General features: G+C 52.9%; 9 protein-coding genes across 21 annotated transcripts; 5 read left to right on the forward strand and 4 right to left on the reverse strand.

The window, feature by feature from the left end:
• Nucleotides 1-16,001: 16,001 nt before the first annotated feature.
• On the reverse strand, nucleotides 16,002-16,556 carry CYSRT1 (cysteine rich tail 1). Its single transcript, XM_038768054.1, has one exon. It carries the CDS (start codon nucleotides 16,474-16,476, stop codon nucleotides 16,147-16,149), a length of 330 nt encoding a protein of 109 aa, XP_038623982.1. The 5' UTR covers nucleotides 16,477-16,556; the 3' UTR covers nucleotides 16,002-16,146.
• A 32,754-nt stretch (nucleotides 16,557-49,310) lies between these two features.
• RNF208 (ring finger protein 208) lies at nucleotides 49,311-50,165 on the forward strand. The gene is given in 4 exon segments (XM_038767936.1): nucleotides 49,311-49,520; nucleotides 49,523-49,723; nucleotides 49,725-49,763; nucleotides 49,765-50,165. Coding segments are annotated over 4 exon segments (723 nt in total). The 5' UTR covers nucleotides 49,311-49,355; the 3' UTR covers nucleotides 50,083-50,165.
• Nucleotides 50,166-60,201: 10,036 nt separating this feature from the next.
• Nucleotides 60,202-73,473, reverse strand: NDOR1 (NADPH dependent diflavin oxidoreductase 1). 2 transcript variants are annotated; one of them, XM_038767994.1, is made up of 14 exons: nucleotides 73,276-73,473; nucleotides 69,223-69,300; nucleotides 68,936-69,033; nucleotides 67,073-67,171; nucleotides 64,799-64,900; nucleotides 63,078-63,278; nucleotides 62,659-62,780; nucleotides 62,346-62,560; nucleotides 62,154-62,261; nucleotides 61,504-61,618; nucleotides 61,264-61,410; nucleotides 61,018-61,136; nucleotides 60,723-60,817; nucleotides 60,202-60,568 (listed from the first exon to the last, which is right to left on the reverse strand). In XM_038767994.1, exons 1-14 carry the CDS (start codon nucleotides 73,408-73,410, stop codon nucleotides 60,424-60,426), a joined length of 1,779 nt encoding a protein of 592 aa, XP_038623922.1. In that variant the 5' UTR covers nucleotides 73,411-73,473; the 3' UTR covers nucleotides 60,202-60,423. The 2 variants fall into 2 exon arrangements, with proteins under 2 accessions (XP_038623922.1, XP_038623923.1); XM_038767995.1 differs by lacking the exon at nucleotides 64,799-64,900 and having other exon boundaries at nucleotides 63,078-63,266.
• A 2,574-nt stretch (nucleotides 73,474-76,047) lies between these two features.
• Nucleotides 76,048-81,775, forward strand: TMEM203 (transmembrane protein 203). Its single transcript, XM_038767960.1, has 2 exons — nucleotides 76,048-76,110; nucleotides 80,888-81,775. Exon 2 carries the CDS (start codon nucleotides 80,987-80,989, stop codon nucleotides 81,395-81,397), a length of 411 nt encoding a protein of 136 aa, XP_038623888.1. The 5' UTR covers nucleotides 76,048-76,110; nucleotides 80,888-80,986; the 3' UTR covers nucleotides 81,398-81,775.
• A 9,152-nt stretch (nucleotides 81,776-90,927) lies between these two features.
• Nucleotides 90,928-119,124, forward strand: TPRN (taperin). Its single transcript, XM_038767728.1, has 6 exons — nucleotides 90,928-91,709; nucleotides 91,773-91,861; nucleotides 92,302-92,798; nucleotides 113,512-113,761; nucleotides 116,404-116,528; nucleotides 118,184-119,124. The coding sequence occupies exons 1-6, from the start codon at nucleotides 90,928-90,930 to the stop codon at nucleotides 118,244-118,246; spliced, it is 1,806 nt and encodes a 601-aa protein (XP_038623656.1). The 3' UTR covers nucleotides 118,247-119,124.
• A 966-nt stretch (nucleotides 119,125-120,090) lies between these two features.
• Nucleotides 120,091-125,358, reverse strand: SSNA1 (SS nuclear autoantigen 1). Its single transcript, XM_038767965.1, has 3 exons — nucleotides 125,249-125,358; nucleotides 121,151-121,350; nucleotides 120,091-120,584 (listed from the first exon to the last, which is right to left on the reverse strand). The coding sequence occupies exons 1-3, from the start codon at nucleotides 125,298-125,300 to the stop codon at nucleotides 120,498-120,500; spliced, it is 339 nt and encodes a 112-aa protein (XP_038623893.1). The 5' UTR covers nucleotides 125,301-125,358; the 3' UTR covers nucleotides 120,091-120,497.
• Nucleotides 125,359-126,702: 1,344 nt separating this feature from the next.
• ANAPC2 (anaphase promoting complex subunit 2) lies at nucleotides 126,703-145,826 on the forward strand. The gene is made up of 13 exons (XM_038767989.1): nucleotides 126,703-126,828; nucleotides 128,295-128,869; nucleotides 131,221-131,353; nucleotides 134,511-134,685; nucleotides 136,392-136,511; nucleotides 138,700-138,817; nucleotides 138,904-139,085; nucleotides 140,948-141,089; nucleotides 143,314-143,389; nucleotides 143,573-143,776; nucleotides 143,878-144,007; nucleotides 144,102-144,340; nucleotides 144,437-145,826. Exons 1-13 carry the CDS (start codon nucleotides 126,703-126,705, stop codon nucleotides 144,647-144,649), a joined length of 2,433 nt encoding a protein of 810 aa, XP_038623917.1. The 3' UTR covers nucleotides 144,650-145,826.
• A 22,776-nt stretch (nucleotides 145,827-168,602) lies between these two features.
• On the forward strand, nucleotides 168,603-173,770 carry LRRC26 (leucine rich repeat containing 26). Its single transcript, XM_038767729.1, has 5 exons — nucleotides 168,603-169,140; nucleotides 170,174-170,373; nucleotides 172,535-172,674; nucleotides 173,246-173,327; nucleotides 173,765-173,770. Exons 1-5 carry the CDS (start codon nucleotides 168,603-168,605, stop codon nucleotides 173,768-173,770), a joined length of 966 nt encoding a protein of 321 aa, XP_038623657.1.
• Nucleotides 173,589-243,333, reverse strand: GRIN1 (glutamate ionotropic receptor NMDA type subunit 1). Of its 12 annotated transcripts, none has more exons than XR_005456423.1 (23): nucleotides 243,238-243,330; nucleotides 242,439-243,053; nucleotides 230,367-230,501; nucleotides 227,747-227,923; nucleotides 214,903-214,965; nucleotides 214,046-214,146; nucleotides 206,056-206,177; nucleotides 205,561-205,735; nucleotides 204,522-204,666; nucleotides 202,689-202,772; nucleotides 201,382-201,523; nucleotides 198,509-198,636; nucleotides 195,129-195,293; nucleotides 194,770-194,888; nucleotides 193,313-193,425; nucleotides 191,856-192,004; nucleotides 189,019-189,176; nucleotides 186,276-186,437; nucleotides 185,461-185,570; nucleotides 184,378-184,523; nucleotides 181,972-182,082; nucleotides 181,458-181,576; nucleotides 173,841-173,923 (listed from the first exon to the last, which is right to left on the reverse strand). XR_005456423.1 is itself a non-coding variant. In XM_038767832.1 (22 exons), exons 2-22 carry the CDS (start codon nucleotides 242,694-242,696, stop codon nucleotides 173,855-173,857), a joined length of 2,832 nt encoding a protein of 943 aa, XP_038623760.1. In that variant the 5' UTR covers nucleotides 242,697-243,053; nucleotides 243,238-243,331; the 3' UTR covers nucleotides 173,589-173,854. The 12 variants fall into 12 exon arrangements, 10 of the variants coding, with proteins under 10 accessions (XP_038623760.1, XP_038623762.1, XP_038623764.1 ...); XR_005456422.1 differs by lacking the exon at nucleotides 173,841-173,923 and adding an exon at nucleotides 174,341-174,424; XM_038767832.1 differs by lacking the exon at nucleotides 181,458-181,576 and having other exon boundaries at nucleotides 173,589-173,923; nucleotides 243,238-243,331.
• Nucleotides 243,334-243,793: the final 460 nt, after the last annotated feature.

Here is a 243,793-nt window from a genome sequence, read left to right on the forward strand (position 1 = left end):
TTAAGCGCTTACTATGTGCCAAGCGCTGTTCTAAGCGCTGGGAGGGATACAGGGTGATCAGGTTGTCCCACGCGGGGCTCACCGTCTTCATCCCCATTTGACAGGTAGGGGAACTGAGGCTCTGAGAATCTAAGTGACTTGCCCAAGGTCACACAGCAGACATGTGGTCTGTATGTTCCCAACCGCTTAGTCCAGTGCTCTGCACACGGTAAGCGCTCAATAAATACGATTGATTGGGGGAGTCGGGATTCGAACCCATGACCTCGGACTCCAGAGCCCGGGCTCTTGCCACTGAGCCACGCTGCGTCCCCCTTTTCCCATTTTTCCCGGCCTCAAAAGGAAGGTGCGGTTTGCAAGGGGGAAGCTCACCTCCTCCAAGAGGCCTTCCCAGGCTGAGCCCCCTTTTTCCTCTCCTCCTCCCCATCCCCCCCGCCCTCCCTCCTTCCCCTCCCCACAGCACCTTTATATAGGTTTGTACAGATTTATTACTGTATTTTATTTGTCCATATTTACTATTATTATTTACTATTATTATTATTTATTATTATTATTATTTACTATTATTTTGTTAATGATGCGCATTTAGCTTTAATTCTATTTGTTCTGACAACTTGACACCCGTCCACATGTTTTGTTTTGTTGTCTGTCTCCCCCTTCTAGATTGTGAGCCCGTCGTTGGGTAGGGATCGTCTCTCTATGTTGCCAGCTTGTACTTCCCAAGCGCTTAGTACAGTGCTCTGCACACAGTAAGCACTCAATAAATACGATTGAATGAATTTAGCTTTAATTCTATTTGTTCTGACAACTTGACACCCGTCCACATGTTTTGTTTTGTTGTCTGTCTCCCCCCTCTAGACTGTGAGCCCATTGTTTGGGTAGGGACCGTCTCTAGATGTTGCCAACGTGTACTTCCCAAACGCTTAGTACAGTGCTCTGCACACAGTAAGCGCTCAATAAATACGATTGAATGAATGAATGAATTTATCGCTCTATTTATTTTACTTGTACATATTTATTCATTTTATTTTGCTAATACGTTTTGTTTTGTTGTCTGTCTCCCCCTCTAGACTGTGAGCCCGCTGTTGGGTAGGGACCGTCTCTATATGTTGCCAACCTGTACTTCCCAAGCGCTTAGTACAGTGCTCTGCACACAGTAAGCGCTCAATAAATACGATTGAATGAATGAATGAATTTATCGCTCTATTTATTTTACTTGTACATATTTATTCATTTTATTTTGCTAATACGTTTTGTTTTGTTGTCTGTCTCCCCCTCTAGACTGTGAGCCCGCTGTTGGGTAGGAACTGTCTCGAGATGTTGCCAACCTGCTTCCCAAGCGCTTAGTACAGTGCTTTGCACACAGTAAGCACTCAATAAATACGATTGAATGAATGAATTAATTTATCACTCTATTTTACTTGTACGTATTTATTCATTTTATTTTGCTAATACGTTTTGTTTTGTTGTCTGCCTCCCCCTTCTAGACTGTGAGCCCACTGTTGGGTAGGGGCCGTCTCTAGATGTTGCCAACTTGGACTTCCCAAGCGCTTAGTCCAGTGCTCTGCACACAGTAAGCGCTCAATAAATACGATCAATCGATTGATTAAGTGCTTAATAAATGCCATTATTGTTATTATTACAAGTTGGCAACATATAGAGACGGTCAAGGGGGCTCACAGTCTTCATCCCCATTTTACAGATGAGGGAACTGGGGCCCAGAGAAGTGAAGTGACTTGCCCAGAGTCACCCAGCTGACAAGTGGCGGGGCTGGGATTCAAACCCAGGTCCTCTGACTCCAAAGCCCGGGCTCTTTCCACTGAGCCACGCTGCTTCTACGTGCAGAGCACTGTACTAAGCGCCTGGGGAGTACAAGTTGGTAACATTTCTCTCCTTCTCTCTCTCGGAAGCCGCCAACAACCCGCAGGACGCCGAATGACGGGGCGGAAATCTTAGTACAGTGCTCTGCACCTATATACAGTATCCTGTATATATGTATATATGTTTGTACATATTTATTACTCTATTTATTTGTTTTACTTGTACATATCTATCCTATTTATTTTATTTTGTTAGTATGTTTGGTTTTGTTCTCTGTCTCCCCCGTTTAGACTGTAAGCCCACCGTTGGGTAGGGACTTTCTCTATATGTTGCCAATTTGTACTTCCCAAGCGCTTAGTACAGTGCTCTGCACGTAGTAAACGCTCAATAAATACGATTGATGATGATGATGATGATGATCTATTCTATTTATTTTATTTTGTTAGTATGTTTGGTTTTGTTCTCTGTCTCCCCCTTTTAGACTGTGAGCCCACCGTCGGGTAGGGACCGTCTCTATATGTTGCCAATTTGTACCTCCCAAGCGCTTAGTCCAGTGCTCTGCACATAGTAAGCGCTCAATAAATACGATTGACGATGATGAATAAATACGATCGATTGATTAAGCGAAGACGTCGGGCCCAGCCGGGTCGGTTTTCGAAACGCAGGTGGGTCGGCCGGCAGTTAGTCGGAGCGCCAAAACCGGAGCAGGAAGGAAACCCCCTTCCTCCTCGGGGTTCCGCCTTTCTCTCGCGGGGAGCGTCCAGTACAGTCACCCCGAGAGACCCCGGAGGATCCTTGTCCGGGCCCTGGTGCCCCGGCGGGAAGCCGGACCGTTGACCTGGTGCCAGGGAAGCGCCGGCTCTGTTTACTACGCTGTGCCTCAGTTCCCTCGTCTGTAAAAGGGGGATTCATCATCTAAAATGGGGATTAATAATAATAATAATAATGATGATAATAATAATAATAATAATAATAACAACGATGAAGGTAGGAGGCCTTCCCAGACTGAGCCCCTTCCTTCCTCTCCCCCTCGTCCCCCTCCCCATTCCCCCCCATCTTACCTCCTTCCCTTCATCAGCATCATCATCAATCGTATTTATTGAGCGCTTACTGTGCGCAGAGCGCTGGACTAAGCGCTTGGGAAGTACAAGTTGGCAACGTATAGAGACAGTCATCATCATCATCAATCGTATTTATTGAGCGCTTACTGTGCGCAGAGCACTGGACTAAGCGCTTGGGAAGTACAGTCCCTACCCAACAGTGGGCTCACAGTCTAAAAAGGGGGAGACAGAGAACAAAACCAAACATACTAACAAAATAAAATAAATAGACTAGATATCTACAGGTAAAATAAATAGAGTAATAAATAAATAGAGTAACAATAAATAGAGTAATAATACTCTATTAGAGTAATAGAGTAATAAGCACAGGTGCTGTGCTTCCCCACAGCACCTGTATATATGGATATATGTTTGTACATATTTATTATTCTATTTATTTATTTTACTTGTACCTATCTATTCTATTTATTTTATTTTGTTAGTATGTTTGGTTTTGTTCTCTGTCTCCCCCTTCTAGACTGTGAGCCCACTGTTGGGTAGGGCCTGTCTCTATATGTTGCCAATTTGTACTTCCCAAGCGCTTAGTACAGTGCTCTGCACATAGTAAGTGCTCAATAAATACGATTGATGATGAATCAATCAATATCAATCGTATTTATTGAGCGCTTACTGTGTGTGCAGAGCACTGTACTAAGCGCTTGGGAAGTCCACGTTGGCAACATATAGAGACAGTCCCTACCCAGCAGTGGGTTCACAGTCTAGAAGGGGGAGAAAGAGAACAAAACCAAACAAATTAACAAAATAAAATAAATAGAATAGATATGGACAAGTAAAATAAAATAAAATAAATAAAATAAAATAAAATAAAGTAAATTTTGTTGTCTGTCTCCCCCTTCTAGACTGTGAGCCTGCTGTTGGGTAGGGACCGTCTCTAGATGTTGCCAACTTTTGTACTTCCCAAGCGCTTAGTACAGTGCTCTGCGCACAGTAAGTGCTCAATAAATATGAATGAATGAATGAATGAATGAGTGAATGAATGAAATGGGAGGGCAGCGCCCTCTAGCGGTCAGTCGGGGCAAGGCTTGGGGCCTACTCATGGGCGGGCAGCGTCCGCTAAGGGTGCATTCATTCATTCATTCAATCCTACTTTCATTCATTCAATCGTATTTATTGAGCGCTTACTGTGTGCAGAGCACTGTACTAAGCCCTTGGGAAGTACAGGTCGGCAACATATAGAGACGTTGAGCGCTTACTGTGTGCCAAGCACTGTACTAAGCCCTTGGAAGAGGACACTGTAACAACAAAACAGACCCATTCCCTGCCCACAACGAGCTCGCAGTCTAGAGGGAGAGACAGACGTTAATAGAAAAATTCATAAATAAATACATTACACACAGGTATTCATTCATTCAGTCGCATTTATTGAGCGCTTACTGTGTGCAGAGCACTCTACGAAGCGCTTGGAAAGTACAGTTCAGCAGCAAAGAGAGACAATCCGTGCCCACAACAGTGCCCACAACAGTGCCAGGCACTGTTCTAAGCGCCGGGGTGGATACAAGATGATCGGGTTGTCCCCCGTGGGGCTCACAGTCTTCATCCCCATTTTACAGATGAGGAAACCGAGGCCCAGAGAAGTGAAGTGACTTGCCCACAGTCACCCAGCTGACAAGTGGCGGAGCCGGGATTAGAACCCACAACCTCTGACTCCCTTGCCTGCGTGGCTCAGTGGAAAGAGCCCTGGCTTTGGAGTCAGAGGTCATGGGTTCAAATCCCAGCTCCACCACTTGTCAGCTGGGTGACTTTGGGTGAATCACTGAACTTCTCTGGGCCTCAGTTCCCTCATCTGTAAAATGGGGATGAAGACTGTGAGCCCCCCATGGGACAGCCTGATCACCTTGTAACCTCCCAAGCGCTTAGAACAGTGCTTTGCACATAGTAAGTGCTTAAAAAATGCCATCATCATTATTATTATTGTTATTAAAATGGGGAATAAGACAGTGAGCCCCACAGGGACAACCTGATCACCTTGGATCTCCCCCAGCGCTTAGAACAGTGCTTGGCACATAGTAAGCACTTAACAAATAGCATCGCTATTATTATTACAATCTGACGGGATACCCCTCAGGGGGCTCATGGCCCGAGGGGGAGGGAGAGCGGGTATTTTATCCCCATTTTCCAGATGAGGAAACCGAGGCATAAGAGAAGCAGCGTGGCTCAGTGGAAAGAGCCCGGGCTTTGGCGTCAGAGGGCGTGGGTTCAAATCCCAGCTCCGCCACTTGTCAGCTGGGTGACTTTGGGCAAGTCACTTCACTTCTCTGGGCCTCAGTTACCTCATCTGGAAAATGGGGATGAAGACTGGGAGCCCCCCGTGGGACAACCCGATCACCTTGTAACCTCCCCAGCGCTTGGTAAGCGCTTAATAAATGCCATTATTATTAATGTTATTGAGCGTTTATTATTAATTAATAATAATAAGAGGTTAAGTGATATATAATATAGAAAATATTATTGAGCATTTATTATTAATTAATAATAATAATAAAAGAGGTTAAGTGACTTGTCCAAGGTCACTCGAGGCCTGGGTTTTTCCGCGCGTGCGCAGTTCCCGCCCGACTGCCTGGGATCCACGCGTGCGCAGTTCCCGCCCGGCTGCCGCGCGTGCGCAACTCCTGCCCGGGAGGTCTGCCAACGCGCACCCGCCCTGCTGCCTGGGGTCTGCGTGTGCGCAGATCGCTCCCGGCCGCCTGGGGTCCGCGCGTGCGCAACTCCCGCCCGGCTCCCTGGGGTCCGCGCGTGCGCAGCTTTGGCCCAGCTCTGGAGTCCGCGCGTGCGCAGCTTCTGCCCGGGAGGTCCGCCAGGGCGCAGCTCCCGCCCAGTCCTGGAGTCCGCGCGAGCGCCGCTCTGGCCCAGTTCAGGTGTCCGCGCGTGCGCAGCTTCCACTCGCTTCCCTGGAGTCTGCGCATGCGCGGCTCTGGCCCGGTTCTGGTGTCCGCGCGTGCCAGCTTCCACTCGTCTCCCTCGAGTCTGCGCGTGCGCAGCTTCCTCTCGCCTCCCTGGAGTTTGCGCGGGCGCCGCTCCCGCCCAGCTGTGGTGTCCGCGCGTGCGCAGCTTCCACTCGTCGCCTTCGAGTCCGCGCGTGCGCAGCTCCGACCCGGCTTCCTGGAGTCTGCGCGTGCGCAGCTCCGACCGGCTCCCTGGAGTCCGCGCGTGCGCAGCTCCAACCCGGCTCCCTGAAGTCCGCGCGTGCGCAGTTGTGGACTTCGGTGGCCTTGGCAACGTCCCAGGGTGAGCGTGGTGCCCACATTGGCGTTGGGCACACTCACTCACTCACTCACTCACTCACAATCATTCCTTGGTATTTATTGAGAGCTTAATGCGTGCAGAGCACTGTACTAAGCGCTTGGGAAGCCCAAGTTGGCAACATCTAGAGACGGTCCCTACCCAACAGCGGGCTCACAGTCTGGAAGGGGGAGACAGAGAACAAAACAAAACATATAAACCAAATAAAATAAGTAGAATAGCAAAGATGTACAATTAAATAAATAAGAGTAATAAATCTGCGCAAACATATGCAGAGGAAGGAGGTGCGGTGGGGGGATTCATTCATTCATTCGTTCATTCAATCGTATATATTGAGCGCTTACTGTGTGCAGGGCCATGCAAGGGCCAGGAGGAGGTCAGGGCCAGGGCCAGGGCCAGGAGGAGGTCAGGGCCAGGGCCAGGAGGAGGTCAGGGCCAGTGCCAGGGCCATGCCAGGGCCAGGAGGAGGTCAGTGCCAGGGCCAGGGCCATGCCAGGGCCAGGAGGAGGTCAGGGCCAGGGCCAGGAGGAGGTCAATGCCAGGGCCAGGGCCATGCCAGGGCCAGGAGGAGGTCAGGGCCAGGAGGAGGTCAGGGCCAGGGCCATGCCAGGGCCAGGAGGAGGTCAGGGCCAGGGCCAGGAGGAGGTCAGGACCAGTGCCAGGGCCATGCCAGCGCCAGGAGGAGGTCAGTGCCAGGGCCAGGGCCATGCCAGGGCCAGGAGGAGGTCAGGGCCAGGGCCAGGAGGAGGTCAATGCAAGGGCCAGGGCCAAGCCAGGACCAGGAGGAGGTCAGTGCCAGGGCCATGCCAGGGCCAGGAGGAGGTCAGGACCAGTGCCAGGGCCAGGGCCAGGAGGAGGTCAGGGCCAGTGCCAGGGCCAGGAGGAGGTCAGTGCCAGGGCCAGGGCCAGGAGGAGGTCAGTGCCAGGGCCATGCCAGGGCCAGGAGGAGGTCAGTGCCAGGGTCAGTGCCAGGAGGAGGTCAGGGCCAGGGCCAGGGCCAGGAGGAGGTCAGGACCAGTGCCAGGGCCAGGAGGAGGTCAGTGCCAGGGCCATGCCAGGGCCAGGAGGAGGTCAGTGCCATGGTCAGTGCCAGGAGGAGGTCAGGGCCAGGAGGAGGTCAGTACCAGGGCCAGGGCCAAGAGGAGGCCAGGGCCAGTGTCAGGGCCAGTGGCAGGAGGAGGTCAGTGGCAGAAGGAGGTCAGGGCCAGGAGGAGGGCAGTGCCAGGGCCAGGGCCATGCCAGGGCCAGGAGGAGGGTAGGACCAGGGCCAGGGCCATGCCAGGGCCAGGAGGAGGGTAGGACCAGGGCCAGGGCCATGCCAGGGCCAGGAGGAGGGCAGTGCCAGGGCCAGGGCCAGGCGGTGGCCAGGCCCACAGGGAAGGGAAGGGGAGCAGAGTGACTCCACTTTCAGTCTCCCCACTCCCAACTTGGCCTGGTCACCCACCTAGCAATCAGTTGAATTTCTTTTAAATTTGATTTCATTGATTCACGTATTACGAATTTGCTATGTATTTATTTTATGTGGTTTTAGGCGGTGTTTTAGTTAGTTTATGTGGTATTCTTTATTATGTTGTGTGTTGGTTTTATGTATGACCATCGTGAATTATTCATCTAGAGATGCAGCCGAATTTCTTTTAAATGTATTTCATTGATTCACGTATTATGAATTTGCTATGTATTTATTTTATGTGGTTTTAGGCGGTATTTTAGTTAATGTGGTATTCTTTATTATGTTGTGTGTTGGTTTTATGTATTACCATCGTGAATTATCTAGAGAAGGAGCCGAATTGATTTAAGCGCTTAGTACAGTGCTCTGCACACAGTAAGTGCTCAATAAATACGATTGATTGATTGATTGATTTTAAAAGTATTTCACTGATTCACATATTATTAATTTGCTATGTAGTTATTTTATGTGGTTTTAGGTGGTATTTTAGTTAGTTTATGTGGTATTCTTTATTATGTTGTGTGTTGATTTTATGTGTGACCATCGTGAATTATTCATCTAGAGAAGGAGCCGAATTCATTTTAAATGTATTTCATTGATTCACGTATTATGAATTTGCTATGTATTTATTTTATGTGGTTTTAGGCAGTATTTTAGTTAGTTTATGTGGTATTCTTTATTATGTTGTGTGCTGGTTTTATGTATTACCGTCGCGAATTATCTAGAGAAGGACCCGAATTTATTTTAAAAGTATTTCACTGATTCACATATTAATTTGCTATGTAGTTATTTTATGTGGTTTCCGGTGGTATTTTAGTTAGCTTATGTGGTATTCTTTATTATTATTTATCAATCAATAAATACGATTGATTGATTGATTGTTGTGTGTTGATTTTATGTGTGACCATTGTGAATTATTCATCTAGAGAAGGAGCCAAATTTATTTTAAATGTATTTCATTGATTCACGTATTATGAATTTGCTATGTATTTATTTTGTGTGGTTTTAGGCGGTATTTTAGTTGGTTTATGTGGTATTCTTTATTATGTTGTGTGTTGATTTTATGTATGACCATTGTGAATTATTCATCTAGAGAAGGAGCCGAATTTATTTTAAATGTATTTCATTGATTCACGTATAATGAATTCGCTCTGTATTTCTTTTCTGTGGTTTTAGGCGGTATTTTAGTTAGTGTATGTGGTATTCTTTATTATGTTGTGTGTTGGTTTTATGTTTTACCATCGTGAACCATTCATCTAGAGAAGCAGCGCGGCTCAGTGGAAAGAGGCCAGGCTTGGGAGCCAGAGGTCGTGGGTTCTAATCCCGGCCCCTCCACCGGTCAGCTGGGTGACTTTGGGCAGGTCACTTCACTTCTCTGGGCCTCAGTTCCCTCATCTGTAAAATGGGGATGAAGACTGTGAGCCCCATGTGGGACAACCTCAATAACCTTGTATCCCCCCAGTGCTTGGCACATAGTAAGCGCTTAAATACCAACATGATTATTATTGTTATTACAAGGTGATCAGGTTGTCCCCCTGGGGGCTCACAGTCTTAATCCCCATTTTACAGATGAGGTCACTGAGGCCCAGAGAAGTGAAGTGACTTGCCCAAAGTCACACAGCTGACAAGTAATAATAATAATAATAATAATTGTATTTGTTAAGCACTTACTATGTGCAAAGCACTGTTCTAAGCACTGGGGGGGTACAAGGTGATCAGGTTGTCCCACGTGGGGCTCACAGTCTTCATCCCCATTTTCCAGATGAGGTCACTGAGGCCCAGAGAAGTGAAGTGACTTGCCCAAAGTCACACAGCTGACAAGTAATAATAATAATAATAATAGTGATGGTATTTGTTAAGTGCTTACTACGTGCAAAGCACTGTTTTAAGCGCTGGGGGATACAAGGTGATCAGGTTGTCCCCCGTGGGGCTCACAGTCTTCATCCCCATTTTCCAGATGAGGTCACTGAGGCCCAGAGAAGTGAAGTGACTTGCCCAAAGTCACCCAGCTGACAAGTAATAATAATAATAATAATAGTGATGGTATTTGTTAAGCGCTTACTATGTGCAAAGCACTGTTCTAAGCGCTGGGGGGATACAAGGTGATCAGGTTGTCCCCCTGGGGGCTCACAGTCTTAATCCCCATTTTACAGATGAGGTCACTGAGGCCCAGAGAAGTGAAGCGACTTGCCCGAAGTCACACAGCTGACAAGTAATAATAATAATAATAATAATGGTATTTGTTAAGTGCTTGCTATGTGCAAAGCACTGTTCTAAGCACTGGGGGGGATACAAGGTGATCAGGTTGTCCCACCTGGGGCTCACAGTCTTCATCCCCATTTTACAGATGAGGTCACTGAGGCCCAGAGCAGCGAAGCAACTTGCCCAAAGCCTCACAGCTGACAAGTGGCGGAGCCGGGATTTGAACCCATGACCTCTGACCCTAACTTTAATTCTATTTATTCTGCCGACTTGACACCTGTCCACATGTTTTGCGGTTCTGTCGTCCGTCTCCCCCTGGAGAAGCAGCGTGGCTCAGTGGAAAGAGCCCGGGCTTTGGAGTCAGAGGTCACGGCATCACCTTGCATCATCAATCATCATCATCATCAATCGTATTTATTGAGCGCTTACTATGTGCAGAGCACTGGACTAAGCGCTGGGGAAGTACAAATTGGCAACATATAGAGACAGTCATCGTCATCAGTCGTGTTTATTGAGCGCTTACTCTGTGCAGGGCACTGTACTAAGCGCTTGGGAAGTACAAATTGGCAACATCTAGAGACAGTCCCCACCCAACAGTGGGCTCACAGTCTAAAAGGGGGAGGCAGAGCACTGTACTAAGCGCTTGGGAAGTACAAGTTGGTAACATATAGAGACAGTCCCTACCCAGCAGTGGGCTCACAGTCTACAAGGCGACTTCCCCGGCGCTTAGAACAGTGCTTGGCACATAGTAAGCGCTTAATAAATGCCATCATCATTATTATTATTATGTGGGGGGGATGGGGGGCCACCGTCCGCTCCCCGGAGAACCCCGGGAGGCCGGGAGGGCGGGGATGGAGGCCAGTTGGGTGGTGAGGCCGGGCCTAGCTGGGTGTTTCCTACCCAGCAAGAACAGGGCGAGGCTGTGACTCACTTGGGCGACGCCGGTGCTGGGAAGCCCGGTCTGATCAATCAATCAATCAATCAATCAATCGTACTTATTGAGCGCTTACTGTGCGCAGAGCACTGTACTAAGCACTTGGGAAGTCCCAAGCAGCGTGGCTCAGTGGAAAGAGCCCGGGCTTTGGAGTCAGAGGTCATGGGCTCAAATCCCGGCCCCGCCAATTGTCAGCTGGGTGACATTGGGCAAGTCGCTTCACTTCTCTGGGCCTCAGTGACCTCAGCTGGAAAATGGGGATTGAGACTGGGAGCCCCACGTGGGACAACCTGATCACCTTGTAACCTCCCCAGCGCTTAGAACAGTGCTTTGCACATAGTAAGCGCTTAATAAATGCCATTATTATTATTATTATTATTATGGGCTCAAATCCCAGCCCCGCCAATTGTCAGCTGGGTGACATTGGGCAAGTCGCTTCACTTCTCTGGGCCTCAGTGACCTCAGCTGGAAAATGGGGATTGAGACTGTGAGCCCCACGTGGGACAACCTGATCACCTTGTAACCTCCCCAGCGCTTAGAACAGTGCTTTGCACATAGTAAGCGCTTAATAAATGCCATTATTATTATTATTATTATTATGGGCTCAAATCCCAGCCCCGCCAATTGTCAGCTGGGTGACTTTGGGCAAGTCACTTCACTTCTCTGGGCCTCAGTGACCTCATCTGTAAAATGGGGATTGAGACTGTGAGCCCCACGTGGGGCAACCTGATCACCTTGTAACCTCCCCAGTGCTTAGAACAGTGCTTTGCACATAGTAAGCGCTTAATAAATGCCATTATTATTATTATTATTATTATTATGAGCTCAAATCCCAGCCCCGCCAATTGTCAGCTGGGTGACTTTGGGCAAGTCGCTTCACTTCTCTGGGCCTCAGTGACCTCAGCTGGAAAATGGGGATGAAGACTGTGAGCCCCACGTGGGACAACCTGATCACCTTGTATTCCCCCCAGCGCTTAGAACATATTTAAAATGGGGATTCAGGCTGTGAGCCCCACGTGGGACAACCAGATGAGCTTCTATTCATTCTTTCACTCTCCCAATCGTATTTATTGAGCGCTTACTGTGTGCAGAGCACTGTACTAAGCGCTTGGGAAGTACAAGTTGGCAACATATGGAGACGGTCCCTACCCAACAGCGGGCTCACAGTCTATATTAGAGAAGCGGCGTGGCCCAGTGGAAAGAGCCCGGGCTTTGGAGTCAGAGGTCAGGGGTTCAAATCCCGCCTCTGCCACTTGTCAGCTGGGTGACTTTGGGCCAGTCACTTCACTTCGCTGGGCCTCAGTTGCCTCATCTGTAAAATGGGGATGAAGACTGTGAGCCCCCCCGTGGGACAACCTGAGCACCTTGTAACCTCCCCGGCGCTTAGAACAGTGCTTTGCACATAGTAAGCGCTTAATAAATGCCATCATTATTATTATTATCCGAATCTTTCCTAGATAGGAGCGGAGAAGGTGGTTCTTCCACAGAATATGTATGAAATGCCCTGGATATTCACCGAGGAGGTCGTTCTTCCACAGAATATGTATGAAATGCCCTGGATAGTAACTGAGAAGGTCGTTCTTCCACAGAATATGTATGAAATGCCCTGGATAGTAACTGAGAAGGTCGTTCTTCCACAGAATATGTATGAAATGCCCTGGATATTAACTGAGAAGGTGGTTCTTCCACAGAATATGTATGAAATGCCATTGATATTCACTGAGAAGGTCGTTCTTCCACAGAATATGTATGAAATGCCCTTGATATTAACCGAGAAGGTCATTCTTCCACAGAATATGTATGAAATGCCCTGGATATTCACCGAGAAGGTGGTTCTTCCACAGAATATGTATGAAATGCCCTGGATATTCACCGAGAAGGTGGTTCTTCCACAGAATATGTATGAAATGCCCTTGATATTCACCGAGAAGGTGGTTCTTCCACAGAATATGTATGAAATGGCCTTGATATTCACTGAGAAGGTGGTTCTTCCACAGAATACGTATGAAATGCCCTGGATATTCACCGCAAAAACCCCACTCGGTGCGTTCATATCTATAGCTCTAGATTCATCTATATATATAGATATAGATGTATATATCTATATATAGATATATATAAATCTATAGATTCATTCATTCGTTCAGTCGCATTTATTGAGAAGCAGCGTGGCTCAGTGGAAAGAGCTGGGGCTTTGGAGTCAGAGGTCATGGGTTCAAATCCTGGCCCCGCCACTTGTCAGCTGTGACAAGTCACTTAACTTCTCTGGGCCTCAGTTCCCTCAACTGTAAAATGGGGATGAAGACTGCGAGCCCCCCACGGGGGACAACCTGAGCACCTTGTAACCTCCCCGGCGCTTAGAACAGTGCTTTGCACGTAGTAAGCGCTTAATAAATGCCATCATTATTATTATTATCCGAATCTTTCCTAGATAAGAGCGGAGAAGGTGGTTTTTCCACAGAATATGTATGAAATGCCCTGGATATTAACTGAGAAGGTCATTCTTCCACAGAATATGTATGAAATACCCTTGATATTCACCGAGAAGGTGGTTCTTCCACAGAATATGTATGAAATGCCCTTGATGTTCACCGAGAAGGTGGTTCTTCCACAGAATATGTATGAAATGCCCTTGATATTCACCGAGAAGGTGGTTCTTCCACAGAATATGTATGAAATGGCCTTGATATTCACTGAGAAGGTGGTTCTTCCACAGAATACATATGAAATGCCCTGGATATTCACCGCAAAAACCCCACTCGGTGCGTTCATATCTATAGCTCTAGTTTCATCTATATAGATAGATATAGATGTATATATCTATATATAGATATATATATATAAATCTATAGATTCATTCATTCATTCAATCGCATTTATTGAGAAGCAGCGTGGCTCAGTGGAAAGAGCTGGGGCTTTGGAGTCAGAGGTCATGGGTTCAAATTCCGGCCCCGCCACTTGTCAGCTGTGACAAGTCACTTAACTTCTCTGGGCCTCAGTTCCCTCAACTGTAAAATGGGGATGAAGACTGTGAGCCCCCCGTGGGACCACCTGATCACCTTGTAACCTCCCCAGCGCTTAGAACAGTGCTTTGCACATAGTAAGCGCTTAATAAATGCCATCATTATTATTATTATCCGAATCTTTCCTAGATAGGAGCGGAGAGGGTGGTTCTTCCACAGAATATGTATGAAATGCCCTGGATATTCACCGAGAAGGTGGTTCTTCCACAGAATATGTATGAAATGCCCTTGATATTCACCGAGAAGGTGGTTCTTCCACAGAATATGTATGAAATGCCCTGGATATTAACTGAGAAGGTCATTCTTCCACAGAATATGTATGAAATGCCCTTGATATTAACTGAGAAGGTGGTTCTTCCACAGAATATGTATGAAATACCCTGGATATTCACCGAGAAGGTGGTTCTTCCACAGAATATGTATGAAATGCCCTGGATATTCACCGAGAAGGTGGTTCTTCCACAGAATATGTATGAAATGCCCTGGATATTCACCGAGAAGGTGGTTCTTCCACAGAATATGTATGAAATGCCCTGGATATTCACCGAGAAGGTGGTTCTTCCACAGACTATGTATGAAGTGCCCTTGATATTCACCGCGAAAACCCCACTCGTTGCGTTCATATCCATAGATTCATTCGTTCATTCAATCGTATTTATTGAGAAGCAGCGTGGCTCAGTGGAAAGAGGCTTTGGAGTCAGAGGTCATGGGTTCAAATTCCGACTCCGCCAATTGTCAGCTGGGTGACTTTGGGCAAGCCACTTCACTTCTCTGGGCCTCAGTTCCCTCACCTGGAAAATGGGGATGAAGACTGTGAGCCCCCCGTGGGACAACCTGATCACCTTGTAACCTCCCCAGCGCTTAGAACAGTGCTTTGCACATAGTAAGCGCTTAATAAATGCCATCATTATTATTATTATTATCCAAATCTTTCGTAGATAGGAACGGAGAAGGTGGTTCTTCCACAGAATACGTATGAAATGCCCTTGATATTCACCGCGAAAACCCCACTCGTTGCGTTGATATCCATAGATTCATTCGTTCATTCAATCGTATTTATTGAGAAGCAGCGTGGCTCAGTGGAAAGAGGCTTTGGAGTCAGAGGTCATGGGTTCAAATCCTGGCTCCGCCAATTGTCAGCTGGGTGACTTTGGGCCAGCCACTTCACTTCTCTGGGCCTCAGTCCCCTCATCTGGAAAATGGGGATGAAGACTGTGAGCCCCCCGTGGGACAACCTGATCACCTTGTAACCTCCCCAATGCTTAGAACAGGGCTTTGCACATAGTAAGCACTTAACAAATACCATTATTATTATTATTACTCATTCATTCATTCAATCAATCATATTTATTGGGCGCTTACTGTGTGCAGAGCACTGTACTAAGCGTTTGGGAAGTCCAAGTTGGCAACATATAGAGACGGTCCCTACCCAACAGCGGGCTCACAGCCTAGTCCAGTGCTCTGCATCCAGTAAGCGCTCAATAAATACGACTGAATGAATGAATGCTGGGCACATAGCGCTTAACAAATACCATTATTATTATTCATTCAATCGTATTTATTGAGCACTTACTGTGTGCAGAGCACTGTACTAAGCGCTTGGGAAGTCCAAGTTGGCAACATATAGAGACGGTCCCTACCCAATGGCGGGCTCACAGTCTAATCCAGTGCTCTGCACACAGTAAGCGCTCAATAAATACGACTGAATGAATGAATGCTTGGCACATAGCGCTTAACAAACACTATTATTATTATTATTCATTCAATCATATTTATTGAGCGCTTACTGTGTGCAGAGCACTGTACTAAGCGCTTGGGAAGTCCAAGTTGGCAACATATAGAGATGGTCCCTACCCAACGGCGGGCTCACAGTCCAGTCCAGTGCTCTGCACACAGTATAAGCGCTCAATAAATGCGACAATGAATGAATGCTTGGCACATAGAGCTTAACAAATACTATTATTATGAATTCAGTCATATTTATTGAGCACTTAGTGTGCAGAGCACTGTACTAAGCGCTTGGGAAGTCCAAGTTGGCAACATCCAGAGACGGCCCCTACCCGACGGCGGGCTCACAGTCCAGTACTCTGCACACAGTAAGCGGTCAATAAATGCGACTGAATGAATGAATGCTCGGCACAGTAAGCGCTCAATAAATGCGATTGAATGAGTGAATGCTTGGCACACAGTCAGCGCTTAACAAATGGCATCCTTACTGTGTGCACAGCACTGTACTAAGCGCTTGGGAAGTCCAAGTTGGCAACATCTAGAGATTCTTCTGCCCCAACGGCCCGGCCCAGGAAGCCGAGGCCCGGAGGGAGATCATCCCGGCCACCCCCGAGTCCCGAGCGCCCGGGGAGCTTAGGAGACGACACAACAGCAGCGTTGGTGGCAACGACAACAGGGCGGGCAGTGGCAGCAGGAGCAGCAGGGGCAACAGCAGCAGTTGTGGGCGATGTCGTCCCCGGGCCCCTGCAGCGGGAAGGCGGCGGGCCGGGGCTCCGGGCAACCGGCGGGCCGCTGGAGGCTGGCGTAGGGGTTGCCCGCCTGGCACCAGGCCTCTTGGGCCGGGGGTCCCCCCTTGGGCTCGGAGGGCCGAGCCTCGGCTTGCCCCAGGTCGGGGCGCAGGTGGGCCCGGGGGATGACCACGCTGGCGTACGGGTTCTTCACCACGGCCTCGTGAGGATCCATGCGGGCCGCGACGCTCCGGGATGGAGCCGCGGGAGGCGATTCCCGGTCCGTCCGGCGCGGCCTGGTCCCGGCCGGCGGGCGGGCGGGCGCCCGGAATCTGGCTGGGGGACAGGGAAGGACAGATGATCGTTCGGAATAATGATCTCCGGAGCCTCCAATCAGTCAGAATTTTAGAATTCACAATTTTAGACTGTGAGCCCACTGTTGGGTAGGGACCGTCTCTATATGTTGCCAATTTGGACTTCCCAAGCGCTTAGTACAGCGCTCTGCACACAGTAAGCGCTCAATAAATACGACTGATGAATCAGTCATCATCATCATCATTACTGTGTGCAGAGCGCTGTACTAAGCGCTTGGGAAATCCAAGTTGGCAACACGTAGAGACGGTCCCTACCCAACAGCGGGCTCACAGTCAATCAGTCAATCATCATCAGTCGTATTTATTGAGCGCTTACTTGTGCAGAACACTGTACTAAGCGCTTGGGAAGTACAAGTTGGCAACATATAGAGACAGTCCCTACCCAACAGTGGGCTCACAGTCTAAAAGACTGTCTAAAATCAATCGTATTGATTGGGCACTTACTGTGTGCAGAGCATTCATTCATTCATTTAATCGTATTTATTGAGCACCTACTGTGTGCAGAACACTGTACTAAGCGCTTGGGAAGTACAAGTTGGCAACATATAGAGACAGTCCCTACCCAACAGTGGGCTCACAGTCTAAAAGACTGTCTAAAATCAATCGTATTGATTGAGCGCTTACTGTGTGCAGAGCATTCATTCATTCATTCAATCGTATTTATTGAGCACCTACTGTGTGCAGAACACTGTACTAAGCGCTTGGGAAGTACAAGTTGACAACATATAGAGACAGTCCCTACCCAACAGTGGGCTCACAGTCTAAAAACTGTCTAAAATCAATCGTATTGATTGAGCGCTTACTGTGTGCAGAGCATTCATTCATTCATTCATTCATTCAGTCGTATTTATTGAGCACCTACTGTGTGCAGAACACTGTACTAAGCGCTTGGGAAGTACAAGCTGGCAACATATAGAGACAGTCCCTACCCAACAGTGGGCTCACAGTCTAAAAGACTGTCTAAAATCAATCGTATTGATTGAGCACTTACTGTGTGCAGAGCATTCATTCATTCATTCATTCAATCGTATTTATTGAGCACCTACTGTGTGCAGAACACTGTACTAAGCGCTTGGGAAGTACAAGTTGGCAACATATAGAGACAGTCCCTACCCAACAGTGGGCTCACAGTCTAAAAGACTGTCTAAAATCAATCGTATTGATTGAGCGCTTACTGTGTGCAGAGCATTCATTCATTCACTCAATCGTATTGATTGAGCACTTACTGTGTGCAGAGCACTGGACTAAGCGCTTGGGAAGGACAGGTTGAAAACATAATGATAACAAGTGCTTGGCACATAGTAGGCGCTTAATAAACGCCACTTTTTCATAGCATTTCTGAAGCACTTACTATGTACCAAGCACTGTTCTAAATTATTAGGATTAATAATAATAATGACGATGGTATTTGTTAAGCCTGTAGCAATAATAATAATAACGATGGCACTTATGAAGCACTTACTATGTACCAAGCACTGTTCTAATTATTATTATTAATAATAATGATGGTGGTATTTATTATTATTGTTAAGCATGTAACAATAATAATAATAACGATGGCATTTATTAAGCGCTTACCCGGAACCTGACTGGGGGAGAGGGAAGGAGAGATAATCGTTCAGAATAATGATATCCAGAGCCTCCAATCAATCAATCATATTTATTGAGCGCTTACTGTGTGCAGAGCGCTGGACTAAGCGCTTGGGAAGGACAAGTTGGCAACATAATGATAACAAGTGCTTGGCACATAGTAGGCGCTTAATAAACACCATTTTTTAATAGCATTAATGATATCCAGAGCCTCGAATCAATCAGTCAATCAGTCAATCGTATTGATTGAGCGCTTACTGTGTGCAGAGCACTGGACTAAGCACTCGGGAAGTACAGGTTGGCAACATAATGATAACAAGTGCTTGGCACATAGTAGGCGCTTAATAAACGCCATTTTTTCATAGCATTTCTGAAGCGCTTACTATGTACCAAGCACTGTTCTAATTATTAGGATTAATAATAACGATGATGGTATTTGTTAAGCCTGTAACAATAATAATAATAACGATGGCATTTATGAAGTGCTTACTATGTACCAAGCACTGTTCTAATTATTCGTATTAATAATAATGATGATGGTATTTATTATTATTGTTAAGCATGTAACAATAATAATAATAATGATGGCATTTATTAAGCGCTTACCCGGAATCTGGTTGGGGGAGAGGGAAGGACAGATAATCGTTCAGAATAATGATATCCAGAGCCTCCAATCAATCAATCAATCAATCGTATTTATTGAGCGCTTCCTGTGTGCAGAGCACTGTACTAAGCGCTTGGGAAGTACAAGTTGGCAACATAATAATAAGTGCTTGGCACATAGTAGGCGCTTAATAAACGCCACTTTTTAATAGCATTTATGAAGTGCTTACTATGTACAAAGCACTGTTCTAATTATTAGTATTAATAATAATAATGATGGTATTTGTTAAGCACTTACTATGTTGCCGGCTTGTAATAATAATAATAATAATAATAATGATAATAATAATAATAATAATAATAACGATGGCATTTATTAAGCGCTTACCCGGAATCTGGTTGGGGGAGAGGGAAGGACAGATAATCGTTCAGAATAATGATATCCAGAGCCTAGAATAGTGCTTGGCACATAGTAGGCGCTTAATAAATGCCATTTTTAAAAGCATTTATTAAGCGCTTACTATGTACAAAGCACTGTTCTAATTATTACTATTAATAATAATAATGATGATGGTATTTGTTAAGCGCTTACTATGTTGCCAGCTTGTAATAATAATAATGATGATGGCATTTATTAAGTGCTTACTCTGTACAAAGCACTGTTCTAATTATTAGCATTAATAATAATAATGATGATGATGGTATTTGTTAAGCACTTACTATGTTGCCGACTTGTAATAATAATAATTATGATAATAATAATAATGGCATTCATTAAGCGCTTACTATGTGCAAGCGCTGGGGAGGTTACAAGGTGATCACACACACACACACTCACAGGGACACAGGTGAATGGAAAGTACTTACTGAGCGCCCCCCGTGCACAAAGCACTGCACTAAATGCTCAGGAAAGGAGGAGCGTGCACTATACAACACACACACACACACACACACATCTCACAGGGACACAGGTGAATGGAAAGTACTTATTGAGCGCCCCCCGTGCGCAAAGCACTGCACTAAGCGCTCAGGAAAGGACGAGCGTGCAATACACAACACACACACACTCACTCACAGGGACACAAGTGAATGGAAAGTACTTACTGGGCGCCCCCGTGCGCACAGCACTGCACTAAGCGCTGAGGAAAGGACGAGCGTGCAGTATACAACACACACACACACACTCTCACAGGAACACAAGTGACTGGAAAGTACTTATTGGGCGCCCTCCGTGCACAAAGCACTGCACTAAGCGCTCAGGAAAGAACGACCGTGCAATATGCAACACACACAGACACTCACAGGGACACAGGGGATTGGAAAGTACTTAGTGAGCAACCCCCCGTGCGCTGAGCACTGCACTAAACGCTCAGGAAAGGACGAGCGTGCAGTATACAACACACACACACACTCGCAGGGACACAGGTGAATGGAAAGTACTTATTGAGCGCTCCCCGTGCACAAAGCACTGCACTAAGCGCTCAGGAAAGAACGGCCGTGCAATATACAACACACACACACACACACACACTCACAGGGACACAAGTGAATGGAAAGTACTTATTGGGCGCCCCCCGTGCGCAAAGCACTGCACTAAGCGCTCAGGAAAGAACGACCGTGCAATATACAACACACACACACACACACACACACACAAGGACACAGGTGAATGGAAAGTACTTATTGGGCGCCCCCCGGGCGCTGAGCACTGCACTAAACGCTCAGGAAAGGACGAGCGTGCACTATACAGCACACCACACACACACACACACACACACTCACAAGGACACAAGTGAGTGGGAAGTACTTACTGAGCGCCCCCCGCGCGCAGAGCACTGCACTAAACGCTCAGGAAAGGACGAGCGTGCACTATACAACACACACACACACACACACACTCGCAGGGACACAGGTGAATGGAAAGTACTTATTGAGCGCCCCCCGTGCACAAAGCACTGCACTAAGCGCTCAGGAAAGAACGGCCGTGCAATATACAACACACACACACACACACACTCACAGGGACACAAGTGAATGGAAAGTACTTATTGGGCGCCCCCCGTGCGCAAAGCACTGCACTAAGCGCTCAGGAAAGAACGACCGTGCAATATACAACACACACACACACACACACACACAAGGACACAGGTGAATGGAAAGTACTTATTGGGCGCCCCCCGGGCGCTGAGCACTGCACTAAACGCTCAGGAAAGGACGAGCGTGCAGTATACAGCACACCACACACACACACACACTCACAGGGACACAAGTGAGTGGGAAGTACTTACTGAGCGCCCCCCGCGCGCAGAGCACTGCACTAAACGCTCAGGAAAGGACGAGCGTGCAGTATACAACACACACACACTCGCAGGGACACAGGTGAATGGAAAGTACTTATTGAGCGCTCCCCGTGCACAAAGCACTGCACTAAGCGCTCAGGAAAGAACAGCCGTGCAATATACAACACACACACACACACACACACTCACAGGGACACAAGTGAATGGAAAGTACTTATTGGGCGCCCCCCGTGCGCAAAGCACTGCACTAAGCGCTCAGGAAAGAACGACCGTGCAATATACAACACACACACACACACACACACACACAAGGACACAGGTGAATGGAAAGTACTTATTGGGCGCCCCCCGGGCGCTGAGCACTGCACTAAACGCTCAGGAAAGGACGAGCGTGCACTATACAGCACACCACACACACACACACACACTCACAGGGACACAAGTGAGTGGGAAGTACTTACTGAGCGCCCCCCGCGCGCAGAGCACTGCACTAAGCGCTCGGGGAAGGACGAGCGCGCCAGGCGACACAACACACACCCAGAGACGCACATGCGCACACACAGGCTCACGCTCACACACACACACACACACACACACAGGTACGCGCACACTACACACACACACACGCTGTACATACACCGAGACACACTCCACACACTCCATACATAATAATAATAATGATGGCATTTATATACACACACTATACACACAGTATACACACACACACACACACACACCCGCGGACACACTACACACACTCTATACATACGCACACACTATACATACACAGACACACTCCACACACTCCACACCTACACACACACATTCCACACACAGTATACATACACACACACACCCCCGCAGACACACTACACACACACTATACATATGCACACACTATACATACACACAGACACACTCCACACACTCCATACATACACACACACTACACACACAGTATAGACACACACCCCCGCAGACACACTACACACACACTATACATATGCACACGCTATACATACACACAGACACACTCCACACACTCCATACATACGCACACACTACACACACAGTATAGACACACACATCCGCAGACACACTACACACACTCTATACATACGCACATACTATACATACACACACTACACACAGTCCATACATACACGCACACAGTATACATACACACACACACCCGCAGACACACTACACACACTCTATACATACGCACATACTATACATACACACACACACTACACACAGTCCATACATACACACACATAGTATACATACACACACACTATACATACACACAGACACACTCCACACACTCCATACATACACACACACTACACACACAGTATAGACACACACCCCCGCAGACACACTACACACACACTATACATATGCACACGCTATACATACACACAGACACACTCCACACACTCCATACATACACACACACTACACACACAGTATAGACACACACATCCGCAGACACACTACACACACTCTATACATACGCACATACTATACATACACACACACTACACACAGTCCATACATACACGCACACAGTATACATACACACACACACCCGCAGACACACTACACACACTCTATACATACGCACATACTATACATACACACACACACACTACACACAGTCCATACATACACACACATAGTATACATACACACACACACTACACACAGTCCATACATACACACACATAGTATACATACACACACACACACCCGCAAACACACTACACACACTCTATACATACGCACATACTATACATACACACACTACACACAGTCCATACGTACATACACACAGTATACATACACACACCCGCAGACACACTACACACACTCTATACATACGCACAAACACACACACTCCATACATGCACACACAGCATACAGACACACACAGACTCACTACACCCCCCCCCACACAAACACACACACTATACACGCCCCCCGCCGCCCCAAAACGAGCCTGTGCTCACCTGTGTGTGTGTGTGTGTGTCTGCGGGAGGGTCCGGTGGGGTTGTGTCCGGAGAACCGCCGGATCCGCACCCAGGGCCAGGACTCGGGGGCGGGGCCGGGGCTGGGGGCGGGGCCAGCCCCTCGTGGCCCTCACTAGCCCAGGAGACAGGGACCAGCCCCCCATGGCCATCACTAGCCCGGGAGCAGGGGGAGGAAGGGGCCAGCCCCCCATGGCCCTCACTAGCCCAGGAGAAAGGGGGAGGAAGGGGCCAGCCCCCCATGGCCATCACTAGCCCAGGAGAAAGGGGGAGGAAGGGGCCAGCCCCCTATGGCCCTCACTAGCCCGGGAGAAAGGGGCCAGCCCCCCATGGCCATCACTAGCCCAGGAGAAAGGGGGAGGAAGGGGCCAGCCCCCTATGGCCATCACTAGCCCGGAAGCAGGGAGAGGAAGGGGCCAGCCCCCTATGGCCCTCACTAGCCCGGGAGAAAGGGACCAGCCCCCCATGGTCATCACTAGCCCGGGAAAAAGGGGCCAGCCCCCCATGGTCATCACTAGCCCAGGAGCAGGGGGAGGAAGGGGCCAGCCCTCTATTGCCATCACTAGCCCAGGAGCAGGGAGAGGAAGGGGCTAGCCCCCCATGGTCATCACTAGCCCAGGAGCAGGGGGAGGAAGGGGCCAGCCCTCTATTGCCATCACTAGCCCAGGAGCAGGGAGAGGAAGGGGCCAGCCCCCCATGGTCATCACTAGCCCAGGAGCAGGGGGAGGAAGGGGCCAGCCCTCTATTGCCATCACTAGCCCAGGAGCAGGGAGAGGAAGGGGCTAGCCCCCCAGGGCCATCACTAGCCCGGGAGCAGGGGGAGGAAGGGGCCAGCCCTCTATTGCCATCACTAGCCCAGGAGCAGGGGGAGGAAGGGGCCAGCCCTCTATTGCCATCACTAGCCCAGGAGCAGGGAGAGGAAGGGGCTAGCCCCCCATGGTCATCACTAGCCCAGGAGCAGGGGGAGGAAGGGGCCAGCCCTCTATTGCCATCACTAGCCCGGGAGCAGGGGGAGGAAGGGGCTAGCCCCTCCTGGTCATCACTAGCCCGGGAGCAGGGGGAGGAAGGGGCCAGTCCCTCATGGTCATCACAAGCCCGGGAGCAGGAGGAGGAAGGGGCCAGCCCCCCAGGGCCATCACTAGCCCAGGAGCAGGGGGAGGAAGGGGTGAACCCCCCATGGCCATCACTAGCCCAGGAGCAGGGAGAGGAAGGGTCTAGCCCCCCATGGCCATCACTAGCCTGGGAGAAAGGGGCCAGCCCCCCATGGCCATCACTAGCCTGGGAGAAAGGGGCCAGCCCCCCCATGGCCATCACTAGCCCAAGAACAGGGGGAGGAAGGGGCCAGCCCCCCGTGGCCATCACTAGCCTGGGAGAAAGGGGCGAGCCACCCGTGGCCATCACTAGCCTAGGAGAAAGGGGCCAGCTCCCCATGGCCATCACTAGCCCAGGAGCAGGGGGAGGAAGGGGCCAACCCCTCATGGCCATCCCTAGCCCGGGAGAAAGGGACCAGCCCCCCATGGACCTCACTAGCCCCGGAGCAGGAGGAGGAAGGGTCTAGCCCCCCCATGGCCGTCACTAGCCTGGGAGAAAGGGACCAGCCCCCCATGGCCATCACTAGCCCAGGTGCAGGTAGAGGAAGGGGCCAGCCCCCCGTGGCCATCACTAGCCCGGGAGCAGGGAGAGGAAGGGGCAAGCTCCCCATGGCCGTCACTAGCCCGGGAGCAGGGAAAGGAAAGGGAAAGCTCCCCATGGCCATCACTAGCCCAGTAGCAGGGAGAGGAAGGGGCCAGTCCCTCATGGTCATCACTAGCCCAGGAGCAGGGGGAGGAAGGGGCCAGTCCCTCATGGCCATCACTAGCCCAGGAGCAGGGGGAGGAAGGAGCCAGCCCCCCACGGCCCTCAGTAGCCCAGGATCAGGGAGAGGAAGGGGCAAGCTCCCCATGGCCATCACTAGCCCAGGAGCAGGGGGAGGGAGGGGCCAGTCCCTCATGGCCATCACTAGCCCAGGAGCAGGGGGAGGAAGGAGCCAGCCCCCCACGGCCCTCAGTAGCCCAGGATCAGGGAGAGGAAGGGGCAAGCTCCCCATGGCCATCACTAGCCCAGGAGCAGGGAGAGGAAGGGTCTAGCCCCCCATGGCCATCACTAGCCTGGGAGAATTGGGCCAGCCCCCCATGGCCATCACTAGCCCGGGAGCAGGGGGAGGAAAGGGGCCAGCTCCCCATGGCCGTCACTAGCCCAGGAGCAGGGAGAGGAAGGGGGCAAGTCCCTCATGGCCATCACTAGCCCAGGATGAAGGATTTAAGGCGGCCAGAGACAAAGGGACAAGCCCCCAATGGCCGTCATTCATCTTTCAATCCTATTTATTGAGCATTTACTGCGCGCAGAGCACTGTACTAAGCGCTTGGGAGAGGACTGTACACCAATAAACAGACACATATTCTGCCCGCAGCGAGCTGCCAGTCTAGAGGAGCCAGGCCGGGGGCGGGACGCGGAAGGGAGCGGGAGAGGAGGGCGCGGTCAGGGAAGGCCTCTTGGAGGAGGCGGGCCTTCAGCAAGGCTTTGAAATAATAATAAATAATAATAGTGATGGCGTTTATTAAGCGCTTACTATGTGCCAAGCGCTGTTCTAAGCGCTGGGGAGGTTACAAGGTGATCAGGTTGGCCCACGGGGGGCTCACGGTCTTCATCCCCACTTTCCAGATGAGGTCACTGAGGCCCAGAGAAGTGAAGTGACTTGCCCAGAGTCACACAGCTGACAATACTAATACTAATACTAATAATAATGACGGCATTTATTAAGCGCTTACTATGTGCCAAGCGCTGTTCTAAGTGCTGGGGAGGTTACAAGGTGATCAGGTTGTCCCACGGGGGGCTCACGGTCTGTCTTCATCCCCACTTTCCAGATGAGGTCACTGAGGCCCAGAGAAGTGAAGTGACTTGCCCAGAGTCACACAGCTGACAATACTAATACTAATACTAATAATAATGACGGCATTTATTAAGCGCTTACTATGTGCCAAGCACTATTCTAAGCGCTGGGGAGGTTACAAGGCGATCAGGTTGTCCCACGGGGGGCTCCCAGTCTTCATCCCCATTTTCCAGATGAGGTCACTGAGGCCCAGAGAAGTGAAGTGACTTGCCCATAGTCCCCCAGCTGACACGTGGCAGAGTTAGGATTTGAACCCATGACCTCCGACTCCAAAGCCCGGGCTCTTTCTGCTAAGCCACGCTGTGGGGGAGATACTCCCCTACTCTGTAAGTTCGTTGCGGGCGGGGAATGGGTCTGCTTATCGTTAGGTCATTCTCTCCCAAGCGCTTAGTACAGCGCTCCGCGCCCAGGAAGCGCTCACTAAATACGACAGCTGTGTGACCTTGGGCAAGTCACTTCACTTCTCTGGGCCTCAGTTTCCTCATCTGGAAAACGGGGATTGAGACTGTGAGCCCCACGAGGGCCAACCTGATCACCTTGTAACCTCCCCAGCGCTTAGAACAGTGCTTGGCACATAGTAAGCGCTTAATAAATGCCATTATTATTATTATTATTATTATTATTAATAAGCAGACCCATTCCCTGCCCACAACTAACTCACAGTTTAGGGGAGTCTCTCCCACTCGGCGTGGCTCAGTGGAGAGAGCCCGGGCTTTGGAGTCAGAGGTCATGGGTTCAAATCCCGCCTCCACCACATGTCTGCTGTGTGACCGTGGACAAGTCACTTAACTTCTCTGGGCCTCAGTGACCTCATCTGTAAAATGGGGATTAAGACTGGGAGCCCCACGTGGGACAACTTAATCACCTTGTGTCCCCCCAGCGCTTAGAACAGTGCTTTGCACATAGTAAGCGCTTAACAAATGCCATTATTATTATTATCATTATTATTATTTATTGTTATTATGACGGAGTGATTGACTCCTCCTGACCTGTGCTGGGAGGTCGATTTTAGCGCTCAGTATTCCCAGCTGGTTTGGATCCCGGCCCTTGGAATCCTAACCTTCCCGAAATGTCTGTTCTAAAATCAATCAATCAATCAATCAATTGTATTTATTGAGCGCTTACTATGTGCAGAGCACTGTACTAAGCGCTTGGGAAGTGCAAATTGGCAACATCTAGAGACAGTCCCTACCCAACAGTGGGCTCACAGTCTAAAAGGGCAGGGAGCGTCTCCCTACGTTGCCAACTTGGACTTCCCAGGTGCTTAGTACAGTGCCCTGCACACAGTAAGCGCTCAATAAATACGATTGAATGAATGACTCACCGCAGCACCTATGTATCCATGTGTAATTTATTGTTTTATTTATTTGTATTAATGTCTGTCTCCCCCTCTAGACCGTGAGCTCGTTGTTGAGGAGGGACCATCTCTATATGTTGCCAACTTGTACTTCCCAAGCGCTTAGTACAGTGCCCTGCACACAGTAAGCGCTCAATAAGTAAATACGACTGAATGAATGAATGAATAAATGCGATTGAATGAATGACTCCCCAGAGCACCTATATATCTATGTGTAATTTATTGTTTTATCTGTTTGTATTAATGTCTGTTTCCCCCTCTAGACCGTGAGCTCGTTGTTGAGGAGGGACCGTCTCTATACGTTTCCAATTTGTACTTCCCAAGCGCTTAGTACAGTGCCCTGCACACAGTAAGCGCTCAATAAATACGATTGAATGAATGACTCCCCGCAGCACCTATGTATCCATGTGTAATTTATTGTTTTATCTATTTGTATTAATGTCTTGTCTCCCCCTCTAGACCGTGAGCTCGTTGTTGAGGAGGGACCGTCTCTCTATGTTTCCAATTTGTACTTCCCAAGCGCTTAGTACAGTGCCCTGCACACAGTAAGCGCTCAATAAATACGATTGAATGAATGACTCCCCACAGCACCTATGTATCCATGTGTAATTTATTGTTTTATCTATTCGTATTAATGTCTGTCTCCTCCTCTAGACCGTGAGCTCGTTATTGGGTAGGGACCGTGTCTCTATGCTTCCAACTTGTACTTCCCAAGCGCTTAGTACAGTGCCCTGCACACAGTAAGCATTCAGTAAATACGATTGAATGAATGACTCCCCACAGCACCTATGTATCCATGTGTAATTTATTGTTTTATCTGTTTGTATTAATGTCTGTCTCCTCTAGACCGTGAGCTCGTTGTTGAGGAGGGACCGTCTCTCTGTGTTTCCAATTTGTACTTCCCAAGCGCTTAGTACAGTGCCCTGCACACAGTAAGCGTTCAATAAATACGATTGAATGAATAACTCCCCACAGCACCTATGTATCCATGTGTAATTTATTGTTTTATCTATTTGTATTAATGTCTGTCTCCCCCTCTAGACCGTGAGCTCGTTGTTGAGGAGGGACCGTCTCTATACGTTTCCAATTTGTACTTCCCAAGCGCTTAGTACAGTGCCCTGCACACAGTAAGCGCTCAATAAATACGATTGAATGAATGAGTCCCCACAGCACCTATGTATCCATGTGTAATTTATTGTTTTATCTATTTGTATTAATGTCTTGTCTCCCCCTCTAGACCGTGAGCTCGTTGTTGAGGAGGGACCGTCTCTCTATGTTGCCAATTTGTACTTCCCAAGCGCTTAGTACAGTGCCCTGCACACAGTAAGCGCTCAATAAATACGATTGAATGAATGACACCCCGCAGCACCTATGTATCCATGTGTAATTGATTGTTTTATCTATTTGTATTAATGTCTGTCTCCCCCTCTAGACTGTGAGCTCGTTGTTGGGTAGGGACCGTCTCCCTATGCTTCCAACTTGGACTTCCCAAGCGCTTAGTACAGTGCCCTGCACACAGTAAGCGCTCAATAAATACGATTGATTGATTGAATGAATGAATAAATACGACTGAATGAAGGAATGAACCTCATTCCTCCCCGCCACGTGCCAAGCCGGGGAGGACGTGACTCGGCGGCGGATTGCATCTGGGGCGTCCACCCCAGCGTGTTGCAAGGAGGATTGTTTGGATGCCTGTCGGATTGAATACGTCCGAGACCCGGTTATTTATAATCCTTGGGAGTCACGCCTCGCGTGACATGACGGGGCCCGCCCCACATCGCTTCACGTACCTGGGCCCGTACTTATCATCAATCGTATTTATTGAGCGCTTACTATGTGCAGAGCACTGTACTGAGCGCTTGGGAAGTCCAAATTGGCAACATCTAGAGACAGTCCCTACCCAACAGTGGGCTCCCAGTCTAATTTCATTTATTTACAGTAACGTTGTGCCTCTTGCGTTTTCTCACTCATTCATTCGGTCGTATTTATTGAGCGCTTCCTGTGCGCGGAGCGCTGTACTGAGCGCTCGGGAAGTCCAAGTTGGCGACACAGAGAGACGGTCCCGACCCAACGGCGGGCTCACGGGCTAGAAGAAGCAGCGTGGCTCAGTGGGAAAGAGCCCGGGCTTTGGAGTCAGAGGTCACGGGTTCAAATCCCGGCTCCGCCAATTGTCAGCTGGGTGACTTTGGGCAGGTCACTTCACTTCTCTGGGCCTCAGTTCCCTCATCTGGAAAATGGGGATGAAGACTGGGAGCCCCCCGTGGGACAACCTGATCACCTTGGAACCTCCCCAGCGCTTAGAACAGGGCTTTGCACATAGTAAGCGCTTAATAAATGCCGTTATTATTATTAGAAGGGGGAGACGGGCGACAAAACAAAACATATTAACCAAATAAAATCAATAGAATAAATATGTACAAGGAAAATAAATAAATGGAGGAATAAATCTGTACGAACATCTATACAGGTGCTGTGGGGAGGGGAAGGAGGTAATGTCGGGGGGATGGGGAAGTGGTGTGAGGGAAAGACCCTTAGTGTGGCTCAGTGGAAAGAGCCCGGGCTTTGGAGTCAGAGGTCATGGGTTCAAATCCCGACCCCGCCACTTAAATAATAATAATGTTGGTATTTGTGAAGCGCTTACTATGTGCCAAGCACTGTTCTAAGCGCTGGGGGAGATACAAGGTCATCAGGTTGTCCCATGGTCACACTTGCCAGCTGTGTGAATTTGGGCCAGTCACTTCGCTTCTCTGGGCCTCAGTTCCCTCATCTGGAAAATGGGGGTGAAGACTGGGAGCCCCCCGGGGGACCATCTGATCACCTCGTAACCTCCCCAGCGCTTAGAACAGTGCTTTGCACATAGTGAGCGCTTAATAAATGCCGTCATTATTGTTATTGGGGGTTCAAATCCCGGCTCCGCCACTTGTCAGCTGGGTGACTTTGGGCAAATCACTTCGCTTTTCTAGGCCTCAGTTCCCTCATCTGGAAAATGGGGGTGAAGACTGGGAGCCCCCCGGGGGACCATCTGATCACCTCGTAACCTCCCCAGCGCTTAGAACAGTGCTTTGCACATAGTGAGCGCTTAATAAATGCCGTCATTATTGTTATTGGGGGTTCAAATCCCGGCTCCGCCACTTGTCAGCTGGGTGACTTTGGGCAAATCACTTCGCTTTTCTAGGCCTCAGTTCCCTCATCTGGAAAATGGGGATGAAGACTGGGAGCCCCCCATGGGACCACCTGATCACCTCGTAACCTCCCCAGCGCTTAGAACAGTGCTTGGCACATAGTAAGCACTTAGTAAATCCCATCATTATTATTATTATGGGTTCAAATCCCAGCTCCGCCACTTGTCAGCTGGGTGACTTTGGGCAAGTCACTTCGCTTCCCTGTGCCTCAGTTCCCTCATCTGGAAAATGGGGATGAAGACTGTGAACCCCCCGGGGGACCACCTGATCACCTCGTAACCTCCCCAGCGCTTAGAACAGTGCTTTGCACATAGTAAGCGCTTAATAAATGCCATCACTATTATTATTATGGGTTCAAATCCCGGCTCCGCCACTTGTCAGCTGTGTAACTTTGGGCCAGTCACTTCGCTTCTCTGGGCCTCAGTGACCTCATCTAGAAAATGGGGATGAAGACTGTGAGCCCCCCGTGGGACAACCTGATCACCTTGTAACCTCCCCGGCGCTAAGAACAGAACTCATTTTACAGATGAGGTCACTTAGGCCCAGAGAATAATAATGATGGCATTTATTAAGCACTTACTATGTGCAAAGCACCGTTCTAAGCGCCGGGGAGGATACAAGGTGATCAGGTTGTCCCACGGGGGGCTCGCAGTCTTCATCCCCATTTTCCAGAGGAGGTCACTGAGGCCCAGAGAATAATAATGATGGCATTTATTAAGCGCTTACTATGTGCAAAGCACCGTTCTAAGCGCCGGGGAGGTTACAAGGTGATCAGGTTGGACCATGGGGGGCTCACAGTTTTAATAATAATAATGATAATAATAATTGTGGTATTTGTTAAGCACTTACTATGGGCCAAGCACTGTTCTAAGCGCTGGGGGAGATACATGGTGATCAGGTTGTCCCACGGGGGGGCTCACAGTCTTCATCCCCATTTTCCAGATGAGGGAACTGAGGCCCAGAGAGGTGAAGTGACTGGCCCACAGTCACCCAGCTGACAGGCGGCGGAGCCAGGATTGGAACCCATGACCTCCGACTCCAAAGCCCGGGCTCTTTCCACTAGGCCACGCTGCTTCTCAGGACCTGTGTATATGTACATATGTTTGTACATATTTATTACTCTATTTATTTATTTTACTTGTACATATCTATTCTATTTATTTTATTTTGTTAGTGTGTTTGGTTTTGTTCTCTGTCTCCCCCTTTTAGACTGTGAGCCCGCTGTTGGGTAGGGACCATCTCTATATGTTGCCAACTTGGACTTCCCAAGCGCTTAGTCCAGTGCTCTGCACACAGTAAGCGCTCAATAAATACGATTGATGATGATGATGATGTTGGGTAGGGACCGTCTCTAGATGTTGCCAACTTGGACTTCCCAAGCGCTTAGTACAGTGCTCTGCACACAGTAGGCTCTCAATAAATAAGCAGCGTGGCTCAGTGGAGAAGAGCCCGGGCTTTGGAGTCAGAGGTCATGGGTTCAAACCCCGCTCTGCCAATTGTCAGCTGTGTGACTTTGGGCAAGTCACTTAACCTCTCTGGGCCTCAGTTCCCTCATCTGGAAAATGGGGATTGAGACTGTGAGCCCCGCGTGGGACAACCTGATCCCCTTGTAACCTCCCCAGTGCTTAGAACAGTGCTTTGCACATAGTAAGCGCTTAATAAATGCCATTAAAAAATAAATAAATAAATACGATTGATGATGATGATGATGCTGGGTAGGGACTGTCTCTATATGTTGCCAACTTGGACTTCCCAAGCGCTTAGTCCAGTGCTCTGCACACAGTAAGCGCTCAATAAATACGATTGATGATGATGATGATGATGCTGGGTAGGGACTGTCTCTAGATGTTGCCAACTTGGACTTCCCAAGCGCTTAGTCCAGTGCTCTGCACACAGTAAGCGCTCAATAAATACGATTGATGACGGCCTTCGGCCTGGACCAAGTTTCCCCGAGGAATCCTCGGCATCTCAGGCGTGACCGGAAAACGAGTTGGCCGTATTGGGCGGGCCCGTTTCCCTCCCTCGGGAATGGGGAAAGGGTCAGAGTTAACGCCTTCAATTGTGACCCAACCGGCCATTTCAGCGCGCGGTGACTTCGGATCTTGATAAACTTCCCGGAGTGGACAAACTCGTTTTAGGAACTACTACAGTCCCGGGCTGTAGACACCGTCAAACCCTTTTTTTATTGCATAGATTCCTCCCTTCCCGCCCTGGAAAGAGCCCAAAACCTAGTCAGGAGATTCATTCATTCAGTCATCATCATCATCAATCGTATTTATTGAGCGCTTACTATGTGCAGAGCACTGTACTAAGCGCTTGGGAAGTACAAATTGGCAACATAGAGAGACAGTCCCTACCCAACAGTGGGCTCACAGTCTAAAAGGCTCACAGTCGTACTTCTGGGTGCAGAGCACTGGACTGAACGCTCGGAAACTACAGTCCGGCCGCAGGTAGAGACGGTCCCTCTAATCATTCATTCAATCGTATTTATTGAGCGCTTACTGTGTGCAGAGCACTGTATTAAGCGCTTGGGAAGTACAAGCTGGCAACATATAGAGCCTGTCCTTACCCAACGGCGGGCTCACAGTCTAGAAGGGGGAGACGGACAACAAAACAAATTAACAAGATAAAATAAATAGAATAAATATGTACAAATAGTGATAATAATGTTGGTATTTATTAAGCGCTTACTATGTGCAAAGCACTGTTCTAAGCGCTGGGGGAGATACATATCTATTCTATTTATTACATATCTATTCTATTTATTGCATATCTATTCTATTTATTACGTATCTATTCTACTTATTTTATCTTGTTAGTATGTTTGGTTTTGTTCTCTGTCTCCCCCTTCTAGACTGTGAGCCCACTGTTGGGTAGGGACTGTCTCTAGATGTTGCCAATTTGTACTTCCCAAGCGCTTAGTACAGTGCTCTGCACATAGTAAGCGCTCAATAAATACGATTGATGATGATACAAGGTCATCAGGTTGTCCCACGTGGGGCTTACAGTCTTCCCATTTTCCAGATGAGGGAACTGAGGCCCAGAGAAGCGAAGTGACTGGCCCAGAGTCGCACAGCCGACAAGTGGCAGAGCCGGGATTTGAACCCACGACCTCGGACTCCAAAGCCCAGGCTCTTTCCACTTAAGCGCTTACTACGTGCAAAGCACTGTTCTACGTCCCTACCCAGCGACGGGCTCGCAGTCTGGGAGGGGGGAGGCAGACGGCAAAACAAAACTAGTAGACGGGCGTCAATAACATCAAAATACATAAATAGATGATGATGGTGATGGTATTTATTAAGCGCTTACTATGTGCAAAGCACTGTTCTAAGCGCTGGGGAGGTTACAAGGTGATCAGGTTGGCCCACGGGGGGCTCAGTGTCTTCAACCCCCATTTTACAGATGAGGTCACTGAGGCACAGAGAAGTGAAGTGCCTTGCCCAAAGTCACACAGCTGACAATTGGCGGAGCCGGGATTTGAACCCATGACCTCTGACTCCAAAGCCCGGGCTCTTTCCAATGAGCCTACTATGTGCAAAGCACTGTTCTAAGCGCTGGGGAGGTTACAAGGTGATCAGGTTGTCCCACGGGGGGCTCACTGTCTTCAACCCCCATTTTACAGATGAGGGAACTGAGGCCCAGAGGACCCTATTTATTACTCTATTTATTTTACTTGTACATATTTACTATTCCATTTATTTTATTTTGTTAATATGGTTTGTTTTGTTCTCTGTCTCCCCCTTCTAGACTGTGAGCCCACTGTTGGGTAGGGACTGTCTCTATATGTTGCCAATTTGTACTTCCCAAGCGCTTAGTACAGTGCTCTGCCCATAGTAAGCGCTCAATAAATACGACTGATGATGATGACTGTCTCTAGATGTTGCCACTTGTACTTCCCAAGCGCTCAGTACAGTGCTCTGCACACAGTAAGCGCTCAATAAATACGATTGATTGATTGATTGACTTGGACTCCCCAAGCGCTCAGTACAGTGCTCTGCACCCAGTAAGCGCTCGATAAATACGATTTAATACGATAAATCAATATGATCGAATTAGAACCCAGGACCCCTGACTCTCTAGCCCGGGCTCTTTCCACTGTCGCCAACTTGTACTCCCCAAGCGCTTAGTACAGTGCTCTGCACACAGGAAGCGCTCAGTAAATACGATGGAATTAATGAATTGGTGGTGGCTGAAGGGGCGGGGCCTGGGGAGCGAGCGGGGCCTGATTGGCGGCGTCCGAGGGGGCGGGGCTGGAAGGAGAGGGGCGGGGCCTGGCGGGAGGGGGCGAGACCTGATTGGTGGCGGCTGAGGGGGCGGGGCCTGGCTGGAGAGGGTGGGGCCTGATTGGTGGTGACTGAAGGGGCGGGGCCTGGGGAGCGAGCGGGGCCTGATTGGCGGCGTCCGAGGGGGCGGGGCTGAAAGGAGGGGGCGGGGCCTGGCGGGAGAGGGCGAGACCTGATTGGTGGTGGCTGAAAAGGCCGGAGCTGGGGAGGGAAGGGGCGGGGCCTGTTTGGCGGCGTCAGAGGGGGCGGGGCTGGGAGGAGGGGGCGGGGGTCTGATTGGAGGAGGCTGAGGGGGTGGGGCCTGATTGGCGGCGGCTGAAGGGGCGGGGCTGGAAGGAGAGGGGCGGGACCTGATTGGCGGCGGCTGAGGGGGCGGGGGCTGCGGAGGATAGGGGCGGGGCCTGATTGGCGGCGACTGAGGGGGCGGGGTCTGATTGGAGGAGGCTGAGGGGGTGGGGCCTGATTGGCGGCGGCTGAAGGGGCGGGGCTGGAAGGAGAGGGGCGGGACCGGATTGGCGGCGGCTGAGGGGGCGGGGGCTGCGGAGGATAGGGGCGGGGCCCTGATTGGCGGCGACTGAAGGGGCGGGGCTGGGGGCGAAAGGGGCAGAGCCTGGCGGGAGGGGGCGGGGCCTGATTGGTGGTGGCTGAAGGGGCGGGGCCTCGGAGGCGGGAGCGGAGCCGGGGCGGGGCTGAAAGGTCGGCGAGTGCGGGAGCGGAGCCTGAGGGGCGGTGGCGGCGGCGGCGTCGTCGGCGGCGGCGGCAGAAGCGGACACGGAGCGGAGGCGGGGCCCGGGCGGGACGAGGACGGAGCCTGACAGGCGGTGGGTGACGCGGCCGCGGGGCGGGGCGGGGCGCGGCTGGGCCTGCGCGTGACGGAGACGGAGCCTGGACGGGGCGGAGCCTGCACGTGACGTGGGCGGAGCCCGTGATTGGCGGGAGCCCGTGATCGGCGGGGGCGAGGACTGCGCGTGACGTAGGCGGTGCCTGCACGTGTTGTGGGCGGGGCCAGGACGGGGCGGGGCCTGCGCGTGACGTGGGCGGAGCCTGTGGTTGGCGGGGGCTGCGCGGGACGTGGGCGGAGCTTGTGATTGGCGGATGCTGTGCGTGAAGAGCCTGGTTGGCGGGGGCGGGGCCTGCGCATGACGTGGGCGGAGCCTGTGGTTGACGGGAGCTGTGCGTGACGTAGGAGGAGCCGGATTGGCGGGGGCGGGGCCTGTGATTGGCGGGGGCAGGGTGTGCGCGAGATGGGGGCGGGGCCTGTGACTGGCGGGGGGCGGGGCCAGCGCGAGGCGTGGGCGGAGCCTGTGATTGGCGGGGGCTGTGCGTGACGTAGAGGAGCCTGATTGGCGGGGACGGGGCCTGCGCGAGACGTGGGCGGAGCCTGCGGTTGGGGGCGGGGCCTGCGCGAGACGCGGGCGGAGCCTGTGATTGGCGGGGGCTGTGCGTGACGTAGAGGAGCCTGATTGGCGGGGGCGGGGCAGCCTTGTGTCTCCGCTGCGCCCTCTAGTGTCCGTGTCCGCTGCAGCCCCAGCGGAGGAAACCAGGAATAATACTATAATAATAATAATAATAATAATGTTGGTGTTTGTTAAGCGCTTACTATGTTCCAAGCACTGTTCTAAGCGCTGGGGTTAGTACAAGATAATCAAATTGTCCCACGGGGGGCATATCTACTAACAATTGTCCACTCCCAATAATAATAATGATAATGATGGTAGTATTTGTTAAGCACTTACTATGTGCCAAACACTGTTTATTCATTCATTCATTCCTTCAATCGTATTTATTGAGCGCTTACTGTGTGCAGAGCACTGTACTGAGCGCTTGGGAAGTCCAAGGTGGCAACATCTAGAGACGGTCCCTACCCAACAGCGGGCTCACGGTCTAGAGGGGGAGACAGACGTTAATACAAATAGATAAAAACAATAAATTACAGATAGGTACATATGTGCTGTGGGGAGTCACTCCTTCAGTCGTATTTATTGAGCGCTTATTGTGTGCAGAGCACTGGACTAAGCGCTTGGGATAGGCTACAGGGAGAGGCGGATGGTAGAAATCAATGAATAAATTATAGATTTAGATATAAGTGCCGTGGGGCTGAGGGTGGAGTGCATAGCAAGTGCTTAAAGGGGCCAGATTCAAGGTCATTGGTGATTCAGAAGGGAGATTGTGTTGGGGAATCAATAAATACGATTGATTGATTGATTGATTGAATAAAAGGTTTAACTGCAGGAGGCCTCTTGGAAGAAATGGTGGGTAGGGACCGTCTCTATCTGTTGCCGGATCGTAATAATAATAATAATGATGATGATCTATCAGTCAATCGTATTTATTGAGCGCTTACTGTGTGCAGGGACCGTCTCTATCTGTTGCTGGATCGTAATAATAATAATAGTAATGATGATGATCGATCAGTCAATCGTATTTATTGAGCGCTTACCGTGTGCAGGGACCGTCTCTATCTGTTGCTGGATCGTAATAATAATAATAATAATGATGATGATGATGATCGATCAGTCAATCGTATTTATTGAGCGCTTACCGTGTGCAGAGCACTGGACTAAGCGCTTGGGAAGTCCAAGTTGGCAACGTCTAGAGCCAACAGCGGGCTCACAGTCTAGAAGGGTGATGGGGATGAAGACTGCGAGCCCCACGTGGGACAACCTGATCACCCTATATCAAGTTGTATCAGCTCCCCAGCGCTTAGAACAGTGCTTTGCACATTGTAAGTGCTTAACAAATGCCGTCATTATTATCATCAATCGTATTTATTGAGCGCTTACCGTGTGCAGAGCACTGGACTAAGCGCTTGGGAAGTCCAAGTTGGCAACATCTAGAGCCAACAGCGGGCTCACAGTCTAGAAGGGTGATGGGGATGAAGACTGTGAGCCCCACGTGGGACAACCTGTGTTGTCTATCTATTTATTATTATTTTATTATTAAATTTATTTATTACTATTAAATTATTATTACTTATTATCTATTCTATTTATCTTATTTTGTTAATATGTTTGGTTCTGTTCTCCGTCTCCCCCTTCTAGACTGTGAGCCCGCTGTTGGGTAGGGACCGTCTCTATGTGTTGCCAACTTGGACTTCCCAAGCGCTTAGTCCAGTGCTCTGCACACAGTAAGCGCTCAATAAATACGATTGATTGATTGATTGATTGACAACCCGATCACCCTGTATCAGGTTGTATCAGCTCCCCAGCGCTTAGAACAGTGCTTTGCCCATTGTAAGTGCTTAACAAATGCCGTCATTAATTTTATTATCATTATTTTCGTTGGCTCCTCAGAGCAGACCACCCTTCTCCGTCTCAATCAATCAATCTATCGTATTTATTGAGCGCTTACCATGTGCAGAGCACTGTACTAAGCGCTTGGGAAGTACAAATTGGCAACATCTAGAGCCAACAGTGGGCTCACAGTCTAGAAGGGTGATGGGGATGAAGACTGTGAGCCCCACGTGGGACAACCTGTATTGTCTATTTATTATTATTTTATTACTAAATTTATTTATTACTATTAAATTATTATTACTTATTATCTATTCTATTTATCTTATTTTGTTAATATGTTTGGTTCTGTTCTCCGTCTCCCCCTTCTAGACTGTGAGCCCGCTGTTGGGTAGGGACCGTCTCTATGTGTTGCCAACTTGGACTTCCCAAGCGCTTAGTCCAGTGCTCTGCACACAGTAAGCGCTCAATAAATACGATTGATTGATTGATTGATTGATTGACAACCCGATCACCCTGTATCAGGTTGTATCAGCTCCCCAGCGCTTAGAACAGTGCTTTGCCCATTGTAAGTGCTTAACAAATGCCGTCATTATTTTTATTATCATTATTTTCGTTGGCTCCTCAGAGCAGACCACCCTTCTCCGTCTCAATCAATCAATCTATCGTATTTATTGAGCGCTTACCGTGTGCAGAGCGCTGTACTAAGCGCTTGGGAAGTACAAATTGGCAACATACAGAAACAGTCCCTACCCAACAGTGGGCTCACAGTCTAAAAATAATAATAACAATAATATTATTATTATTATTATCATTATCATTATTATTATTTTCGTTGGCTCCTCAGAGCAGACCACCCTCCTCCGTCCTCCTCCCTACCCAACAGTGGGCTCACAGTCTAAAAATAATAATAATAATAATATCATTATTATTATTATCATTATCATTATTATCATTATCATTATTTTCGTTGGCTCCTCAGAGCAGACCACCTTCCTCCGTCCCGCGATCCCCCGAAAAACATTGCTGAGGAAAGGTATCCCTCGCCGGCGATCCCGGGCCCAGTCCTCCGGCCTCTTGGAGACGCCTGGGAATTTCCGTCCTAGATTTTCCGAGGCCGGCATTCCAGTTCCTATGCTCCCGGGGCCTGGCGGAGGGCCGCTCTCCTCAGACAGATAATAATAATGGCATTTATTAAGCACTTACTATGTGCCAAGCACTGTTCTAAGCGCTGGGGAGGTGACAAGGTGATCAGGTTGTCCCACGGGGGGCTCGCTGTCTTCATCCCCATTTTCCAGATGAGGGAACTGAGGCCCAGAGAAGTGAAGTGACTCACCCAAAGTCACCCAGCTGACAAGTGGCGGAGCGGGGATTTGAACCCATGACTTCTGACTCCAAAGCACTGAGCCACGAGATCATTGCTCTCCCCCCCTTCAAAGCCTTATCCAAGGCCCATCTCCTCCAAGATGCCTTCCCTGACTGCGCCCTCCTCTCCTCCCAGCCTCACACCACTGGTGTCTACATAATAATAATAATAATAATAATAATGGTATTTGTTAAGCGCTTACTATGTGCAAAGCCCTGTTCTAAGCGCTGGGGAAGATACAAGGGGATCAGGTTGTCCCACATGGGGCTCACAGTCTTATTCCCCATTTTCCAGAGGAGGGAACTGAGGCCCAGAGAAGTGAAGTGGCTTGCCCAAAGTCACACAGCTAAGTGGCAGAGCTGGGATTCGAACCCATGACCTCTGACTCCAAAGCCCATGATCTTTCCACTAAGCCACAGCTGCTTCTCTACATCTTATGCATTCGTTCAGCTGTATTTATTGAGCGCTCACTGTGTGCAGAGCACTGTACTAAGCGCTTGGGAAGTCCAAGTCGAGACAGTCCCTACCCAACAACGGGCTCACGGTCTAGAAGGGGGAGGCAGAAAACAAAACAAAACACGGAGACAGGTGTCATATTTACTATTCATTTATTTATATTTATTTATTTTATTTGTACCTATCTATTCCATTTATTTTATTTTGTTAGTATGTTTGGTTTTGTTCTCTGTCTCCCCCTTTTAGACTGTGAGCCCACCGTTGGGTAGGGACCGTCTCTATATGTTGCCAATTTGTACTTCCCAAGCGCTTAGTACAGTGCTCTGCACATAGTAAGCGCTCAATAAATACGATTGATGATGATGATGATGATCCCCCTCTAGACTGTGAACTCATTCATTCATTCAGTCGTATTTATTGAGCGCTTACTCCGTGCAGAGCACTGTGCTAAGCGCTGGGGAAGTACATTTATTCATTCAATCGTATTTACTGAGCGCTTTCTGTGTGCAGAGCACTGTATTAAGCGCTTGGGAAGTACAAATTGGCAACATATAGAGACGGTCCCTATCCAACACAGGGAATATGTCTGTTTATTGTATTGACTTCTCCCAAGCGCTTAGTACAGTAATAATAATAATAATGATGGCATTTATTAAGCCATTATATATGTATGTATATATGTATATATGTTTGTACATATTTATTACTCTATTTATTTATTTATTTTACTTGTACCTATCTATTCTATTTCTTTTATTTTGTTAGTATGTTTGGTTTTGTTCTCTGTCTCCCCCTTTTAGACTGTGAGCCTGCCGTTGGGTAGGGACTGTCTCTGTATGTTGCCAATTTTGTACTTCCCAAGCGCTTAGTACAGTGCTCTGCACACAGTAAGCGCTCAATAAATACGATTGATGATGATGATGATGATGATCCCCCTCTAGACTGTGAACTCATTCATTCATTCAATCGTATTTATTGAGCGCTTACTCCGTGCAGAGCACTGTGCTAAGCGCTGGGGAAGTACATTTATTCATTCAATCGTATTTACTGAGCGCTTTCTGTGTGCAGAGCACTGTATTAAGCGCTTGGGAAGTACAAATTGGCAACATATAGAGACGGTCCCTATCCAACACAGGGAGTATGTCTGTTTATTGTATTGACTTCTCCCAAGCGCTTAGTACAGTAATAATAATAATAATAATAATAATAATGGCATTTATTAAGCCATAATATATGTATGTATATATGTATATATGTTTGTACATATTTATTACTCTATTTATTTATTTTACTTGTACATATCTATTCTATTTATTTTATTTTGTTAGTATGTTTGGTTTTGTTCTCTGTCTCCCCTTTCTAGGCTGTGAGCCCACTGTTGGGTAGGGACTGTCTCTATATGTTGCCAATTTGGACTTCCCAAGCGCTTAGTACAGTGCTCTGCACATAGTAAACACTCAATAAATACGATTGATTGATTGATTGATTAAGCGCTTACTATGTGCAAAGCACTGTTCTAAGCGCCGGGGAGGTGACAAGGTGACCAGGTTGTCCCATGGGGGGGCACACAGTCTTAATCCCCATTTTACAGGTGAGGTAACTGAGGCCCAGAAAAGTGAAGTGACTTGCCCAAAGTCCCACAGCTGACAAGTGGCGGAGCCGGGATTTGAACCCACGACCTCTGACTCCAAAGTCCGTGCTCTTTCCTCTAAGCGTGCTCTAAGCAGCGCTTAGAACAGTGCTTTGCACATAGTAAGCGCTTAATAAATGCCATCATTATTATTATTATTATTTCCATTGAGCCACGTATCTGGGTGGATTGTGCAGTCTGGAGGTGCGGAGAGTTGGCTGGCGTGCGTTCGTGTCCCGGGTGTTGGACGTTTGACCAGCCGGGGTGGTAGCAATAACAATAATAATAATAATAATAATAATAATAATAATAATGATGTTGGTATTTGTTAAGCGTTTACTATGTGCGAAGCACTGTTCTAAGCGCTGGGGTAGATACAAGGTAATCAGGTTGTCCCACGTGGGGCTCACAGTCTTCATCCCCATTTTACAGATGAGGGAACTGAGGCGCAGAGAAGTGAAGTGACTTGCCCAAAGTCACACAGCCGACAAGTGGCGGAGCCGGGATTTGAACCCATGACCTCCGACTCCAAAGCCCGGGCTCTTTCCACTGAGCCACGCTGCCTCCCCTAATAGAAGCCAGGGGAAAACTGGGGAGGGGGACAAGCAGCGGGGCTCAGTGGAAAGAGCCCGGGCTTTGGAGTCGGAGGTCATGGGTTCGAATCCCGGCTCTGCCACTTGTCAGCTGGGTGACTCTGGGCGAGTCACTTGACTTCTCTGGGCCTCAGTTCCCTCATCTGTCAAATGGGGATGAAGACAGCGAGCCCCCCGTGGGACAACCTGATCACCCTGTTACCTCCCCAGCGCTTAGAACAGTGCTTTGCACACAGTAAGCGCTTAATAAATGCCATTATTATTATTAATTTATAATTATTTATAATTTATTTAATTATTATTAGTAGTATTAATACTTTGGTCAATAAACATTTCAGTGAAACTTGTTCTCTATTTGTCTGCAGCGTGGCTCAGTGGAAAGAGCCCAGGCTTTGGAGTCAGAGGTCATGGGTTCAAATCCCGGCTCAGTGGAAAGAGCCCGGGCTTTGGAGTCAGAGGTCATGGGTTCGAATCCCGACTCCGCCACTTGTCAGCTGGGTGACTCTGGGCGAGTCACTGGACTTCTCTGGGCCTCAGTTCCCTCATCTGTCAAATGGGGATGAAGACAGCGAGCCCCCCGTGGGACAACCTGATCACCCTGTCGCCTCCCCAGCGCTTAGAACAGTGCTTTGCACAGAGTAAGCGCTTAATAAATGCCATTATTATTATTATTATTATTATCCATCAGTGGTATTTCCTGAGCACTTATTGGAGCAGAGCACTGTACTGAGCGTTTGGGAGAGGACAGTACGAGAGAGTCGTGCCACAGGAAAAGGGGAGGTCAGGCAGGTGGAAGAGAAGGAGAGGGATGGGTATTCCAATAATAATAATAATAATAATGCATTTATTAAGCACTTCCTATGTGCAAAGCACTGTTCTAAGCGCTGGGGAGGTTACAAGGCAATCAGGTTGGCCCACGTGGGACAAGAATGATCGATCTGCAGCGCGGCTCAGTGGAAAGAGCCCGGGCTTTGGAGTCCGAGGTCATGGGTTCGAATCCCAACTCCGCCACTTGTCAGCTGGGTGACTTTGGGCAAGTCACTTCACTTCTCTGGGCCTCAGTTCCCTCATCTGGAAAATGGGGATGAAGACTGCGAGCCCCCCGTGGGACCACCTGATCACCTTGTCACCTCCCCAGCGCTTAGAACAGTGCTTGGCACATAGTAAGCGCTTAACAAATGCCATTATCCCAGACTGAGCCCCCTCCTTTCTCTCCCCCTCCCCATCCCCCCCCGCCTTACCTCCTTCCCCTCCCCACAGCACCTGTATATTTGTATATATGTTTGTACAGATTTATTACTCTATTTATTTTACTTGTACATATTTATTCTATTTATTTTATACGGTTTATATGTTTTGCTTTGTTCTCCGTCTCCCCCTTCTAGACTGTGAGCCCGCTGTTGGGTGGGGACCGTCTCTAGATGTTGCCGACTTGGACTTCCCAAGCGCTTAGTCCAGTGCTCCGCACACAGTAAGCGCTCAATAAATACGATTGAATGAAGGAATCTGGCTCAGGGGGGGAACGGAGGTTGTGGGGGGTAGGGTGAATTTTGGGGTGGGGGTTTGGGGGTGGTCAGGAGAGTGAAGGGGAATTTCAGGGGCGTCGTCTAGGCTGCGAGCCACTGCGGGCAAGGAATGTGTCATCCAATTCTATTGTGTTGTAATAATAATAATAATAATAATAATAATAATAAAAATAAAATGATATATTATATAATATATATTATAATTATATATTATATAATATAATGATATAATATTATAATATAATAATATAATAATAATATAATATAATTATTATTATTATTATTATTACTGTGGTATTTGTTAAGCGCTTACTATGTGCCAGACACTGTTCTAAGCGCTGGGGTGGATGCAAGCTCCCGTCCCCCGTGGGGCTCACGGTCTCAATCCCCATTTTCCAGATGAGGGAACCGAGGCACAGAGAAGTGAAATGACTCGCCCGAGGTCCCACGGCAGACAAGCGGCGGAGCCGGGATTAGAACCCACGACCTTCTGACTCCTAGGGCCAGGCCGCCTTGCTCTCCCAAATGCTCAGTTCAGTGCGCCGCACAGGGTAAGTGCTCAAAAATAATAATAATGATGGGATTTATTAAGCGCTTACTATGTGCCAAGCACTGTTCTAAGCGCTGGGGAGGTTACAAGGTGATCGGGTGGTCCCACGGGGGGCTCCCAGTCTTCATCCCCATTTTCCAGATGAGGGAACTGAGGCTCAGAGAAGTGAAGCGACTTGCCCAAGGTCACACAGCAGACGTGTGGCGGAGCCGGGATTCGAACCCATGACCTCCGACTCCAAAGCCCGGGCTCTTTCCACTGAGCCACGCTGCTTCCCTAAAAAGTACCCTGGATTGAAGGGTCAGGGAAGGAAAAAGAAGGCGGAGGGGAGTTTGGGGCGGGGGGGGGGGGGGTATCTAGACTGTGAGCTCCTTTAGGGCAAGGAGGGCGTCTGTTCGATCAATCAATCGTATTTATTGAGCGCTTACTGGGTGCAGAGCGCTGTACTAAGCGCTTGGGAAGGACAAGTTGGCAACATCTAGAGACGGTCCCTACCCAACAGTGGGCTTACAGTCTAGAAGGGGGAGAGGCTTCAAGGGAAAGGGGGCTTCAGGGGGGAGTGTTCACTGGTGTGTTGTCCTCCCCCAAGTGCCCCGCATGCAGTAGGCGCTCAATAAATACCACTGACTGAGCCGGAGAGGAAAGGGGAGCTTTGGGGGGTGGGGGGTGGGGGGCAGGGACAGGGAGAGGGCCTGGGGGCTTTGGGGGGGGGGCGTCTGGAGAGCAAAGGGGAGCTGTAGGTGGGAAAGAGGGGGCGGGTGGGGGGCAGGGAAGGGAAAGGGGGCTTTGGGGGGGGGGTAGGGAGAGCAAAGGGGAGTGAGCCCCCCGTGGGACAACCCGATCACCCGGTATCCCCCCCAGCGCTTAGAACAGGGCTTTGCACAGAGTAAGCGCTTAACAAATGCCGTTATTAGTAGTAGTAGTATTAGAAGGGGGTGAGGAAAGGGCCAGGGGGCTTTGGGGGGGGGGGGGTCAGGGGAGCAAAGAGGAGGGGTCAGTGGGAAAGAGGGGCAGGTGGGGGGTTAGGGAAAGGGCCAGGGGGCTTTAGGGGGGGTCGGGAGAGCAAAGAGGAGGTGTAGGGTGGGGGGTCAGGGGACAGCGAGGGGGCTTCTTCAGTGGGGGGTCGGGGCAGCAAGAGGAGCTGGAGGGGGCGGGGAGGAGGAAAGGGCCAGGGGGCTTTGGGGGGGGGGGGTCAGGAGAGCAAGAGGAGCTCAAGGGAGGGAGGAAGGGGTGGGTGGGGGGGGGGTCAGGGAAGGGCCAGGGGGCTTTGGGGGGGGGTCAGGAGAGCAAAGAGGAGCTCCAGGAGGGGGCGAGGGGGTGGGGGCCAGGAAAGGGGGCTTGGGGGGGGGGTCGGGAGAGCAAAGGGGAGCTGGAGGCGGGAAAGAGGGGGCAGGGAAGGGAAAGGGGGCTTCGGGGGGCTTTGGGGAGAGAGGGGGAGAGAGAGAGAGAGAGAGAGAGAGAGAGAGAGAGAAATGGGGTGGGGGGCAGCGGGGCCGGCCTCTCTCCGTCTGTCTGTCCGTCCGTCCATCCATCCATCCATCCATCCGTCCGTCCGTCCTTCTGGGTCTGCCCCCCCCCGGCAGGCTGGTGGGTCGGGGGGCGGGTCCGGGGGGCGGGAGGGACGGAGGGACGGACAGAGGGAGGGAAGGAGGGAAGGAGGGCGGCGCGCGCACTGCGGTCCCCGCGTCCCCGCCGCAGAGCGCGCCCCCGCTCCGCGCGCACCTGCCGCCCCCGGACCCTCCGGGAGACCCCCCGGCACACCCCCAGGGACCCCCCCCCGAGACCCCCCGGAGACCCCCCCCGGACCGGAGCGGCGCATCCCCCGCCTCTGCGGGGCCGGACCAGGTGAACAGCGGGAAGGGGCCCCCGCCGGGCGCCCCCCGAGACCCTCCCCCCATCCCCCCGTCCCCCCGGTCCCCCTCCCCATCCCCAGGGGCCCCTCCTCCTCCTCCTCCCGCCCCCTTAGCCCCCGGACCCCCCCCCCCACGTCTCCGGGCCCCCCAAACCCTCCCCACCCCGGACCCCCACCCCCCGACACTCCCAGACCCCGAGTCCCCCAACCCCCCAGATCCCCGGGCTCCGAGACCCCCCAACCCCGAGGCCCCAATCCTCCCCACCTCAGACGTCCAGCCCCCCACCACCCCGACCCCCCAAGGACTCCCAAGCTCCGAGGCCCCAAACCCCCAGATCCCAAGCCCCCGGGCCCCCAACCCTCCCCACCTCAGACCTCCAGCCCCCCAACCACCCCGACCCCCCAAGGACTCCCGAGCCCCCCAACGCCCCCGGATCCCAAGCCCCCCGGGCCCCAGCCCTTCCCACCTCAGACCTCCAGCCCCCCGACACCCCGAATCCCCAAGGACTCCCGGATCCCCAGGCTCCAAGACCCCAAGGCCCCAACCCTCCCCACCCCGGACCCCCGGCCCCCCGACACCTCCAGCTTCCGATACTCCCAGACCCCGAGTCCCCCACCCCCCCCCCAGATCCTAGGCCCCAACCCCCCCAGATCCCCGGGCTCCGAGACCCCCAGACCCCGAGGCCCCAATCCTCCCCACCTCAGACCTCCAGCATCCCACCACCCCAAGCCCACAAGGACTCAGACTCCCAAGCCCCGAGTCCCCCAACGCCTCCAGACCCCAAACCCCCAGATCCCACGCCCCCCGGGCCCCAACCCTCCCCACCTCAGACCCCCAGCCCCCCGACACCCCGAATCCCCAAGGACTCACGGACCCCAGGCCCTAAACCCTCCAGACCCCAGACCTCCGGCCCTAAACCCTCCAGACCCCAGACCTCCGGCCCCCCCGACACCTCCCCCCCCCCCCCGCCACACTACCAGACCCCAAGCCCCCCACCCCCCCAGATCCCCAGGCTCCGAGACCCCAAGGCCCCAACCCTCCCCACCTCGGACCTCCGGCCCCCTGACACCTCCAGCCCCCGACACTCCCAGACCCCGATTCTCCCAACCCCCCCAGATCCCAGGCCCCAACCCCCCCGGATCCCCGGGCCCCGAGACCCCCAAACCCCCAGGCCCCAGCCCTCCCCACCTCAGACCTCCAACCCCCCGACCCCCCAAGGACTCCCGGGCCCCGAGGCCCCCCACGCCCCCGGGCCCCAAACCCCCAGATCCCAAGCCCCCCGAGCCCCAACCCTCCCCACCTCAGCCTCCAGCCACCTGACACCCCGAATCCCCAAGGACTCCCGGATCCCCAGGCTCCGAGACCCCCCAAACCCAAGGCCCCAACCCTCCCCACCCCAGACCTCCAGCCCCTCCGACACCTCCAACCCCCGACACTCCCGGACTCCGAGTCTCCCCCAACCCCCCCAGATCCCCAGGCTCCGAGACCCCCAAACCCCAAGGCCCCAACCCTCCCGAACTCAGCCCTCCAGCCCCCCGACACCCCAGACTCCCGAACCCCCAAGGACTCCCGGGCCCTGAATCCCCCCCCCCCCAACCCCCCCAACCCCCCCCAGATCCCCAGATTCCAAGCCCCCATGTCCCTAACCCTCCCGACCTCAGACCTCCAGCCCCCCGACGCCCCAGACTCTCAAGACTCCTAGACCCCAAGTCCCCCAGCCCTGCCAGATCCCCAGCCCCGCCAGATCCCCAGCCCCCCAACACCTAAGGCCCCTAACCCTCCCAGCCCCAGACATCCAGCCCCCCAACAAACACCCCAAAACCCATAACCCCGAGACTCCGAGACCCCAAGTCTCCCAACCTCCCAGATCCCCAGCCCCTCCAAACCCAAGCCCCCGTGTCTCCCGACCCCAGACCTCCGCCCCCCCCCAACACCCCAAACCCCGAGACCCCAAGTCTCCCGACCTCCCAGATCCCCAGCTCCCGAGCCCCTCCAAACCCAAGCGGCCGTGTCTCCCGACCCCAGACCTCCGGCCCCCCCAACACCCCAAACCCCGTAACCCCGAGACCCCAAGTCTCCCAACGTCCCAGATCCCCAGCTCCCGAGCCCCCCCAAACCCAAGGCCCCGTGTCTCCCGACCCCAGACCTCCAGCCCCCCAACACCCCAAGCCCCATAACCCCGTAACCCTGAGACCCCAAGTCTCCCAACCTCCCAGATCCCCAGCTCTCGAGCCCCCCCAAACCCAAGCCCCCGTGTCTCCCGACCCCAGACTCCCGGCCCCCCAAATCCCCAACCCCCAAGGACTCCTAGACCCCGAGTCCCCAGATCCCCAGCTCCCGAGCCCCCCAAAACCCAAGCCCCCGTGTCTCCCGACCCCAGACCTCCGGCCCCCCCAAATCCCCGAACCTCCAACCCCCGAGACTCTCAGACCCCAAGTCCCCCGACCCCCCCCAGGCTCCCCCCACACACGAGGCCCTCAACGCCCCCAGGCCTTGCGTTCGGGACGTCAGCCCCCGCCCCCCCCGAGACCCCCAGCTCCCCAACACCCCGGCCCCAATAACCAGGGCCCCCTCCCACACGCAGCCCCTGCCCGGCCCCCCGGGGCTGGGGCGGGGGGGACGGACCCGCGGGTCCAGGGTTCCGGACAGGGGGGTGCCTCGCCAGGCCCCGACGAAGGCCGAGGCGCCTCTTCCCGCCTTTCCTTCCCGCCTTTTTCCGGCCGGGCGGGAGGCCGTTTAGGTAGTGCCGGGGTCGGGGGTCGGAGTTCGGGCCGCCGGGGGTCAGGGGCGAATCCGGGCCGGCTCCCAGGCCTCCTCAAGCCGTCCTCTGGTCCCCGCAGCGCCCCGGCGATGCCCGCGCCCGCGGCGGAGGGCCGCCGCGCTCCGTGAGCGGGACGCGGGCCGGCCGCCGACCCGGCCCCGGGGTCCCCCGGCCCCGGGGGTCCCGCCCCGGAGCCATGCCGTCGCCGCCGCCGCCGCCGCCGCCGTCGTCGTCGTCGGAGAGCCCCGACGGCCCGGGAGCCGGCGGGCCCACCCGGGGCGGAGGCCGGCGCCCGGCCCGCCGCTGACCCCGTCGCCGTCGCCGCGGCCCGCGGGTCCCGCCGCCGCCCGTCCGCCCGGCCCCCGCTGGCCGCCCCGGGGAGCCGGGGGGGCGGCCGGGGCCCCCTGCAGCAGGATGCCCGCGGCCGGCCCCCGCGGCCGCCCCCCGGGCCGCCCGGGTGCCCCGGCCCGGCCCCGCCTGAGAGCGGCCGACCCCATGCCCGCGGAGGGCGGCGGCGGCGGCCTGCCGGGCCTCCTCATGTCGTGCCTCAAGGGCCAGCAGGTCCTCCTCAAGATGGAGGCCATGAAGATCGTCCACCCGGAGAAGTGCCCGGAACTGCAAGGGGGCCCGGCCCCGCGCTTCGCCCCGGCCCCCGCGCCCGGCCCCCGGCCCTGGCGCCCAAGCGGGCCTGGCCCTCCGACGCGGAGGCGGCGGTCAGCCGGGCCCGCGGCGGGGACGGGCCGGCCCCCGCGCCGGGGGGGACGGGGCGCGGCGGCGGCGGCGCCGCCGCCGAGCCGGGCGACGAGGTCATCGTCAACCAGTACGTCCTGCGGGCCGGGCCGCCGGGCGAGCCGCTGGAGTGCCCCCACGTGCGGCCACACGTACAACCTGACCCACCGGCGGCCCCCGCGTCCTGTCCTGCCTGCACTCCGTCTGCGAGCAGTGCCTGCAGATCCTCTACGAGTCCTGCCCCAAGTACAAGTTCATCTCCTGCCCCACCTGCCGCCGCGAGACCGTGCTGTTCACCGACTACGGGCTGGCCGCCCTGGCCGTCAACACCTCCATCCTGGGCCGCCTGCCCCCCGAGGCCCTGGCCGCCTCGGCCCCGGGCCAGTGGGTGGGCGAGGCCGAGCGCGGCTGCTACCAGACCTTCCGGCGCTACTGCGGGGCCGCCTGCACCTGTCACGCCCGCAACCCGCTCTCCTCCTGCGCCATCATGTAGGGGCGGCCGCCCTCCCCGAACCGGGACCCCCGGACGGTCGCGTCCGCCTTCCCCCCTCAGCCGGGACCCCCCCGACGGCCTCCCTCCGGGGCTCGGGCCCGCTCTCGCCCCCCGCCTCCCTCCCGGCCCGGGTTCCCGTCCCCCCGCCGCTCCGCCAGGCCCCGGCTCTCCGCTTTCCTCCGCCCGCAGAAACCGCTTCCCCCGGGTGGGGTCCGAACAGGGTCTCCGGGGGAGGTGTCCGCCCCGCCTGACGGCCCCCCCCCGCCCCCGTGGACGGGGGGCCCTCCGCAGCCAGTTTTGCCATTAAAACTCTTTGCCAAAGCCTGCCTCTCCGTAACTGACCCCCCAATCCGCCCCCGCTGCCCGCTCCCCTCCGGGCCGGCCCACCGGGGACCCTCTCCCCGACCCGAGGGTGGGAAGGGAGGAGGACCCCGAGCGCTCGGTCCGATCCTCGGCGCTCGGTCGCAACACCGTCGGAGGCTGGAAACGTCCGACGCTCCGAACCCCAAAAGCCCGGGAGCCGGGGAACCCTTCCCGTCCGGAGGCGAGGATTCCTTCCCATCCCAGATTCCGGGGGTCCGGAACCGCTTCCACGGAGGAAGAGCTGCTCCCGCCCGGAGAGTCCCGGCTTCCCGATCAAGCGGTTGCCGTCCGGCCCGGAATCGACGGCCTCGTTTTCCGTCCTCGAGGACCCTCGTCGAGCCCTGTCGGTTTCCTCGCGGGGATTCCCGGTCCGGTTGGCTTTTTTTTTTTTTTTTTTAAAAAAGATACTCGTTAAACGTCTACTATGTGCCGAGCGCTGTACGAGGAGCGGGGGACGGGGTTGGATGCGGTCCGTGTCCCCCGTGGGGTCTTAATCCCCGTTTTACGGATGAGGTGACGGAGGTGACAGGGATTGGTGACGATGGTGGTATTTGTTGAGCGCTATGTTATTTTTCTGGTATTTGTTAAGCGCTTACTATGTGCCGAGCACTGTTATTATTATTATTATGGTATTTGTGCCGAGCACTGTTATTATTATTATTATGGTATTTAAGCGCTTATTATGTGCCGAGCACTGTTCTAAGCGCTGGGGGAGAGACCGGGTCATCAGGTTGCCCAATGTGGGGCTCACAGTCTTCATCTCCGTTTTATTGTTATTATTATTATTATTATGGCATTTGTTAAGCGCTTACTATGTGCAAAGCACTGTTCAAAGCGCTGGGGAGGATACAAGGTGATCAGGCTGTCCCACGTGGGGCTCACAGTCTTCACCTCCGTATTATTATTATTATTATGGCATTTGTTAAGCGCTTACTATGTGCAAAGCCCTGTTCTAAGCGCTGGGGAGGATACAAGGTGATCAGGCTGTCCCCCGTGGGGCTCACAGTCTTCACACCCCCATTTTACAGATGAGGGAACTGAGGCCCAGAGAAGTGAAGTGACTTGCCCAAGGTCACACAGCTGACAGTTGGCGGAGCCGGGATTTGAACCCGTGACCTCTGACTCCCAAGCCGAGGCTCTTTCCACTGAGCCGCGCTCACTGAAATACAGGGGATGATGATGGTATTTGTTAGGCGCTCACTATGGGCCAAGCACTGTTCCAAGGGCTGGGGGAGATACAAGGTCATCAGGTTGTCGTTCGTTCGTTCATTCATTAATTCAACCGTATTTATTGAGCGCCTACTGCGCCCGGAGCCCTGGACTGAGCGCTTAGGAAGTACGAGTCGGCAACCCGTAGAGACGGTCCCTAACCCGACGACGGGCTCACGGCCTAGAGGGTTGTCCCACGGGGGGCTCGCGGTGTCTTCATCCCCATTTCCCAGGTGAGGAAACTGAGGCCCAGAGAAGTGACTCGCCCGAAGCCGAAATGCGACGGAGCAGACGAGGGGCGGCCCCGGGGTTGCAACGGGCCGCGGTCCTTCCCTTGGCCTTAGGTCGGGATTGATCTGGTTCATTCGTTCATTCAGTCGTATTTATTGAGCGCCTACTGTGCGCGGAGCACTGGACTAAGCGCTTGGGAAGTCCAAGTTGGCGACATATAGAGACGGTCCCTACCCGACAGTGGGCTCCCAGTCTAAAAGGGACTGTGGGGGGCTGGTGGGGGGCTCCTTTCGCCGGGGAGGGGATGGAAACCCGGCCCAGATGCTAACAATAGCAGTAATAATCACAGTAGATAATAACAATAGCAGTAATAATAATCGTAATAATATTTGTTAAGTGCATACTCTGTGCCAAGTAATCAATCAATCAATCGTATTTATTGAGCGCTTACTGTGTGCAGAGCACTGGACTAAGCACTTGGGAAGTCCAAGTTGGCAACATCTAGAGACGGTCCCTACCCAACAGTGGGCTCACAGTCTGAAAGTAATAATGATGATAGCATTTATTAAGCGCTTACTATGTGCAAGCGAGAGCTCACCTCCTCCAGGAGGCCTTCCCAGACTGAGCCCCTTCCTTCCTCTCCCCCTCGTCCCCCTCTCCATCCCCCCATCTTACCTCCTTCCCTTCCCCACAGCACCTGGATATATGTATATATGTTTGTACATATTTATTACTCTATTTATTTATTTAACTTGTACATATCTATCCTATTTATTTTATTTTGTTGGTATGTTTGGTTTTGTTCTCTGTCTCCCCCCTTTTAGACTGTGAGCCCACTGTTGGGTAGGGACTGTCTCTATGTGTTGCCAATTTGTACTTCCCAAGCGCTCAGTACAGTGCTCTGCACATAGTAAGCGCTCAATAAATACGATTGATGATGATGATGATGATGATGCAAGGCACTGTTCTAAGCGCTGGGGAGGTGACAAGGTGATCAGGTTGCCCCACATGGGGCTCACAGTCTTCACCCCCATTTTACAGATGAGGGAACTGAGGCCCAGAGAAGTGAAGTGACTGGCCCAGTCCCACAGCTGACAATCGGAGGAGCCGGGATTTGAACCCGTGACCTCTGACTCCAAAGCCCGGGCTCTTTCCACTGAGCCACGCTGCTTCTCTGGATATTTCTGGCTCCATCCACACCCGCCGTGTGCTCTGCAGCTCAGACCCCAAGGACAAGGCACAGCCCGAGACTGGAGCTCAAGAAATCAATCAATCGTATTTATTGAGCGCTTACTGTGTGCAGAGCACTGTACTAAGCGCTTCGGAAGTCCAAGTTGGCAACATATAGAGACGGTCCCTACCCAACAGTGGGCTCACAGTCTAGAAGAAATTAAGCGTAACATTCCCAGAAGCTTCCCACCCAGCCCAATCCGGAGTCTTGGGATCTAATAATAATAAGAAGAAGAAGAATCTTTTTATTTGTTCGGTATTTATTTTGTGCCAAACACTGTGCTGGCACTGGGGCAGAAACAACATAGGGTCCCCGACCCACACGGGGCTCCCAGGCTAAGGAGGCTTGGACTTCCCAAGCGCTTAGTACAGCGCTCTGCACACAGTAAGCGCTCAATAAATACGATTGAGGACGAGGAAGGGGAACGGACAGCTTTCCCTCGCTTTTTGCAGCGGAGGAAAATAAGATCCAGAGGAGTGAAGTGACTCGTCCAAGGTCACACAGCGGACATCATCATCAATCGTATTTATTGAGCGCTTACTATGTGCAGAGCGCTGTACTAAGCGCTTGGGAAGTACAAATTGGGACATGATCTGATGCCAGCCACCATGCCGCGGCCTGAAGCCCGAGGGTGCCAGGAGGCAGGGCTCATCCGGGGGTGAGATCGGTTCCGAGCGGCCGGCCTGGCCGTCAGCCAGTCCTATGTACTGAGCGCTCGCTGTGTGCGTACCCCAAAATAAAACGGACGCGGTCCCTGCCCACAACGAGCTCACGGTCTAGAGGAGGAGACGGACGGGAATAGAAAGAAATAAAGGACGGAGGGGGACTTCGGCGAAGCAGCGTGGCTCGGTGGAAAGAGGCAGAGGTTGTGGGTTCAAATCCCGGCTCTGCCAAGTGTCAGCTGTGGGACTTGGGGCGAGTCACTTCACTTCTCTGGGCCTCAGTTCCCTCATCTGGAAAATGGGGACGAAAACCGTGAGCCCCACGTGGGACAATCTGATCACCTTGTAACCTCCCCGGCGCTTAGAACAGTGCTTTGCACGTAGTAAGCGCTTAACAAATGCCATCATTATTATTATTATTATTCCTCTTCCCCACGCCTCTGGGGGTGCAGGCTCCGTCCTTCCAGATCCCCGGGGTCTGATGGGTACGGCCCTAGTGAATCGTCTTTATCGAGCACTTACTGTGTGCGCAGCACTGTACTAAACGCTTGGGAGGGGAGGATGTAACACTAGAACACATTCCCTGCCCGCAGCCAGCTCAGGGTCTCAGTCCACTCCAAGCTTGTCCGTTGGTCGCCCAGCCTGGGGCTCCCCTGTGGGAGGGTGCCCCCCCAACTTTCAGGCTCCGTCCGTAGGCCCCCAGCTTGGTGGGACCTGGGGTTCTCAGCTGGGGTGGCCAACTGGTCCCCCATTCCGGCCCGTGAATAGACCCCCCACCCCAGTTCACGGTCAGATCTGGCACCATAGGGCATCCCTGCCCGCGGGCTCTGGGGTCTCAGCCCAGGTGGCCAACTGGTCCCCCATTCTGGTCCGTGAATAGACCCCCGCCCCAACTCACGGTCGGAAGATGTGCCCACCCAGGGCTCCCCTATCAGCGGGCCCCCGGCTCTCAGCCCCTGCCAGCCGGCCAAGGGGTTCTCAGCCCGGGTGGGCAGCCGGGCCCCCATTCCGGCCCATTAATAGAGCCCTGCCCCAGTTCACGGTCAGATCTGGCACCTTAGGGCTCCCCTGCCAGCGGGCTCTGGGGTTCTCAGCCCAGGTGGCCAACTGGTCCCCCATTCCGGCCCGTGAATAGACCCCCGCCCCAGTTCACGGTCAGATCTGGCACCGTAGGGCATCCCTGCCAGTGGGCTCTGGGGTTCTCAGCCCAGGTGGCCAACTGGTCCCCCATTCTGGCCTGTGAATAGACCCCCGCCCCAGCTCACGGTCAGAAGATGTGCCAACCAAGGGCTCCCCTATCATCAGCAGGTTCCCAGCTCTCAGCCCCCGCCAGCGGGCCAAGGGTTTCTCAGCCCGGGTGGGCAGCCGGTCCCCCATTCCGGCCCATTAATAGAGCCCTGCCCCAGTTCACGGTCAGATCTGGCACCGTAGGGCACCCCTGCCAGCGGGCTCTGGGGTTCTCAGCCCAGGTGGCCAACTGGTCCCCCATTCTGGCCCGTGAATAGACCCCCCCAGCTCACGGTCAGCAGATGTGCCCACCCAGGGCTCCCTATCAGCAGGTTCCTGGTTCTCAGCCCGGGTGGGCAGCCGGTCCCCCATTCCGGCCCGTGAATAGACCCCCCCCCACCCCAGTTCACGGTCAGATCTGGCACCGTAGGGCACCCTTGCCAGCGGGCTCTGGGGTTCTCAGCCCAGGTGGCCAACTGGCCCCCCATTCCGGCCCGTGAATAGACCCCCGCCCCAGCTCACGGTCAGAAGATGTGCCCACCCGGGGCTCCCCTATCAGCAGGTTCCTGGTTCTCAGCCCGGGTGGGCAGCCGGTCCCCCATTCCGGCCCACGAACAGACCCCCGCCCCAGTTCACGGTCAGATCTGGCACCGTAGGGCACCCCTGCCCGCGGGCCCTGGGGCTCCCAGCCGGCTCCCCCAGTCCTGGTTGTCGGCTCCCCGGCGGCGGGCCCGGCCCGTCGGGGGCTACCTAGCCGCCCGCCCGTCCGTCCGTCCGTCCGCCCGCCCACCTGCGGGTCGCTCTATCCTCTGTCCAGCAGGACGAAGAGCAGCACCAGCAGGGCCAGGGGCAGGAAGAGCAGCAGCAGGGCCAGCAGGTCAAGGCCCAGCAGGGCCAGCAGGCCCAGGCGGAAGGCGCACGGGCTCCGGGCGCGCAGGGCCCAGAGCCGGGCCGCGGCCCGCGGCGGGCAGGCCCCGAGAGGCGAGCAGCCCCCGGCCCCGGCCCCGGCCCCGGCCAGCAGGCGCAGCTGGTAGCGGTGCTCCAGGGCCGCCCAGGGCCCGGTGCCCGGTGCCCGGACGGCGGAGGCTGGGGCGGGGAGGTGATGGGCCTCGGGGTCCCGGGGGTCCCGGGGGTCCTGGGGGTCCTGCAGCAGCAGCAGCAGGCGGTCCTGCAGGCGGCGGATCTCCCAGTCCAGCACGGGGGTCCTCTGGCGGCACAGGGGGCAGCGCACGAGGCCCAGCTCCACGCCCGGGGAGGCGTCCAGCAAGGTGTGAAGGCAGCGCCGGCACAGCACGTGCTGGCAGTTGAGCAGCACCTGGCGGTGCTGGGCCTCGTCGTAGGGCTCCGTGCAGACGGGGCATTCCTCCTCCTCCTCCTCTTCCTCCTCCTTCTCCTCCTCTTCCTCCTCCTTCTCCTCCTCCTGGAGGGCCTCCGGGCTCGCCCCGTCCCCCTGGGCCTCGTCAGGAGGGGAGGAGGGGTCGGCGGCGGGGGCTTCGGTGGCCATGGTCGGGGGAGGGAGGGGGCCCGGGGCTACGGGAAAGAACCCAAGCGCCTAGTACAGTGCTCTGCACGCAGTAAGCGCTCAATACATACTATTGATTGATTGATTGACCGGCAGGAGGAGGGGGGGAGGGGCAAGGACCGGAACTAGGCCCGGGATGGGGGGCGGGGCCCAAGCGGGAGCCTGCCCTGCGTCAGGTGGGGCGGGCTCCACGTCGCTCATTCATTCATTCAACCGTATTTATTGAGCGCTTACTGCGTGCAGAGCACTGGACTAAGCGCTTGGGAAGTTGGCAACATCTAGGGACCGTCCCTACCCAGCAGCGGGCTCGCAGTCTAGAAGGGGGGGGGAGACAGAGAACAAAACAAAACATATTAACAAGATAAAACAAATAGAATAAATACGTACAAATAAAATAGAGTAATAAATTCATTCATTCATTCAATCGTATTGATTGAACGCTTACTGTGTGCAGAGCACTGGACTAAGCGCTTGGGAAGTCCAAGTTGGCAACATGTAGAGACGGTCCCTACCCAACAGCGGGCTCGCAGTCTAGAAGGGGGGGAGACAGAGAGCAAAAAACATATTAACAAGATAAAACAAATAGAATAAACACGTACAAATAAAATAGAGTAATAAATTCATTCATTCATTCATTCCATCGTATTTATTGAACGCTTACTGTGTGCAGAGCACTGGACTAAGCGCTTGGGAAGTCCAAACTGGCAACATCTAGAGACGGTCCCTACCCAACAGCGGGCTCGCAGTCTAGAAGGGGGAGACAGACAACAAAACAAAAAATATTAACAAAATAAAATAGAGTAAATATGTACAAATAAAATAAATAGAGTAATAAATGCGTACAAACATCCATATATATATCCAGGTGCTGTGGGGAGGGGAAGGAGGTAAGGCGGGGGGGATGGAGAGGGAGGGAGGAACGAGGGGGCTCAGTCTGGGAAGGCTTCCTGGAGGAGGTGAGCTCTCAGTAGAGGGGCGGGGCCCAAGGGGGAGCGTGCCCTGCGTCACGGGGGCGTGGCCGGCGTCGGATGGGCGTGGCCCAAGCAAGAGCGTGCTCTGCGTCAGATGGGCGTGGCCAGCGTCAGGCGGGCGTGGCCTACGTCAGGGGGCGAGCCCACGCAGAAGCCTGCCCAGCGTCAGGCGGGCGTGGCCGACGTCTGGTGGGCGGGGCCTGCGTCAGAGGGGCGGGGCCCAAGCAGGAGCGTGCCCAGCGTCAGGCGGGCGTGGCCGACGTCTGGTGGGCGGGGCCTGTGACAGACGGGCGGGGCCCAAGCAGGAGCGTGGCCTGCGTCAGAGGGGCGGGCCTGTGTCGGATGGGCGGGGCCTAAGACTGTGGGAGGTTCGAGCTGGAACGTGGCCTGCGTCAGATGGGCGTGGCCTAAGACTGTGGGGGCGGGGTCAAGCAGGAGCGTGCCCTGCGTCGGGCGCGTGCCCTGCGTCAGACGGGCGGGGCCTAAGGTTGAGGGTTGAGCTTAAGCAGGACCGTGGCCTGCGTCAGGAGGGCGTGGTCTGCGTCAGAGGGGCGGGGTCCAAGGGGAGCGTGCCCTGCGTCAGGTAGGCGTGATCGGCGACTGGCGGGCGGGGCCTGCGTCGGGCGGGCGGGGCCCAAGCAAGTGCGTGCCCTGCGTCGGGAGGGCGTGCCCTGCGACAGAGGAGCGGGCCTGCGTCCGGTGGGCGTGGCGTAAGCAACAACACGCGCACCGTCGGGTGGGCGTGGCTTTGCGATAGAGGGCGTGGCTGCGTCCGGTGGGCGTGCCCCAAGCAAAGCGTGCCCTGCGTCAGATGGGTGGGGCCTAAGTTGGTGGCTGAGCTTAAGCAGGAGCGTGCCTTTGCCTTGCGTCGGGGGCGTGTCCTGCGTCAGGTGGGCGGGGCCCAAGGCGGTGGGGGGTGGGGTCGAGGAGGAGCGTGACCTGCGTCGGAAGGGTGGGGCCTAAGGCAGTGGCGGGGTCAAGCAGGAGCGTGACCTGCGTCGGACGGCGGGGCCTAAGGCGGTGAGCGGAGCTTAAGCAGGAGCGTGCCCTGCGGCAGGTGGGCGTGGCCTGCGTCAGAGGGGGCGGGGCCTAAGACGGGGGCGGGACCCAAGCGGGAGCGTGCCCTGCATCGGGGGCGTGGCCTGCGTCGGTGGGCGTGCCCTGGACCAGAGCGTGCCCTGCGTCCGATGGGCGGGACCTAAGACGGTGGGCGGGGCCTGGGCCAGAGCGTGCCCTGCGTCCGGGGCGTGACCTGCTTCAGGTGGGCGTGGCCTGCGTCTGATGGGTGGGGCCTAAGGCGGTGGGGGTGAAGCCGGGACGCGACCAGCGTCGGTGGGCGTGGCCTGCGTCGGACGGGCGGGGCCTAAGACGATGGGCGGAGTTTAAACAGGAGCGCGATCTGCGTCGGATTGGCTCGTCCTGCGTCATGTGGGCGGGGCCTGGACCAGAGCGTGCCCAACGGCATGGGCGGGGCCTAAGACGATGGGCGGAGTTTAAGCAGGAGCACGACCTGCGTCATTGGCGTGCCCTGCGTCAGGTGGGCGGGCCCCAAGCCAGAGCGTGACCTGCTTCAGGTGGGCGGAGCTTAAACGTGAGCGTGCCCACGTCGGGGGGCGTGTCCCGGACCGTTACGTGCCCTGCGTCAGGTGCGTGGGTGGGCGGGGCTTGGACCGGAAGGAGGCCTGCCTCGGGGGGCCGTGAGGGGGCCAAAACAGGGCCTTTTTAACGATAATAATAATAATAATAATAAATAATGAGGCTATTTGTGAAGCGATTACTAGGTGCCAGGCACTGTTCTAAGCGCTGGGGGAAGGTACAAGGTGATCAGGCTGTCCCCAGTGGGGCTCACGGTCTTCATCCCCATTTGACAGATGAGGTCACTGAGGCCCAGAGAAGGGAAGTGACTCGCCCAGGGTCACCCAGCTGACAAGCGGCAGAGCGGGGATTCGAACCCACGACCTCTGACTCCCAAGCCCGGGCTCTTTCCACTGAGCCACGCTGCTTTTTGTTTTTTTTATTTTTTAATGGAGCTATTCTGTGCCAGACACCGGACTAAAGCGCCGGGGTACGTGCTAGATAATCGAGATGGACACAGTCCCGGTCCCCCGTGGGGCTCACAGCCTCCATCCCCATTTTCCAGATGAGGTCACTGAGGCCCAGAGAAGCGAAGGGACTCGCCCAGAGTCACCCAGCCGACGAGTTGTTAGTATGTTTGGTTTTGTCCCCCTTTTAGACTGTGAGCCCACTGTTGGGTAGGGACCGTCTCTATATGTTGCCAACTTGTACTTCCCAAGCGCTTAGTACAGTGCTCTGCACACAGTAAGCGCTCAATAAATGCAATTGAATGAATGAATGAATGAATGAGTGGCGGAGCCGGGATTAGAACCCACGTCCTCGGAACCCCAAACCCGCACTGTTGCCACCATGCTTCTCCCCAATCTCCCCTGCACTGGAGGTGGGGGGGAGAACAGTAACAGTATTAACAATCACGATTGTATTTATTAAGCGCTTACTATGTGCCCGAACCATACTAAGCGCCCAGGTAGGGCTGAGACAACGGAGTCGGAGACGGTGTCCCTGTCCCATCGGGGAGGGGGGGGACAGCCGAACCCTCATTTCACGGATGAGGAAACTGAGGCCTAGAGGTGAAGTGACCCGCCCGTGGTGGAAGCTCCTTGTGGGCAGGGAGTGCGCCTACCTTCTCTGGTGGACTGTGCTCTCCCAAGCGCTCAGTACAGTGCTCTGCACGTAGTAAGCGCTCAATAAATACCCCCGATCGGACGCCCTCGTGCAGCGCTCCGCCTAAGGCAGCCAGTGGTGCCGACTCCTCCGCCCCCGGCCCGGCTGGGATGGTTCCCGAAGCTGCCGGGACTAGGTAGGTGCCCCCCGCCCGCCGCCCCTCCGTACCCCGGCTACGGGGGGGCGTCAGGCCCAGGTCTCGGCCTGGAAGCGCCCCGTCCGCTCCAGGGTGGCGAGGAGGGTCTCGGCGTCCGGGCCCGGCAGCCCCCCGTGCTCCTGGAAAACGGCCCGCAGCGCCTCGCTCACCGCCCCCGGCACCGTCTTGGCGTTGCTGGCGGGGAAGGAGGCCGGACGGGCGCCGCGTCAGGGCCGCCCGCCCAGCCGCCCCGAGGCTCCCCGGGTACGGACGGGGGGCGACGGGCCCCGTTTGGCTTCCGGCCGCGGGGTCTTGGTTGGGGGTCCCGGGGGTGGGGGGGGGGGCTTACCCGGCCAGGTAGAAGTAGGCCCCGCGCCGGCTCAGCAGGTCCCACAGCCACGCCCCGTGTTCCCGCAGCCGGTGTTGCACGTACACCTTCTCCTCCTGTACACGCACGGGGCCGCCGGGTGGGTGGACAGACGGGGAGGGCACCCCGGCTGCCCGTCTAAGCGCTGCTGGGGGCACAGGCGGGTGACCCCCGGCCACCCGGGGCGAACGGAGGGGCGGGAGGGCACGCGGTCGGGGCTTCGGGAATGCCCTTCCTCCCCCAGGGCCGGGCGGCGGCGGCTTCTCCCGCCCCTCACCTGGTCCCTGGAGAAGGCGGTGACGAGGGTCAGGCTGCCCCCCCTCACCAGTTCCTGCCACTCGTCCTCCCAGTAGAAATCCCCGTCCTTCCGGCGGCAGCCGAAGAAGAGGCAGTTTTCTGGGGGGGGGGAGAGTGGGGTGGGGTGAGGTCGGGGTCCGCCCCCCGACACCCACCGCCTCTGAAGGAGAAAAAACCAAACGGGGAGAGGAGGAGGATGCCCTCGGGATGCCCTCGGCCCCCTCACCTGTGGCTCCCCGGGCCACGCGCTCCTGGACGGCGGCCCTGAAGGGGGCTACCCCCGTGCCGGTCCCCACCATGACCACGGGGACGTGGGGGTCCGGCGGGAACGTCAGGCTCCCGCGCTGCACCCACAGGGGCACCCGCACCGGCCCTAGACGGGGAGACGGAGACGGGATGACCCCCGGGCTCCGGGGGCGGCAATTGCGGCCGGCCCCCTTCCGCCTCTCCGCCCGCCGTCGGTCACCTCGCCGGGGGTCCAGGGATGCCAGCCAGGAGGAGCAGAGGCCCCGGCGGGGCTGGCGGAGACGCGTCCGGTACTGCACGACGCCCACCAGCACCTGCAGCCTGGACGGGTGGACCTGGCCGGGGCGGAACGACGTAATAATAATAATGACAGTAGTAATAATCACGGTATTTGCTAAGCGCTTACTACGTGCCAAGCACCGAAAGAGCCCGGGCTTGGGAATCGGAGGTCGTGGATTCTAATCCCGACTCCGCCCCTCGTCAGCTGTGCGGCTTTGGGCGAGTCGCCGAGCTTCTCCCGGGCCTCAGTTCCCTCGCCTGGAAAACGGGGATGAGGACCGGGAGCCGCACGGGGGACATCCTGATTACTCCGCATCTCCCTCCCGCGCTTATTACAGTGTTGGCGCACACTAAGCGCTTAGCAGACGCCGTCATTATTACGATCATACAAGATGACGGGGTTGGACACCGTCCCTGTCCCAGGCGGGGCACACCGCCTTTATCGCCATTTTCCAGGCGAGGGAACCGAGGCCCGGAGAAGGGAAGTCACCCAGCAGACGAGGGGCGGAGCCGGGATTAGAACCCAGGACCTTCTGAGTCCCGGGCCTACCGAGCAGGGAGAGGGATCTTCGGCGCCCAGGCCCGGCTCACCGCCAGAGAGGAGGCGATGGAGAAGGCCCGGGGTCGGATGCGGGGGATCAGGTCCAGCAGGTATTCGGGGGGGATGGAGGCGGCCGAGTGCGGGAAGTCATGAAGCACCTGCGGCGGAAGGGAGGTTGGGGGGCCGGAGGGGCCAGGCGGGCCCTCCCCGCCCCCCGCGGGGGGTCCCGGGCCCGGCCCCACCTCCAGGGTGGTGCGGCGGGGCCGGTCGCAGTAGCCGTAGCGTTCCTCCTGGCCCTGGGCCGAGCTCAGCTCCCGCAGCTTCTCGCGCTCCAGCTGGTGGCCGGACAGGGCGGCCAGGAGCTCGAAGAAGGAGCGGCGGGGGACGCAGGCCACGTCCAGGTACGTGGACACCAGCTGGTGGACGGAGCAGGGCCGGGCCAGCCGGGCCGGGACGTCTGGGAAAGAGGGAGCGGGGGGAGACGGTCGGACCCGGGGCGGGGGGCTCGGGTCGGGGACGCCGACAGCGAGCGGGGAGGGCCGGACCGGACGGTACCCGAGTCCCGGGCGTCCAGCACGAGGCGGCGGGCCGGAGCCAGGCCGAGCAGCTGGCAGAACCGCTGGGTGTCGGCGGCCGAGTTCTCGGGCCGGATCAGCGCCACGTCCCCCGGCCCGAACCTGCAAAACGGGGTCCTGCCCGTCGACTCCCCGCGGGCGGGCACCGCGCCCCTACCAGCCCTCTTCCAAGCGCTCCCGTCCGCCGCTCCGCGCGGCGGCGGGCTGGAAGCTCCTCGGGCTTACGCGGCCCTTTTCCCGAGCGTTCGGTGCAGCGGGAGCGCTCGAGGAATCCCGCCGCTCGACGGCTGCGGGATCCAGTCGGGTCCGCTTCCGTCCCTCCCCGCTGTTCCGCGAGCGGGAGGAGGAAGGGGAGAAGCGGGGCCCGCCCCCCGGGGCTGGACGGGGGGGGGGCCTCACTCGATCCCGGAGCCCGAGATGTCGAACTCGATGAGCCGGACGTCCTGGAAGTGGTCCTCGGCGGTGACCCTCCGGTTGGACACCATGGGAGCCGGGAAGGGGCGGACGTCCGACGGCGGGCCCCGGGGGGGCTCCTCCGCCTCGCCCGGCTCCTCCGCGGGGTCCTCGTCCAGGAAGCGGAGGGCAAACCTTGGGGGCAAGCTGGAGGGGCCGAGCTGGCCAGGCGGGCCGAGCGGGACGGGCGCCGGGAGGCCCCCTGCCTCCGTGGCACCGCTCTGACCCGCCCAAGGGGCCGAGGACTCGTCAAGCGCTTAGTACAGTGCTCTGCACACAGTAAGCGCTCAATAAATATGACTGGGTTAGACTGTGAGCCCACCGTTGGGCAGGGACCGTCTCTATATGTTGCCAGTTTGTACTTCCCAAGCGCTTAGTACAGTGCTCCGCACACAGTAAGTGCTCAATCAATACGACTGGGTTAGACTGTGAGCCCACCGTTGGGCAGGGACCGTCTCTATATGTTGCCAGTTTGTACTTCCCAAGCGCTTAGTACAGTGCTCCGCACACAGTAAGTGCTCAATCAATACGACTGGGTTAGACTGTGAGCCCACCGTTGGGCAGGGACCGTCTCTATATGTTGCCAGTTTGGACTTCCCAAGCGCTTAGTCCAGTGCTCCGCACACAGTAAGCACTCAATCAATACAACTGGGTTAGACTGTGAGCCCACTGTTGGGCAGGGACCGTCCCTATATGTTGCCAGTTTGTACTTCCCAAGCGCTTAGTACAGTGCTCCGCACACAGTAAGCGCTCAATCAATACGACTGTGTTAGACTGTGAGCCCACTGTTGGGCAGGGACCGTCTCTATATGTTGCCAGTTTGTACTTCCCAAGCGCTTAGTCCAGTGCTCCGCACAGTAAGCGCTCAATAAATACGACTGTGTTAGACTGTGAGCCCACTGTTGGGCAGGGACCGTCTCTATATGTTGCCAGTTTGTACTTCCCAAGCGCTTAGTACAGTGCTCCGCACACAGTAAGCGCTCAATCAATACGACTGGGTTAGACTGTGAGCCCACGGTTGGGCAGGGACCGTCTCTATATGTTGCCAGTTTGGACTTCCCAAGCGCTTAGTCCAGTGCTGCGCACACAGTAAGCGCTCAATAAATACAACTGGGTTACACTGTGAGCCCACTGTTGGGCAGGGACCGTCTCTATATGTCGCCAGTTTGGACTTCCCAAGCGCTTAGTCCAGTGCTCCGCACACAGTAAGCGCTCAATAAATACGATGATGATGATGGCTGAATGAACAAATGCGGCAGAGCTGATCGGACCCATAATAACTACGGCACGTATTAAACGCTCACTACGCACTAAGCGCCGCGGCGGCCGCCGTCCCTGTCCCATATGGGGCTCCGGGTCGGAATCCCCATCTCCCAGACGAGGCGGCTGAGGCCCAGAGAGGTTGCGCGACTCGCCCGAGGTCACCCAGCGGAGAAGCGGCGGAGCCGGGAGGGGGAACCGGGGTCTTTCTGACTCCCGGGCTGTAGCCCTGAGGCCGCCCTGCTTCTCCTGATGCCCCGAGAGAGGAAGCGCTCAGTACAGCGTTCTGCACGTGGTAAGCGCTCCATAAATACGATTGAATGGAAAAGGAGGGTCGTCCTGAGACCCCTTCCCTCTGCCCGCCTGGGTCCGATGTCCCCCACCCGCCCCCGTCCCCGGCTACTTACAGGACGTCGGGGCTGAGCTCCCCGAGGCCGGGAGGAAGCGGGTAGAGAGCCATCACCTTCTCCCACAGATCCAAAAGCCACGGGTCGATCACCGCGTCGGGCCTGATCGTAATCGAACGCAACTCGTGGGACGGCAGCCGGCCGTTCACGCCGCGCCAAGCACTGGGCTAAGCGCTGGGGGACGTTACGGGGTCCTCCCCATCTCACGAGGGGCTCGGGGCGTGGGAGGACGGGTCCCCACCGGACAGGCAGGGAAACTGAGGCCCAGACAGCTCTGCTGGGGAGCCGCCACCCTCCCTATCCGTCTGCCCCTCTAGACCGTCAGCCCGCTGTCGGCCGGCTATGTGTCTGTTGTTCCGGCGTCCTCTCCCGAGCGCTTAGCACAGTGCTCTGCGCGTAGTAAGCGCTCAATAGTTAGGACCTATGGTTGTACATATTACTCTATTTTACTTGTACATATCTATCCTATTTATTTTATTTTGTTAGTATGTTTGGTTTTGTTCTCCGTCTCCCCCTTTTAGACCGTGAGCCCACTGTTGAGTAGGGACTGTCTCTGTATGTTGCCAACCAAGCGCTTAGTACAGTGCTCTGCACATAGTAAGCGCTCGATAAATACGATTGATGATGATGAGGAGGAGGACCGAGAGCCTGCAGACAGGTCCATTAGGTAGAACCGGGTCCGCGTTGGATTTGCAGGCGGCCCCGGGGCAGGTCAAAGAGGATCCCGCAGCCAAGCTCTACGTAGTAAGCGCTCAATAAATACGATTGATGATGATGATAATAATAATTATGGTACGGGTTAAGCGCTTACGATGTGCCGGACACTGTACTAAGCGCTGGAATCCCCCAGGTCCACTTAGTAATAATAATACTCGTCGTATCTGTTAAGCGCTTACTATGTGCCGTGCGCTGTCCGCTTAATTCTAATCACGACAATAATAATACTACTTGCGGTATTTGGTAAAGCGCTTACTATGCGCCACGCACTGTACTGGGCGCTGGAATTTCCCAGGTTCAACTGTAATAACAACAACAATAAATACCTGTGGTATCTTCTAGACTGTGAGCCCACTGTTGGGTAGGGACCGTCTCTAGACGTTGCCAACTTGTACTTCCCAAGCGCTTAGCACAGCGCTCTGCACACAGTAAGCGCTCAATCAATATAATTGATTGACTGATTGGGTAGGGACCATGTCTATATGTTGCCAACTTGTACTTCCCAAGCGCTTAGTACAGCGCCCTGCACACAGTAAGCGCTCAATCAGTACGATTGACTGATTGATTGGGTAGGGACCATGTCTATATGTTGCCAACTTGTACTTCCAAAGCGCTTAGTACAGCGCCCTGCACACAGTAAGCGCTCAATCAATACGATTGATTGATTGGGTAGGGGCCACGTCTATACGTTGCCAACTTGTACTTCCCAAGCGCTTAGCACAGCGCCCTGCACACAGTAAGCGCTCAATCAGTACGATTGATTGATTGATTGGGTAGGGGCCATGTCTATACGTTGCCAACTTGTACTTCCCAAGCGCTTAGTACAGCGCCCTGCACACAGTAAGCGCTCAATCAATACGATTGATTGATTGGGTAGGGGCCATGTCTATACGTTGCCAACTTGTACTTCCCAAGCGCTTAGCACAGCGCCCTGCACACAGTAAGCGCTCAATCACTACGATTGATTGATTGGGTAGGGACCATGTCTATATGTTCCCAACTTGTACTTCCCAAGCGCTTAGCACAGCGCCCTGCACACAGTAAGCGCTCAATAAATACGATTGAACGAATGAATGGTAAGCGCTTACTATGTGCCATGCACTGTACTAAGCCCTGGGGTGGACACCAGCTCATCGGGTTGGTCCCAATCCGCGCCTCCCCATCTTAATCCCCGTTTTCCAGATGAGAGAAGCGAGGCGACCGGCCCACGGTCGCGCGGCGGGATTAGAACCCGGGTCCCCCCTCGGCGCCGCTCGGGGTACACGGACGTTACTTGCTGGGCGGCTGGATTCGGGGGGGTCAGAGGTCACCCCGGCCCCGCACCCGATCCTTCCTCCTCGGGCCCGTATTCCCGCCGATCATTCCCGCCCTTTTCCCAGAGGGAAGAGGACGGAGACGCGGGGCGACGGAGCCCGGAGCCCGCTGTCGGGTAGGGGCCGTCTCTCTGTGTTGCCGACTTGGACTTCCCAAGCGCTTAGTCCAGCGCTCTGCACCCAGTAAGCGCTCAATAAATACGATTGATTGATTGATCGATCGATCGATTGATTGCCGCCTCACCCCAGGTCGTGCTGGTCGTCGCCCAGGGCCACGGGCAGGAGGGCCCGGCCTCCAAGCTGCGCCAGGCGTTTGTGCAGCTTCTTGGCCACAAAGTTGAACCTGGGGAAGCAAATACGGGGACAACTTGCTTACCTCGTACATATTTACTTACTTTTATTTGTACCTATCTATTCTATTTATTTTATTTTGCTTACCTCGTACATATTTACTATTTATTTGGTCAACGATGCGCTTCTAGCCTTAATTCCATCTATCCTTTTGACTTGACACCTGACCGCACGTTTGGTTTTGTTGCCCGTCTCCCCCTTCTAGACTCTGAGCCCGTTGTCGGGTAGGGACCGTCTCCAGATGTTGCCAACTTGTGGCGCTTAGTACGGTGCTCTGCACACAGTAAGCGCTCAATAAATACGGCCGAATGAATCTTGCATCATCATCATCATCATCAATCGTATTTATTGAGCGCTTACTATGTGCAGAGCACTGGACTAAGCGCTTGGGAAGTACAAACTGGCAACATCTAGAGACGGTCCCGACCCAACAGCGGGCTCACAGTCTAGAAGGGGGAGACAGACAACAAAACCAAACATACTAACAAAATAAAATAGACTAGATATCATCATCATCATCAATCGTATTTATTGAGCGCTTACTATGTGCACAGCACTGTACTAAGTGCTTGGGAAATACAAATTGGCAACATCTAGAGACAGTCCCTACCCAACAGTGGCCTCACAGTCTAAAATCGTAATTGATTTATTAATGATTCTCATCATTCTTCTTCTTTTTTTTTTAAAATGGCATTTATTAAGCGCTAACTGTTCCAAGCGCTGGGGAGGTTACAAGGCGGTCGGGCTGTCCCTCGTGGGGCTCGCTGTCTTCATCCCCATTTTCCAGATGAGGGAACTGAGGCCCAGAGAAGTGAAGTGACTTGCCCCGAGTCACCCAGGTGACAATCGGCGGAGCCGGGATTTGAACCCACGACCTCCGACCCCAAAGCCCGGGCTCTTTCCACTGAGCCGCGCTGCTTATTATTAGGTGGGCACAGGTGGAGCTGGAAGTGAGCAACGGCAGCGGGAGGGTGGGTGGGGGTCCGCTCCAAGCACTTGTGTATATTTGCACGTATTTATTACTCTATTTACTTTATTAATGATGTGCATATAGCTATAATTCTGTTTATTCTGACGGTATTGACACCCGTCTACTTGCTTGGTTGTCCGTCTCCCCCGTCGAGACCGTGAACCCGCCGTTGGGTAGGGACCGTCTCTATCTATCATCATCATCATCAATCGTATTTATCGAGCGCTTACTGTGTGCAGAGCACTGTACTAAGCGCTTGGGAAGTCCAAGTTGGCAACATATAGAGACGGTCCCTACCCAACAGTGGGCTCACACCAGAGAAGCATTTATTAAGCACTTCCTATGTGCCAAGCACTGTTCTAAGCGCTGGGGAGGTTACAAGGCGATCAGGTTGTCCCACGTGGGACAAGAATGATCGATCTGCAGCGCGGCTCAGTGGAAAGAGCCCGGGCTTGGGAGTCCGAGGTCATGGGTTCAAATCCCGGCTCCGCCAACTGTCAGCTGGGTGACTTTGGGCAAGTCACTTCTCTGGGCCTCAGTTCCCTCATCTGGAAAATGGGGATGAAGACTGTGAGCCCCCCCGTGGGACAACCTGATCACCTTGTAACCTCCCTAGCGCTTAGAACAGTGCTTTGCACATAGTAAGCGCTTACTAAATGCCATCATTATTATTATTATTATTATTATTATCGGTTGCCGCTTTGTACTTCCCAAGACGAAGCGCTCAGTCCGGCGCTCTGCCCACGGTCGGCGCTCAGTAAATACGACTTGGCAAGTAATACTTACTTGGCATAGGATGAGTCTCCGAGGCCCAGGACGGCAAAGTCCATCCGGCAGAGGGAATTGGGGGGCAGGTTCTTCCGGAAGATGAACTTCCAGAAGTTCTGGAAGGAAAACCGGGACCGTCTCTAGATGTTGCCAACCTGTACTGCCCAAGCGCTCAGTCCAGTGCTCTGCACACGGTTAAGCGCTCAGTAAATACGGTTGAATGAATGAATGAATGAATGAATGAAAACCGCTCCGTCAGACGGCGGGCCCGGGCTTCCCGCCCCCACTCCGCTCGGCGCCTTTACCTTCATGTTGTCCGGAGGGTCTCCCTGTCCCGTGGTGGCACAGATGAATATCACCAGGGGCTCGTGAATCAGATTCGCCTTAAAAGAAGAGACCGACGCGTGAGTGCCCACCCTCCGCGGGACGTCGGCCGGCCCGTCGTTTTTACGGAGCGCGGCATCATCATCATCATCAATCGTATTTATTGAGCGCTTACTGTGTGCAGAGCACTGGACTAAGCGCTTGGGAAGTCCAAGTTGGCAACATATAGAGACGGTCCCTACCCAACAGTGGGCTCACGGTCTAAAAGGGGGACAAACATACCAACAAAATAAAATAAATAGAATAGATATGTACAAGCAAAATAGAGTAACAAATATGTACAAACATATATACATAGATACAGGTGCTGTGGGGAAGGGAAGGAGTATATCCTGTATCTATGTATATATGTTTGTACATATTTATTACTCTATTTATTTTATTTGTACATATCTATTCTATTTATTTTATTTTGTTAGTATGTTTGGTTTTGTTCTCTGTCTCCCCCTTTTAGACTGTGAGCCCACTGGTGGGCAGGGACTGTCTCGATATGTTGCCAATTTGGACTTCCCAAGCGCTTGGTCCAGCGCTCTGCACACAGTAAGCGCTCAATAAATACGACTGATGATGATGATGATGATGGTGGGGGGGGGGGACTTTTAGACTGTGAGCCCACTGTTGGGTAGGGACTGTCTCTCTATGTTGCCAATTTGTACTTCCCAAGCGCTTCGTCCAGTGCTCTGCACATAGTAAGCGCTCAATAAATACGATTGATGATGATGATGGAGAGGGGGAGGAGGGGGAGAGGAAGGAAGGGGCTGAGTGTGGGAAGGCCTCCTGGAGGAGGTGAGCTCTCAGTAGGGCCTTGAAGGGAGGAAGAGAGCTGGCTTGGCGGATGGGCAGAGGGAGGGACTGTACAGAATACAGCGGCACTGTACTAAGCGCGTGGGAGCGTACGACCGAACCCCATAAAGCCTGGCTTAGCGGAAAGAGCCCGGGCTTGGGAGTCGGAGGTTGTGGATTTTGGTCCCGGACTGAGACACAGAGAAGCAAAGTGACTTGCCTGAAGTCACACAGCTGACAACTGGCGGAGCCGGCATTTGAACCCATGACTTCTGACTCCCGAGCCCGGGCTCTTTCCATTGAGCCGCGCTGCTTCTCTATGTTAAGTGCTTAATATGTGCCAAGCATTCGTTCATATTTATTATACGATAATAATAATATAATAATGGCATTTATTAAGCGCTTACTATGTGCACAGCACTGTTCCAAGCGCTGGAGAGGTTACAGGGTGATCACGGGGGGCTCCCAGTCTTCATCCCCATTTTACAGATGAGGCAACTGAGGCACAGAGAAGTGAAGTGACTTGCCCAAAGTCACACAGCTGACAATCGGCGGAGCCAGGATTTGAACCCATGACCTCTGACTACAAAGCCCGGGCTCTTTCCACTGAGCCACGCTGCTTCTCTGTGTAACCCCCCAGCGCTTAGAACAGTGCTTTGCACATAGTAAGCGCTTAACAAATACCGTCATTATTATTATTACTATTACTAGGCCACGCTGCTTCTCACATTTGTATTTATTTATTGAATGCTTACTACGTGCAAAGCTATGTACTAAGCTCCTGAGAGAGTAAAATACAACAGAGCTGACAGATACTTCCCTTTCCTTCCCACAACGACCAATAATAATAATAATAATAATAATAATAATAATAATGGCATTTATTAAGCGCTTACTATGTGCAAAGCTCTGTTCTAAGCGCTGGGGAGGTTACAAGGTGATCATGTTGGCCCACGTGGGGCTCACAGTCTTAATCCCCATTTTCCAGACGAGGGAACTGAGGCCCAGAGAAGTTAAGTGACTTGCCCAAAGATTGACTGGGGAGTCCTCGGTGTCCAGTGCTTAGAACAGTGCTTTGCATATAGTAAGCGCTTAACAAATACCACCATTATTATAATTATTATTATTCTCCGGGCCTCAGTGACCTCATCTGGAAAATGGGGATGAAGACTGTGAGCCCCCCGTGGGACAACCTGATCACCTTGTATCGACCTCAGCGCTTAGAACAGTGCTTTGCACATAGTAAGCGCTTAACAAATACCGCAATTATTAATCTCTGGGCCTCAGTGACCGCGTCTGTAAAATGGGGATGAAGGCTGTGAGCTCCCCCCCCACCACCCGTGGGACAACCTGATCACCTTGTATTGACCCCAGCGCTTAGAACAGTGCTTGACACATAGTAAGCGCTTAACAAATACCACCATTATTATAATTATTAACCTTTGGGCCTCAGTGACCTCATCTGTAAAATGGGGATGAAGACTGTGCGCCCCCCGTGGGACAACCTGATCACCTTGTATCGACCCCAGCGCTTAGAACAGTGCTTTGCACATAGTAAGTGCTTAACAAATAGCACAATTATTATCCTCTGGGCCTCAGTGACCTCATCTGTAAAATGGGGATGAAGGCTGTGAGCCCCCCGTGGGACAACCTGATCACCTTCTATCGACCCCAGCGCTTAGAACAGTGCTTGGCACATAGTAAGTGTTTAACAAATACCACAAATATTATCCTCTGGGCCTCAGTGACCTCATCTGTAAAATGGGGATGAAGGCTGTGAGCCCCCCCCACCCCATGGGACAACCTGATCACCTTGTATCGACCCCAGCGCTTAGAACAGTGCTTGACACATAGTAAGCGCTTAACAAATACCACCATTATTATAATTATTAACCTTTGGGCCTCAGTGACCTCATCTGTAAAATGGGGATGAAGACTGTGCGCCCCCCGTGGGACAACCTGATCACCTTGTATCGACCCCAGCACTTAGAACAGTGCTTTGCACATAGTAAGTGCTTAACAAATAGCACAATTATTATCCTCTGGGCCTCAGTGACCTCATCTGTAAAATGGGGATGAAGGCTGTGAGCCCCCCGTGGGACAACCTGATCACCTTCTATCGACCCCAGCGCTTAGAACAGTGCTTGGCACATAGTAAGTGTTTAACAAATACCACAAATATTATCCTCTGGGCCTCAGTGACCTCATCTGTAAAATGGGGATGAAGGCTGTGAGCCCCCCCCCCACCCCATGGGACAACCTGATCACCTTGTATCGACCCCAGCGCTTAGAACAGTGCTTGGCACATAGTAAGCGCTTAACAAATACCACCATTATTATAATTATTAACCTTTGGGCCTCAGTGACCTCATCTGTAAAATGGGGATGAAAACTGTGAGCCCACCGTGGGACAACCTGATCACCTTGTATCTACCCCAGCGCTTAGAACAGTGCTTTGCACATAGTAAATGCTTAACAAATACCACAATTATTATCCTCTGGGCCTCAGTGACCTCATCTGTAAAATGGGGATGAAGGCTGCGAGCCCCCCCCCGCCCCCCATGGGACAACCTGATCACCTTGTATCGACCCCAGCGCTTAGAACAGTGCTTGGCACATAGTAAGCGCTTAACAAATACCACCATTATTATAATTATTAACCTTTGGGCCTCAGTGACCTCATCTGTAAAATGGGGATAAAGACTGTGAGCCCCCCGTGGGACAACCTGATATATCTGTATATCCACCTGTATATATGTATATATGTTTGTATGTATTTATTACTCTATTTTATTTGTACATATGTATTCTATTTATTTTATATGTTGCCAACTTGGACTTCCCAAGCGCTTAGTACAGTGCACTGCACACAGGAAGCGCTCAATAAATACGAATGAATGAATGAATTAATGAATGACAGGCCGGCGGCGCGCGCCGGGGGAGGGCACGTGACCCGAGCGCGCGGCCCACGTGACACTGGGGCGCGCGCGCCGGACGTGATCCGGCGCATGCGCCCCAACGCGATCCAGCGCCAGCGTCCCCGCGCGATCCAGCGCATGCGCCCCCTTGTGATCCCGGCGCGGGGCCCACGCGATCCGGCGCATGCGCCCCGCGCGACCCCGGCAACCCCGACGTGACGCAGCGCGCGCGGCCCACGTGACCCCGGCGCGCGAGGGAGGCCGGGCACTCACCAGGCGGTAGGAGTCGAGGGGCCGCACGCTGCAGAGGAACCGCTTGCGCCTCGCCTCCCGCCCGACCCTGTCGGCCACATCCTCCGCCGTGCCCGTCTGGCTGCCGAACAGCAGCAGCAGCCGCCGCTCGGCCATGGCCCCGGGGGGGAGGCCGGGGGGAGCCTCGAAACCGCGGGAGCCGGGCCCGGATGGGACGTCACCGCGGGAGGGAAGCGGGCGCGCGCGCGCATGCGCGGGGCCGGATGGGATGTCACCGCGGGCGCCCCCAGTCGGTGGAGGGAGGGAGCGCGGGGCGGAGGTGACGTCACCGAGCAAAACCCCCAGTCGAGCCACAGCCGGGGCGGGGGGGGGGGTGAGGGAGCGCGGGACTGTGTGACGTCACCGCAGGAGCCCCCGTGGAGGGAGGGGAAAGGGAGCGCCGGGGGCGGATGTGGCGTCACCGCGCAAAGCCCAGACGGGCCACAGCCTGGGGGGAAGGAGCGCGGGGCTGTATGACGTCACCGCAGGAGCCCCCGCGGAAGGAGGGGAAAGGGAGAGCGGGGGCGGATGTGACGTCACCGCGCAAAGCCCAGAGGAGCCGCAGCCGGAGGGGGGGAGGGCACGCGGGACTGTATGACGTCACCGCAGGAGCCCCCAGTGGAGGGAGGGGAAAGGGAGCGCCGGGAGCGGATGTGACGTCACCGCACAAAGCCCAGACGGGCCGCAGCCTGGGGGGAAGGAGCGCGGGGGTGTGTGACGTCACCGTAGGAACCTCAAGTGGAGGGAGGGGAAGGGGAGAGAGGGGGCGGATGCGACGTCACCGCGCAAAGCCCAGACGGGCCGCAGTGGTGGGGCGGAGGGAGCGTGGGGCTGCGTGACGTCACCGCAGGAGCCCCCAGTGGAGGGAGGGGAAAGTGAGAGCAGGGGCGGATGTGACGTCACCGCCAAAGCACAGACGGGCCACAGTCGGGGGGAGGTAGCGCGGGAGCAGACGTGATGTCACCGCACAAAGCACAGACGGGCCGCAGTCGGGGGGGGGGGAGGGAGAGCAGGACTGTGTGACGTCACCGCAGGAACCTCAAGTGGAGGGACGGGAAAGGGAGCGCGGGGGCGGATGTGACGTCACCAGACGGAGCCCAGACGGGCCACAGTCATAGGGGGAAGGGAGCGCGGGACTAGGTGTGACGTCACGGCAGGAGCCCCCAGTGGAGGGAGGGGAAAGGGAGCGCGGGGGCGGATGTGACGTCACCTCACAAAGCCCAGACGGGCCACAGTCGGGAGGGGTGGAGGGAGAGCGGGACTGTGTGACGTCACGGCACAAAGCCCAGACAGGCTGGGCTGGGGGGGAGGGGGAGCGAGGGCGGGTGTGTCGTCGCCGCACAATGCCCTGGAGGCTCACTCCCCATCCCCCCCGCCTACTTCCTTCCTCTCCCTACAGCACCTGTATATGTGTATATACATATTGTCTCATATATATATTGTCTCCCCTTTCTAGACTGTGAGCCCGCTGTTGGGTAGGGACCGTCTCTATATGTTGCCAACTTGTACTTCCCAAGCGCCTAGTGAAGTGCTCCGCACACAGTTAAGCGCTCAATAAATACGATTGAATGAATGAATATGTTTGTACGGATTTATTACTCTATTATTTTATTTGTACATATTTATTTATTTTATCTTGTTAATATGTTTTCTTTTGTTGTCCATCTCCCCCTTCTAGACCGCGAGCCCGCTGTTGGGTAGGGACCATCTCTAGATGTTGCCAACCTGGACTTCCCAAGCGCTTAGTCCAGAAGTGCTCCGCACACAGTTAAGCGCTCAATAAATACGATTGAATGAATGAATATGTTTGTACGGATTTATTACTCTATTATTTTATTTTATTTGTACATATTTATTCATTTCATCTTGTTAATGTTTTCTTTTGTTGTCCATCTCCCCCTTCTAGACGGTGAGCCCGCTGTTGGGTAGGGACCGTCTCTAGATGTTGCCAACCTGGACTTCCCAAGCACTTAGTCCAGAAGTGCTCCGCACACAGTTAAGCGCTCAATAAATACGATTGAATGAATATGTTTGTACGGATTTATTCCTCTATTATTTTATTTGTACATATTTATTTATTTTATCTTGTCAATGTTTTCTTTTGTTGTCCATCTCCCCCTTCTAGACCGCGAGCCCGCTGTTGGGGAGGGACCGTCTCTAGATGTTGCCATCCTGGACTTCCCAAGCATTTAGTCCAGTGCTCCGCACACAGTAAGCGCTCAATAAATACGATTGAATGAATGAATATGTTTGTACGGATTTATTCCTCTATTATTTTATTTGTACATATTTATTTATTTTATCTTGTTAATGTTTTCTTTTGTTGTCCATCTCCCCCTTCTAGACCGCGAGCCCGCTGTTGTGTAGGGACCGTCTCTAGATGTTGCCAACCTGGACTTCCCAAGCGCTTAGTCCAGTGCCCCGCACCCAGTAAGCGCTCAATAAATACGATTGAATGAATGAATGAGCGCGGGGGCCGGATATGGCGTCACCGCAGGAGTCCCGGCGGGCCAGAATGGGGGGAGGGAGGGAGGGAGGGAGCGCGGGGCCGGATGTGACGTCACCTCTGGGCCCGAGTGGAGGGAGGGAGCGCGGGACCGGATGTGACGTCACCACAAGAGTCACGTGGGGGGAGGGAGCGCTGGACCGCATGTGACATTGACGCCTGGCGTCGTAAGGGGGGCGCGGGACCGGATGTGACGTTAACGCCGCGCGCCGGAAGGGGAGCAAGGGACCGGAAGTGACGCCATCGGCGCGCGCCGGCGGATGCGGCGGCAGTGGGGGCGTCGTCTGCGGAGCCGGAGCTTCGACGGGAAGGTGAGTTCAGCCCGTCCTACTTACTGAGCGCCCTTACTGTGTGTACAGCGCTGCGCTGACAGCAACAACCACACAGGCTTTCCTTAGCCTATTATTCCAATGATAATGCTAACGATGGTTAGCTTAACTATGTGCCAGGCACTGTTTTACTACTAATAATAATAATAGTGACATTTTTTAGGCGCTTATTGTGTGCCAAGCACTGTTCTAAGCGCTGGGGAGGTTACAAGGTGATGAGGTTGTCCCACGGGGGGCTCCCAGTCTTCATCCCCATTTTCCAGATGAGGGGACTGAGGCCCAGAGAAGAAGAAGAATAATGATGGCGTTTGTTAAGCGCTTACTATGTGCCAAGCACTGTTCTAAGCGCTGGGGTGGTGACAAGGTGATCAGCTTGGCCCACGGGGGGGCTCACAGTCTTCATCCCCATTTTACAGGTGAGGGAAGTGAGGCACAGAGATTAATAATAATAATGGCATTTATTAAGCACTTACTATGTGCCAAGCACTGGTCTAAACGCTGGGGAGGTGACAAGGTGATCAGCTTGGCCCACGGGGGGCTCCCAGTCTTCATCCCCATTTTACAGGTGAGGGAAGTGAGGCACAGAGATTAATAATAATAATGGCATTTATTAAGCGCTTACTATGTGCCAAGCACTGGTCTAAACGCTGGGGAGGTGACAAGGTGATCAGCTTGGCCCACGGGGGGCTCCCAGTCTTCACCCCCATTTTACAGGTGAGGGAAGTGAGGCACAGAGATTAATAATAATAATGGCATCTATTAAGCGCTTACTATGTGCCAAGCGCTGTTCTAAGCGCTAGGGAGGTTACAAGGTGATCAGGTGGTCCCACGGTTGTGGGGGGGGGGGGGGTTCACAGTCTTAATCCCCATTTTACAGATGGGGTCACTGAGTCACACGGAAGTGACTTGCCCCAAGTCACACAGCTGACAAGTGGAGGTGCCGAAATTTGAACTCACCACCTCCGACTTCCAAGCCTGGGCTCTTTCCGCTGAGCCATGCTACTTCTCTATAACAACAACAATAATAATAATAATATTTATTAAGCGCGTACTATGTGCTAAGCACTGTTCTAAGCGCTGGGGAGGCTACAAGGTGATCGGGTGGTCCCATGGGGGGCTCACAGTCTTCACCCCCATTTTCCAGATGAGGGAACTGAGGCCCAGAGAAGTGAAGTGACTTGCCCAAAGTCATACAGCTGACAGGTGGCGGGGCCGGGATTAGAACCCACGACCTCGGACTCCCAAGCCCGGGCTCTTGCCACTGAGCCGCGCTGCTTCTCTTTAGTGTACTAAGCGCCCAGCAAGTGCAGTTCAGCAGTAGAGAGAGGCTGCTCCCAGCCCCACACCACTTGACATCCCCATCTGTCATTTCTTTTTTTCTATTCATCATCATCATCAATCGTATTTATTGAGCGCTTACTATGTGCAGAGCACTGTACTAAGCGCTTGGGAAGTACAAATTGGCAACATATGGAGACAGTCCCTACCCAACATTGGGCTCACAGTCTAAAAGGGGGAGACAGAACAAAACCAAACATACTAACAAAATAAAATAAATAGAATAGATATGTACAAGTAAAATAAATAAATAAATAGAGCAATAAATATGTACAAACATATATGCATATATACAGGTTATACATATACATACATATACATATATACATGTACATATATATACATATATCATTTATCTATTGATGTTCCTTTCCCCCTCTACACAGTAAACTTGTGGGCAGGGAATGCGTCCGCCCGATAATAATAGTAATAATGACGATGGTATTTGTTAAGCGCTTACTACGTGCCGAGTAATGTTCTAAGCACCAGGACATAAGGTGATCAGGTTGTCCCACGTGGGGCTCCCAGTCTCCACCCCCATTTTCCAGATGAGGGAATTGAGGCCCAGAGAAGCGGAGTGACTTGCCCCAAGTCACCCAGCTGACAAGCGGCGGAGCCGGGATTAGAACCCACGACCTCTGACTCCCAAGCCCGGGCTCTTTCCTCTGAGCCAGAAGGTGATCAGGTTGTCCCACAGGGGGGCTCCCAGTCTTCCTCCCCATTTTCCAGATGAGGTCACTGAGGCCCAGAGAAGTGAAGTGACTTGCCCAAAGTCACCCAGCTGACAATTGGTGGAGGCGGGATTTGAACCCGTGACCTCTGACTCCAAAGCCCGGGCTCTTTCCTACTGAGCCAGGCTGCTTCAGCAGAATCAATCAATCCATCCATCAATCAATCGTATTTATTGAGCGCTTACTGTGTGCAGAGCACTGTAGTAAGCGCTTGGGAAGTACAAGTTGGCAACATATAGAGACAGTCCCTACCCAACAGTAGGCTCACAGTCTAAAAAGGGGCGGAGCGGGATTAGAACTCACATCCTCTGACTCATTCATTCATTCAATTGTATTTACTGAGCGCTTGCTGTGTGCAGAGCACTGTACTAAGCGCTTGGGAGGGACAAGTTGGCAACATATAGGACCCAACAGCGGGCTCAAGCCTAGAAGGGGGACACAGACAATAAAACAAAACATATTAACAAAATAAAATAAATAGAATAAATATGTACAAGTTAAATAGAGTAATAAACAGCGTGGCTCAGTGGAAAAGAGCCCGGGCTTTGGAGTCCAGAGGTCGTGGGTTCAAATCCCGGCTCTGCCAATTGTCAGCTGTGTGACTTTGGGCAAGTCACTTCACTTCTCTGGGCCTCGGTGACCTCATCTGTAAAGTGGGGATGAAGACTTTGAGCCCCCCGTGGGACAGCCTGATCACCTTGTAACCTCCCCATCGCTTAGAACAGTGCCTTGCACATAGTAAGCGCTTAATAAATGCCATCATTATTATTATGTACAAACATAAACACATATCCGGGCCCTTTCCGCCGAGCCAGGCCGCTTCGCGATCAATCCGAACGAACGGACCCTGGGCAGGCCTCTCGTTGCAGGGGCGGCCGGCGGGGACTCACAGTCTAGAAGGGGGAGACAGACAGTAAAACAATACATATTAACAAAATAAAATAAATGGAATAAATATGTACAAGTTAAATAGAATAATATTTAGAGTAATCTCTCTTCCTCCCTTCGAGGCCCTTCTGAGAGCTCACCTCCTCCAGGAGGCCTTCCCAGACTGAGCCCTTTCCTTCCTCTCCCCCTCGCCCCCCTCTCCATCCCCCCCATCTTACCTCCTTCCCTTCCCCACAGCACCTGTATATATGTTTGTACATATTTATTATTCTATTTATTTTACTTGTACATATCTATTCTACTTATTTTATTTTGTGAGCACGTTTGGTTTTGTTCTCCGTCTCCCCCTTTTAGACTGTGAGCCCACCGTTGGGTAGGGGCCGTCTCTATATGTTGCCAGCTTGTACTTCCCAAGCGCTTAGTCCAGTGCTCTGCACACAGTAAGCGCTCAATAAATACGATTGATTAGGGACCATCTCTATATGTTGCCACCTTGGACTTCCCAAGCGCTTAGTCCAGTGCTCTGCACACAGTAAGCGCTCAATAAATACGATTGATTGATTGATTAGGGACCATCTCTACACGTTGCCAACTTGTACCTCCCAAGCGCTTAGTCCAGTGCTCTGCACACAGTAAGTGCTCAATAAATGCGATTGATGATGATGATGATGATAAATATGTATAAACATACACACATATCCGGGCCCTTTCCGCCGAGCCAGGCGGCCTCGCGATCAATCCGACCGACCGAACGGACCCCCGGGCGGGCCTCTCGTTGCAGGGGTGGCCGGCGGGGACTCACAGTCTAGAAGGGGGAGACGGACAATAGAACAAAACATATTAACAAAATACAATAAATGGAATAAATATGTATAAGTTAGAGTAATAAATACGTACAAACACACACACACATCCGGGCCCTTTCCGCCGAGCCAGGCTGTTCGCGATCAATCCGACCGACCGACCGGACCCCGGGCGGGCCTCTCGTTGCAGGGGCGGCCGGCGGGGACTCACAGTCTAGAAGGGGGAGACGGACAGTAAAACAAAACATATTAACAAAATGCAATAAATGGAATAAATATGTACAAGTTAAATAGAGTAATATTTAGAGTAATCTCTCTTCCTCCCTTCAAGGCCCTTCTGAGAGCTCACCTCCTCCAGGAGGCCTTCCCAGGCTGAGCCCCTTCCTTCCTCTCCCCCTCGTCCCCCTCTCCATCCCCTGCATCTTACCTCCTTCCCTTCCCCACAGCACCTGCATCTATGTTTGTACATATGTATTACTCTATTTATTTTACTTGTACATATCTATTCTACTTATTTTATTTTGTGAGTATGTTTGGTGTTGTTATCCATCTCCCCCTTTTAGACTGTGAGCCCGCCGTTGGGTAGGGACTGTCTATATGTTGCCACCTTGTACTTCCCAAGCGCTTAGTCCAGTGCTCTGCACACAGTAAGCGCTCAATAAATACGATTGATGATGATGACGATAAATACGTACAAACATACACACATACTGGGGCCCTTTCGGCCGCTTCGCGATCAATCCGACCGACCGACCGGACCCCCGGGCGGGCCTCTCGTTGCAGGGGCGGCCGGCGGGGACTCACAGCCTAGAAGGGGGAGACGGACAGTAAAACAAAACATATTAACAAAATAAAATAAGTGGAATAAATGCGTATAAGTTAGAGTAATAAATACGTACCAACACACACACACACATCCGGGCCCTTTCCGCCGAGCCAGGCGGCCTCGCGATCGATCCGACCGACCGACCGGACCCCCGGGCGGGCCTCTCGTTGCAGGGGCGGCCGGCGGGGACCCCCGCCCCGTGAGGAAGAGGAGGCCCGGGGCGGGCGAGGGGGCCGCCGGGACCCCCCCCAACCCCCCCCCCCGCCGCCGGGATGCTGTTCTCGCTGGCCGAGCTGGTGCAGTGGCTCGGCTTCGCCACCCTGGAGATGTTCCTGCACCTGCTGGCCCTGCTGGCCTTCTCCGTGCTGCTGGCCCTGCGGGCCGACGGGCTGGCCCCCGGCCTGGCCTGGTGGGACGTGTTCGTGCCCTTCTTCGCCGCCGACGGGCTGACGGCCTACTTCACCACCATCGTGTCCGTGCGGCTCTTCCAGGACGGGGAGCGGCGGCTGGCCGTGCTGCGCCTCTTCTGGGTCCTCACCCTCCTCAGCCTCAAGTTCGTCTTCGAGATGCTGCTGTGCCAGAAGCTGGCCGAGGAGACGCGGGACCTCTGGTTTGGGCTCATCCTGTCGCCCGTCTTCATCCTGCTCCAGCTGCTCATGATCCGAGCCTGCCGCGTCAACTAGGCGCCCCGTCGGCGCCCGCCGCTCGAGGACGGCCCCGCCGGGGTGGGCCGCCCCCCCGGACGGTGCTTAAAGGACCCCGAGGGGCCGTTCTGCCGTCGGAAAGGACCGTTTAATAAAAGGAGTACGCGGGATCGAAGCGTCCTTCCTCCGGGCCCGCTCCGGAGAAGCGGTATCGACGGTGGGCAGGGCGCCGTGCTGAGCGTTCGGGACCGTACAACGGAGGAGGTCGACAAGGCCCGCGCCCTCCGGGAGTTTAAAATCCCGCACGGGAGCCGGACGCTTGTAACGACGGTATTTGTCAGGCGCTGACTACGTGCTAAGCGCTTAGTACAGTGCTCTGCACACAGTAAGCGCTCAATAAATACGATTGATGATGAGGATGAGGTAGGTACGAGTTGGTGATGGCATTTGTTAAGCGCTTACATTGTGCAAAGCACCGTTCTGAGCGCCGGGGAGGTTACACGGTGATCAGGTTGGCCCACGGTGGCTTATAGTCTTCATCCCCATTTTGCAGAGGAGGCAACTGAGGCCCAGAGAAGCGAAGTGACTGGCCCAAAGTCACGCAGCCGGCAAGTGGCGGAGCCGGGATTTGAACCCACGACCTCCGACTCCAAAGCCCGGGCTCTTCCCACCGAGCCACGCTGCTTCGCTGCAGGGTCAGGGTCATCGGGGCGTCCCACGCGGGGCTCGGGCTTTTAATCCCCGTTTTCCAGATGAGGGAACTGAGGCCCCGAGAAGCGGAGCGACTGGCCCAGGGTCACCCGGCAGACCCGTGGCGGAGCCGGGATTAGAACCCAGGTCCTTCCGAGTCCCAGACCCGGCCGCTCTCCGTCTACTGCTTTCATTCATTCATCCATTCAGTCGTACTTATTGAGCGCTTACAGTGTGCAGAGCACTGGACTAAGCGCTTGGGAAGTCCAAGTTGCTTCTCCGAAGTAGGGGGAAGTGAAGTCAAGGGTAAGTGTGTGAGACTGTTAAGTTAGACTGTGAGCCCGCTGTTGGGTAGGGACCGTCTCTATATGTTGCCAACTTGGGCTTCCCAAGCGCTTAGTACAGTGCTCTGCACACAGTAAGCGCTCAATAAATACGATTAAGTGGGAGAAGCAGCAAGGCCCAGTGGAAAGAACACAGGCCTGGGGGAGTCAGAGGAGCCGGGTTCCCATCGAATCTTATCCGCCACTTGTCTGCTGTGTGACTTTGAGCAAGTCACTTCACTTCTCTGGGCCTCAGTTCCCTCCTCTGTCAAACGGGGATGAAGACTGTGAGCCCCCCCCCGTGGGACAACCTGATCACCTTGTAACCTCCCCAGCGCTTAGAACAGCGCTCTGCACATAGTAAGCGCTTAATAAATGCCGTCATTATTATTATTATTATTATTATTGAGCGCTTACTGTGTGCAGAGCGCCGTACTAAGCGCTTGGAAAGTAAGTGCTTAAATACCATCATTACTATTATCACTATTATTATTGCTATTAAGACTAAGTCCTAGGTGGGTCAGAGACCGTCCAACCCAATTATCGTGAGTCTACCCCAACGCTTAGGACAGTGCTTCATTCATTCAGTCGTATGTATTGAGCGCTTACCGCGTGCAGAGCACCGTACTAAGCGCTTGGAAAGTAAGTGCTTAAATACCATCATTACTGTTATTATTATTATTATTATTACTATTAAGACTAAGTCCTAGGTGGGTCAGAGACCGTCCAACCCAATTATCGTGAGTCTACCCCAACGCTTAGGACAGTGCTTCATTCATTCATTCAGTCGTATGTATTGAGCGCTTACCGTGTGCAGAGCACCGTACTAAGCGCTTGGAAAGTAAGTGCTTAAATACCATCATTACTATTATTATAGTTATTAAGACTAAGTCCTAGGTGGGTCAGAGACCGTCCTACCCAATTATCGTGAATCTACCCCAACGCTTAGGACAGTGCTTCATTCATTCATTCAGTCGTATGTATTGAGCGCTTACCGCGTGCAGAGCACCGTACTAAGCGCTTGGAAAGTAAGTGCTTAAATACCATCATTACTGTTATTATTATTATTGTTATTAAGACTAAGTCCTAGGTGGGTCAGAGACCGTCCAACCCAATTATCTCGAGTCTACCCCAGCGCTTAGGACAGTGCTTCATTCATTCAGTCGTATGTATTGAGCGCTTACCGCGTGCAGAGCACCGTACTAAGCGCTTGGAAAGTAAGTGCTTAAATACCATCATTACTGTTATTATTATTATTGTTATTAAGACTAAGTCCTAGGTGGGTCAGAGACCGTCCAACCCAATTATCGTGAGTCTATCCCAACGCTTAGGACAGTGCTTCATTCATTCAGTCGTATGTATTGAGCGTTTACCGCATGCAGAGCACTGTACTAAGCGCTTGGAAAGTAAGTGCTTAAATACCATCATTACTGTTATTATTATTATTGTTATTAAGACTAAGCCCTAGGTGGGTCAGAGACCGTCCTACCCAATTATCGTGAATCTACCCCAACGCTTAGGACAGTGCTTCATTCATTCATTCAGTCGTATGTATTGAGCGCTTACCGCGTGCAGAGCACCGTACTAAGCGCTTGGAAAGTAAGTGCTTAAATACCATCATTACTGTTATTATTATTATTGTTATTAAGACTAAGTCCTAGGTGGGTCAGAGACCGTCCAACCCAATTATCTCGAGTCTACCCCAGCGCTTAGGACAGTGCTTCATTCATTCAGTCGTATGTATTGAGCGCTTACCGCGTGCAGAGCACCGTACTAAGCGCTTGGAAAGTAAGTGCTTAAATACCATCATTACTGTTATTATTATTATTGTTATTAAGACTAAGTCCTAGGTGGGTCAGAGACCGTCCAACCCAATTATCGTGAGTCTACCCCAACGCTTAGGACAGTGCTTCATTCATTCAGTCGTATGTATTGAGCGTTTACCGCGTGCAGAGCACCGTACTAAGCGCTTGGAAAGTAAGTGCTTAAATACCATCATTACTGTTATTATTATTATTGTTATTAAGACTAAGCCCTAGGTGGGTCAGAGACCGTCCAACCCAATTATCGTGAGTCTACCCCAACGCTTAGGACAGTGCTTCATTCATTCAGTCGTATGTATTGAGCGCTTACCGCGTGCAGAGCACCGTACTAAGCGCTTGGAAAGTAAGTGCTTAAATACCATCATTACTGTTTTATTATTGTTATTAAGACTAAGTCCTAGGTGGGTCAGAGACCGTCCAACCCAATTATCGTGAGTCTACCCCAACGCTTAGGACAGTGCTTCATTCATTCAGTCGTATGTATTGAGCGCTTACCGCGTGCAGAGCACCGTACTAAGCGCTTGGAAAGTAAGTGCTTAAATACCATCATTACTGTTTTATTATTGTTATTAAGACTAAGTCCTAGGTGGGTCAGAGACCGTCCAACCCAATTATCTTGAGTCTACCCCCGCGCTTACTACAGTGCCTGGAGCTTAGTGAGCGCTTAACAAGTCCCAGAGGGCGCCGCACGGCCAGCCACACCGAAAGCAGCGGTAGGGGTATTTTTTGAACGCCTCCTTCGGGAAGTGCACTGTACTAGATGCTTGGGGAAGGGCAGGCACACCGAGTGTCACGTCACCTGCCCACAAGGCAAGAAAGGCTTCCTGTCCCCAGGAGCAGTATCGGTAAACCGAGGGACTTGCAGGCCGGAGAGATCACCAATTTCCGGAGGGAGGCTGATTAAATTCATAATAATAATAATAATGATGGCATTTAGAGAAGCAGCGTGGCTCAGCGGAAAGAGCCCGGGCTCTGGAGCCAGAGGTCATGGGTTCGAATCCCGGCCCCACCAGTTGTCAGCTGTGTGACTTTGGGCAAGTCACTTAACTGCTCTGGGCCTCAGTTCCCTCATCTGGAAAATGGGGATTGAGACTGTGAGCCCCCCGGGGGACAACCTGGTCACCTTGTAACCTCCCCAGCGCTTAGAACAGTGCTTGGCACATAGTAAGCGCTTAATAAATGCCATCATTATTATTATTATTATTCAAGCGCTTAGTACAGTGCTCTGCACATAGTAAGCGCTCCATAAATATGATTGATTGATTTAAGCGCTTACTATGTGCAAAGCACCGTTCTGATGTTCTAGTAATGATTTACTACAGGGAAAGTTAAGGATGTTAGTGATCTCCCCCTGTAGACCGTAAGCTCGTGGGCAGGGAACGTATCTGTTTATTGTTATATTATGCTCTCCCAAGCGCTTAGTACAGCGCTCTGCACATAGCAATAATAATTAAGGTACTTGTGAAGTGCTTACTGTGGGCCAAGCGCTGAGGTAGAGACAAATTAATCAGGTTGGACATATCCGACTCACACTCTTAATCCCCATTTTTGACGGATGAGGGAACCGAGGCACGGAGAAGTTAAATGACTCGTCCAAGGGCACGCGGCAGGCAAGTGCTGGACCGTGAGCCCGTTGTCGGGGAGGGGCCACCCCTATTTGTTGCCACCTTGTACTTCCCAGGCGCTTAGTATAGTGCTCTCGATCAATACGATCGAATGAAAGCGGTGGAGCCGGGATTAGAACCCACGACCCACGTTCGATCGGTACCAGTTGAACGAATGAATCGGTCAATCAGTGGTGTTTGTTGAGCGCCTACCGTGTGCAGAGCGCTTGGGAGAGGGTCGGCAGACCCGTACCCTGCCCACAGTGAGTTTCCCGTCTAGGGGCCAGCTTACGTTTTAGAATAGCTTCGTGGTCTGTTGTTCTCGCAGACCACGGCAGTGTGCTGGACGGCAAAAATCAGAGGGGAGTTTTTCCCCCCGAGCAAAGGTTCGCGAAGATTTGAATGCCAAATACCTATTTAAATAATCAGGCCCTGGGCGGGAAGGATATAGGCAAAGAACTATTTTTATTTGCCCCTATAGGGAAGGGAACAAAACAAAACCTCCCACCCCCTTCATATCGGGCGGATAACGCCCCTCTCCCTTTTCAAAACTTCTAGACTGTGAGCCCGCTGTTGGGTAGGGACCGGCTCTATATGTTGCCAACTTGGACTTCCCAAGCGCTTAGTACAGTGCTCTGCACATAGTAAGCGCTCAATAAATACGATTGATGATGATGATGATGGTGATGTTGCCAGCTTGTACTTCCCAAGCACTTAGTACAGTGCTCTGCACACAGTAAGCGCTCGATAACTACGATTGATTGATTGGAGATTTGAATACCAAATACCTACTTAAATAATCAGGCCCTGGGCGGGAAGGATATAGGCAAAGAACTAGTTTTATTTGCCCCCATAGGGAAGGGAACAAAACAAAACCTCCCACCCCCTTCATATCGGGCGGATAACGCCTCTCTCCCTTTTCAAAACTTCTAGACTGTGAGCCCGCTGTTGGGTAGGGACCGGCTCTATATGTTGCCAGCTTGGACTTCCCAAGCGCTTAGTACAGTGCTCTGCACACAGTAAGCGCTCGATAAATCCGATTGATTGGTTTTCAGAACCTAATTGAAGGCCCGTCTCCTCCAAGAGGCCTTCCCCGATTAAACCGTCCTTTCCTCTTCTCCCCCTCCCTTCCGCGTCGCCCCGACTCGCTCCCTTTCTTCTTTCCCCCGTCCCGGCCCCACACCACTCAAGTCTCTCTCCGTCATTCATTTCTTTCCATTAACATCTGTCTTCCCCCTCTGGACTGTCAGCACGCCGTGGGCAGGGACTGTGGCGGTTTATTATTGTCTCGTCCTCTCCCAAGCGCTTAGTACAGTGCTCCGCACACAGTAAGCGCTCAGTAAATACGACTGGGTGAATGAACGCATGCTCTGCACACAGTCAGCACTCTAAATACACTCGACTTATTACCGTGAATGAGGAACTGAGCCGAATGAATGAGGAACAAGTAAATAGAGGAAGTTTGAGGAAGGGAATGTAGGGGGATTTGCAGGCCGGGAGGAATGCGGTTGGGGAAGTTGACATTTCAGATTAGGAGGATATATATATATGTATATGAATATATATGTGTGTGTGTTTGTGTGTTATATATATGACTATATATACCTGTATATATGTATATTGTAGGGACTGTATCTATATGCTGCCGATTTGTTCTTCCCAAGCGCTTAGTACAGTGCTCTGCACACAGTAAGCGCTCAATAAATACGATTGAATGAATGAATGAATGAGGAGCGGGGGGTTTGGGGACGAGGCCCATCACCCCCGGGGCCGGTCAGTCAGTCGGTCAGCGGATTTACTGAGCGCTTACAGCATGTCTCTCTATGTTGCCGATTTGTACTTCCCAAGCGCTTAGTACAGTGCTGTGCACATAGTGGGCGCTCAATAAATACTATTGATGATGTAGAGCGCTGTACTAGGCGCTTGGGAGAGGACAGTAGAACCGTAAACAGACACAGTCCCCGCCCACAGCCAGTGGGGATGATCGGGAAAGAGGTCCGAGGGCCCCGGGCAGGTGGGGCTCAGCCTGCACCCCTGAGGAAGCCCCCCAACAGCTACTGTACAGTGCCCAGCACGTAGTCAATGCTTAACAAATACCATAATTATGCTTTTTACTGCCCTTGATGGAGGCGGGGGCGGGCCAGATCTGCCCCCGTCCACCATCTTCCGCTGGCCGGCTCTAATCCCGGCCCCACCGCCTGCCTGCCGCGTGACCTTGGGCGAGTCGCTTCGCTTCTCTGGGCCTCAGTTCCCTCATCTGGAAAATGGGAATTAACAGCGTGAGCCCCGCGGGGGACCGGGGCTGTCTCCAACCCGAATGACTTGTATCGGCCCACCTCCCATCCTCTCAGCACGTGTGTATATATCTGTATATAGCTGAAATTTATTTATGTATTTACTTATCTGCCTATTTATTCGTTCATATTAATGTCCCCCCCCCCGTAGACTGTGAGCTCATTGTGGGCGGGAATATGTCTGTTGTTCTATTGTCCTCTCCCAGACTCTTAGTCCAGAGCACAGTAAGTGCTCAATAAATATAATTGAATGAATGAATGAATCTGTCATCATCATCATCATCATCATCATCAATCGTATTTATTGAGCGCTTACTGTGTGCAGAGCACTGTACTAAGCGCTTGGGAAGTACAAGTTGGCAACATAGAGACAGTCCCTACCGAACGGTGGGCTCACAGTCTAGAAGGGGGAGACAGAGAACAAAACCAAACATACTAACAAAATAAAATAAATAGATATGTACAAGTAAAATAAATAAATAAATAAATAGGGTAACAAATATGTACAAACATATATAAGCACTAATATAACTAAGCACTATCCCAGTGCTTAGACCAGTGCTTGGCACATAGTAAGCAGTAAAGCACCGTTATTTTCGAGTGCTTGGCACACAGTAAGCGCTTAACAAATGCCACAATTATTATGATGATGATGATGATTATTCACCTTTTGAAGCAGCGTGGCTTAGTGGAAAGAGCCTGGGCTTGGGAGTCAGAGGTCACGGGTTCAAATTCCGGCCCCGCCACTTGTCAGCTGGGTGACTTTGGGCAAGTCACTTCATTTCTCTGGGCCTCAGTTACCTCATCTGGAGAATGGGGGTGAAGACTGTGAGCCCCCCCGTGGGACAACCTTGTATTCCCCCCTCCAGCGCTTAGAACAGTGCTTCGCACATAGTAAGTGCTTAACAGATATTATTATTATTATTATTATTGTTATTTCCTTAGGGGATGTGGAGAGCCAATGGGCGGTGATGTGACCCGAGGCGCAGGAGGCGTCCTCCCATAGGCTGAAGCGGCCCCCGGGGGGCGGGCCCTCGCGGAGACCCAGCCAATGGGCACAGCTTCTTCCACCCAAGGGGCGTGGCTTAGCCGTGGCCCCGCCCCCGGGGCGGTAGCGTCTTCTCTAGGCGCAGGAGGCAGCCTCCCATTGGCTGAGGCGCCCCGCGGGGGGCGGGCCCTTGGAGCTCCTCCCCCAATGGGCGCCGCTCCTTCAGACGGGGGCGTGACGCAATAGTGGCCCCACCCAGAGACGGTGACGCCTTCTCTAGGCGCAGGGGGCGGCCTCCCATTGGCTGAACCGTCCCCAGGGGGCGGGCCCTCGCGGAGCCCCAGCCAATAGGCGCCGCTCCTTCAGACGGAGGGGCGTGCCTTATCTGTGGCCCCGCCCCCGGGGTGGTGACGTCGCCTCTAAGTGCAGGGGGAGGCCTCCCATTGGCTGAACCGTCCCCCAGGGGGCGGGCCCTTCCAGAGCCCCAGCCAATGGGCGTCGCACCTTCAGCCTGAGGGGCGTGGCTTAGCCGTGGCCCAGCCCCCGAGGAGGTGACGTCTCCCGAGGCGCAGGGGGCGGCCTCCCATTGGCTGAGGCGGGGGGCGGGCCCTCGGAACTCCTCAGCCAATGGGCGCTGCTCCTTCAGACAGAGGGGCATGGCTTAGTCGTGGCCCCGCCCCGAGGCGGTGACGTCTTCTCTAGGCGCAGGGGGTGGCCTCCCATTGGCTGAACCGTCCCCCAGGGGGCGGGCCCTCGCGGAGCCCCAGTCAATGGGCGCCGCTTCTTCAGACGCGGGGCGTGGCGCAATCGTGGCCCCACCCCCGGGCCGTGACGTCTTCTCTAGGCGCAGGAGGTGGTCTCCCATTGGTTGAACCGTCCCCACAGGGGGCGGGCCCTCGAGGTTCCTCAGCCAATGGGCGCCGCTCCTTCAGACGAGGGGGCGTGGCTTAGCAGTGCCCCCCGCCCCCGGGGCGGTGACGTCTTCTCTAGGCGCAGGGGGCGGCCTCCCATTGGCTGAACCGTCCCCGGGGGGCGGGCCCTCGGAGCGCCTCAGCCAATGGGCGGCGCTTCTTCCGACGGGGGCGTGGCACAATCGTGGCCCCACCCCCGAGGCGGTGACGTCTTCTCTAGGCGCAGGGGGCGGCCTCCCGTTGGCTGAGGCGTCCCGCGGGGGGCGGGCCCTCGGAGCTCCTCAGCCAATGGGCGGCGCTCCTTCCGACGGGGGCGTGGCTCAGCCGTGGCCCAGCCCCCAGGTGCCGACGTCTCTCCGAGGCGCAGGGGGCGGCTTCCCATTGGCTGAGGCGCCCCGCGGGGGGGCGGGTCCTCGGGGCTTCTCAGCCAATGGGCGCCGCTCTTTCAACCCGAGGGGCGTAGCTCAGCAGTGGCACCGCCCCCAGGTGCCGACGTCTCTCCGAGGCGCAGGGGGCGGCCTTCCATTGGCCGAGGCGCCCCGCGTGGGGGCGGGCCCTCGGAGCTCCTCAGCCAATGGGCGGCGCTCCTTCAGTCGGGGGGCGTGGAGCAATCGTGGCCCCGCCCCCGAGGCGGTGACGTCTTCCCTAGAAGCAGGGGGCGGCCTTCTGTTGGCTGAGGCGCCCCGCGGGGGGCGGGCCCTCGGCGCTCCTCAGCCAATGGGCGGTGCTCCTTCCGACGGGGGCGTGGCTCAATCGTGGCCCCGCCCCCGAGGTGGTGACGTCTTCCCTAGGCGCAGGGGGCGGCCTCCCGTTGGCTGAGGCGCCCCTCGGGGGGCGGGCCCTCGTGCCTCCTCAGCCAATGAGCGCGCCCCCCGGGGGTGTGGCTGCGGGCGTCGGGCGGCGTCGCGGCAGTGCCGGCGGGGGCGGCCACGCGGCATGAGCGGGACGGGGGCGGCTCGTCCGGCCAAGCCGGGGCCCGCCGGCGGCGGCGGTGGCGGTGGCGGCGCCGGCGCGGCGGGGATGGAGCGGCTGCTGGCGCTGTACAGCCGCGTGCCGGGGCTCCGCGCCCTCCGCGCCGACCGCATCCTCATCATCGAGGCCGAGCCCCCGAGCCCCGCGCCCCCCGGGGCCCTCCGCGCCCACGAGGTGCTGGTCTTCCGCGGGGACCCGGGCCCCGAGCCGGAGCCCCAGCCGGAGCCCGCCGGCCGCGTCAGCCGCCTGCGCCGCCGCTTCGAGCGGGGACCCGACGCGCCCCCGCCTCCGGGCCCGCGCGCCCCCGTGCCAAGGGCCCCCGCCGCGCGCGGCCCCGGCCCCGGCCCCGCCCCGCGCGCCCCCGCCCCGCGCGCCCCCTCCCCGCGCGGCCCCTTCCTCCTGAAGACGGGCACCAACTCCTTCACCGTCCACCCCCGCGGCCGCCGGACCGCCGGCCCCGGCCCCGGCCCCGACGGGCTGCGACCCGTCACCTTGACCCCACCCCGACCCCCCTGGGACCCCCTGACCCGCCCCCAATCTCCGCCTGACCCCCTGACCCGACCCCCCTCTGACCCCCTGACTCGCCCCCGACCCCCGTCAGACCCCCTGACCCGCCGCCAACCCCCCAATGACCCCCTGACCCGCCTCCAACCCCCCAATGACCCCGTGACCCGCCCCCGACCTCCGCCTGACCTCCTGACTCGCCCCCAACCCCCATCAGACCCCCTGACCCGCCCCCAATCTCTGTCCGACCCTCTGACCCGCCCCCAACCCCCCTCTGACCCCCTGACCCACCTCCAACCCCCCAGTGACCCCCTGACCCGCCCCCGACCTCTGTCTGATCCTCTGACCCGCTCCCAACCCCCCTCTGACCCCCTGACCCACCTCCAACCCCCCAGTGACCCCCTGACCCGCCCCCAATCTCTGTCCGACCCTCTGACCTGCCTCCAACCCCCCAATGACCCCGTGACCCGCCCCCGACCTCTGTCTGACCTCCTGACTCGCCCCCAGCCCCCATCAGACCCCCTGACTCGCCCTCAACCCCCATCAGACCCCCTGACTCGCCCTCAACCCCCATCAGACCCCCTGACTCGCCCTCAACCCCCATCAGACCCCCTGACTCGCCCCCAACCCCCATCAGACCCCCTGACTCGCCCCCAACCCCCGTCAGACCCCCTGACTCGCCCCCCACCCCCCCTCTGACCCCCTGACCCGCCCCCAACCCCACTCTGACCCCGTGACCCTGCCCCAACCTCCGCCCGACCCCCTGACCGGCTCCCAATCTCCACCTCGCCCCCAATTTCCACCCACCCCCCCGGCCCGTCCCCGCGCCCCCAGGCCCGGCCTCGGAGCCGCCCAGCCGCCAAAGGCCTCCCCCGAGCACGTGCCTCCGGGGACCGGCGCCCGCTCGACGCCCGAGCCGGGGCCCACCCGCCGGGGAGACCCCCCGGGCCCCGGGGCCGCCGCCGCCCCGGCCACGGTGTCGCCCGGCCTGCCCGTCACCGTCATCGACGAGGTGGACCTCGACGGCGCCGAGGCCCCGGCCTACCGGCCGCACCCCCCCCCGTGCCCCGAGCCGGACCCGCCTCCTCTACCGGGGGGCCAACACCTTCACCGTGGTGCCCGCGAGGACCACCCCGGGCCCTGCCCCGCCGGGCGGGGAGGACGGCGAGGCCGAGGCCCGGGCGGGAGGGCACCGCAAAGGGGAGACCCTCGACGCCTCTCAGGGAGCCCCCCAAAAGCGCTACCCCGCCGTCCACGAGATCGAGGTGATCGGCGGCTACCTGTCCCTGAAGAAGTCCTGCCTCAGCAAGGCCCCGTCCTCCGGGAAAAAGGTGACGCCCGACGGCACCGTGGTCGTTGCCGAGTCCGGTCGTTGGAAAACCCCGGCTTGGGGAATCTCTGTCGCTTTCCGCCGGATGGGCCGGAATTCCTTCCCCGGGCCACTTTGGTCGGATAGCGGCGTGGCCTGGCGGGAAGAGCCCAGGCTCGGGAGCCAGAGGACCCGGGTTCTCACCCCGGCTCCGCCGCCCATCCGCCGGGTGACCCTGGGCGAGTCGCTTCTCTGGGCCTCGCTTTCCCCGTCTGTGAAATGGGGATTCGACGCCTTTTCCTCTCTTTTGTGGCGTTTATTCATTCATTCGATCGTATTTATTGAGCGCTTACTGTGTGCGGAGCACTGTACTACGCGCCAAGTTGGCAACATCTAGAGACGGCCCCTACCCAACAACGAGCTCACGGTCTAGAGGGGGAGACAGACGTTAATATAAATAGATAAATCACAGATATATACAGAAAGATACATATGTGCTGTGGGGATTCAGTCGTATTTATTGAGCACTTACCGTGTGCAGAGCACTGTACTGAGCGCTTGGGAAGTACAAGTTGGCAACATCTAGAGACGGCCCCTACCCAGCAACGAGCTCACGGTCCAGAGGGGTAGACAGACGTTAATATAAATAGATAAATCACAGATATATACAGAAAGATACATATGTGCTGTGGGGATTCAGTCGTATTTATTGAGCACTTACCGTGTGCAGAGCACTGTACTAAGCGCTTGGGAAGTACAAGTTGGCAACATCTAGAGACGGCCCCTACCCAACAACGAGCTCACGGTCCAGAGGGGTAGACAGACGTTAATATAAATAGATAAATCACAGATATATACAGATAGATACGTATGTGCTGTGGGGATTCATTCATTCAGTCATATTTATTGAGCACTTACCATGTGCGGAGCACTGTACTGAGCGCTTGGGAAGTACAAGTTGGCAACGTCTAGAGACGGCCCCTACCCAACAACGAGCTCACGGTCTAGAGGGGGAGACGGACGTTAATATAAATAGATAAATCACAGATAGATACATATGTGCTCTGGGGATTCATTCATTCAGTTGTATTTATTGAGCACTTACCGTGTGCAGAGCACTGTACTAAGCGCTTGGGAAGTACAAGTTGGCAACATCTAGAGACGGTCCCTACCCAACAACGAGCTCACGGTCTAGAGGGGGAGACGGACGTTAATATAAATAGATAAATCGCAGATATATACAGATAGATACGTATGTGCTGTGGGGATTCATTCATTCAGCCGTACTTATTGAGCACTTACCGTGTGCGGAGCACTGTACTAAGCGCTTGGGAAGAACAAGTTGGCAACCTATAGAGACGGTCCCTACCCAACAACGAGCTCACGGTCTAGAGGGGGAGACAGACGTTAATATGAATAGATAAATCAATAAATCACAGATATACACAGATATGTATGTGCCGCGGGGATTCATTCATTCAGTCGTATTTATTGAGCACGTACCGTGTGCAGAGCACTGGACTAAGCGCTTGGGAAGTACAAGTTGGCAACATATAGAGACAGTCCCTACCCAACAGTGGGCTCACAGTCTAAAAACACACTCACGGTATGCTTACGCTGTGCTGAGTGCTGGGCAGATCCAAGCGAACGAGGCTGGACGCGGTCCCTGCCCCACGGGGGGCTCCCGCTCTTAATCCCCATTTCACAGACGAGGAAACCGAGGCCCAGGGAAGCGACCCGCCCAGGATCTCCCGACCGACGAGTGGCGGAGCCGGGATGAGAAGTCGGGTCCTGCTGCCTCCCGAGCTCAGGCTGTGTCGGCCGTGAACCCCCCCATCCGTTCATTCAATCGTATTTATTGAGTGCTCACTGTGTGCAGAGCACTGGACTAAGCGCTTGGGAAGTCCAAGTTGGCAACATCATCATCATCAATCGTATTTATTGAGCGCTTACTATGTGCAGAGCACTGTACTAAGCGCTTGGGAAGTCCAAATTGGCAACATATAGAGACAGTCCCTACCCAACAGTGGGCTCACGGTCTAAAAGTGTGATTATCTCGTACCTACCTCGGCGCTTAGTACGGTGCCTGGCCCGTAGTAAGCGCTTCGCAGATGCCACGACGGCCGCGTTGCTCGAGTCTCGTTTATTCCCTCGATACCGGCGAGGCTTACGGGGGGATTCAGGGAGGAGGGGTGTCCCCAACGCTCCCCAAACACCGATTAATCCGACGCCCGCTGCGAGCAGAGCGTCCAACTAAGTGCTGTCCTGACTATCCACTCGGTCACACGGTACTTACCGGCGCTCAATAAATAGCATCGATTGATTCGAGGAGGGTCCAGGACACCCCATCCCGGCTGTCCAGCGTGGGAAACAGCCGCTAAAATAAATTCCCGCCGAGGAAGCGGCAGAGTTTAAAGTGCTTGGGGAGGGGGGTACTAAGGACCCAAGTGTTTTTTAGGGGGTGGGAAGCGGTGTAGACGGAGTGGCCCAGGTGATGCAGAAGAGGAGATAATTGGGGTGTTTGGTAAGTGCTTACAGTCAGTTGTATTTATTGAGCACTCACTATGTGCAGGGCACCGGACTGAGCGCCTGTATATATGTTTGTACATATTTGTTACTCTATTTATTTTACTTGTACATATCTATTCTATTTATTTTATTCTGTTAGTACGTTTGGTTTTGTTCTCTGTCTCCCCCTTTTAGACTGTGAGCCCACTGTTGGGTAGGGACTGTCTCTATATGTTGCCAATTTGTACTTCCCAAGCGCTTAGTCCAGTGCTCTGCACACAGGAAGCGCTCAATAAATACGATTGATTGATTGGGAGAGGACGATACGACAGACTCGTTCCCTGTCCATTCAGTCGTATTTATTGAGCGCTTACTGTGTGCAGAGCACTGGACTAAGTGCTTGGGAAGTACCAGTTGGCAACATATATAGAGACGGTCAATCAATCAATCGTATTTATTGAGCACTTACTGTGTGCAGAGCACTGTACTAAGTGCTTGGGAAGTCCAAGTTGGCAACATATATAGAGACGGTCAATCAATCAATCGTATTTATTGAGCGCTTACTGTGTGCAGAGCACGGGACTAAGTGCTTGGGAAGTACAAGTTGGCAACATATATAGAGATGGTCAATCAATCAATCGTATTTATTGAGTGCTTACTGTGTGCAGAGCACTGGACTAAGTGCTTGGGAAGTCCAAGTTGGCAACATATATAAAGACGGTCAATCAATCAATCGTATTTATTGAGTGCTTACTGTGTGCAGAGCACTGGACTAAGTGCTTGGGAAGTACAAGTTGGCAACATATATAGAGACGATCAATCAATCAATCAATCGTATTTATTGAGCGCTTACTGTGTGCAGAGCACTGTACTAAGTGCTTGGGAAGTCCAAGTTGGCAACATATATAGAGAAGGTCCCTACCCAACAGTGGGCTCACAGTCTAGAAGGGGGGAGTTGTCAGCTGGGTGACTTTGGGCAACTCACTTGACTTCTCTTTGCCTCGGTTCCCTCATCTGTAAAATGGGGATGAAGACCGTGAGCCCCCTGTGGGACAACCTGATCAATCAATCAGTCGTATTTATTGAGCACTTACTGTGTGCAGAGCACTGTACTAAGCGCTTGGGAAGTCCAAGTTGGCAACATATAGAGACAGTCCCTACCCAGCAGTGGGCTCACAGTCACCTTGTATCCCCCCCTCAACGCTTAGAACAGTGCTTCAATCAATCAATCAATCAATCGTATTTATTGAGCGCTTACTATGTGCAGAGCACTGTACTAAGTGCTTGGGAAGTACAAGTTGGCAACATATAGAGACAGTCCCCACCCAACAGTGGGCTCACAGTCTAAAAGGGGGCTTGGCACGTAGTGAACGCTTAACAAACACCATCGTCATTATTCCCCGCCCGCCACGAACTTAGAGTCTAGCTGGGGGGGAGACGGACGTGAATAAAAATAATCAATCAATCAATCAATCAATCGTATTTATTGAGCGCTTACTATGTGCAGAGCACTGTACTAAGCGCTTGGGAAGTACAAATTGGCAACACATAGAGACAGTCCCTACCCAACAGTGGGCTCACAGTCTAAAAGGGGGAGACAGAGAAGAGAACCAAGCATACCAACAAAATAAAATAAATAGGATAGAAATGTACAAGTAAAATACATAAATAAATAAATAGAGTAATAAATATGTACAACCATATATACATATATACAGGTGCTGTGGGGAAGGGAAGGAGGTAAGGTGGGGGGATGGAGAGGGGGACGAGGGGGAGAGGAAGGAAGGGGCTCAGTCTGGGAAGGCTGAGATGTGGACGTAAGCGGGGAGGGGAGAAGAGGAAAGGAGGGCTTAGTCAGGGAAGGCTTCCTGGAGGAGACGGGCCTTTCGGGGAGAGGAATCGTCTGCGGGATTTGAGGAGGGAGGTCGGGGGCGAGAGGTTGGGGGAGAGACGGAGGCCCAGGGCAGCAGAGGAGCGAAGCGCGCCGGCCGGATTGGAGGTGGACAGAAAGGGGCCGAGGGGATCGAGTGCACTGTACTGAGCGCTGGACCGCAGCCGAGGGAACCAAGTTGGACGCCATCCATGTCCCACGTGGGGCTCACGGTCCAAGCAGGAAGGAGAACAGGGATTGAAGGGAACCGAGGCCCACAGCGGCGAAGCGGCTCGCCCAAGGTCACCCGCCGGGCGAGCGGCGGAGCCGGGCTTCGAACCCAGATCCGCCGACGGCCAGGCCCCACCTCTTCCCACTCGGCCCTACCGCTTTCTCAGCCGGGCTCGGTGGGAAAGAGCCCGGGCTTTGGAGTCAGAGGTCGTGGGTTCAAATTCCGGCCCCGCCGCGTGTCCGCTGGGGGACTTTGGGAAAGCCACTTCACTTCTCTGGGCCTCAGTTTCCCTCATCTGGAAAACGGGGATGAAGACGGTGAGCCCCCCCGTGGGACAACCCGATCACCTTGGAACCTCCCCGGCGCTTAGAACGGTGCTTTGCGCAGAGTAAGCGCTTAATAAATGCCATCTTCTAGATAAATGCTAATAGTAATAGCATAATAATAATAATAACGCATAATAAATGCTATCTTCTAGACTGGGAGCCCGCTGTTGGGTAGGGACCGTATCTATATGTTGCCAGCTTGAACTTCCCAAGCGCTTAGTACAGTGCTCCGCACATAATAAGCGCTCAATAAATGCGATTGAATGAATGAATGCTTTGCGCACAGTAAGTGCTTAATAAATGCCATCATTATTATTATTATTATTACTCTGGGGCGGCTTGCCGGAGGAGATGCGGTTTCAGAAGGACTCGGGCGGTGGGGAAGATCTGTTCCGTGGCGGAGGAGGCCGTGAAACCAACCCGGGTTAATAACAATTAATAATAATAATAATAATAATAATAATAATAGCATTTATTTATTTATTGCGGTTATCGGAGGGCTCCGCCGGGTTCACCTCCCACAGGTGTGGGAGTCTAGGAATTCATCCGTGCCGTCTTTCACTCATTCAGTCGTGTTCGTTCAGCGCTTACTGTGTGCAGAGCACTGGGCTAAGCGCTTGGGAAGCCCAATTCGGCAACAGAATTCCTCTCTTCTCGATCCTGCCGTCCGTCTTCCCCCCGAGGACGGCGGGGAGACGGTAGAAAACCAGGGATGGGGAAGGATCGGAAAGAGGAGTGAAGTCACGCCCGGGGAACGGAGTGGAGTCTTCTATCAATCAATCAATCATCAATCGTATTTATTGAGCGCTTACTGTGTGCAGAGCACTGGACTAAGCGCTTGGGAAGTCCAAGTTGGCAACATATAGACTTCTCGACTGTGAGCCCACCGTTGGGTCGGGACCGTCTCTATATGTCGCCAACTTGGACTTCCCAAGCGCTTAGTCCAGTGCTCCGCCCACAGTAAGCGCTCAATAAATACGATTGATTGAGGGGGGATGAGGAGAAGGAGCTTGGGAATCAGAGGACGGGGGTTCTCATCCCGGCCCCGCCCCTCGTCAGCCGTGTGACTTTGGGCCGGTCACTTCGCTTCTCTGGGCCTCAGTTTCCCTCATCTGTAAAGTGGGGATGAAGACCGTGAGCCCCCCGTGGGACAACCTGATCAATCAATCAATCAGTCGTATTTATTGAGCACTTACTGTGTGGCAGAGCACCGTACTAAGCGCTTGGGAAGTACAAGTTGGCAACGTATAGAGACGGTCCCTACCCAACAGTGGGCTCACAGTCACCTTGTATCCCCCCCTCAACGCTTAGAACAGTGCTTCAGTCAATCAATCAATCAATCAATCGTATTTATTGAGCGCTTACTGTGTGCAGAGCACTGGACTAAGCGCTTGGGAAGTACAAATTGGCAACATATAGAGACAGTCCCTACCCAACAGGGACCGACCCAACCCAATTTATTTATTGGCCTCACGTGGGACAACCTGAGGACCTTATAGCTCCGCCAGCGTCTAGAACGGCGCCTGGCAGCTAGTAAGCGCTCAGCAGATACCATCGTCATTATTCCGAGCGGGAAGGGGAATACCTGGAACCGCGGCCTCGGGGATTCGAGTGAGCCGGCCCAATATCTGGAAGCCCTGAGAGCAGGGAGGGACCGGGGTGTTAATATCAGAGGGAGTCAGGGGGGATTTAGAGGGAGGCACCCCAAATCCTTGGCTCCCAGTGGAATGAGAGGAGGGAGGAGGAGGAAGAAAGAGGCAGTGTGGTCCAGTGGAAAGAGCAAGGATCGCAGCGGCAATAATGATAATAATAATAATAATAATAATGTTAGTATTTGTTAAGCACTTACTATGTGCAAAGCACTGTTCTAAGCGCTGGGTAGATACAAGGTAATCAGGTTGTCCCACGTGGGGCTCACGGTCTCCACCCCCATTTTACAGATGAGGGAACTGAGGCCCAGAGAAGTGAAGCGACTCGCCCAAAGTCGCACAGCCGACAAGTGGCAGAGCCGGGATTTGAACCCACGACCTCCGGCTCCAAAGCCCGGGCTCTTTCCACTGAGCCACGCTGATCCCTCCTGCCGTGCGGCCTTGGGCAAGTCACTTGGCCATCCCGTGCCTCGGGATCCCCATCCGTGAAAGGGGGCTGAACTGATCCGTCTCCCTCCCCGTGAGACGACAAGGCCCGCGCCACGGCCCGGGACCCGGGTTCTAATCCCGGCTCCGCCGCTCGTCTGCTGGGTGACCTTGGGCAAGTCGCTTCTCTGCGCCTCAGCTGCCTCATCATCAATCGTATTTATTGAGGGCTTACTGTGTGCAGAGCACTGTACTAAGCGCTTGGGAAGTACAAGTTGGCAACATAGAGAGACAGTCCCTACCCATCAGCAGAGTGGGGATTAATAATAATGATGGTTTTTGCTAAGCACTGTTCTAAGCGCTGGGGGGGATACGAGGCGATCAGGTTGTCCCCTGTGGGGCTCACAGTCTTAATCCCCATTTGACAGATGAGGTCACTGAGGCCCAGAGACTCACCCAAAGTCACACAGTTGATAAGGGGCGGAGCCAGGATTTGAATAATAATAATGTTGGTATTTGTTAAGTGCTAACTATGTGCAAAGCACTGTTCTAAGCGCTGGGGTAGATACAAGGTAATCAAGTTGTCCCACGAGGGGCTCACAGTCTTCATCCCCATTTGACAGATGAGGGAACTGAGGCCCAGAGAAGCAAAGTGACTCGCCCAAAGTCACACAGTTGATAAGGGGCGGAGCCGGGATTAGAAGAATAATAATGTTGGTATTTGTTAAGCGCTAACTATGTGCAAAGCACTGTTCTATGTGCCGGGGTAGATACAGGGTAAGCAGGTTGTCCCACGAGGGGCTCACAGTCTTCATCCCCGTTTTACAGATGAGAGAACTGAGGCCCAGGGAAGCAAAGTGAATTGCCCAAAGTCACACAGTTGATAAGGGGCGGAGCCGGGGTTAGAATAAAAATAATGCTGGTATTTGTTAAGCGCTTACTATGTGCAAAGCACTGTTCTAAGCGCCGGGGTAGATACAAGGTAAGCAGGTTGTCCCACGAGGGGCTCACAGTCTTCATCCCCGTTTGACAGATTAGGGAACTGAGGCCCAGAGAAGCAAAGTGAATCGCCCAAAGTCACACAGTTGATAAGGGGTGGAGCCGGGATTAGAACCCACGACCTCTGGCTCCCAATCCCGGGCTCTTTCCACTGAGTCACGCCGCTTCTCTAATTGTTTAAGTGTTTTGCCCCCCGTGACGGACAGGGACTGCGTCCAACCTGATTAGCTTGTCCCTACCCCAGGGTTTAGAACAGTGCTCGACACATAGTAAGCGCCTGACAAATGCCCTCATTATTATCATTGCTATAATCTTGTATTTCGCCCAGTAAGCACTCAACAAACACCACAATAATTATTCTGGTGATGATGACGATTACCGCCGTTGTCCCTTTCGAGACGGAGGAATTTCCGACGGAGTGAACTTACAGTGGAATTTACAGTCTATAGTGACTCTCCCCCCCGCCCGTCCCGCAACTTATTGAAGACCACCCCTCCTCCAAGAAGCCTTCCCTGACTAAGCCCCCGCTTTTCCTCACCTCCCACTCCCCCCTGCGCTGGCCTTGAGGCGCGAACGGCCTAGGGAGGGAGGCAGATCATAAAATAAAGTACAGATAATAAAATAAGGTGCAGGTAAGTGAAGGGGCCGAGGATAAGGAAGTGGATTTAAACGCCCGTGGGGCCGAGGGTGGGGTGCAAATCAAGCGCGGAACCGGTTCAGATCTAAGTGCAAAGGTGACCCAGAAGGGAGAGGGAATCCAGGAGACGACGGCTTAGTCCGGGAAGGCTTCTTGGAGGAGGCGTGACTTCAGCAGGGGCCTTGAATCGGTCCGACAGAGATATTTGATGATAATGATGGTGCTCGTTAAGCGCTTACTACGTGCTGGGGGACATCCATGGTGGTATTCGTTGAGCGCCTACTATGTGCCAAGAGCCGTTCTCAGCGCTGGGGGAGATCCAAGGTGATCAGGGTGTCCCCCGTGGGGCTCACGGTCTTACTCCCCATTTTACAGATGAGGTCACTGAGGCACTGTTCTAAGCGCTGGGGAGGTTACAAGGTGATCAGGTTGTCCCCCGTGGGGCTCACAGTCTTACTCCCCATTTTACAGATGAGGTCACTGAGGCACTGTTCTAAGCGCTGGGGAGGTTACAAGGTGATCAGGTTGTCCCCCGTGGGGCTCACGGTCTTACTCCCCATTTTACAGATGAGGTCACTGAGGCACTGTTCTAAGCGCTGGGGAGGTTACAAGGTGATCAGGTTGTCCCCCGTGGGGCTCACGGTCTTACTCCCCATTTTACAGATGAGGTCACTGAGGCACTGTTCTAAGCGCTGGGGAGGTTACAAGGTGATCAGGTTGTCCCCCGTGGGGCTCACAGTCTTACTCCCCATTTTACAGATGAGGTCACTGAGGCACTGTTCTAAGCGCTGGGGAGGTTACAAGGTGATCAGGTTGTCCCCCGTGGGGCTCACAGTCTTACTCCCCATTTTACAGATGAGGCCACTGAGGCCTAGAAAATAATACTAATAATGATGGCATTTGTTAAGCGCTTCCTATGTGCCAAGCACTGTTCTAAGCACTGGGGAGGTTACAAGGTGATCAGGTTGTCCCCCGTGGGGCTCACAGTCTTACTCCCCATTTTACAGATGAGGTCACTGAGGCACTGTTCTAAGCACTGGGGAGGTTACGAGGTCATCCGGTTGTTCCCCGTGGGGCTCACAGTCTTACTTCCCATTTTACAGATGAGGTCACTGAGGCCTAGAAAGTAATACTAATAATGATGGCATTTGTTAAGCGCTTCCCATGTGCCAAGCACTGTTCTAAGCGCTGAGGCGGTTACAAGGTCATCAGTTTGTCCCCCGTGGGGCTCACAGTCTTACTCCCCATTTTACAGATGAGGTCACTGAGGCACTGTTCTAAGCGCTGGGGAGGTTACAAGGTGATCAGGTTGTCCCCCGTGGGGCTCACAGTCTTACTCCCCATTTTACAGATGAGGTCACCGAGGCCTAGAAAATAATACTAATAATGATGGCATTTGTTAAGCTCTTCCTATGTGCCAAGCACTGTTCTAAGCGCTGGGGAGGTTACAAGGTTACAAGCGCTTAGTACGGTGCTCTGCACATAGTAAGCGCTCAATAAATACGAATGAATGAAGGTGATCAGGTTGTCCCACGGGGGGCTCACAGTCTCCATCCCCATTTTACAGATGAGGGAACTGAGGTAACTGAGGCCCAGAGAAGCCTCTGTGAAGCGCTTACTATATGCCAAGCACTGTTCTAAGCACTAGGGGAGATACAAGGTGATCAGGTTCTCCCACAGTCTTCATCCCCATTTTACAGATGAGGTCACTGAGGCCCAGAGAATAATAATAATAATGGTGGTATTTGTTAAGCGCTTACTATGTGCCAAGCACCGTTCTAAGTGCTGGGGGAGATCCAAGGTGATCAGGTTGTCCCCCGGGGGGCTCACAGTCTTCCACCCCATTTTACAGATGAGGGAACTGAGGCCCAGAGAAGCCTCTGTGAAGTGCTTACTATATGCCAAGCACTGTTCTAAGCATGGGGGAGATACAAGGTGATCAGGTTGTCCCACGGTCTTCATCCCCATTTTACAGATGAGGTCACTGAGGCCCAGAGAATAATAATAATAATAATAATGGTGGTATTTGTTAAGCGCTTACTATGTGCCAAGCACCGCTCTAAGCTCTGGGGGAGAGCCAAGGTGATCAGGTTGTTCCCCGGGGGGCTCACAGTCTTCCCCATTTTCCAGATGAGGTCACTGAGGCAGAGAGAAGTGAAGTGATTTGCCCAGAGTCACACAGCTGACAATAATAATAATAATAATAATAATAATGATGATGATGGCATTTATTAAGTGGGGATCAACCACGGGCAGGGAAGTGGCCAAGTTGATTCACGGGAGGGTCGGGTCCGCCCCATCTCCACCCTCCCGCTCCTGGAAACCTGAGCTCGCTTCCGCCTTTGGCACCTGGGGCTCGTCCGGGCTGGAAAAGCCGGAGGAGCCGGGCCTGGCTCCCAAATCCCTTCTCCGGGGGAGCGACAAGCGACGTCCTCCCCCGGGCCCGGATGGGCCACCTTGGGCAAGTCGCTTCGCTTCTCTGGGCCTCAGTTCCCTCATCTGGAAAATGGGGACTGAGGCAGCGAGCCCCACGTGGGACGGGGACTGCGTCCAACCCGGTTGGCTTGGATCCACCCCAGCGCTTGGCCCATCGTAGTAGTAATAATAATGGGGGCATTTATTAAGCGCTTACTATGTGCCAAGCACCGTTCTAAGCTCTGGGGAAGTTACAAGGTGAACTGGTTGTCATCATCATCATCCTCAATCGTATTTATTGAGCGCTTACTGTGTGCAGAGCACTGTGCTAAGCGCTTGGGAAGTACAAAATTGGCAACATCTAGAGACAGTCCCTACCCAACAGTGGGCTCACAGTCTAAAGGGGGGAGACGGAGAACAAAACCAAACATACTAACAAAATAAAATAAATAGAATAGATATGTACAAGTAAATAAATAGAGTAATAAATATGTACAAACATATATCCATAGATACAGGTGCTGTGGGGAAGGGAAGGAGGTAAGATGGGGGGGATGGAGAGGGGGACGAGGGGGAGAGGAAGGAAGGGGCTCAGTCATCCCCAGGGGGCTCACAGTCTTCATCCCCATTTTCCAGATGAGGTCACCGAGGCACCGGGAAGTGAACTGCCTTGCCCAAAGTCACAGTTGGCGGAGTTGGGATTTGAACCCATGCCCTCCGACTCCAAAGCCCGGGCTCTTTCCACTGAGCCAAGTGTGAGCACGTAACAGACACCACAATCTTTTTATCATTATTATTATTATCCACATCAGGCCCACGGCCTTAACCCCCGTCTGACAAACGAGGGGACTGAGGGACAGCGACTTGCCCGCCGCCACAGGGCCAACGAGTGGCCGAGCCGGGATTAGAACCCAGCTCCTCCTGACTGCAGGCCCGGGTCCTTTTCATTCGTTCATTCAGTCGTATTTATTGAGCGCTTACTGCGTGCGGAGCACTGTACTAAGCGCTTGGGAAGTCCAAGTTGGCGGCATCTAGAGACGGTCCCTGCCCACCGGCGGGCTCGCAGTCTAGAAAGGGTCCTTGCCACCGTCCTTGCCAGGTGGCCAGATGGCCGCCCTCCCCCCCCACTGGCTCTGGACTAGGCTGAACGTTTCGCTCACGTGGAGGGATCAGAGTTGGCGCCGGGGCCACGCTCCTTCCCCGCGGAGACCGAGGCAGCTGGTTCGGCTTAACTCCAACCCCGAGGCCTTAAGGAGATTAATTCTTCGGTCGAGTGGGAACCGAAGACCGGACGGTGTCCGCCATGGCTCGCTAGCCCCTCCGCTTAATAACAATAATAATAATAATAATAATAATAATGGCTCACTAGCCCTGCCACTTAATAATGGTGGCATTTATTAAGCGCTTACTACGTGTGAGCCCACTGTTGGGTAGGGACTGTCTCTGTGTGTTGCCAACTTGTACTTCCCAAGCGCTCTGCACGCAGTAAGTGCTCAATAAATACAATTGATTGATTGTTCTAAGCGCTGGGGAGGTTACAAGGTGATCAGGTTGTCCCCCGGGGGGCTCACAGTCTTCACCCCCATTTTACCGATGAGGGAACTGAGGCTCAGAGAAGTTAAGAGAAGCAGCGTGGCTCAGTGGAAAAGGGCCCGGGCTTTGGAGTCAGAGGTCATGGGTTCAAATCCGGGCTCCGCCAGTTGTCAGCTGTGTGACTTTGGGCAAGTCACTTAACTTCTCTATGCCTCAGTTACCTCATCTGTAAAATGGGGATTAAGACTGTGAGCCCCCCGTGGGACAACCTGATCACCTCGTAACCTCCCCAGCTTAGAACAGTGCTTTGCACATAGTAAGTGCTTAATAAATGCCATTATTATTATTATTATTATTAAGTGACTTGCCCAAAGTCACCCAGCTGACAAGTGGCGGAGCCGGGATTTGAACCCATGACCTCTGACTCCGAAGCCCATGCTCTTTTCCACTGAGCCACGCTGCTTAATGATGACGTTTACTAAGCGCTTACTATGTGCAAAGCACTGTTCTAAGCGCAGGGGAGGTTACAGGGTGATCAGGTTTTCCCACGGGGGGCTCCCAGTCTTCATCCCCATTTTACAGGTGAGGGAACTGAGGCTCAGAGAAGTAAAGTGACTTGCCCAATGTCACACAGCTGACAATTGGCAGAGCCGGGATTTGAACCCATGACCTCTGACTCCAAAGCCCGGGCTCTTTCCACTGAGCCACGCTAATAATAATCATCATCATCATCATGTTAAGTGCTTACTATATGCCAAGCAGTGTTTTAAGTGCTGGGGGAGATACAAGGTCATTCATTCATCCAATTGTATTTATTGAGCGCTTACTGTGTGCAGAGCACTGTACTAAGCGCTTGGGAAGTCCAAGTTGGCAACATATAGAGACGGTCCCTACCCAACAGTGGGCTCACCGTCTAGAAGGGGCCATCAGGTTGTCCCCTGTGGGGCTCGCAGTCTTCATCCCCATTTGACAGATTCATTCATTCAATAGTATTTATTGAGCGCTTACTGTGTGCAGAACACTGTACTAAGCGCTTGGGAAGTACAAGTTGGCAACATAGAGCGACGGTCCCTACCCAACAATGGGCTCGCAGTCTAGAAGAGGTCACTGAGGCCCGGAGAAGTGAAGTGATGGACAGACCGACATGCGATGGATTCGGGATTAGAACCCATGACCTTCGGGCTCCCAGGCCCCGGGCCCTTCCCACTAAGCCACCCCTGCTGTGCGACCCTGGGCAAGTCACTTTGCTGGGCCTCGGTGACTTCATCTGGAAAATGGGGATGGATTTGAGACCGCGTGCCCCAGGTGGGGCAGGAGTACCGGATGCAATTTCAACAGGGTCACTCGGTGAAACCGGATTGGGGCTTGGGCTCCTTTTCGTTTTTTAATTCCTTTTTTTTTTTGTTTTGTTTTTTTACGATACTCGTTAAGCGCTTACTCTATGCCAGGCACTGTACTAAACTCTTGACCGCTACTAGAGTCCGGAGTGGGTGGCGGAGGCGGGCGATATGGTCTCTGAAGAAAGGGAAAGCGAGGAATGGGGGGCGGTGGGATCTTGCAAAAGCGGCAATCTGGAGTGAGAAGGAAGTCAGCGCCTCCTCCTTTCCTAGTTCGTTCATTCGATCGTATTTATTAAGCGCTTACTATGTGCGGACCACTGGGAAGGTCCAAAACAGCGACATTCCCTGCCGAAGGCAAGCTCCCAGTCTAGAGGGGGGAGACGGACGTCGATACAAATCACTAAAAATGACAGACGTGGACATGAGCGGGGCTGGGACGGAGGGGCGAAGGGAGGGAATCAGGGTGACGCAGAAAGGAGGGGGAGATCAATCAATCGATCGTATTTATTGAGCGCTTACTGTGTGCAGAGCACTGGACTAAGCGCTTGGGAGATGAGGAAAAGTGGGGCTTAGTCTGGGAAGGCCTCCTGTTCCCCCCCTCCTAGACTGTGAGCCCACTGTCGGGTAGGGACCGTCCCTAGATGCTGCCAACTTGGACTTCCCAAGCGCTTAGTACAGTGCTCTGCACGCAGTAAGCGCTCAATAAATACGATTGAATGAATGGAGGGGATGGGCTGGACTTTGGAAGGGAGGGGAGAGGCATTCTCCCCCTCGTCCCCCTCTCCATCCCCCCACCTTACCTCCTTCCCTTCCCCACAGCACCTGTATATATGTATATATGTTTGTACGTATCTATTACTCATTTATTTATTTATTTTACTTGTACATATCTCTTCTATTTATTTTATTTTGTTAGCATGTTTGGTTTCGTCTCCCCCTTTTAGACTGTGAGCCCGCTGTCGGGTGGGGACTGTCTCTATGTGTTGCCCATTTGTACTTCCCAAGCGCTTAGTCCGGTGCTCTGCACACAGTAAGCGCTCAATAAAGACGATTGATGATGATGATGATGAGGCTGATCATCATCATCATCAATCGTATTTATTGAGCGCTTACTGTGTGCAGAGCACTGTACTAACCGCTTGTAAAAAAAAAAAAAGAAAAAAGCACTTACTGTGTGCAAAGCACTGTACTAAACACTTGAGAGAGTACTATATGACTATAAGCAGACGCATTCCCTGTCCACAAGGAGCTTACAGTCTAGAGCGGGAGACAAACATTAATATAAATGGATAAATTACTGATCCATAAGTGCTTTGGGGCTGGGAGGGGGATGAATAAAGGGAGCACATTAGGGTGACACAGAAGGGAGTGGGAGAAGGGGAAAGGAGGGCTTAGCCAGGAAAGACCCCTTCCCCACAGCACCTGTATATATGTATATATGTTTGTACAGATTTATTATTCTATTTATTTATTTATTTTACTTGTACATATCTATTCTATTTATTTTATTTTGTTAGTATGTTTGGTTTTGTCTCCCCCTTTTAGACTATGAGCCCACTGTTGGGTAGGGACTGTCTCTGTGTGTTGCCAATTTGTACTTCCCAAGCGCTTAGTACAGTGCTCTGCACACAGTAAGCGCTCAATAAATACGACTGATGATGATGATGAAAGGAAGCTTGATAACAGCAATTCCATTTGTGACTTAGTAACAGAAGAGTAATAATAACCTACACTGTGACAGACAAGTATAGTTTACAGGTAGGACAGGTTTTCCTCAATTCAGGAATGATCAAAAAGACATTCTGGGTGTATTTGGTATGTCATGGACTAATTCGTCCCCCTCTCCATCCCCCCATCTTACCTCCTTCCCTTCCCCACAGCCCCTGTATATATGTTTGTACAGATTTATTACTCCATTTATTTATCTTGTACATATCTATTCTGTTTATTTTATTTTGCTACTATGTTTGGTTTTGTCCTCCGTCTCCCCCTTCTAGACTGTGAGCCCGCTGTTGGGTAGGGACCGTCTCTACGTGTTGCCGACTTGTACTTCCCAAGCGCTTAGTACAGTGCTCTGCACACGGTAAGCGCTCAGTACGATTGATTGATGACTGATTGATTGACCAACTTTTCCGTGGCTGCAGTAAGCTTGGGAATTCAGCACAAAACACTTATTACGACACTGCTGCGGTCATCTAGTGAGTCTGGGGGTGTCGGAGAAGGCCCCTTCTGGAAAGAGCGGAGGGGAGGCCGTGTGGGATGGGGAGAGCCAGGTGTCCGTGATGGCGGGGTGGGCAACCGGTTGCCAGGGCTACTGCTGCGCCATATGTTGCGGCCAGAGGCCGAGGGTCTCGTGTCGGGCCGGGCACGGCCCCTCTGGAGTCCTCGGGACCGAGAAATCCGCCTCGTCCAGACGGGAACGGGGGCAGGAGGTTGACCCCCCCAGGAGCCGGCAGTGGCCGGGGTGGGAACGCGGCCCGGGAATCCGGCCAGCAGCCGAGCCCGCCGGAGGGAGAAACTGAGGCTGAGCAGCCGGCCGGCCCGCGGTAGGAGGGCAGTTGGCCAAAGGAGCCGGGCCTGAGAGAAGGGCTGCTTGGTGGCTCCCTGGACTTCGGACGCCTGCCCTCTCTCCTCTTGACCATTCCCACTGATTTGGAAAAAAAAATCACCTCCCGAGCTGGGGGTCTCAGAGAGAGGGAGGGTCCCGTCCGCTTGCTGCTCAGGCTTGGGTTGGCTCTAGGGAGGTTTGAGAAGCAGGGGTAGAGAGGAGAGCCCGGGCATCAGAAGATAACGGGCTCTGATAATAATAATAATGGCATTGATTAAGCGCTTACTATGTGCAAAGCGCTGCTCTAGGCGCTGGGGAGGTAACAGAGCGATCAGGTTGTCCCAAGGGGGCTCACAGTCTTCATCCCCGTTTTCCAGATGAGGTCACTGAGGCCCAGAGGAGTGAGGTGACCCGCCCAAAGTCACACAGCCGACAAGCGGCGGGAGCCGGGATTTGAACCCACGACCTCTGACTCCAAAGCCCGGGCTCTGTCCACTGAGCCACGCTGCTTCTCTGCTGGGTGGGCAAGTCGCCTCACTTCTCCGGGCCTCAGTGACCTCATCTGATTATGATTGAATAATAATAATAGTAATAATAGTAATGATGGCATTTCTTAAGTGCTTACTATTTGCAAAGCACTGTTCTAAGCGCTGGGGAGGTTACAAGGGGATCAGGTTGTCCCACGTGGGGCTCACAGTCTTAATCCCCATTTCACTGATGAGGTAACTGAGGCCCAGAGAAGTTAAGTGACTCGCCCAAAGTCACACAGCTGACAATTGGCGGAGCCGGGATTTGAACTCATGACCTCTGACTCCAAAGCCCGGGCTCTTTCCACTGAGCCATGCATTGAATGTTTCTAGACTGTGAGCCCACTGTTGGGTAGGGACCGTCTCTCTATGTTGCCAACTTGGGCTTCCCAAGCGCTTAGTCCAGTGCTCCGCACACAGTAAGCGCTCAGTAAATACAATTGATTGATTGATCTGGAAAATGGGGATCGAGACTGCGAGCCCGACGGGGGACCGTGTCCACCACGATTGGCTTGCATCCACCCCAGCGCTTAGGACAGTGCCTGGCTCGTAGTAAGCGCTTATCAAATACCAGGATTGTTATTAAGGAAGCGGGAAGAACGGCCTTTGACAGGGGCCCGACGAGGGCCCGCGCTGCCCTCGTCTCACGTTGCCCTCCGAGCGAAGTCCACAGGCCCGGGGAGGGCCGTTCCCCACATAAATACGATTGATGATGATCTCCTCAAAAAGCTGGATCATTAGATGAATTAATCCAAACTTCCTGTGTGGAGGGGTGGGAAATTTCAAAGAACCGTTTTATACACTTAACGGTCCTTGGGTTTTAAGGTTGCATTACAGCGTTGAGTGGTTCGGTGATGGTGAGGTGCTAAATCAGAGGAAACCATTGCTTCTATCAGTCAATCAATCGTATTTATTGAGCGCTTACTGTGTGCAGAGCACTGTACTAAGCGCTTGGGAAGTACAGGTTGGCAACATATCATCATCATCATCAATCGTATTTATTGAGCGCTTACTATGTGCAGAGCACTGGACTAAGCGCTTGGGAAGTACAAATTGGCAAAACATAGAGACAGTCCCTACCCAACAGTGGGCTCACAGTCTAAAAGGGGGAGAGAGAGAACAAAACCGAACATACTAACAAAATAAAATAAATAGAATACATAGGTACAAGTAGAATAAATAGAGTAATAAATATGTACAAACATATATACGTATATCCAGGTGCTGGGGGGAAGGGAAGGAGGTAAGATGGAGTGGGGGAGGAGGGGGAGAGGAAGGAAAGGGCTCAGTCTGGGAAGGCCTCCTGGAGGAGGTGAGCTCTCAGTAGGGCCTTGAACTTAGACTTGATCAAAAATACGAGATAGAGCAAGGATGGCCTTGCTTTTAAAGATGCTGAGTGTCTCCAGAATGCCAAATTCTTGGGAAAAGTAGAACAGATTGAATGAATGAATTGTTATCTGTCTCCCCCTTCTAGATCGGAGGCCGTCCCAGACTGAGCCCCCTTTTTCCTCTCCTCCTCCCCATCCCCCCCTCCTTCCCTTCCCCACAGCACTTGTATATATTTATACAGATTTGTTACTCTATTGTACCTATTTACTATTCTATTGATTTTATTTTGTTAATCTGTTCTGCCCTGTTGTCTGTCTCCCCCTTCTAGACTGTGAGCCCGCTGTTGGGTAGGGACCGTCTCTAGATGTTGCCAACTTGGTCTTCCCAAGCGCTTAGTCCAGTGCTCTGCACATAGGAAGCGCTCAGTAAATACGATGGAATGAATGAATGAATGGACCCCGACCCAGACGTTCCCAAGTTTGCCCGGCGAGCCTGCGCCTGCATCTTTGGGTCGGGAGGGAGGGAGGGAGGCCGGGCACCATCCCAAGGGAGGAGGGAGACAGGCTGGCCCGGGGAAGGCTCTTTATTAAGCGCTTACTATGTGCAAAGCACTGTTCCAAGCGCTGGGGAGGCTACAAGGTGATCAGGTTGTCCCCCTGGGGGCTCACAGTCAATCCCCATTTTACAGATGAGGTAACTGAGGCCCAGAGAAGTTAAGTGACTTGCCCAAAGCCACCCAGCTGACAGTTGGCGGAGCCGGGATTTGAACCCATGCCCTCTGACTCCAAAGCCCGGGCTCTTTCCACTGAGACACGCTGCTTCTCTTCTCTGCTTCTCTGCTTCATGGCTCTTCTCCCACTCCCTTCCACATAATAATAATAATAATGACATTTATTAAGCGCTTACTATGTGCAAAGCACTGCTCTAAGCGCCGGGGAGGTTACAGGGTGATCAGGTTGTCCCACAGGGGGCTCACAGTCAATCCCCATTTTACAGATGAGGGAACTGTGGCTCAGTGGAAAGAGCCCGGGCTTTGGAGTCAGAGGTCATGGGTTCAAATGCCGGCTCCACCACTTGTCAGCTGTGTGACTTTGGCATGTCACTTAACTTCTCTGGGCCTCAGTGACCTCATCTGTAAAATGGGGATTAAGACTGTGAGCCCCCAGGGGGACAACCTGATCACCTTGTAACCTCCCCAGTGCTTAGACCAGTGCTTTGCACATAGTAAGCGCTTAATAAATGCCATTATTAACTGAGGCCCAGAGAAGCGAAGTGACTTGCCCAGAGTCACCCAGCTGACAGTTGGCGGAGCCGGGATTTGAACCCGTGACCTCGGACTCCAAAGCCCGGGCTCTTTCCACTGAGCCACACTGCTTCTCTCACCCCGACTCTTTCGAGGCTAGCTCTCTTCCTCCCTTCAAGGCCCTGCTGAGAGCTCCCCTCCTCCAGGAGGCCTTCCCAGCCTGAGCCCCTTCCTTCCTCTCCCCCTCGTCCCCCTCTCCACCCCCCCCATCTTACCTCCTTCCCTTCCCCACAGCACCTGCATCTATGTCTATATGTTGGTACATATTTATTACTCTATTCATTTATTTTATTTGTACATATCTATTCTATTCATTTTATTTTGTGAGTATGTTTGGTTTTGTTCTCTGTCTCCCCCTTTTAGTCTGTGGGCCCAATGTTGGGTAGGGACTGTCTCTATATGTTGCCAATTTGTACTTCCCAAGCGCTTAGTACAGTGCTCTGCACATAGTAAGCGCTCAATAAATACGATTGATGATGATGATGACTGGCTCCCTTTCTTCACCACCACCCCCCCGGCCCCACACCGCTGACGTCCACACCTGTCATTTATTTCTTTCTATTCGTGTCCATCTCCCCCCTAGACCGTGGGCGGGGAACGTGTCTGTTTATTGTTGTGCTGCCTATCCCCGAGCCCTCAGTACAGTGCTCCGCACACTGTAAGCGCTCAGTACATGCAGTACTTGGTACCCTCCAAGCTGGCCCCCCGATTTCTGACACATATTTATTACTCTATTTATTTATTTATTTATTTTACTTGTACGTATCTATCCTATTTATTTTATTTTGTTGGTATGTTTGGTTTTGTTCTCTGTCTCCCCCTTCTAGACTGGGAGCCCACTGTTGGGTAGGGACCGTCCCTATGTGTTGCCAATTTGTACTTCCCAAGCGCTTAGTCCAGTGCTCTGCACACAGTAAGCGCTCAATAAATACGATTGATGATGATGATGATGATGTTGGGTAGGGACCGTCTCTATGTGTTGCCAATTTGTACTTCCCAAGCGCTTAGTCCAGTGCTCTGCACACAGTAAGCGCTCAATAAATACGATTGATGATGATGATGATGACCGTGCCCACCCCTCCCTGGTTTCCAGATGAAGATTTCTTTCAACGAGAAGAGCCTGCAGACCACGTTCGAGTACCCCTCCGAGAACTCGCTGGGCCGGGATGCCAACGGGGGGGAGGCCTCCGGCTCCGACGAGGAAGACGACGAGGACGAAGAGGACGAGGAGGAGGAGGAAGAGGAGGAGAAGAGATTTACCCTGATCCTCCCTCGGGCGACTTTTGCAAACAGCTCTGTCTTGGACGGCGGCGGCGCTTGCCACCCCCCCGAATTAAACTCAGGTAAAAATGGAGGGGCCCCCGGGGGCCACTGGGGACTGGCCACCATTTTTCCCCCCCCAGGTGGGTCTCCCGCCTTCCCACCCACTAGACTCCTCTAGTGTGCTCTGTGCCTTTGGGCAAGTCGCTTCGCTTCTCTTTGCCTCAGTTACCTCATCTGGAAAATGGGGGTGACGACAGTGAGCCGCACATGGGATAATGATAATTATGGATTTGTTAAGCAGTTATGTTGCCAACTTGTACTTCCCAAGCGCTTAGTACAGTGCTCTGCACACAGTAAGCGCTCAGTAAATACGATTGATTGATTGATTAAGCGTTGACTATGTGCCAAGCACCGTTTTAAGCGCTAGGGTAAATACAGGGTAAGCAGGTTGTCCCTTGTGGGGCTCACAGTGGGACAACCTGATGGCCTTGTATCTCCCCCAGGCGCTTGGAACAGTGGTTGGCACATAGTAAGCGCTTACCAAATACCATCATCATCATGGATGATGTATATGTATATTTGTTTGTACATATTAATTAATTTATTTATTTATCTTCTACATATCTATTCTACTTATTTTATTTTGTTAGTATGTTTGGTTTTGTTGTCTGTCTCCCCCTTCTAGACTGTGAGCCCGCTGTTGGGTAGGGACTGTCTCTATGTGTTGCCGACTTGGACTTCCCAAGCGCTTAGTACAGTGCTCTGCACACAGTAAGTGCTCAATAAATACGATTGATTGATTGATTGATAGACTGGACACCCCTTGTGGGCGGGGACCATATAAAACTGTACTTTCCAAGCGCTTAGTACAGCGCTCAATACATACGATTGAGCCCCTTCCTTCCTCTCCCCCTCGTCCCCCTCTCCATCCTCCCCATCTTACCTCCTTCCCTTCCCCACAGCACCTGTATCTATGTATATGTGTTTGTACATATTTATTACTCTATTTATTTATTTTTAGACTGTGAGCCCACTGTCGGGTAGGGACTGTCTCTATATGTTGCCAACTTGGACTCCCAAGCGCTTAGTACAGTGCTCTGCACACAGTAAGCGCTCAATAAATATGATTGATGATTGATGATGATGATGATGATGATGATTATTATTATTACTCTGCACTCAGTAAGCGCTCAGTAAATACCATTAGCAGCGTGGCTCCGTGGAAAGAGCCCGGGCTTTGGAGTCAGAGGTCACGGGTTCAAATCCCGGCTCCGCCAACTGTCAGGTGTGTGACTTTGGGCGAGTCACTTCACTTCTCTGGGCCTCAGTGACCTCATCTGCAAAATGGGGATGAAGACTGTGAGCCCCTCGTGGGACAACCTGATCAGCTTGTAACCTCCCCAGTGCTTAGAACAGTGCTTTGCACATAGTAAGCGCTTAATAAATGCCATCATTATTATTATTATTATTATTATTATTATTCTGGTGTCACACTGCCCTCTGGTGTTTGTGCTGCAACTTGCTCTTTCTTTTTAAATGCTATTTGTTAATCAATCAATCAATCAATCAATCAATCATATTTATTGAGCGCTTACTGTGTGCAGAGCACTGTACTAAGCGCTTGGGAAGTACAAGTTGGCAACATACAGAGACAGTCCCTACCCAACAGTGGGCTCACAGTCATAATAATAATAATGATGGTATTTGTTAAGCACTTACTATGTGCCAAGCACTGTTCTAAGCACTGGGGGAGATACAAGGTCATCAGGTTGTTCCACGGGGGGCTCACAGTCTTAATCCCCATTTTCCAGATAATAATAATAATAATAGCATTTATTAAGCACTTACTATGTGCAAAGCACTGATTTAGGCACTAGGGAGGTTACAAGGTGATCAGGTTGTCCCACGGGGGGCTTACAGTCTTCATCCCCATTTTACAGATGAGGGAACTGAGGCCCAGAGAAGTGAAGTGACTTGCCCAGAGTCACACAGCTGACAAGTGGCAGAGCCGGGATTTGAACCCATGACCTCTGACTCCAAAGCCCGGGCTCTTTCCACTGAGCCATGCAAAGCACTGTTCTTGGCGCCGGGGAGGTTACAAGGTGATGAGGTTGTCCCACGGGGGGCTCACAGTCTTCATCCCCATTTTCCAGATGAGGTGACCGAGGCCCTGGGAAGTCAAGTGACTTGTCCAAGGTCACACAGCAGCCAAGGGATGGAGCAGGGATTAGAACCGTTGGTCGGTGGTAGTTACTGAGCGCTTGCCATGTGCAGAGCACTGTACTAAGCGCTTGGGAGAGGACAAGAGAACAATAAACAGGCACGACGAGTTTACAGGCTGAAGCCTGGGGGAGACAGACCTGGATAAAAGGAAATAAAATGACAGATATAGGTGGAAAGAGCCTGGGCTTGGGAGCGAGAGGTTGTGGGTTCTAATCCCGGCTCCCCCACATGCCTGCTGTGTGATCTTGGGCAAGTCACTTCACTTCTCTGAGCCTGTTACCTCATCTGTAAAATGGGGATGAAGACTGTGAGTCCCCCGTGGGCCAACCTGATCACCTTGTATCCCCCCCAGCGCTTAGAACGGTGTTTTGCACGTAGTAAGCGCTTAACAAATGCCATCATTATTATTATTAGATACGGATATAAGTGGTATGGGGCTGGGGTGGGGGGATGAATGAAGGGAGCCAGTTGGGGCGACGCAGATTCTGCTTCTCCCCAGGTTTGTCCAGTTACACCCCAAAGCACTCAGGGAAGTTTGACAAGTGGCAATTGCGGACGTTCGAAGAGAGTCTCGCGGAGACGAGGGAGGAATCCTCAGCAGAGCTCCCCGAGAAGGAAGTGATGGTAAGAATTCCCATCCCATTCCGCCCATCCTGGCCTGCTCTCCTCCCAACGCTCCCGGAGGGGTTGGCGGAGAAGCCCCGGGTAATAATTCCGGTACTCGTTAAGCTCTTGCTACGTGCCAAGCACGGGGGGAGATACAGGTTGATCAGGTTGTCCCCCGTGGGGCTCCCAGTCTTCATCCCCATTTTCCAGATGAGGGGTTGAGGCCCAGAGTAGTGAAGCGACTTGGCCAAGGTTACACAGCAGACAGGCGGCAGGGCCGGGATTACAATTGAGGTCCTTCTGCCTTCCAGGCCCCGGGCTGTAGCCACTGGGCTGCCTGCCGGTGCCACACGTGTCCTGGGGAGGCCTGCGGCCGAGGCTACTAGAGGGGTTGGTCGGGGGAGCCCCGAGCCGACCCGGAAGCCCGGCCAAGTCTGGCCCCGGGACAACAGACTTTCGTATGGTCATCCCCTCAGGCCCAAGTGGGATACAGAGAGAGGCACGACTGACTTTTTCTCTTCTTCCACCCCTCCACCCTTTTCTCTCCCTCCCTCCCTCCCTCCATCCCTCCTCTCTTCTCCCTCTCCCTCCCTTCCTTTCCCCTCTTCCTCTCCTTCCCTCTTTTCCTCTCCCTTTCCCTCCCTTCCTCCCTCCCTCCATCTCTTTCCCTCTCCCTCCCTTCCTTTCCCCCCTCTTCCTCTCCTTCCCTCTCTCTTCCTCTTCCTTTCCCTCCCCCCTCCATCCATCTCTTTCCTTCTCCGTCTTCCTCTCCCTCTCTCCCTCTCCCTCTCTCCCTCTCCCTTTCCTTTCCTCCCTTTCTCTCCCTCCCTCCCTTTCCCCTCTCTTCCTCTCCTTCTCTCTCTCTCTCTCTCTCTCTCTCTCTCTCTCTCTCTCCCTCCCTCCCCTCCATCCCTCCCTTCCTCCCTCCCTCCATCTCTTTCCCTCTCCCTCCCTTCCTTTCCCCCCTCTTCCTCTCCTTCCCTCTCTCTTCCTCTTCCTTTCCCTCCCCCCTCCATCCATCTCTTTCCTTCTCCGTCTTCCTCTCCCTCTCTCCCTCTCCCTCTCTCCCTCTCCTTTCCTCCCTTTCTCTCCCTCCCTCCCTTTCCCCTCTCTTCCTCTCCTTCTCTCTCTCTCTCTCTCTCTCTCTCTCTCTCCCCCTCCCTCCCTCCCTCTCTCTCCTTCTCTCCCTCTCTCTTCCTCTCTCCCTCTCTTCCTCTCCTTCCCTCCATCCATCCCTCCTCTCTTTCTCCCTCTCCCTCCCTTCCTTTCCCCTCTCTTCCTCTCCTTCCCTCTCTCTCTTCCTCTCCCTTTCCCTCCCTCCCTCCATCTCTTTCTCTCCCTCCCTTTCCCCTCTTCCTCTCCTTCCCTCCCTCTTCCTCTCCCTCTCTCCCTTTCCCTCCTTCCCTACATCTTTCTCTCCCCCTCCTTCCCTCCCTCCCTTACCCCTCTCTTCCTCTCCTTCCCTCTCCCTCCCTCTTCCTCCCTTTCCCTTCCTCCCTTTCCCCTCTTCATCTCCTCCCTCACTCTTCCTCTGCCGCTCCCTCTCTATCTTTCCTTTCCCCTCTTCCTCTCCTTCCCTCTCTCTCTCTTCCTCTCTCCCTCTCCTCCTCCTCCTCCTTCCCTCCCTCCCTCTCTCTCTGTGTCCTTCACTTCCTCCTGTCTCCTATTCCCAGCTCACCCCAGCCAGCACAAATGACCTCTCGGACTTCCGCAGCGAGCCGGCCCTCTACTTCTGATCTCCGGGAGGAGGAGAGGGAGGGGAACCGCGGCGGGCGGGCAAGACGCCCACCCCGCACAGCCCCTCCAGCCCTCCTCAGGGCCCGACCGTCGCCATTCGGGCGAGGAGGAAGAGGTGGGCCGCTGCTCGTTGGTCTAGACGTTGGGCCCACTGCTCGGGCCGCCAGGACGGTGCCTTTGGGCGGGCCCAGTCATCCCAGACGGGCCTTTCCCCACGTCCATCGCGGTCACCCAGACGTCCGCCCGAAACGGCTCCCGTCGGAGGGAGCCGGCCGAGTTTCCTCTCCGGCTCCAAGCCTGCCGTGCCTTCATTCCCAGAGTCCGGGCTGACCGCGGGCCCCCGGGGGGCCGGAGCGAGACCCGTCCGGAGGCCGAGACGGGAGGAGGCCGCGTCCCCGCCGCCTCCGGCCTCCTCCCGGCGGTCCAGGCGGGAAGTCCCGCTGTGTTTGGCCGGGGTCGGGGGGCCCTGCCCTCTCCCTTCCCCTACCGTGGAGTTGCCAGCCCGGGAGGGAGTACCCTCGCCCCATTCCCACTTCCCGGGGCCACGGACGGGGACCCCCGATCCCGGCTTCTGTGTCAAATGGCCCTCTCTGGGGACGGACGTTCCCGACCCCCCCCCAGCCCCAGGCGGGGTCCCCCGAGCTCTGAGGGGGCCGCCGGTCTCCGCCTCACCGCCAGGACCCGCTCCGGGGATCTGGCTCTGGATCCGGGAATGATTGGGAAAGAGAAAAGGGGGCTGGGATGCGGGGAGGGCCCGCGGATCGGTGATGCTTCTGGGGCTTTGACCAGCACTGTTGATTTTTGTAATTCTTTTCACAATGCTCTTTTCACCGTCTGTCGACGGGACCCAATAAATAGCACAAGACGTATTCCGGCACCGGATTCTCCGTCTCGCTCCCAACCCCCTTCCCCAAATAATAACCACCGTGGTTTTGGTTAAGCGCTTACTAAGTGCCAGACGCCGTACTAAGCACCGGAGTAGCTGCAAGGTAATAGGGCTGGACACAGTCCCTGTCCCGCATGGGGCTCGCAGTCTTCATCCCCATTTTCCAGATGAGGGAACTGAGGCCCAGAGAAGTGAACTGACTTAATAATGATGGCATTTGTTAAGCGCTTACTATGTGCAAGGCACTGTTCTAAGTGCTGGGGGGGATACAAGGTGATCAGGTTGGTGGGGCTCACAGTCATCATCCCCATTTTCCAGATGAGGGAACTGAGGCCCAGAGAAGTGAAGTGACTTATAATACTAATGATGGTATTTATTAAGCGCTTACTATGTGCAAGGCACTGTTCTAAGCGCTGGGGGGGATACAAGGCGATTGGGTTGTCCCGCGTGGGGCTCACAGTCATCACCCCCATTTTACAGATGAGGGAACTGAGGCCCAGAGAAGTGAAGTGACTTATAATAATAATGATGGTATTTGTTAAGCGCTTACTATGTGCAAGGCACTGTTCTAAGCGCTGGGGGGGATACAAGGCGATCGGGTTGTCCCACGTGGGGCTTACAGTCATCATCCCCATTTTCCAGATGAGGCTCTGAGAAGTAAAGTGACTTGCCCAGAGTCACCCAGCTGACAAGTGGCGGAGCTGGGATTTGAACCCATGACCTCTGCCTCCAAAGCCCGGGCTCTTTCCACTGAGCCACGCCGCTTCTCTTGTATCCACCCCAGCGCTTAGTACGGCGTCTCGCACATAATAAGCGCTCTGCGAATGGCATAATTATGAATTATCGTTAGCCAGGGCGGGGACCCGGGCGGCTCTGGGGGTCCTGGGGAAATGACTCGACGTCCCCCCCCCCCTCCTCCGAGCCTGGGAGACAGAAAGGAAGGAAGCACGCGGGCAGACTTTTTCACAGGTTTTTATTCCAACGTAAAAACGGGCAGGTAGGGTTTCGGGTCCGGGACGAGGGCCGCGAGCCGGGAAGTTGCGGCTCCCGACTCCCGGCCACCCCGAAAGGCGGAGGGGGGGGTCCGGGGGGGGACCCGGAAAACCAGTGCCTGGGGGAGGATGGGGGAAGCGGGATGAGGTCGGGGACCCCGGGCCGGGGGGGAGTGTCGCTCTGTTGTCCCTTCCCCGGTCCGGGGCCGGAGCCGGGGCCCCCCGCCGCCCCCCGCGAGGGGGTCTCCGGGGGCGGGGGTCCCCGGCCTGCCCGAGGGGGCCACAGAAGGGAAGAGCCGCGGTGCCGAACACACTTTATTAAGCCAACGGGTCCGGGGAACGGGGCCCTCCCCGCCCCGCCGGCCCCGGGGTTCAGCTGGGCTTGGTGTCGGTGCCTTTGGTCAGGTTTCCCGCTTCTCTCTTCAGGACGTGCAGCAGGGTCTGTGAACTCTCCAGGATCTGAGGCGGGCGGGGAGGCCACTCAATCCACGCTCCTCTGCCCGCCCCCTCCCCAACTTAGTAAAAAAAAAATGCCATCTCCTCCCAGAGGCCTTCCCCAACCGCCCCCTCACCTCTCCCTCTCCAATCATCATCATCAATCGTATTTATTGAGCGTTTACTATGTGCAGAGCACTGTACGAAGCGCTTGGGAAGTCCAAATTGGCAACATCTAGAGACGGTCCCTACCCAACAGCGGGCTCACAGTCTAAATCCATCCAATCCCATCCATCGATCGTGTTGATCGAGCGCTGTACTGCCCACTCCCCGCCCACAACGGGCTTACAGTCTAGAGGACCGTTTCGCCCCGGGATGGGTGTCCTCCCTTCACCCTCGGCCCCTCGTCGCTTATGACGACGGTACGTGTGTTAAGCGCTTACTATATAGGCGTCTGGGGTCATCAGGTTGTCCCCCCCCCCCACCCCCCAAGTGGGGCTCACGGTCTTCACCCCCGTTTTCCAGAGGAGGGAACGGAGGCCCAGAGAAGCGAAGGGACTCGGCGCCCCCGGCCTCCGCGGCTCACGGACCTTGAGGTAAGCGGCCTCGGTCTCGGCGATGGTCCGGTCGAACTCGTTGCGGGAGGCCATCTTGGTGGCCAGGCTCTCGTTGACCCGCGCCAGCTTATCGGTCAGCAGCCGGACCTCGCCCTGCAGCCTCCGCTTCTCCTCCTCCTCCTTCTGGATCTGCCGGCTCAGCTCCTCCCGCTTGACGCACAGCTCCTCGATGCCTGCGGGGAGCCCACCGGGGCGGGAAACCGTGGCCACGGGGCCCGGGGAGACCGCGGGCGGGGGGAGAGGGGCCGGGGAGAGGCAGAGCCTTCGGGGAACATTAGCGGGCCTGGCGGTCCCGAAAGCCACGGGTTCTAATCCGCTGTGCGGCCTTGGGCGGCTCGCTCCGCTTCTCCGGGCCTCTGTGATCTCATCTGGAAAATGGGGAGCGAGACCGTGAGCCCCACGGGGGGGACGGGGGGCTGGGTCCAACCCGATTTGGCCGGCTCCACCCGGAAGGGGAAGGGGACGGCGATGGGGGGAGAGGGCAAGGGGACGGTGAGCCCGCCCGTCCCGCCGTTGACCCCTGGCCTGGGACGCCCTCCCTCCTCAAATCCCCCGATTTCTACTTCCCGAGCGCTCAGTCCAGTGCTCTGCACACAGTAAGCGCTTAATAAGTACGACTGAATGAATGAACCACTCTCCCCCGCTTCAAAGCCTTACTGGAGGCCCATCTCCTCCATTCATTCATTCATTCATTCATGCAATCGTATTTAATCAATCGTATTTATTGAGCACTTACTGTGTGCAGAGCACTGTACTAAGCGCTTGGGAAGTACAGGTTGGCAACATATAGAGACGGTCCCTACCCAACAGTGGGCTCAAGAAGCCTTCCCTGATTGCACCCTCTTCTCCCCCTCCATTCTGCGTCGCCGCCTCGCTCTTCCCCCCCCGTCCAGCCCTGCTGTATTTAGTAATAATAATAATGATGGCATTTGTTAAGTGCTTACTATGTGCCAAGCACTGTACTAAGCGCTGGGATAGAGAATAATAATAATGATGGCATTTACTAAGCGCTTACTATATGCAAAGCACTTTTCTAAGCGCTGGAGTCAATCAGGTTGTCCCACGGGGGGCTCACAGGCTTCACCCCCATTTTCCAGATGAGGGAACTGAGGCCCGGAGAAGTGAAGTGACTCGCCCAAAGTCACACAGCTGACAATTGGCGGAGCCATCATCATCATCAATCGTATTTATTGAGCGCTTACTATGTGCAGAGCACTGTACTGAGCGCTTGGGAAGTACAAATTGGCAACACATAGAGACGGTCCCTACCCAACAGTGGGCTCACAGTCTAAAAGGGGGAGACAGAGAACAAAACCAAACATACTAACAAAATAAAATAGGATAGATATGTAGAAATAAATTAAATAAATAGAGTAAAAAAAATATGTACAAACATATACATATATACAGGTGCTGTGGGGGAAGGGAGGGGAGGGGAGCTAGGATTTGAACCCATGACCTCTGACTCCAAATAAATAATAATTATAATAATGATGGCATTTGTTAACTATGTGCAAAGCACTGTTCTAAGCGCTGGGGAGGTTACGAGGTAATCAGATTGTCCCACGTGGGGCTCACGGTCTTAATCCCCATTTTACAGTTGAGGCAACTGAGGCACAGAGAAGCTAAGTGACTTGCCCAAGGTCACCCAGCTGACAATTGGCGGAGCAGGGATTTGAACCCATGACCTCTGACTCCAAAGCCCGGGCTCTTTCCACTGAGCCATGCTGCTTCTCCATACAAGCTAGGTTGGACGCGGGCCCTGTCCCCCTGTGGGGCTCACAGTCTTCACCCCATTTTCCAGATGAGGGAACTGAGGCCCAGAGAAGTGAAGCGGCTTGCCCAACGAGTGGCGGGCTCAGGATTAGAACCCACAACCTTGGGACTCTCAGGCCTGGTTTGGGCCACTAGGCCGCCCTGCTTCTCCCACTGGGGTCGTGCTGCTTCTCACTGCTTCACTGGTGTCCATCTTGGTAATTGTATTTCTTTGTGAGGAGCAGCGTGGCTCAGTGGAAAGAGCCCGGGCTTTGGAGTCCGAGGTCATGGGTTCAAATCCACTTGTCAGCTGGGTCACCTTGGGCGAGTCACTTCTCTGGGCCTCGGTGACCTCATCTGTAAAATGGGGATTAGGACCGTGAGCCCCCCGTGGGACAACCTGATCACCTTTTAACTTCCCCAGCGCTTAGAACAGTGCTTTGCACGTAGTAAACGCTTAATAAATGCCCTTATTATTGTTATTGCTGCCCGTCTCCCCCTTCTGTAGACTGTGAGCCCATTGTGGGCAGGGAACGTCTCTGTTGCTTCTAGACTGTGGGTAGGGACCGTCTCTATATGTTGCCAACTTGTAATTCCCAATCAATCAATCAATCAATCGTATTTATTGAGCGCTTACTATGTGCAGAGCACTGTACTAAGCGCTTGGGAAGTACAAATTGGCAACATTCCCAAGCGCTTAGTACAGCGCCCTGCACACAGAATGAACTCACTGAATGAATATTACTGAACTGGACTTTCCCAAGTGCTCAGCACAGTGCTCTCTGCGCGCAATGAGCATTCAATCAATAGGACTGAGTGAATGAATGAATTCATCCAGTGGTATTTATTGGGCGCTTACTGTGTGCAGAGCACTGGACTAAGCGCTTAGCACTTATGGGAGCACTTACGAGGCACATAGAGAAGCAGCGTGGCTCAGTGGAAAGAGCCCGGGCTTTGGAGTCAGAGGTCATGGGTTCAAATCCCAGCTCTGCCAATGGTCAGCTGGGTCACTTTGGGCAAGTCACTTCACTTCTCTGGGCCTCAGTTACCTCATCTGGAAAATGGGGATGAAGATTGTGAGCCCCCCGTGGGCCAACCTGATCACCCTGTATCGACCCCAGCGCTTAGAGCAGCGCTTGGCACATAGTAAGCGCTTAACAAATGCCGTCGTTATTATTATTGGGTGCTTACTGTGTGCAGAGCACTGGACTAAGCACTTAGCACTTAAGAGGCACAAAGAGAAGCAGCGTGGCTCAGTGGAAAACAGCCCGGACTTTGGAGTCAGCCAGAGGTCATGGGTTCAAATCCCCGCTCCGCCACTTGTCAGCTGGGTGACTTTGGGCCAGTCACTACACTTCTCTGGGCCTCAGTGACCTCACCTGGAAAATGGGGATGAAGATTGTGAGCCCCCCGTGGGCCAACCTGATCGCCCTGTATCGACCCCAGCGCTTAGAACAGCGCTTGGCACATAGTAAGCGCTTAACAAATACCAACATTATGATGATTATTCTCCGGGCCTCTGTGACCTCATCTGTAAAATGGGGATGAAGACTGTGAGCCCCCCGTGGGACAACCCGATCACCTTGTATCGACCCCAGCGCTTAGAGCAGCGCTTGGCACATAGTGAGCGCTTAACAAATACCAACATTATGATGATTATTCTCCGGGCCTCAGTGACCTCATCTGTAAAATGGGGATGAAGACTGTGAGCCCCCCGTGGGACAACCCGATCACCTTGTATCGACCCCAGCGCTTAGAGCAGCGCTTGGCACATAGTGAGCGCTTAACAAATACCAACATTATGATGATTATTCTCCGGGCCTCAGTGACCTCATCTGTAAAATGGGGATGAAGACTGTGAGCCCCCCGTGGGACAACCCGATCACCTTGTATCGACCCCAGCGCTTAGAGCAGCGCTTGGCACATAGTGAGCGCTTAACAAATACCAACATTATGATGATTATTCTCCGGGCCTCAGTGACCTCATCTGTAAAATGGGGATGAAGACTGTGAGCCCCCCGTGGGACAACCTGATCACCTTGTATCGACCCCAACGCTTAGAACAGCGCTTGGCACATAGTGAGCGCTTAACAAATACCAACATTATGATGATTATTCTCCGGGCCTCAGTGACCTCATCTGTAAAATGGGGATGAAGACTGTGAGCCCCCCGTGGGACAACCTGATCACCTTGTATCGACCCCAGCGCTTAGAACAGTGCTTGGCACCTAATAAGCGCTTACCAGCTGGCATTATTCTATTATTATTATTATTATTATTGATGATAATGATTAATAATAAAGTGTGGGCCCTCACACTTGACCAGCTCGTTGTTGTAGCCCTGCAGGGCGGCGCCCTGCTGACTCATCTTCCGGCCGGTCCGGTCCGGTTCGATCCGGTCCACTCCGATGCGATCCGGTCCGCAGCCGGAGCCAACCGATGTGACGTCATCTCCGCGCGCCGCGAGCCACCCCGCGCGGTCGCGGGGGGGTGACGTCAGCGCACGCGCACGCCCCCCGCCGGGCGGGGAGGAGGGGAAGATGGCGGCCGGAGGAGGACCCCCCCGCGTTGTCGCGGAGGGTGACGTCACAGGCGCGCGCATGCGCGCGCCCTTTCCGGGCGGGAGAGGGAAGAACCACGCGTTCATTCATTCAATCGTATTTATTGAGCGCTTACTGTGTGCACAGCACTGTACTAAGCGCTTGGGAAGCACAAGATGGAGATATATAGAGACGGTCCCTACCCCACAGCGGGCTCAGGAGGAAGAGGTGGGGGAGGAAGAAGAAACGAAGGAGAAAGGAGGAGGGAGAGGGAGGGAGGAGAAAGGAAGAGGGAAAGAAAAAGCTGGGGAGGAAGAAGGTAGGTGGGGATGACACCACCATTCTGTCTCCAAAATCTGCAACCATGATAGGAACCTGCACTCTTTACTCACCTTCAACTCCCACAAAGAGGTTATGGCTAAATGCTGCATATTTCCCCCTGTGACATTTCCTAAATCTGCCCCTTCTTCTCCATCTAGAATGGTTCTCGTCATAACCCGCTGACCTCCTCCTTCCTCTCAATCAATCGCATTTATTGAGCGCTTGCTGGGTGCAGGGCACTGTACCAAGCGCTTGGGAAGTCCAAGTTGGCAACATAGTCCCTGCCCGACGGTGGGCTCACAGTCCTCTCCCCTCTCCAACCCAAATGTCACTCTGTCATCCAGAATATTTTCTAAAATGTTGCACTAGTAACGTTACTACTACTGACGATGATGATTGTGGTATGTGCTAAGCGCTGGGGTAGATACAAGATAATCTGGTATCTACCCCTTTTAGACTGTGAGCCCACTGTTGGGTAGGGACTGTCTCTATGTGTTGCCGATTTGTACTTCCCAAGCGCTTAGTACAGTGCTCTGCACATAGTAAGCGCTCAATAAATACGATTGATTGATTGATAATGTGGTCCCACATGAGGCTCACAGTTGTCGCAGAGGGGTGACGTCAGCAGGCGCGCGCCCCCTTCCGGACGGGAGGCAGGGAGGAGGGGACGTCAGCAGGCGCGCGAACCCGCGCGCCCCCTTCCGGGCGGGAAGGGGGGGAAGATGGCGGCCGGAGGAGAAGGAGGCCCCCCGCGTTGTCGAGTATGGATGACGTCAGCAGACGCGCGCACGCGCCCCCTTCCGGACGAGAGGGCGGGGAGGAGGAGCCCCGCGTTGTCGCGGAGGGGTGACGTCATCAGGCGCTCGCACGCTTGCGCCCCCTTCCGGGCGGGAGGGCGAGAAGGAGGGGATGATGGCGGCTGGAGCAGCAGGAGGAGGAGGAGGAGGAGGTGGTGGGGGTGGGAGTGGGAGTGAGCTGTCTGCCGCCTGGGCCACCGTGAGCACCGGCCTCGTGCCCCCGGAAGCCCTGGGCCTGGTGGGTCCCGGGGAGCCGGCAACGACACCGAAAGGATGGAGAGTCGGGGAGGGAGGGAGGGAGGGATGGAGGAGGGGATGGATGGATGGGTGGGGGGGGTGGGGGGGGAGGGAGGAGGACAATAATAATAATGATGGCATCTGTTAAGCGCTTACTCTGTGCATAGTACTGCTCTAAGCGCTGGGGGGATACAGGGTGATGAGGTTGTCCCACGGGGGGCTCCCAGCCTTCATCCCCATTTTGCAGATGAGGGAACTGAGGCTCAGAGCATTTAAGTGACCGGCCCAAGGTCGCCCAGCAGACGTGGCGGAGCCGGGATTCGAACCCACGGCCTCTGACTCCCGAGCCCGGGCTCTTTCCGCCGAGCCGCGCTGCTTCCCTAGTGGCCTTTATTGAGGGCGAGGGGGAGAGGGGATGGAGGGGGGATGGAGAGGAGGAGGGAAAGGAGGAGGGGGCATGGAGAGGAGGAGGGAAAGGAGGGGGGTATGGGTGGAAAGGAGGGGGGAAAGGAAGGGGGATGGATGGAGAAGAGGGGAAAGGAGGGAGAGGGGATGGAGAGGAGGTGGGAGGGATGGAGAGGTGAGGGGAGAGGGGATGGAGAGGGGGAAGGGATGGATGGAGAGGAGGAGGGAAAGGAGGAGGGGGCATGGAGAGGAGGGGGCATGGAGAGGAGGGGGAAAAAGGATGGAGAGGAGGAGGGAAAGGAGGGGGGTATGGATGGAAAGGAGGGGGGAGGGGATGGAGAGGAGGAGGGAAAAAGGATGGAGAGGAGGAGGGAAAGGAGGGGGTGTGGATGGAGAGGAGGGGGAAGGGAGGGGGAAAGGGGATGGGGAAAGGAGGGAGAGGGGATGGAGAGGAGGAGAGAAAGGAGGGAGAGGGGATGGAAAGGAGGAGGGAGGGATGGAGAGGTGGAGGGAAGAGGGGGAAAGAAGGGGGAGAGGAGGGAAGGGAGGGGGAGGGGATGGAGTGGAGGAGGGGAAGGAGAGGGAGGGATGGAGGGGGAAGGAAGGGGGATGGAGAGGAGGAGGGAAGGGAGGGATGGAGGGGAGGGAAAGGAGGGGGAGAATGGGGGGAAGGGAGGGGGAGAGGGGATGGAGTGGAGGAGGGAAAGGAGGGGGAGGGATGGGGAGCAAGGGAGGGGGAGAGGGAGTGGAGAGGAGGAGGGAAGGGAGGGGAATGGATGGAGAGGTGGGGGGAAGGATGGAGAGCTGGGGGGAGGGGGAGGAAGGAAGGGGGAGAAGAGGAGGAGGAGGGATGGAGAAGGCTTTGCCAATGCCATAGTCATTATTGTTTGGCACACACTAAGTGCCTAAGAAATACCACCAATCATTGTTGTTATTATTACGACCATAGTAAGCACTTAGCAAATACCGTAAAGAAGCCCGTTCCCCAGACGGCGGTCCTCGGCCCGGGCGGGGCCCTCCCGGCTTCCCCGGCCGTCAGCTGGTCCCGGCCGTCTCCCGCAGGCGTCTCCCGGCCCCCGTGGGCGCCCGGAGGAGGAGGAGGAGGAGGAGGAGGAGGAGGCGCTGCGGGCGGCAGTTCAGGTCCTGCGACGCTACGAGCTGCACTGGGTGCTGGAGGACTGGTTCGCCGAGGTGCTGCAGACGGACCTGCAGGCCAGCATCGCCCCGGCCTTCTGGGCCGCCGTGGGCCAGCACCGCGGGGGCCCCGGGGAGCCCCGGGCCGCCCTGGTCCTCCTGGCCGCCTTCGGGGGGCTGCGGGCCCGCCTGGACCCCTACCTGGCCAGCCTCGGCCTGCTGGAGCGCTGGGCCCAGGCCGGCCTGCTCCCGGGCGGCCCGCGGAGCCTGCGGGCCAGGGTGGGCACCGTCGTCCGCGCCGTCCTCTTCTTCTCCCCCAGCAAGACCTTCCAGGAGATGATCCGCCAGTTCTACGGCCGCGCCTTCAGGATCTACATGCGGCGGCGGGGCGGCGGGGAGGACCGCGGGCCCCCCGGCCCCGAGTGCGGAGGCTGCGGGAGCCCCGGCCCGCTCTGCTGGTGCCCCCTGGCCCTGCAGCAGTTTCGCCAGCTCGGCGAGATCCTGTAAGTCGTAATGAGCACGATGGCGTCGATTAAGCGCTTACTGCGTGCGAAGCACCGTCCTAACCGCCGGGGAGGTTACAAGGTGATCAAGTTGTCCCACGGGGGGCTCACAGTCTTCATCCCCATTTTACAGATGAGGGCACTGAGACCCAGAGAAGTGACTTGCCCAAAGTCACACAGCTGACAATTGGCGGAGCCGGGATTTGAACCCATGACCTCTGACTCCAAAGCCCGGGCTCTTTCCACTGAGCCGCACTGTGAGGCACAGAGAAGTGAAGCGACTTGGCCAAAGTCACACAGCTGACAATTGTCGCACCCGGAATTTGAACCCATGACCTCTGACTCCAAAGCCCGGGCTCTTTCCACTGAGCCACACTGTGAGGCACAGAGAAGTGAAGGGACTTGTCCAGAGTCATACAGCTGACAATTGGTGCACCTGGGATTTGAACCCATGACCTCTGACTCCAAAGCCCGGACTCTTTCCACTGAGCCATGCTGTGAGGCCCAGAGAAGTGAAGCGACTTGCCCAAAGTCACACAGCTGGCAATTGGCGGAGCCGGGATTTGAACCCATGACCTCTGACTCCAAAGCCCGGGCTCTTTCCACTGAGCCACGCTGTGAGGCACAGAGAAGTGAAGCGACTTGGCCAAAGTCACACAGCTGACAATTGGCAGAGCCGGGATTTGAACCCATGACCTCTGACTCCAAAGCCCGGGCTCTTTCCACTGAGCCACGCTGTGAGGCACAGAGAAGTGAAGGGACTTGCCCAGAGTCACACAGCTGACAATTGGTGCACCCGGGATTTGAACCCATGACCTCTGACTCCAAAGCCCGGGCTCTTTCCACTGAGCCACGCTGTGAGGCACAGAGAAGTGAAGGGACTTGCCCAAAGTCACACAGCTGACAATTGGCGGAGCCAGAATTTGAACCCATGACCTCTGACTCCAAAGCCCAGGCTCTTTCCACTGAGCCACGCTGGGAGGCCCAGAGAAGTGAAGCGACTTGCCCAAAGTCACACAGCTGGCAATTGGCGGAGCCGGGATTTGAACCCATGACCTCTGACTCCAAAGCCCGGGCTCTTTCCACTGAGCCGCGCTGGGAGGCCCAGAGAAGTGAAGCGACTTGGCCAAAGTCACACAGCTGACAATTGTCGCACCCGGAATTTGAACCCATGACCTCTGACTCCAAAGCCCGGGCTCTTTCCACTGAGCCACGCTGGGAGGCCCAGAGAAGTGAAGCGACTTGCCCAAAGTCACACAGCTGGCAATTGGCGGAGCCGGGATTTGAACCCATGACCTCTGACTCCAAAGCCCGGGCTCTTTCCACTGAGCCACGCTGCTTCTCAAGTGTGCCCAGCCCGGGCGCGGCTTAGCCGGGGGAATAACCACGACGATGGCGATTCATTCGTTCAGTCGTATTTATTGAGCGCTTACAGTGTGCAGAGCGCTGGGCTGAGCGCTTGGGAGAGGACAATCCGACAATTAAACGGTCCATTCGCAGACCTCTAGAGGACCGAAGATTTCCATTTGGCTGTGGTTTCTGCCGCTCGGCCATTCAATCAGTCAATCAATCAATCGTATTTATTGAGCGCTTACTGTGTGCAGAGCACTGGACTAAGCGCTTGGGAAGTACATGTTGGCAACATATAGGGACAGTCCCTACCCAACAGTGGGCTCACAGTCTAAAAGGGGGAGATAGAGAACAAAACCAAACATACTAACAAAATAAAATAAATAGAATAGATATGTACAAGTAAAACAAATAAATAGCTTAATAAATATGTACCAACATATATCCATATATACAGGTGCTGTGGGGAAGGGAAGGAGGTAGGATGGGGGGGATGGAGAGGGGGACAAGGGGGAGAGGAAGGAAGGGGCTCAGTCTGGGAAGGCCTCCAATCAATCAATCAATCAAGTGATTGATTGATTCGCTTCACTTCTCTGGGCCTCAGTTACCTCATCTGGAAAATGGGGATGAAAACCGTGAGCCCCCGTGGGACAACCTGATCACCTTGTAACCTCCCCAGCGCTTAGAACAGTGCTTTGTGCAAAGTAAGCGCTTAACAAATACCATCATATTATGGCATTTATAATAGAATAGAATAAAGTATAATAATTTATGATTTATTACAACAATGAGCCCACTGTTGGGTAGGGACTGCCTCTATATGTTGCCAACTTGTACTTCCCAAGCGCTTAGTACAGTGCTCTGCACACAGTAAGCGCTCAATAAATACGACTGATGATTGATTGATTGATTGATTCCTCCGTGCGGCCCGGGCCCCGGCCGGCCGTCGCCGCCCGCCCGCCGCGGGCCGGGGGGACCCACGCGGCGGTGTGTTTTTTCAGCCACAGGCTGGACCTGGTGGAGCGGGTCAGCGCCGACGCGGTCACCGTCATCCTGCACCAGATGCTGGAGGAGAGGATGGAGCGCTGCTGTCGCGGGGAATACGAGACGTCCTTCCTCAACGAGTTCCAAGAGGTGAGCCCACCGGCGGCCGGGCCCGCCCCGATGGGGGGTCCGCCCGGAGCCCGCCGGCCACCCGGGAGGGCTGGGCGGGGGCGGCCGGGCCAAGGAGGGGTCCTCCCGGCCGACATCCCAGCTTGTCATTCATTCAGTCGTATTTATTGAGCGCTCACCGTGTGCAGAGCACTGGAAGTAGAAGTTGGCAACATCTAGAGACGGTCCCTACCCAACAGCGGGCTTACAGTCTAGAAGGGGGAGACAGACAACAAAACAAACATGTGCCCTACTCAGAGCTGATGACCTGGTTGGTCTTGGCTTTCCAATATATTTTGTCGGAAGCCTCCTCTTCCTCCTCATCTCTCTGTCTCTGTCTCCCCCCTTTTCTCTCTCCCTCTCTCTTCCTCATTCTCTCCCTCCCTTTTTATCTCTCCCCCTCTCTCCCTCTTCCTCATGCTCTCTCTCCCTCTTTCTTCCTCATTCTCTCCCTCCCTTTTATCTCTCCCCCTCTCTCCCTCTTCCTCTCTCTCCCTCTTTCTTCCTCATTCTCTCCCTCCGTTTTTATGTCTCCCCCTCTCTCCCTCTTCCTCATGCTCTCTCTCCCTCCCTCTTTCCCTCTTCCTCATTCTCTCCCTCCCTTTTGTCTCTCTCTCTGTCCCTCCCTCTTCTGTCTTTCTCTCTCTCTCCCTCCTTGTTCCTGATTCTCTCCCTCCCTTTTTCTGACTCAGAGCTGATGACCTGGTTGGTCTTGGCTTTCCAAGATATTTTGTTGGAAGCCTCCTCTTCCTCCTTATCTCTCTTTCTCTGTCTCCCCCCTTTTCTCTCTCCCTCTCTCTTCCTCATTCTCTCCCTCCCTTTTTATCTCTCCCCCTCTCTCCCTATTCCTCTCTCTCCCTCTTTCTTTCTCATTCTCTCCCTCTGTTTTTATCTCTCCCCCTCTCTCCCTCTTCCTCATGCTCTCTCTCCCTCCCTCTTTCCCTCTTCCTCATTCTCTCCCTCTCTTTTGTCTCTCTCTCTGTCCCTCCCTCTTCTGTTTTTCTCTCTCTCTCCCTCCTTGTTCCTCATTCTCTCCTTCCCTTTTTCTGACTCAGAGCTGATGACCTGGTTGGTCTTGGCTTTCCAAGATATTTTGTCGGAAGCCTCCTCTTCCTCCTCATCTTTCTGTCTCTGTCTCCCCCTTTCTCTCTCTCCCTCTCTTCCTCATTCTCTCCCTCCCTTTTTATCTCTCCCCCTCTCTCCCTCTTCCTCATACTCTCTCTCCCTCTTTCTTCCTCATTCTCTCCCTCCCTTTTATGTCTCCCCCTCTCTCCCTCTTCCTCATTTTCTCTCTCCCTCCCTCTTTCCCTCTTCCTCATTCTCTCCCTCCCTTTTTCTGTCTCCCTCCCCTCTACCCCCCAGAGAGCACTCACACTTTCCACCCTTAAATGCGACACTGTCCCTGCTTCAAAGCCATACTGAAGGCCCATCTCTTCCCTTTCCTCTTCTCCCACTCCCTTCTGCATCATCCTGATTTGCTCCCAAGCAAAACAAGTAGACAGTATTTATTGAGCGCTTACCGTGTGCAGAGCACTGTACTAAGCGCTTGGGAGGTACAGTTCAGCGGCAAATAGCGACAATCCCTGCCCACAACGGGCTCACAGTCTCACAGACATCAAAACCAGTAAACAGGCATCAGTAGCATCATTATAAATAAATAGAATTATAGATATGTCTGTATCCTACCCCCTCCCTGCTCCACAGCATTTATGTTCATCTCTATATTTTATTTTTTATTTTTTTATTATTTTTTAAAAAATAAAAAATAAAATAAATATAATAAATATAATAAAATGAAAAATAAAAATAAAAAAATAAATCGTAATTTTTTATTATTTATTTTATTTATTCATGTCTGTTTCCCCAACTCTATTATTATTCATTAACAGTTGTATTAATTGAGCGCTTGCTGTGTGCAAAGCACACAGCTCTCTTAGGCCATAAGCTTGTTGCGGGCAGGAAATGTGTCTGTTTATTGCTATACTGTCGTCGCTCAAGGGCTCAGTACAGTGCCCTGCGCACAGTAAGCACTCAATAAATGCGAGGGAATTCATTCATTCATACATTCAATCGTATTTATTGAGCGCTTACTACATACAGAGCACTGGACTAAACGCTTGGGAAGTCCAAATTGGCAACATCTAGAGACAGTCCCTACCCAACAGCGGGCTCACAGTCTAGAAGGGGAAGACAGACAACAAAACAAAACATATTAACAAAATAAAATAAATAGAATAAATATGCACAAATAAAATAAATAAATGAATAGAGTAATAAATACATACAAACATATATACAGGTGCGGTAAGCACTTTACTATTCAACCACTTTGGGAATTCCATTCATTCATTCAGTCGTATTTATTGAGCGCTTACTGTGTGCAGAGCACTGGACCAAGCGCTTGGGAAGTCCGAGTCGGCAACATCTAGAGACGGTCCCCACCCAACTGCGGGCTCGCAGTCTAGAAGAGGGAGATGGACATCAAAACAAAACATATTAACAATCAATCAATCAATCAATCAATCATATTTATTGAGCGCTTACTGTGTGCAGAGCACTGGACTAAGCGCTTGGGAAGTACAAGTTGGGCAAAATAGAATAAGTATGTACAAATAAAATAGAGTAATAAATCCGTGCCAACATATAGACATCATCATCATCATCATCAATCATATTTATTGAGCGCTTACTGCGTGCAGAGCACTGGACTAAGCGCTTGGGAAGTACAAGTTGGCAACATGTAGAGACAGTCCCTACCCAACAGTGGGCTCACAGTCTAAAAGGGGGAGACAGAAAACAAAACCAAATATACTAACAAAATAAAATTAATAGAATAGATATGTACGAGTAAAATAAATAAATAAATAGAGTAATAAATATGTTCATGCATATATACAGGTGCAGTGGGGAAGGGAAGGAGGTAAGATGGGGGAGATGGAGAGGGGGACGAGGGGGAGAGGAAAGTGGGGGGAATGGAAAAAAAGGGACCGAATAGAGTCATCCGGTCACAGAGAAGCGTGGAAAAAACGGATGCTTAGTGGGCCGCGTCCGCCCCCGGCCCGGGCTCTCTGGAGGTTGGGGGGCAGACGGGGATGCCGGCCGGCCAGTCGGCGATCCCGGCCTCCCGTTTCCCCGCCAGTGGATCGAGAAGGTGATCGGCTGGCTGAGCCAGGTGTTCCTGCCCGAGGGGGCCGGCCCCGTGCCCGCCTCCGAGGCGGGCGGCAGCCTGAGGCGATGGCGCTGCCACGTGCAGAGGTTCTTCTACCGCATCTACGCCAGCCTGCGCATCGAGGAGCTGTTCAGCATCATCCGCGGTCAGCAGGCCCCCTCCCCTCCCCTCCCCTCCCCTCCCTCCGGGGACCCCCGGCTCAGCTCGGGCAGGCGGGCGGGCGGGTGGCCTCGTGAATTCCTCCCCGTGTCCCCCTCTTTCATTTTTTTATTACAGTATTAAGCGCTCACTGTGTGCCCTCTGTCATTTTTTTGTTACAGTATCAAGCGCTTACTGGGTGCCAGGCGCTGTAATAATAATAATGATGATGATGATGGCATTTGTTAAGCGCTTACTATGTGCAAAGCACCATTCTAAGCACTCGGGTGGGGATACAAGGTGATCAGGTTGTCCCATGTGGGGTTCCCCGTCTTCATCCCCATTTTACAGATGAGGTCACTGAAGTTGCCTTCAAAGCCCTACTGAGAGCTCACCTCCTTCAGGAGGCCTTCCCAGACTGAGCCCCCTCCTTCCTCTCCATACCCCCTGCCTTACCTCCTTCCCTTCCCCACAGCATCTGGATATATGTATTTATGTTTGTACGGATTTATCGCTCTATTTATTTTATTTGCACATATTTATTCTATTTATTTTATTTTGTTAATCTGTTTTGTTTCGTTGTCCGTCTCCCCCTTCTAGACTGTGAGCCTGCTGTTGGGTAGGGACCATCTCTATATGTAGCCAACTTGGACTTGCCAAGGGCTTAGTCCAGTGCTCTGCACACAGTAAGCGCTCAATAAATACGATTGAATGAATGAATATATGTATATATGTTTGTACGTATTTATCACTCTATTTGTACATATTTTTTCCATTTATTTTCTTTTGTTAATCTGTTTTGTTTTGTTGTCTGTCTCCCCCTTCTAGACTGTGAGCTCGCTGTTGGGTAGGGACCGTCTCTATATGTTGCCAACTTGGACTTCCCAAGCGCTTAGTCCAGTGCTCTGCACGCAGTAAGCGCTCAATAAATACGATTGATTGATTGGTTGATTACTGTGTGCAGAGCACTAGACTAAGCGCTTGGGAAGTCCAAGTTGGCAACATCTAGAGACGGTCCCTACCCAACAGCGGGCTCCGTCCCCATTTTATAGTCGAGGTCACCGAGGCCCAGAGAAGTGACTTGCCCAGGGTCACTCCCAGCAGACAAGCGGCGGAGCCGGGATTAGAATCAATCAATCAATCAATCGTATTTATTGAGCGCTTACTGTGTGCAGAGCACTGTACCAAGTGCTTGGGAAGTACAAGGTGGCAACATAGAGAGACGGTCCCCACCCAACAGTGGGCTCACAGTCTAGAAGGGGGAAGCCAGATTAGAGTCAATCAATCAATCAATCATATTTATTGAGCGCTTACTGTGTGCAGAGCACTGTACTAAGTGCTTGGGAAGTCCAACCTGGCGACATATAGAGACGGTCCCTACCCAACAGTGGGCTCACAGTCTAGAAGGGGGAAACCAGATTAGAATCAATCAATCAATCGTATTTATTGAGCGCTTACTGTGTGCAGAGCACTGTATTAAGCGCTTGGGAAGTCCAAGCTGGCGACATACAGAGACGGTCCCTACCCAACAGTGGGCTCACAGTCTAGAAGGGGGAGACAGAGAACAAAATATATTAACAAAATAAAATAAATAATAGAATAGAAGCCAGGTCCTTCCGATTCCCGGGCTCTGCCCATTAGGCCACAGCGCTTTCCTTCCGATCTGGGCTCCCGGGGCGGGTTTTAGCCGGCCGGGGTCCTTTCTGCTCCCAGATTTTCCCGAATCCAAGCCTGCCATCGAGGATCTGAAGTATTGCCTGGAAAGGACCAGTCAGAGGCAACAGCTGCTCAGCTCCCTCAAGACGGCTCTCGAAACCCGCCTCCTCCATCCAGGTATCATCATCATCATCATCGTCATTAGGATTATTATCATTATTACGGCATTTGTTGAGCACCTGCCACGGGCCAGGCACTGTACTGAGCGCTGGGGGTGGACCCAAGCGGGTGGGGTTGGACGCGGACCCCGTCCCATGTGGGGCTCGCCGTTTTACGGGTGAGGAAACTGAGACACGGAGAAGTCAAGGGACCTGCCCGAGGTCACAGAGCAGGCGGGGGCTTGGCCGGGATTCGAACCCATGACCTCCTGATTCCCAGGCCTGGGCTCTGGGTGCGTTCACTAGGTGCCAAGGCGCTGTTCTAAGCGCTGGGGTGTTTTTAACAGAGCCGAAATGGATTTTATCAGACATTGAGCATACCTATTCAGGTAGTACGTTGTAAATCCTCGCAAGTTTTTGCAACAGCCTGCGAAAACGTTCATTTAAAAGTGAAGTGATTAGAGAAGCAGCGTGGCTCAGTGGCAGGAGCCCGGGCATTGGAGTCAGAGGTCTTGGGTTCAAATTCCGGCTCCGCCAGTTGTCAGCTGTGTGACTTTGGGCAAGTCAGTTGACTTCTCTGGGCCTCAGTTCCCTCATCTGTAAAATGGGGATTAAGACTGTGAGCGCCCCCCCGGTGGGACAACTTGATCACCTTGTAACCTCCCCAGCACTTAGAGCAGTGCCTTGCACATAGTAAGCGCTTAATAAACGCCATCATCATTATTATTATTATTACGAGGTCATCAGGTTGTCCCCCGTGGGGCTCACAGCCTTCATCCCCATTTTCCAGATGAGGTCACCGAGGCCCAGAGAAGTGAAGGGACTCGCCCAAAGTCACACAGCTCATAAGTGGCAGAGGTGGGATTAGAACCCACAACCTCTGACTCCCAAGCCCGGGCTCTTTCCATTGAGCCGCGCTGCTTCTCTATTATAATGCTGGTATTTGGCAAGCGCTTACTATGTGGCAAGCGCCGTTCTAAGCGCTGATCAATCAATCGTATTTATTGAGCACTTACCGTGTGTAAAGCACTGTACTAAGAACTTGGGAAATACAAGTCGGCAACATATGGAGATGGTCCTTACCCAACAACGGGCTCACAGTCTCATTTATTATTCATTCATTCATTCATTCAATCGTATTTATTGAGTGCTTACTGTGTGCAGAGCACTGTACTGAGCGCTTGGGAAGTAGAAGTTAGGAACATATAGAGACGGTCCCTACCCAACAGCGGGCTCACAGTCTCATTTATTGTTCATTCAATCGTATTTATTGAGCGCTTCCTGTGTGCAGAGCACCGTACTGAGCGCTTGGGAAGTCCAAGTTAGCAACGTATAGAGACGGTCCCTACCCGACAGCGGGCTCACAGTCTCATTTATTGTTCATTCAATTGTATTTATTGAGCGCTTACTGTGTGCAGAGCACTGGACTGAGCGCTTGGGAAGTCCAAGTTAGCAACGTGTAGAGACGGTCCCTACCCACCAGCGGGCTCACAGTCTCATTTATTGTTCATTCAATCGTATTTATTGAGCGCTTACTGTGTGCAGAGCACTGGACTGAGTGCTTGGGAAGTCCAAGTTAGCAATGTATAGAGACAGTCCCTACCCAGCAGCGAGCTCACAGTCTCATTTATTCATTCGTTCATTCATTCAATTGTATTTATTGAGCGCTTACTGTGTGCAGAGCACTGGACTGAACGCTTGGGAAGTCCAAGTTGGCAACGTATAGAGACGGTCCCTACCCACCAGTGGGCTCACAGTCTCATTTATTGTTCATTCAATCGTATTTATTGAGCGCTTACTGTGTGCAGAGCACCGGACTGAGCGCTTGGGAAGTCCAAGCTGGCAACGTATAGAGACGGTCCCTACCCAACAGCGGGCTCACAGTCTCATTTATTGTTCATTCAATCGTATTTATTGAGCGCTTACTGTGTGCAGAGCACCGGACTGAGCGCTTGGGAAGTCCAAGTTGGCAACGTATAGAGACGGTCCCTACCCAACAGCGGGCTCACAGTCTCATCTATTGTTCATTCAATCGTATTTATTGAGCGCTTACTGTGTGCAGAGAACTGTACTGAGTGCTTGGGAAGTCCAAGTTGGCAACGTATAGAGACGGTCCCTACCCACCAGCGGGCTATCGTTATTAAGGAGGCGGTGACGGAGGGGAGGGGGAGGGAAAGGCGGTGACGGGCCCGGGTCCCGGCTTCCAGGGGTGAACACGTCGGACATCATCACCCTCTACATCTCCGCCATCAAAGCCCTGCGGGAGCTGGACCCGTCCATGGTCATCCTGGAGGTGGCCTGCGAGCCCATCCGCCGCTACCTCAGGTCAGCGGGCGGCCGGGGGCCGGAGGGGCGGCGGGAGGCCCGGGCGGGCGGCCCGGAGGTCCAGCGGTCCCCCCTCCCCGCCGCAGGACCCGGGAGGACACCGTGCGGCAGATCGTGGCCGGCCTGACGGGCGACGCCGAGGGCTCGGGGGACCTGGCCCACGAGCTGGCCAAGGCCGACCCCGTCACCCTGGACAACGGCCAGGAGAGCGACGACGACCTCTCGGACCCCGAAGACTGGGTGCCCGACCCCGTGGACGCCGACCCAGGTCAGCCGGCCCGGTGGAGGGATAAGAATAAAAATAGTAGTGATAGCGTTTATTATCATCAATCGTATTTATTGGGCGCTTACTGTGTGCAGAGCACTGTGCTGAGCGCTTGGGAAGTACAAATTGGCAACATATAGAGACAGTCCCTACCCAGCAGTGGGCTCACAGTCTAAAAGTTTATTAAGCACTTCCTATGTGCACAGCACCGCTCCAAGCGCTGGAGAGGTTGCAGGGTGATCAGGTTGTCCCACGGGGGGCTCACAGTCTTCATCCCCCGTTTTACAGGTGAGGGAACTAAGGCACAGAGAATAATAATAATGATGGCATTTATTAAGTGCTTACTATGTGCAAAGCACCGCTCCAAGCGCTGGGGAGGTTGCAAGGTGATCAGGTTGTCCCACCGGGGGCTCACAGTCTTAATCCCTGTTTTACAGATGAGGTCACTGAGGCACAGAGAATAATAATAATGATGGCATTTATTAAGCGCTTACTATGTGCCAAGCACTGTTCTAAGCGCTGGGGAGGTTGCAAGGTGATCAGGTTGGCCCACGTGGGGCTCACAGTCTTAATCCCTGTTTTACAGATGAGGTCACTGAGGCCCAGAGAATAATAATAATGATGGCATTTATTAAGCACTTACTATGTGCCAAGCACTGTTCTAAGCACTGGGGAGGTTACAAAGTGATCAGGTTGTCCCAGGGGGAGCTCACAGTCTTAATCCCCGTTTTACAGATGAGGGAACTAAGGCCCAGAGAATAATAATAATGAGGGCATTTATTAAGCGCTTACTATGTGCCAAGCACTGTTCTAAGTGCTGGGGAGGTTTCAAAGTGATCAGGTTGTCCCATGCGGGGCTCACAGTCTTAATCCCCATTTTGCAGATGAGGTCACTGAGGCCCAGAGAAGTGAAGTGACTTGCCCATAGTCACACAGCTGACGGTGGAGTCGGGATTTGAACCCATGACCCCTGACTCCAAAGCCCAGGCTCTTTCCACTGGGCCTCAGTCATCTCCTCTGCAAAATGGGGAATGAACCCGGGAGCGCTTCAGGGGACGGGGACGGGGACCGCATTCGAGCCCCAGTACGGTGCCTGGCACGTAGTGAGCGCTCAACAGACACTGCAGCTATTATTATCATTCATTCAATCGTATTTATTGAGCACTTACTGTGTGCAGAGCACTGTACTAAGCGCTTGGGAAGTACAAGTTCACAACAGAGACGGTCCCTACCCAACAGTGGGCTTACAGTCTAGAAGGCCTTCCCAGACTGAGCCCCTTCCTTCCTCTCCCCCTCGTCCCCCTCTCCATCCCCCCCATCTTACCTCCTTCCCTTCCCCACAGCACCTGTATATATGTTTGTACATATTTATTACTCTATTTATCTTACTTGTACATATCTATTCTATTTATTTTATTTTGTTAGTATGTTTGGTTTTTTTTTTTTTTCCTCTGTCTCCCCCATTTAGACTGTGAGCCCAATGTTGGGTAGGGACTGTCTGTATATGTTGCCAATTTGTACTTCCCAAGCGCTTAGTACAGTGCTGTGCACATAGTAAGCGCTCAATAAATATGATTGATTGATTGATTGATAGAAGGGGGAGACAGACAACAAAACATATTAACAAAACGTCGTCATTATAATCAGTTGATCGACTGATTCTCCTCAGGGTGGGGGGAACGGCTGAGGCGTTCCGTTAGCCAAGCCGTGATTATCCCCCACCCCCGGGGCCCCAACGCTTGTTTTCCCTGGTTCTGGGGGTCCGGGTCCGGCCCCCGCCTCGGGGGGGGGGGGGGGCGGGAACGGAGGCGCGGGAGGTGGCCGGCCAGCGGCCGGAGTCCCGAGCCGCGGCCCCGCGTCCGCAGGAAAGGCCAGCTCCAAGCGGCGGTCGTCGGACATCGTCAGCCTGCTGGTCAGCATCTACGGCAGCAAGGACCTCTTCGTCAACGAGTACCGCGCCCTCCTCGCCGACCGCCTGCTCCACCGCTTCAGCTACAGCGCCGACAGGTCAGCCCGCCCACTTTCCCCTGCCACCCCCAATCGATCGTATTTATTGAGCGCTTACTGTGTGCAGAGCGCTGGACTAAGCGCTTGGGTAGGGCAAGCTGGTACACCCACGGGTGGCCCCCCCCGGGAGAGCGGGGCCCGGCCCCCGCCGAGCGGTCGGACCGGTCGGATCTACTGAGAAGCAGCGGGGCTCGAGGGAGAGAGCCGGGGCTTTGGAGTCAGAGGTCATGGGTTCAAATCCCGGCTCTGCCAGTTGTCAGCCGGGTGACTTTGGGCACTTCTCTGGGGCCTCGGTTCCCTCGTCTGTCAAATGGGGATGAAGACTGTGAGCCCCCCGTGGGACCACCTGATCACCTTGTAACCTCCCCAGCGCTTAGAACGGTGCTTTGCATGTAGTAATCGCTTAATAAATGCTATTATTATTATTATTACTGAGGACGGGCCGTGTGCAGAGCACTGTACTAAGCGCCAGGAGAGGCTGAGAAGCCACAGCTCAGAAAGAGCCCGGGCTTGGGAGTCAGAGGTCATGGGTTCCAGTCCCAGCTCCTCTGCTTGTCCACCGGGCAACCCCAGGCAAGTCACTTGACTTCTCCGGGCCTCAGTTCCCTCGTCTGTCAAATGGGGATGAAGACTGTGAGCCCCCTGTGGGACCACCAGATCACCTTGTAACCTCCCCAGCGCTTAGAACGGTGCTTTGCACATAGTAAGCGCTTAATAAATGCTATTATTATTATTGTTACTGAAGACGGGCTGTGTGCAGAGCACTGTACTAAGCAACAGGAGAGGCTGAGAAGCCACGGCTCAGTGAAAAGAACCCGGGCTTGGGAGTTGGAGGTCGTGCGTTCCAATCCCGGCTCCTCCGCTTGTCCACCGGGTGACCCTAGGCAAGTCACTTGACTTCTCTGGGCCTCAGTTCCCTCATCTGTCAAATGGGGATGAAGACTGTGAGCCCCCCATGGGACCACCTGATCACCTTGTAACCTCCCCAGCGCTTAGAATGGTGCTTTGCGCTAAATAAATGCTATTATTATTATTATTACTGAGGACGGGCTGTGTGCAGAGCACTGTACTAAGCGCCAGGAGAGGCTGAGAAGCCACAGCTCAGTGGAAAGAGCCCGGGCTTGGGAGTCGGAGGTCGTGCGTTCCAATCCCGGCTCCTCCGCTTGTCCGCCGGGTGACCCTAGGCAAGTCACTTGACTTCTCTGGGCCTCAGTTCCCTCATCTGTCAAATGGGGATGAAGACTGTGAGCCCCCCATGGGACCACCTGATCACCTTGTAACCTCCCCAGCGCTTAGAATGGTGCTTTGCGCTAAATAAATGCTATTATTATTATTATTACTGAGGACGGGCTGTGTGCAGAGCACTGTACTAAGCGCCAGGAGAGGCTGAGAAGCCACAGCTCAGTGGAAAGAGCCCGGGCTTGGGAGTCGGAGGTCGTGCGTTCCAATCCCGGCTCCTCCGCTTGTCCGCCGGGTGACCCTAGGCAAGTCACTTGACTTCTCCGGGCCTCAGTTCCCTCATCCTGAAAATGGGGATTCATTCATTCATTCATTCAATCGTATTTATTGAGCGCTTACTGTGTGCTGAGCACTGTACTAAGCTCTTGGGAAGTCCAAGTTGGCAACATATAGAGACGGTCCCTACCCAACAGTGGGCTCGCAGTCTAGAAGGGGATGAAGACCCTGAGCCCCATGTGAGGCAGGGACTGTGTCTAACATGATTATCTTCTATCTACCTCAGCGCTTAGTACAGTGAGCGCTTAACCAATGCCACAATCGTTATTATTACTGTTATTATTGTAGGCAGGTCATCCCCTCCGGGCTGCTGGGAGCGGAAAATCCCAGCTGGGTCAGGGGTTCAAATCCCGGCTCCGCCCATTGTCAACTGGGTGACTTTGGGCAAGTCACTTCACTTCTCTGGCCCTCAGTTCCCTCATCTGTAAAATGGGGATTAAGACTGTGAGCCCCCCGTGGGACAACCTGATCACCTTATATCCCCCTAGCGCTTAGAACAGTGCTTGGCACATAGTAAGCGCTTAACAAATCAATCAATCAATCAATCGTATTTATTGAGCACTTACTGTGTGCAGAGCACTGTACTGCTGCCATCATTAGTATTATTATTATTATCACCTCTTATCCTCCCCAGCGCTTAGAGCAGTGCTTTGCGCATAGTCGGCGCTTAACAAATGCCACCATTGTTGTTGTTGTTGTGTCTCCCCAGGGAAATCCGCAACGTGGAGCTGCTGAAACTCCGTTTCGGGGAGGCCCAGATGCACTATTGTGAGGTCATGCTGAAGGTCAGTGGCCCCCCGCCCCACCGCCGCCAATCAATCAATCGTATTTATTGAGCGCTCACTGCGTGCAGAGCACTGTACTAAGCGCTTGGGAAGTCCAAGTTGGCAACATATAGAGACCGTCCCGACCCAACAGCGGGCTCACGGTCTAGAAGGGGGAGACAGACAAATCTGTCTTGCCCCCAGGACATGGCCGACTCCCGGCGCATCAACGCCAACGTCCGCGACGAGGAGGAGAAGCTGTCCGAGGAAGAGCGGCCCGCCTTCCCGCTGATGGCCGTCATCCTGTCCAGCGAGTTCTGGCCGCCCCTCAAGGAGGAGAAGCTGGAACTCCCGGAGCAGATCACAGAGGCCATGGAGGCCTACTCCAAGAAGTACGAGAAGCTGAAGGTACCCGTGCCCTCCCCCTGGGCCGGCCGCGGCCCGGGGCCGGAGGGGGTGTCCCCCTGACGCCCCCCGCTCCCGTCCCCTCCCCCCCCCCCCCCCCCCAGGCCATGAGGACGCTCAGCTGGAAGCACCACCTGGGGCTGGTGACCCTGGACGTGATGCTGGCCGATCGCACCCTGTCCCTGTCGGTGTCGCCCGTCCACGCCGCCATCCTGCTGCACTTCGAGAAGAAGGGTGAGGGCCTCCCGGGGTGGGGCGGGGGCGCGGACGGGGCTCGGGGGCCAACCGAGGCACCGGCTGACCCCGGCCCCGGCCCGTCCCCCCGCAGGCAGCTGGGCCCTGGAGGAGCTGAGCGAGGCGCTGAAGGTGCCCACGGCGTCCCTGCGGCGGAAGATGGCCCTGTGGCTGCAGCAGGGCGTGCTCCGCGAGGACCCGGCGGGCACCTTCTCCGTGGTGGAGGAGGAGCCGCCGCGGGACCGGGCCGACAACGTGGTGCTCCTCGACAGCGACGAGGAGGGCGACTCCGCCATGGCGTCCCAGGCCGACCAGAAGGAGGAAGAGTTGCAGGTGCGGACCCGCCGGCCGTCGAACGGGGGTCCCCATCCCGGGGCGGGGGGGCGGCGCGACCCCTCCGGCCCCTGATCCGCCGCCTTCCCCCCGCAGCTCTTCTGGACGTACATCCAGGCCATGCTGACCAACCTGGAGAGCCTGACGCTGGAGCGGATCCACAGCATGCTCAAGATGTTCGTCATGACGGGGCCCGTGGTCGCCGAGATCGACCTGCAGGAGCTGCAGGGCTTCCTGCAGAAGAAGGTGCGCGACCAGCACCTCATCTTCTCCGGGGGCGTCTACCGGCTGCCCAAGAGCTGCGGCTAGGCCGGGCCGGACCCGCCCCGGCCGCCGACGGTGACTCTTCAGGCGCGAAACTGTGTTAAATACCCTCCTTTTGTGCCCGAGGCAGGAAAACTCCGTCTTGCGTGTGTGTGGGGTGAGCGGTCCGTCGTCAGGGGTGACGGTCGTCGGGGTGACGCTCTGCGGCGGGTTGCGGGAGCATCGGCCTGCCTTCCGGGTCGCCCCTCTGAGAAGAGTGGTTTCTAGTCACCCGAGTCACTCCTCTGACGGACAGAAGCGGTTTCCAGTCACCCGCGTCACTCCTCCGAGAGAAGTGGTTTCCAGTCACCCGAGTCACTCCTCCGAGAAAAGTCACCCGAATCACTCCTCTGAGAAAAGTGGTAGCTCAGTCACCCGAATCACTCCTCTGAGAGAAGTGGTATCTAGTCACCTGAATCACTCCTCTGAGAAAAGTGGTTTCTAGTCACCCGAGTTGCTCCTCCAAGAAAAGTAGTTTCTTGTCACCCAAATCACTCCTCCGAGAAAAGTGGTTTCTAGTCACCCGAGTCGCTCCTCCGAGAAAAGTGGTTTCTAGTCACCCGAGTCGCTCTCTTCCGAGAAAAGTGGTTTCTAGTCACCCGAGTCGCTCCTCCGAGAAAAGTGGTTTCTAGTCACCCGAGTCGCTCCTCCGAGAAAAGTGGTTTCTAGTCACCCGAGTCGCTCCTCCGAGAAAAATGGTTTCTAGTCACCTGAATCACTTCTCTGAGAAAAGTGGTTTCCAGTCCCCCAAGTCACTCCTCCGAGAAAAGTGGTTTCTAGTCCCCCGAGTCACTCCTCTAAGAAAAGTGGTTTCTTGTCACTCATCACTCCTCTGAGAAAAGTGGTTTCTAGTCACTCCGAGTCACTCCTCCGAGAACAGTAGGTTCTAGTCACCCGAATCACTCCTCTGAGAAAAGTGGTTTCTCGTCACCCGAGTCGCTCCTCCGAGAAAAGTGGTTTCTAGTCACCTGAATCACTCCTCTGAGAAAAGTGGTTTCCAGTCCCCCAAGTCACTCCTCGGAGAAAAGTGGTTTCTAGTCCCCCAAGTCACTCCTCGGAGAAAAGTGGTTTCAAGTCACTCCTCTGAGGAAAGTGGTTTCTAGTCACCCCAAATCACTCCTCTGAGAAAAGTGGTTTCTAGTCCCTCAAGTCACTCTGAGTAAAGTGGTTTCCAGTCACCCGAGTCACTCGTCTGAGAAAAGTGGTTTCGAATCACCCCCTGCCCTTTTCATTTTTTATTTTTCACAGTATTTGTTAAGCGCGTACTCTGTGCCAGACACCGTACTAAGCGCTGAGGTAGATACAAGCTAATCGGGTTGGGCGCAGTCACCGTCCCGTGTGGGACTACCGGGCTCGATCCCCGTTTTCCAGATGAGGGAACTGAGGCACAGAGAAGTGAAGTGACTTGCCCAAGGACGCCCAGCAGACAGGTGGCCGAGCCGGGATTGAAACCCAGGTCCTTTGGACTGTCAGGCCCGGGCTCTGTCACGCTAGGCCACACTGCAGAGGTGAAGCAGGGTGGCTCAGTGGAAAGAGCCTGGGACTCAAGGTCATGGGTTCAAATCCCGGCACTGCCGCTCGTCTACTGTGTAACCTGGGGCCAGTCCCTTCACTTCTGTGCCTCAGTTCCCTCATCTGTAAAATGGGGGTGGAGACCGTGAGCCCCACGGGGGACGGGGACTCTGTCCAACCCGATTGGCTTGTGTCCACCCCGGCGCTTAGTATAGCACATAGGAAGTGCTTAACAAATGCCACAATTAGCGATATTCCTGAGAGAAGGAATCTCAGTCCCAAGAAGGAAGAGGATTATGTTTAGGAGAAGGTGGAACTTTTCTAAAGCTAAATTGGAAATTTTTGAGTTGGGGAAAGGATTGTAGATCCTGGGGGGCTTCTGCAGTGAGATGGGAGTGCATTTTACATTTTTTTTGGGGGGTGTCATCATCAGTGGTATTTATTGAGGGCCTACTGTGTGCAGAACACTGTACTAAACACTCGGGAGAGGATAATGCAAGTATGGGCTGAGTGTGAGCCCGTTGTTGGGTAGGTACCGTCTCTGATTTGTACTTCCCAAGCACTTAGTACAGTGCCCTGCACACAGGAAGTGCTCAATCAATACGATTTTTTTAATGGTATTAAGCGCTTACTATGTGCAAAGCACTGTTCTAAGCGCTGATTGAATGAATGTTGAATAATAGATGCCCCGCACTGTACTAAGCGCCGGGGTAAGTACAGGCTAATCAGGTTGGAGACGCAGCCCCCCTCCCACACGAGGCCCCTCGTCTTAATCCCCATTTTCCAGATGAGGGAACTGAGGCCCAGAGAAGTGAAGCGACTGGCCCAAGGTCACAGAGCAGACACCAGTGGTGGTATGGGATTAGAACTCAGGTCCTTCTGAATCCTGGGCCCGGGCTGTATCCCCAAGGCCGTGCTGCTTCTTTGGGGAACAGAATCTCTTGGTATTCATTCATTTGTATTTATTGAGTGCTTACTGTGTGCAGAGCACTGTACTAAGCGCTTGGGCAGCACAATCTCTCTCTTAGACACACAAACACCACCCATCTTTGTGGGAATAATTAGACTTTTATGGTGGCAAACTGTTTATCTCGTCGTACCAAGCTGCCTGGACTGATAAACACCGCTCGAACAGGTAACTATATAGTCGTCGCCTTCATCAGCTCGTTGGCTACCTTCAGGGCATTCATTCAATCATATTAATGCTACTAATAATAATGTTGGTGTTTGTTAAGCGCTTACTATGTGCCAAGCACTGTTCTAAGCGCTGAGATAAATACAGGATTATCAGGTTGTCCCACTTGGGGCTTACGGTCTTCATCCCCGCGTTTAGAACAGTGCCCGGCACAAAGTAAGTGCTTAACAGCCATTTTACAGGTAACTGAGGCCCAGAGAAGTGAAGTGACTGTGAGCCCACTGTTGGGTAGGGACCGTCTCTATATGTTGCCAACTTGTACTTCCCAAGCGCTTAGTACAGTGCCCTGCACACAGTAAGTGCTCAGTAAATACGATTGAATGAGTGAAAGTGACCCAGCTGACAAGTGGCGGAGTCGGGATTAGAACCCACGACCTCCGACTCCCAAGCCCGGGCTCTTTCCACTGAGCCGCAATGGTTTACTCTTTCAATTGTATTTATTGAGAGCCTACGGTGTGCAGAGCGCTGTACTAAGCGCTCGGAAAGTACAATCCAGCACCAAATAGAGACAATCACCGCCCACAACGGGCTCGCAATCTTCGTTTCTGCCTCTCACTGTCCGTGGCTCAGTGGAAAGAGCACGGGCTTTGGAGTCAGAGGTCATGAGTTCGAATCCTGCCTCCGCCACATGTCTGCTGTGTGACCTTGGGCAAATCACTTAACTTCTCTGAGCCTCAGTGACCTCATCTGTAAAATGGGGACTAAGACTGTGAGCCCCACGTGGGACAACCTGATTACTTTGTATCCCCCCAAGCGCTTAGAACAGTGCTTTGCACATAGTAAGCGCTTAACAAATGCCAACATTATTATTATTATTATTATTATCTTCTCGGTTCTTACTTGCTGAGCGCCGGACTGAAGCGGTGGTATGTACTGAGCGCTTACTGGGTGGAGGGCAGCGAACTAAACGCTGGGGAGAGGAAAATAGGACAGTCGGTAGACATGGAGAAGCAGTGTGGCCTAGCAGAAAGAAATCAGGTCTGGGAGTCGGAGGATCTGGGTTCTAATCCCAGCCTGCTGTGTGGCTTTGGGTAAGTTACTTCACTTCCCTGTGTGTGTTACCTCAACTGTAAAACGGGGGTTACGGCTGAGCTCCACGCGGGACTGTGTCCAACCCGGTTGTCTTGTCTCCACCCTGGTGCTTAGTACAGCGCCTGGAACATAGTAAGTGCTTAAATACCACAATTATTCAATCGTATTTATTACAGTGTGCAGAGCACTGTACTAAGCGCTTGGGAGAGGACAGCAATGGGCACATTACCTGGCCACGACAAGCTTACTGTCTAAAGTTTGCCACCTCGGTCAAAGGTGGCATCTTCCTCCTGGCTTACGATGGCCCTGCCCATTTCATTCATTCAATCGTATTTATTGAGCGCTTACTGTGTGCACAGCACTGTACTAAGCGCTTGGGAAGTCCAAGTTGGCAACATATAGAGACGGTCCCTACCCAACAGTGGGCTCACAGTCTTAAAGACTGTTTCGGCCCACCTCCAGGTGGCAACCCCTAGGGACCCCTTAATGTCTGTTTCGGGGGCGTCGTCCTCACCTAGGAAGCTTCCTGGACGCCTCCATCCTGGGTGACATTGGGCATATGTGTAAAAGAGGAGCAGCGTGGCTCAGTAGGAAAGAGCCCGGGCTTTGGAGTCTGAGGTCATGGGTTCAAATCCCGACCCCGCCGCTTGTCAGCTGGGTGACTGTGGGCAAGCCACTTCACTTCTCTGGGCCTCAGTTCCCTCATCTGGAAAATGGGGACTGAGTCCGTGAGCCCCACGAGGGACTACCTGATCATCTTGTAACCTCCCCAGCGCTTAGAACAGTGCTTGCCATATAGTAAGAGCCTAATAAATGCCATTATTATTATTGTTATTATTATTAGAGCCCGGGCCTGGGAGTCAGAAGCACCTAAATAAGCGCTTTGCACATAGTAAGTGCCTAATAAATGCCATTATTATTATTGTTATTATTATTAGAGCCCGGGCCTGGGAATCAGAAGCCCCTAAATAAGCGCTGTGCACATAGTAAGTGCTTAATTAATGCCATTATTATTAGAGCCCAGGCCTGGGAATCAGAAGCACCTAAATAAGCACTTTGCACATAGTAAGTGCTTAATAAATGCCATTATTATTCTTATTATTAGAGCCCGGGCCTGGGAGCCAGAAGCACCTAAATAAGCGCTTTACACATAGTACGTGCTTAATAAATGCCATTATTATTATTATTATTATTATTATAATTAGAGCCCGGGCCCGGGAGTCAGAAGCACCTAAATAAGCACTTTGTACATAGTAAGTACTTAATGAATGCCATTATTATTATTATTATTTTTAGAGCCCAGGCCTGGGAGTCAGAAGTACCTAAATAAGCGCTTTGCACATAGTAAGTGCTTAATAAATGCCATTATTGTTATTATTATTATTATTAGAGCCCGGGCCTGGGAGTCAGAAGCACTTAAGTAAGAGCTTTGCACTTGGTAAGAGCTTAATAAATGCCATTATTATTATTGTTATTATTATTAGAGCCCGGGCCTGGGAGTCAGAAGCACCTAAATAAGAGCTTTGCACATAGTAAGTGCTTAATAAATGCCATTATTATTATTATTATTATTCGAGCCCGGGCCTGGGAGTCAGAAGCATCTAAATAAGCGCTTTGCACATAGTAAGTGCTTACTAAATGCCATTATTATTATTATTATTGTTAGAGCTCAGGCCTGGGAGTCAGAAGCACTTAAATAAGCGCTTTGCACATTCATTCAATCGTATTTATTGAGCGCTTACTGTGTGCAAAGCACTGTACTAAGCGCTTGGGAAGTACAAGTTTGGAACATATAGAGACAGTCCCTACCCAACAGCGGCCTCACAGTCTAGAAGATAGTAAGTGCTTACTAAATGCCATTATTCTTATTATTATTATTAGAGCCCGGGCCTGGGAGTCAGAGGCACCTAAATAAGCGCTTTGCATATAGTAAGTGCTTAATAAATGCCATTATTATTATTATTATTCTTAGAGCCCGGGCCTGGGAGTCAGAAGCACCTAAATAAGCACTTTGTACATAGTAAGTACTTAATAAATGCCATTATTATTATTATTATTAGATCCCGGGCCTGGGAGTCAGAAGCACCTAAATAAGCGCTTTGCACATAGTAAGTGCTTAATAAATGCCATTATTATTATTATTATTCGAACCTGGGGCCTGGGAGTCAGAAGCACCTAAATAAGAGCTTTGCACATAGTAAGTGCTTAATAAATGCCATTATCATTATTATTATTAGAGCCCGGGCCTGGGAGTCAGAAGCACCTAAATAAGAGCTTTGCACATAGTAAGTGCTTAATAAATGCCATTATTATTATTGTTATTATTATTAGAGCCCGGGCCTGGGAGTCAGAAGCACCTAAATAAGCGCTTTGCACATAGTAAGTGCTTAATAAATTCCATTATCATTATTATTATTATTATTATTATTAGAGCCCAGGCTTGGGAGTCAGAAGCACTTAAATAAGCACTTTGCACATAGTAAGTGCTTAATAAATGCCATTATTATTATTAGTAGTAGTAGTAGTAGTAGAGCCCGGGACTGGGAGTCAGGCACACCTAAATAAGCACTTTGCACATAGTAAGTGCTTAATAAATGCCATTATTATTATTGTTATTATTATTAGATCCCGGGCCTGGGAGTCAGAAGCACCTAAATAAGAGCTTTGCACATAGTAAGTGCTTAAAAAAAGCCATTATTATTATTATTATTAGAGCCCGGGCCTGGGAGTCAGAAGCACCTAAATAAGAGCTTTGCACATAGTAAGTGCTTAATAAATGCCATTATTATTATTATTATTATTATTATTATTATTATTAGAGCCCGGGCCTGGGAGTCAGAAGCATCTAAATAAGCGCTTTGCACATAGTAAGTGCTTAATAAATGCCATTATTATTATTATGATGATGATTATTATCATTATTGTTAGAGTCCGGGCCTGGGAGTCAGAAGCACTTAAATAAGCGCTTTGCACATTCATTCAATCATATTTATTGAGCACTTACTGTGTGCAAAGCACTGTACTAAGCGCTTGAGCAGTACAAGTTTGGAATATATAGAGACAGTCCCTACCCAACAGTGGGCTCACAGTCTAGAAGATAGTAAGTGCTTACTAAATGCCATTATTATTATCATTATTATTATTATTAGAGCCCGGGCCTGGGAGTCAGAAGCACTTAAATAAGCGCTTTGCACATAGTAAGTGCTTACTAAATGCCATTATTATTATTATTATTATTATTATTATTATTATTAGAGCCCGGACCTGGGAGTCAGAAGCACCTAAATAAGCACTTTGTACATAGTAAGTACTTAATAAATGCCATTATTGTTATTATTATTAGAGCCCGGGCCTGGGAGTCAGAAGCACCTAAATAAGAGCTTTGCACATAGTAAGTGCTTAATAAATGCCATCATTATTATTATTATTATTATTATTAGAGCCCGGGCCTGGGAGTCAGAAGCACCTAAATAAGCACTTTGTACATAGTAAGTACTTAATGAATGCCATTATTATTATTATTTTTAGAGCCCGGGCCTGGTAGTCAGAAGCACCTAAATAAGCACTTTGCACATAGTAAATGCTTAATAAATGCCATTATTGTTATTGTTATTATTATTAGAGCCCGGGCCTGGGAGTCAGAAGCACCTCAATAAGAGCTTTGCACATAGTAAGTGCTTAATAAATGCCATTATTATTATTGTTATTATTATTACAGCCCGGGCCTGGGAGTCAGAAGCACCTAAATAAGCGCTTTGCACATAATAAGTGCTTAATAAATGCCATCATTATTATTATTTTTATTATTAGAGCCCGGGCCTGGGAGTCAGAAGCACCTAAATAAGTGCTTTACACATAGTAAGTGCTTAATAATTGCCATTATAATCGTTATTATTAGAGCCCGGGCTTGGGAGTCAGAAGCACCTAACTAAGCGCTTTGCACACAGTAAGTACTTAATAAATGCCATTATTATTATTGTTATTATTATTAGTAGTAGTAGTATAGCCCGGGCCTGGGAGTCAGAAGCACCTAAATAAGCGCTTTGCACATAGTAAATGCTTAATAAATGCCATTATTATTATTATTATTAGAGCCCGGGCTTGGGAGTCAGAAGCACTTAAATAAGCTCTTTGCACATAGTAAGTGCTTAATAAATGCCATTATTATTATTATTATTATTAGAGCCCGGGCCTGGGAGTCAGAATCACCTAAATAAGTGCTTTGCACATAGTAAGTGCTTAATAAATGCCATTATTATTATTATTATTAGAGCCCGGGCCTGGGAGTCAGAAGCACTTAAATAAGCGCTTTGCACATTCATTCATTCATATTTATTGAGCGCTTACTGTGTGCAAAGCACTGTACTAAGGGCTTGGGAAGTACAAGTTTGGGACATATAGAGACAGTCCCTACCCAACAGCGGGCTCACAATCTAGAAGATAGTAAGTGCTTACTAAATTCCATTATTATTATTATTATTATTATTATTATTATTATTATTATTCTAGCCCAGGCCTGGGAGTTAGAAGTACCTAAATAAGCGCTTTGTACATAGTAAGTACTTAACAAATGCCGTTATTATTATTATTATTAGAGCCTGGGCCTGGGAGTCAGAAGCACCTAAATAAGCGCTTTGCACATAGTAAGTGCTTAATAAATGCCATTATTATTATTATTATTATTATTAGAGCCCGGGCTTGGGAGTCAGAATCACCTAAGTGCTTTGCACGTAAGTAAGTGCTTAATAAATGCCATTATTATCGTTATTATTATTATTATTCGAACCCGGGCCTAGGAGTCAGAAGCACCTAAATAAGGACTTTGTACATAGTAAGTACATAATAAATGCCATTATTATTATTATTATTATTAGAGCCTGGGCCTGGGAGTCAGAAGCACCTAAATAAGCGCTTTGCACATAGTAAGTGCTTAATAAATGCCATTATTATTATTGTTATTATTATTAGATCCCGGGCCTGGGAGTCAGAAGCACCTAAATAAGTGCTTTGCACATAGTAAGTGCCTAATAAATGCCATTATTATTATTATTATTATTAGAGCCTGGGCCTGGGAGTCAGAAGCACCTAAATAAGCACTTTACACATGGTAAGTGCTTAAAAAATGCTATCATTATTATTATTATTATTATTATTATTAGAGCCCGGACCTGGGAGTCAGAAGCATCTAAATAAGCACTTTGTACATAGTAAGTACTTAATAAATGCCATTATTATTATTATTTTTAGAGCCCAGGCCTGGGAGTCAGAAGCACCTAAATAAGAGCTTCGCACATAGTAAGTGCTTAATAAATGCCATTGTTATTATTGTTATTATTATTGGATCCCAGGCCTGGGAGTCAGAAGCACCTAAATAAGCGCTTTGCACATAGTAAGTGCTTACTAAATGCCATTATTATTATTATTATTAGATCCCGGGCCTGGGAGTCAGAAGCACCTAAATAAGAGCTTTGCACATAGTAAGTCCTTAATAAATGCCATTATTATTATTATTATTATTAGAGCCCGGGCCTGGGAGTCAGAAGCACCTAAATAAGAGCTTTACACATAGTAAGTGCTTAATAAATGCCATTATTATTATTGTTATTATTATTAGAGCCCGGGCCTGGGAGTCAGAAGCACCTAAATAAGAGCTTTGCACATAGTAAGTACTTAATAAATGCCATTATTATTATTCTTATTATTATTATTAGAGCCCGGGCCTGGGAGTCAGAAGCACCTAAATAAGTGCTTTGCACATAGTAAGTGCTTAATAAATGCCATTATTATTATTATTATTATTACAGCCCAGGTCTGGGAGTCAGAAACACCTAAATAAGCGCTTTGCACATAGTAAGTGCTTAACAAATGCCATTATGATTATTATTATTATTATTATTAGAGCCCGGGCCTGGGAGTCAGAAGCACCTAAATAAGCGCTTTGCACATAGTAAGTGCTTAATAAATGCCATTGTTATTATTATTATTATTATTATTAGAGCCCGGGCCTGGGAGTCAGAAGCACCTAAATAAGCACTTTGTACATAGTAAGTACTTAATAAATGCCATTATTATTATTATTTTTAGAGCCCGGGCCTGGGAGTCAGAAGCACCTAAATAAGAGCTTTGCACATAGTAAGCGCTTAATAAATGCCATTGTTATTATTGTTATTATTATTGGACCCCAGGCCTGGGAGTCAGAAGCACCTAAATAAGCGCTTTGCGCATAGTAAGTGCTTACTAATTGCCATTATTATTATTGTTATTATTATTAGTAGTAGAGCCTGGGCCTGGGAGTCAGAAGCACCTAAATTAGCACTTTGTAGATAGTAAGTGCTTACTAAATGCCATTATTATTATTATTATTATTATTAGAGCCCGGGCCTGGGAGTCAGAAGCACCTAAATAAGAGCTTTGCACATAGTAAGTGCTTAATAAATGCCATTATTATTATTATTATTATTATTAGAGCCTGGGCCTGGGAGTCAGAAGCACCTAAATAAGAGCTTTGCACATAGTAAGTGCTTAATAAATGCCATTACTATTATTATTATTATTAGAGCCTGGGCCTGGGAGTCAGAAGCACCTAAATAAGAGCTTTGCACATAGTAAGTACTTAATAAATGCCATTATTATTATTCTTATTATTATTATTACAGCCCGGGCCTGGTAGTCAGAAGCACCTAAATAAGTGCTTTGCACATAGTAAGTGCTTAATAAATGCCAGTATTATTATTATTGGGGCCCAGGCCTGGGAGTCAGAAACACCTAAATAAGCGCTTTGCACATAGTAAGTGCTTAACAAATGCCATTATTATTATTATTATTATTATTATTATTATTATTATTATTAGAGCCCGGGCCTGGGAGTCAGAAGCACCTAAATAAGCGCTTTGCACATAGTAAGTGCTTCATAAATGCCATTATTATTATTATTATTATTATTATTATTATTAGAGCCCGGGCCTGGTAGTCAGAAGCACCTAAATAAGTGCTTTGCACACAGTAAGTGCTTAATCAATGCCATTATTATTATTATTATTATTATTATTATTATTATTATTATTATTATTAGAGCCCAGGCCTGGGTGTCAGAAGGACCTGGGTTCCCATTTCTGCTCCTCCACTTGTCTGGCGTGTGACCTTGGGTGAGTCACTTCCCTTCCTCTCGACCTCAGCTGTGAAATGGGGATTAAGACTGCAAGCCCTGTGTGAGGCAGTTTTGCTTGTAGTAATAATAATAATAATAGCATTTGTTAAGCGCTTACTATGTGCAGAGCACTGTTCTAAGCGCTGGTGGGGGGGATACAAGGTGATCAAGTTGTCCCACGGGGGGGCTCACAGTTACTTAACTTCTCTGGGCCTCAGTGACCTCATCTGTAAAATGGGGATTAAGACTGTGAGCCCCCGGTGGGACAACCTGATCACCTTGTATCCCCCCCACCAGTGCTTAGAACAGTGCTTTGCACATAGTAAGCACTTAATAAATGCTATCATTAATCCCTATTTTACAGATGAGGTCACTGAGGCTCAGAGAAGTAAAGTCACTTGCCCAAGGTCCCACAGCAGATATGTGGTGGAGGCAGTATTCGAACCCATGACCTCTGACTCCAAAGCCCGGGCTCTTTCCACTGAGCCACGCTGCTTCTCTATCCACCCCAGTGCTTAGTACAGTGCCTCACTTATAGTTCATTCAGTCATTCAATTCATTCAATCGTATTTATTGAGCTCTTACTGTGTGCAGAGCACTGTACTAAGCACTTGGGAAGTACAAAAGTTGGTAACATCTAGAGACGGTCCCTATCCAACAGCAGGCTCACAGTCTAGAAGGGGGAGACAGACAACAAAACAAAACATATTAACAAAATAAAATAAATAGAATAAATATGTAGAAGTTAAATAAATAAATAAATAAATAGAGTAATAAATTTATAGTCAGTGCTTAACAGAGGCTAAACTATGGGCTTGGGAGTCAGAAGCACCTAAATTCTAATCCCAGCTCCACCACTTGTTTGCTATGTGACCGTGGGCAAGTCATTTCTCTGGGCCTCAGTTCCCTCAGCTGGAAAATGGGGATGAAGACTGTGAGCCCCACGTGGGTCATTCATTCATTCATTCAATCGTATTTATTGAGCGCTTACTGTGTGCAGAGCACTGGACTAAGCGCTTGGGAAGTCCAAGTTGGCAACATCTAGAGACAGTCCCTACCCAACAGCGGGCTCACAGTCTAGGAGGGGGAGACAGACAACAAAACAAAACATATTAACAAAATAAAACCTGATTAACTTATACCTACCCCAGCACTTAGTACGGTGCCTGACACATAACAAATGCATAGAGAAGCAGTGTGGCTCAGTAGAAAGAGTCCAGGCTTGGGAGTCAGCAGTGGTGGGTTCTAATCCCGACTGCCACTTTTCTCTTTAATAATGATAATAATAATAGTGATGACATTTAGTAAGTGCTTACTATGTGCAAAGTACTGTTCTAAGCACTGGAGAGGTTACAAGGTGATCAGGTTGTCCCACGTGGGGCTCACAGTCTTAATCCCCATTTTACAGATGAGGGAACTGAGGCACAGAGAAGTTAAGTGACTTGCCCAAAGTCACACAGCTGACAGGTGGCAGTGCCAGGATTTGAACCCATGACCTCTGACTCCAAAGCCCGGGCTCTTTCCACTGAGCCCCGCTGCTTCTCACAGTCAGCTGTGTGACTTTGGGCAAGTCACTAAACTTCCCTGGGCTTCAGTGACCTCATCTGTAAAATGGGGATGAAGACTTAGTACAGTGCTCTGCACACAGTAAGCGCTCAATAAATACTATTGAATGAAAAGACTGCGAGCCCCACGTAGGACAACCTGATTTCCTTGTATCCCCCCCCAGCGCTCAGAACAGTACTTGGCACATAGTAAGCGCTTATGAAAAGACTGTGAGCCCCACGTAAGACAACCTGATTTCCTTGTATCCCCCCCCCAGCACTCAGAACAGTACTTGACACATAGTAAGTGCTTAACAAGAGCCGTTATTATTATTGTTATTATTAATAAATACAAAAAAATCCCACCAAAAAAACCTCCGGGTTCCCCAACAGACTCTCCCATTGTTGGCTTGGCTAACAACCACCGGGGACTGTTTGTTTTGGTTTTGTTTTGATTTTTTATGGCAATTATTAAGCGTTACTGTCTGATCCAACCTGATTATCTTGTACAGACCGTGATTGACACCCAGGAAGCGCTCAACAAACATCACTATTGTCATTATTTTGGCCGACTCTGCTCCCCTGGCTCTCTGTGTTTGCACAGTTCCAGTGTGGATTGCTTTTTCAAATGGTATTTGTTAGGCGCTTACTATGTGTCAAGCACTGTGCCAAGCGCTGGGGTAGATAGGAACTAGTCAGGCTGGAGACAGCTGCTATCTCCCACGGGGCTCGCAGTCCGTCTCCATTTTACAGACGAGGAAACTGAGGCCCAGACAAGTGAGGTGAGTTACCAAGTGAGCAGCATAGCCTGGTGGATAAAACATGGGCCTGGAAATTCATTCATTCATTCGTTCTTCATTCAATCGTATTTATTGAGCGCTTACTGTGTGCAGAGCACTGTACTACTACTAATAATAATGATGGTATTCATTAAGTACTTACTATGTGCCAAGCACTGTTCTAAGCGCTGGGGCTGATACAAGGTAATCAGGTTGTTCCCCGTGTGGCTCACAGTCTTCATGACCATTTTACAGAGGAGGGAACTGAGGCACAGAGAAGTGAAGTGACTTGCCCCAAGTCCGGCAACAGATAATAACAATAATGGTGGTATTTGTTAAGCGCTTACTATGTGCAAAGCACTGTTCTAAGCGCTGGGGAGGTTACAAGGTTGTCCCACGGGGGGCTCACAGTTTTAATCCCCACTTTCCAGATGAGGTAACTGAGGCCCAGAGAAGTGAAGTGTCTTGCCCAAAGTCACACAGCTTTCAGTTGGTGGAGCCGGGATTTGAACCCATGACCTCTGACTCCAAAGTCCCTGCTTTGAAGTGAAGTGACTTGCCCCAGGTCCGGCCACAGTTAGAGACAATCCCTCCACAATCCCTCCCCAACAAGGGGCTCGCAGTCTAGAAGGGGGAGACAGGCATCAACAGCATCAAAATAGATAAATAGAATTATAGTCATAGACACCTTAATAAAATAAATAGAATAATAAATATGTACAAATATGCACAAGTCCTCTGGGGAATTCATTCATTCATTCAATTGTATTTATTGTGTGCAGAGCACTGTACTAAGCACTTGGGAAGTACAAGTTGGCAACTTATAGAGACGGTCCCTACCCAACAATGAGCTCACAGTCTAGAAGGGGGAAATCAGAGGATCTGGGCTCTTTGAGCCCGGTTTGGGCAGGGATTGTCTCTATTTGTTGCTGAATTGTACTTTCCGAGCGCTTAGTACAGTGCTCTGCACCCAGTAAACGCTCAATAAATACGATTGAATGAGTGAATAATCTCTGCTCCTCCGCTTGTCTCATAAATTCTCATAAACTGCCCCCTCCCCAAATACACAAGCATTTCTGCTTATGACAGGTAACCGACCATTGACTTATTTAAAGAACTAACAGTCACACTGGCTCGGCAACAGAAAATAATAATAATAATAATGGTATTTGTAAATAATAATAATAATGGCACTTTATTAAGCACTTACTATGTGCATTCCCATTTTCCAGATGAGGTCACTGAGGCCCAGAGAAGTGAAGTGACTTGCCCAAAGGGAATGTAAAGTGGGAGATGGAGAATTAGTCAGTCGGTCAGTTGCATTTTTTGAGCATTTACTGTGTGAGAATCAGGGATGGGCCACTTTTTCGGGAACAGCTGTGTGACTTTAGGCAAGTAAGCACACAAAAAATTCAACTGACCAACTGATTGACTAATTCTCCATCTTCCCCTCCACCTCACCCCACCCATAGCACTTCACATTCCCTCTGGGCAAGTCACTTCACTTCTCTGGGCCTCAGTTTCCTCATCTGTAAAATGGGGATGAAGGCCGTGAGCCCCACGTGGGCCAACCTGTTCACCTTGTAACCTCCCCAGCACTTAGAACAGTGCTTGGCATATACTAAGTGCTTAACAAATACCATTGCTATTATTATTATTATACCTTCAGCGCTTGGAAACCTCTCTGCCTTCTTTTATTTGTATATCCCTTTGCATGTTCTGTTATTTATTCAGCTCCTTTCCTCCTGATACATCGGTTTCCCCTCCCTCCGTAGGCCGCGTTCTTCAGCTCCCACGATTTGCAAATCCTGTGGGTCGGTCCGGAGGGGGCACAGCCGGTGTCCTGCTCCCGGTCGCCTCGCCCCAGCGCTCATCGCAGGGCTGGGCGTTCAGTAAGCGCTCAGGAAACTCCATCGAGGTTGGTGGGGAGCATTAGGGGTAGGCATTCATTCATTCAATCGTATTTATTCAGCGGTTGCTATGTGCTGAGCACTGTACTGAGCGCTTGGGAGAGGAAAATAGAACAATTAACAGATGCATTCCCTGCCCACAGTGAGCTGATAGTCTAGAGGGGGAGACACACAGTAATAGAAATAGAAAAATGACAGATATAGACGTAAGTATCTGGGGGCTGGGGGCGTGGAGATGGGAGACGGCTGCGGTCCGTACTTCACTCCGCGGCCCGGATCGTTTTCCTACAGAAATGATCAGGACGGGTCTCCCCGCTCCTCAAAAATCCCCAGTGGTGGCCCATCCACTTCTGTATCCAACAAAAACTCCTCACCCTTGGCTTTAAAGCTCTCTACCATCTTTCCCCCTCCTACCTCACCTCATTCATTCATTCATTCAATCGTATTTATTGAGCGCTTACTGTGTGCAGAGCACTGGACTAAGCGCTTGGGAAGTACAAATCGGCAACATATAGAGACGGTCCCTACCCAACAGTGGGTTCACAGTCTAGAAGGGGGAGACAGACAACAAAACAAAACATATTAACAAAATAAAAGAAATAGAATAAACATGTACAAATAAAATAAGTAAATAAAGAGTAATATAAGATAAATAAATAGATAGATAGACAGATAGATAGATAGATAGATAGATAGATAGATAGATAGATAGATAGATAGAGTAATACACATGGTAAGAGCCCGCTGCGGGACAAGGCCTGCGTCCAACCCGATCTCCTTGGGAGCCACCCCGGTGTTCATTCATTCATTCAATCGTATTTATTGAGCGCTTACTGTGTGCAGAGCACTGTACTAAGCGCTAGGAAAGTACAAGTTGGCAACATATAGAGACGGTCCCTACCCAACAGTGGGCTCACAGTCTAAAAGGGGAAGACATAGAACAAAACTATACTAACAAAATAAAATAAATAGAATAGATATGTACAAGTAAAATAAATAAATAAATAAATAGAGTAATAAATAGAGCAATAAATAGAGTAATAAATATGTACCTCATCTTGTAACCTCCCCAGCGCTCAGAACAGTGCTTTGCACATAATAAGCGCTTAACAAATGCCATTATTATTATTATTATTGTTATTATTATTATTATTATTATTCTCTCTTACTCCAACCCAGCCCACACACTTTGCTCCTCAAATGACAGCCTTCTCACTGGGCCTCCATCTCGCCCGTCTCACCGCCGACCCCTGGCCCACGTCCTGCCTCTGGCCCGGAATTCCCTCCCTCCTCAAATCCCACAGACAATTCCTCTCCCTCCCTTCAAAGCCTTACTGATGGCCCATCTCCTCCAAGAGGCCTTCCCTGACTGTGCCCTCCTTTTCTCTTAATAATAATAATAATAATAATAATAATAATAATAATGGCATTTATTAAGCGTTTACTATGTGCAAAGCACTGTTCTAAGCGCTCTTCTCCCACTCCCTTCTGCATCACCCTGGCTCTCTCCCTTTCTTCATCCCCCCCTCAATCAATCAATCAATCAATCAATCGTATTTATTGAGCGCTTACTGTGTGCATAGCACTGTACTAAGCACCTGGGAAGTACAAGTCGACAGCCCCACACCGCTTGTGTCCATCACTGTCATTTATTTATTTCTATTCATGTCTGTCTCCCCACCTCTAGACTGTAAGCTCGTCATGGATAGGGAATGTGTCCTATTATTGTTTTATTGTCCTCTCCCAGGCACTTAGTACAGTGCTCTGCACATGGTAAGCGCTTAATAAATACAATTGAATTAGAGAAGCAGCGTGGCTCAGTGGAAAGAGCCCGGGCTTTGGAGTCCCCCCACCCTTACCTCCTTCCCCTCCCCACAGCATCTGTATATATGTATATATGTTTGTACGTATTTATTGCTCTATTTATTTTATTTGTACATATTTATTCTATTTATTTTATTTTGTTAATGTGTTTTGTCTTGTTTGTCTCCCCCTGCTAGACTGTGAGCCCACTATTGGGCAGGGACCGTCTCTAGATGTTGCCGACTTGGACTTCCCAAGCGCCTAAGTCCAGTGCTCTGCACACAGTAAGCACTCAATAAATACGATTGATTGATTGATTGAAGTGACTTGCCTAAAGTCACACAGCTGCTAAGCAATTAATCAATCATATTTACTGAGCGCTTACTGTGTGCAGATCACTGGACTAAGCGCTTGGGAAGTACAAGTCGGCAACACATAGAGACAGTCCCTACCCAACAGCGGGCTCACAGTCTAGAAGACTGTGCAATTATTACTATTCTAGAGCTTAATATAATAATAATAATAATGGCATTTATTAAGCGCTTACTATGTGCCAAGCACTGTTCTAAGTGCTGAGGAGGTTACAAGGTGATCAGATTGCCCCACGAGGGGCTCACAGTCTTAATCCCCATTCTACAGATAAGGTAACTGAGGCATCATCATCATCATCAATCGTATTTATTGAGCGCTTACTATGTGCAGAGCACTGTACTAAGCGCTTGGGAAGTACAAATTGGCAACACATAGAGACAATCCCTACCCAACAGTGGGCTCACAGTGGTCACAGGGAAGTTAAGTGACTTGCCCAAAGTCACACAGCTGACAATTGGCAGAGCTTAGTATTACTATTCTAGCGCTTAGTACAGGGCTCTGCACACAGTAAGCGCTCAGTAAATACGATCGAATGGACTAGTCTATGTTTAGGTCAGATCCCTAGCGCTTAGAACAGTGCTTTGCACATAGTAAGCGCTTAATAAATACCATTATTATTGTTATTATTATCCCTCCCTCTCATCATAGAACCCCGCTTCAGGCCTGTGGTTTGTGAGCTCACCTGGTTCTAAAGTGGCCAGTGCGCCATTCTGGGCCAGCGTAAGGGCAGACCATGGCTTCAGGGGAGGCCTTCAGGGGCCGAACCGGTTTCCTCGGCGCCCTGCTGCTCTCCTCGGTCCTCCTGTTTCCATCTGCGGCTGCATCCCTCTCCACCCCGCTGAGCACGTGCCCACCGGAGCCCATCTGTCCAGCCCCCATACAGACGGCGCCCGTCTTCACAGGTCCGGGCCTCCTCTCCGCCTCGCCCTCCTCCTCCTCCTCATCAATCATATTTATCGAGCGCTTACCGTGTGCAGAGCACTGTACAAAGCGCTTGGGAAGTACAAGTTGGCAACATATAGAGACAGTCCCTACCCAACAGTGGGCTCACAGTCCTCGCCTCTCCCCTTCCCACTCCGCCCGACCCCTGACGTCCACCCCTCTGTCCCCGCAGCCGCGGAGTGCGAGTGCGTCCTGGACCTCGGCCGAGGGTCCCTGGCCGCTCTGCTGGTCATCCTCAGCGGGCTCGGCCTCTGCTGCTTCGCTCTGCTGACCCTTCTGCTGGACCGCCTCTCCGTCACCAGGTGCGGGGGAGTCCAGAAGGGGCTGGGCGGTGGGGCGGCAAACCCTGGGACCGCTGGACGATCTCGGTTTCTCTGCCATCCCTCCAGTCAGTCCTCGAAGCCCAGCGACGCCGAGGGGGGCTGGAGGCAGGGGAGAGAGGTTGCTCTCTGGGCCGAACGCCTCCCGAAAGTCCAGAGATCGGGGAAGGATTTGGCTCGGCGGTGAGGGGTCTCCGGACCACGGGGCCCAGCTGGTTTGGTGGTGATCGGGGTCTCGGATGGGTGGAGTCCTTGGGTGCAGGAGAATCCGTTCATTCGTTCAATCATATTTACCGAGCGCTTACCATGTGCAGAGCACTGTACTAAGTGCCTGGGAGAGGGCAATACAATGAGCAGACACATTCCCTGCCCACAGTGAGTCTAGAGCCCACCAGCCCCCTGATGAGGAGAGATCGGCGTCCCCTCCCTCCCTTCCTCTCCTTTGCAGGAGGATCCCCCCGACCCCCGTGGGAGACCACCAAGCAGGAGAAGGTCACTAGGCAGAGAGCCCGTCTCCCGCCCAACCGGAGACGTCGGGAATGAGGATGGCGATGGGACGCCAGAGGAAGAACCGGCCGGATGTTGGGATGAATAGGCCCCATTAAAGTGACGTGTTTGGACCTGCCAGAATCTCTATTTTTAAAAAATTCAATGTATTAAGCACTTGCTAGGTGTCGAGCACTGCTATAAGCGCTGGGGTAGATACAAGGTAATCGGGTCAGACACATTCCCTGTCACACACGGGGCTCACGGCCTAAATAGGAGGGAGACCAGGTATTGAATCCCCAGCTCAGTGGAAAGAACTAAGGCTTTGGAGTCAGAGGTCATGAGTTCAAATCCCGGCTCCACCAATTGTCGGCTGTGTGACTTTGGGCAAGTCACTTCCTTTCTCTGTGCCTCAGTTACCTCCTCGGTAAAATGGGGATTAAGACTGTAAGCCCCACATGGGACAACCTGATCACCTTGGATCTACCCCAGTGCTTAGAACAGTGCTTGGCACATAGTAAGCGCTTAAGAAACACCATCATTATTATAGTAAGCGCTCAGTAAATACCATTGATAGAGTGATAGCCTGGGGGCACACAGCAGGCAAGTGGTGAGGGGGGATTATTCGATTGTATTTATTGAGCGCTTACTGTGTGCAGAGCACTGTACTAAGCGCTCGGGATGGCCCCTACCCGACAACGGACTCACAGTCTAGAAGAATTAGAACTCTGGTCTTCTGATGCCCAGGCCCGCGTGCTATCCATTGGACCACACTGTCTCCTCCTGGAGGAGGTCTGGCCTCTCTCTCTCTCCTGCCTCTGTTTCCTCGGTCGTCCACTGCAGCCAGCACCCCAAGAGGGGTCCCCCCGGGGCTTCAAGCGCTTAGTACAGTGCTCTGCACACAGTTAGCGCTCAATAAATACGATTGATTCTGCGCAATTGGGTATCTTCTCAGGTCCCTCAGACCCTTCTAACTGGTCCAGACTTTCCCGAATTCCCATAGTGACCGGATCACCCTTTATATATATAATGGTATTTGTTAATAACAATAATAATAATTGTGGTATTTGTTAATCGTTTATTATGTGCCAATCACTGTTCTAAACGCCGGGGTAGATAATAATAATAATAATAATAATAATAATGTTGGTATTTGTTAAGCACTTACTATGTGCCAAGCACTCTTCTAAGCACTAGGGGGATACAAGGAATGAAGGTTGTCCCACATGGGGCTCATAGTCCTAATCCCCATTTTACAGATGAGGGAACTGAGGCACAGAGAATTTAAGTGACTTGCTCAAGTGGCGGAGCCAGGATTAGAACCCATGACCTCCGACTCCCAAGCCCAGGCTCTTTAATATGATTTAGCCAGGTTGGACACAGTCCCTGTCCCCCATGGGGCTCACAGTCTTAATCCCCATTTTCCAGATGAGGGAACTGAGGCCCAGAGAAGTTCATTCGATTCATTGGGTCGTATTTATCGATCAATCAATCATATTTACTGAGCGCTTACTATGTGCAGAGCACTGTACTAAGCACTTGGGAAGTACAAGTTGGCAACATATAGAGATGGTCCCTACCCAACAGTGGGCTCTAAACCCCCGGGGGAGGACACTACAACCCGTTCCCTGCCCACAACGAGCTTAGAGTCAACTGAAGTGACTTGCCCAAGGTCACACAGCAATCGATCAATCAATCGTATTTATTGAGCACTTACTGTGTGCAGAGCACTGTACTAAGCGCTTGGGAAGTACAAGTTGGCAACATATAGAGACAGTCCGTGCCCAACCGTGGGCTCACAGTCTTAAAGGGGGAGACAGAGAACAAAACCAAACATACTAACAAAATAAAATAAATAGAATAGATAGGTACAAGTAAAATAAATAGAGTAATAAATACGTACAAACACATATACATGTATACAGGTGCTGTGGGGAAGGGAAGGAGGTAAGATGGGGGAGATGGAGAGGGGGACGAGGGGGAGAGGAAGGAAGGGGCTCAGTCTGGGAAGGCCTCCTGGAGGAGGTGAGCTCTCAGTAGGGCCCTGAAGGGAGGAAGAGAGCTAGCTTGGCGGATGGGCAGAGGGAGGGCATTCCAGGCCAGGGGGAAGACGTGGGCCGGGGGTCGATGGCGGGACAGGTGAGAACGAGGTACGGTGAGGAGATTAGCAGCAGAGGAGCGGAGGGTGCGGGCTGGGCTGGAGAAGGAGAGAAGGGAGGTGAGGTAGGAGGGGGCAAAGTGATGGACAGCCTTGAAGCCCAGGGTGAGGAGTTTCTGCTTGATGCGCAGATTGATTGGTAGCCACTGGAGAGTCAACTGAAGTGACTTGCCCAAGGTCACACAGCAGACGAGTGGCGGAGCCGGGATCAGAGCCCACGTCCTCTGACTTCCTAGTGATCTTGCCACTCGGCCTTGCCGCTTCTTTACGTGCCTCGGTTGGCACCTCTTCCCCTTCCTTCCCCTCCCACCCGGCCTCAGCCCAGCCAGACTGCATTCCTGGGGAGACTGGGATTGTCCTAGGGGGGAGGGGAGGGTCCAGTGGCTTCTGGGATCCTGGGGTGGGGGTGGGGGGGGGCTCCCAGGGGTGTCCCCGGAATAGAAGGTCTTGGGGTGCTCCTCTTTGGAGTGGGGGAGGGATGAGGAGGCGAGGCGGGGGTAGTTCTCGGAGGCTTGTGGACCACAGGAAAGAGTTAGGGTGTCTACTTGAGCGGTGTGGAGGGCTGGGAGTGGGTCTGAGGGTCATTCTTCTGGAGCTCATTGTGGACCAGAATGTGTCTGTTTGGTGTTATATTGTTCTCTGCCAAGCGCTTAGTACAGGGCCTTGCACACAGTTAGAGCTCAATACATCCGACTGAACGAATGAATGAGGATTCAATCATATTTATTGAGCGCTTACTGTGGGCAGAGCACTGGACTAAGCGCTTGGGAAGTACAAGTTGGCAACATATAGAGACGGTCCCTACCCAACAGCGGGCTCGGAGGCTAGGCAGGCCCAGGAATCCCGGAGTGGAGGCTGAGGAGCCCTAAGCTGGAGGCTGGGGAGTCCCTGGATCCCCAGAGCTGGACGGGGGTTTTGTTAATAAGTTTTGTTTTGTTTTGTTTTGTTCTCTGTTTCCCCCTTCTAGACTGTGAGCCCACTGTTGGGTAGGGACCATCTCTAACTGTAGCCAACTTGTACTTCCCAAGCGCTTAGTAAAGTGCCCTGCACACAGTAAACGCTCAATAAATATGATTGATTGATTGATTGATTGACAGTGAGAAACCTGGGGGCCTGGACTGTTCCCCGGCTCTCCCCAGGTGTCCCTGCCCCTCCCCATGGCTGACTCCCTTTCTTTCCCTGTTCTGCTGCTGCTGCTGTCCTTCCAGGCCTGGAGAATGAGGAGTCCCAGGAGTCCCAGGAGTCCCGGAAGCCCAGGAGCCGGAGGCTGAGGCTGGGAGTCCCAGGAGCCCTGGAGGTGGAGGTTAAAGAGTTTGGGAAGCCCCGGGTGGCCCGGAGCTGGAGGTTAAGGAGTTGGAGAAGCCCCGGGGGTCCCGGAGCTGGAGGCTGGGGAGTCCCAGGAGCCCCAGAGTTGGAGGCTGAGGAGCCTGGGGAACCCCAAGAGTCCCAGAGCTGGAGGCTGAGTCTTCCCAGGAGCCCCGGATTTGGAGGCTGAGGAGTCCCAGGAGCCCCAGAGTTGGAGGTGGAGGAGCCTGGGGAACCCCAAGAGTCCCAGAGCTGGAGGCTGAGGAGTCCCAGGAGCCCTGGAGGTGGAGGTTACGGAGTTTGGGAAGCCCCGGGAGGCCCAGAGCTGGAGGCTGGGGAGTTCCAGGAGCCCTGGAGTTGGAGGCTGAGGAGCCTGGGGAACCCCAAGAGTCCCAGAGCTGGAGGCTGAGGAGTCCCAGGAGCCCCGGAGGTGGAGGTAGAGGAGCCTAGGGAACCCCAAGAGTCCCAGAGCTGGAGACTGAGGAGTCCCAGGAGCCCTGGAGGTGGAGGTTACAGAGTTTGGGAAGCCCTGGGAGGCCCAGAGCTGGAGGCTGGGGAGTTCCAGGAGCCCTGGAGTTGGAGACTGAGGAGCCTGGGGAACCCCAAGAGTCCCAGAGCTGGAGGCTGAGTCGTCCCAGGAGCCCCGGAGCTGGAGGCCGAGAAGTTCGAGGAGGCCGGGATGCCCCAGAAGTCCCAAAACTGGAGGCTGAGGAGTCTCAGGAGCCCCAGAGCTGGAGGCCGAGGAGCCCGGGGAGGCTGAGGAGGCAGAGGCGGCCCAGAGCCAGAGGCTGAGCTGACGTGGTGGCTGGCATAGAGCCGGCAGGCAGGTGCGTGGCTGGCAGCACAATGATATTTGTCCAGTGTCCCGCCCCGCCCCGTCCCATGGCCGCTCCCTCCCCCAGGAGCCCGGCCCGGGGCAGGAACTGCCCCAGCCCTGCAGCCGCAAAGATAATATTTGGCCAGGGCAGGGCACCCAAGGGGCACGGGCCTGCCGGCTGATGGACGGACGCTGCCCCACAGGGTGGACACCAGGCCCTGCCCAGGAGTCGAGACCCCCTCCCCGTCAATTCCCCAAATCCCGGGGTCCTGCACTGTCTGGGTGAGTGAGGGTCGGGGGGGTCCCCGGCTCTCCCCAGGTGACCCAGCCACGCTTCATGGCTGACTCCCTTTCTTTCCCTGTCCTGCTGTGGCTGCCCTTCTTGGCCTTGACCCTGATGGTGACCCCTGCTCCTTCTCCCCCCATGCCCCCAGCCCCATTTCAGGCCCAGGCTTCAGCCACGGCCGGGGCCCGGCCCCCCACCCCATTTCTGGCCCAGTCTCCAGCCCCCTCGGGGTCCCAGCCCCCAGCCCCATCTCTGGCCCAGCCCCCCATCCCATTTCTGGTCCAGTCTCCAGCCCCTTCGGGGTTCCAGCCCCCAGCCCCATCTCTGGCCCAGGTCCTGGCCTGCCCCGGTATGTGCGTCTGTGAGGGGCAGGGCCGCGTGGACTGTTCCAGGCAAAGCCTGCGCACCTTGCCTGGCACCCTGGATCCGGACACCCGTGTCCTGAGCTTCGGGCACAACCAGCTGGGCTCCCTGTCGGCCGGGGCCTTCTCCTGGCTGCCAGGCCTGCTCCGACTGGATCTGAAGGCCAACGGGATCCGGTCCGTCCACGGCCTGGCCTTCTGGGGCCTGGCAGCCCTCCGCGTCCTGGATCTGAGCTCCAATGAACTCCGCGCCCTGGAGCCCGGGACCTTCCTCCCTCTGCAGGCCCTCCGGGTCCTCGACCTGAGCGGGAACCGGCTGGCCCAGCTGGCCCCCGGGGGGCTGGGCCCGCTGCCCCTGCTGCAGGCCCTGACCCTGAAGGACAACGTGCTGCTGGCCCTGGAGCCGTCGGGCCTGGCCGGGCTGCCCCAGCTGCGTTGGCTGCAGCTGCACGGTAACCCCTGGAGCTGTGATTGCGGACTCCGGGACTTCCACGCCTGGCTCCAAAGCCACGGCCACCAAGTTCCAGGTGCGGAGGCGGGGTGAGGGTCCAGGGCTGGGGGGCGGCCAGGGGTCCCGGGGGAGATCCCGAGGCTTCGTGGACAAGAGGGTGGCTGGCCTTCCCTAAGCAGGGCAGTCTTCTGGGGGCCTGTTGGGTGGGGAGAGGACTTCTGGGACTGATGGGGTGGGGGGGTCACTGAGGCAGGGGCTCAGCTGAGAGTAGGAGGAGGTGGGGGAGAGAGGGAGAGAGAGAGAAGGAGGGAAGGAGGGAAGGAGAGAGGAGGGAGAGAAAAAGGGAGGAAAGGAGAGAAAGTGGGAGGGAGGGAGAGAGGGAGGAAGGGAAAGAGAGATGGAGGGAGAGAGAGAGGGGAGAGAGGGGGAGAGGGAGAAAGAGAGAGAAGGAAGGAGAGAGAGAGAAGAAAGGGAGCAGGAGAAAGGGAGGGGGAGAGAGGGAAAGAGGGAGAGAGAGAAGGAAGGAGAGAGGAGGGAGAGAGAGAAAGAAGAAAGGGGGAGGGAGAGGGGGAGAGGGAGAGAGGGAGAAAGAGAGAAGGAAGGAAAGAGAAGAGGGAGAAAGAGAGAGAAGGAAGAAGAGAAGGAAGGGGAAGGGAGAGAGGGAGAGGGAAAGAGGGAGAACGAGAGAGAAGGAAGGAGAGATAGAGGAGGGAGGGAGAAAGAGAAGGATGGAGAGAGAAGGGGAAGGGAGAGAGGGAGAGAGGGGGAAGAGAGAGAGGAGGGAGAGAGGGAGAGAAGAAGGGGAGAGAGGGAAGGGGGATAGGGAAAGAGGGAGAAAGAGAGAAGGAAGGAAGGAGAGAGAGAGGAGGGAGAGGAGGTTGGGAGGGAGGGAGAGAGAGAGAGAGAAGAGGGGAAGCGGGAGGAAAGAAGAGGGAAAAAGGGAATAGGGAGAAAGAGAGAGAGAGAGAAAGAGCTCTCCCCCGGATCCAGCCTGGGTGTCCGTCTGCGGGCCTGGGGGAGAGGGCCCTTGGAAGGGAGAGGGGCGTTACTGGGGAAGGGGCTCCCGGCCGGTCAGGGCAGCTGCCCCCGTCCCCTCCTGTCCCCTCCAGGAGCGGAGTCCCTGCTCTGCGCGACCCCCGAGCCCCTGAGCTTCAGCCCGGTGTCGGCGCTGACCAATGCGTCCTTCAGTCACTGCCGGAGCCGGCTGGGCCCGTGGGAGCTGGCCGTCGTCACCCTGCTGGGGCCCGCCTCCTTCCTGGCCAGCCTGGCCAGCTGCCTGCTCCTGGCCTCCCTGCGGACCCTCTGCCGGGCCCGCCCCCGCCCCCGCCCCCGCCCCCGCCGGCCCTCCAAGCCCCCCCCCCAAGCCCCCCAGGCCCGCCCCGCCGCCCATGACCCCCGTGTGACCCCTCGGGGGGCGAGGCCTGGTGGGGGGGGGAGCCCCTTCCCCCGAAGCAGCAGAAGAGGAGCCGACTGACCGTTGGAACAAGGTTCTTTATGACCCCCCCAACCCCCTCCCCTGGTGGGCTGCAGAGATGCCAGACCCTCAGCGGGGGGCGAGGAGAGCCCCCCCCCCCCCCGCCAGGCTGCTCCCCCTGACCCTCCTGGGGTCCCCCACCCCAAGAAGAGACCCCCCCAAGGACTCTCCCAGACTTCAGGCAGCATGGGCGTCCGTCCAGCCTGAGAGACCACCAGCTGCTGCAGTGTTCTTGTCTTGGGGAGGGGGACATTGAAAAGTGGTGTCACACCCCTAGGCTCGGAAAATTCAATACGACCACCCCCTTGGGCCGCGCTGATTGACAGGAGGGATGCCCGGGCTCGGTGGTGGCTTGGGAGGGGGTCGGAGAGACTGGGTAGGGGGTGGGGGGCCCCTTGTGTCCGTGGGAGCAGACTGTGTCCCGTTCCCCGCCCCCGGCCCCTTCCACAGGGGGACAAGCGGCCATCCCATCTCTGGCCACCCATCTCTCCCGGTCCAGGTCCTTTTCTCGGGGGGGTGGGAGGGCGTGGGGGTGCCCATCTAAATCAGAGCCAGGGACAACAAACCCTGCAGTTAGGTAGAGGGGGGGGGGGGACCAGAGAGGGGGAGCCTGAAGAGAAGGGGGAGCAGAGAGGGGGAGCCTAGCCCTTGGAAGAGGGGATTAGAGTGGGGAGAGTCTAGCTCTTGGACTAGAGTCTGGCCCTGGGATGGTTAGGCCGGAGGAGGGGGACCCTGGCCCTTGGAAGGGGGAGCTCAGCTGGGGAGACTGGCCCTGCCAGAGGGGAGCAGAGGGGGGAGAGTCTGGCCCTTGGGAGAGGGGAGCAGAGAGGGGGAGACAGGCCCTGCTACAGGGGAGAAGAGAGGGCAAGTCTGGCTCTCGGGAAAAGGGAGCAGAGAGGGGGAGTCAGGCCCTGCTAGGGGGAGCAGAGAAGGGAAGTCTGTCTCTTAGGAGAGGGGAGCAGAGAGGGGGAGACAGTCCCTGCTAGAGGGGAGCAGAGAGGGGAGAGTCTGGCCCTTGGGAGAGGGGAGCAGAGAGGGGGAGACAGGCCCTGCTACAGGGGAGCAGAGAAGGGAAGTCTGGCTCTTGGGAGAGGGGAGCAGAGAGAGGGAGACAGACCCTGCTACCGGGGAGCAGAGAGGGCAAGTCTGGTTCTTGGGAGAGGGGAGCAGAGAGGGGGAGACAGGCCCTGTTAGAGGGGAGCAGAGAGGGGAAAGTCTGGCCCTTGGGAGAGGGGAGCAGAGAGGGGGAGACAGGCCCTGCTAGAGGGGAGCAGAGAAAGGAAGTCTGGCTCTTGGGAGAGGGGAGCAGAGAGAGGGAGACGGACCCTGCTAGAGGGGAGCAGAGAGGGCAAGTCTGGCCCTTGGGAGAGGGGAGCAGAGAGGGGGAGTCTGGCCCTGCTACAGGGGAGCAGAGAGGGGAGAGTCTGGCCCTTGGGAGAGGGGAGCAGAGACGGGGAGACAGGCCCTGCTACAGGGGAGCAGAGAGGGCAAGTCTGGCTCTTGGGAGAGGGGAGCAGAGGGGGAGACGGGCCCTGCTACAGGGGAGCAGAGAGGGCAAGTCTGGCTCTTGGGAAAGAGGAGCAGAGAGGGGGAGTCTGGCCTTGGTGGAGGGGAGAAGAGAGGGGGAGCTTGGCCCTGGGAAGTGGGAGCAGAGATGGGGAAACTGGCTCTGGGACAGGGGAGCAGAGAGGGGAAAGTCTGGGCTTTGGGAAAGGGGGAGCAGAGAGGCCTAGCCCTCGGGATGGGGGACAAGAGAAGGCGAGCCTGGCCTGGAAGAAGGGGGGAAAGGGGAAGAGAGAGGAAAAGAGCCTGGCCCTGGGGAGGTGGGTTCGGGGGTTCGGGGAGCAGAGAAGGGGGAGCACAGTCCCTCGGAGGGCCGGGTGGCAAACAGTAGTCCAGCCTGCTGGGAAGCAGGGGGGCCGCTTTCTCTTGGTCCCCGGAGACGGGGGGGGGGGGGGGGGGGGGCTCCCCTGAGTCTTCCCCCCTCCTGGTAAAGCCCTGGGCCCCCCAGAGCCTGGCGGGGAGGTGCTCAGGAAATCTGCCCCAAAGCCCACCGGATGGGACCCTCCTCACTGGCCCGGCCACCCGGCTGCTGACCGAGCTTCCCCCGCAGCCGGCACCCCGGCAGGAGGGGAAGTGAGGCTCTCCGGGCAGGGTAAACTGAGGCAGCCTGGCTCTCCCTGGGTCCAGCTGTACGGAGAAGACAGTCCAGCTCTCCCCGGTCCCGCTGGGTAAACTGAGGCAGGCTGGCTCACTCCGGGGGTCCAGCTGTGCGGAGAACACAGTCCATCTCTCCCCCGGGTCCAGCTGAGTAAACTGAGGCAGCCTGAGTCCAGCTGTGCGGAGAACACAGTCCAGCTCTCCCCCCGGTCCCGCTGGGTAAACTGAGGCAGCCCGGGTCCAGCTGTGCGGAGAACACAGTCCAGCTCTCCCCCCGGTCCCGCTGGGTAAACTGAGGCAGCCCGGGTCCAGCTGTGCGGAGAACACAGTCCAGCTCTCCCCCGGTCCCGCTGGGTAAACTGAGGCAGCCCGGCTCGCCCTGGATCCAGCTGCGCAGAGAACACAATCCAGCCCTCCTCCGGTCCAGCTGGGTAAGCTGAGGCAGCCTGGCTCTCCCCCCCGGTCCAGCTGGGCAAACCGAAGCAGGCCAGCTCTCCCCCGGTCCAGGTGGGTAAACCGAGGCAGCCTGGCTCACCCCGGGGTCCAGCTACGCAGAGAACACAATCCAGCTCCCCCCCACCCCGGCCCAACTGGGCAAGCTGAAGCAGGCCAGCTCTCCCCCGGTCCAGGTGGGTAAACCGAGGCAGCCTGGCTCTCCCCCGGCAAAGCTGGGTAAACTGAGGCAGCACTGGTCTCTCCGGGTCCAACTCGCTGGGAAAACAGTCCAGTTCTCCCCGGGCCGGGCTGAGAGAGGAGGGGAGGGCGGCGTCCTTTCCCCCCAGTCCCCCTTTGGCTTTCATCTCGTCTCCAGCCCCCAGCCCCCGGACACCGGGGACCTCTCCACCCCCCTGTCCCCCCTCCCCAGCTCTAGGGACCCCCACCCCGGGGCAGCAGATGCCCCCCTCTCCCCCTCGGTGGGGCCGGATGGGCAGACAGGCGAAGGGGGGGGTAGGGAGAAGCAGGGGGGGGACCCCGATGGTGATGGGGGTCTGGGGGTGCCCCCCCCCCACCCTTGGGCCTTCCCGGTGAGGGGTCCTGGGGCCCCCCGGGGTCCCGGGGCCCGTAGTCCTGACCCGGCAGGTCCTAGTGGGAACCGGGCCGGTTGGGGGGAGGTCGGGGCTGGGGGGGTGGGGGGGAGATCCGGGTGGCCCCCGCCTCACACCACGGTGCTGACCGAGGGGTCTGACAGGTTCAGCTGCCCAGGGATATCAGTGGGATGGAACTGCTGCAAAATACAAATACACAGACAAGGGGAGGGATTAGGGTTAGCTCGCCCGGGGGGCCGGGGGGCGCGGGCGGGGGGCTCACGGGGCCACCGGACGCCCAGGCTGGCGCTGCTGGGGGGCGGGGGGGGGTCTCCGGGGAGGGAGGGGTCGGGGGCAGCAGGCCAGGAGCAGCGGCGGCGGCGGCGGCGGCGGCGGCGGGGGGCAACGGGGTGGGGGACCAGGGGAGGGGGCGGCATCCTCCTCTTGCTTCAGGGATTTGACCAGGATGCTTTGCGGTTGGCCGGAGTGAGGATGGGGGCGCGGGGAAGGGCTCCAGGGCCGGGGTCGCCTGGGGACGGGGGGAGGGGGGCGGGCAGAGGCGGTGGGCAGAGGAGGTGGGCGTCTCAGCTCTCCCTATGGCGGGAACACATCTTGAACTCTCCCTCCTCCCTCTCAATAGCTCTTCGCGGCAGCACCGTGTCTTTTTGGTTTTGCAAAGCGCCGCGTCCACCCCCGGTACTCTATAAATAAGAATCAACAATCAATACCCGCTGGACTGGTCCGGCCAGCGGGCCCCCTGGGGACCCCGAGAGCCCCCCTCCCCACCCCACACTTCCCCCCCACCCCAACCCCAAGCTCCCTCCCACGCCCCAGCCCCCCACCCCATCCCTCCCCAAGGTCTGATTCCAGCCTGGAGAGTCTGAGACCCAAGTGACCTCCCTTCCCCCAACCCGGGGGAAGGGGCAGTCGTCCCCCCCCACAAATATCTCCCCCCCTTACTGGGGACCCCCTCCTTGACCCCCAGAACTCAGAGCTGAACTGGGGGAGGCACCCCAGTCATCCCCTCCTACCCCATCCCCAAGTTCCACTAGACTGTAATCTCTGCGAGTGCAGGGACCGTGTCAACCAACCCTGTTGCAAGCGCTTAGTGCAGTGCTCCGCACACAGAAGGCGCTTAATCAATACCACTGGTTGATGGATCGATCGACTGAATTGGTTCACCCCACCTTCCTCTCCGGACCCCCTCTGCCTCCACCTTTCCATCCTCTGCAGCGTAGCGTTAGTGGCCAGAGCCCGGGCCTGGGCATCAGAAGGACCTGGGTTCTAATCCCAGCTCTGCCACGCGTCTGCTGCGTGACCTTGGGACAGTCACCTCACTTCTCTGGGCCTTGGTTCCCTCATCTGTCAAATGGGGATGAAGACTGGTGAGCCCCAGGTGCGACAACCTGATTACCTCGTATCTACCCCGGTGCTTAGGACAGTGCTCGACGCCTAGTAAGCCCATACCAAATAAGTTCATTACTATTCATGCATTCAGCCGTATTTATTGAGTGCCTACTGTGTGAAAAGCACTGTACTAAGCACTTGTTATTATTATTATGATCTGAAGAAGTGGCATTGCCACCCACCCTATCTGCTCTGGGCTCCCCAGAATTGGATCGGTGCTAGAGCTGGTGAGTAGGTGATGGTCAGCCCTTTCTCCTCAGAGTTCCTCACTGTCTGGAGGTAGTGGTCCCTCTCCATTGCCTCCCCTTTTCCCTTCAGCCTCCTCCTTCCCCTATCCAGGGGGATCGAGGAGGGGGCCAAGAGCTCAGCGCAGTGCTCTGCACATAGTAAGCACTCGATTAATGCCGTCGATTGAGGGGATAGGATATGCCAGCCCGGAGTACCCTGAAGGCCAACTGATCCCTGGCTCTTGAGGAGTCGGTGGTGGGGAGAGGGGGAACCCCTATCCTCTGGGAACCCCAAGATAGCATCTTCCTGGTTGTGCGCGGCTGGGGGGGCCTGGGGAGGGGGCTGCGGGCCGCCCGAGCTGAGGAGCCCCCCTCCGTATCTGCCTGGGCCTGGATCCCTCCTCTCGGCCCGAACTTCAGCCTTGCCCACACACGCCTGCCTCTTCCCTTCCTGAACGTCACTCCAGAGCTGGATTGGGGCCTGCTCTTAAGGCCGGAGGCTGGGGATGGGGGGCTATCAGGCCCCCCTCCCAGCCTGGAGACCCCTACCCACCCACCCCCGCCCGGCCTCTTTCCCAGAACCCGGGGCTGAGTCGGGGGGGCCCAGAACCCCAATCCCCAGGAAGGCCCAAAGCCCAACAAACTGGAACAAGCAGAGAGCCCCCGGCTGGTAGCCCCATCCCACCTCCACCTCCCACCGGTCACCCCAGGCCCACACGGAGACCACATGGAGAATGCAACACGCATGGCTCTGGTGAGGTGAGACAGGCCCCCCCAGGGGGTGGGGGGGGACGGGGGATGGGGGTGGGAGGGGGCAGGCAGGAGGGCACAGAAGGGTCGGGAGACAGCAGGACAGAGTCACATGCCTCCGGCTCTCCGGGCCCTGCTGGGACGGGCAGAGAGAAAACGGGGAGTGACCACAACCAGGAGAGTCCGACACACAAAAGAAAAAGGAAAATCAAAAAAGAGAAGAAGTTGTGAGAGCATTCTCCCCAAGTGGCGTCCAGACGGTGGCCGGCTGGTTCCTGTCCGCCCCCCCCCTCCTCCTCCTCCTCCTCTTCCACCCCCTCCATCTCCCGGCTCTCCCAGCCCCTGGACCGGGCCCTGGGCCCCAGACAGGCTCTGTGACTGAAGACTGACTGACCGACTGACCGACTGACCAACTGACCGGTGACAACACAGGGCACCGTCGGGATGGGTGTGTTGGAGTCATGGGATGGCCGGAGAGAGTGAGAGGGAGACGGGGAGATGGAGGGAGACACGGAGAGAGAGAGAAAAGGAGAGAGGGACAGAGAGGGAAGTGGGCGGGGGAGAGAGAGGCGGGGAGATGGAGGTCAAGGAGAGCGCAAGAGGGACAGGGAGATGGAGAGAGAGATACAGAGGGAGAGAAAAGGGGAAAGACAAAGAGAGACAGAGACAGGGAGGCGGAGATAAAAGAGAGAGCAAGAGAGACAGGGAGATGGAGAGAGAGGTGGAGAGAGATACAGAGAGAGAGAAAAAGGGAAAGACAAAGAGAGACAGAGACAGGTATGGAGATGGAGATAAAAGAGAGCAAGAGAGAGGGATATGAAGAGAGACACAGAGAAAGAGACAAGGGAAGAAAGACAAAGAGAGACAGGGAGAGAGGGGGAAATGGAGATAAAAGAGAGAGCAATAGAGGGAGGTGGAGAGAGACACCCAGAGAAAGAAAAAGAGAGACAGGAAGACAGAGCAAGATGGAGATAAGAGAGAGAGGGAGATGGAGAGACGCACACAGAGAGAAAAGGAGATGAGAGGGAGATGGGGAGAGGGAGATGGAGACACACTGAAGGAGAGAGCAAGAGAGGGAGATATGGAGACAGAGAGAAAAGGAGGGGGTGAGAGAGATGGGGGATGGAGAGAGACACAGAGAATGGAAGAGAGATTCAGAGAGACAAGGAAATGGGGAGACCTAGAGAAAGAGCAGGGAGATGGAAAGAGACCCAGAGAGAGAAAAAGAGAGAGGCAGATGATGGAGAGAGTCTCAGAGAGAAAAGGAATGAGATGGAGAGACCAGGAGAGACCAGGAGAGACAGAGTGAAAAGGTGAGAGCGAGAGACATGGGAGTGGGAGAGACACACCGAGAAAGAGAGAGAGGTGGAGGTGAACACAGAAGAGGGGTAGACAGACTGACACAGAAAAGGAAAGAGAGAAAAGGTGTGTGAAAGAGACAGGGAGATGGAGAGAGACACACAGAGGGAGACAGGGAGATGGAGAGAGACACAGAGAGCGGGAGAGTGAAAAGAAGAGTGCGAGACAAGGGATGAAGAGAGAGACAATAAGAGACACAGTCTCCCGCTCTAAACTGTAAGCTCTCCATGTGGAGGGAACAGCCCTGCCAACTCTGTTGTATTGTACTCTCCCAAATACTTAGCACATAGTACATAGTGTTCTGCACATAAGTGCTCATTAAATACCATTGATGATGAGAGAAATGAAGAGAGATGGGGAGATGGAGGGAAACGCAAAGAGAGAAATGAAAGATTGAGAGAGTGCTGGAGAGAGAAAGAGGGCAAGAGAGAAAGGTAGAGAGGGAGAGAGGGAGATGATGAGAAACGCAAAGATAGAAGAGAGTGAGAGAGACAAGGAGACAAAGAGAGATGCCCTGAGATACAGGGAGATGAAGAGAGACACACAGACAGGAGAGGAGAGATGGACAGATGAAGAGATACACAGGCCAAGAGGAGGAGAGAGTGAGAGAGACAGGGAGGTGAAGAGAGACAGAGAGAGGAAAGAACAAGAAAGGGAAATGAAGAGAGACACAGAGAGAGGAGGAGAGAGTGACAGAGACAGGGAGATGTCGAGAGAAATACAGAGAAGGGGAGAGAGTGAGAGACAGGGAGGTGAAAAGAGACAGAGGAGAAAAGAGCAAGAAAGGGAGATGAAGAGAGACACAGAGAGGAGAAAGCAAGAGACAGGGAGATGAAGAGAGACACAGAGGGAGAGGAGGAGAGAGTGAGAGACAGGAAGGTGAAGAGATGCAGAGAGGAGAGAATGAGAGAGACAGGGTGGTGAAAAGATGCAGAAGAGAGGAGAGAATGAGAGACACATGGAGGTGAAGTGAGATTCAGAGAGGAGGAGAGAGTGAGAGACAGGAAGGTGAAGAGATGCAGAGAGGAGAGAATGAGAGAGACAGAGGGGTGAAGAGATGCCGAAAAGAGGAGAGAATGAAAGAGACAGGGAGGTGAAGAGAGATTCAGAGAGGAGGAGAGAGTGAGAGATAGGGAGGTGAAAAGAGACAGAGAGAGGAGGAAAGAGCAAGAAAGGGAAATGAAGGGAGACACAGAGAGGAGAAAGCAAGAGAGACAGGGAGATGAAGAGAGATTCAGAGATAAGGAGAGAGTGAGAGACAAGGAGGTGAAGAGATGCAGACAGGAGGAGAGAATGAGAGAGACAGGGAGATGAAGAGATGCAGACGAGGAGACAGAGCTTAGTTCAGTGCTCTGCACACAGTAAGCGCTCAATAAATACAATTGAATGAATGAATGAATGAGAGCGAAACAGGGAGATGAGAGGAGGAGAGAGTGAGAGACAGGGAGGTGAAGAGAGGCACACAGAGAGGGAGAGCCCAAGATAGAGGCGAGATCGGAGGGAAACAGAGTCAAAATCGAAACACGGAGAAAGTGACAGAGAGGCCTGAGCCAGCCAGACGGAGAGACGTGAGGGAATCAGCTGAGATACAGAGAGGCAGAGGCAGACAAACAGCTTGAGACAGACAGAGAGACAGAGAAAGACAAGAGTTCTAGGGAGAAAATATCTGTCTCCCGCGCTAGGCCGTAAGCTCCCCGAGAGCAGGGACCGCATCTGTTTACTCTGTGGTACTCCTCTGTGGTACCAAGCGCTTAGTACTGTGCTCTGCACATAGTAAGCGCTCAATAAATACCGTCAATTGGTTGATTAATACATTGATCAATACAGTAGAGTGCTCTGCCCACTCAGTAAGTGCTCTATAAATACCAGGTGGTGTTTCCCGGTCTGCTGGTGTTTGGATTCACCATTTTTGAGGAACTACTGCCCTTTGGATGAAGGCATCGCATTTTCCCTCTAAGGAGCAGTATTGCAGAAGGGAGGGCTTCCTGGAGGCAGGGGGCTGCCAATTTGGGGGAGCCTTGAGCAGGCCCTGCTCTGCAGCTGAAGCCGCTCTAAGCACTCTTACGCTTAGTACAGTGCTCTGTGCACAGTTAAACGCTCAGTTAATACCACTGATTGATTATATGGGCCTTTGAATGTGACCATTGGAAGCAGGGGAGAGAAGCCAGCGTGGCCTAGTGGGAAACAGCCCGGGCCTGGGAATCAGAGGACCCGAGTTCTACTCCCAGCTCTGCCGCTTGCCTGTTGTGTGACCTTGGGCCAGTCACTTCACTTCTCTGGGCCTCAGTGACCTGATCTGTAAAATGGGGATGAAGACTGTGAGCTCCATGTAGGGTCTTGGATTTTATCCAACTTGATTACCTTGAATCTACCTCAGCGTTAAGTACAGTGCCTGGCACATAGTAGGCATTTAACAAAAGCCACAATTACAATTCTCTGGGCCTCAGTTCCCTCCTCTGTAAAATGGGGATTTGGGAGCTTGGCTCTCTTTCCGTGAGCTCTGCGTGAGTCCCATGAAGGAGAGGAAATTCCCTCATAACTACCCCAGCACTCAGTTCAGTGGTTAGCACATAGTAGATGCTTAACGGATATAAATAGCAATAATAATAATGAATAATAATAACACCCTTGGAGGTCAAAAGTGGTAGATTCAAAGCAAATTGAAGGTAACACTCAACAGAAGCAGCATGGCCCAGTAGATAGAGCGGGGGGCCTGGGTGTCAGAAGGACCTGGGTTCTAATTCTGCCTCTGCCACGCGTCTGCTGTGAGACCTTGGGCCAGTCATTTAACTTCTCTGGCCCCGTGAGCCCCATGTGGGACAGGGACTGTGTCCGACCTGATTGGCTTGTATCTGCTCCAACGCTTAGTTGAGTGCCTGGCACATAATAAGCACTTAGCAAATCCCTTAAAAAAACACACAGTAGGTGTTGAATGTGTGAAATCTGAGCAGCCAATATCTCAGTTGCATCGTCCTCTCTCAAACACTTAGTACAGTGCTCTGCCCACAGTGAGCACTGATTGATTGATTGATCAGTAGGCCCAAGAGAGCTTAGGACGAATTCCTGCTCATCGTGGGCAGAGAATGTGTCCATTGTTGCAGCGTACTCTCCCAAGCGCTTAGTACAGTGCTCTGCACACTGTAAGCGCTCAGTATATACGATCGACTGACTGACTGACTGGATGAGTGATGGGGGAGCCGGAGGGAATGGTAGGTTGTAAAGGGAGGAGTGAGGGGGCAAAACCAGACACCAAGGAGAACAAGTGTCTCGCTGTTCCTCGAAGCGTCCTGTTGCCACCTTCAGAGACGGAATGGATTATTGGTCTCTTCCAGAATGGCTCTCCCCATCAATCAATCGGGCAGTTGGATTTATTGAGGGCTTCCTGAGTGCAGAGCACTGTACTAAGCGCTTGGGGGAGTCCAATAAAGCAGAGTTCGTAGATGCGTTCCCTGCCCGCAACGCGCTTACCAACTCTTAGCCCTGGAACGCCCTCCCTCTTCAAATCCGACAGACAATGACTCTCCCCCTCTTTAAAGCCTTATCGAAGGCCTGCCTCCTCCAAGAGGCCTTCCCTGATTAAGTCCTCCTTTCCTCTTCTCCCACTCCCTTCTGCATCGCCCTGACTCGTTCCCTTCCTTCATCCCCCCTCCCAGCCCCACACCACTTATATCCATCTCTGTCATTTATATATCTGCTTTGATGTCTGTCTCCACCCCTGTAAACTCGCTGTGGGTGGAGAATATGTCTGTTTATTGTTGTACTCTCCCAAGCGCTTAGTACAGTGCTCTGCACACGGCAAACGCTCAATAAGTACAATTGAATGAATGAGCGGAGGTCTTAGACTGTGTTTTTGGGGGATTTCCACCAGAAATAGGGGAGAATACTTCAAGGGTCTTGCTACCATGCCAGCCCGAGGCTAGGGTTGCAGGGGGGACTCCCAGCCCCCAGAATCTAGACTGGGATGGAGTCAAACCAAGATCTAGAGACAGACCTGAAGAGGGAAGAGGTGAGAGACAGAAGATGGGAAGAGAGATGGAGGCCGACGGAGTCAGACAGGGTCGCAGCCGATTGAAGAGGAAACGGTCAGAAGCTGAGATGACGGTGAAGGGACTGAGGAAGACAGAAAATTGGAGGGGGGAGAAATCGAGAAATTAGCAGATGCAAAGAGACAGAGAGAGAGAGAATTCAGTGAGAAGGAGGGAGGGAGACAGATCAAGAGGAGAGAGGAAGAGACAGAGACAGGAGAGAGAGGCAGAGATGAGGTAAGAAAGGCAGAAAAGGGAGAGAGGGTGGGAGAGGGAGAGGGAGAAAAGGAGAGGGGGAGAGGGAGAGGAGAAAAAGAGGGAGTGGGAGAGGGAAGAGAGAGGGAGAGGAAAAGAGGGGAGGGAGAGAAGAGAGATAGAGAGAAAGAGGGAGGGGGAGAGAAAGAAAGGGAGAGTAGAGAGAGGAGAAAGGAGAGAGAGAGAGAAAGGAGAGAGCCAGGGGAGATTCTTTCTCCCTCTTACCGTGTCTTTGGAAGACCTACGCCTCTTGAAGCTGGAAGCCAGAGAAGATGTGATGGACCTAAATGTGGCTTTCTTTTTAGGGTCGGGTTCTGCTCTACCACTTTTTCTATCCTAAAATGAATATGTATAAGTGATTAGATCTCTAATGAGAGGGCACACCTCCTTTGCCCTCTTGAGTTGCCCGGGGGCCTGGGCCCAGGCCTGGCATGACATGGCTCTTGGCAACGCCCACTGGCCTCCTGGCAACGCTTCACCTCTGGGACAGGCGGTTGGTGGGGGGCGGGCGATCTCTCTTCTTTGGGGGGGTGGGCTGTGACTGGTGAGGGAAGGGGTGGGGGGCTCTCCTCTGGCTAACGCTGAGTCTCTGAGGGGAAGGGTCATCGCTGTCCCCATGGCCCTCTCTCTCTTTCTCTCTCTCTGCTTCCGGCCAGCCTCCGGGCCCCGGGAGAGACTCGTCAGGCCAACCCCGCCTACCCCCGCCTACCCCCGACCGAGGTGCCCCCGAACTGGGCCTTGCCACTGGGCTAGAGCATGCCAACTTCTCCAGGGAGGGAGGAGGCCAGAGGCAGGGAGATGGTGGCCCCGGAAGCCTGGAAAAGAGGCAGCGGAGATTTAGACGGCGCGTTGCGTCCGAGGAGCGAGACTCTTGGCCCGGGAGGTCACCGGGGCAAGAGGAAGGTAGAGAGGAAGAGCAGGAAGACAGGCTTGGGGAGGGAATGGAGGCGGGGAGGGGGGCCGGAGTCGGACCGGGGGGTCCGACCTGGTCTCCCGAGCAGAAAGGGGAGGGAAGAAGCTGGTGGGGAGGGAGAGATGGGGCCAGCAGGGGTCTGTGGCTCGTGGGGCTGGTGGGGTGGACGGTGCAGAGAGGCCTGGTGGGCGTTTCTTCCCCAGGACGGGGTCCGCTGAGTCAAAAGGCTGGGGAGAGGGTCCAATTTCCAGGGGCCCGGCTCGGTCTCGTCCCCAAGTACAAGCAGAGGGGCAGTGGGTCAGAGGGTGGGCCGGACTCTTACACTTCCCCGAGACACCTCAAGACCCCCCAGCTCACCCCCAGCCCCTCCACCGGCTCCTAGTGAGGAAGAGCCTTGGCTTGTCTTTCCACTCTCGGAGAAGGAGACCCCGTGGGTGGGACCTCCCGCTCTCTTGTACCCCAACCCCTCTGTCTGCCCTCCTGTTCAGCGTAGTGGATAGCGCACGGGCCCGGGAGCCAGAAGGTCACGGGTTCTAACCCTGGTTCCACCCCCTTGTCTGCTGCGTGACCACAAACAGGTCACTCCACTTCTCTGGGCCTCAGTTACCTCATCTGTAAAAAATGAGGATTAACAGGGCGAGCCCCATGTGGGACGGGGACTGTGTCCAACCTGATTAACTCATATCTACCCCAGCGCTTAGAACAGTGCTTGGTGCACAGTAAGTGCTTAACAAGTACCATTATTATTATTGTAAGTAGAAGCCAGGCCTGTCAGAAAGGGGTGGGGAAGAGGAAGCCGCAGCTAGAGGATGGCTACTTTTGGTAGGAAGAGGAAATAGAAGAGATGCGTCGGCAAGCGTCAATGGATTGGGTCGTCAGTTCTCAGCCAGCAGCATTCTTGGGTCTAAACTGGTCCCTCACCCTTTGTGTGTACCCGGGGGGTATTTTCCCGGGCACGGTAGCCTCAGGATGGACGTGGCCATCCCGGGAATGGGGGCCCACTCGGGCAGAGCACAATCCGGCATTTCATATCCCTTGCCGACAATCCCGCTTTCCATCTAGGACCACTTTTTCCCTCCTCCCCCTCCTGAGGCTACTGGGACCTCGATATGGAGTCCCGCTGGCCGGGGAAAGAGGCAACCCCGGAGGCAGGGGATGAGGGAGGAGGAGGAGGTGACACTGGGGAGGCCAGATCCGCTTCCCCGGGGTCGGCCCAGCGGCTAGGATCCGGAGAAGCTTGGCCCCCGGCTGGGGCGTCAGGACTCCTGGGGTCCGGGCTGCTTCGCCCTGACTCCACGCACCCCGGTTGGGTCATGGATCGGGTCTGATTGGATGCTCTTGTAGCATCCCCAGCGCTCAGTACAGTGCCCACAGCACATAGCCAGCGCTCAGCGTCTTCCACCGCGAAAAGCTCGCCCGCTTTTCTGAGCCTCAGTTCCCTGCTGTGAAACGGGGAGAGGCGTCGGGAGGGTCCGTCGAAGCTCAGAGACCACCACCACCATTGGTGGTCCCAGGCCGACCCGGAGCCCGGAGGCCGACCCCCTGCTCCGGCCGAGGCGGAGACGGGCGGCGACATCCTCCCACCTCCCCATCCCCTCCCCGCTGGGCCGGGCGTCTCCCGGGGGTGGAGGCGGGGGGTCGTGGGGTGGCCGGTTCTGCTGGGCCGGAAGACGGGGGACGGGATCCCCCTTTGGACATTGAGGCCCGGTTCTCCCTACCTGCAGGTTCTTCCTCCAGACGTTCACGGCCGCGAATGCCAACTGCATCTGCTTCCTGCGAGCGTCCTTGTGCCGCTTGTAGGCGATCTCGATGAATATCAGAAATATCCCGGCCACGATCCCGCCGGCCACGAGCATGAACACTCCTGGAGCCGGTGACAAGAAGGAGGCACGGTCCCTTTCCAGTTTCTCCTTCCCTTCCTCCTCGCTGAGGAGGACCCCCGTGCCGGACTCCTACTCGGACCATGAGGCGGAGGAAAGGGTAAGGGGCCGGGGAAGGGTTTATCCCGGTGGATTTCCCTTACACAATAATCGTGGTATTTGTCGAGCGGTTACTACGTGCCAGAGTGGAAGCAAGCAAATCGAGGTTGTCCCAATCCCTGCCCCACATGGGCGGTCTTTATCCCCATTTTAAAGATGAGGTAACTAAGGCCGAGAGAAGTGAAGTGATGTTCGTGCTTATTTACTACCCTATTTATTTGTCTCTATCTGTCTCCCCCTTCTAGACTGTGAGCCCGCTGCTGGGTAGGGACCGCGCTTAGAACAGTGCTTTGCACATAGTAAGCGTTTATCAAATACCACCATTATTATTATAAAGTCTTAATCCGCCTCAAATCCCTCTGACTTGTCTTCTAAGCTTGTTGTGGGCAGGGTATATGTCTTTTTATCGTTCTATTTCACTCTCCCAAGAGCTTAGTACAGTGCCCTGCACACCGTAAGCACTCAATAAATAACAGTGAATGATTGAACGAGTGAGAAAGGAGAGGGGGGAGGCCGAATTCCAGCTCGCTACTTAGTACAGTGCTCTGCACATAGTAAGCGCTCAATAAATACGATTGATGATGAAACCCCTCTCCCCACCACCAGACACAGAACAGAAGGAAGAAGACTGTGGCTCATGACGGGCAGGGAAGGTGTTTCTGCTAATTCTGTTGTATTATACTCTCCCAAGCGCGCTTAGTACAGTGCTCTGCACACGGTGAGCGCTCAATAAAATCGTTGATTGATTGATTGCTCTGTCTTCCCGGATAGGCCTCGCCATCCTCTGAGGCTTGTGGTCCGACGGGGGGGACGGGGACCCACCGGCCATGTTCTCGAAGGTCAGTGTCGCTGGGGCGTTGCTTCGGGAGTCGCACTCCTGGTAACGCACCCAAGTCTTGTCCAGGTCCTCCATGAAGCCGTTCTCGTGCGACCTGAGGGGGAATCGTGGGTGGTCGGAGCTGGGGAGGGGGTCCCCGGGGGGCTGTCGGGGGGAGGGGAAGGGGAGGTGGGGAGGGGTGTCTCCCCAAGTCTCCCTGAGGGGGACATGGTGGGCGGGCAGAGCTGGGAAGGGGGGGTCCCCAGGGCCATGGGTAGGAGGGGGACGGGTGAACGAAGAGGGAAAAGGTCAGAGGGCCATCGGAGAGCAGGGAGCGGAAACTCCCTGACCCTGTTGGGTAGGGACCGTCTCTATATGTTGCCAACTTGTACTTCCCAAGAGCTTAGTACAGTGCTCTGCACACAGTAAGCGCTCAATAAATATGATTGATTGATTGATCGATACAGTGTTCTGCACACAGTAAGCGCTCAATAAATACAATTGATTGATTGATTGATTTCCATGGGGTGAAGGGGTGGGAGAGGGAGGATTCAAAATCCCAGCTCTGCCAAATGTCAGCTGTGTGACTTTGGGCAAGTCACTTAACTTCTCTGCTCCTCAGTGACCTCATCTGTAAAATGGGGATTAAAACTGTGAGCCCCCCCACCGTGGGGCAACCTGATCACCTTGTAACCCCCCCAGTGCTTAGAACAGTGCTTTGCACATAGTAAGCGCTTAATAAATGCCATTACTATTATTATTGGGGAGGGGCAGAGGGGATGGGGGGTCCCCAGGGGCGTTGGGAGGGGAGGGTACGGACTTCAGGATGGCCAGGGAGACGTTCTGCTTCCAGGGGCTGTCTTTGCGCATGCCGATGCCGAAGCCGGAGCGGAAGAAGAGTTCGCCGGTGGTCACCAGGTCACACTTCTGAGACGCCTCGAACTCCAGCACCGCCGAATCCCAGATGAACGCGTGGAGCTTGCTGGAGGGAGAAAAGAGAGCGGCTGGGGAGGACCCGGCCCCCCGCCCTCTGAAGATCCCCCCTTCCGAAGCGGCGTGGCCCGGGCCTGGGAGCCGGAGGGACCTGGGTTCCCATCCCGGCTCCGCCGCCTGTCTGCCGTGTGACCTTGGGTAAGTCAATTCATTTCTCTGGGCCTCAGTGACCTCGTCTGTAAAATGGGGATGGGGAAGGTGAACCCCTCGGGGGACAGGGACCGGATCCAACCTGATGAACTGGAATCTACCCCAGTGCTTAGAACAGTACTTAGAAAGTAAGCACTTAACAAGTATGATCAATCAATCAATCAATCGCATTTATTGAGCGCTTACGGTGTGCAGAGCACTGTACTAAGCGCTTGGGAACTACAAGTTGGCAACATATAGAGACGGTTCCTTCCCATCAGTGGGCTCACAATCTAGAAGGGGGAGACAGAGAACAAAACCAAACATACTAACAAAATAAAATAAATAGAATAGATATGTACATATGTATGCCCTTCTAGACTGTGAGCCCGTTCTTCTAGACTGTGAGCCCGTTTTTGGGTAGGCACCGTCTCTATATGTTGCTGATTTGTACTTCCCAAGCACTTAGTACAGTGCTCTGCACACAGTAAGCACTCAATAAATATGATTGAACGAATGTACAAGTAAAATAAATACATAAATAAATAGAGTGATAAATATGTACAAACATATATACATATATACAGGTATGTGATCATGATCATTATTATATATGATCTTATATATTTATATATATTATATATGATCATTATTGTCCTGCCCTCCCTCATTTTACAAATTCTCCTGGTCACCGGCTTTAAGCTCGGTGTGGGCAGGGAACCCGTCTCCCGACTTCATTCATTCAATCATATTTATTGAGGGCTTACTGTGTGCAAAGCACTGTACTAAGTGCTTGGGAGAGGACCGTCTCTATATGTTGCCAACTTGTACTTCCCAAGCGCTTAGTACAGTGCTCTGCTCCCAGTAAGCGCTCAATAAATACGATTGAATGAATGACAATAGAACAATATAGCAGACCTGCTCCCTGCCCACAGTGAGCGTACAGTCTAGAGTTGGTTGGAGTGCATTGTTGTCTCCCAAGTGCTTAGCACAGGAAGCATTCAATACATATCGTGGATCGACTGAGGGTAAGGGCTTTTGTGTTTTGTTTTGTTTTGATTTTCCAGGAACCGTTCTAAGCGCCTGGGTAGATACAGGGTAAACAGGTTGGACCCAATCCGTGTCCCGCACGTGACCTTGAGTGAGTCACTTCACTTCTCTGGGCCTCAGTTTCCTCATCTGTAAAATGGGGATGAAGACTTTGAGTCCCCCTGTGGGACGGGGACTGCGTCCAACCCGATTAGGTTGTATCTTCCCCAGTGCTCAATTCAATGCCTGCCGCATACAATTGCTCCTTGTCCGTCTAGACTGTAAGTTTGTTGTGGGCAGGGAACGTGTCTGCTAATTTTGTTGTACTCTCCCAAGTGCTCAGTACAGTGCGCCACGCCTAGTAAATGCTCAATAAATGTCTCTGATGGATTGACTGATGGTTTAACTAAAATTCTCCCCTTCAAAAATTCAGTAATCTGTGGCCACACAACAGACAAGTGGCACGATTAATAATTGTGTTAATGATGGTATTTGTTAAGCGCTTACTATGTCCCAGGCACTGTTTGAAGTGCTGGGGTGGATACAAGAGATTCAGGTTGGACTCAGTCCCTGTCCCATAATACGGCTCATAGTCTTCATCCCCATTTTACAGATGAGGGAACTGAGGCCCGGAGAAGTGAAGTGACTAGCCCAAGGTCATTCAGCAGACGAGTGAGGGAGCCGGGATGAGAACCCAGGACCTTCTGATTCCCAGGCCTGCGATCTAGCCACTAAACCATGTGTCACTTTGACCCCAGTTGGACTCCTCAGAGCGCTCAGTAGAGTGTTTAACCCTCACTGGTGCCTGGGTGGGTTGGAACCACCCCCTGCCTCTGGCCTGGAATGCCCTCCCTCCTCATATCTGGCAGGTAATAATAATAATAATGATGATGGCATTTATCAAGCGCTTACTAGGTGCAAAGCACCGTTCTAAGCCCTGGGGAGGTTACAAGGTGGTCAGGTTGCCCCATGGGGGGGGGGATCACAGTCTTCATCCCCATTTTCCAGATGAGGGAACTGAGGCACAGAGAAGTGAAGTGACTTGCTGGGATTTGAACCTGTGACCTCTGACTCCAAAGCCCGTGCTCTTTCCACTGAGCCATGCTGCTTCTTTAATAATAATCACCCTCCCCCCGTCAAAGCCTTACTGAAGGTCCATCTCCTCCAAGAGGCCTTCCCTGACTGCGCCCTCTTTTCCTCTCCTCCCGCTCCCTTCTGCGTCGCCCTGCCTCGCTCCCTTTCCTCATCCCCCTTACCGTCCCTATCCATCATTTCTTCCTCTCTATTAACGTCCGTCTCCCTCTCTAGACCGTAAGCTCGTGGCGGGCAGGGACCGCGTCCCGTTCATCGCACCGTCCTCTCCCGGGCGCTCGGTCCAGCGCCCGAGAGACCCGACCGACTGAGTGACTGACTTGTCGCGGACGGCCTGGATGGCCTCGGCGGCACTCTCGTAGTTGTGCTTCTCCATGTGGCGATACATGGTGCTCAGCTCCACCTGCCTCCGGAAGTAGATGTCCACCGAGCTCTGCTTCACCGTGGCGTAGATGAACTTGTCGGACGGATTACGGAGCTGCAGGGCCGGCAAAGGGGAGGGAGGGACGGAGGAAAGCCGTCAGATGAGCCCACCACCCGCCTCCCGCTCCGACAATTCATCCCTCAATCCGCCGTAGGGTTTTCTCTTTAAGGACATCAACCTCGCCTCGCTGCTCTCCTCCTCCAATCATCATCATCGTCAATCGTATTTATTGAGCGCTTACTATGTGCAGAGCACTGGACTAAGCGCTTGGGAAGTACAAATTGGCAACATATAGAGACAGTCCCTACCCAACAGTGGGCTCATAGTCTAAAAATCCAGCCCGTACGCTTCGCTCCTCTTATGCTAACCTTCTCCCTCGGCCTCCATCTCATCTTTCCCGCCGCCGACCTCTCGCCCTCGTCCTTCCTCTGGCCTGGATCACCCTCCCTCCTCCTAGCTGACGAACAAGGACTGTGTTGCCAACTTGGACTTCCCAAGCGCTTAGTACAGTGCTCTGCACACAGTAAGCGCTCAATAAATACGATTGATTGATTGATTGATTCCCCCACAGCTCACAGGTAAAGAATGGGACCCACCTTTCAGGAAGCAATACCATTTCGTAGCGGTCGAAACTTGCTACCCATTCTCCCAAATCCGGAAAGTATCGTGTGCCTTCTGGGGAATCGTTTGCTTGGGAAATGTATATATGTTTGTACATATTTATTACTCTATTTATTTATTTATTTTACTTGTACATATCTATTCTATTTATTTTATTTTGTTAATATGTTTGATTTTGTTCTCTGTCTCCCCCTTCTAGACTGTGAGCCCACTGTTGGGTCGGGACTGTCACTATATGTTGCCAACTTGGACTTCCCAAGCGCTTAGTACAGTGCTCTACACACAGTAAGCACTCAATAAATACGATTGATTGATTGATTGATTCCCTCGCAGCTCAGAGGTAAAGAATGGGACCCACCTTTCAGGAAGCAATACCATTTCGTAGCGGTCGAAACTTGCTACCCATTCTCCCAAATCCGGAAAGCATCGTGTGCCTTCTGGGGAATCATTTGCTTGGGAAATGTATATATGTTTGTACATATTTATTACTCTATTTATTTTACTTGTACATATCTATTCTATTTATTTTATTTTGTTAATATGTTTGGTTTTGTTCTCTGTCTCCCCCTTCTAGACTGTGAGCCCACTGTTGGGTCGGGACTGTCTCTATATGTTGCCAACTTGTACTTCCCAAGCGCTTACTACAGTGCTCTGCACACAGTAAGCGCTCAATAAATACGATTGATTGATTGATTCCCTCCCTCAAAACCTTACTGAGGGCCCATCTCCTCCAGGAGGCCTTCCCTGACTGCGCCCTCCTCTCCTCCCACTCCCTGACTCGCTCCCTTTATTCATCCCCCATCCCAGCCCCACACCACTTACGCCCATATCTGTCATTTATTTCTTTCTATTTACATCTGTCCGCCCCTCTAGACTGTCAGCTTGTTGTGGGCATGAAATGTATCCATTTATTGTTATATTGTCCTCTCCCAAGTGCTCTGCGTGCAGTAAGCGCTCAATAAATACGATGGAGTGAACGAATGAACATGGGCCTCACAGTATAAGGGGGAAGAGAACAGGAATTGAATCTCCACTTTGAAGATGAGAAACTAAGGCCCAGAGAAGATAAGTGACTTGCCTAAGGTCACACAGCAGGGAAAGGCAGCTCTGGGATTAGAACTCAAAGAGCCCGGGTTTTGGAGTCAGAGGTCATGGGTTCAAATCCCGGCTCCGCCACTTGTCAGCTGGGTGACTTTGGGCAAATCGCTTCTCTGGGCCTCAGTTACCTCATCTGTAAAATGGGGATTAAAGCTGTGAGCCCCCCGTGGGACAACCTGATCACCTTGTAACCTCCCCGGTGCTTAGAACAGTGCTTTGCACATAGTAAGCGCTTAATAAATGCCATTATTATTATTATTATTATTATTATTATTATTATTATTATTATTATGAGAAGCAGCATGGCTCAATGGAAAGGGCACAGGCTTCGAAGTCAGAGGTCGTGGGTTCTAATCCCAACTCTGCCCCTTGTCAGCTGTGTGACTTTGGGCAAGTCACTTCACTTCTCCGTACCTCAGTTCCCTCATCTGTAAAATGGGAATTAAGACTGCGAGACGTGGGTCAACCTGGCTTACCTTGAATCCCCCCCAGCGCTTAGAACAGTGCTCGGCACATAGTAAGCACTTAACAAATGCCATTATTCTTATTGACTGTGCGCCCCAGGCGGGAGAGGGACTGCATCCAACCCGATTTGCTTCTAGACATCCCCCTTCTAGACTGTGAGCCCACTGTTGGGTAGGGACCGTCCCTATATGTTGCCAACTTGGACTTCCCAAGCGCTTAGTACAGTGCTCTGCACACCGTAAGCGCTCAATAAATACGAATGAATGAATGAATGAATAGTAAGCGCTTAACAGATACCGCAGTGATTGTTATTAGGCCGGTCTGACGCCCACCCACCGTCCTGAGCTGAGGTCCGGCCCCCCAGCTGGTCTCCCCCTACTGTGAGCCCACTGTTGGGTAGGGACTGTCTCTATATGTTGCCAACTTGTACTTCCCAAGCGCTTAGTACAGTGCTCTGCACACAGTAAGCGCTCAATAAATACGATTGATTGATTGATTTGGGGGGTAAGACCCGGCTCCCCCCGACCTCCCCGACGCCGCGTTCCTCACCCGGGGGTCGTTGATGCCTGTGATCCGCTCCTCTGGCCGGTCCAACACCAAGAAAGCAGCCAGATTGGCAGTGTAAGAGGCGACGATGATCATGGCAAAGCCGGCCCACACCATGCCCAGAATACGGGCGGAGAAGCTTCGAGGGGCACCTGGAAGCGGGGGGAGGCGGAGAGAAGTCTGTGGGATGGAGGAAAGGAGGGGCTTGGAGGCCCGTGAGGACATTTGCTAATAATAATGGTATTTATTAAGCGCTTACTCCGTGCCAGACACTGTACTAAGCACTGGGGTGGATACAAGCAAATGGGGTTGGACACAGTCGCTGTCCCATGTGGGGCTCACGGTCTCAAGCCCTGTTTTACAGATGAGGTAACTGCGGCCTAGAGAATAATAATAGTAATTATGGTATTTGTTAAGCGCTTACTATGTGCCAGGCACTGTACTAAGCACTGGGGTGGATACAAGCAAATGGGGTTGGACACAGTCCCTGTCCCATGTGGGGCTCACGGTCTCAAGCCCCGTTTTACAGATGAGGTAACTGCGGCCTAGAGAATAATAATAGTAATTATGGTATTTGTTAAGCGCTTACTATGTGCCAGACACTGTACTAAACACTGGGGTGGATACAAGCAAATGGGGTTGGACACAGTTCCTGTCCCATGTGGGGCGCACGGTCTCAAGTCCCGTTTTACAGATGAGGTAACTGCGGCCTAGAGAATAATAATTATTATTATGGTATTTGTTAAGCGCTTACTATGTGGCAGGCACTGTATTAAGCGCGGAGGTGGATACAAGCAAATGGGGTTGGACACAGTCCCTGTCCCATGTGGGGCTCATGGTCTCAAGCCCCGTTTTACAAATGAAGTAACTGCGGCCTAGAGAATAATAATAGTAATTATGGTATTTGTTAAGCTCTTACTATGTGCCAGACACTGTACTAAGCACTGAGGTGGATACAAGCAAATGGGGTTGGACACAGTCCCTGTCCCATGTGGGGTTTACAGTCTAAAGCCCCATTTTACAGATGAGGTAACTGAGGCCTAGAGAATAATAACCATAATAATAACGGTATTTGTTAAGCGCTTACTATGTGTCAGACATCATACTAAGCACTGGAGTGTATACAAGCAAATCAAATTGTACGCAATCCCTGTCCCACCTGGGGCACCCAATCTCAATCCCCATTTTCCAGATGAGGGAACTGAGGCCCAGAGAAGTGAAGTGACTCGCCCTAGGTCATACAGCAGACAAGCGGCGGAGCCGGGATTAGACTTTCTGACTCCCAAGCCCTAGCTCTATCCACTAGGCCATCACAGAAATGAAGTAATAATAATAATAATAATAATAATAATAATGACATTTATTAAGCGCTTACTATGTGCAAAGCACTGTTCTAAGCGCTGGGGAGTGACTTGCCCAAGGTCACCCCTGCTCTGGGGGTGGGAGGGCGGGATCCATACCTTCCCCGATGCCAGAGTTGAGCAGGACGCCCCACGAGAACCACATAGCAGAGGATAAGGTCAACGCGTCTTCCTCCTCCTCCTCGCTGTTCACTTTGAACCGCCCGAAAGGACTAAGGAAACAGGATGGGTTGGTGCGGGGGGGGGATAATATTTAATAATAATAATGGTATTGGTTAAGTGCTTACTATGTGCCAGGCACTGTATGGGACGACACCGGCTTAACAGACTCGGGTCCGTGCTAATAATGATAAGAATGGGACCCACCTTTCAGGAAGCAATACCATTTCATAGCGGTTGAAACTTGCTACCCATTCCCCCAAATCCGGAAAGCATCGTGTGCCTTCTGGGGAATCATTTGCTTGGGAAATGTATATATGTATATATGTTTGTACATATTTATTACTCTATTTATTTATTTTACTTGTACATATCTATTCTATTTATTTTATTTTGTTAATATGTTTGGTTTTGTTCTCTGTCTTCCCCTTCTAAACTGTGAGCCCACTGTTGGGTAGGGACCGTCTCTATATGTTGCCAACTTGGACTTCCCAAGCGCTTAGTACAGTGCTCTGCACACAGTAAGCGCTCAATAAATACAATTGATTGATTGATTGATAGTAATAATAATGGTATTTGTTTAAGCACTTACTATGTGCCAAGCACTTTTCTAAACGCTGATGTCAACCCAAGGTAATCAGGTTGGACACAGTCCCTGTCCCACATGGGGCTCACAGTCTTAATCTTAATTCTATTTATTTTATTTTGTTAATATGTTTGGTTTAGGTCTCTGTCTCCCCCTTCTAGACTGAGTAGGGACTGTCTCTAGATGTTGCCAACTTGTACTTCCCAAGCGCTCAGTACAGTGCTCTGCACACAGTGAGCGCTCAATAAATACGGTTGATTGATTGATTGATTAATCCCCATTTTCCAGATGAGGGAACTGAGGCCCAGGGAATAATAATAATGATGATGATGGTATCTGTTAAGCACTTACTATGTGCCAAGCACTGTTCTAAGCGCTTGGGGGGATACAAGGGAATCAGGTTGTCCCCAGGGGGCTCGCAGTCTTCATCCCCATTTTACAGGTGAGGTCACTGCGGCCCAGAGAAGTGAAGTGACTTGCCCAAAGTCACACAGCTGACAAGGGATTAGAACCCATGACCTCCAACTCCCAAGTCTGGGCTCTTTCTGTTGAGCCACGCTGCTTCTCTAAGAGAAGTGAAGTGACTCCCCTAAGGTCACACGACATCCAAGCCCGGGCTCCGGCCACTAGACTAAGCTGTTTCCTGCAGGATGATTAATCATTTAATCGTATTTATTAAGCGCTTACTGTGAGCAGAGCACTGTACTAAGCGCTAGGCCGTGCTGCTTCCTATATGGTCCCCCCTTTCCCCTGGCAGGCCGGGCCCCCGCCCCCTGACCTGGGGGAGGAAGAGACGGATCAGAGGCCTCACCTGAAGCGGTCCAGCAGGTAGAGCATAACGGCCACAACGTGGACGGACAGGCCAACCAGCAACCACAGTGTGCTCTGAAACGGCTGCATGAAGGAGTCCAAGGTACTTCGGGGGATCTCCTACAGAGACAGGCGCCGGGGGGGGTCAGAGGTCACGTCCCCGTCCCTCCTCCCCTCCCGACTGGAAGCCCGTTGCGGGCAGGGAACGTGTCCGATCTGTTGTCGTACTGAACGCTCAGCGCATACGATCGACTGCCGTGTCCGATCCGTTGTCGTACTGAGCGCTCGGTACGTATGATCGACCGACCACCGGTCTCCGTCCGAACCCCGCTCCCCCCAACCCGGGTGGCCCGGCCTCACCTTCTTGACCAGGATGGTCAGCCCTTGGTACTTGAAAGGCTTGGAGAACTCGATGTACTGGGCCCTCTCGTTATTGATGGTCAGCGGGGCCACGATCATGTCCGCCTGACCGCTCAGCAGCTCTCCCATCATGCCGTTCCACTCCTTCTTGTTGCTGTTGTTCACCTGGGCGAGGGCGGAGGGGAGAAGGGCGAGCGTCCGGGTGGCTGCCCAATGCCAAGATGCCCCGCAGCACTCTGGCCTGGTCCCGGGTCCCCACATCGGCCCCTGCTTCCTTCCTATGACCGCCATTATCATCATCATCATCATCAATCGTATTTATTGAGCGCTTACTGTGTGCAGAGCACTGTACTAAGCGCTTGGGAAGCCCAAGTTGGTAACATATCCACGGAGGGGGTTTAGTCTGAGGGAGAGTCTGGGGGAACTAAGAGATGCTGAGGGGGTTGAGGGAGGAGCCCCCTAAAACCTCACAGCCCTCACTACCACCCCCCTCCATCTGCCCTCCCCATTCCCCGAGATGGGCTGGTGGAGAAGGAGGGAGTGGGAGAGAGGGGGGAGAAGAAGGAGAGGAGGAGGAGAAGGAGGAGGAGGAGGAGGAGGGGAGGAAGAGGGAAGGAGAAGGGGGAGGAAGGAAGGAGAAAGGGAGGAGTGGGAGGGGGACGGGGGAAGAGGAAGAAGAGGAGGAGAAGGCAGTCTGGTCCACCTCACCTTAGTACCGGACCTTGGGGGCCCAAAGGGCTATTCATCGCCTTAATAATAATAATAACCGTGGTATTTGTTAAGCACTTGTAGTCCTGACAAATGGACAATTCCCCTCAGCCCTCAGGAAAGCATTGATTAATAATTATAACTGTGGTATAGACAGTTATAGACTTTCTATAGACTCTTTTAGACTGTGGGCCCACTGCTGGGTAGGGACTGTCTCTCTATGTTACCAACTTGTACTTCCCAAGCGCTTAGTACAGTGCTCTGCACACAGTAAGCACTCAATAAATACGATTGATGATGATGATGATGATGATGGTATTTGTTCAGCGCTTACGAGGTGCCAGGCACTTTACTAAGCGCTAGGGAGGATGCAAGCAAATCAGATTGGATACGGGCCCTGTCCCACGGGGGGCTCCCAGTCTAAGGAGGGAGGGAGGATGGGTATTTCCTGCCCATTTTACAGATGCGGGGACTGAGGGCCAGAGAAGTGACTTTATGGCAGGGGGTGGAGCCCCGGATTAGAACCCAACTCTCCTGACTCACGGCTGGGGTTTCCTTTTTTTTTTTTTTGAATGGTATTTGTTGAGCGCTTGCTGTGTGTCAAGCACTGTTCTAAGCGCTGAGGAAGGGACAAATTAATCAGGTCAGACACGATCCCTGCCCCTCCTGTGGGTCTCAGACTAAGTAGGAGGGATAACAGGTATTTAGTCCCCATCTTTCAGTTGAGGTAACTGAGGCACAAGGAATTGAAGTGACTTACCCAAGGTTACACAGCAGACAAGTAGTGGAGCGGGGATTAGAACCCAAGTCCTTTGACTACGAGCCCCCTGCTCTTTCCACTGGGGTTATAATAATAATTACGGTATTTGTTAAGCGCTTATTATATGCCAGGCGCTGTTATAAGCGCTGGGGTGGATATAAGCAAATCGGGTTGGGCCCAGCCCCTGTCCCATGTGGGGCTCACAGTCTCAATCCCTATTTATTTTGATGACTTGACACCTGTCCACATGTTTTGTTTTGTTGTCCATCTCCCCCTTCTAGACCGTGCGCCCGTTGTTGGGTAGGGACCATCTCTACCTGTTGCCGACTTGTAATAATAATAATAATAATAATAATAGCATTTATTAATCGCATACTATGTGCAAAGCACTGTTCTAAGCGCTGGGGAGGTTACAAGGTGATCAGGTTGTCCCACGGGGGGCTCACAGTCTTCATCCCCATTTTACAGTTGAGGGAACTGAGGCCCAGAGAAGTTAAGTGACTTGCCCAAAGTCACACAGCTGACAAGTGGTGGAGCCAGGATTCGAACCCATGACCCCTGACTCCAAAGCCTGGGCTCTTTCCACTGAGCCACGCTGCTTCTCTAAGCACTTGTACTTCCCAAGTGCTTAGTACAGTGCTCTGCACACAGTAAGTGCTCAATAAATACGATTGAATGAATGAAGAAGCAGCGTGGCTCAGTGGAAAGAGCACAGGCTTTGGCGTCAGAGGTCATGGGTTCAAATCCCAGCTCCACCAATTGTCAGCTGGGTGACTTTGGGCAAGTCACTTTATTTCTCTGTGCCTCAGTCACCTCATCTGTAAAATGGGGATTAAGACTGTGAGCCCCCCTTGGGACAACCTGAATCACCTTGTAACCTCCCCAGTGCTTAGAACAGTGCTTTGCACATAGTAAGCGCTTAATAAATGCCGTCATTATTATTATTATTATTATTATTATTATGAATGAATGAATGAGATAACAGAGAAGTGAAGTGACTTGCCTAGGGTCACACAGCCGATAAGTGGCGAAGCCGGGCTTTCCCACTACCAGCACCGTGCTCATTCCACTAGGCCACACTGCCGCCTTGATATCCCCCATAAGCACTTAATAAATGCCATCATTATTATTATTATGAATGAATGAATGAGATAACAGAGAAGTGAAGTGACTTGCCTAGGGTAACACCCGATAAGTGGCGAAGCCGGGCTTTCCCACTACCAGCACCGTGCTCATTCCACTAGGCCACACTGCCGCCTTGATATCCCCTGTAAGCGCTTAATAAATGCCATCATTATTATTATTATTATGAATGAATGAATGAGATAACAGAGAAGTGAAGTGACTTGCCTAGGGTCACACAGCCGATAAGTGGAGTAGCCGGGCTTTCCCACTACCAGCACCTTGCTCATTCCACTAGGCCACACTGCCGCCTTGATAACCCCCGTAAGCGCTTAATAAATGTCATCATTATTATTATTATTATTATGAATGAATGAATGAGATAACAGAGAAGTGAAGTGACTTGCCTAGGGTCACACAGCCGATAAGTGGCGAAGCCGGGCTTTCCCACTACCAGCACCGTGCTCATTCCACTAGGCCACACTGCCGCCCTGCTATCCCCCGTAAGCGCTTAATAAATGCCATCATTATTATTATTATGAATGAATGAATAACAGAGAAGTGAAGTGACTTGCCTAGGGTCACACAGCCGATAAGTGGCGAAGCCGGGCTTTCCCACTACCAGCCCCGTGCTCATTCCACTAGGCCACACTGCCACCCTGTTATGCCCCGGTAAGCGCTTAACAAATACCATAATAAATAAATGATCCCGATTCGGGGGCCACCAAACCGCCCCGGATGCCTGGGGTCCGGCTTGGGGGAGAGGAGGCGTCCGGCTCCGGTGACTTACCCGCTCCTGGGTGCCGAACTTGCCGTCGGCTACTAGATGGACTTCATAGGTAAAGTTCATGGTCCGGGCCAGCTTGATGAGGAGGTCAATACAGAAGCCGTAGCAGCATTGGGGTACAATATGTCGACCTGTAGTGGACGGCAAAAGCAGCTCTGACCTCAACCCACCCAAGCCCCCTGCTCCGGCCCGGGCGGGGAGGGCAACATTCATTCATTCATTCAATCGTATTTATTGAACGCTTACTGTGTTCGGAGCACCGCGCCTCCCACCCGTTCCCAACCCCATCCTCCCCCTCCAGAGCCGTGTAGTAATAATAATAATGTTGGTATTTGTTAAGCGCTTACTGCGTGCCAAGCACTGTTCTAAGCGCTGGAGGGGGATACAGGGTAATCAAGGTTGTCCCACGGGGGGCTCACAGTCTTCATCCCCATTTTACAGATGAGGGAACTGAGGCCCGGAGTATAATAATAATAATAATAATAACTATGTATATATGGTTGTACATATTTATTACTCTTTATTTATTTATTTATTTTACTTGTACATATCTATCCTATTTATTTTATTTTGTTAGTATGTTTGGTTTTGTTCTCCGTCTCCCCCCTTTAGACTGTGAGCCCACTGTTGGGTAGGGACTGTCTCTATATGTTGCCAATTTGTACTTCCCAAGTGCTTAGTACAGTGCTCTGCACATAGTAAGCGCTCAATAAATACGATTGATGATGATGATTATAATGATGATAGCATTTATTAAGCGCTTACTATGTGCAAAGCACTGTTCTAAGCGCTGGAGGGGGATACAAGAGAAGCAGCATGGCTCATTTTGGAGGTCATGGGTTTGAATTCCGGCTAATAATAATAATAATGATGATGGCATTTATTAAGCGCTTACTATGTGCAAAGCACTGTTCTAAGCGCTGGGGGGAATACAAGGTGAGCAGGTTGTCCCACTGGGGGGTCACAGGCTCAATCCCCATTTTCCAGATGAGGGAACTGAGGCCCAGAGAAGTGAAGTGACTTGCCCAAAGTCACACAGCTGACAAGTGGCGGAGCCGGGATTTGAAGCCATGACCTCTGACTCCAAAGCCCGCGCTCTTTCCACTGAGCCACGCTGCTTCTCCTGTTGGCTGCACCACATGTCTGCTGTGTGACCTTGAGCAAGTCACTTAACTTCTCTGGGCCTCAGTTACCTCATCTGGAAAATAGGGATTAAGACTGTGAGCCCCACGTGGGACGACCTGATCTCCTTGTAACTTCCCCAGCGCTTAGAACAGTGCTTTGCACATAGTAAGCGCTTAACAAATGCCTTCATTATTATTATTATACTGCTTCTCATGGGGCTGGGGATGCCAAACTTATAAGTCCTGGGTTATAAAGTGACAGAGATCATGTCTACTAATTATAATCTATTAATCAATCAATTAATAGTAATAATGATGGCATTTGTTAAGCGCTTACTATGTGCAAAGCACTGTTCTAAGTGCTGGGGAGGATACAGGGTGATCAGGTTGTCCCACGTGGGGCTCACAGTCTTCATCCCCATTGTACAGATGAGGGAATTGAGGCCCAGAGAAGTGAAGTGACTTGCCCAAAGTCACACAGCAGCCAATCGGCGGAGCCGGGATTTGAACCCATGACCTCTGACTCCCAAGCCCGGGCTCTTTCCATTGAGGCACGCTGCTTTTCAATTAATGGTATTTACTGAGTGCTTACTACGTGCAGAGCACTGTACTAAGCTCTTGGGAAAGCGTAATGCAACAGAATCAGCAGGCCCATTCCCTGCCCATTTCAAGCTCTCAGTCTAGAGGTTGCTAGGTGGTGCTTAGTCCAGTGCTCTGCATTCAGAAGGCGTTCAATAAATAGTACTGGTTGATTGATTAATCAGTTGGGAGTCCCAGTTAGAGGATAAGGATGGAGAAGGAGGAGAGGGTAATTATCATCTTGGGAGAGGGGACCTGTTCCCCAGACACCCGCCCCTCAGACGGTCTAATGGATAAAACCCAGGCCAGAGAGTCGAAAGGACGTGGGTTCTAATCCCGGCTCCGCCACTCGTCTGCTGTGTGACGTCGGATAAGTCACTTGGCTTCTCTGCGCCTCAGTTCCCTCGTCTGGCAAATGGGGATGAAGCCCGTGAGCCCTATTATCACTCTATTTATTTATTTATTTTACTTGTACAAATGTATTCTATTTATTTTATTTTGTTAATATGTTCTGTTTTGTTGTCCGTCTCCCCCTTCTAGACCGTGAGCCCGCTGTTGGGTAGGGACTGTCTCTATATGTTGCCCACTTGGACTTCCCAAGCGCTTAGTCCAGTGCTCTGCACCCAGTAAGCGCTCAATAAATACGATTGAATGAATGAATGAGAGGGACTGTGTCCAACCCAGTCTGCTCGTGTCCACCCCGGCGCTTAGTATACAGTGCCTGGAACGTAGTGAGAAGCAGCGTGGCTGAGCGGAAAGAGCCCGGGCTTTGGAGTCGGAGGTCACGGGTTCAAATCCCGGCTCCTCCCACTGTCAGCTGTGTGACTATGGGCAAGTCACTTCACTTCTCTGGGCCTCAGTTCCCTCATCTGGAAAATGGGGATTAAGACTGTGAGCCCCCACCGTGGGACCACCTGATCACCTTGTAACCTCCCCAGTGCTTAGAACAGTGCTTTGCACATAGTAAGCGCTTAATAAAATGCCTAGTGAGCGCTTAACGAAGACCGCAATTGTCATTATTATTACTACAGTGCCTGGCAGATGCAGATACCACAAAAAAAAGGTTGAGGATTCCTTGGATTCGTCCAAGCTGCCCTGGGGTACCCGCTTCCTCGCCCCCTGACATATACTCGCCCTGGGCCTACCCCCCCACCCGCCTGCTCGGCTTCTCACTGCTTCCATAGGTGGTCTCATTGGGGCCGGTGCAGATGACCTTCTTGATGGGGTCACCGTTGACGGTGGTCTCCTCTTTGCAGGTCCCGTCCCCCTGGGTGGGCTTCACGTACACAAACGGCTCCTGGTGGATTGTGACGATCTGGGGCCAGAAAGGGGAGCGCGATAGACTGTGAGCCCGTTGTTGGGTTGCGATTGTCTCTATCTGTTGCCAAATTGTACTTTCCAAGCACTTAGTATAGACGGAGCCCCCTTTTTCCTCTCCCCCTCCCCATCCCCCCAGCCCTACCTCCTTCCCCTCCCCACAGCACCTGTATATATGTCTGTACAGATTTATTACTCTATTTATTTTACTTGTCCATAGTTACTATTCTATTTATTTCGTTAATGATGTGCATCTAGCTTTAATTCTATTTGTTCTGACGGCTTGACACCCGTCCACATGGTTTGTTTTGTTGTCTGTCTCCCCCTTCTAGACTGCGAGCCCGTCGTTGGGTAGGGACCGTCTCCAGATGTTGCCGACTTGGACATCCCAAGTGCTTAGTACAGTGCTCTGCACGCAGTAAGCGCTTGATAAATACGATTGAATGAATGAATGAATGAACCAGCCACTGAACTGGCCCCCTCCAACCCTGGCCCAGTGACCCGAATCCGTCCGGTCCCTGTGAGGTCGATGAGGGGACGGGAGAGGGTGCGAGGAGCATTATGCTAAGCACTTGGGAGAGTACAATCCGATCTTGTGTGACTCACCCAAGGTCACACAGCGGAAGAGCGGCAGAGCCAGGATTAGAACCCAGGTCCTTCTGACTCATTCATTCATTCATTCATTCAATCATATTTATTGAGCGCTTACTGTGTGCAGAGCACTGTACTAAGCGCTTGGAAAGTACAATTCGGCAACATAGAGAGACGGTCCCTACCCAACGACGGGCTCACAGTCTAGAAGGGAGAGGGGGCAGAGACCCAGGCTGGGGTGGAAATGTGGGGGAGGTCAACTGTGTGGGCTGGGTTGGCGTAGGAGAGGAGAGAGGTGAGGTAATAATAATAATAATGATGGCATTTGTTAAGCGCTTACTATGTGCAAAGCACTGTTCTAAGCGCTGGGGAGGTTACAAGGTGATCAGGTTGTCCCACGGGGGGCTCACAGTTTTAATCCCCATTTTACAGATGAGGGAACTGAGACACAGAGAAGTTAAGTGACTTGCCCAAAGTCTGACCTTTGGGCCATAGCCCATGGCTGAGGAGGGTCACCATCTACTTGTCCATCCGTCCACCCTCCACCCTCTGTCCACGCCTCCTGCTCTCACCTTCAGCCTAGTGGACATCTGATATCCCCGCGGCTTCTCCGTCTCCCCGCCGGGCCAGATGATCTTCCGGTCATTAGGCAGGACCTGTGGTTGGGGGGAAGGTAGGAGCGGTGAGAGGGGACAACCAGCTGGGAGTAAGGCTCCTGGGTCCCCTCGTTCTTCCCTTACCTATCCCTACTGGGCCCCTCCCTTTCATTCATTCATCCAATCGCATTTATTGAGCACTTAATGTGTGCGGAGAACTGTACTAAGCGCTTGGGAGAGTACAGTACAACAATAAACAGACACATTCCCTGTCCACGACGAGCTTACGGTCTAGAGAGGGAGACGGACGCTAACAGAAATAAATAGATGACGGATACAGATATAAGTGTCGTGGGGCTGGGAGAGGGGGATGAGTAAAGGGAGGAAGTCAGGATGATGCAGAAGGAAGTGGGAGAAGAGGAAAGAGGGGCTTCGTGAGGGAAGGCCTCTTGGAGGAGACGGGCCTTCAATAAAGCTTTGAAGGGGGAGAGAGTCATTATCTGTTGGATTTGAGGAAAGAGGGTATTCCAGGCCAGAGGCAGGATATGGGTGAGGGATCATTGGCGAGATAGACGAGATGGAGGTACAGTGAGCAGGTTGGCATCAGAGGGAGTGAAGTGTGTGGGCTGGGTTGGCATTGGAGAGGAGCGAGGTGAGGTAATAATAATAATAATAATAATAATAATGGCATTTGTTAAGCGCTTACTATGTGCAAAGCACTGTTCTAAGCGCTGGGGAGGTTACAAGGTGATTAGGTTGTCCCACGGGGGGCTCACAGTTTTAATCCCCATTTTTACAGATGAGGGAACTGAGACACAGAGAAGTGAAGTGACTTGCCCAAAGTCACACAGCTGACAGTTGGAGGTAGGAGGGGGCGAGGTGACCGACTGCTTTAAAGCCGGTGGTGAGGAGTTAGTTGGGTTTTTTTCCTGATGCGGAGGTGGATGGGCAACCGCTGGAGTTTCTTGAGGAGTAAGGAAACGTCTAAACGTTTTTGTAGAAAAGGGATCCGGGCAGCAGAGTGAAGCACGGCAGAGACAAGAGGAAGGGAGGCTGGTATAGTAATTGAGACAGGATAGCATACGTGACGGGATTAACGTGGTAGCGGTTTGGATGGAGAGGAAAGGATGGATTTTAGCGATGTTGCAAAGGTAGAACCGACAGGATTTAGCGACGGCTTGAATGCGAGGAGTCAAGGATAACACCAAGGTGACGGGCTTGCGAGACAGGAAGGGTGGTGTTGCCGCCTACGGTGATGGGAAAGTTGGAGGGAGGACAGGGTTTGGGTGGGAAGATGAGGAGTTCTGTTTTAGACATATTAAGTTAGAGGTGACGAGAGGACATCCGAATAGAGGTGTTTTCAAGACCGAAGGAAATGCAAGACTGCAGAGAGAGAGAGAGATCAGGGCTGGAGATGGAGATTTGGGAATCATCCGCACAGAGGTGGTCGTTGAAGCCATGGGAGCGAATGAGTTCTCCAAGTGAGACTCGGTATAGGTCTCCTCGCCTATGTAGCTCTTATTATTGGTTCCTCCCTTCATGTGGTCCCTGATTGATACCTCCCACCCACAGGATTCCTATTCTAGGCTTTCCGCTCCAACATGCCTCCTGTTATTAATCTCCCGCTCCATCATGGCTCCTCTTATTGGTCTTCCCCTCTAACACGGCTCCTGTTATGGATCTCCCGCTCCAACACGGTTCCGGTTCTATTGTCTCCCCTCCGACATATCTCCTGTTATTGGTCCTCCACCCTCCTCGCCCCTCGCCCACGTGATTCCTGTTACCGGTCTCCCGGCCCCCTCCCCTTACATGACTCCCGTTGAAGATTCCCACTTGCACCAGTTTGCGGTTTTGCAGGTTCATGATGCTGTAGTTGGCGTATTTCCGGTCTCCGTCCTCGTTGAACTCGACGCGGCCTGTCACTCCCTCTGAGTATTTGGATGACATCAGCACCCTGGGGTGGGAGGAGGAGGGGGGGGAGGGTTTTCAGGGCTACCAAATAAGGCCCTGAGCCTTCGTCAGTTCCCTGTTGGCCAGCACTCGTTCATTCGATCATATTTATTATAATTAGAAATTATATATTTATTGTAATAATGGTATTTGTTCAGTGCTTACTATGTGCCAGGCGTTGTACTAAGCGCTGGGGAGGATACAAGCAAATCAGGCTGTACACGGTCGCTGTCCCATACTGGGGCTCACGGTCTCAATCCCTATTTTCCAGATGAGGTAACTGAAGCCCAGAGAAGTGAAGTGATTTGCCCAAGGTCACACAGCAGACAAGTGGCGGAGCCAGAATTAGAACCCAGGCCCTTGCTCTGTCCACTGCATCATGCTGCTATTGAGTGTGATCTATGTGCAAAGGACTGCTCTAAGCGTTTGGGAGAGTACTACAACTTCCCAAGCGCTTAGTACAGTGCTCTGCACACAGTAAGTGCTCAATAAATGCAACTGAATGAATGAATAAACGGACCGTGGCTTAGTGGAAAGAACCCGGACTTGTGAGTCAGAGGTCGTGGGTTCTAATCCCGGCTCTGCCACTTGCCAGCTGTGTGACTTGGGGCGAGTCACTTCACTTCTCTGGGCCTCAGTTACCTCATGTGTAAAATGGGGATTAAGACTGTGAGCCCAACGTGGGACAACCTGATTACCTTGTATCTACTCCAGTGCTTAGAACAGTGCTTGGTACATAGTAAGGGCTTAACAAATACCATTATTACTAGTATTACTACACATTCCCCGCGCGCAGTGAGCTTACGGCCTAGAGCATTCCGGGGTTTCGGCTTGGGTCAAAGCCAATCTCCGTGCCCCCCAAAACTCCGGCCGGCCAAGGTATTGGAGGCCCACCAACCTCTTGAAGAGGGGCCCCGTCTTCCAGATATTGGTGTTACCCACGCAGCCCCGGGGCGGGTCGGTGATGTTCTCCTTCTCGAAGAGTTCGTGCACGGCCTGGGCCACCACCCCGACCGCGTCGCTGATGTGGGCCGACTCGTTCTTGCCGTTGATTAGCTGCAGGCCGATGATTCCTGGGGGGGCGGATGGACAGAGCCATGATAGGATGCCCTCGCCTCATCCCTCCCCACCCCACAACAACCGACAAGAGTCCTTTCTCTGACTCACCAGGGAAAGGCCCGTGTGATGCCAAGGCCGGACCTACTAGCACCCGTATTCATCCCTTGCCCCTCTGCCATCCTCTGCCCTGTTTCAAGGCATGGGAAGTGCCACCCTCGCCCACCCGGAGTCAGGTGAGACTGGGAGAAATCCTAGTCCCTCACCCCGTGGCCGACACTGCACTGGACACCCAACCACCTCCCCTGCTGCAGGGAGGACAGACCAGGGGACGTACCATCAGGGGCGTAGCGCAGGGCATTCCCCGAAATCTCCCTCTCGCCCACAAGCCACACGTATCCGGAGCCCGTCATGTTGAGCATCGCGGCCGCTCGGTACACGGTGGCGGCGTCATCCTCGCTGCGGGCAGATGTGGGGGTGAGGGGGCGGGCCCCCCCTCCAAAGATGCCTCCCCCCACCCCCGGCTAAACCAGGTGCTAACCCTCGCCCCAGCCCTTGCCAGGCACCCAGTGGGGCATTGGCATTTGAGAAGAGTCAGGCGAGGGACAGAGAAAGAGCGTTGGCCTGGGGCCCGTCCGGTATTACCTGAAACTTCTCCCAGGCCCAGGCCCGGCTCCATCCCAGTCCCAACCCCATCCCAGTCCCATTCCCAGCCCCATCCCTGTCCCAACCCCATCCCAATCCCAACCCAACCAGGAGCCCCAGACCTGATCAGCATGGACAACCAACCCCTTCCCCCGCCAGTGAAGGAGACCAAGCTGAACGCGACCCCGTCCTGACGGAGGGGCTTTGAAGCCCACCTGCCTAGGGGAATCCCCACATCTGGGCCTGGCTTGGATCCCAGACTGTCCACCTCCTCTTCCACTGTTGTGGGCCCCCCTCCCCACTGGCCCTCCCCAGCTCTCCACACCTCATTCCTGCCTTGATCCCGCGACCGAAGGGGACAACCATCTCTAGACCCGTCTCCCCAACTTCAGAGCCTTATTGAAGGCACATCACCTCCAGGAAGCCTTCCCTGACTGAGCCCTCCTCTCCTTTTCTTTCACTCCCTTCTGTGCCGCTCATACTTGCTCCTTCATTCATCCTCCCTCCCTTCCCCACAGCACATATGTATAGATCCGTATGTCAGAAATTTATTTATTTAGTTATTTATATTAATGTCTGTCTCCCCCCAGCCTGTGAGCTCATCGCAGGCAAGGAATGTGTCAGATGTTCTATTGTCCTCTCCCAAGCACTTAGTACAGTGCTTTGCACACAGTAAGCACTCAATAAATACAATTGATTGATTGATTGAGCCTTGCACTGACCATCTCCAGTTGCTTCTCCTGCTCTGTCCAGGCCTGTAGCTTCCTCCTTCATGCCAAGCACCCCCTCCTGAAGTCAGGGTCACTGAGAGTTGGGGAGCTCTAAGAGGTTCGGAGGGAAAGCTGTCCGGCCCAGATACAGGTTCATTAATAATAATAACAACAGTATTTGTTAAGAACTGACTATGTGCCAGGCACCGTACTAAGCGCTGGGATGGATACACACAGGTCGGGTTGGATACGGTCTCTGTCCCACATGGGGCTCACAGTCTTAATCCCCATTATACAGAAGGGAAACTGAGACCTGTAGAATAATTATAATAATTATTATCATTATTATAGTATTTGTGAAGGCAATGGTAAATTATTTCTGTATTTTTGGCCAAGAAAGCCACTAGACCGATTGCAGATGGAGGTGGGGCATTCCGGGAGAGTTGTGTCCACAGAGTCGCTGTGGGTCGGAGACGACTCAACATCATAAGGCAGGACAAGTCTTGTTAGGCACTTACTATGTGCCAACCACTGTTCTTAGTGCTAGTCTATTAGGTTGGATACAGTCCCTGTCCCACTTGAGGCTCACAGTCTAAATCCCCATTTTCCAGACGAGGGAACGGAGGCCCGGAGAAGTGAAGTGACTTGCCCAAACTCACTCAGCAGACACAGAGCGGAGCCGGGATTAGAACCCAGAGCCTCTGACTCTCGGCTTAGACTCCCCAAGCTGCCCCCTTTCCCCACCCCCAGACGCTCCCATTTGCGGCTGCTTTGCGTGGATTCGCCCTTTTCAGCATGTGCCTGTCTTTCCTCTCCGGGAGGAGTGTCGGGGAATTAACGCTGTAGCTTTCCGGGAAAGGGTGGCAGGGTGGGTTGGAGGAGAGACAGGAAGTAGGCATGGGGTACATGGCTCTCTCCCCCTCCCCTCCTGCCAGACAGGGCAGGATAATTCCCCAAGAAGAGGTCATAACTTACCAAAACTACGCAAATGCCCTCTGGTCAGCCCAGCTGGGTTTCCGAGAGAGGGCTTGGAGTCCCCACTGTTCTCGTCCCTCCCAGCCAGAATGTTAATAATAATAGCAATAATAATAATTGCTCAATAAATACAATTGGATGAATGAATGAATGAACCTCTGATGTTCCCCATAGCCCCAGAGTTGCGGGTGTGAATGCTACAGGGAGACTGAGGATGGCTTATTCCTGACGTAAGCAAAGGACAACAGCGGATGGATAGCAGGTGGATGTGCGGACAGACTGGAAGACGAAAGGATCCGAGAGGTGAGAGACCAACTCAGACCCCTCTAACTTCATTGTGGACCCCTCCAGGGACTCCAGACTGTAAGTTTGTTGTGGGCAGGGAATGTATCTGTTATAATAATAATAATTGTGGTATTTGTTAAGTGCTTACCGTGTGCCTGCCACTGTACTAAGCCTTGGGGTGGGTACAAGCAAATCAGGTTGGACACAGTCCCTGTCCTATATGGGGCTCACAGTCTCAATCCCCATTTTACAGACAAGGGAACTGAGGCCTAGATAAGTGAAGTGACTTGCCCAAGGTCACCCAGCAGATATGTGGAGGACCTGGGATTAAAACCCACGACCTTCTGACTCCCAAGCCTGTGCTGTACCCATTAAGCCACGCCGCTTCCACTCCCAGCCTGGGACAGTGGGCTGGGAAATGAAGCCCATTCCCGGAGGCAGGAATTAAATACCCAGAGGCCGGATTTTGGAATCCGGAGGGCAGAGATGGGGAAGAAGCAGGCTGTGGGTGGCTGGGAGGGCAGGAGAGTACAGAGTATGGATGTTCTGGAGGAAATGGCTGAATATCAGCCTCCTCTCCTTCAGGCTCTTTGACCGAACTCAGCTCTCTCCTGGAATATACCATCATCCCTTGCTGTTCTCTCCTTCTCTGGGAGGGATAGCAACATCATCATCATCATCAATCATATTTATTGAGTGCTTACTATGTGCAGAGCACTGTACTAAGTGCTTGGGAAGTACAAATTGGCAACATATAGAGACAGTCCCTACCCAACAGTGGGCTCACAGTCTAAAAGAGTGGGCTCACAGTCTAAAAGCAACAGTGTCTGATCTGATCCTTCTGGATTTAGTTCATAAATACCCTAACTTCTTATGGTATTTGTTAAGTGATTATTATGTGCCAAGCACTGTTCTAAGCCCTGAGGCAGATACAAGGTAATCAGGTTGGACACAGTCCCTGTCCCACATGTGGCTCATGGTCTTAATCCCCGTTTTACATACCATACCATAATTACAATTATTATTGTTTTCCAGATGAGGTAACTGAGGCCCAGAGAAGTAAAGTGACTTGCCCGAGGTCACAGAGTAGGCATGTGGCAGAGCCGGGATTTAGAATCCATGGCCTGATTCTCGGGCCCAGGCTCTAACCACTAGACAGGCTGAATATTCCCACTTTTTTTCCTTCCCTTTCTGGCCTCTGCCCTATATCTTCCCTGAAAACTCCCCCCACCCCCTCTCTCTCTCTGTCTCTCTGTGTCAGAACTCTAATTCCTCTTTCCTTCTTCCTCTTCATCCGCATAACTGTCATCAACAGAGAAGCAGCGTGACTCAGTGGAAAGACCCCAGGCTTGGGAGTCAGAGGTCATGGGTTCTAATCCTGGCCCCACCACTTGTCAGCTGTGTGACTTTGGGCAACTCACTTCACTTCTCTGGGCTTCAGTTCCCTCATCTGTAAAACGGGGTTTAAGATTGCAAGCCTCATCTGGGACAGGGACTGTGTCCAACCTGATTAGCTCGTATCTTCCCCAGCGCTTAGCACAGTGCCTGGCGAAGAGTAAGCACTTAACAAATACCACTAATCTGAATCCCCATCTGTAAAATGGGCCCAAATGGGACAACCTGCTTACCTTGTACCCCAACGCTTAGAACAGTGCTGAGCACGTAGTAAGCGTTTAAAAATACCATAATTATAATTATTATTATTTTCCAGATGAGGTAACTGAGGCCCAGAGAAGTGAGGCGACTTGCCCAAGGTCACACAACAGGTGAGCGGCAGAGCCGGGATTAGAACCCAGGGACTCTGATTCCCAGGCCTCTGTTCTTTCCACTAAGCCATGCTCCTTCCCACGCTGTTTTCCTGTTTCCCTCGACACTCTCCGGTGGATTCTGTGGTGTGATTCCCTGGCCGGAGCCTGGCAATCTCGCTTCACTTGCCTCGAGTGCGATTTTTGGTTTCCCTTCCCTGGTATCCTCACTTGGGTCACGTCTTCTGCGTTTGGCTCTCTGATCCTGTTGAGTAGGGGGAGTGAGGCTCCCTGAGGGCCACGAGTTTAGGGGGAGGATGTGATGGGAGAATACACCCCCCCAACTTCTCCAAAAACATAAATTAATTTCTTTCCCGGTTCCTGTGACTAGCGGCCACTGTGGCCAGTGGCCCGTGGCCAGGACTGTAGCTGGGAGCCAGTTAGTTGACGAATGAGACCATACAAAGTCCAGCTCAGGGACCCAAACCGGGGCATGGGGCAGGAACAAGTGTCAAAGGTAGGATGGGGCTGGTGGACAACCATAGTTAAACAATAATAATAATAATAATAGTATTCATTAAGAGCTTAGTATGTGGCAAGCACCACATAGTACTAAGCGCTGGCTCTCCCCCTTTTAGACTGTGAGCCCACTGTTGGGTAGGGACTGTCTCTATATGTTGCCAATTTGTACTTCCCAAGCGCTTAGTACAGTGCTCTGCACATAGTAAGCACTCAATAAATACGATTGATGATGATGATGGGGTAGCTACGAGATCATCTGGTCCCACTTGGGGCTGACCAAGTAGGAGGGAGAACAGGTACTGAATCCCCGTTTGGCAGATGAGGGAACTGAGGCACGGAGAAATTAAGTAACTTGGCCCGGGTCGCGCAACAGACAAGTGGCAGGATTAGAACCCAGGTCCTCCGACTCCCAGGCCCGTGCTCTTTCCACTAGACCACACTGCTTCTCCAAAGATGCCCTGGGAGGAGAGAGAAATGCTGATCGGGAGTGTAGCTACTCTGGTGCTTTGGATAGTGCAGGACACTTAGCAAACACTTGACAAATGCCACAATCATTACAGTAACCATGACAATGTGTGCAAATAACTAGAACTTCCATACAACAAAGCAATCCACCAGAGGGATAGGAAATGGGAAAGTTAGTGTCTCAGCCCCCTTAGACACCACCCCAGAAGCCTGGGGGCATTTCTACCGTGGCAGGTGATGGCACAACAACCCGAAAATCAGGTGCTCCCCCACTTTTTAAAAATGGTATTTGTCAAGCTCTTCTCATGTGTCAGGCACTGCCCTAAGCGTTGGGGTAAATTCAAGCTAATCAGGTTGGATGCAGTCCGTGTCCCACAGTCTTAATCCATGAGGAAACCGAGGCCCAGAGAAGCAAAGTGACTTGCCTGAGGACACACAGCAGACAAGTGGTGGATCTGGGATTAATAATAATAACAGTATTTGTTAAGCGCTTTCTACTTGCAAAGCACTGTTCTAAGCGCCGGGGAGGATACAAGGTAATCAGGTTGCTCACAGTCCCTTGTCTCATGTGGAGTTCATGGTCTTAATTTCCATTTAATTTCCATTGTTGCCAATTTGTACTTCCCAAGCGCTTAGTACAGTGCTCTGCACATAGTAAGCGCTCAATAAATACGATTGATTGATTGATTTCACAGATGAGGAAACTTTGGCACAGAGACACTAAGAGACTTGCCCAAGATCACATAGCAGACGAGTGGCGGAGTCTGGATTAGAACCCACGTCCTCTGACTCCCAAGCCCGTAGTCTTGCCACTAGGCCATGTTGCTTCTTCGATTCAATTTGATTAGGTTGGATTAGAACCCAAGTCCTTCTGAGGCCACGCTGCTTCAGAGCCGCTGAGGACCTGGGAGATTCTCGAATTCCGGGCTTCCGGCTTGCGGCCCCATTGCAGCGGAGGGAGGGAGGACAAACTATAATTCTGGTTCCCACCCACCACCTGCTTGTCTTCTTAACAGCAGTGGTTGAGCGCGTAACTGTGTACTAAGCGCTGGGGTAGATGCGAGCCAATCGGGTTGGACACAATCCCTGTCTTCCATGAGGCTAAGTAGGAGGGAGGAGGATTTAATCCCCTTTTTCCACATGGGGGAACTGAGGCACAGAGAAGTGAAGCGGCCGGCCCGGGGTCACACAGCAGGGAAGTGAGGGAGCCGGGATTAGAACCCAGGCCGTCTGACTCTCAGTGGGTTTTCTCAGAGGAGTTGGGAGGGAGACGTTTCAGGTTAGGGGCCGCAAACCCAGAGGTGGAGTCCCATGTTTTCTGGGGCCAAAGTGCTCCCTGCTTCCTCCGAGCAAGGACCAAGCCTCCAAAGGGGTCATCCCCCTGTGTCCAGTGGATGAGGGCTTCCTATTCTCGTCTATCACTCCACCAATGTCTCGCCCACATCCTACCTCGGGCCTGGGATGCCCTCCCTCCTCATATCTGACCGATATCGCATCACCCTCCCCCCTTTCAAAGCCTTATTGTAGGCAAGAGGTCTTCCCTGACTAATAATAATATTTATGATACTCGTTCGGCGCTTACTATGTGCCAAGCACTGCGCTGGGGTAGTTACAAGTTAGACACTGAGGTAGATACAAGACAAAGCCCTCTTTTCCTCTTCTCCCACTCCCTTCTGCATCACCCTGACTCGCTCCCTTTATTCATCCCCCCGCCCAGCCCCAAAGCATTTATGTCATATCTGTCATTTATTTATCTCCATTAATGCCTATCTCTCCCCTTCTGGACTGTCAGCTGGTTGAAGACAGGTTGTGTCCGTTGTACTGTCATAATGTCCTCTCCCGAGGGCTTAGCACAGTGCACTGCACCCAATGTGATAAATAAATATGATCGATTGACTTTTTCTGTGGAGGACTCAGCTCCCTCGTCTCTCCATCAATGATCCTGGGTCTCTGTCCTTGGGGGGATCCCCTCCCCTACTCTGGAAGGAGCCCCACATCGGACTGGTACCCCAAGTTCCTGGGGGGGTCTGCTGTAACTGCCCCTGCCCTTCTCTGTCCGAGGGCTATGGGAGGACCCCGGGCTCCGGGAAAGGCACCTCGTTCTGAGATACCCCCCTGTTCTCTTCCCCAGTCGCCCTAGAGGGGGTAGAGGTCTCCCCTTGCCTCAGTTTCCCCAGGAGAGAACCTCTGCAAGGGGAAACCCAGGGCAGAATAAGAGACCGACTGTCCCAAGCAGCACAACCTAGTGACTAGAAGCCGGGCCTGGGAATCAGAGGTCGTGGGCTCTAATCCCGGCTCTGCCATGTGTCTGCTGCTGTGTGACCCTGGTCGGGTCACTTCACTTTTCTAGGCCTCGGTTACCTCATCCGCAAAATGGGGATCAAGATTGTGAGCCCCGTCAGGGACATGGACTGTGTCCAACCTGATTACCTTGTTATCTTTTAGACTGTGAGCCCACTGTTGGGTAGGGACTGTCTCTATATGTTGCCAATTTGTACTTCCCAAGTGCTTAGTACAGTGCTCTACACATAGTAAGCGCTCAATAAATACGATTGATGATGATCTACCCCAGCTCTTAGAGCAGTGCTTGGGACAGAGTAAGCGCTTCACCAACACCGCAGTTATTATCTTTATTATCATCACCCCGCCTCCGTCGAGACCCATCAGCAGCCTGGCAGTACCTGGAGGGAAAATGTTGGAGTTGGCAGGGTTGTTGGGGGTGGAGGGACACAGACCAGGCTCAGCCTGGAGACAGAGGAGGGGGCCGTGGAAGGGATGATCTAGACACCCCTTCCAGACTGTAAGGCTCCCCCGTCCCAGACTGTAAGTCCCCCCGTCCTAGACTGTAAGGTCACGGTGGGCAGGGAATGCGTCTGTGGATTGTTGTGTGGAACTTTCCCAAAGTTTAGTCCAGTGCTCTTCACACAGTAAGCGCACAATCAATACAGCCGAGCGAATGAATGACAGGATGCGGGCTCACCTGGCAGAGAGGATAATGACCCTGGCCTCCAGCTCCCGAGCCTCCATCAGCAAAGCCGTCACGTTCTTGGTCCCGGGGTCAAACTGCAGCACCTTTTCGGCCTGTGACACGAGCAGAAGGGTCAGCAACCCATCTCGACCAACACTCAGGGCCCCAAGGCCACAAATCGAGCAAACCGGCTCAAGAGATTCAGCTCGGTTTGCTTCCTAGCTCCTCTCTCCTGGTGGTTCCTTTTCTTTCCTCTCCAACTCTCTCCTCTCTCTCTCTCCTCTCTCTCTCTTTCTCTCTCTTTCTCTCTCTTGCACTGTGCATGCAAAACTGAAGTGAACCAAGGCCCAGAAAGAGCGTGCAGCGGACAGGAAACAGAAAAAAGGCTTTTGTTTTTGTTTTTTTTTTAGTTTTGGTTTTTCTTTCGGGATGCCATCAGGAGTCATCTTTCCAAAACGTGGGAAATAAGAAAACTCAAGAGATCTCTGAAGGCACTGGGCCTCCCCCCCTACCCCCGGCTCTGGGGGTTGAGGGAGGGGGTCAGTTTGGGAGCGAGCACTAGGAGGGCGGCTGGTCCGGTTTTCCCGAAGGAAATCCTGGTCAGGAAATACTGGTCACATGCATTTCCCCAATCCAGCTGTTTTCCACTCTCCCTCGCTCAAACCAACAACTACTTTCACCCTGAACGCCGGGGAGACCCTGATTCCGGTTTCCCCCGGCCCGGATCTTGACCTTCCATTTTTCCGGATCTTTTTGTTTCTCAGGTTGGAATTCTTTACGGCTCAATGCTGCGTTAGGCTTTGGTGCCTGAGGCTATCGGTCACTGGCTAGTTAGTTTGTGGGTGACGTGCATTTCCATGCATATATACCTTGGGTCCTCGCTTGTTGTCATGGGAAAGTTGGCCGAGGTTTTCATAGTTCCTTTTTTTACTCTGATGAATAATGTGTACAGAGAAAATATGTAGACACAGAAGAAGATTATAAACAGTTGAAAATGACGTGTACCAAAAGCAATCCAACACCTCCTCCTTCTCCTCCTCCTCTGCACCAACAGGCTTGATCTCTCTGGAGTTTTGCAAACGCCATCGCTTCCTTGGGAAGGGGCCGGGGTGGGAGAGCACGGTGGAGGGGAGATCCAGGCTTGGGGGATGGCAGGAAGCCTGGAAGGGGGTGGGACGTGGGCCTTGCCCACAAGGGAGAGTGGAGGATGTTGGGCTGCCCGTGAGGAGTGAAGGAGTCCGGGTACTGCCACCGGGAGAGTTGACGGAGCACGACACTAACGCTAGGAAACTAGCTCTCTGCATTCAGAACAGGCTGGAGCCTACCTTGTGTCCCCAACCTGTCCACCGGCCCCCCACCCTCCTCCGTTTCCCAACGCCAGGATATCCCACCCGCGTCTGCCCACTCTTAACCCCCTCCTCACATCTCTCTGTCTTGATCTCTGATACCAGCCTTCATGCCCACCCCCCTGACTGTGGGTGAGGCCTAGTGTGTAGAAAGGGGCGGGATCCTTTGGCTTTTCAACCAAGGACCTCAGAGCCGTGCCCAGGGGTTGCCCTGCCTCCTGGAAGGGGGAGAACTGACCCGTCCACCTCCTGGGCTGGAATTCGGACTTCTCGGTGCCTACTCCTTGGCTCGGATTTTGGGATCCGTTGGAAAGCCCAGGAGAATATTGTACACAGGCACACGCACGCTCAAACATCCATAACTACATACGGGCAGGGAACACACACATATTCACATCCACAGCTATATTCTGAAACCTACAAAGGCACACACTCACAAACACACAAATTCATTCAACCGTATTTATTGAGCGCTTACTGTGTGCGGAGCACTGTACTAAGCGCTTTTGTGCAGAAAGTTCATGATGGGCAGGGGAGGTACCTGCTAATTCTTTTGGATTGTACCAGGTCGTTCATTCAGTCGTATTTATTGAGCATTACTCTGTGCGGAGCACCGCGCTAAGCATCTGGGAGAGTGCAATGCAACAATAAACAGACACATTCCCGCCCACAACGAGCTTCCGGCCTGGATGGGGAGACAGGTATTACTATAAGTAAATAAATTACAGATTTGTAATTGTACTCTCCCAAGCGCTTAGAACAGTGGTCTACACATAGTAAACGCTCAATAAATCCGTATGTCCAGAGCACACAGACACGTATCACATACATTGTAATGGTGCATTAATTTAATTAAGTGCTTCTTTTGTCCCACGCACTGGGCTAAGTGCTGTGCTAAACACAATGCAATCAAGTAAGATTGAATTAAATATGATTGAAAGTAAGACAGAGTCCCTGCCCCACAAGGGGTTCCCAGTCTAAGGGGGAGGGAAAACTGATACCATTTTCCCTCTTTTACAGCTGAGGATGCTCAGGTGCATTCAACTGAAGTGACTTGCCCAAGATCACATAGTATGATGGAGTCAGGATTAGAATCCAGGTCCTCTGATTCCTTGGCCCGGGTTCTCTCCACTAGGCCAAGCTGCCTCTATGTAATCACAGCTAGGTATGGCCACTGTTAACACTCACCCACTTGTTTACACGCAAATCCCCAGGGCTAACACATACACCACACATACACACACGTTGACATGTACACATGAAGCCCCTTGGGTACCCCTATACTGCCTGCATGTGTTTGTACCCTAAAATCCCTGAGGGTCACCTTGTCTATTACTGGCCCTTCTGGTTCAGGAAGAGAACCCTCTCTGAGCCCCACTTCCCGCCACCCCAGACCCTGAATTGCATTATAGGAAGGAGGGAGAAGATTTTTGTTTGCCCTGTTCCTTTCACACCCCAATCGCCCTCCTAAACCTCCTCCCTAAATGCCCCTCATGCCCAGATGACCCACCTCTTTCTCTTTCCCTCAGTCCTCAAATGGCCAAACCTGCTCCTGGCCCTCCCGTCGCAGCTTCGGAGATGACCTCCAGGAAGCCTTCTAGGATTGAGTGACTGGGGAGGAGGGATTTGCCCACCCTCTCCTTCTGCAGTGCTCCATTCTGCTGCATTTTCCCTGGCAGGTCTTACAGTGTTCCAGTCTCTGGCCCCTGCCCTCCCCAGCTAGGCTCTCTCTCCACTGTCCCTGCCCCCAGCCCTAAAGCTGCGGAGAACCCCAGGGTTCTGAGCTCCCAGAAATGTATGGTTTCCCCAGGTGGCCAGCCAGCACCCAGAGAAGACCCAGACATCAGGCTAGACCTCTCCTCTCCACTCCCCTCTGCTCCTCTCCTCTCCCCTCTTCTCCTCTCCTCTCCCCTCCTCTCCTCTCCTCTCCCCTCCTCTCCCCTCCTCTCCTCTCCTCTCCCCTCCTCTCCTCTCCTCTCCCGTGTTCTCTTCTCTCCCCTCCTCTCCTCTCCTTTCCCCTCTTCTCCTCTCTTCTCCTCTCCTCTCTCCTCCTCTCCTCTCCTCTCCCCTCTTCTCTTCTTCTCTCCCCTCCCCTCCACTCCTCCCCCTTCTTCTCTCCTCTCCTTTCCCCTTCTCTCCACTCCCCTCTTCTTCTCTCTCCCCTCCCCTCTTCTCCTCTCCTCTCCCCTCCCCTCTTCTCCTCTCCCCTCCCCTCTTCTCCTCTCCTCTCCTCTCCCCTCCCCTCTTCTCCTCTCCTCTCTCCTCCCCTCTTCTCCTCTCGGCTCGTCTCCCCTCTTCTCCTCTCCTCTCCCCTCCCCTCTTCTCCTCTCCGCTCGTCTCCCCTCTTCTCCTTTTCTCTCCTTTCCTCTCTTCTCCCCTCCCCTCCACTCCTCTCCCTTCTTCTCTCCTCTCCTCTCTCCCCCTTCTCTCCTCTCCTCTCCCCTTCTCTCCCCTCTCCTCTTCTCCTCTGCTCTTCTCTCCTCTCCCCTCTTCTTCTCTCTCATCTCCCCTCCACTCCTCTCCCTTCTTCTCTCCTCTCCCCTTCTCTCCTCTCTCCTCTTCTCCTCTCCTCTTCTCTCCTCTCCCTTCTTCTCTCTCATCTCCCCTCCCCTCCACTCCTCTCCCTTCTTCTCTCCTCTTCTCTCCCCTCTCCTCCTCTCCCCTCCTCTCTTCTCCTCTCCCCTCTTTTCCTCTCCTCTCCTCCCTCTTTTCCTCTCCTCTCATCTCCTCTCTTCTCCTCTCTGCTCGTCTCCCCTCTTCTCCTCTCTGCTCATCTCCCCTCTTCTCCTCTCCGCTCATCTCCCCTCTTCTTCTCTCCCTTCCCCTCTTCTCCTCTCCTCTCCCCTCCCCTCCACTCCTCTCCCTTCTTCTCTTCTCTCCTCTCCCCATCTCTCCTCTCCTCTCCTCTTCTTTCCTCTCCTCTCCTCTTCTTTCCTCTCTCCTCTTCTCCTCTCCTCTCCTCTCCTCTCCCTTCTTCTTCTCTCTCATCTCCCCTCCCCTCCACTCCTCTCCCTTCTTCTCTTCTCTCCTCTCCCCTTCTCTCCTCTCCTCTCCTCTTCTTTCCTCTCTCCTCTTCTCCTGTCCTCTTCTCTCCTCTCCCTTCTTCTTCTCTCTCATCTCCCCTCCCCTCCACTCCTCTCCCTTCTTCTCTCCTCTCCTCTCCTCTCCTCTCCTCTCCTCTCCTCTCCTCTCCCTTCTCTCCTCTCCTCTCCCCTCTCCTCCTCTCCTCTCCCCTCCTCTCCTCTCCCCTCTTCTCCTCTCCTCTCCTCTCCTCTCCTCTCCTCTCCTCTCCTCTCCTCTCCTCTCCTCTCCTCTCCTCTCCTCTCTTCTCCTCTCCTCTCCTCTCCTCTCCTCTCCTCTCCTCTCCTCTCCTCTCCTCTCCTCTCCTCTCCTCTCCTCTCCTCTCCTCTCCTCTCCTCTCCTCTCCTCTCCTCTCCTCTCCTCTCCTCTCCTCTCCTCTCCTCTCCTCTCCTCTCCTCTCCTCTCCTCTCCTCTCCTCTCCTCTTCTCCCCTCTCCCCTGTTCCCTCTTCCTTCATCTCCTCTCCTCTTGCCCTCCCTATCTCCAGCCCCTGGCCTCACTGTGCTCCCAGCCCAGCCCCGGGGGTCTCCCTGCCGTCCATCTGTCTCACCCTGGCAGGCAGGGGCCCAACCCAGTAGCTCTGGCTCAGACCTGACAAACTCCAACGAGGAAGAAGCCTGTCATATCCCGTCTCCACTACTGCATCAGCCTCCTTGCTGACCTCCCTGCCTGCGCTATCTCCCTTTCGCTGTACACACTTTGCTATGCTTTCTGGATCATTTTTCTACATTATTCTGTGCATGTCTTTCCACTCCTCAAAGACCTCCAAAGACCTAATCGATCGATCAATCAACCAGCGGTATTTATTGAGTACTTGCTATGCACAGAGCACTTTACTACGCACTTGGGAGAAAACAATATAGCTGAGTTGGAATACATTCCCTGTCCACAAGGAGCTTATAGTCTAGAGGGGGAGACAGACATTAAAATTGGGGATTGAGACAGTGAGCCCCACGTGGAACTGGGACTGTGTCCAACCCGATTCGCTTGTATCCACCCCAGCACCTAGTACAGTGCCTGGCACATAGTAAGCGCTTAAGAAATACCACAATTGTCGTTATTATTGTTATTATTAATAAAACAAAAAAAATTGAAGGGTATAGATCCAAGTGCAAGGGTGACACAGAAGAGAGAGGGAGTAGAAGAATTGAGGGTTTGGTTGGGAAAGATGTGATTTTAGTAGGGCTTTGAAAGTAGGGTGGGTAGTGGTCTATCAGATAGGAAAAGGTAGAGTGTTCCAGGCCAGAAGGAAGAGCTGTGTGACTTTGGGCAAGTCATCTAACTTCTCTGTGCCTCAGTTCCCTCATCTGTAAAATGGGGATAAAAACTGTGAGCCCCCCATGGGACAACCTGATCACCTTGTAACCTCCCCAGAGCTTAGAACAGTGCTTTGCACATAGTAAGCGCTTAACAAATGCCATTATTATTATTATTATTGTTATGTGGGTGAGGGGAGGATGGTGAGAGAGAAGAAATCGAGGTACAGCAAATAGGTTTGGCATTAGAGGAGCGAAGTGTCGAGCTGGGTTGTAGCAGAAAGTCAGAGAGGTAGGATAGGTGGGGGCGAGTGGATTGGGCGTTTAAAGGTGCTCAAACAGCTCACTCCTTACCTATCCTGGCTCCTGTCTCAGTAGTCTCCAGCTCATACCCTGTTCACCTCTGACACCAACTTCCTCATCAGGTCTGGATTTCATCAGTCTGGCAGTCAATCCCTCCTTTCCTCATATCTTCCCTCTTGCTTGGAACTTTCCCTCCTCCCACCCTGGGCTGAGCCCTGCACCCCCCAGCGCTTGAACAGTGCTTTGCACATAGTAAGCGCTTAACAAATGCCATTATTATTATTATAAATACCATTGATTGATAGATTATTCCATTCCCCCTTCTCCCAAAGCACTTCTTTACATACTCAGCTCTTTCCTCCCCATCTTCAAAGTCCCACTAAAATCACATCTCCTCCAGGAGACCTTCCCTGCCAAATCTCTCTTCCCACCCTGTTTCCCCTCGTACTGTATCACTTAGGCACTTAAGGTAATTATGGGCAGGGAAAGTGCCTCTTAATTCTGTTGTGCTGAACTCTCCCAACTGCTTAGAACAGTGCTCAGCACATAGTAAAGCGTTGCTCAGTGGAAAGAGCACGGGTTTTGGAGTCAGAGGTCATGGGTTCGAATCCCGGCTCCGCCACGTGTCTGCTGTGTGACCTTGGGCAAGTCACTTAACTTCTCTGAGCCTCAGTTACCTCATCGGTAAAATGGGGATTGACTGTGAGCCCCACATGGGCCAACCTGATCACCTTGTAACCCCCCCAGCACTTAGAACAGTGCTTTGCACATAGTAAGCGCTTAAAAATGCCATTATTATTATTATTATTATTATTATAAATACCATTGATTGGTACATTATCCCATTCCCCCTTCTCCCAAAGCACTTCTTTACATACTCAGGTTTTTCCTCTACCAGTGATTTATTTTAATATCTGTCTCCTCATTAGATTGTAAGATCTTTGAAGGCGGGAAGTGTATTTTATAGCTACTACTACTGCTACTCCTAATGATAATAATAATTGTAGTTTTCATTAAGCACTTACTATAGACCAAGCACTGTACTAAGCGCTGGGGTAGAGACAAGCTAATCAGGTCAAACGTGGGGCCCACAGCCTAAGTAGGAGGGAGAAAAATGACTCTATTGATCTCTCCCAAGCACTCAGAAGAGTAACTCTGCACATAGTAGACTGTAAATTCATTCATTCATTATATTTATTGAGTGCTTACTGTGTGCAGAGCACTGTACTAAGCGCCTGGAAAGTACAATTCGACAATAGAGCCCACACCGGGCTTACAGTCTCCTGAGAGAAGTGTGGCTTATAGTGGATTGAGCCCTGGCTGGGGAATAAGAAGGACCTGGGTTCTAATCCTGGCTCCGCCACATGTCTGCTGTGTGACCTTGGGCAAGTCGCTTCACTTCTCTGGGCCTCAGTTACCTCATCTGGAAAATGGGGATTTAGAGTGTGAGCCCAGTGTGGGACAGGGACTGTGTCCAACCCGATTAGCTTGGATCTACTCCGGCGCTTAGAACAGTGCTCGGAACATAGTAAGCTCTGAACAAGTACCATAATTATTATTATTAATTATTAGAGCAGGAAATCACAGCTACTAACTCTACTGTATTCTCCCAAGTGTAGCTTTATTGCAATGTCTTTCCCACTGTCCTAGGGAGATCTCTAGCCTTCCCAACAGTGCTCGGAACGTAGTAAGCTCTGAACAAGTACCATAATTATTATTATTAATTATTAGAGCAGGAAATCATGGCTACTAATTCTACTGTATTCTCCCAAGTGTAGCTTTATTGCAATGTCTTTCCCACTGTCCTAAGGAGACCTCTACCCTTCCCACCTGCATGTGCTCACTCTTTCCCTTTATGTGCTCCTGGCCTTCCCATCGCAGCTACTGATGCTCCCTCTTCCAGGAAGCCTTCCTGAACTACGTGATTGGGTGAGGATTTAAGTCTAGGCCCCCAGCTCCAAGAACCAATGAAGCTCTCGTGTATCCTCCCTTTCAATCAATCAATCAATAGTATTTATTGAGTGTTTACTGTGTGCAGAGCACTGTACTAAGCACTTTCCCACCCCTCTCTTCCAAATGAATTAAATGGTATTTGTTAAGTGCTTACTATGTACCAGGCACTGTGCTAAGCACTGAGACTTAATTTCCAAGAGACTTGAATTCTCCCCTGTTGGGTCAGGGGAAGTTGAGGAAGTCGGAGAGGCCTTGACTTCACGCTCCTGTCGGGATACCGCCTCATTCCACAATAAGAAGGATCATTGTATCCCCCTCTAGACTGTAAACTCATCATCATCATCATCATCATGGCATTTGTTAAGCGCTTACTATGTGCAAAGCCCTGTTCTAAGCGTTGGGGAGGTTACAAGGTGATCAGGTTGTCCCACGGGGGGCTCACAGTCTTAATCCCCATTTTACAGATGAGGTAACTGAGGCACAGAGAATAATAATAATAATAATAATAATGGCATTTATTAAGCACTTACTATGTGCAAAGCATTGTTCTAAGCGCTGGGGAGGATACAAGGTGATCAGGTTGTCCCGGGGGGGCTCACAGTCTTAATCCCCATTTTACAGATGAGGTAATGGAGGCCCAGAGAAGTTAAGTGACTTGCCCAAAGTCACACAGCTGACAATTGGAGGAGCCGGGATTTGAACCCATGACCTCTGACTCCAAAGCCCTTGCTCTTCACACTGAGCCACACTACTTCTCGTAAACTCGCTGTGGGCAGGGATGTGTCTTTTTATTGTCATATTGTACTCTCCCCAAGCTCAGTAAGTGCTCAATAAATACGATCGACCGTATTTTTGGTACGTGCCAAGAACTGGGAAAGATGCAAGATAACTAGGCCGAACACAGTTCCCGTCCTACACGGTGATCGCAGCCTAAGGGGGAGGGAGGACAGGTGTTGAATCCCTATTTTCCAGATGAGGAAGCCGAAGCCCAGAGAAGTCAAGTGACTTGTCCAAGATCATGCATCAGGTAAGCAGTGGGATTAGAACCCAGATCTCCCAACTCTCGGATTCATGCTCCTTCCACTAGCCCACCCTACTCTTCTGCTCAGGGTAGGGAACCCTCCTGTGGGAACCAGAGACTCCCAAGGCAGCTCCTGTCCTCTCCCAAGCGCTTAGTACAGAGCTCTGCACACAATAAGCGCTCAATGAATACCACTGATTGATTGATTGGGTGATGGAATGAGCTCAAAAGGATCAATCAATCAATCAATCAATCAATCGTATTTATTGATCACTTGGGGCTGTCCTAGGGGTCTGTGCCCCTTGATCGGAGCACTGGACAAGTTCTGAGCCCCCTCCTCAACAGAGGTGGGAGAAAAGAGTTGAAAAGGATGGGGAATCTTAGGTAGAAAAGGTTGCACCAAACCTCCAGGACCATGAAACTGTGGCCTGAACCTTGGTAGAGGTGAAGGATAAGAGAGCAGAAGACAGCCAGCCAGCCCAGCTAATAACAATCATAATAATAGTGGTATTTGCTAAGTATTTACTATAATAATGATGATGATGGTATTTGTTAAGAGCTTACTACGTGCCAGGCACTGTTCTAAACACTGGGGTAGATACAAGATAATCAGGTAGGACACAGACCCCCGTCCCCCATGGGGCTCACAGTCTTCATCCCCATTTTACAGATGAGGGAACTGAGGCACAGAGAAAGTAAGTGACTGGCCCAAGATCATATAGCAGACAAATCGGAGATGCCAGGATTAGAACCTATGACCTTCCGACTTCCAGCACCATTCTCTAATAAATAATAAATGCCATTATTATTATTATTCTCTACCCATTAGGCTATGCTGCTTCTTTATGTGTCTGTGAGCCTGCTGTTGGGTAGGGACTGTCTCTATATGTTGCCAACTTGTACTTCCCAAGCGCTTAGTACAGTGCTCTGCACACAGTAAGCGCTCAATAAATACGATTGAATGAATGAATGAATGAATGAATGTGCCAAGCATTGTTCTTGGTAGTCGTTTTAGACTGTGAGCCCACTGTTGGGTAAGGACTGTCTCTATATGTTGCCAACTTGTACTTCCCAAGCGCTTAGTACAGTGCTCTGCAACACAGTAAGTGCTCAATAAATGCGATTGATTGATTGATTGATTGTTCTGAACACTGGGGAAAACTCAAAACGATCAGATCAGACCCAAGTCCTGTCCCACATGGGGCTCACAGACTAAGGGGGAGGCCGAACAGGTGTTGAGTATCTAAACCCCACCTTCCAGATGAGGAAACTGAGGCACGGAGAAGTTGAGGGACCACCGCAACCCAGCTCTCTGAGTTTCCTTCATTCATTCAATCGTATTTACTGAGCGCTTCCTGTATGCAGAGAACTGTACTAAGCATTTGGGAGAGGACAAGAAAACAGTAAACAGACACATGCCCTGCCCACAGTGAGCTTCTTTAGGAGTCTGGAGCTAGGAGGAGTGGTGGGAATGAGGAAGCGGGGAGGTGGGAGTGGCCACTGGGAATTGGGGTAGGGAGAAGTCAAGTTTGGAGCATTAAGAGACGCCCCGAGGTGGAGATGAGGAGTCTTGGGTCAGTCCACCTGCCCTCTCAGAGACTCTGATCCTGCATACAGGATAGAGTCAGGGCCTGGGAGTAAGAAGGTCCTGGGTTCTAATCCCGCCTCTGCCACTTGTCCGCTGTGTGACCCTGGGCAAATCACTTCTCTCAGCCTCAGTTACCTCTTCTGGAAAATGGGGATCGAGCCCGTGAGCCCCACGTGGGACAGGGACCGCGTCCAGCCTGATTGGCTGGTGCTTAGTGCTGGGCACATAGTAAGCACTTAATAAATACCAGAATTATTATTATCCTGCCCCGGAGAAAGAAGGAGCAGAGACCCCTCCGTCCAGGCCAGAGGAAAAGTTCTGAGAGACCACGAGGGGGGAATTCTGGGAGGGGGAGAGAGGGGAGCCTAAACTGGTAGTCACTTTAGCCCGAGTGCCGTGTCTATGGATTCTAGTATAGTGGACTCTCCCAAGCGCTTAGTACAGTGCTCTGCACTTGGTAGACTGGAAGCTCCTTGAGGACAGGGGTCATGTCTTCCAAGTCTACTGTACTGGACTCTCCCAAGCTCTCTGTTCAGTCATTCATTCAATCATATTTATTGAGCGCTTACTGTGTGCAGAGCACTGTACTAAGCGCTTGGGAAGTCCAAGTTGGCAACATATAGAAACGGTCCCTACCCAACAGTGGGCTCACAGTCTAGAAGTCTGTGCCCAGTAGGCGCTCAATAAACAGCACTGAGGGTTTGAAAGCCCTCTTAGCCACAGTTGAGGGGCAGAAGCCGATCCCAGGATGCTGGCAATGGAGGAATGGGATGGGGAAGTGATGATGCTCGTTGTGGGCAGGGAATGTGTCTGTTTATTGTTCCTTCGTACTCTTCCAAGCTCTCAGTACAGTGCTCTGCACACAATAAGTGCTTAATAAATACGATTGGACGAATGAGTGTGCAACCAGCCGGAAAGGAAGGGGCCAGCGAAGTTTCGGGCTGGGATGGGCTGGAATCTGGGGGTTCTGGTCCCCCTTAGCCTGGGAGCCTCTTGTTGGACAGGGTCTATGTCCAATCTGATTATTTTCCATCTCTCCCAGCACTTAGCACAGTGCTTGGCCCTGGAATCTGGTGGTTCTGGCCTCCCTTAGCCTGGGAGCCTCTTGTTGGACAGGGTCTATGTCCAATCTGATTATTTTCCATCTCTCCCAGCACTTAGCACAGTGCTTGGCCCTTAGTAAGTGCTTAATCAATCAATCAATCAATCAATTAACCGATACCACCGTTATTACTATTGAGAAGCGTTGTGGCCTAGTGGATAGAGCCCGGGCCTGGGAGACAGAAAGATCTGGGTTCTAATCCGGGCTCCACCACTTGTCTGCTGCGTGACCTTGGGCAAGTCACTTCACTTCTCCCCGCCTCAGTTACCTCATCTGGAAAATGGGGATTTAGAGTGTGAGCCCAGTGTTGGACAGGGATTGTATCCAACCTGATTCGTTCGTATCTACCCCAGTACTTAGAACAGTGCTTGACACATAGTAAGCGTTTAACAAATATTATTATTATTATTATTATTATTATTATTATTATTAGTCTGTTAGTAAGACATTACTGGGCTCAGCATGAGCTCAACCTGATCTAACATGAGCTAGCCGGCCTGCTGGCCCAGGAGAATTGTCTCAGACAGTGAAGAAGAAACGTATTTGTTGGGTTGAGAAACAGGCTGGGCCTGGAGGCTGGGGATGGGGCGGAGGCTGAGGTTGAGGCTGGGATGGAGGCTGGGGCTGAGCTTGGGGCTGGAGACTGGAGGCTGGAGGCTGAGACTGGATGGGATTGAGACTGTGGTGGAGGATAAGACTGAGGCTGGGGCTGAAGGCTGAGGCAAAGATTGGCGTGGAGAATGGAACTGGAGGCTGGGACTGGGGTGGAGGCTAGGGTGAAGCCTTGGGTTAAGGCTGAGATTGAGTTTGGGTTTAAGGCTGGGAATGGAGGCTCGGGATGGGTTGGGTTAAACTGAGAGGGGTGAGGCTGGGGTTTAGGCTGGGCTACAGGCTGGGCTGGGGCTGGAGGTTGGAGTTGCTGGTTGAAGCTGGGGTCTACTTTGGAGGCTGGAGCTTGGGACTGGAGTGGAGGCTGGGCTGGAGGCGGGGCTTGAGCTGAACCTGGAGGCTGGAATTGGAGGCTAAAGCTGGAGGCTAGGCTGGAGGAGGGGCTGGGGCTGAACTGGGGTCTGGGGTTGGGGTCTGAAGTGGAGGCTGAGGCTCGGGGCTGGAGTGGAGGTTGGGCTGGAGGTAGGGCTTGGGCGGGAACTGGAGACTGGAACTGGAGGCTCAGGTTGGGGACTGGAGTGGTGGTTGGGCTGGAGGCTGGGGCTGAGGTGGAGCTGGAGGATGGGGTTGGAAGCTGGAGTGAAGTTTGACTGGAGACTGGGGCTGGAGTGGAGGCTGGAGTCGGAGGCTGGGGTTGGAAGCTGGAGTGAAGTTTGACTGGAGACTGGGGCTGGAGTGGAGGCTGGAGTCGGAGGCTGGGGTTGGGGGCTGGATCTTGAGGCTGGAGTGGAGGCTGGGGCTGGAGGCTGGAGTGGAGGCTGGAGCCAGAGGCTGGGGCCGGAAGATGGATCTGGAGGCTGGAGCTGGGGGCCGATTGGAGTTTGACCGGAGGCCGGAGTTGGAGGATGGAGTGGAGGCTGGAGTGGAGGATGGGGCTGAAGCTGGGCTGTTGGCTTGAGCTGGAGGTTGGGGCGGGGGGATGATTGGAGTTTGGCCGGAGGCTGGGGCTGGAGTGGAGGCTGGAGTTGGGGGCTAGATCTGGAGGTCGGAGTGGAGGCTGGGACTGAGGCTGGGCTGTTGGCTTGAGCTGGAGGCTGGGGCTGGGGGATGACTGGAGTTTGGCCGGAGGCCGGGGCTGGAGGCTGAGGCTGGGCGGACCAAACCGGAGGCCGGAAGGGAGGCCGTGAGCGGGGCTGGGAGGGGAAGGGTGGCGTTTGCAGAGCCCCAGGCTATCCCGCCCTCTGCCACGTAGCTGATTTCCACGCAGGAGATTTGACCACGGCAAAGCAAGTGAAATGGAATCGAGAACAGGGTTCTGTTGGGTGGCAGTCACACACGGTTAATGCTTGGCAGCCAGCTGGCCCATGGCACGATGGAAAGAAAAGGTGTTTCACACACAGGCTCTACGGACACACAAGGTTTGTGCGCTGGGCCCCCGCCCCCGAGCCGGCCCACCTTAGACTCGCGTTCCTCCAGGAGGGTCTCCAGCTTCTTCTGGGAGGCCCTGCCCTCGTGGTCATCGCTGACCAGGAGGATCACGTGATTCCAGTTGTAGACGCGCATCATCTCGAACCAGACGCTCGACTGGTGGGAATACGGGGGCACCGTGCGGAGGAAGCTCAGGTGGATGCTCTGGGGAGAGAATAATAACCGTGATGGCGTTTGCGGAGCGCTCACTTGGGGCCGAGCACTGTTCTAAGCGCTGGGGGGAGAGGAGATACAAGGTCGGCAGGTTGTCCCAAGTGGGGCTCACAGTCGGCATCCCCATTGGACGGATGAGGGAACTGAGGCCTAGAGAAGCAAAGTGACTTGCCCGTAGTCACCCAGCTGACCAGTGGCGGAGCGGGATTAGAACCCATGACCTCTGACTCCCAAGCCCGGGCTCTTTCCACTGAGCCATGCTGCTTCTCTAGTGGAAGCACAGTCACTTTGGGTGAGTCATTTCCCTCCCCACTCCGGCCCTTGCTTTTCCTCGTGTGTCCAATGGGGATGGGCCTCTGCTACTGTAAAATCGTCCTCTAATAATAATAATGTCGGCATTTGTTAAGCGCTTATTATGTACCAGGCACTGTTCTAAGCGCTGGGGTAGATACAAGGGGATCAGGTTGTCCCACGTGGGGCTCACAGTCTTCATCCCCCATTTTACAGATGAGGTCACCGAGACCCAGAGAATAATAATAATAATGATGGCATTTGTTAAGCGCTTAGTATGTGCAAAGCACTGTTCTAAGAGAAGTGAAGTGACTTGCCCAGGGTCACACAGCTGACAAGCGGCGGAGCCAGGATTAGAACCCACGACCTCTGACTCCCAAGCCCGGGCTCTTTCCACTGAGCCACGCTGCTTCTCTAGGCTGGAAGCTTGTTGTGGGCAGGGAATGGGTCTGTTTATCGTTCTACCGTCCTCTCCTGAGCGCTTAGGCCAGTGCTCTGCACACAGTAAGCGCTCAATAAATAGTGGCGAAAGCTCAATTCTGGGAAGCTGCAGACCCGGGCCATCCATGATAATAATAATAATAATAATTAATAATAATGATGGTATTTGTTAAGCGCTTACTATATGCCAAGAACTGTTCTAAGCGCTGGGGGAGATACAAGGTAAGCAGGTTGTCCCATGTGGGGCTCACAGTCTTAATCCCCATTTTACAGAGGAGGTCACTGAGGCACAGAGAAGTCAAGTGACTTGCCTAACATCACACAGCAGACAAGGGTGGGGGAGAGATGGGTGCCAGACTGCACTAGAGTACAGAGACTATTTATTTATCTATTTATATTAATGTCTGTCTCCCCCTCTAGACTGCGAGCTCGTTGTGGGCAGGAATGTGTCTGCTGCTACAGTGTACTCCCCCAAGCGCTTAGTACAGTGCTTTGCACACAGTAAGCGCTCAATAAATGCAATTAAATGAAGTGGCGGAGCGGGATTAGAACCCACGACCTCCGGCTCCCACTCCCGGGCTCTTTCCACCGCTTCTCTGTGACGGAGGTTTCTGACCAAAGGACCACTTAAGGAATTCCGCGAGTTGGTCGGGATGGGCAGGAATCCTGAAAAATAGCTGGCTGCCGTGAGCGGTGAATGCCGCAGTGGTTACCATGGCAACCATCCACTAGGTCGGGGTACCCAGAAACAACGCCCGCACTGTGTTGCAGTCGCTTTGGCCGTAACTCTAGACTGTGGGCTCGTTGTGGGCAGGGATCGTCACTGTTTATTGCTGTATTATTCTTTCCCAAGCATTTAGAGCAGTGCTCCGCACACAGTAAGCGCTTAATAAATACGACTGAATGAAACGGGACACCCCTGAAAACGTCTCATCGTGCTGCGCCTCTGCCCCCGCCGGCTGCTCGTTTCCTGCTCCTCCGTTTCCATGGTGATGACACTCCATCTCTCCTGCCACCCTAGGTGGGTAGCCAGCGGGTCCAGTTTTTGACTCCAGAGGATGCCGTTTGCCAGCCTGCCTCTTTCCCAGGATGATAATAATAATAATTGTGGTATTTTTAAGCGCTATGTGCCAAACGCTGTTCTAAGCACTAAGGGGGTTACAAGGAAATCAGGCTGTCCCACGTGGGCTCACAATCTAATCTCCATTTTACAGACGAGGGAACCGAGGCACAGGGAAGTGAAGTGACTTGCTCAAAGTCACACAGCTAAGTGGCGGAGCCGGGATTAGAACCCATGACCTCTTACACCCAAGCCCGGGCTCTTTCCACTGAGCCACGCTGATGACCCTCCCTGCTTAACAAGCACCACAGGTGAGAGGCTCAAGGGGTCCGAAGCCCCCAGACCCGTAGACTTTCTCTCCCCACTCCTCCCCAGGCCCCCAACTCTCCATTCCAGCTTCCACAACCACACTGAGAAGCAGTACGGCCTACTGGCTAGAGCCCGGGCCTGGGATCCCGGCTCCGCCGCCTCTCCTCTGTATGACCCTGGGCAAGTCACTTCACTTCTCTGGGCCTCATTCCCTCCTCTACAAAATGGGGATTAAGACAATGAGCCCCATGTGGGACAGGGACTGTGTCCAACCCGATTTTCTTCAATCACCAACCCCGGCTGGGTGGACGAAGGCCCACGGAGGGCAGTTACCTTGTCGGAGTAGATGGACATCCGCGTGGTCAGTCCCAGCACGGGGATTCTATAGAAGCCGGCCGTATAGGAAACCGGGGTTGGCGTCAGGTGGTCGTTGGGAGCGGGCGGGTGGCTGACTAAAATGGCGTAGACCTGCGGACGCAAGAAGCAGGGTCAGTGGCGGGAGGGAGGGCAGGGTAGGGGTCCAAAAGGAGACACCGTGGTATCCTAGACACCCCCTGGCTTTCCAGGCGGCAGGAAGGAGAGGGGGCAGGTTGGGGGTGAGGCCTGGGGTCACAAGTGCCATGGGACAGACCACCTTATGGCTCATTCATTCGTCTTCACTCAAATTCCTTTCTTCTCTCCCTTCTTCGCTTCCCCCGCCTCCTTCTTTTCCTCTTTCTTCGATTTTCCTCCTCCCCCCTCTTCTTTCTATTCCTCCTCCTCTTTCTCCTCCTCTCTTCCTCCTCCTCCTCCATCTGTTCCTCCTCCCCCTCTTTTTCCTCTTCTTTCTATTGTTCTTCCTCCTCCTCCAAATCCACTTCTTTTCCCTCCTTCTCCTCCTTTTCCTTTCTTCTATTCCTCAGCCTCCTTCTTACCCCCTTCTTCCTCCTCCCCCTTTTTGCTCTTCCTTCCATTCTTCTCATCCTCCTCTTCCTTTTAATCTTCCATCTAATCTTCCCCCTCCTGTTTGTCTTCCTCCTCTTCCTCCACCTTCCCCTCTTTCTTCTACTCTTCCTCCTCTTCCTTTTCTCTTCCTCGTCTTCCTCCTCTTTCTCTTCCCTTCATCCTCCTCTTTCCCCTCTTCCTCTTCCTCCTCCTCCTCTTTCTTTTCCCCTCCTCCTCTCCCCCTTCCTCTTCCTTTACTTTGTCATTTTTCTTTTCCTCCTCCCTCTCCTCCTCCCTTTCTCTTTCTCCCTCTTTACCACACAGTTTATGCTCAACCACAAACACCCCACAGAGACAATTATAGAGAAACGGTGGGATAGAGAGCCAGGCAGAGAGAGAGAGAGACCTAGAAAGAGATTCACAGATTGGCAGAGACAAAGAGAGACAGATACTCCATGGCAACAGTTCTCCGGGGCCTATCTTCCCTGGATGAACTGAGGGAACAAAACAGCCTGGGGAGATGGTACTCTTCCTCTCTCCTCCCATTCTCCTTCTGCCCCAGTGAGATTTCCACAGGGACAAGGGCCCCATGGGTAGAGCCGCTCCGATGCTCTGATTCTCCGGCAGAATCCGACACAACCCTCTGCCCTTCTCCCTTCCCGCTGACCTCCCCTGCCCCTTCCCCTGGTCTTATTTCATCATCATCATCATCAATCGTATTTATTGAGCGCTTACTATGTGCAGAGCACTGTACTAAGCGCTTGGGAAGTACAAATTGGCAACACATAGAGACAGTCCCTACCCAACAGTGGGCTCACAGTCTAAAAGGGGGAGACAGAGAACAAAACCAAACATACCAACAAAATAAAATAAATAGGATAGATATGTACAAGTAAAATAAATAAATAAATAGAGTAATAAATATGTACTGTATTTGTTATTATTATTTTATTTACTGGATTTGACAAGCACTGTTCTAAGCGCTGGGGTGAATACAAGTTACCAGTCCCTGTCCCACGTGGTTCTCGCAGTCTAAGGGGGAGGAGAGCAGGTTTGGAATCCCCGTTTTACTATTGAAGAAACTGAGAAGTTACGTGACTTGCCCAAGGTCACACAGCAGCAAGTGGCAGAGTGGGATTAGAACTCAGGACCCCCGGTTCTCGGGCCCCGGGGTCTGTCCACTAGGCGGCGCTGTTTCCCCACCCTCTGATTCATTCAATCGTATTTATTGAGCGCCTACTGTGTGCAGAGCACTGGACTAAGCGCTTGGAATGTACAAATCGGCAACATATAGTAACTGTCCCTACCCAACAATGGACTTACAGTCTAGAAGTTCATTCCACTGCCCTCTGTCCTCCTCCCGTTCTCTGTCCTTCCCTCTAGTCCTCCTGAAACGGTGCCGGCTAGTTGTGGAAAGAGTGTGGGATTCACAGTCAGCAAGGGAGACCTTGGGCAAGTCCCCTAACTTCACTGAGCCTTGCTTTTCTCATCTGTAAAATGGGGATTCAATACCTCTAGACTGTCAGCTCGTCCTCTAGACTCGTTGTGGGCAGATTATGTGTCTGATTCTTGTTATATCGTACTCCCCCAAGTGCTTAGTCCAGTGCTCTGTACACAGTAAGCGCTCAACAAATACGGCTGACTGAATGAATACCTGTCCTCCCTGCTATTTAGAACTGTGATCCCATGGCAGACAGAGACGATGTCTGATATTGAACTCTCCTAAGCACTTAGTACAGTGCTCTGCACACAGTAAGTGCTCAAGAAATGATTATTTTGTGTCTACTACAGTGCTTGGCACTTAAAATCTACTCCAGCACTTAGTACAGTGCCTGGCATATGATAAGAATTAACAAATACGATAAAAAAGAAAAACAAGTGCTTAACAAAGACCACAGTGATGGTTATCTTCTATCCCACACCTTTTTCCCCTCCCCCTCATCCCTCATTCATTTCATTCGATCGGATTTATTGAGCGCTTACTGTGTCCCTTGACTTTCTCTCCTCTTTCCTCTTTCTCCTTTCCCTCCCCTTCTTTCCACCTCCACTGTCCTTCCCTCCCCTCTCCTCCCCTGCCTTCTCCAACTGGTTGGTGGCGGGGGTTTCAAGATGATGGAAATCCTGTTTCAGGGCCCCCCCTTGGTCTTAGAGGGCTGAGTCGGGGCCTAAATCCTTGTCAATCTGGGGGAGCAGGGGTGGGTGCCCCTCCTTTTCCCTCCCCCCACAGCCCACCCGAGCCGCCCCCACGGAGCCAGTGTCCTATTTAGCCTGGTGAAAATAGATCCGATGTCAGAAATGAATTGTAGGGAGAGCCGAACGTGTAATCTGCCAGATTCCTGAGCGGATAATAAACGGGCAGAGCACCGACTTCCTGAAAATAAACCGTCTCTGGGGGCCCCCCCCCCAACCTGACACTGTTCCCAGGGGAATGGAGCCCCCCAAGCAGGATGGGCCAGGCCAGGCTGACAGTCAAGGGAACAGGCTGGGGGAACTAAGGGGGCTCACGCCCAGGACCCTCTTAGTCCCTTCTCCCATCCCAGGTTCTCTCTCCACCCCAGACTCTCCCTCTTCCCCGGGTTCTCTCCAACCCAGGCTCCCCCCTACCCCAGGTTCTCTCTTCACCCCGTGTTCTCCCCCAACCCAGGTTCTCTCTCCACCCCCAGACTCTCCCTCCTCCCCGGGTTCTCTCCATCCCAGGCTCCCCACTATCCCAGGTTCTCTCTTCACCCCGTGTTCTCCCCCAACCCAGGTTCTCTCCACCCCAGACTCTCCCTCCTCCCCGGGTTCTCTCCAACCCAGGCTCCCCCCTACCCCAGGTTCTCTCTTCACCCCGTGTTCCCCCCCAACCCAGGTTCTCTCTCCACCCCCAGACTCTCCCTCCTCCTCGGGTTCTCTCCATCCCAGGCTCCCCCTACCCCAGGTTCTCTCTTCACCCCGTGTTCTCCCCCCAACCCAGGTTCTCTCCACCCCAGACTCTCCCTCCTCCCCGGGTTCTCTCCATCCCAGGCTCCCCCCTACCCCACGTTCTCTCTCCACCCCGTGTTCTCCCCCAACCCAGGTTCTCTCCACCCCAGACTCTCCCTCTTCCCCGGGTTCTCTCCATCCCAGGCTCCCCCCTACCCCAGGTTCTCTCGCCACTCCAGTCTCTCCCCCACCCCAGGTTCTCTCCACCCCAGGCTCTCCTCCTCCCCAGGTTCTCTCCATCCCAGATTTCCCTCCACTCCAGGTTCTCTCACCACCCCAGTCTCTCCCCCACCCCAGGTTCTCTCCCCACCTCAAGCTCTCCCCCACCTCAGATTCTCTCCACCCCAGACTCTCCCTCTCCCCAGGTTCTTTCCATCCCAGGCTTCTCCCCACTCCAGGTTCTCTCTTCACCCCATGTTCTTCCCCACCACAGTTTCCCTCAACACCAGGTTCCCTCCACCCCAGGCTCCCCCACACCCCAAGTTTTCTCCCCCCGCTGCAGTTTCTCTCCCCCAGCAGACTGTTTCCACCCCAATCTCTCCCCCACTCCGGTTCTCTCTCCTCCCCAAGCTCTCCCCCACCCCAAATTCTCTCCACCCCCGGCTCTTTCCACCACAGTCTCTCCCACACCCCAGGTTCTCTCTCCACCCCTACCCCAAGTACTCTCCATCCTAGGGCCTTTTAGACTGTGAGCCCACTGTTGGATAGGGACTGTCTCTATATGTTGCCAACTTGTACTTCCCAAGCGCTTAGTACAGTGTTCTGCACACAGTAAGTGCTCAATAAATACGATTGATGGATTGATTGATTGATTGTTTGATCGGGCCTCCAGCTTTTCTTAGTTCCCCTTAGACTCTTTCTATTGTCCACAATCCCTCCCTGTCTTCTCCACTGGTCCACCTCTGTGATACCCTTCCTGGCCCTGGTGACTTGTATTTCCCAAGCGCTTAAGACAGTGCTGTGCACACAGTAAGTGCTCAATAAATAGGATTGAATGAATGAATCTGGGCTCACAAGGGACCCCAGAACGGCCATTGAACCACAGAGGTGGTCCGTCAGGAACTGTGTATCAATCAATCAATCAATCAGTGGTATTTATTGAGTGCTTACCCTGTGCAGGGCACTGTGCTAAGGGCTTTGAGGAGTACTCACTGTGGGCAGGGAACGGGTCTACTAACTCTGTTGTATTGCATTCTCCCAAGCACTTAGTACCGTGCTCAAGAAGCAGCGTGGCTCAGTGGAAAGAGCCCGGGCTTTGGAGTCAGAGGTCATGGGTTCGAATCCTGGCTCTGCCACTTGTTTGCTGTGTGACCTTAGGCAAGTCACTTAACTTCTCTGAGCCTCAGTTCCCTCATCTGTAAAATGGGGATTAAAACTGTGAGCCCCACGTGGGGCAACTTGATCATCTTGTACCCCCCCAGCGCTTAGAACAGTGCTTTGCACATAGTAAAAGGCCATTATTATTATTATTATTATTAAGAAAGGGCTCAATAAATATCTTTGGTGAGGCAGACAACAGAGTTGGTAGACATGATCCCTGCTCTCAACGAGACTGTTGTCCCGTCTGCTCTGGGAATCTGAAGAGGGAGTCAGGTCAGGCCGGGCCGGGAGCCAAAATGATGTCTATTCTCCAACCTACAGTCCTTTGGGATTCTAAGTCCTGCCCTTTCTGAATTCTGTAACCTCAATCCTTCATGTACTAGATCCTAAAACCCCCACCACGGGCTGCATGTTGAGTTCAGAAAAGCGGCACAGATTAGTGTCGTGGATTTGGGAGTCAGAGGTCGTGGGTTCTAATCCCGGCTCTGCCACTCCATTCATTCATTCAATCGTATTTACTGAGCACTTACTGTGTGCAGAGCACTGTACTAAGCGCTTGGGAAGTACAAGTTGGCAACATATAGAGACGGTCCCTAATCAATCAATCAATCAATCAATTGTATTTATTGAGCGCTTACTGTGTGCAGAGCACTGTACTAAGCGCTTGGGAAGTCCAAGTTGGCAACATATAGAGACAGTCCCTACCCAACAGTGGGCTCACAGTCTAGAAGGGGGAGACAGAGAACAAAACAAAACATATTAACAAAATAAAATAAATGGAATATGTACAAGTAAAATAAATAAATAAAAAGCCACTTGACAGCTGTGTGACTTTGGGCAAGTCACTTCACTTCTCTGGGCCTCAGTTACCTCATCTATAAAATGGGGATGAAGACTGTGAGATCCACGTGGGACAACCTGATCACCTTGTATCTACCCCAGTGTTTAGAACAGTGTTTGCCATATGGTAAGTGCTTAACAAATACCATAAAAAAGGTGAGTTACCTATGTGACAGTGGGTTTGTTGTCTGAATTCTTCTGGGTCATTTACACCGATTTTATTCACATCACTCCTGATATTTTTGTGTGTGTTTACATGTGTGTGAGAGAGAGAGAGATTATATATTCCCTCTGCTCCTCCATCAGCATCCAGTACAGTGTCCTTGTGATGTGTGAGAATAATAATAATAATAATAATGGCATTTATTAAGCACTTACTATGTGCAAAGCACTGTTCTAAGCGCTGGGGAGGTTACACGGTGATCAAGTTGTCTCACGGGGGGCTCACAGTCTTCGTCCCCATTTTACAGATGAGGGAACTGAGGCCCAGAGAAGTGAAGTGACTTGCTCAAAGTCACACAGCTGAAAACTGGCAGAGCTGAGATTTGAACCCATGACCTCTGACTCCAAAGCCCGGGCTTTGGAGAAGCAGCACGGCATAGAGATAGAGCCCGGGCCTGGGAGTCCGAAGGTCATGGGTTCTAATCCGGACTCCACCACTTCTCTGCTCTGTGACCTTGGACAAGTCACCTCGCTTCTCTGTGCCTCAGTTCCCTCATCTGTACAATGAAGCAGCATGGCTCAGTGGAAAGAGCCCGGGCTTTGGAGTCAGAGGTCAGGGGTTCAAATCCCGGCTCCGCCACTTGTCAGCTGTGTGACTTCGGGCCAGTCACTTCACTTCTCTGGGCCTCAGTTCCCTCATCTGGAAAATGGGGATGAAGACTGTGAGCCCCCCGTGGGACAACCTGATCATCTTGTAACCTCCCCAGGGCTTAGAACAGTGCTTTGTACATAGTAAGGGCTTAATAGATGCTATCATTATTATTATTATTATTATTACAAGGGGGATTGTGACTGTGACAGGGACAGGGACTGTGTCCAACCCGATTTGCTTGTATCCACCCCAGCGCTTAGTACAGTGCCTGGCACACAATAAGCGCTTAACAGGTGCCATCGACATCATCACGTGCGTGCCTCGTCGTGTCTCCCCCATCAGATTCTCCACCCTTGGGGGCAGAGACCTTGCTTTCTCCTTCTTCTGTCCCTCCCCAGCCCCAGCCTCCGGCCTGCAGTGAGCTCAGTCAATCCTTCCCTGTCGCCCTGTCACTGAGCCTCGGTCTCCCTTCCACGCCTGTCCCGGCTCTTATATAAAAGGCTCTGCATTGCGGTTGGTCCTCTCGCTTCATTGGAATTCAGGAGGCGATGGGCAAGCACAGGGGAGGGGCGGGAGGAGCCCAGTAAGGAACTTTAGACTGATGAAGCGATGGGGGGAAAAATAAAACCCAAATCCTACCGGTTATGACACCACCCCACCACAGACAAGTCTGTTGCCGCGAAAGAGCCCCCCGTCTCACAGTAACAACCTTCCTCCTGATCCTGTCTTATTCAAGCCCCCTTTCCCTCTCTTCCACACCCAAATCCCTCCTCCTTAAATGATGGATCCCCAGCTAGGTAGACGTGTTTCTTCCTAATAATAATAATAACAATGATGGCATTTATTAAGCGCTTACTATGTGCAAAGCACTGTAGGAGACTCAAAGGAACCCCATCCTACCAGGCATAATCAATCAATCAATCAATCAATCGTATTTATTGAGCGCTTACTGTGTGCAGAGCACTGTACTAAGCGCTTGGGAAGTACAAGTTGGCAACATATAGAGACAGTCCCTACCCAACAGTGGGCTCACAGTCTAAAAGGGGGAGACAGAGAACAAAACCAAACATACTAACAAAAATAAAATAAATAGAATAGATATGTACAAATAAAATAAATAAATAAATAAATGAGTAATAAATATGTACAAACATATATACAGGCATAAAGACCCTAACCACACGGGGGAATGAATTGTACTTTCCAAGCGCTTAGTACGGTGCTCTGCACACAGTAAGCGCTCAATAAATACTATTGGGTGAATGAATAAATGAATGGGTCAAGGGTCAGAGAGCTCATCCTGTCCCTCATCCTGTCCCCAGTATCCTAAAGGGCTGGGAAGGAGGAGGGAAATGCTAAGCAAGGAAGGCTTTAGGGGGAGGGGGGAAAGGAAAAAGGTACAGTGTCATCTTCCTCCTCCTCCTCCTCCTCCTCCCTCCTGCTGCTGCTACCTCTGCACTTCTGACGGAGAATGGTGGGGGCAAGAGACGACCATTGTATCCCCGGGGGTCTATTTTAAGCCTGGAACAAGGAGACCTGAGTGTATCTATGAAGTGGAAGTCCCCCCCTCCTCCCACTTTCCTCCTGCCGCTTACCTCCACGTCAATGCATACGACTGGTTTTCCCTTCTCTCCTCCTGCCCAGTAAGCGATTATCCCCCTCCCCAACTATTCCCAATCCACAAACAAGGATATCGACAGCTTTGAGCACCCCCTTTCCCCCCAAATCAGGACTGGCTCCCAGTGTGACTTCCATCCCACCCTCACCCTGGCTCCTAGCCAGGGGATTAGGCAACTCGAATCTGTCCAACTCTGTCACACCATCCTTTCCCAAGCGCTCAGTACAGTGCTCAGCACGCAAAGGAAGCGCTCACTGAGTACGAGAAACACCGTGGCTCAGTGGAAAGAGCCCGGGCTTGGGTGTCAAAGGTCATGGGTTCTAATCCCGGATCCACCACTTGTCAGCTGTGTGACTTTGGGCAAGCCACTTAACTTCTCTGTGCCTCAGTTACCTCATCTGTAAAATAGGGATTAATCAATCAATCGTATTTATTGAGGCTTACTGTGTGCAGAGCACTGTACTAAGCGCTTGGGAAGTACAAGTTGGCAACATATAGAGACAGTCCCTACCCAACAGCAGGCTCACAGTCTAGAAGGGGGAGACAGAGAACAAAACCAAACATACTAAAAAAATAAGATAAATAGAATAGATATGTACAAGTAAAATAAATAAATAAATAGAGTAATAAATATGTACAAACATATATACATATATACAGGTGCTGTGGGGAAGGGAAGGAGGTAAGGCGGTGGGGATGGAGAGGGGGACGAGGGGGAGAGACTGTGAGCCCCATGTGGGACAACCTGATTACCTTGTATCCCCTCATTCATTCATTCAATCGTATTTATTGAGCGCTTACTGTGTGCAGAGCACTGTACTAAGCGCTTGGGAGGTCCAAGCTGGCAACACATACAGACGGTCTCTACCCAACAGTGGGCTCACAGTCTAGAAGGGGGAGACAGAGAACAGAACAAAACATATTAGCAAAATAAAATAAATAGAATAAATATGTACAAATAAAATAGAGTAATAAATACGTACAAACATAGATACAGGTGCTGTGGGGAGGGGAAGGAGGTAAGGCGGCCGGGATGGGGAGGGAGAGGAGGGGGCTCAGTCTGGGAAGGCCTCCTGGAGGAGCTGAGCTCTCAGGGCTTAGAACAGTGCTTTGCACATAGTAAGCGCTTAACAAATGTCATTATTATTATTATTATTCTTACGACCCAGTTGGATCCGCTGCCCAGGCCTGATCCCGGTGACCCGGGGGGGATCTCCTCGGGGGTCCCTCTTTTCCTAGGAGCTGGGGAGAGGGGTTAGAAGTCCTGCGTTGATTGCCTTGCTGACTCCAGAGCTGGGCAGAGATGCCAAGGACCACACCGGGAAGGTGACAGATGCGGAAACAAAGACAGAAATCCGGAGCCAGAGACACCGAGGCAGGAATGCAAAGGCTCCGAGAGGTAGAGTGCCGCCGTTTCCATGCCTTCTACCGTTAATATCTGCGGCTGAAACCCAGGGGCGTCTAGCACATGCCGAAACCAGGGAACGGGTACCCTCACAAGGAGAATAGATGTACGCATGGTGAAGAATTGTTAGTATGTTCGGTTTTGTTCTCTGTCTCCCCCTTTTAGACTGTGAGCCCACTGTTGGGTAGGGACTGTCTCTATATGTTGCCAATTTGTACTTCCCAAGCGCTTAGTACAGTGCTCTGCAACAGTAAGCGCTCAATAAATACGATTGATGATGATGATGATGATAATGAAGAACTCACCATCAACATATGCACCTATTCCCCCTCATCGCATGGATCCCCAAACACACAGGCAGACTCTTCGACACTGGGGTCCAATGATGATGATGATGATGATGATGATGGTATTTGTTAAGCGCTTACTATGTGCAAAGCACTGTTCTAAGCGCTGGGGAGTTTACAAGGTGATCAGGTTGTCCCACGGGGGGCTCACAGTTTTTAATCCCCATTTTATGGATGAGGTAACTGAGGCCCAGAGAAGTGAAGTGACTTGCCCAAAGTCACACAGCTGACAGTTGGCGGAGCCGGGATTCGAACCCATGACCTCTGACTCCAAAGCCCGGGCTCTTTCCAATCTGCTCTCAGCTCGTACCTCCAAGCAGTGAAACCCAAATCATTCATTCGTTCATTCGTATTTATTGAACGTGCCTGGGAGAGGACAAAATAGCCATAAACAGGCACATTCCCTGCCCACAACGAGTTTACAGTCTAGATGGATCAGTATGGGGATTCCGCAAGCGCGTAGTACAGTGCTTTTCGCCAAGTAAGCGCTCAGTAAATACGATTAAATGAATGTATTCCTCACCGTTCTCCCTTGCCTGCTTGGAATCATTCCTTCAAGGGGATGAGCACAGCGTTTGTGGTGGGGGGGGAGGGAATGGTCATTTTGATGTCTTCTTGTTTTGTTTTGTCATCTGTCTCCCCCTTCTAGACTGTGAGCCCATTATTGGGCAGGGAACGTCTCTAGATATTGCCGACTTGGACTTCCCAAGCGCTTAGTCCAGTGCTCTGCACACAGTAAGCGCCCAATAAATACGATTGAATGAATGAATGAATGTTGGGGGTGGGGGCACAGAGGACCGGTTGGACGGGTGGCGGGAAGGAGGGATGGGGGACAGACCGGTGGCTCAGTGGAAAAGAGCCCGGGCTTTGCAGTCAGAGGTCATGGGTTCAAATGCTGACTCCGCCAGTTGCCAGCTGGGTGACTGTGGGCAAGCCACTTCACTTCTCTGGGCCTCAGTGACCTCATCTGGAAAATGGGGATTAAGACCGTGAGCCCCCAGTGGGACAACCTGATCACCTTGTAACCTCCCCAGCGCTTAGAACAGTGCTTGGCACATAGTAAGCGCTTGATAAATGCCATCATTATTATTATAATTATTCTCTGTGTCTCAGTTTTCTCATCTGTAAAATGGGGTTGAAGACCATGAGCCTCCCGTGGGACAACCTAATCACCTTGTAACCTCCCCAGCGCTTAGAACAGTGCTTGGCACATAGTAAGCGCTTGATAAATGCCATCATCATCATCATCATTATTATTATTCCCCGTGCCTCAGTTCCCTTATTTGTAAAATGGGGATGAAGACCCTGAGCCCCCCGTGGGACAACCTGATCACCTTGTAACCTCCCCAGCGCTTAGAACAGTGCTTGGCACATAGTAAGCGCTTGATAAATGCCATCATCATCATTATTATTATTTGTGCCTCAGTTCTCTCATCTGTAAAATGGGGATGAAGACCCTGAGCCCCCCGTGGGACAACCTGATCACCCTGTAACCTCCCTAGCGCTTAGAACAGTGCTTGGCACATAGTGAGCGCTTGATAAATGCCATCATCATCATTATTATTATTCCCTGTACCTCAATTCCCTCATCTGTATAATGGGGATGAAGACCCTGAGCCCCCCGTGGGACAACCTGATCACCTTGTAACCTCCCCAGCGCTTAGAACGGTTCTTGGCACATAGTAAGCGCTTGATAAATGCCATCATTATGATTATTATTCTCTGTACCTCAGTTCTCTCATCTGTAAAATGGGGATGAAGACCGTGAGCCCCCCAATCTGATCACCTGCCCCAGCGCTTAGAACGGTGCTTTGCACATCATCATCATCAATCGTATTTATTGAGCGCTTACTATGTGCAGAGCACCGTACTAAGCGCTTGGGAAGTACAAATTGCCAACATATAGAGACAGTCCCTACCCAACAATCAATCAATCAATCAATCAATCGTATTTATTAAGCGCTTACTATGTGCAGAGCACTGTACTAAGCGCTTGGGAAGTACAAATTGGCAACACATAGAGACAGTCCCTACCCAACAGTGGGCTCACAGTCTAAAAGGGGGCTTTTGAATAGTAAGGGCCTAATAAATGCCATTATTATTATTATTAGGGACCCAAGGAGGGGGGGGTGGGTGAGAAGAAGGGGGGGAGATAGTCATCCAGGGCGGGTACCTGGCTGGAGATGAGGTCCTCGCACACTGACAGGGCCATCTGGATGGCGTTGGGTTTGTGGGTGACGGAGGTGGCGTTCAGTTGGATCTTCCAGGCGCCGTGTCTCTTGTTGGCCTGGTTCACGGCTTCTCGGAACAGCTGTTCGTGCTTCCTGGTGCTCAGTACAGCGCCGATGTTGACGATCTTGGGGTCGCAGGTAGCCCGGGCGAAGGAGCAGGAGAAGAGCAGGGCGAGCGGCAACAGGGGCATGGTGCGCATGGGCCCCGGGGGCCCGGGCCCGGTTCAGCGGCCCGGCCCGGGGGTCAGCCCGGACATAAGCGCTTAGCACAGTGCTCCGCACCCGGGAAAGGCTCGGGGGCTACGGTTAAGGCCAACGCGCTGCGTCTCCTCTGGGCGAATGGTTTCCCCCGGTGTCCGCCGGCGTCTTCTCTTTTCCTCCGAGCGCTGTTCGAGGTACTGAGAAGGGGGATCCTCTGGGGGGTCCTGGGGGGTCCTGGGGAGAGGAAGGGCAGGGTTGGAGAGGAGTGGGATTGCGGGAGAGGGAAGCAGGCTGGAGCCACCGCCTCTGCAGCCCCTCACTCCGGAGTCGGAGGATGGGGAGGGGACCAGACTGCGCTGCGATTTGGAGGGGGCGCAGATTGGGGAGGGGGCGGGAGAGAGGGAGGAGAGAGATGAGGAGGGAAAGCAGAAGGAGGATTAAGCAGTTGAAGCATCTCTTCCTCCCCCCCCCCCCAACCTCCATCCCCCTCCCCTCCGGGCCTTCCGACGACCCCGCCCACCCCCCAAATCCGCCAGGCACCTCGGAGGGAAAGGCGTCAACCCGTGAGCATGCGGGTGGGACGGGGGATGCGGCCGTCCCGGGAGCGAGGTGGGAGCGCGTGGAGTTGAACCCGGCGTGCTCTGCCGCATTTGTGTAAACGTGTGTGTATTTGTGTGATCCTAGGCACCGTGGGCGGTGCGGAGGGGGGCGGGGGCAGCGGTGGGATGTGTGGGCTTGGGAGCCCCGGTAGCCACGTGGCCGGGGATGCGCGACGTCCTGTAGGTTCGTGGGTGTCTGGTTGTGTTTGCGGTGGGGTGGGTGTGGGGGTGTTTTGGGGGGGCTGTGTGGGGAGAGAGAAACTGGGCTGCGTTCCTCAGATGGAGCCTGTCTCTTTTCGGGGGTCTGGGGAGGAGCTGGGAGGGAGGGGGGGGCGCTGATCATCATCATCATCATCAACCGTATTTATTGAGCGCTTACTATGTGCAGAGCACTGTACTAAGCGCTTGGGAAGTACAAATTGGCAACATATAGAGACAGTCCCTACCCAACAGTGGGCTCACAGTCTGAAAGGCTGATCCGCTCCAGGGAATTTTGG

The sequence above is a fragment of the Tachyglossus aculeatus genome, chromosome 27 (genome assembly GCF_015852505.1).
Source record: "Tachyglossus aculeatus isolate mTacAcu1 chromosome 27, mTacAcu1.pri, whole genome shotgun sequence".
NCBI classification, from domain to species: Eukaryota; Metazoa; Chordata; class Mammalia; order Monotremata; family Tachyglossidae; genus Tachyglossus; species Tachyglossus aculeatus.

Excerpts from the sequence above, each read along its gene's own strand:
- TMEM203 (XM_038767960.1), top strand. The coding sequence starts at position 80,987 with ATGCTGTTCTCGCTGGCCGAGCTGGTGCAGTGGCTCGGCTTCGCCACC.
- GRIN1 (XM_038767831.1), bottom strand. The coding sequence starts at position 242,696 with ATGCGCACCATGCCCCTGTTGCCGCTCGCCCTGCTCTTCTCCTGCTCC. Across the intron at positions 195,294-198,508 it reads AGTTCGGCACCCAGGAGCGG|GTGAACAACAGCAACAAGAA; the intron begins GTAAGTCACCGG and ends GCCCTCGCCCAG. Across the intron at positions 194,889-195,128 it reads TGACCATCCTGGTCAAGAAG|GAGATCCCCCGAAGTACCTT; the intron begins GTGAGGCCGGGC and ends CTGTCTCTGTAG.
- ANAPC2 (XM_038767989.1), top strand. The coding sequence starts at position 126,703 with ATGATGGCGGCTGGAGCAGCAGGAGGAGGAGGAGGAGGAGGTGGTGGG. Across the intron at positions 131,354-134,510 it reads TCCTCAACGAGTTCCAAGAG|TGGATCGAGAAGGTGATCGG; the intron begins GTGAGCCCACCG and ends TTTCCCCGCCAG. Across the intron at positions 144,341-144,436 it reads AGAAGGAGGAAGAGTTGCAG|CTCTTCTGGACGTACATCCA; the intron begins GTGCGGACCCGC and ends TTCCCCCCGCAG.
- CYSRT1 (XM_038768054.1), bottom strand. The coding sequence starts at position 16,476 with ATGGATCCTCACGAGGCCGTGGTGAAGAACCCGTACGCCAGCGTGGTC.
- NDOR1 (XM_038767994.1), bottom strand. The coding sequence starts at position 73,410 with ATGGCCGAGCGGCGGCTGCTGCTGCTGTTCGGCAGCCAGACGGGCACG. Across the intron at positions 69,301-73,275 it reads CCCTCGACTCCTACCGCCTG|GCGAATCTGATTCACGAGCC; the intron begins GTGAGTGCCCGG and ends TCTTCTTTTAAG. Across the intron at positions 61,137-61,263 it reads CGTGGCCCGGGGAGCCACAG|AAAACTGCCTCTTCTTCGGC; the intron begins GTGAGGGGGCCG and ends CCCCCCCCCCAG.
- TPRN (XM_038767728.1), top strand. The coding sequence starts at position 90,928 with ATGAGCGGGACGGGGGCGGCTCGTCCGGCCAAGCCGGGGCCCGCCGGC. Across the intron at positions 91,710-91,772 it reads CTGACCCGCCCCCAATCTCT|TGACCCCCTGACCCGCCCCC; the intron begins GTCCGACCCTCT and ends CCAACCCCCCAG. Across the intron at positions 113,762-116,403 it reads CCCCCCCGAATTAAACTCAG|GTTTGTCCAGTTACACCCCA; the intron begins GTAAAAATGGAG and ends GCTTCTCCCCAG.
- SSNA1 (XM_038767965.1), bottom strand. The coding sequence starts at position 125,300 with ATGAGTCAGCAGGGCGCCGCCCTGCAGGGCTACAACAACGAGCTGGTC. Across the intron at positions 121,351-125,248 it reads CAACAACGAGCTGGTCAAGT|GCATCGAGGAGCTGTGCGTC; the intron begins GTGAGGGCCCAC and ends GGCTCCCCGCAG. Across the intron at positions 120,585-121,150 it reads CCGAGGCCGCTTACCTCAAG|ATCCTGGAGAGTTCACAGAC; the intron begins GTCCGTGAGCCG and ends CGCCCGCCTCAG.
- LRRC26 (XM_038767729.1), top strand. The coding sequence starts at position 168,603 with ATGTGCGTCTGTGAGGGGCAGGGCCGCGTGGACTGTTCCAGGCAAAGC. Across the intron at positions 170,374-172,534 it reads CCCTGCGGACCCTCTGCCGG|CCCTGGGCCCCCCAGAGCCT; the intron begins GCCCGCCCCCGC and ends CTCCTGGTAAAG. Across the intron at positions 172,675-173,245 it reads GCACCCCGGCAGGAGGGGAA|CTACGCAGAGAACACAATCC; the intron begins GTGAGGCTCTCC and ends CCCGGGGTCCAG.